General features: G+C 41.3%; 1 protein-coding gene across 5 annotated transcripts; it reads right to left on the bottom strand.

Moving 5' to 3' along the window:
• Positions 1-34,195: 34,195 nt before the first annotated feature.
• DOCK11 (dedicator of cytokinesis 11) lies at positions 34,196-224,060 on the bottom strand. 5 transcript variants are annotated; one of them, XM_033850001.2, is made up of 54 exons: positions 223,850-224,059; positions 183,261-183,377; positions 183,088-183,177; positions 182,194-182,276; positions 181,111-181,180; positions 180,142-180,237; positions 168,857-168,991; positions 166,393-166,570; positions 165,899-165,978; positions 164,313-164,396; positions 159,650-159,790; positions 158,244-158,456; positions 152,810-152,932; positions 151,225-151,307; positions 147,685-147,807; positions 147,404-147,480; positions 144,610-144,794; positions 144,456-144,521; positions 142,042-142,134; positions 139,900-140,023; positions 128,870-128,991; positions 128,084-128,167; positions 126,631-126,720; positions 120,505-120,623; positions 118,642-118,711; positions 118,435-118,560; positions 117,422-117,493; positions 116,378-116,524; positions 112,722-112,805; positions 109,028-109,139; positions 108,486-108,524; positions 106,649-106,827; positions 102,302-102,418; positions 100,512-100,587; positions 99,829-99,938; positions 97,904-98,015; positions 92,712-92,778; positions 91,315-91,362; positions 89,844-89,986; positions 88,471-88,586; positions 86,152-86,289; positions 74,943-75,125; positions 72,608-72,721; positions 70,104-70,319; positions 69,959-70,016; positions 61,495-61,601; positions 53,692-53,814; positions 50,224-50,337; positions 49,550-49,696; positions 41,887-42,097; positions 41,326-41,516; positions 40,780-40,880; positions 39,156-39,294; positions 34,196-34,667 (listed from the first exon to the last, which is right to left on the bottom strand). In XM_033850001.2, the coding sequence occupies exons 1-54, from the start codon at positions 223,949-223,951 to the stop codon at positions 34,545-34,547; spliced, it is 6,261 nt and encodes a 2,086-aa protein (XP_033705892.1). In that variant the 5' UTR covers positions 223,952-224,059; the 3' UTR covers positions 34,196-34,544. The 5 variants fall into 5 exon arrangements, with proteins under 5 accessions (XP_033705892.1, XP_033705891.1, XP_033705895.1 ...); XM_033850000.2 differs by having other exon boundaries at positions 128,084-128,170; XM_033850004.2 differs by lacking the exon at positions 86,152-86,289 and having other exon boundaries at positions 128,084-128,170; positions 223,850-224,060.
• Positions 224,061-259,686: the final 35,626 nt, after the last annotated feature.

The raw sequence follows: 259,686 nt of genomic DNA on the forward strand, positions 1-259,686 counted from the left end.
AAAGTGTCATGTCTGGATGGATGATGAGACCCACTAACTAGGGTGTATTTGAGTTGAATTAAGCCAATGGACACACCTGAAATCTTTTGCAAAAAATATAACAATAAAATTGCAGATAATACACCTAGTCTAGACCCTACTCAAAGAGCCTGGGGATGTTTAACCTATCCGAAACAAAGGCCTCACTCTTGGAATTAAGGCCCTCAAGTTCAATAAATGTTATTGTCCTTCTAGAAACTGCAGTAGACACTCATTAAAAGCAGGCCCTGCCAACAAAGAGCTGCAGCCAGTGTGAGGGGCGATCATAAGGTCAAGAACAGGGAACTGTGGGCCACAAAGAAGGGACAACCTGTGGGAGGGCAGAGGCAGGAGAGGCTTCCAGAGGGCAGGCCTGCCCGAGCTGAATTTTGAGATATTGAGTCTTGCACTCCAAAGTTCAGAATGAATCCTTGCCTGTGTATATTACCGAACAAAATAATGTTTATGAAAACACTGTGTAAACTATTGAATCCAGCAGAACTGAGAGATTACTATTATTTCTAAGTCGCCCCACAAATAGACTAGCCACTCTCTAACCTAAGACCTCCCCTTCCCCATCACCACACACATACACTTGTTGACATTTGCTATAAACATTATATAATAAGTTTATAATGATGTTTCCAAAATGATTATGTCATCTGCCTTTTAAGAAGTCTCCAGTTGGAACAGGAGCCCCTGGGGACTGGCTGAGTGCCATCGTGGGCACCGCCTGGCATAGACTGAGCAAGTCCTTAATGAAATGAACAGTAATGGCTGCAAACGATTAGAAAAATAAGGGTCATGACTTGTCATTAGCCTTCAGAAAAGGCCCTGAAAGTGTGCACATTGTGAGGGAAAAAAACCAAGCGTGGTGGCATGGCCTCGACAGTCCTGGCCTGCTGTCATGGGTAAGACTCTTTTTTTTTGTTTGTTTTGTTTTGTTTTGTTTTTTTGGGTAAGACTCTTATAGTCAGTTCCATTTCCTGTAGACCCTAAATGTCATGCAACATTTGAAAAAAAGAATTTTTTTTGTAGGGCTAGGCGAGGGTTAGGAATGCTGTTTCTTCAACATCAAGCTTTTATTTGTAATCTCTGTGTACTTTTACTCAAAGAACATCTTGATTGAGTTAGGCCACTGCCCCCGCATACAAGAAGATGAAGACAGATGCAAGGCTTTCCAGGAACTGCAATAAACAAAGAACTCTCATTTTGGCTTTGTGTAATCAAAGTCCTGATGAGTCAACATCAAGTTTAGGTTTAACCTTTAATCCATTGAGCCCTGATGACTTGGGTGTGAGATTCCCAGTTGCAGTTCTTTTCACTTTGGCTGGTCGTGGCTTGAGTTCTGGGCTGACTGGTGCATCCAGTTGGCTTTCTTGATCTTTACCCTTCTCACTAAGGCTTTCTTCTTTTCTGTAAATGGAGTTAGAAAGGGGCACAAACAAGAAAGTATCTGGGGGGAGAGAATGATGTCCCCCTTTCCAAAGTCAGATCTCCTTCCAGCCAGCGAGAGGCCCCCTGCTGAGTTCATAAAGGACACAGACCCGGGCTTCCCTCATGGTGCAGTGGTTAAGAATCCGCCTGCCAATGCAGGGGACACGGGTTCAAGCCCTGGTCTGGGAAGATCCCACATGCCGCGGAGCAACTAAGCCCGTGCGCCACAACTACTGAGCCTGCGCTCTAGAGCCCGCGAGCCACAACTACTGAGCCCACGTGCTACAACTACCGAAGCCCGCATGCCTAGAGCAACAAGAGAAGCCACCACAGTGAGAAGCCCGCGCACTGCAATGAAGAGTAGCCCCCGCTCGCCGCAACTAGAGAAAGCCTGTGCGCAGCAATGAAGTCCCAATGCAGCCAAAAATAAATTAAATTAAAAAAAAAAAGGACACAGACCCCAACACAGACCAAGGGCTTAGTCAAGAATTCTGGCTCCTTAGGAAAAAATCTCACAAAAGGTCTTCTACCTTTTACTAAGCGAAACCAGAACAGACCCTCAGCGCCACTGCAATGCAAAGAAAAAAGGGAAGTAGCAAACAGGGAATTTCCCTCCTGACACTAGCGATGGTTCCCAAACAGGGGCGATTTTGCCTCTGCGGGGGAAGCAAAGTCTGGAGATATTTTTGGCGGTCACAACTTGAGGGATCTAGTGGGTAGAGGCCAAGGATGCTGCAAAACATCCAACAATGCACAGGATGATCCCCCAGAACAGACTTCCCCGGCACAAAATGACAATAATTGAGAAATTCTGAGCTAGCGTACTTTGTTCTCTTTTGTACTTTATCCCTACCCAGCCACTGTCCTCATGCCCACCAAAAATCAGTGAGAGGTTAATGCTAAAACTTATCCTTGACACCTCCCTTCCCTGTATCTAGTGTACATAGTCTGCCCACCCCACCAATTAGCCATGAGGTCACTTAGCCGGGAAAACATCTCTCAGATCTACCCTTTCCCCCTCCTCACCTCCACTTTTCTGTTCAGGTCCTTATCGTCTTGCCCTTATAGATCACAATGGTCTTCAAATCCACCCTCCAGGAGACAGACCTTCCCAGTGTGAAAATCTGACCATTTCACTCCCAGCTTAAGCTTCTTCAGTGACACCCCCTCCCCTCAAATGCCACAAAAGGCAGTCCCAACTCCTTTGCCTGCAGGCTTGTTCTTCGTGACTGATTCCCCAAACTCTTCCCAGCTTTATGTCCAGCCAGACTCCCCAGGTCACTGGGAGCTCTAGCCCTCCTAGCTGCTGGCCACCTTCAGGCTGAATGTCCCTTGCAGGCAATTTTGTTTGGTTCACAACATGTTTGTATTTATTTAGATGTAGATGCCAGAAATGAAGAAAAAAAATAAACAGGCGATTTTGCATAACACCGCAGATCTTTAGCTTCTCTTAAGAAACCAGAAGTTCTGCTAACACTGGGCCGGCGTTTCACTGTGCCAGCTGTCAGAGGGCGCTAAACAGGGCTGCCACCTCACCAAGAGGGCATGTGCCTCCTTGTCTGCACAGGCCCTAAGCTCCCTGGCCTGGCCTACTCCCCTTACTTACTACTTGTTTGTCACCTCTGGTATTTTCTCACTACAGACCTTTCCTCTTGCTGTTCTGTTGTCCAGAAAGCTTTTCCATTCTTCAAATGTCACTTATTTTTTTAGCTTCTTTAACCCCCAAATGCAAAATACTTTACTCCCTCCTATACGTGTGCCCGTAGCACTCGACAAATTTCTCTACCATAGCAAATAATACAGAGGTTTGCGTGCAAGTCAATTTCTGTCACTGGATTTACGTTCCTGGAGGCCGGAGACTCTCTCCAGGGTGACTCCAGGATTTCCACCTAGGAGGAGCTTAGGGCCAGCAATCTGACTGGAGGCCATGCGTACAGCATGCAAGCACACTGCTCTGACTTAGGTTATAAGTTTATTTGGGGTGGCTGTAGGGAAGACAGCGCCTGGTACCACAGAGAAGATGAAGATGAATGTAACATGATCAGTCCGGATTTAATTGACTTAAAGGTTCTTGCTCTTCAGCAAGTGGTTTTCTTCTAGAAAAGGGTGCACTCAAGGAAGTGCTGTTTGCACGAGAGGCCTGTGACAGGACTGTGGCCGTTCCTCACACAGGCCAAGCGCACTCCTGCCTCAGGGCCTTTGCCCTGCCTATTTCCACTGCTACTTGCCCCACTCCCTCACCTCATTCAGATAGCGCATGGAGGCCTGCTCTGGCCGCCTCATCAAAAATTGCAAACCCCATCAACACTCCCTATCTCCCTTCCTGGGTCACTCTGTCTCTCTAACACTCGAATGTAAGCTTCAGGAGGGCAGGGAATTTTTTCTGATTTTTCCCCCCAGCTGTATCCCCAGCACTCATAACTGTACCTGACACATAGTACACACTCAATAAACATGTTTGAATGAATGAATAAGCTACACTTTGATAGGTGCTAGGAGGGATACCAACCAACCAACCAACAAAAGACAACAGTTCTTGCTGTTGCCCTTGGGAAACTTCCAGCCTAAGTATGGAAAGGTCTATAAAACAATTAGAGGAAATGGAACAAACAAACATAAATGGCAAAAATGCTCTTTTGTGGTACAGGTTTCAGAGAAAGGCGAGACAGATCAGTATGGTTGGAATTGCTTTTGAAGGCTTCTTGGAGTAGTTGGGAGTTGAACTAGACCTTGAAGGATGACCAGAATTTAGGGAAAGGGGTGGGGGGAAAGGGAGGGAGGGGGAGGGGGGGAGGGAGGGACAGAGAGAGCATAAGCCAACAGCAGTCAGCTCAAGGCTAGATCTCAGAAGTAATAAGGAGACTTTTACCAGCAAGGCAGCGACATACATAATAAAAGTGGTGTTTAGGAGATCTGGTTGTCTAAGAGGAATTATCAAGACTTCCTTAGTTCTTGCCCAGAGGGAAGAAGGCTAGGGAAAGACTATTTGAGGCTTGGCAGTCAGGGACAGGGTCAGCCTCTAGGCAAACTGCGGGCTCCACCATCAGACCCCCGGGGCTGTGAGGCCAATTCTTCCCTGGGCCAAACAACTTGGGGCGCTGTGTTGCAAAGGACATACGCCTGGGGCCTGGCACCCCTACTCTCTCTCTCCCTCTCTCCCCTTGAGAGCATTCAAGATCCCTTTCAGGGACTCCGTGGCCTCACTCCCTTCAGACCGCAGACCCTCCCTCTACGGAGCTGGCCCCGTTCTGCTTTCCGACACTTTCTGTGCCTTGTCGGGAATCCAGGGCTCCTCCTTTGGCCTCAGGTTGGGGTGCTGTCGTTGGGCCCACTACCCCAGCATCTCAGCCAGGATTCCTGCAACCTTCTCACTGTACCCTCTCCACCCTGGATGTAAGACCCTATTTAGGTCCTGGCCCCTTCCCTGGCCCAGGCAGGACCAATCTTTGCACACTGCCAAGCACAGCCTTCAACAGTCCCATCTCTGCTAGCGCCTCACCACTCAGGACTCATTCAGTTTAAAGATTCAAATGCATCACTTGCATGTTAGTTGCCTGCATCTTTTTGTCCTGAAAAGTCTCCATTGTTTGTCTTGAATGTGTAGGGTAGTTACTATTTACATTTGAACGTAGAACCCTCCAGTCTCTCTTGCCTCAATCTACTGTGCCTCCCAGAGGCTAAGGAATCAGTGCTCGAATTTGCACATCCCCAGAGGTCACTTCGCCTATCTGGCTGTTGCACAGTTCCCTCTGAGGGACTGAGGCCTCACTTTTCACTTGGAAAACACCAGGCTTGGGGGAGGGCGGGGGAGCAGCAAAATCCGTTTCAAAGTCTTTTTGACTTGTGGTTTTCTCAGGGTATATGCCCAGTAGTGGGATTGCTGGGTCAGATGGTAGTTCTATTTTTAGTTTTTTAAGGAACCTCCATACTGTTCTCCATAGTGGCTGTATTAATTTACATTCCCACCAACAGGACAAGAGGGTTCCCTTTTCTCCACACCCTCTCCAGCATTTATTGTTTCTAGATTTTTTGATGATGGCCATTCTGACCAGCGTGAGGTGATACTTCATTGTAGTTTTGATTTGAATTTTTCTAATAATTAGTGATGTCGAGCATCTTTTCATGTGCCTCTTGGCCATCTCTATGTCTTCCTTGGTGAAATGTCTATTTCGGTCTTCCACCCATTTTTTAACTGGATTGTTTGTTTTTTTGATATTGAGCTCCATGATCTGTTTGTATATTTTGGAGATTAATCCTTTGTCTATTGTTTCATTTGCAAATATTTTCTCCCATTCTGAGGGTTGTCTTTTTGTCTTGTTTATGGTTTCCTTTGCTGTGCAAAAGCTTTTAAGTTTAAGTCCCATTTTTTTATTTTTGTTTTTATTTCCGTTACTCTAGGAGGTGGGTCCAAAAGGATCTTGCTGTGGTTTATGTCAAAGAGTGTTTCTCCTATGTTTTCCTCTAAGAATTTTATAGTGTCTGGTCTTATATTTAAGTCTTTAATCCATTTGGAGTTTATTTTTTGTATGGTGTTACCTAGTGTTCTAATTTCATTCTTTTACATGTAGCTGCCCAGTTTTCCCAGCACTACTTATTGAAGAGGCTGTCTTTTCTCCACTGTATGTTCTTGCCTCCTTTGTCATAAATTAGGTTCCCATATGTGTGTGGTTTTATCACTGGGTTTTCTATCCTGTTCGACTGATCTATATTTCTATTTTTGTGCCAGTATCCTACTGTCTTGATTACTGTAGCCTTGTGGTAGAGTCTGAAGTCGGGGAGCCTGATTCCTCCAGCTCCATTTTTCTTTCTCAAGATTGCTTTGGCTATTCGGGGTCTTTTGTGTTGCCATACGAACTGTAAAATTTTTTGTTCTAATTCTGTAAAGAATGTCATTGGTAGTTTGATAGGGATTGCATTGAATCTGTAGATTGCTTTGGGTAGTAGAGTCATTTTCACAATGTTGATTCTTCCAATCCAAGAACTTGGTATATCTCTCCATCTATTTGTATCATCTTTAATTTCTTTCATCAGTCTCTGATAGTTTTCTGCATACAGGTCTTTTGTCTCCTTAGGTAGGTTTATTCTTAAGTATTTTATTCTTTTTGTTGCAGTGGTAAATGGGAGTGCTTCCTTAATTTCTCTTTCTGATTTTTCGTTGTTGGTGTATACGAATGCCAGAGATTTCTCTGCATTAATTTTGTATCCTGTAACCTTACCAAATTCTTTGATTAGTTCTAGTAGTTTTCTGGTGGCATCTTCAGGATTTTCTATGTATAGTATCATGTCATCTGCAAAGAGTGACAGTTTTACTTCTTCCTTTCCAATTTGTATTCCTTTTATTTCTTTTTCTTCTCTGATTGCCGTGGCTAGGACTTCCAAAACTATGTTGAATAAGAGTGGTGATGGGCTTCCCTGGTGGCGCAGTGGTTAAGAATCCGCCTGCCCATGCAGGGGACATGGGTTCAGGCCCTGCTCCAGGAAGATCCCACATGCTGCGGAGCAACTAAGCCCATGCGTCACAACTACTGAGCCTGCATGCTAGAGTCCACGAGCCACAACTACTGAGCCCGAGTGCCACAACTACTGAAGCCTGCACGCCTAGAGCCCATGCTCTGCAACAAGAGAAGCCACCCAATGAGAAGCCTGTGCACCGCAATGAAGAGTAGCCCCCGCCTGCCGCAACTAAAGAAAATCCCACACACAGCAGCAAAGACCGAAAGCAGCCAAAAATAAAAAATAAAAATAAAAAAAAATAAAAGAGTGGCGAGAGTGGACATCCTTGTCTTGTTCCTGATCTTAGTAGAAATGATTTCAGATTTTCACCATTGAGTATGATGCTTGCTGTGTGTTTGTCATATATGGCCTTTATTATGTTGAGGTAGGTTCCCTCTATGCCCATTTTCCGGAGAGTTTTTATCATAAATGGTTGTTGAATTTTGTCAAAAGTTTTTCTGCATCTATTGAGATGATCATATAGTTTTTATTCCTTAATTTGTTAATGTGGTGTATCACATTGATTGATTTGCATATATTGAAGAATCCTTGCATCCCTGGGATAAATCCCACTTGATCATGTTGTATTGTATGATCCTTTTAATGTGCTATTGGATTCTGTTTGCTAGTATTTTGTTCAGGATTTTTGCATCTATGTTCATCAGTGGTATTGGTCTATAATTTTCTTTTTTTGTGATATCTTTTTCTGGTTTTGGTATCAGGGTGATGGTGGCTTTGTAGAATGAATTTGGGAGTGTTTCTCCCTCTGCAATTTTTTGGAAGAGTTTGAGAAGGACCAGTGTTAGCTCTTCTCTAAATACTTGATAGAATTCGCCTGTGAGGCCATGTGGTCCTGGACTTTTGTTTGTTGGAAGATTTTTAATTTCATTGCTTGTGATAGGTCTGTTTATATTTTCTAATTCTTCCTGGTTCTGCCTTGGAAAATTGTACCTTTCCAAGAATTTGTCCATTTCTTTGTGGTTGTCCATTTTATTGGCATATAATTTTTTGCATGAGTCTCTTGTAATTCTTTGTATTTCTGCAGTGTCAGTTGTGATTTCTCCTTTTTCATTTCTAATTTTATTGATTTGCGTCCTCTCCCTTTCTTTCTTGATGAGTCTGGCTAAGGGTTTATCAGTTTTGTTTATCTTCTCAAAGAGCCAGCTTTTAGTTTTATTGATCTTTGCTATTGTTTTCTTCATTTCTATTTCATTTATTTCTGCTCTGATCTTTATGTTTTCTTTCCTTCTACCGACTTTGGATTTTCTTTGTTCTTCTTTCTCTAGGTGTTTTAAGTGTAGGGTTTGATTATTTGATATTTTTCTTGTTTCTTGAGGTGAGATTGAATTGCTATAAACTTCCCTCTTAGAACTGCTTTTGCTGTATCCCATAGGTTTGGGGTCATCATGTTTTCACTGTCATTTGTTTCTTTGTATTTTTTTATTTCTTCTTTGATTTCTTCAGCCATCTCTTGGTTATTTAGTAGTGCACTGTTTAGCCTCCATGTATTTGAGGTTTTTACAGTTTTTTTTTTCCTGTAATTGATTTCCAATCTCGTAGCGTTGTTGTCAGAACATCTTGGGTCACAAATCAAGCCTCAGAAAATTTAAGAAAATTGGAATCATATCAGTCTTGTCTTTTAACTGTACAGTTTAGTTCTAGTATGTTTATACTTATTTCTACCATCTGATTTTGTGCTTTCTGTGTGTCCCTTTTTTTTCTGTTCCTTTTTATCCTCTCCTCTTTTGACTTCTTTTAAATGTTGTGTGTGTATGTGGGGGGTTGTTTTTTCATTGCAAGAGCATGTTTTATTTTTCATAAAATATTCATAATAATACTGCCTGCCACAGGTTTTGTTGTAAGGATTAAATGAGATGAAGAAACTCACATAAAATATTTATCCAGTGCCTAACACATAATAAGCACTACTAAATGGGAACCGTTATTAGAAGTTGTAGTACTCTTTCATATTTAGGGTTCCCTTGTCTCTCACGGTTCCGCTTCTGTTGTTCTCCTTTCTGCTGACAATATTCCATTTGTTCTCAGTCCCTTTTCTTTCATTTCTCCTTTCCTGCCATTTGATTTCCTGTTTCTGCTCACCCTTTCATCCCCAAGCCAGCTCCATGTGCAAGCTGCAGTGGTGAAGCCCCTTGGGGAAGAGAGTCAGCGTGGAGGGGCTCTGTGGCGCAGCAGGGGCAGGAGGAGAGACAGTGGTGCCTTGTCCACTGATTCCCGTTTCACAAGGTGAAAAAGGTACTGCCCAACACGCGGCCGAATTTGTGTGTCACTCTTGGCTGACCACGGTGAAACTGGATCAGCTGCGATCATCAGTTTCTGTGAAATGGGTATAAGGCCAGAGAACTCACCAGCTAGGATACAGTTTAATTCCTTTGCACCTGTGCCTAGGGAGGATGGTCGGATCCTCACTGTCTGCTGTCAAGAAGGAGTCCCGCTGTGGGACAGTGGGTGTCACCTCACTAGGAATTTGCATATGTACTAACCACAGCCTGGAAAGAGGAAGCATTTTTACTCAAACACATTGTGGTCAGAGGAAAATTTTGTCACCATTGTTGTGACAGAACTGCAACTAAATTTAGCAAGCTACGTGCTTTGTGTGTGTGTGTGTGTGATGCTTGGAGAAAGCAACACATTATGTTTCCAAATAGCAAAAACTCCCCAGACCAAAAAGAAAGCCCTCTTCTCATCTCGTATTTGATTGTCATGATGATTCCTTACTCCACCTACTTCAGATCTTTACTTTTTCTGTGTCCATGACATTCTTCCAAGAGAGATTATGTCACCAGAGGCACATTGGAACTTGGTTGAGTTTTGGGTAGTTTTTGGTTCTCTGGTGGTTTCTGTACTTGGATTGAAATAAGCAGCGGTGTTGTTCATCCATATTTTGAATGGGCCTCACGGAAATATGAGAGTCGAATCTTTTGACGGCGATTCAGCATATACTTTTATTCTTCACAATAAACTTTAAATAGACGCTGTTGGTATTTTTGGAAATTTCTTTATTACAAAAGTGTAATTTCAACTTACAATGTAAATGAAATGCAGTACACCCCTGTCAGCATACACAATAAGAAAATGCCTCTCTGTGATTCAGAAGGTCTAAAAAAACAAACTATATATAATGTATTGTATTTATCTTCATCAAAGAGAATGCTACTGCCAGCATGGAAACAGGAGCAGTTTAATTTCTTGCAATCCATAGAAAAGGTCTGGAGGAGAAGGTGAGATAAACATATGCTGGAGACAGGGATGCAGAGTGAAACACATCAAGGGGGGTGAGAGAGTTTTAGGATAAAGTGGGAAAAGGAATGAAGGTCAGAGAGAGAGACAGATTGGAAATGGGAGAGAGAGTCTTCCAATTTTAGTAGTCAGGTAAATATTTGATTGATTCATTCATTGATTTTTTGAATTTAATTTATTTTTTTTAATAAGCAGGTTCTTATTAGTTATCAATTTCATACATATTAGTGTATATGTGTCAATCCCAATCTCCCAATTCAACCCACCCCCTGCTTTCCTCTCCTTGGTGTCCACACGTTTGTTCTCTACATCTGTGTCTCTGTTTCTGCCCTGCAAACCGGTTCATCTGTACCATTTTTCCAGATTCCACATATATGCGTTAATATACGATATTTGTTTTTCTCTTTCTGACTTGCTTCACTCTGTACGACAGTCTCTAGGTCCATCCACGTCTCTACAAATGACCCAATTCTGTTCCTTTTTTATGGTTGATATTTGATTTAAAGTGACTCTGAGGGGGTTTTACCTCACCTAGTATGCTCTAGACTGTGGATCTCAAATTTTTTGATCTCAGGACCCCTTTAAACTCTTAAAAATTATCGAGGACCCCTCTCCACAGCTGTTCATCCCAAGGGCACTCCTTACTTAACAGCCTGCACTCTGAACTGTCTCAGAGTTCACTTCCTGGGGGAACTTAACCTGTGAAAAGTGTCCAGCACAGGACCTACCATATTTATGCTTAAAGTATTGCAGCAATTAGTTTCCTCAGCTACATGTGGGGATTATTCATTTTGTAAAGAGGTTTTTAAAATCTCTTAAGGTATTTCTTGGATAATAGGATTTACGAAAAATACGGTATAATCATTAGGGAAATGCAAATTAAAACCACAGTGAGGTACCACATGACACCCATTAGGATGGCTATTATTAGAAAAAGAAAGAAAAGAAACAAGCTTTGGCAAGGATGTGGAGAAGTTGGAATGCTTGTGCATTGCTGGTAGGAATATAAAATTGTGCAGCTGCTGTGGAAGACTGTGTAGCAGTTCCTCAAAAAGTTAAACATAGAGTTATCATATGATCCAACAATTTTACTTCTAGGTATATATCCAAAAGAACTGAGAGGAGTGACGTGAACAGATTTTTGTACATCCATGTTTATAGCAGCATTATTCACAATAGCTGAAACATGGAAGCAACCCAGATATCCACAGACAGATGAACGGAAGCAAAATATGGTGTGTTCATACGGTAGAATATTATTCAGTCTTAAAAAGGAAGGAAATTCTGAGACATGCTACAACAGTGATGAACATTGAAGACGTCATGCTAAGTGAAATAAGCCAGTAACAAATGAACAAATACTGTATTATTCCTCTTATATGAGGTATCTAGAAGAGTCAGATTGATAGAAAGTACAGTGGTAGTTGCCAGAGGCTGGGGGGAGGGGAGAATGGGGTGCTATTGCTTAATGCATACAGCATTTCAGTTTGGGATGATGAAAAAGTTCTGGAGGTGGATAGTAGTGATGGTGGTACGATAATGTGAATATACTTAATGTCTCTGATTTGTACACTTAAAAATGGTTAAAATGGAAATGTTTATGTTATGAATATTTCACCACAAAAAGTTTTTTAAAAATTAAGTATAAGGGGCTTCCCTGGTGGCGCAGTGGTTGAGAGTCCGCCTGCTGATGCAGGGGACACGGGTTCGTGCCCCGGTCCGGGAAGATCCTGCATGCCGCGGAGTGGCTGTGCCCGTGAGCCATGGCCGCTGAGCCTGTGCGTCCGGAGCCTGTGCTCCGCAACGGGAGAGGCCGCAACAGTGAGAGGCCCGCGTACCGCAAAAAATAAAAATAAAAAAATTAAGTATAAGTATGTTTGAAATCTTGCAATACATTGGTTGCATAAAATAGTTAATGAGTCATTCCTTTTTATTGCCAAATAATAGTTCATTGTAGGGATATACCACCTTGAAAACATTATGCTAAGTGAGAGAAGCCAGTCACAGAAGACCACGTATTGTAGGATTCATTTCTGTGAGAGGTCTGGAAGAGGCAAGTCCATAGGGACAGAAACTGGTTTAGTGGCTGCCTCGGGCTAGGAGGAGACATGGGATGAAAAGAGGAAAGGCTGCTAATGGTGTTAATGGACACAGGGTGTTTTGAGGCGGAAAGATGATTATGTTTTAAATTGACTGTGGTGATGGTCATACAACTCAGTGGCTATACTGAAAATCACTAAATTCACTTTAAATGAGTGAGTTATATCTCAATAAAGCTTTCGTTAACAAAAAGGTTAATGAAAACCAAAATCGTAGAAAAGACTCCTGAGGAATATCTTTCCTGATTGACCTAGGAAATTAAACTCTTATGCCTCCGTGTGGAAATGTTCATGGGTTTTCTTGTATTTCCCTTCAGTCATTCAGTAAGTATTTATTGAAATTTTTCTGTGGGAAAATAACACTATTGAAGGTACATAGTGATCAACAACAAAAAATATTGTCTTAGACCACGGTGTCTGCCTTTCAGAAGCTTGCTCTCTGATTAAGGAGACAAGCCATACACACATGAAATGAGATTAATTAAGACAATGCCATGTTGGAGTTCAATTATCAACTCATGTCCACTTGCCACACACAACTAACCGAAAGCATTATTATTGTAAAATTAGTGATACTGAAAATAAGATTTCACCATGGTTAAGAGCAAGGGCTCTGGAGTCAGACTGGTCTGAATCCTGGCTCCATCGTTTACTAGCTGTGTGACCTTGTGCAAGTTACTTAACTTCTCTGTGCCTCAGCGTCCTCCTGTTGAAAATGGGGATGATTATGATAATAATGGCACCTACTTCAGAGAGTTGTTGTGAGGATTAGATGTGTTAATACACGTAAAGTGCTCAGAACAGATCCTGGCACATAGTAAACACTCAATGAAAGTATCAGTTACCGTTATTTCCAGAAAACTGTGGGTAATCCCTTTGATGAATATTGAATATTTGTCCATTGAAAAAACTTAAACATACATTTTAAAGACACTTCTTAACAGAGCTGTAACCCTTTTGCTGGAGATTTCGGCAGCACATATAGCAGGAATGTCACAGTCTTATTGGCCCCAGGTATCTAGAATGTCCAGTATCCTGATTGGGCACAAAGTAGGGGCTCAGTAAGTATTAGAATTCGGTGAAAAAGTTTAGATTAAAATGTTAACATTTTTGGATGATACAATTATGTAAGTTTTAAGCCAGTTTCTAATTTTTTTCTCAAAATGACTGGATTACTTTTATTTGTTTATATAATTTTATTGTTAATATTTCAAGCCTACAGAAATGTATAGAGACCCACATGGTGAACACACGTATACCCATTACTTAGCTTTATTAAACTGTAACCCCATGCCCTATTTACCTGAGTTTCCTTTAAGAATTAAAACATTACAGAGTTGACACCCTGTCTCTCCAACACCACCTCTCCCTAGAAGTGTCATTGTCTTGAATATTTTTATACTACTACAATGAGGGTATTCATAAATAATATAGGGGTTTTTGCATATTTTAAAACTCTATACAAATGGTAACCTGTACATGTATCATTCTGAAACAATCTTTTTCATTCAGTACTTTGTGAGACTCATTCATGTCGATACATGTAGCTCTAGTTCATTCATTTTCCTTGTAGAGAGCTCCAGAGTGTGTGTGTTCACTTATCCATTCTCCTGAAAGAGGACATTTATATCGTTTCCATGTTTTCGCTGTTACAAATGGGGTTGCTCTGAAAATTCTTGGGCATATATACAGATTTCTCTAAACGTCCATCTAGAAGTGATATTTGTATCTTCCACTTGACTAGATATTGCCAAATTGCCTTGTAAAGTACTTGTACTCTCACCAGCCATGCCTGGAAGTTTCCATTGCTTCACATCCTCGCCAGAAGTTGTTATTTGTTGTGCTTTTAAAAGTTTTGCCAGTTTGATGGATATGAAATGGTTTCTTATGTAAAGCCTTTAGAATGTTGCCTGGCACATAGTAGGGTCTCAGTAAGGATGAGTTATTATTTTAATTACCATTTCCATAATCAATATGGGTTGGGCACCTTTTCATTTGTTTGCTGGTCATTAAAAGTTTCCTGTTCTGAAAAACAAAGACTGTATGCTAACACATATATATGGAATCTAAAAAAAAAAAAGGTTCTAAAGAACCTAGGGGCAGGACAGGAATAAAGACGCAGACATAGAGAATGAACTTGAGGACATGGGGAGGGGGAAGGGTAAGCTGGGACGAAGCGAGAGAGTGGCATGGACATATATACACTACCAAACATAAAATAGATAGCTAGTGGGAAGCAGCCGCATAGCACAGGGAGATCAGCTTGCTGCTTTGTGACCACCTAGAGGGGTGGGAAAGGGAGGGTGGGAGGGAGATGCAAGAGGGAGGAGATATAGGGATATATGTATACATATAGCTGATTCACTTTTTTATACAGCAGAAACTAACACAACATTGTAAAGCAATTATACTCCCATAAAGATGTTAAAAAAAAAGTTTCCTCTTCTGTGAATTACCTCTTCATGTCCCTTCCCCATTGTTCTTCTACTAGGTTGTCTTTTTCTTATTGATTTATAGAAGTCTTTATATTTTCTTGCACTAATCCTTTGTTGCTTATGTATTCTGTGGCCTGTCTTTAACTTCATTTATGGTGTATTTTGTCATTCAGAATTATATATTTTTATTTTAATATACTCAGGGCTTCCCTGGTGGCACAGTGGTTGAGAGTCCGCCTGCTGATGCAGGGGACACGGGTTCGTGCCCCGGTCCGGGAAGATCCCACATGCCGCGGAGCGGCTGGGCCCGTGAGCCATGGCCGCTGAGCCTGCGCGTCCGGAGCCTGTGCTCCACAACGGGAGAGGCCACAACAGTGAGAGGCCCGCGTACTGCAAAAATAAATAAATAAATAAAATAATAATAATAATATACTCAGATTTATCATTTCCCCCTTTGGGTTGTGCTTTTTATTGTTTAAAAAATCTTACCCTATTAGTGGTTATGAATTCTCAAAGGAACTCTATTTTTCTGCCCACAACCCAGGCCTAGGTAGGCAATCTTTCATTTAGTCTCCTCTGCCAGTGGACAGGTTTTTTCCTAATTTGCCATTTCACTGAGGGGATAACTAATTGATGGTCCAACACTAATATAAGGTTCTTGGTTCCAAAGCCTTGGCTCCTCTCTCTGCATGTGCATTGTACTGATTAGTACTAGGTTCAGCTGAGAGCAACAGAGCTCCAAAATAATAGAGGTATAAGTGAGATAAAAATTGTCTCATATAACAGTCCAGAGTAAGGCAGGCCACGCCGGCATGGAGTGTTTGTCCCTACCATGTTCTCAGGTACCCAGGCTCTTTCTATATTGTTCTTCCAGTCCATGTGGTCTCTGTATCTCAGGTCACCTCATGGTCCAAGATGGCTGCTCCAGCTCTAGCCTTCGCTTGTACATTCCAGCCAGCAGAAAAGAGTAAGAGGTCAAGAAGAAGGGACATGGCAGCTGTCTTTTAAGGAAGATCCTCAGTAGCTTCCAAATAACATTTTCTTTCATATTCCATTGGTCAGAACTTAGTCATGGTAGTCTTTATTCTGTGTGACTGTGTCCAACTAAAAATTAGGAGTTCTGTTATAGATACAGAGGAGAATGGATATTAGGGGATGACAGTCTTGGCCACAGTGGTCAAATCTCAAGTCATTAGATGACAAGTTACCCATATACCACTATAGTTTTTAGTTCTCTCATCCTTTCTGCCACCTTATTTTCTTGTACTCTCAACTGTGCCTTTCAGACAGTCATTCAATAAATATTTATTGAGCATCTACTATGGAACCAGGAACTGTTTTCAGGAGTTACACCAGTGAACAAGGCAAAAGCCCCGCCCTCATGAAGCTTACATTCTAATTGAAGGAGGCAGACCACAAACAAACCAGAAAATACAATACTATAATGTCAGAGGGTATGAATTGGGATGGAGAAAAGTAAAGCATGTTTACTAAGGGGATGGGGAGTGCTGGGAGTGGAGGGAGCAGTTATTATCTCAGGGAAAACCGACATTTGGGTAGAAACCTAAATGAAATGAGGAAGAAAGCTACGACGTTATTTTGGGTGAGAGCATTTCAGGCAGAGGTAAGAGCCAGTGCAAATGCCCTGAGGTGGAAGTGGACATGGTATGTTCAAGGAAGAGCAAGGAGGCCTGTGTGACTGGAGCATGGCTGGAAAGTGGAGAGAGAGAGAGCAGCAGTACACCAGAGGTCCCAAAGTGCCAGATCAGCCAGAGCTTCGAAGGATTTTGCTTTTATTGGAGTGAGAAGAGAGGCCATTGGAAGGTTGTTTTTCTTTTTTTAATATAATTTAATTTTTAAAAAAATTTTATTCATTCATTTATTTATTTACTGGCTGTGTTGGGTCTTCTTTGCTGTGTGCAGGCTTTCTCTAGATGCGGCGAGCGGGGGCTGCTCTTCGTTGCGGTGCGTGGGCTTCTCATTGCGGTGGCTTCTCTTGTTGTGCAGCATGGGCTCTAGGTGCACAGGCTTCAGTAGTTGTGGCACGCGGGCTCAGTAGTTGTGGCACACGGGCTCAGTAGTTGTGGCACGCGGGCTCTAGAGCGCAGGCTCAGTAGTTGTGGCGCACGGGCTTAGTTGCTCTGCAGCATGTGGGATCTTCCCGGACCAGGCCTCGAACCCGTGTTCCCTGCATTGGCAGGCGGATTCTTAACCACTGCACCACCAGGGAAGCCCAGAACATTCTCTTCTTATTCCTTTTTTTTTCAGTGAAATCAGTAGAAAAATCATTTGCTAACAGTGACACGGTAGAGAGAAAACTGGAGGTTTGAGGAGAGGGGAGACGGTGTGAAAAATCTTTTTTTTAAATACAGTATATTATGCAACATTATGCAAAGTAGGATTATAAGGTAGAATCAAGGAACAGACAGTGAAGATGCTGCTTTATTTTTTTTAAATAAATTTTTATTTGTTTATTTTTGGCTGCGTTGGCTCTTTGCACGCTGGCTTTCTCTAGTTGTGGTGAGCAGGGGCTGCTCTTCATTGTGGTATGTGGGCTTCTCATTGCAGTGGCTTCTCTTTGTTGCGGAGCGCGGGCTCTAGGCGTGCAGGCTCAGTAGTTGTGGTGCACGGGCTTAGTTGCTCCGTGGCATGTGGGATCTTCCCGGACCAGGGCTCAAACCCATGTCCCCTGCACTGGCAGGCAGATTCTTAACCACTGCACCACCAGGGAAGTCCTGAAATATCTACTTGTGATGTTATATTTTGTACAACATTTCTAGGTGTTCGTTGTGGGAGGGATTTTTGCGTCATCCAATGAGCAGTTTGCTGTTGTAGCTCACTTTTATGATGAGGGAAAAAGGTCATTTTAAATTAAAAGACTTGTAGGTACTTACAATCATCCTATCCAAAATAAGCCAAAAGATGCTTTACTTAAGAAACTGACATATTAGACAACATAGAAAAAAGAAACAATCAAAAATCTAAAATGTTTCTTACAGACTCACAGACATAGAGAACAGACTTGTGGTTGCCAAGGGGAAGGGGGGTGGGGGAGGGAAGGACTGGGAGTTTGGGATTAGCAGATGCAAACTATTATATAGAGAATGGATAAACAAGAAGGTCCTACTCTATAGCACAAGGAACTATTTTCAGTATCCTGCAATAAACCATAGTGGAAAAGAATATGAAAAAAAAATGTATGTTAAGTATAACTGAATCACTTTGCTGTACAGCAGAAATTAACCCAACATTGTAAATCAACTCTACTTCAATGAAATTTTTTAAAAAATCTAAAATGTTTCTTAAATTCCAGAAAGTGAATAAAATAGAAACTAAATTGGCTTTCCCCTTTATTTACGTGGGAGGTGTGACATCAGAGAGTGATTCGTCCAATGTCTCTTGCTCCCACCAAGACTTGGTGAGTGTCATCATATAGGCAGGGTGAACTCCCGTGATGTTTGGCCACTGGTCTCGTTTCCAGAGAAGAACACTGCTGCTGTCCAATGCCACACTGAAAACATAGGGCAAAGGACTAGAAATTGAGGACCAATGCCACAGATGTCTTGGGTAGATTAGCTGAGTCCTAGCCACCAGCAGACGGCTTGGCCCCAAGCTAAAGCACGTCTGAATGTCCAGTCTGGAGACCAGTGGAGACAAGGGCCAGACCTAGTCCAGCCGGCCCCTGAGGTTAGACAGAGCCAGCATGCGCATGCGTTCAAGCGCTCGCTCCCATTCTCTGCTTTTCACCGGGACTAGATTACAGGGCATCAGTTACCCTCTCCTCCCAGGCCACCTCATGAAACAGTGGCATACATTAATAGATCGTTTCTCCAGTGCCAGATGAAGGAAGAGGCAAACTAATCTGTAGCTTATGCTTCGTGCTATGAGGAACTTAAAAAACCTGGGAAGGGACATGTGCTTCCACCTACCATAGTTATAGAGGATTTTTCTTTGCAGCCTTCAACTTTAACTGTCCATGTCAGAAAGCAATATGGACAAGTACCCGAATTAAAACGGTGTCGATATGGAGGAAGAGGTGGGGCAGATTCGAGAAGTATTTAGGAAGTGAGTTCTGTAGGACTTGCCCGATTAGATGTGGGAAGGAAGGTGAGGATTCTAGAGCAACAAAATCCAGCCCACTTCCTTCTGTACGACCCATGGCCTAAGAATGGATTTTACATTTTTAAATAGCTGGCAAAAATCAAAAGAAGACTATTTTGTAACATATGAAAAGTATGTGAAAATATTTCAGTGCACCTAACTGCAGATTTATTGGAACTCAGCCCCACCCATTTGCTACACGCTGTCTATGGCTGCTTTCATTCTGCAATGGCGGGGTTGAGTAGTTGTGACAGAGACCATGTGGCCTGCAACGCCTCAAATATTTCCTATTTGGCCCTTCATGGAAAAAGTACGCCGACCTAGATGACTTGCGGGTTTGTGGCCTGGGTGACTGGATGGGAGATGTCATCGCTGAGATGGGGAACACAGGAAGAGAAGCAGGTTTCTAGGGAAGAGGAGGAGGTCGGGTGGGGGCATGGTGATCCTGAGGTGCCCATGGGCCCCCAAGGTGAGAAGCCCAGCAAGCAGCTGGGTTTAAGGCTCTAGAACTTGGGAGAGAGGCCACTGCAGGACACCGAGCTGGTGAATACTGGCACCCTTCCCCTTCTTCAGAAGTAAATGCCCCAAATCCCACAGTCTCTTCCAACTATTTTGGTAGTGGCCTTAGAATTCCCAGTTTTTCCTCAATTTCAGTGTTTGCTTTAGCCATAAAGCTGTAATTTCGTTTAGAACCCTAAAGATGTGGCATGGTGCAGGTGAAGACTAGAGGGCATTTAAGAATTTATCTGAGAATTGGAATTATCTTCAGTTTAGTCTCCAGTCTTCCTAGGATGTAAGGCCTTTTCTTGTTTAAATTACAGCTAAATGGTGAGGTGGGAGGGGGCATAGGTAGATCTTTTTTTTTTTTTAAACATCTTTATTGGGGTATAATTGCTTTACAATGGTGTGTTAGTTTCTGCTTTATAACAAAGTGAATCACTTATACATATACATATGTTCCCATATCTCTTCCCTCTTGTGTCTCCCTCCCTCCCACCCTCCCTATCCCACCCCTCCAGGCAGTCACAAAGCATCGAGCCGATATCCCTGTGCTATGCGGCTGCTTCCCACTAGCTATCTACCTTACGTTTGGTAGTGTATATATGTCCATGCCTCTCTCTCGCCCTGATTTTGCTGCTCTAGGTTGTGCTACGGCAGAGGGGAGAAAAACAAACCCAAAAGGCAGCATTTTGGTATTCCTGAATTCACATGGATTCCTTCTGAAAACAATTGTCTCTCACAATATAAAAATAACATTAGAATATGACTCAGCCATAAAAAAGAATGGAATAATGCCATTTGCAGCAACATGGATGCAACTAGAGATTAGCATAGTAAATGAAGTCAGTCAGACAGAGAAAGACAAATATGGTATCGCTTATATGTGGAATCTAAAAAAATGGTACAAATGAACTTATTTACAAGACAGAAATAGAGTCACAGATGTAGAAACAAACTTATGGTCGCCAGGGGGGAAAAGGGAGGAGGGGGATAAATTGGGAGATTGGGATTGACATATACACACTACTATATATAAAATAGATCACTAAAAAGGACCTACTGTACAGCACAGGGAACTCTACTCAGTACTCTGTAATGACCTACATGGGAAAAGAATCTAAAAAAGAGTGGATATATGTATACATCTAGCAACTGCCTTCCGACGTCAGGAAACTGAGGCTTTCCTCCTCTTTCCTTCCTTCCTCATCTTTTTATGCTCCAGCATCTCTCTTCTTTTTCCCTTGATTCATCTCAGCGTGGTGGCTCAGAGTGTGAATTTTTACACCAGATTCCCTGGGTTCAAACTCCAGCTCTGCCACTTATTGTGTGATCTCAAACAACTTATCTAGCGTCACTGTGCCTCAGTTTCCCCAGTCATAAGATGGTGGGTAATATTAGTAATTGCCTCACAAATTTGTAGTGAGAATGAAATGAATTCTTGTATGCAAAGCACTTATAACAGTGCCAGGCACATATTTAAGTACTGTCTGAGTTACTATTTATGTCATCATTCCCTTCCACATCCTTTTTTCTCCTTTCCTCATTGTTTACTGTCCTGCAATGATCCCACTTGGATTACTGCCTAGGCTTGAGTTTCCTTTCATGAGTGCTGCGGTTGTTGTGTATTTATTCAATGTGGAACCTCACAGAGGTGAATCCTCACGTGAATCAGTCAATTCCAGGTGTCGGTCACCTTGGTAAGATGCCTGCCTCTCAAACCAAAAACAAACAACCGACTTGTCCCGGGCAGGAGAACTTTCATTGGCATATCTATTGGGACACTGACTCTCCATCTTCCCCAGGAAGATGTCACAGTGTCTAGGAGGGACCTCCCGGGCTGAGAAGTAGGCTGTGGGTGGTGAGAAGCAGGGAGAAAAAGCGAGGACCCCAGGTTAAGATGTCACTGAAGTTGTGCCAGTCTTTTTTAAGGCTAGATGTCTCAGATGTTTACTTCCTTTTTCTTCCTCCTTAGAGTTTAATAAAGATGTCCTTCCTTCCTCCTTTGACTGTCATTGTTTTAATTTACATTTCTTTAATAAGAAAGTTGAACATTTGTTCATATATTTATAAACCATTTGTGTTTTCCCTCCTGAAAATTGCCTATTCATGTTCTTTACCCATTTTCCTATTAGAAAATTCATCTTATTGATTTGTAAGAATGCTTTTTATATTAAGGATATTTATAATCTATCATAGAGCTGCAAATATTTTACTCAGTTATTTTTCTTTTGACTTTACTTATAATGTTTTTAGTTTAAAATTTTGGGGGGACTTCCCTGGCAGTCCAGCGGTTAAGACTCCACGCTCCACTGCAGGGAGCACGGGTTCGATCCCTGGTTGGGGAAGTGAGATCCCACACACTGCGGCGCGGCCAAAAAAAAATAAAATTAAAGATAAAATAAAAAATAAATACAATTTGGGGGATCGAATTTATCAGTTGCTTATTCTTTTTGACTTCTGAATCCTGAGTCTTCATTGGAAAGACCTTCCCAACCTCAAGACTGTACACATAGCAATACATGTTCAATTCTAGCTCTTTAAGGGCCTTGTTTTTTTAACTTTTAAATCTATGATCAATTTGAAATTGATTTTTTTGTAAATAGTAAGGTAGGGATCCCTTAACTTTTGTGCAGATACTTAGCTGATTATTACAATACTATTTATTGAATAATCCCAACATGATTTATTGATTTATTTTTTGAAATTAAAGCTTTGTCCTATAGATTTTTACATACATTATTCTGTTACATCCTTCTGCCTGCCTATTTCCATATTAGTAAGTTCCCAGTTTGAAAAAAATTATTGACTTTTTCTTTTGGAGCAGTTTTAGGTTCACAGCAAAATTGAGAGGAAGGTGCAGAGATTTCCCACGTACCCCTTTCCCACAGGTGCGCGGCCTCCTCCATTACCCACAGCCCCCACCAGAGGGGTGCATTTGTTACCAAGCGTGAAGCTACACTGACACATCAGAATCACCCGAAGTCTGTAGTTTACCTTAGGGCTCACTCTTGGTGGTGTACATTCTATGGGTTTGGACAAATCTATAATGATATGTATCCATCATTATAGTATCATACAGAGTATTTTCCCTGCCCTAAAAATCCTCTGTGCTCTGCCTATTCATCTCCCTCCACCCACTTTCCAAACAGCAATCACTGATGTTTTTATTGTCTCCATAGTTTTGCCTTTTTTTTTTTTAACAAGGATGTCCACCTTTTTTCCAGAATTTATTTATTTATTTTTGGGCTGCACTTTGCGTCATGCGGGATCCTAGTTCCTCGACCAGGGATTGAACCTGCGCCCCCTGCGTTGGAAGCGCGGGGTCTTAACTACTGGACCGCCAGGGAAGTCTTTCCATAGTTTTGCCTTTTCTAGAATGTCATATAGTTGGAGTCATACAGTATGTAGCGTTTTCAGACTGGCTTCTCTCACTTAGTAATATGCATTTAGGGTTCCTCCATGTCTTTTTAGGGCTTGATAGCTCATTTCTTTTTAGGGCTGAATAATATTCCATTGTCTGGACGTACCTCAGTTTATTTATCCACTCAGCTACCAAGAAGGACATCTTGGTTGCTTCCAAGTTTTGGCAATGGTGAATAAAACTGCTATAAATATTCCTGTGCAGGTTTTTGTGTGGACATGTTATCATTTCCTTTGGGTAAATAGCTGGATCATATGATAAGAGTATTTCTAGTTTGTAGAAATCTGTCTTCCAAAGTGACTGTACCATTTTGCATCCCCATTAGCAACGAATGGAGTTCCTGCTGCTCCATATCCTTGCCAGCGTTTGGTGTTGTCAGTGTTCTAGATTTTAGCCCAGTCTCATAGATGTGTAGTGGTATCTCATTGTTTTTTTGTTGTTTGTTTTTTTTGTTTTTTTTAAATTAATTAATTAATTTATTTTTGGCTGTGTTGGGTCTTCGTTTCTGTGCGAGGGCTTTCTCTAGTTGTGGCAAGTGGGGGCCAGTCTTCATCGCGGTGCGCGGGCCTCTGACTATCGCGGCCTCTCTTGTTGAGGAGCACAGGCTCCAGACGCGCAGGCCCAGTAGTTGTGGCTCACGGGCCTAGTTGCTCCATGGCATGTGGGATCTTCCCAGACCACGGCTCGAACCTGTGTCCCCAGCATTAGCAGGCAGACTCTCAACCACTGCGCCACCAGGGAAGCCCTCATTGTTGTTTTAATTTGCATTTTCTTGATGAGATATAATGTGGAACATTTTTGTAAATACTTCTTTTTCACAACTATGTTCTCCCAGTTTGTGGCTTGTCTTCTCATTCTCTTGACATTGTCTTTCACAGAGAACGAGTTTTTAATTTTAATGAAGTCCAGCTTATTAATTAGTTCTTTCATGGACCTGTCTTTGGTGTTGTATCTAAAAAGGCATCACTATGCCCAAGGTCATCTAGGTTTTCTGCTATGTTATCTTCTGGGAGCGTTATAGTTTTGCATTTTACATTTAGATCTGTGATCCATTTTCAGTTAATTTTTGTGAAGGGTGTAAGGTCTCTGTCTAGATTTGTTCTTTTGCCTGTGGATGTCCATTTCTTCCAGTACCATGTGTTGAAAAGACTATATTTGCTCCATTGCATTGCCTTTGCTCCTCTGTCAAAGATCAATTGACTATATTTATGGGGGTCTATTTCTGGAGTCTCTATTCTGTCCCATTGATCCCTTTGTCTATTCTCTTGCTAATAACACACTGCCTTGATTATTGTAGCTTCACAGTAAGTCTGGAAGTCAGGTAACTAGTCCTCCCAATTTTGTTCTTCTGTAAATGCCCCGTTTTAATTAGGTATATTCTTCATTTTAAGGTCTGCTAGGGCAAGCCTTTGTTTCTTATTCGTCTATTTGGGGTATTCTCTTCGCTATTTTTTCATCTTTATTCTCTCTGATAAACTTGAGAATCATTTTTTCAAGTTAAAAATATCCTTTAGGGATTTTGATTAGGATGGCATTGAATTTAGATATTTAGCGGAGAAGTCACATCTTTGTAATTGTGACAAGGTATGCAACGCCATTGATTCAGGACTTTATTTTTACGTCGTTCAGCAGATAGTCTTCTCGACCTAATGCTTCTTTCTTTCACGGCTAATATCGTAGAAGTCTTGGGTTTTGTTTTATTAGAGGAATTAAACTGCTTTATGGGTGGCAGCAGCAATAGAATTGGAATTGTTTGGCCAAGTTAGCGAGTTGGGAGTGTCACTAGTAGTGAGAAAGACTTCACCAGAAAGTGGAAGGGACAGCTACGGAGGTGGTGAAGCAGACCTTGAGCATCCTCGGGTTCTTGAGCAGAGCCCATCTGCAGACCAAGTGCCGAGTTAGAGATGAAGGTCAGGCGGACCCCTCCTGCTCGTGTATGCAGGCGCGCAAGCAGGCAGATAGTTGCAGCTGAGGGTAAAAAAACGTCATTAGTCGGGAGGAGAGATCTCCCAGTGGACTATTGGTAGGATGGCCAGCAGAAGGGTCCTTGAGGACAAACCAGCTGGTGGAGTAGCCTTCAAGGAGTCCAGTGAGGTAGGCAGCAGTGCAACTTGTGCCCTCCTGACATTAGGGGCCAGGTAGTTTTGTTGTAGGGGGGGCTGCCTGTGCACGGCAGCATTCCTGGTCTCTACGCGCTAGATTCCAGTATCTACCCCACCTTCCAAAACGTATGTCTTTGGCGGGGGCGGCAGGGGGCATCACTCCCAATTAAGAACCACCATTCTGAGATCTAAGGGACCAGAGAGCGAAGGAATAACCAAAGAAGTGAGCACGTGAGGCCAGCCAGCAGGGTGCTGGTGGTGACGTTTAGGGTCTAGGCAATTCAGTCTTGGCCGGTTGGCCTCCTAGAAACGGGAAGTGCAAGATAACCACCCACACTCTGCCACATCCTGGTAGATGGGGTGGGATGGTGCGGGTAGCTGACTTCCTACGGATGCCCCAACATCAGAGCAGGGGGAGGAAGCAGAGTAGGGGCAGGGACTGATTTGCTCACGGCCATCTGAAGGAAGAAATCCTTGCTGGGGAATACCTGGCAGGGAGGGAGAATGATAGTAGAGAGGTATCCATCCATGAGGAAAATTTCAGATTTGGGGTGGAGAGAGGGAAAATATAGCCAGTTCCACCTCAAGACATTTCCTTAATGCAGGCTTGTCCGATCTTGACTAAATGTCAGTTTCTCCAAGCTGCAGTGGCTGCAGAAACTTGCTGAAATGCCCTTAGGTGAGATGAGCTGCAGTTATGGGTCACAGTTGTGGAAGCTGATTCATTCAGACAGTGATCGCTGAGAAGCTAGTGTGAGGAGAGCGCACAGCATAGGAGTGTGGCAAGCTCTTGGATGAAGGAGGAAGAGGACAGGGTCTAGGAGGGGCTTGGGAGGGAGGGGCCGGCGCTTCACTGCAATGCACGGGGAAAGCAGGCCTCAACTCCAAGCCCCATCACCTAAAGTGAGGATGAAATGTCTTTAAACAAGATTGGTTGGGCGAATTTGCCCCTAAAGGATTTCTATAGCTACAAAGAAATGGGTAGGAAATGGGAAAGGGAAACTGAAAACTTTTCTGATCTTTTTCATGAGAGCTGGTTATCTGTGAACATTGACAGCAGAAATCCAAATGAGAAACAAATTAAACTCAGTTGAAGGAGGCTGTGTATTTAGAGACTCTCTACAGAGGGAATACTGAGGGAGTAAATCCCACCAGTTCAATCGCAAATCCAAAACCACTTCTGTGTAATTCTGAGAGCGGAAGGAAGCCAGAGGAGGTAAGCCGAGAGGTCCTAGAGTTCAGGGGCCTAAGGGACAGCTTGTCAATGCTCAGATGTGTGTGGAAGCTATAAAGATAAATAACCGGCTTCTGTTCAGGAAGATAGACACAGGGGCAGGGCTGATATTCATCCAGGATACACCAGTATGGCAGTGTTTGCTGCTAACGGCCAGCATCTGTGCATGTTTGTCGGCGCCCATACCACACAGGAAATAACGTCCTTGCACGGGGCACAGCTCTCCAGCACACGGTGAGATCTAGTGAGGCCAGGGGTGATCTGTGGAATATCAAGTGGTAAAAATGGCCTGACCTTGACTCACCCATTGTCCCTACCCCACTTCCACCTGGAATGGAGAGATGGGTCCAGAGACATACAGGGTGTGGTGACTGGCAAAATTCTGCTACGCTCTGGGGGAAAGATTACATTTCTTAGCTAACACACATATAGATGTAACAATCAAACAGATGTGCCAGGTATCACTGTCTGGGCTTTACATACCTTACTTCATTGAATTTTCACAATAATCTTAGGAGGTAGGTAAAATAAATACGTCCATTTTACAGATGAGAAAATGAAGGCATAGAGGGATCAAGTAACATGCCCAAGGTCCCACAGCTTGGTAAATGACAGTTGGTTTTCAGAGTCTGTGCACTTAACCACCATATGCTATATAGAAGGAATGCCGAAACTCTCAAAATGAGAGTAATCATTGGAGGGCAGACAAAGCCCCCGGGTAGGCTAGGAGGACCCCTAACTAGTCCATCCCCTGCCAAAGGCTCATCTAGAAGCACAGGGTTATCATGAAACACCCCTGGGGGCCATCACACTGGTGGCAGTTCCAAGAGAAAGAATAATCACAAGATGGTTAAACCAACGGGGACAGAGTTGGAACTTTCCCTCCTGAAGATTCTCCTTCCACGGCTAGAACTTTAAGTTCTGTTTCCGTAACACAGGAGGAGGAAGTGGTGGTAGTGGTGGTGGGGTTACCTTATTTTCTGCGTAAATACCCCCAAATTACTTCCCGGAACATAAATTCTCTTACATGGGACCTGAATCGTCTTCAGCTGACCTTGTACCTACTTGGAGTTGCAGTGGAACAAAGTGCAGCCAAGTTTCCTTCCAGAAGTCTTTCATTTTCACCGTAGTTGTTCTGATAGGGATAACTTTGTCAACTCGGCCCTTTTCCCTCACTCGACCTCTTTCATTTTGTCTGTTTGTGTGTCTAGATTTAGTTTGGGATGTGGAGGGAGGGCATAGTACTATCATCACGATTTACAGTGGTTCTGGAAGCATCTCAAATCCTGACAAAGAAGAATTCTGAAATAATTCACTGCGTGAGCACTACAGGACCTGATCGTCTTTGCATCGAACAGAACTCCACATCAATTTTAGGTCTGCTTTTGCTTCTTAATATTAAATGTTCAAGTACATCAGTTCCAGGCACTATTATTTATATCCCTCAAAGAGACATAAGATGTTCCTATTCAGGGATACAGAATTCAGAAGACCCAGTCCAGTTACTGACAGAAAAAGACTACCCTTGGAATAACTACTAGATTATAATTATAATCTCTCATCTGTATACCTGCCCACCGAATACTGCCTTGATCATTCATATACCTGGTTCACAATGGGAGATCAAAAAATTGTGGCGAGGGCTTCCCTGGTGGCGCAGTGGTTGGGAGTCCGCCTGCCGATGTAGGGGACGCGGGTTCGTGCCCCGGTCTGGGAGGATCCCACACGCCGCGGGGCGGCTGGGCCCGTGAGCCATGGCCGCTGGGCCTGCGTGTCCGCAGCCTGTGCTCTGCAGCGGGAGAGGCCGCAACAGTGAGAGGCCCGTGTACCGCAAAAAAAAAAAAAAAAAAAAAAAAAAAAAAAAAAAAAAAAAAAAAAATTGTGGCGAATGGTCTACAATTCACGGATTGCAGCCCTGAACTGCTCACGTGATAGCTTCCATTGGTTTCCTATCAGAGGCACACACTCGGCATGCAGAATGAGGGGTCCAGAGCTTTTTAAGACTCTCAACTAGGAGATCTACTGAAGCAGTGATTATTACAAAATGCTACAATGCACAAAGAACAGACTTGTTGGTCAGAACTTGACTGAGGTAGGCTGAAAAAGTTTTCTAACATGGGAATGAAGCAACTAGAGCATACATTTTCTAGACAAAAAGAAAAGACTGATTTACTCAGTTTGAATCTAAGACAAAAGGATAAGGGAGTCAGAAAAACAAGATAGAGAATGTTACTTGATTTTACATGCACTCTATTATTTTTCCTTTGTATGTCCCTTGTGATACTGATTGGTTTTAATGGTCAGAGTTCACATAATAATTAAAATGAAGTTAATTTTTCAACTTCTTGTTAAAAACCCTGCCTAAGGTGCTTCCTTAATGCACACACGCTAGTTCCTACCCATCCTTCAAGGCTGTGCTCCTCCACGAAGCCTTTTTTGTTCTACATCTAGAAAAGCTCTGCCTATTCAAGCACTTGCCATTACCACTGATTTGCTATTATCAGACCTCTTCATACCTTATGTGACTATGTCTTACCTTCTCAACCGCACTGTCTCTGAGGGCTGGGATATTGCCTTGATCATAATAAAAGCCCTGGAAGTATCTGCTTATCTAAACTGGTTTTATTTCCTAGAGACTGCTCAAGTACTTATTCTGTGGCAGGTACTGTTAGATTTCAGGGAAACAGAGGTGAAAAATTAGACACAGACTCTACCTTTACGGAGCTTACCTTCTTAGTAAAAAGGAAGAGAAGAAACTTTTTTGGTCTCTGTAGAAAGCTGCAGGAAGTTGCAGCAGGAGACTATAGGAAATAGTATATAATAGTTGAAAACACTGTGGACTGTGAGTTAGGATGCCTTGGTTTCATCTCTAATTTGATGTGTATCTTGAGTACATTTCTTAACCATTTCTCATCTATTTCCCTATATGTCATACACGGATCATATGATTACCAGGGGAAACTGAATTGGAAAACAGATGCAAGTCATGTTGGAGGGAACTTCCTCAACCTGATAAAAAGCATCTATGAAAAACCCACAGCTAATACCATACTTAAAGGTGAAAGACTGAAAGCTTTCTCCCAAAGATCAGTAATAAGACAAGGACGTCTTGCTCTCACCACTGCTATTTAACATTCTACTGGAAGTTCTAGCCAAGTGCCAAGAAAGAACATGAAATAAAAAGAATCAAGATTGGAAAGGAAGAAGTAAAACTATCTGTATTTTCAGATGACATGATCTTATATAGAAAACACTAAAGAACCCATAAAAAAACTATTAATGCTAATAAATGCATTCAGCAAGGTTTCGGGATACAAGGTCAATATACGAAAGTCAGTTGTATTTCTATAAACTAGCAATGAACAATCGGAAAATGAAATTAAAAAAAAACTCCCTTTACAATTGCATTAAAAAGAATAAAATACTAAGGAATAACTTTAACAAAAGAGGTGTAAGACTTCTAAACTGAAAACCACAAAATACTTTTGAAAGAAATTAAAGACAACCAAAGCAAACAGAAAAACATCCTACGTTCATGCATTGGGACACTTAATATTGTTAAGGTGGCAATATTCCCCAAATTAAGTTACAGATTCACAGCAAATTCTACCAAAATCCCAGCTACTTTTTTTTTTTTTTTTGCAAAAATTGACAATCTGAGTCTACAATTCATATGGAAATGCAAGGGACCCAGAATACCCAAAACAGTCTTGAAAAAGAATGAAGTTGGAGGACCTGCACTTCCCAATTTAAAAACTTACTACAAAGCTACAGTAATCAAGACAATGCAGTACTGGCATAGGGACAGACATATAGATCAGTGGAAAAGAACTGAGAGCCCAGAATGAACCTGTACATTTATGGTCAATAGATTTTTGAAAAGGGTGCCAAGACAATTCAATGGGGGGAGAATAGTCTTTTCAACAAATGGTACGAAGACAATTGGATAGCCACATGCAAAAGAATGAATTTGAACCCCTATCTCACACCATATACAAAACCCAGCTTGAAATGGATCAAAGACCTAAAAGTAAGAGTTAAAACTCCCAAACTTGAAGAAAATGTAGGTATAAATCTCCACGACCTTGGATTAGGCAATGTCTTCTTAGGTACAATATCAAAGCACGAGCGACAAAAGAAAACAGATAAATTGGACTTCATCAAAATTAAAAACTTTTGTTTCAAAGGACACCATTACAAAAGTGAAAAGGCAACCCACAGAAATATATGGAAATCATATATCTGATAAGGAACTTGCATCTAGAACATATAAAGAACTCTTGCAACTCAACAATAAAGAGACAAACCAATGTTTAAAAATGGGTAAAGAATCTGAATAGATTTATCTCCAAAGAACATAAAAACAGTCAACAAACACATGAAAGAATGATCAACTTCATTAGCCATTTGGGAAATGCAAACAAAAACCCCAATGAGATACCACTTCACACCCACCAGGAAGGTGATAATCAAAGAGGCAGATAATAACAAGTGTTGCTGAGAATACTGAGAAATTGGAATCCTTATTTACTGCTGCCGGCACTGTAAAGTGGTGCAGCTGCTGCGGGAAACAGTCTGGCAGTCCTTCAAAAGGCTAAACGTAGAGTTACCATATGACCCAGTAATTCAACTCCTAGGTATATGCCCAAGACAAATGAAAACATATCCACACAAAAACTTGTACGTGAGTGTTCATAGCAACATTATCAATAATAGCCCCAAAGCGAAAATAACCCAAATGTCCATCAACTGATGAACAGATTAAATGTGGTGTATCCATACAAAAGGAATATTATTCAGCCATTAAAAAGGAGCGAAATTCTGATACATGCTACAACATGGATGAGCCTTGAGAATATTATGCTAAATGAAAGAAGCCAGTTCCACAGAAGGCCACATATTGTGTGATTCTATTTATATGAAATGTCCAGAATACAGATCTATAGATACAGAAAGTTGATTACTGATTGTCAGGGGCTGGGGGCTGGTTGGTGGGCAATGGTGAGTGACTGCTAATGTGTATGCGGTTTCTTTGTGGAGTGATGAAAATTTCTAAAATTAATTGTGGTGATGGTTGCACAACTCTGAATATATTAAAAACCCTTGAATTGTGCATTTCAAATGGGTGAATTGTACGGTGTGTGAACCACAGCTCAATAAAGAGGAAAACAGAAGAGAAAAAAGCATGTTGGAAAAAGTTTTAAGATGCCATACACAGAGGCAAAATCTTTGAAGGATTTAGTCACAAGTTCAATCAGGAGTTGGATAAACATACATATACACTTTTCTTCAAGTAACCATTACGTGGTTTGGGACTAGGATAAAAAAGCATTATTGTAACCGGAACCAGATGAACAAAGCACTCTTACAGGCCAAATCCCAGGACAGGGGAATAGCCTTGCTACACAAACCCACACTCCCCACCCCTTTTACTCTACTCCTTTCCCCTGTGGTTTTTTTTTTCCCCCCTGTGTTTTGATAGCTGAAGTAGTATATACTGTTAGAACAAGACTGAAGGTAGCCCACCATTTTGTGGATCACAAGCCTGAGATATGTGTCTGATTATTAATATTTTCAAGAGTTTGGAAATTTCCTATTATTCCAATACATTGCTCAGGTTCTGCATTTCAGATAAACCAGTATTTATAATCAAAGGCTTGGGTTTTTATTATGTTGACCTATTTAGTTTGTTAATTAACCAGTGAGTCATCTCTAGTTCTATGATACGTTGGTCAAGGTTCCAAGGCTGTTGCTACCACTGCTGCTCTTTGTTTCATTTCTAAAAAGACGTTGACAGTATTTATTATAAGCAGTCAAATCACATGGTAACAATAACAATCCCATCTAGAGACAGGATGCCATTGGTGCACTGGTTACTTGGAAAACCTACATGGAATTGCTTACTTTCTCTACGGGTTATCACTGTAGTGATAAACTAACACTACTAATGGTGACTTTATTCACATTTTACAATATGGTCAAAGACTATCAAAACAAGAGCTTCCAGGGGAAATCGGACTCAAGCTTAACTGCAAAAATAATCAGTAGAGCAGAAACGTACTCTTTGATGTGAATTAATCTGTAGAGGCCAAATCACTTCATGAAATCATTAAACTATATAAACAGTAACACCTAATATATGCAGTGTTTCAAAACACATTTTGCTGGCTTTCTCTAGTCTAGCCCACCTTGTTCTCTGTATATAGCTTTCTGACCTCAGTCTGAAAGTTGGTGAAAAAAAATCTAGTGAAATTGTGCTATGACCCGGAGAACTCACCGGCCACAGAACACAAAATTCTCTTTAACTTTTCCTCTTTTCTCCTTAGCCATCAATAAGTCATGTCCAGTCTTTCCACAGAGTACCTCTTGTACTTGTCCTTTCTTCTCCATTCTTGTTCACATCTATGGGTTTATGGACTCATAACTAAAAATAACATTTAATCAAGTAGTCTCTCTGTTCAAAAACCTGGACTGGCTCCCTCATATTTACTGACTAAAGTCCAAATACTATTAGCCCGGTATTCAAGGCCTTCCAAAATCTAGGTCTGAACTTTCTTTCCACTACTCCCCTGAACAAAACTGGTCTCATCATCCCCTGAACTTCTGCAAATTCTTTTTGCACCTTTGCTTATGATGTTCCTCCTGCCTAGAACACCCTCTCACCTTTGAAAGCCTGTTCAAGGCTTACTTTGCCCATGAAACCATCCCTGAACATTACAACTCACAGTGGCCTCTCATTCCTTGAATGTGACATGAGCTATGGGCAATGTCCTTCATTTGTCAATGTTCATATACAACTTTTCTTGTCTTATATTGTTAATTCTTGTTTTATTTAATTTTGTGTCTATCTTGCCTCCTCAACTAGATTGCAAGTTCCTTGAGGGCAGGGGTCATTTGTTATACTTTAAAAAATTATCCACAGGGCACAATACTTTGCTGGGGGACATGATAGGGACTAGTTATTGACAAAAGAGCACTGAAGTTTCCCCAAGATGCCTCATTCTTAGAAGGCAGCACTCTCTCTAGGTGACGGTTCTTTACATATACATGCCAAATATAATCACTTTAAAGGTGAAACTAACTCTCCAGTTACCCCAAGATATTAAGGAATTACAAACTGCCTCTGAAATTTCTGAATCCCCTATTAAATACAAAATTAACATTTCATAAATAATTTCATGCTCCCCTGAAAGCTTAAAAATGACATGTAAAGAAAAATGGCCAAGCCAGGTGCATAATCTCTAAGGTTTACTCGATCACAAAGCATTTAAAAAGCCAAGGCTCCATGCGACCCATTTATATATTTCAGTGTCTGTTTTCCCTTTTCTTTTTGGTCTGTAAAATAAGCTAAACTACATAAGAAAAATAAGTCTAGGACTTAAAGTTTACATGAAAGGCAGCCAAAATTATATGGATAATTCAAGCTAAAAAAGTTCTTCGCATCTTGGTTTCTCCTGAATTATTTAGGTAGTCTGAGGCTTCTTCATAGTTAGAGATGTAATCCCTAGCTAGCAGTTGCTAAATCTGTGGTGCTTACGTATACCCACCCAAGAAACGCTGCAACCATCAAGTTCTATCGAAATGCTTGTTAAACTTGTAAACTGATGATCATTGTAAATGATCATTACAAAATCCCTACCCTCAGAATCTGCTGCTAAAGCTTTGGAGTTGCACTGACTGCAAATCTCAGAGATGTTTTGTTTAGCTCTATAGATAGCCTCAGCTGATGAAGCTCTGGCAACGAACGTTGCTTGCTAGGCAAACCTATGCCACAAAGGAATCCCTTGTCTTGTATGTCAGAGACACCAACTGGAGTACCTAGCATCACTGGATCAAAACTTGAAGGATCGGTAACCCTGGTATTTCTATATATATCCTTTCTGTGTGAAATTTTCCTTTTTAAATAATGCTTTTGCTTCCCTTAGCCCAGTCTTGACCACTGGTAGGCAAGATTTCAAATCATCTCCCCAATTGGAAGTATCCATGTTTTATGGAAATTTTATCAATTTTTTTCCTCCAAGGATTAGTATGATAATAAATTTAGCTTCCTGCCAAGAAAAATGCTAAGTTCAAAGTATTATTTCCTTCACTTCTAATTACAAATAAGTTTTACCTTTTATTGTGTTCCATTATACAATTTTACACAGTACCATTATTATTTTAAGCAACAGTTGAGCAAATCGAATTAACGTTTTTGAGCTCTACTTCTCAGTATATAGATTTACCTAAAAAAGTACAAACCAAGCACAGTGGTGCAATTTTCCAGGCACTTTCAAGTTGCTTAAATATTTACAAATATGTAAGCACCCTGTTTGAAAGCATGAAAATTTTGGTGTCAGGAAGAAAACACTCCATGTATATCAAATCTTTAAATTTTAACATTTGCACAGCTCAAAATATTCCTGAGAAGGTTCGTTCTTGTTATCACTTTACATCTGCATGTCCTCATATCTCAGCAGCGTATCTTGGGGAACCATAACCTCTGTCACTCGACGTGCCACTAATCGCACAAAATACATGTAATGTGTTGCTCATCCAGGGAGAATGCATTGTGTCTTCTTGTAAGATCTGAAACGAAAGAAATCTGCATGTTTATCATGAGGTAAAGTAGCCGCTGCCCAAGAAGTATGTGTATATGAAATTGCAGGCATGTTTCAATTTATCACTGACACTTAGCTATTTAAAATGACATAAAGCAGAAAGAGCAAAGAAAAACATTACCGACTCAAGTCTTCAAAGCTGTATTACAAAGGCAGCATATCAAAAAAGCAGAAAAGATCTGGTTACTCATTAAGAAACACAGAAGGCTGTAAAATGCAAAATTCAACAGAAAGCGAGAGGTAATACAATCTTTAAAACAATTTTTTTAACCGATGGTCATAACAAGAGCCCTAAACAGTGGACTCTTGGATACAAGTTTATAGATCATCTTCTAAGAGTGGTTCTCAGGATCACTGTGGGACTTTTCAAACATGCAGATACCCATGCTCCTTCCCTGGAGACTTGGGAAATAATATTAAGTGAAGAGAAAATAAGTGAACATTTCTAAATACATACTATAATTATATAAGCTAATTAATACAGAAGACTTTTCTTGGAAATAAACTTCATAAGTATAAATTTTATATCCCATAAACATATAAACATACATATTAGTACAGATGTTTTAAAAATTATCCACTTTTTTAAAAGATTTTTTTTTGATATGGACCATTTTTAAAGTCTTCATTGAATTTGTTACAGTGTTGCTTCTGTTTTATGTTTTGTTTTCTTGGCCGCGAGGCATGTGGGATCTTAGCTCCCCGACCAGGGATCAAACCCGCACCCCCTGCGTTGGAAGGTGAAGTCTTAACCCCTGGACCGCCACAGAAGTCCCCCAAATTAACTATTTTGTGTGCTCAAAAGCAACAGAGATCTCATGCGTGGATTAGATAGAAGAAAAGAATAGCGTACACATCACATCCAACCTCTTTACTATACTGTCCCAATTTAGGTCTCAAGCTTTCAATACTGGGTTCTCAAGTTAGCTCTGAAACTTCAGTATTAAGCCTGCAAATTAGTTTACAGTGGCAGCAACGCGTCGTATCATTTGTGTTGCTACAAATCATGTCTTATATAAAGTCCGTAATAGAGAAATTTCCACTTATAAAAATCGTAACTCATGACACTAATCTGAAAGCACAGGAGAGGTTTAAGAGATGATTGATTATCCACAACTGTCAGATGTGACGAGAAAATAGAGCATTCATCATGAACAAACAGACCAAACAGAACTACAATGGCCACCACCAACTCTATCTAATTAAGACCTGCAATTAATAGTTTTAAGGTGATATACATCCCTTTTAAAAAGTCAAAAGCTTGAAGAAGTTTTTAAAAGGACTTTATATTTTAGTATAGTGTAACAGATTACATTGAAGAGGGCCAAGGATATCCAGGCCGTATCTTTTTGTCAAGTAATCATTTATGGAGCTCATAGATAATTTGCAATGCACAGCTATATTTTATCTTATTTTGTATTATTATGTTCTCCTTTGGGAAATAATATGTCTCAAAGTGTATGACTAAAAAAAGGCTCTCTTTTATATGAGAATCTAATAGGAAATATTGACTTACAAAAATTCACTATAAAGTCAACATTTGCCCAAAGTAAGGCACACCTGAATATGAGGCGTTATGACAGTACAGCGTGCATAAATATAAACCAATAGAAACTAAGATTTTTCTTGGTTAGCTATTAATATATAATATCAAAGGTCTAAAATACTGGTCCCTAGAACTAAACAAAATAGCCATGGTTCATGGAAATTAAATGAGAGAGACAGGTGGGAAATAAGACAGCAGGTTTGTAAAATCCACACTTGACGGTGTTAAAAAAGAGATGAGAGGCCCAAAATGGAGTCACTTGCGCTAAGCCCACGTCACCTGAGACTTAATACCTAACCTAATTGCAGTTTCAGCCTTTTCTAGGCAGGTAATCTTAAGCAGTCAAGAAAGTATGTGCATTACTTTCAGTCTGGAATTACCTGGTTGGCACTGGTGAGGTACTCCACCTGACAGACCCTTGCTGTGCCCCGTAGGAAGATGACCTTGCCTGAAAGAATCAGCTCTTTTCTAGAGTAACTTGTCCTGCCTCGTTCTACCTGTAAAAGTCTTCCATTTTGTAAAACTCTTCGGAGCTCCTTTCTGTCTGCTAGATGGGATGCTGCCCGACTCATGAATCACCGAATAAAGCCAAGATCTTTAAAATTTACTCAGTTGAACTTTTTCTTTTTAAACACAGGAAAAAATAACTTTATAAAACTACTACTCTAAATATCTTGATCACAGTAATAGCAGTGAATTGAACGATTTGCTTTCAAGTTGAATAAATTAGAGCTCAATGCTAGGTCATACGGTTGCATGCAAATTACATAACTGTAATATAATACACATTGGCTTAAAATGATGTAATTGTTTTATATCTTTTGTGAAGGAGGAGTTTTTGCTGTTTTTTTCCTATGGACTATGGAGAACAAAACCCCATAAACTGGACAGATTCTAGGAATAAATTATGTGGTCTTATTTGATTCAAGTATACCCCAGAACAGTGATGGTGAAGTACCCACTGTACTCAGGGGCTGAGCTTGAGATACAGACAGTAAAGGAAGTGGAATGATTCCCTACCTTCCTAGCCCTGATCACCTGGCTGCTTTGGGAAGGAGGCCAAAATGGGCCTCTGAAAACTGAGCAGCAAAGGTATGCCTTGGAACAGTTTGCACTCACTCCTAAGTGGGCTAACGGAAGTAAAGATGGCGAAAAGAAGAAACAGATCACTGATTCCAGACTCCTCAGGCCAACAAAATTCCCAGCCATGAGAACGGGAGAGTAGGAGACTGGGGTGACTCGTCTCATTGAACAGATGGGACGATGAACGTCTGGCTGACTGGCTTCTCCATACTGAGAAGATGACCATGGTTAGAAAATTAGACTCCTGGTCACTCAGTGCAACCTTGGGCTAATGGTAACTAAATTTCCCCTAGTCCTTTCTAAGAGAAAGCATACATGCTAAATTCAGAGAGGTAGAGCCTGGAGTCAACTAGCTTTTGTTTTCCTCGAAACATCTCTTCTTTCACCCATCATTACACTGCAGTTCTTTGGGAACTAACCACTATTTGTAAGTCCATTTGTAAGTACACCCTTTGAGTGATGGTCTCACACAGGGGAGTGCCAAGCAATCAATGAAATGCAGATACCAGGACAGATGAGGTTCTCCTTTCTGGGACCAGTGTTAAGAACGGGTTCTCTAAAGGGTTGTAGTTATCCTTGTTTCTTTTAAGGAGCCTTAGTTTCTTAAAAAAATTGAGAGTTTGAAGAGTTTCTGAAGCAAACATTTATCTTATTGGCTGTTTTCCTTAGTAAGGAAATTAAGGAGACTTTATGATAAGCTTAACAGGCTCACGCACTGAGGGACCAGACCATCATGCTGTGACTTTTACAACTGTGTTGAAGATATTAAAATACTTGAGTGACAGTCCACGTCTAGAGTGGTTGTAAACACAGATTTCAGGACCCCAATGTAGGAATGACATTTACCAGGACAATTCAGGAGTACTCTGGTTTTAGGTAAGTAGGGATATGAAAGTCATAACTACTTAATCATGACATAATTTGGCTGTAAGTGGTGAGCAGATCTTTGCCTCTGTATTTTTCAGATTGTGTTCTACTAAGTTAGCTGCAATTGTCATTAACACTCAGTCATAAATTAAAATGCTAGGTTTTATGAAAAGAGAACTGGCTGTATGAGTATTAAGACGATTCCTGAATTTTGGAACTCACTCAGGATCTCACCTAAATGATGGTATAGTTGTCCCTTGGTAACCTTGGAGGATTAGTGCCAGGACCACTGCCCCCTGCACAGATATTAAAATCTGAGGATGCTCAAGCCCCTTACATAAAACGGCACAGTATTTGCATATAACCTAGGCACACCCTCCCCGATACCTTAAATCATCTTTAGATTGTTTATAATACCTAATACAAGGTAAATGCTACGTAAATAGTTGCCTATGTGCAGCAAATTCAAGTTCTGCTTTTTGCAACTTTCTGGAATTTTGTTTTTCAAATATTTTCGATCTGCAGTTGGTTGAATCCGTGAATGTGTAACCTGCAGACAGGGAGGGCCACCTGTATCTAGTTTCTTACAGCTAAGACAGGAGTATTCATTTAGGGATTTGGCTACTGAGCCGATCATTTCACTTCTCTAGGACCCTTCTTGAGAGATTCTTATCCATGTTCATAGTAGATCAACTCAGACTCGCTCAGCTACTCGCTTCTAATGGCTCTGTGGCACAAAGAACCAAATGATTTATTATCTGAAGCACCTGCTAAAGCAACTGTCAGTAATTGCTTCCAATTTCATTTGTATTACATCATTTAAATGATTAAAGAAGATATGAGCAAATTCTAAAATAACATACTAATTTCAAGGTAACACATTTCAAACTAATAGATTTGTTAAGTAACTCTTGACGGACCCCGGATCACGTTTTCGTTTTCAACCACCCTAATACTTGCCTGCTCGTGAATAATGTCAGACAATTCTTTTACCATGTCTCTGAAATTTGACTTTAGCCCTTCATGGTACTCGATCTGATCCTCTTTAATTAGCCGCTCGTTTAGTTCCAGTGCAATGCTGCATGCTTGGATGAACTTCCTGTGGATGAAGATCAAAGATAAAGTTGTTTTTTTTTTTTTTTTTTTTGCGGTACGCGGGCCTCTCACTGCTGCGGCCTCTCCCGCTGCGGAGCACAGGCTCCGGACGCCCAGGCTCGGCGGCCATGGCTCACGGGCCCAGCCGCTCCGCGGCATGTGGGATCCTCCCGGACCGGGGCACGAACCCGTGTCCCCTGCATCGGCAGGCGGACTCTCAACCACTGCGCCACCAGGGAAGGCCCCAAAGATAAAGTTTTTGTTGTTTATTCCTGGAAAGTCTCACCGACAATTTAATATTTCCTTTAACCACGGCTTGCCTACAAGGAAGATTAGAATCCTGTATTTTCACTGTGCTTTTGCTAATGCCATCTCCTAAGTCTGAAATATCTTTTTCTTTCTTTTCCATCTTTCTCTTCTGCTTTCTTACCTCCTTCAAAATCCAGCTCAAAACATTACCCTCTAGGAAGCCTACTTGCTCAGTCATTTACTTGATATGCTATTAGCTCAAGTTGTGCTAACATTAGTTTACATCTGTTGATAATGTCATTCATTCAAAAAATATTTTTTTGGTACTAACTATGCACGCAGTACAGTGCTGGGTGCTATAGGCATGAAGTATCTGCCCTGGGCTGGTAAGAGTTGGGACAGAGAGCTGATGAGTTATCATAAAAGCATTTTTCCATGATTTCATGTGTTTATGTTTAATGTCCATAATTAAAAGGTAAGTCTCAGGGGACAAAGTACCTCACTGCCCACTTGTTTTGTATCCCTGTCATAGCAACTAGTAGAATCTTTTCATACATGCCAGGCATTAATAATTATTGAATGAATGACTACTGGTTACTCTGTAACCTGAAACAGCTGATAACAGAGACAGGAAAAGTAAATGTTATAAGTCTGAAGCAAATGAGCCGATAAGCTATCATCTTTCTCCTTAGCCTATTTACTCAGCTGTCTCTCTTATTCTGAATGTAAACTCTTTTTCTATATGAAACAGATTTTTTTTCCAACGCAAGAGCATTCAGACATGCCCTAGCTTAGAGGGATGCTCAGTCCAGACAAGACATCACATGCCCTAGACTGGAAGAATCCAAGTGGAACTAAGGACATGGATAGAAGCAAGCTTCTCCAGCCCTTCCTACCCTAAATGGCCTGAAAAGCTGTAACATAAGGTCAGTCGGGCAAAGGAGGACATCACGTAATGAATGTAGGCTTGTGTTTGCGTCACAATCTCCAAAGCAATACAGTAACTTGTCATATTTAATGTCTTGGGTCACTAGGACATTGTTAAAGTTCTGCAGCAAGAAAGAAATCACACATTTCCTTACTACTTAAAGTACCATTAGAAGGTCACTTAAATGTTGTGAAAGAGAACAGAGAATGTCCTTTTTTGGAGGGACATTATTTGGTGAATATTTTGGTTTCTTTTAAGAAGAAAATGGAGTAAAAGAATAGAAGAATAATCTGAAAACTACAAAGCACTTACCTAAACATGTCTTTCAACTCATTTACTTTCTTAGGTGGATACTTGCTAGCTTGACTGTCATTTAAGAAAGCCCTTGCATATGCTAACGGACCTGCATTTACCTAAATTACAAAAGGAGAAAAATGAGAGAGCTGTTAGAATACAACCAAAACGTAATTTTTACAATTCTCTTTTTAAAGAAAACCAGTATGTTAAAAATCCACATCTGAGAAACATATTTACTATTCTTACTATAAATTTATTTGAAAAAGATTAACTAAAGCAAATCATCTGCAAAGGTAATATTCTAATAAGTTAGTTAATGATTTCTGATATGTAAATATAGGGCTTGGCTATAGTCAGAGGGATTTATGTTAAAGTTCCCTGACATAACACAAAATTTATGGAAATTGAACATAATTTCTTTATTAACTTAATCAAAAATGTACAGGTTTTTGCACTCAGTAAGAGTATAACAGACAATTACAATTAATGCTTGCTCTTTGCCCTTATGAAAGCAAGAGGAACGTCAAGATACATTCAATACATGTTTAGCAACCAACATACCTGCACTGAAACACAGCCCTGCAATTTAAGTTGGAGCTGAATCATGTCCACGTCAGCAGAAGAGCAAAGCTTCTGCAGCTCTGCAGTTTTATCTTTTATTTCATCAGTAGCAACATCAATTGGCTTTAAATTAATCTGCTGTTCATAGTTTATAGGGATCCTCTTCTTCACATATGGAAACGAGTTTGAAGCTATTAAATGTTAAGGTTGAACAAATGAGTTTTTAAGATAGTAAATCAAACAGGCAAATTAAAGAAAAAAATCTATTGTGCTTAATTCTCCCCATGCTTTGTCTGGAAAATACCTTAGGGACCAGATAGGCGCCTTATCACTTCAGGATTGAGGGAGAAATTCTCTTTATGAGATGACTCAGAGCAATCATGAATTACATACGGGAAACCAATGGTTTATAACGTAGCCATGTTTGTGCAAGCTAGTGACTGAACAGCAGAACAATGAATGATTAAAATTTCAGTTACATTTTCCTGCTGACCAGCTGCTGCTTGTGTGCATCAAAAAATGACCATGTCAAACAAAGAAGTTATGCCAAGTCCCACTTACTAGTCAAGATCGTACGGCGTTTGCACTGTTCTTCTATACAGCCTTGCTTTTTGCCTGATAATGTATAAGGAGCCTCAAAAACAAATCTGTTGATATTATGGTTTCTTTCAAACTCAGTTTTTCTTTCTGTGAGTTCTTTGTCATCAAAGTAGGGCTTCACATAAGTGACTTGGATATGAGCATATTTGGGATCAAGCTCTTTGACATTTACCTGTAAGGTAAGAAAGTTTTGTTTTTTATTCAATATATAGGAAAAGGGGGTACAGGTAAGCTACGAACTCCTCTGAAATCAACTGAGGACCACTGTCGCTGAATACACTGTGAGTTGAATACACACCTGGAAGAGGTCTTCGCTCTTTTTTCAAGGATTGTTTCCTTCTGATTATTAAGAAGTTACAGAAACCTATTTGGAGATTACAGAAACGTAGGCAGAAGATAGAAACTGTAATGCTACCACTCAGCAATGACCATTATTCACATTTTCATATATTTCCTTCCAATCTCTTTTCTATGCACATGTATTTACGAACCTGAGATCCTGCTGAACATTGTTTTATAATCTGATTTCCTAAAAATATATTGAAGTGGCTTAACTGCACATCTGAATTCCACCTCTATAAAATATATATTATAGAGAGGATTCGGAGAAGATGGCAGAGCACCAGAAATCTATCTTCCTACAGGGACAACAGTTACACTGGCAGAATCTATCCGACGTAAATATTTTGGAACTCTGGAGTCTATTGAAGACTTGCAACTTCCAGGGGAGGACCTGGACAGGAAATTACCTTAATTTTGATTTTGGTCTATTTTAGCTCTTGGCACAATGGCCGCTATCTGCACCTCACCCCTCAAGTACCATGGCAGGCAGCGGTGCACATGTTCTTGGACAGCTTGCGGGAGTCAGGATGAACAAGATGGACCCTGTCTTCCAAATACTGGGGATCTGATTGCTGCTTCTGATCACAGGGGGGCAGTCAAAGAGGCGGCAGGCCATTACTGTAGCACCTCTTCCCATTGTTGCAAGGCCCTCCCCCTCTGGCTGAAGTGACTTCCAGGGTATTTAAAGGACCGGTAACTTTTCTCCCCCTCCTCCCTTCATTTTCCTCTCTTTCCCCTCTTGGGAGCCAGACACTGGAGACTAGGGCGTTCCAAAGCAACTGCATATATGAAGGAAACTAGAAAGTCACTGCACATGCTCAGGGGAAGGCACAGGCTAAGGAAAGACCTGATAAGTCCCCAGGTTTACACCTCAGGCTTATCCCTGGCACAGAGACAGCTTACAACAATTAAAAACAAAACCAAAACCCAGCAAACTCTGGGACAGAGAGAGAATCTGATTTCCAGAGTGATCATGTTATCAAATTCAAATGTCCAGTTTTCAACAAAAAAAGAATCACAAGGCATACAAAGAAACAGGAGAGTATGGCCCATTCAAACGAGAAAAATAAACCAATAGAAACTGTCCCTGAAAAAGACCTGGCAGCAGATCTCCTAGAAAAAGACTTTAAAACAACAGTCTTCATGCTAAAAGAACTAAAGGAAGTTACGGAAAAAGTCAAGAAAATGATGTATGAACAAAATGTCAATATCAATAAAGAGGTAGAAAATCTAAAAAGAAATCAAAAATTTTTTTCAGAGCTGAAAAACATAATAACTGAAATGAAAATTCACCAGAGGGATTCAAAGGCAAATTTCAGCAGGCAGAAGTAATAGTCAGTAAACTTGAAGATAGGACAATGGAAATTATCAATCAGAGTAACACAAAGGAAAAAAAAACTGAAGAAGAGCGACAGAGCCTTAAGGAACCCGTGGAACATCACCCAGCAGACGGAGATACCCATTGTGGGAGTCCTTGAAGGAGAAAAGACAGAGAAAAGGACAGAGAGAATATCTGAAGAAATAATGGGTGAAAACTTCCCAAATCTGATGAAAGACAGGAAGCTCAACAAACTCCAAGAAGGGTAACTCAAAGAGACCCACACTGAGACATATTAAAATCAGAATGTCAAAAGCCAAAGAGAATTTTGAAAGAAGCAAGAGATGAATGACTTGTCACACACAAGGGATCCTCAATAAGATTATCAGATTTCTCATCAGAAACTTTGGAGGCCAGAAGGCAGTGGACTGATATTCAAAGTGCCAAAGGAAAAAAAAATCTATCAACCAAGAATCCCGTATCTGGCAAAACTGTCCTTAAAAGTGAGGGAGAGGGACGACTTCCCTGGTTGCGCGGTGGTTAAGAATCCACCTGCCAATGCAGGGAACACGGGTTCGAGCCCTGGTCCAAGAAGATCCCACATGCTGTGGAGCAACTAAGCATGTGCACCACAACTACTGAGCCTGCACTCTATGGCCCGCGTGCCACAACTACTGAAGCCTGTGTGCCCTACAGCCCACATGCCACAAATACTAAGCCCGTGTGCTGCAACTACTGAAGCCCGTGTGCCTAGAGCCCATGCTCCGCAACAAGAGAAGCCACTGCAAGGAAAGCCCGCACACCGCAACTAGAGAAAAGCCCGTGTACAGCAATGAAGACCCAACGCAGCCAAAAATAAATAAAATTTAGAAAGAGAGAGAGGATGTGATTTAAAAACTAAAACAAAAACCACTGCCAAAAAAATCAACTGAACACAAAAGAAGATAGTAATGCAGGAAATGAGAGACAAAAAAGCTATGAGACACATAGAAAACAGAGCAGAATGACAGCAGTAAAGTCCCTCCTTAATAATTAGTAATTAATTTAAATATAAATGGGTTAACTTCTGTAAACAAAAGACAGAGATTGGGAGAATGGAATAAAAAAAACCAAACATGATCCAACTATATGCTGTCTATAAGAGACTCACTTTAGCTCCAAAGACACACAAAGGCTGAATGTGAAAGAATGGAAAAAGATATCCCATCCAAATAGTAATCAAAAGAGAGCAGGGGTAAAGATACTAATATTGGAAAAAATAGACTTTAAATTTAAAAAGGTTACAAGAGACAAAGGAGGACGTTATATATTGATAAAAGGTTCAATACAGCAAGAAGATAAAACAATTATAAACATCTACACACCTAATAACAGATCATCAAAATATATGACGCAAAAATCGATAGACCTGAAGGGAGAAATAATAAATAGTTCTACAATAATAGTTGGAGACTTTAATAGCTCACTCTTATTACTGGATAGAACACCCAAGCAGAAGGTAAGTAAGGAAATAGATGACTTGAATAACACAATGATCTAACTAGACCTAACAGACATATATAGAAAACTCTACCCTACAACAGAATACACATTCTTCTCAAGTGCACATGGGACATTTTCCAGGATAGACTATATGTTAAGCCACAAATAAGTCTCGATAGGTTTATAAAGACAGATATCATACAAAGTATCTTCTCTGAACACAATGGGATGAAGTTAGAACTCAGTAACAGAAGTAAAATTGGAAACTTCACAAATTGGTGGAAATTAAACAACATAGTCTTTGAAGAAATCAATGGATCGAAGAAGAAATCACAAGGGAAATTAGAAAATACTTAGGTATTAATGAAAATGAAATCACAACATACCCAAACTTATGGGACACAGCAAAAGCAGTGCTACGGGGTGGGAGGGGGAATTTATAGCTCTAACATTTCACATTAAAAAACAGGAAAGGTCTCAAATCAACAACCTAATTTTACAACTTAAGGAACTAGAAAGAGAAGAACAACTAAACTCAAAGCTAGCAGAAGGAAGGAAATAATAAAGACTAGAGCACAGATAAATGAAATAGAGAGTAGAAAAATAACACAGAAAATCGATGAAACCAAAAGTTGGCTCTTTGAAAAGATCAACAAGATTGACAACCCTTTAACGAAATAGAACAGAAAAAAAGAGAGAACACTCAAATTACTAAAATCAGAAATGAAAATGAGGACATTACTACCAATCCTACAGAAATAAGGAGGATTATAAGAGAGTACTATGAGCGAGTATATGCCAACAAATTAGAAAACCTAGATGAAATGTGAAATGAACAAATTCCTAGAAACACAAAGCCTACCAAGACTAAACCATGAAGAAATAGGGAAATCCGAACAGATCTTTAGTAAGGAAACTCAATCAGTAATAAAAAATCTCCTGACAGAGAGAAGCTCTGGACTTGGTATCTTCACTGGTGAAGTCTCTCAAATATTTAAAGGAGAACTAACACCAAGTGTTCTCAAAATTTTCCAAAACAGTGAAGAGAAAGAAACACTCCCTAACTTATTCTATGAGGTCAGCAATACTCTGATTACCAAAGCCAGACAAAGACAGCACAAGAAGACTACAGACCAATATCCCTTATGAACACTGATGCAAAAGCTCTCAAAAGAATACTAGCAAACTGAATTTAGCAGCATATTAAAAGGACTGTACATGATGACCAAGTGGGATTTATTCCTGGAATGCAAGGATGGTTCAACATATGAAAATTGATCAATGTGATATTGATACACTGCATTAACAGAATGAAGGGGGAAAAAAAACCACATGATCATCTCAATCGACGCAGAAAAAGCATTTGACAAAATTCAACACGCTTTCATAATAAAAACACTCAATAAAGTAGGAATAGAAGGAAATGTCTACAATCTGATCAAGGGCCACTGTGAAAAACCTATAGCAAACATCACATTCAATGGTGAAAGTCTGAAAGCTTTTCCTCTAAGATGAGGAACAAGGCAAGGATGCCCATTTCACCACTTCTACCCAACATGGTGTTGGAAGCACCACTGAATCGTACACTTAAAAATGGTTAACATATAAATGTTATGTGTATTTTACCACAATAAAAAAGATAGTTATCACAGTTCTATATTATAGTCATTGACATGACTTTTAATGGATGGATATGGATAAACATTATTTATTAGATCAGTCCCTCATTAATAGACTCAGGTTGTTTTCCAACATTTTGCTATTATAAATAATGCTCCAATCAACATCCTTGTATTTAAAACTGTGTATATTTTCTTCTGATTTATTCCTTAGGAAAAATTTTTAGATGAGAAGTTGCTTAGTTAAAAGATTTACATGGTTTTGGGAATTTTGATACATACTACCCAACTACCCTACAGAAAAGATGACAATTCGTACATCCACAAGCAGTATTTGACATTGTAAGAGTGGGTACTCTTGATCGCACTAAGCCTATTCTATGGAGGAAGGGGACCACAGGAAAGGAGAATGGTTCTATCTCAGAGATATAAAATTATAATAGTTACAGACCATTTCATAAAGAGTCTAAATTCCATGTTAAGAAGCTATGCTGCAGTGTCTCCATTAACTCCAGCTGATTCCCAGGGCCCTCTTCTTTCAGTGTTCTCCCAACTAAATTTGACTTGTGCCTTGGGTGTTGGTGGCGCTGTCAATATCCTTGCAATTTATCATAGTCAGGCCTTTTTGTGTTTAGCTTAGGAAAAATTGAAACAAACCAAAAAAACAACAAAAACCTCCCAAGAAACAGTCCCTACATCCTTTTCTTTTTCCCTCCACATATACAGGACCATAGACAAGGGAAAGTTTCTTAGCAACTTTTAAAACTTCTCCAAACCCATTCTACTTGTTATTACATAAAAATCTAAAAGCCTAAATCTAGAAATCCTTTCTTTTCTTTCCCATTAAAAAGCTAGATTTCTCCAGAGAAACTCAGGTGAGGTTAATTATCTGGCTAAGACAAGACATAGAAGGAAAATAAAAGAGAGGTCAAGACTGATTTTGACCTTATAAAATAAACTATGTATATGGTAAACATTCAAACAGTACATGAGGGTATATATGAAAAGTAAAAAAAAGTCTTTCTTCCCACATAAGACTCTAGTCTCTCTCCTCAGGGATAACCATGGTTAACAATTTTGTATGCATCATTCCAGAAATTTCCTAAGCATAAACAAGTGAGTATATGTGAATATCAATTTTCACAAATGTAATCATCCTATCCATAATGTTCTGTGCCTCACCTTTTTTCTCTCAATAATATATCTTGATAGGTATATCAATACTCATCAGTTTTTTAATGCTTAGGATACTATATCCATTATATGGGGGTAGTACCACTTCCTTAACCATGTGGATATTAGATTGTTTCCAGGTTTTTGTTATATAAACTTTGCAGCAATAAACACCTTTAAACATACATCTTTATGTGTGTATATCTATCTACAAGATAAAATGTTAAATGTGAAATTATTGGGTCCAAGGAAAGATACATTTAAAATACTCGAAAATACTGCCCAACCGTTTTTCACATTGTTTGTGCCCTTAAGCAGATTTTGTTCTTTGGCAAGTAAAAGAGTGTTTTTAATTTTCAATTTCACACATTAAGAAAGAAATAAGGATTTTAAAAGTAGCAACTGCTTATTATATCTGTTGCCTATGAAGAATGACTAAAATATTGTGCATAAAAATCATGTCAGGAATCCAGCTGCCTGATGGTGTTTTGTCATTAGTGCTTGTTGGCCAGGTTTTCGGAGGCAGAAGAAAGTAGGAAACCGCATGTTATTCTGCAAGCCTGGCTTTCTATTAACTTTCCATTTATAGTATCAGTAGTATGGCAGCAAGCCTAAAACTTTCTGGCTATAAGGAGATAAAATTTTCTGTTGCCTTAATTCAATAAAACAACACAAAATAGTGAAACGGATCAGAAGTAGAGAGGTTCTGCCAAATATTCATGAATTTTGAACCTATCAGCACGTCTGTTTTTAAATGTCGAAGGCATATGTGTAAGATAAAATCATCTCCATGAGATATAGGTAAGTTTACAAAGTGAAGAGATCATTTTCATAGTAGAAAATGAAGTGTCTTTACTATTGCCACGGGCTTTTCGCTCCGGCAATGCTGCCTGTTAGCTATCGAGTGCTTTGCGTAGCACCATGCACATCATAGTCACGCAGTAAATGTTTCTGGGGTCTACAGATCCTGCACTGTATAGATCCTTCCTACCTGAAAAGTCAGCTCTCATCCTGTACATACCCATGGTAACTAAGGACAGTCAGGCATTCCTATTGTGCCTTCCCGCGATTCTGTCTATAGGGAACTATGCACTACTAGGAAAGAGCCTCTCTTGCTGGAACCTTTCTCATCCTTGCCTTGGCAGGGCTAGTGGGATGGATAACCTTTAGATCAAGGCCCAAGGCATCTCTCCTAAACCTACATCACTGCGAATGTAACTAGTGAACTAAGGATATCTTAGAGTAAAATGTGTGTCCTAAGATGATTTTAATCATAAAGCATGAAATTGACAATCATGATGCCCAACAGCATTCACAATAATAGCTAACCTTTACTGAGCGTGCCAGCTTCTATTATTATTAGTGAATGCTTTTTTACATACCAGGAACGCTAATCACTTTCCATATATTAACTCATTTAATCCGTACAACAACTCCATGAGGAAGGCACTATTATTAACTTCATTTTACTAACGAGAACAACGAGGCACAGAGAGGTTAAGTAACTTCCCCATGGTCACACAGCTAGCAAGTGGCAGAGAATGGAGATTTGAATCCTTTCTGATTCCAAAGCCCCTGTCCTTTCTTTCACGATCTGGAAAGGCTCTATTTCCCATGCCTCTCCTCCACTAGCTAAAAAAGGAAAAAGTCAGAAGCAACGTACCACACCTGGAACCAATAAATATGTTACCTTGTCTGAATCCTGAATTATTTTGACATTCTCTGTACCAAATTTTTCACCATAAAGTTTAACAAGTCTCAGGGAAATCTCCGAGAGGCCGGTGAGCTTTGGCTCTTTATAGATGTACTCCTTCCCATCCTCTTCTTCAAAAAAAGACTATTATAAAGTTAAACATATGACAATTTATAAATAATATGAGCAAACAAAGCACTTAGAGAAAATCTACTAAATAATTAGCAATAATGTATTTGAAATAGATTTTAAATAATAGTACTAAAAGTCACATGCATATATTTTAACTGAAATAAATGAGAATTTTCAAACTCACAGTCATGTGAGCATATTATTGGCCTGAAGATTTCCACACTCGATTTTTTCATCGCCTGCATACTTACCTGATTTTTATTGCAAATCTTTCAGTGCTAGATATTAGATATACATTTAAGAAGCTTAACAAAAAATGAAACTGAAGGAAACATTCAAATCTTATATGTTGTTCTCTGACCTAGTGGATTTAGATATGGGAACCAAAGTGAACTTTACACTTACAAACGAGGCTTCCTGCTGTTGTGACAGGTGCTCTATCTAGACAGAATCCTAGAACCAATAACTGCTGCTACAGTAATCATTCAAAGGTGAATGTTTAAAAAGGAAAACAACTTTATGAACTAAAGTATACTTACTTGGCCATAAAAGGCGACTCTGAAGAAAGTGCCTAAAAGTCTTTTCTTTGTGTGCATAACCTCCAAAATTTTTGTGTAAGCTCCATGAAGAGTTCTATAAACTTGAGTAAGTTTCTGAAAAATGAGAATAAACGAAACAGCTTTGTCTTCTGGTTAGTTAGTAAATGTCTAAGATAAATGCACAGGAAAAAAAAAGCAACACTATTTCCTTTGCAAAACGGTTTTGGTGGGGTCATTCACACTCCCCTCCCCCATGGTCATTATTAGACAAAACTCCTTAACAACTTTAGGTCATAGGGTAGAGCTTAAAATGGTCAAATAACACTGTATTTCTAAATATCATGTTTCATTTCATTCATATCTCAATGGTAGTGTATAATTTAAAAATACTGTGTTATTGACTACTTTTTTCTTATGTCTGAATTATTTTAACTGAAAGATAAGCAAAATGCTTTGCTTGAGCTCTTAGGTGGAGATGAGAATAAACAATCCATGCGAACAATTTTGGAGAAGAAAATGAAATGCAGACAGAAAAATAATAGTATAAGCCTGAGGGTGGATTCCTTTTATACAAGTTCACAGACATTTTCAAAGAATATATTCTTCTACACATCCAGAAAAAGGGAGCACGCTGTGCTAAGAACATTATCAAGAATGTGAAAAGACAACCTACAGAACAGGAGAAAATATTTGTAAACCACAGATAAGTTTTCATATCCAGAAAATATAAAGAACTCCCACAATTCAACAACAAAAAGACAAAAACCTAATTTAAAAGTGAGCAAAGGACTTGAATAGACATTTCTCCAAAGAATATATATAAACGGCCAACAAGGACATGAAAAGATGTTCAAAATCACTGGTCATTAGGAAATACAAATCAAAACCACAATGTGACCCCACTTCACAGCCACTAGGATGGCTGTAATAAGAAACCAAAAATAAGTGTTGATCAGGATGTGGAATGTGTACCCTGCTGGTGGGAGTGTAAAAGGGAAAACAATCTGGTGGTTACTCAAAAGTTATAAATGGAGTTACCCTATGACCCTGCAATTCCCCTCTCAGGTATATATCCAAGATAAATGAAAACACACCCAGGGCTTCCCTGGTGGCGTAGTGGTTAAGAATCCACCTGCCAATGCGGAGGACACGGGTTCGTGCCCTGGTCTGGGAAGATCCCACATGCCGCGGAGCAACTAAGCCCCCGTGCCACAACTACTGAGCCTGTGCTCTAGAGCCCGCGAGCCACAACTACTGAGCCCACGTGCCACAACTACTGAAGCCCGCAGGCATGGAGCCCATGTTCCACAACAAGAGAAGCCACCGCAGTGAGTAGCCCGCGCACCGCAACAAAGAGTAGCCCCCGCTCGCCGCAACTAGAGAAAGCCCGCATGCAGCAACAAAGACCCAATGCAGCCAAAAAATAAATAAATAAAATAAATTTAGATATAAAAAAAGAAAACATACCCATACAGAAACTTATACTAACTGCTTACAACAGCACTATTCATGATAGCCAAAATGTGGAAACAACCCAAATGGATAAACAAATTGTGGTATATCCATACCATGAAATATCATTCAGCCATAAAAAGGAATGAAGTTCTGATACATGCTACAACCTGGATGAATCTCTAAATATTATGCTAAGTGAAAGAAGCCAGAAACAAAAGGTCACATGTTGTATTAATTTGTTTTTATGACACATCCAGAACAGGCAAATCCATAGACGGAAGGCAGGTTAGTGGTTTCCAGAGGGTGGGGCATAGGGTGGAGAGTGATTACTAAAGGATATGGAGTCTTTTTCTGCGGTGATAAAAATGTTTTGAAACTAGAGAGAGGTGGTGAGAGCGTAACATTAAAAACGCACTAAATGCCACTGAATTGCACACTAGAATATGGTCAATTGTATGTTAGTGAATTTCACTTCAGTAAAAAAAGGGGAGCACAGAAGCAGACATTCTTTGTCTAAAATTCTTCCTATATTATTTTCTGCAGTTGAGCTCAATTTGAGGGAAGTTTTCCTTACCTTTATGGCTGCCACCTCTGACACTTTTCAGCCCATCCCATAAAGATACACTGAAAAATTACTTCATCTCATGCAGAACACTAAGGGATCTATACAGACCCTTGCACCCCTACAAGGGAATAGGAGTAGTTCCCCTATAGAACATGTTGCTTCCTTTAATGTGTAGGGAAGATCTATTTTTCTTTTTTCCCTATTAGTCAATTGAGTAGCAAAATGTTCCCTGGTCTTCAACCTAAGAGTAAGAGAGTGGGTATTTTGAAACGTTTACAAAGGTTCTTAGGATGTAATGCTTTGAAAGAAAGCTCAATGCCAATTCTTGTCGTGTCTCATAGGCTATTCTTTGTCATCTGTATGACTTAGATTTAATTATTTAACTCTTGCTTTTTAATATAATCACTTGAACTCCGCTATGATTTTTCAGGCATGCCCCATACACACCAAAAGCACGGCAAAGAGAGAAAGACCCAGAACCTAGGAAGAAAAGGTGAGTTTGATCGGAGCCAGTTTGGAACAGAGATTAGAACACTACACAGATGATATTAAATGTATGTTTTCACTCTTGGAAACTTCTTCAACAATGAAAGACTACTTGCTATATTTAAGGATAAACTGCTTTGCTTTAAAAAAAAATGGCTTGAATCCTAAATCATCCCTTCCCAGCATAGTAAGGGTATAAAATTATGATATGGACTTAGAGACTTGAATATAAAAAATTCCTGGGCTTCCCTGATGGCGCAGTGGTTGAGAGTCCGCCTGCCGATGCAGGGGACGCGGGTTCGTGCCCCGGTCCGGGAAGATCCCGCATGCCGCGGAGCAGCTGGGCCCGTGAGCCATGGCCGCTGAGCCTGCGCGTGTGGAGCCTGTGCTCCGCAACGGGAGAGGCCACAACAGTGAGAGGCCCGCGTACCGCAAAAAAAAAAAAAAAAAGAAAATCCTGTTCAGTGCTGGTGGCAACAGCTGCTCATTATACTACTATTCTTTATTAACTACCCTTTATCCACAGCTTTATCTGGCAGACTAAATTGGAAAAACTCCTCACAATAGGGTTATTACTATTACTATTATCTCCCCTACTGTCATCTGCCAGCACCTTTAGTCTCACCGTCAAATTGCAAAGAATAGAATCATGCCTATCACTCTTCCTGGGCTACATGGAAATCCAACAGCTTTTTTTAGTGAAGGTTTAGTGAAGACAACATTGACTGTTTTCTGCCATGAGTGGAGGAGGAGAGATTGCTAGATAAAAATGTTTTGCGAACCACTGGTATAATGTAAATTTCAATTTATATCAAATGTTTGGTCCTTAATTTCATTTGGAAAATTTATGTGAATATGAGGTAGGATTGTAATTTTAGGGCCTCCTAGCATTTTTTAAGGATAGTAACTTAAGACCAAAATAAAACATATAGGCCAATGATGCAAATGTTTAAATTACCTACCTCGAATTCTCGACGTTTCTCATAAATTGGAATGATCAACTTGGAAATTTCAGAAATTACTTCATAACGTTCTGCTTTCCATAAGCCATCCACACATTGTTCTAGCAACTCCAGCAAAACTTCCTGCATTGAGAGAAAAATGCAATCAGGAATTTGAGATAGTTTTAGAGCTCTGGGCAAATATATTTTGAACCATTTCAAGTTAATAGAGAATAGAATGTACTAAAGTTAATGAAATGCACAGAAGGAGTATAGTTGTGTGACTATATTTTTCTAAATCACATACTTGAAGTATTTGAAATTGAAACCATTCTTAAAAGTATGAAATTAATATTGACAATAGTAAACTACTATTTACTTTGTTTATCACATAATAAAGATGTTAACTGTACTTACAAATGGTAACACACTGAGAAGAAGTATTTTTAAAAGGGGATACATTGTTCCAAACTGAGGATGTTTAAATGTCTAACAGTCTATAAATGTCCATTATTTTTCCTTTATATTGAAATTATATTTAAACACAATTAATAGAGTCTTAAGATAATTTGGCAGTTTTCAAGCTGTTGCATCAGTGACAAAGGTGTTTATTAAAATGATGTGATTTTGGTCAACAGTGCTTCCTTCCTCACTGTTGGTTCTAAAATGAGTGGGAATGACAGTATCATACCACCTCAAGATAGAGATCTCTGACCTTGCTATAATAACAGCCGCTATAAAACAACCATCGTGTCATGTTCTCAACAATAAAAAGATGAAGCCAATTACTCATGCTATCCGTAAATCTTAACAGTTTGTTTCTATCTTAAAGAGATGAACTTCAGACCTATAAAACTGACTGCTAAAACGGCTCTTCCTGTATGTCCTCTAGACAATTTTGAATTCCTCTTCTTCCTAAACTAGCTCTTTCACTTGCGTTTCCTACCTAGCCAGGGGTCACACCCTATAAACTCTTAGCTAGAAAACTAAGGGCAGTTTTGACTTTACCCTTTGTTATGGGTTGAACTGTGCCCCTCAAAAAGATAAGTTGAAGCCCTAACTCCCAGTACCTCAGAATGTGACCTTATTTGGAAATAGGGTCATTGCAGATATGATTAGTGGAGGTGAAGTCATACTGGAGTAGGGTGAGCCCTTACTCCAATATGACAGAGATATGCAGGGAGAACACCATGTGACTACAGAGGCAGAGACTGGAGTAACGGAGCCACGAGCCAGGGAACGCCAAAGATCGACAGCTACCGCCAGAAGCTAGGAAGAGGCAAGGAAGGCTTCTACCCAGAGTCTCAGAGGGAACATGGCCCTGCTGACACCTTGATTTCAGACTTCTGGACTCTAGAACTGTGAGACAATAAAATTCTGTTGTTTTAAACCATCCAGTTTCTGTACCTTGTTATGGCAACCCTAGGAAACTAATACACTCTCTTTCTTTACTTATCCTCTAATCAGTCCATCACCAAGTTCTGCCAGTTTTACTTCCTAAATATTTCTCAAGTCTGACCCTTCTTCTCCATTTCTGCTCTCATTGCTAAGGTTCAAGACCTCATTATTGTTTTCTAACTGATCTTCCAGCCTTGGCACTTTCAAATCTATCCTCCACAAATATGCCATAGGGTTCTGATTAAAATGCAAACCAGACCACATCCTTCTTCCCTTCTTAAAATCTCATGATGGCTCCCATCATTCGCAGAACTAAGGACAAGCTCTTTCATTTGGCACACAAGCCTTGCAGTGATCTGGCTGATACTTTTATAATATCATCATGCATCATGCTCAGCCTGGTACTTGATGCTTAAACAACGATGAGCTACTGGTAGTTCCTCTGAAGCACCATGGTGTTGCCTTAACTTTGTGCCTTTGTCCATTCTGTACCCTCTTGTCCTTTAATCCCTTTCACTTAGTTAACCCTTTAAGAAAGCTTAGGTATCACCTCTGCCAGGATTCTTCTCCTGATTAACAAAGAGTAGCAAGACACAAGACACCTTTTTTTCTTACTCTGATAATTCATTGGGTGGACATTTATCACTATACTTGTCTGTTATCTATGTATCTGACTTTCCAAATAGGCTGTGACTCTTCAAGAGTAGGGACAATGTATTATATTGGTTTCTTCAGTCACTAGTATGGCGGCAGTACATAGTAGATGTTCATTAAACGCTGCTACTTGAAAAAATAATCTATATATTAACATTTAATAGCCAAATTAAAATTTCTATCAACAGTGGGAAGGAGGAACTTTGGGGGAGTTAAAAATCTATTACAAACTAGTAATGTTTGTCCCAGGGATGTAAAGTTGGTTTACAATTAGGAATAAATCCAGTGTAAACAGAATGAACCATGTAAACGGAACAAAAGAGAAAAATGTGATCTCAAGCAATAGATGCAGAAAAAGCATTTGAAAAAACTCAACACCGCTTCATGATGTTAGAAAAGAATCCCCAGGAAACAGGGAATAGAAGAGACCTTTCTCAATCTGATAAAGAGCATCTACTAAAACCCCAAAACCTATAGGCTGAACACTCTTCTCCTAAATTTGGGAACAAGTCAAGAATGTCTGCTCTTACCACTTCTATTCAACATTATGCTGAAGGTCCTAGCCAGTGTAATAAGGCGAGACAGAGACAGAGACAGAGACAGAGACAGAGACAGAGAGAGAGCGAGAGCACAGAGATTTGCAAATGTAAAACTGTCTTTCTGTGCAGATGACATGATTGTGTATGTAGAAAACCCTAAGGAATATACAAACTACTAAAACTAATAAGCAGATTTAGCAAGGTTACAGATTATAAGATCAACACACAAAATCACTGTATTTCTATATACTAGCAACAACAAATTGAAAACTAAGATTAAAAAATCAAGCAATACTATTTCCAGTAGCATCAGAACATCCATTATCTAACAATATATACCCAGGAAAAGACTTCTACCCTGAAAAATCACAAAATATTGCTGGGAGAAATTAAAGACAAACTAAATAAGACCTGACTGAAAGACTCAGTATTGTTAAGCTCTCCATTCTCCATATAGTGATATATAAATGTCACAAAATCTCTACAAAGCTTCCAGCAGGCTATTTTGAGGAAACAGAAAAAATGATTCGAAATTCTGCATGGAAATTCAAAGGATACAGAAGAGCCAAAATGACTTTGAAAAAGAATACAGTTGGAGGGCTAACACTACCCGATTCCAAGACTTATAAAGTTATAGTAATCAAGACAGTGTGATATTGGTATCAAGATGGACAAATAGATCAGTGGAACAAAACAGAGTCTAGAAATAGACCACAGACATATAAAGAACTGAAATTTGACTAAGGCGCCAAAGCAATTCAGTGGGGGTAAAAGTTTTATTTTTCCCCAAATGGTGTGGACCATGTAAAATAACTGTTTAGAAAAAAATGAACCTTGGGACTTCCCTGGTGGCTCAGTGGTTAAGAATCCGCCAGCCAATGCAGGGGACAACACGGGTTCGATCCCTGGTCCGGGAAGATCCCACATGCCGCGGAGCAACTAAGCCCGTGTGCCACAACTACTGAGCCTGTGCTCTAGAGCCCACAAGCCACAACTACTGAGCCCGTGTGCCACAACTACTGAAGCCCACGTGCCTAGAGCCCATGCTCCGCAACAAGAGAAGCCACCGCAGTGAGAAGCCTGCACACTCCAACGAAGAGTAGTCCCCGCTCGCTGCAACCTAGAGAAAGCCAGCGCGCAGCAACAAAGACCCAACACAGCCAAAAATAAATTAATTAATTTAAGAAAAAAAGAAAAAAATGAACCTTGACCTCTATCTCATTCCATGCTCAAAAATGAATTCTAGATAGATTATCAGCCTAAACATAGAACTCAGAAACAAAGTTTATAGAAGAAAATATAAGGCAGTATCTTCAGTCTTGAGGTAAGCAAAGATTTCTCAGACCAAACACACAACGCAAAAACAAACGATCAAAAAAACGGTAAATTGAACTTCATCAAAACCAAAACTTTCTGCTCAATAAAAGACTCAATTAAGAAAATAAATAAAGACTGGTAAATAAATCTGCAGCAAATATATTTGACAATGGACTTATATCCAGAATATAGAAAGAACTCCCCTAAGTCAACAACAACAAAAATAATGCAATTTCTAAAAATGGGCAAAAGACTTGAACAAACATTCCACAAAAGAAGATATATGAAAGACAAAGGAGCACATAAAAAGTGCTCAACACCATTAGTCATTAGGGAAATACAAGTGAAAAACACAGTGAGGTACCAATTCATGTCTAACAGAATGGTAAAAATATAAAAAAAGATTAGCAACATCAAATGCTGGTGAGGAAGTGAAGCAGCTGAAACTCTTATTCATTGCTGGCAGGAATATAAAATGGTCCAACCACTTTGAAAAACTCTGGGTGTTTTTTATGAAGTTAAATATGTAACTTCCCCAGGATCCAGCAGTTTCACTCCTAGGTATTTACCTAAGAAAAATGAAAGCATATGTCCACAAAAGGTCATAGATAAGAATGCTTAAAGCAGCCGTATATTCATAACAATCCCAAACTGGAAACAATCTAAAATCCATCAGCAGGAGAATGGATTTAAAAATCTTACATTGACATAATGGAATATTTAGCAATGAAAAAGAACTTCTGATATACTCGGCAATATGGGTGTATCTCAAAAACATTATGTTAAGCGAAAGTAGGCAGATACAGAAGGGTACATACTGAATGATTCCATTTTATGACACCAAAATATGGCAAAACTAATCTATAATGATAGAAATCAGAGAGTGGGGGTGGGGAGACTAACTGGAAATGGGCACAATGGAACTTTCTGGGGGAATGGACACGTTCTCTTTCTTGTTTCTGGTGGTAATTTATATGGGTGTGTACAACTGTGGAAATTCATCAAGCTGTCCACTTAAGATGTGTGAATTTTACTGTATGCTAATTATATCTTTAAAAACAATTGCAAATCAGAAGTCAGAAATGCAGTTTTCAAAACCAATTAAAGTATTATTGGTTTAACTAACCTATTTAAATAAGGCACTAAATGAACAACAATTTGTATTTTTCGTTTCAATAAAACTTGTAAATCGGTGGCGGTTATTTTCCATTGGCTAGAGCACGAGGAAGAAGCCCTATTACATAAACTGAAACATAAAATGGCACTACGGAGAACGTGATTCTATCTGTATACATCAAATGAAAAGCATGTATAAATTATTACTGTAGAACACAAGAGTTCCAACAAATGTGTTTACATAAAAAACTGATTACAGTTCTTGACTAATAAGAAATATGACCACTCTCCTTGAGAGTATAAAAAAGGGTCAGGTGCAAGGCCATTTTTATGACTAAGTTGAAGCTGCTGTTTGGAAAAAAGGATGTAACTTCAGTTGTGTTAAAACATTTATCTCCCACAAACTCCCGTGAATCTTTCTGCTGCTAGCCCGCACAAACTGGGGGTCTTAGATGAAAATCACTGAAGTCTAACTAAAAACCCAAAAAGTGAATTAACTTACCCAAGGCTTCACAGTCAAGCAATGAACTGGGATTAAAATTCAAGTATCTCGATTCTCTGTTATGATTAATTAATTCCACAAGGATGTTTTAAGTATCTACTCTTCTAGGTTCTGGAGGTAAAAGGAAACCTTACTATCAAGTTGGTCAGTGATAAAGTCTGACATTTATGTAGCACCTAATGACTTATAAAGAGCCTTCACATTTGTTGTGAAGTGACCAGGATAGTATTATCACCTTTATTTTATTGATGAGGAGAGAGACCCATATAGAAGTAGCAGGTAAAGCTTCTAGGCATATATCATTTTAGCTAAACGAACTAGAGCTACCTTGAGATTGCTTATATTTTCTAAAAAACAGGACTTCCCTGGTGGCGCAGTGGTTAAGAATCCACCTGCCAATGCAGGGGACACGGGTTCGAGCCCTGGTCCGGGAAGATCCCACATAACGCAGAGCAACTAAGCCCGTGCGCCACAACTACTGAACCTGCGCTCTAGAGCCCGCGAGCCACAACTACTGAGCCTGCGTGCCACGACTACTGAAGCTTGCACGCCTAGAGCCCGTGCTCTGCAACAAGAGAAGCCGCTGCAATGAGAAGCCTGCACACTCCAAGGAAGAGTAGCCCCCACTTGCTGCAACTAGAGAAACCCCACACGCAGCAAAGAAGACCCAAAGCAGCCAAAAATAAATAAATTTTAAAAATTAAAATATTTTAAAAAACAAATCATAAAGTATAAAACATGTCTCTGCCACTTTAACCTGGCTGCTTCTTATGTTTCTTAATATAATGTTAAAAAAATTTATTTCTGTGGGGTTGCAACCCCTTAAATCTCTCCACTTTTGTTGTTTCTTTCTTTCTTTGGTCTTCACATTCCTTAATTGTAAACATCAATGTGCTTCAGTCCTTGGTTCTCTGGTCTTCGCTTGCTGTATTATCTCCCATCGTCAGTGTGCTTTGGTTCTCACACAGCTACGACTTCCAGATGTGGCTCTCCAACCCTGATCTCTCTCTTTAGATTCAGTTCTGAATTTCTAATGGCCTGATGTTATTTCCATTTCAATAACCTTCTACTCCAAATTCAACACCCATCAAAAACTGATTTCACCATCTTCCCTGTAAAATCATCCATCCATCATTTTTCTATAATATCCAAACCTGAAATCTTAGCACTACCTTTGACTCTTCTCCCCCAGCCAGCAAGTCTTCCTCTTTTCTTCACAGTGTTTCCTGAACCTGTCACTACCTGGGTTTAGACCTGGCTGCTTCACATCTGGACTCTTAGGGCAGCCCGCCCTCCAGATTCTGCCTCCAGCCCCTATCCATCTACCTCTAATACATTTCCCACATAACCGCCAAATTAACCTTTCCTCTTCCTTGCTTTCATCTTGTCATTATCCTGCTCAAAAACCTTTGACAGCAACTCAACATTCTAATCAATGAAGTCCAGACATTCAAAGTTTCCCAAAACCTGACCTCAACTACTACTCTTCTCTATGTGAACCCAATGGCTTAGCCAAAATGATCCATTCACTGTGCCCCCAAACATACCTTATACTTTCCCACCTCTTAACTTTTGTCCCCGTTATCCTCCCTCTGCTAAAATGCCTTCAGGGTGTCTTCACGCTTCAAACCTCTCTCTAAGCCTAACTGTCCTCTGTTCTACCTCAGCTCAAAGGCATCTCTCACCTTCAACTCTGCATGGAACATACTGTCTGTATTATTCAAATGGCACTGTCTTGCTTTTCTCCATTTCGAGCAGGTGTATTATCTCTTTAGGTAGACGTAAGGTCAGGGATCAGCCATATCTAATTATTTTATAGCTTCTGTATCACCAAGTCCAAAGCCTTGCTCATAAGTCAGTGCTCAACAAATATTTGTTGAGTGATTGACAACCGAAGCTGTTTGCTACCCATATGAAGCTTGGAGCAGAAATTTTCCATCTTTAAAATGCTTGTAAGCATCCTCTCCTTAGCTGTTACATCGTTAGCTATATTTTTTACAGAGATTTCTCCAAAGTATGTTGACGGTGATCTGGTTACTGGGAAGGTGATCTGAGGAAGATACATGGTACATTTCTAAAACCAGACAATAAGAACAGTTCCAGAGATAGGGCTCCACATTCCACACAGGGACATCTTTTCCCTGGGCAGTTTTAATGCTTACAGTTCATCAACCCTTCGTTACCTTCCAAATTAAGTTAGCTGTCATAATTTTTTTTTAGCTGCAATAATTTTTTAATGTAAATAAATTTTAAGAAGTTAAATTTATATAACTGGCAAGGCAGGCCTTGGAGTCTTACTTCACTATAATGGACGTCCATCATTCCAGCATCTTCTTTCATTGCTCCTTCTTCATCTATATTGGGAGTAATTTTCTTGAAGGCTGAACATCCACTAGGGAATAACTCTGTGTGAATAAAAACCAGTGAAGTAAATTTATTTTTAAAAAGTGTTTTGTAAATAACAGATAGCCTTACAGGGATTAGTTACCCTTAAAAACAAACACATATTTTTGTGAGGATCAAAGTCATACGTGCAATTTTCAGTTACAAAAAAAGAATTTTACAAATTATTTCTACCTACTATACATCCTACCAGTCTTTTTACCAAATGGTGAGCTCAAGTTACTTACAAATAAGTTTCATTCTCTGACTATGCATCATCTTCAATGGCTACTATAGTAAATGTTTTCCTAATGTGATCTAAAAATTGTTATTAACACTTTGATCCTGTGTACGTTTATGGTCTGTCACCTAAACAAAGAGAGCATGTACTTTTCAGGTAAACATCGAATGAGCTTTTGTAGTCATCTCTAGCTCCTCACTTCACTGGAGAATTGGAAAAGTGGGTTGTTAGCCTAGCCTAGGACTTGTAAAGAGAGGCAAGAAATAAAACAGATGCCAGGGATGAAGCATCCTTAGAGAAACAGGATAGGGCGCTGGGAGAACCAGAGCTTTTGGAGTTAGATAGACCCAGCTCGATCATTAATTGTGTGATTTCAGACATGTTTATCTCTCTAGGACTGTAAAAAGTTCCATCATCTGTAAAATAGAAACAGCAGCTACCTTATAAGAATTCAATGAAATGTAAAGTGTTTAGAACAGAACCTAACATATAACAAGTGTGCAATGAATTATTATTACCAAACAAAGCTACCAATAAATAAACTAGCTTTCTCAAGATACAATAATTGCTAGCAGCTCGTATAGTAAGTGACTGCAGCTGGACCCCTGGGAAGTAGGAAGTGAGCTCAAGCTGAGAACAGCTGCTGTAGGATTGTGGACCAAATTGTTACTGTCAAGCAAGAGTATGGGTATAGAAGGCCACGTGGTTGCCCTGCAGACTCTGGACATAGGAACATGTCCAAACACTACTGCTCTGGCTGCGTTTACCCCTAAGGGCGCTGTCATTTTATAGTTAAGGAAATTTTGGCTTCCTTATAACTGAATCTGCTAGGCAGTGGAAAATGGCTGGTCACAAAGGGGACAGCTTTTGCAATCTATTGTTCTACAACATCTCTAATAGTGATGCTCAGAAATGATGACCTACTCACGACTAAATATTTGGTAAGCTTCCTGCTGTTAGAGGTTGGGGAAGGAAGAAGGAAGGTTTAGGAAAGCCAAACCTCACATTGAGGAGATGTCTCAGCATTCTGATGGAAAAAAGGGTCATGTATCACGGCTTGGATTTTGACAACTCTTCTCGTCTAAGTGAATGCTAACTAGACATACATCTTCTGGTAAGACACTTGATAGAAAATGAGGTATCAAGTCAGCATCACACTTCTATGAGAGAGAGAGATGGGATTCTGGTAAGGGAAGATGGGGTTATTCTGAAGCACTTTTTCAAAAATGGAGAAACCCATAGGGAGTAGTCAGTGGATTTCTGTTAGAGAAAAAGGAGAGGCAGAAATGAAAATAAGATTTACTTTGACCCAATGGACTTTAGGACCATTTTTGTTCCAAGAAATTAGGTAATAAAAGGCACTGAAGATAGAGCATGGCATGTTTCATTTCTGAGGATAAGCATGTCTAAAATGGTCTGTTATATAGACTGCTAGGGGAATTCTATTCAAAGGTCTGGATCACAACACGATAAGGAGAATGTAAATCAATTCATCAGTTCCTTCTTCAACAGTCTTTCTATAAAAAAACAAATTCAGCTGAACTAACCATCATGCTCAGTGCCGTAAGTTGATTTATATTTGGGTTAATATTCCTTATCTTGTCGTGGACCAGTAAGAAACCATTCTCAGACTGGCAGTTGCGTCCATGGGGCACTCTGAGTAGCAGTGCATTAGGAGAACTTTTTGAAATTTAGGAGAAAATGTCCCACTTGATTACCTCTATGAAGTCAAGAGCTAGGCAGTTAAGGAAGAGGGCCCCAAAACTTGACTGAAGAGATAGTGTGGTCCTTAACAAAGAAAAGGGTCAATCCCTGAAGGCCTCAGGCAGCTAGGTCCACGACTGGGGGAAAAATCCTGTCTACGCTGAGGATATTATTACTTTAAGTGATTCCCAAATCTAGGGTTTCTCTAGTAGGCCGTGATTTAGGGGAGGACAAAAGGGGCACACTCCTATGCCTGAGATCAGATGAGACTAAAGCATCTTGGGAAAGAGTCTTCCAGGGTATACCTTAAGTAGAAGGAGGGTAAATTATGGGTCTTCTTTTGGACTTCGCTGTGTGTATCATCTGGTGTAAAGACTACTATTATGGATTTTCAGCGTCAGAGTCCACTATTCTTGCTAAGTGTATTACCTTGAGTCCTATGCCTGATGACGTTATCTCTAGCTAGAAAAGCCTATATATCCCCTTGTTTGCTTAAGTTATCAACACCCACCAAACTATCCAATGATAAGAGGACTCTCTTGTTTGTTAGGGTCTTTAAAATGCTTAGGGAAAATTCTGATTCCCTTTAGTCTTGTTTAGTTTAGTCTTGTTTCGGATGAAACAAGTTGCTGAATCTAGGCCAGTGTATATGTCCCAACAGAGGGAGGCACGTGTGTGAGGGCTCTCCCGTAGCCCTCTGTAGCATTCTATAACATGGCCTTGGAGGCTCTGCTTTGAATCTTTCTGGTATGTGACCTGGATTCCTGATTTTGCCCTTCATAGCTGTAGCTTCTGTATTCCTGATTGCTGTCCAAGGGAAAGCAAGATGCAAACTGTCCAAGTAGAGACCACTACACCTTGAGAACAAATTGTCCCATGAAAAAAGCAGGGAGGAGTTTCGACGATGGGAAAGCAGTTCAACCCTTGATAAAATAAGACTGCTGGTCAGAAGAGGGATAGGAGGTAAAAGCGGAGGGCAAAAAGGGAAAAAGCTGTGATTGGGAAGGAAGTGGGTAAAGAAAAAGCTTTGCAGAACGTAAGCTTTCAGAACCTGGGTATAAAGACTTGGCGAAGGGAACATTATCCTATAAGGCATGAAAAGAACAGACTCTATGGGAAATGAAATTCCTTTTCCCGGGGTGCTGGAGGAGCTCTACAGGCCTGAAGCTTTGCTGAACCTCGGATGCTATGTGGTGGTGTAAGAATGCAGACTTGATTCTTGTCTTCCCTGGGGGAAAACAGTTGTGCACTCTCTCAGGAAGAGAAGAGGAAGAGGTACCTAAGTCTAGGCTCCAGAGAATGAGATCTAGAACATTTTGAGGTTTTCAGACAAAATAAAAATAAGGAAATTTAGATCTGTTTCTTATTACATATTTTTGGGAGTGGGAGTAACTCACACCTAGTATCACCACTTAGAGATAACTTAGGGAAAGGGAAGAGAATGATGACCCTTAAGATCTCTGGTACAAAGAGCAGGAACTCTGGCTGCCTGAAAGATGTCTGAGGGTGGCGGTGGGACAGGGAGAACTGCACACCTCCTCCCCCTTTCCCTTTCAGTTCAGGGCCTGAAAAATGAAAAAAAGGATCTAGAAATGGGCCCTCACTGGTGTTCTGTGGTCACCTCTGGAGGCCAGGGGCCCATTTCCTTGCTCGCTTAGGCAACCACCCAATGAGACAAACTATTTTTTTTTCTTAAAAACTCTAAACAGGAAATCATGTGTCTCCAATGCATCAGCTATAGCATTTCATTCCATCCTGATGAAAAAAAAGCTTTATAATGACTTCAAGAGAAATGGCACAGGACTTTGAGAAAACAGAAAAATTCTGGCAATCGATACGTCAAAGATTTTGTCTTCATTAGCAAGGACACTTGATAGAAAACACAGGGCTCTACAACTGCTCAATTATTTTTGTTAAATAAGTGTGTCTTAAGTATAAATAAAACCTTTTTCTTCAGTCCTGCACTCAAACGTACTTCTATTTACTCTGTGAATATCCAGGTCTTATCTAGATCATGGATTTCTCAGACTGAATGACAGGTTAACAGATTGAGTTTTTAACTTCTGTTTTAACATCAGTGGTCCACCTGGGTATAACTGTCATAGCTGAATCAGCTAATTAGCAAAATCAGGTGTTTTCGATCATTGGCACGATTGAAGCTAAGGGGGGAAGTCCTGAGGATTTTACTACTGCCACCATTTTAGAATACGATTTTCTAGTTTGAGTAGAATTTTCCAGGCTTAAAAATAGATGGCACCTATAAATAAATATGTAAACCTCTCCTATATTTAACATTATTATTATTATTATTTTTTGCGGTACGCGGGCCTCTCACTGTTGTGGCCTCTCCCGTCGCAGAGCACAGGTTCCAGACGCGCAGGCTCAGCGGCCATGGCTCACGGGCCCAGCCGCTCCGCGGCACGTGGGATCTTCCCGGACCGCGGCACGAACCCGCGTCCCCTGCATCGGCAGGCGGACTCCCAACTACTGCGCCACCAGGGAAGCCCTTTAACATTATTTTTTGTTTAAAATGCAAAACATCATTTTTTTCCTACTCAGAGAAGGGCTCTTTGATTTCTGTGAAGGATAAATTCTAAAAAAAACCTTGAAGGTATTATGAAATAAATACTTAAATGACTAGTTAAAAGCACTGTTTCCACTTGTTGAAACATGTCACATTGTTTGATGTTCAGGCTAGCTGCCTCAAGCTAATGTCCAAAAAAAACCCACAGCAATATTTAAGTTGCTATTTTCTCCAGTACTATAGTTATAATTCTAAAGCTTAAGAACTGATAATGGAGATTAATAATTCTTGATTTTTGCTTAGTTTTAAGGTCTTTGCACTTGTGAAAAAAATTCTAAGGAAGTACTTTAATACATTTAACTATTTTCAATATATAAAGGGTTTATACTCAGTAGACAAAAAACTCTTATTTCAGATTTCTACTACTGAAAAAGATGAGATTATATTAACCTGATATACCTGAAAGACACACCTAAAACTTTATTTAGTACCATGTTTAGGGCTCTCATATTTGTTAGTTTTTTGCAACTGCAGGTGTGCAATTTCAATATGTGTTTTTACTGCAATTTCTCAGGCATACCGGTGATGTAGGAAAAAAACCCTCAAACAAGGCCTTCTTCTGATAATTAATCCCATTCTCCATGTTGAAGCCACTATGTACTAAAAAGAGAATACTAGAGTATACCAATTTCAAAATATGGATTGTTCAAAAGAAATTCAGTATCAAACAGAAAGTGTTAAATTTAAAATGAATCTACATTTTAGTCATGCTATCTGGGAAGAAAGATACATAGTTAACTGTAGGAATTCTGGAATTAAAAAACAAAACAAAACATGGTAGTGTTCTCAGAGCCAAAACCGCAGCGATGTGACTCCCACAAGATGGTTTCATTCTGCCCAAATGTCATTCATTTGACTGCATTCAAGGAAATAGCTTGGCAATTGTGATAGATAGCGGGAGATTTCTTTGCAATGTCCATTGCCAATCAATTTTTAAACCTAACTCAACTGTTTTACTATTTAAGTACAACAGTCAACAATACTAATTTTGGAAAGGGAAGCTTTCAGGAAGATTCCTGAATTAGACTTGCTGGATCCTGAGCCCTTCAAGACCATGACTCCTTTTTGTGGCCCCCTTCCACCCCTGCAACCAGCCCCAGCTCTACTGAGACATAATTGATATCCCACACAGCGTAAGTTTAAGGTGTATGTGTTGATTCGATACATGTATATATTGTGAAATGATTACCACAGTAGTGTTTATCACCACACATAATTACCATTTTGGGGGGAGTGAGAACATTTCAGATCTATACTCTTAGCAACTTTCAAGTATATACCACAGTACTGTTAACTATAATCACTATGTACATTAGATATCCAGAACTTACTCATCTTTTAAGTGGAAGTTTGTACCCTTTGACCAAAATTACCCCATTTCCGCTACCCCTGGCTACCACCATTCTACTTTCTTTTTCTACAAATTTGGCTTTCTAAGATTCCACGTGTAAGTGAGATCATACACTGTTTGTCTTTCTCTGACTTATTTCACTTAACATAATGCCCTCAAGCTCCATCCATTTTGTCACAAGTGGCAGGATTTCCTTCTTTCCATTGATTATATGTGCCATGTCTTCTTTATCCATTCATATAGATACATTTCATATGTTTTCATGTTATTAATAAGCATCCTTTCATTTCAGCTTGAAGAACTTTTTTCAGCATTTCTTGGAAGACAGGTCTAGTGGTGATGGACTCCCTCAGCTTTTGCCTGGGAAAGCCTTCATCTGTCCATTTCTGAAGGACAACTTTGCTGGATGGAGTATTCTTGGTTGGCAGTTGTTGTTGTTTTTCTTTCAGCACTTTGAAAATCTCATCCCACTCTCTCCTGGCCTGTAAGGTTTCTGCTGATAGTATCCCATAGATCACATAGGCTTTCTTCACTCTTTTTCATTTTTCTTTTTTCTCCTCTGACTGGATAATTTCAAAAGTCCGGTCTTCTAATTCAGATTATTTCTTCTGCTTGATCCATTCTGTTGTTAATACTCTCTACTGCGGTTTTTTCACTTCATTCATTGTATTCTTCAGCTCCAGAATATGTTTGGTCCTTTTTTGTGAGATTTCTATCTCTGTTTAACTTCTCATTTTGTTCGTGTATTTTCCTGATTTTGTTGAATTTTCTGTTTTATTGTGGCTCACTGAGCTTCCTTAGAAGAGCTATTTTGAATTCTTTATTAGATAAATTGCAGATCTCCACGTCTTTGAGTTTGGTTACTACGAGATTATTGTGATCCTTTGGTGGTGTCATGTTTCCTTCATTTCTCATGTTCCTTGAAGTCTTCCATTGCTATCTTCACATTTGAAGTAGCAGTTACCTCCAACCAACTTTCCTGACTGATTTTAGGAGAGAACAACCTTCCATCTGTCCTGCTGGGGATTCTGAGGCTTTCACAGCCCTGCTATGGATACACCTGCTCCACGGTTCTCGCTCCCTCTTATGACAGAATTCTTAAGTGTGTACGTCTTTTCTCCATCATGCAATACACCAGGCCAGGTGCTAACAGCCTCCCATTTGATCTCCCAAGGGTGATTCTAAAGTTCAAGCTTGTGGTCTCTCCCTGGCCCACCGATTCTGGCTGGTTTTCTGCACATGCTCACTAGCCATCTGCCTTCAGGAGCACGCACAGAGATCCAGCTACAGTATGTGGTTGAGGCGCGTGGAGCACCAGGGGTGCCTGTGGGCCAGCTGGGTGGGATCCACAGGCTAAATGTCTCCAGCAATTTGTTGGTGGGCTTTTTGATGGAGTCTGTGATGCGGTTAGTAGGATCTGTGTCCCTGTGATGCCCTCTAAGTCCGATGGGCTGCGCTCCCAGCCTCTTCCTGCCCCCCACTCATTCAGTTCATGACTCAGTACTCTCGATGGGGCAGGAGAGAAATGGGCCTCTTTGGCAACATCTGCACTGCTGGGAAAGGCAGTACCCACTCACATGCTCTCACTTTTCCCTGCAGAAGAAATCACGGTGAGAAAGTCTCTCTTGGCACTGAGCTGTGCCACCTTGGGGAAAGGGTGACACGAGTGAAATCAAACTGTTCCTCTTATCCTCTCCAGTGTATTCAAACTTGTATAATTTTTGCTCCGACAGCACGCTGGAACTTCTCCACTGGACTTCTGGACTTCCCCCAAGGCTCCCTCATCTGTGGGTGGTTATCTAAAGACAGTGTTCTCCAGGGGATCCCGGACTGCAGCTGAGAGGGGCTGGAGGCAGCTCATAGGCCACTGCAGGGTCCACAGACAGGACACAGATCTGTCTGCCTATTACGTGATGCATGGGTGGGTAAAATTCCTCCCAGGTCCCTTGGCATGTGGTGCTGGATCCCACAACTCCCACAAAGGCACTTACGTCCATGTAGGGATGCCAAATTGTTGTTGAGATGGGTATACAAACGAGGGACATCTTATAAGGCCATCTTGCTGATGTGCCAACTCCCTTTTCATACCAAGATATTGTTGCACTAAAGTGGCTGTAGAGATCTAATTTGTGGGCAGTTGTTGGTAAAGTTGAGGCAGATAGGGGAAAATAAGTGGTGTGTATTATCCAGGGCCTCTCATAAGCCCTGAGAATTTCATTTGTGGCAGTCTTCCAGGGAGACAGTCTTGGAGAATAAACATTGGGCATCAGGCCCGGCCCTGTACTATTTAGCTTATTCTTGTACTCTTAATGAAAGCAGAAGGCAAATGAACAATCCCGTTTTCTTTTATAACAACTTCTGTTTAACAGTGAATAAGGCTAAAGGTATAAACACATTTTTCAGAGCTCAATCATATCACATTCACAGGTGCAAGCTACAAAGATAAAAATTCTTGTGCTAACTGAAGTCCTCCCCATCTCTAAGAACAGAAATGCCTTACTTTTTCGATGAAGAAACTCTGCAACCAAACCTGCTACATGGACATAACACATTGCTGCCTGAAAAAGGATGACAAAGAAAGAACTGTCAGATTGCGCTCCAGGGTTTTGCAGGGTTGTGTTTAGAACAAAGCCATAAGTAGTCACCTCTGAAAAATCTCCATTTTTTATATGAATCTTTGCCATGCTATCAAGCCAGGTTTTCCTGAGCTCTGGGGTACTTGCATAGGACTTGGCTAAGCTATACTGGAGATCAATTAGCATTTCAGGGTCTTTCTCATGCTCCTTCATTTGAGCAGTGGCCATAAGAACAGTACGGATTCTCTTGGTCAAGTCTTTAACTTCTGTGGGAAAAGCAGTTGCCTAATATCAAAACAAACAAAAAAGACATGTTTATCAATATTACCAGTGCGCTCTAAGCCTAGGCATCCAATCCTGGGAATAACACACAACTTTTACCCCTTGTTAGAGATCTTGGTATTTGGTTCTTGGTTCTTGGCATGTAGCTTGCCTAGAGAGTTTTAAATTAATTCTTTAAAATACATCTCACTAGCTCAGGCTTCAAAAGCAATGAGTTTGAGGGCAGTATATTCATAATACATAAAAGCACGGACTTCGGAGCCAGTCTACCTGGCTTTGAACCCCAGCTCCTCCACCGTGAATTCTACAGCTATGAGTGTAATCTATATTCACTTTTATTGTGTAATTTTAGTTACAACAGTAACTAAAAATTGACAGCTTACTATGCACCAGGCAGTGGCCTAGGTGCTTTACATGTTTTAAATTTTATAACAACCTTATGAATTAAGTACTATTATAATTCATTTTACCAATGGAAAACCGAGGTACACAGCAGTTAAGTAGTTTGGCCAAAGTCTTGCAGTTGGTAAGTGGTAGAGACAGGATTTACACCCAGGCAGTTTGGCTCCAAAGCTAGTGATCTTAGTCACTCTTCCATACCGACAAGCATACTTATCCCATCTACCAACTACCATATACACTAAGGTGAAAACCATACTGCAAAAATTTCCAATTATGCAAATAAGAGTTTATGAATCACAGAACACTCTGAAGAGTTTAAAGAGATCATTAACTTCTCTCAACGTGTCTGTACCCAAAAACACGAAGTTCGAGTTTCCTCTTTATCTTGGGCACTATTAAGGAAGTCCTATTGCTTCCTATTAACCCCACTGGAGTAATCACAATTATTTGTAGGATTCAGAGAAGATGAGTAAGGGACAGGTACAGGGCTTTGGGAGCCTTTCAATGTGAATATAACCAAATGTGGAGAAAATTATTTTTAAAAGTGCCTTCTTTAAAGATGACTTTTAAAAATAATTATATATGTAAAGTCTCTTCTTATACATTAATAGAGATTCCATTTACTGGGAGAAAGCTATACTTTGTTGTACTAGAGTTTATTGGTAATGACTTCCCTACCAGGATAAAACTAAGTCATTTCAGAAATGAGTCATGAAAAAGATTTCCTATCAAGGAGGGCTAAAACAGACCCCATTTACTTTGAAAAAGTTGCTAACCCAACTTTTACGTAACATGGAATTAAGGATGGTAAGAACTGGTAAAAATAAACTCTTAGGGTATAAGTAAAAAAATCCTAAATGACATAAGCTTTTTCTGTGCTCATGGGATTAGTTGAAGCATATACTGATCTCCCGAGGAACCAGCACTGGCTGAAAAGCAAACTTTCCCAGCCTGACAATGGCTGGCACTACTCAGTGTTTTTTTCAGTTTCAGCAACATTCCTATGGGAATATTTTTTGGTACAAAGATTCGACACATCCCAAACATTAAGTATGCTGTGACTGTGGGCTTTTTTTTTTCCCAGATTTTACACAAATTGTCAAATTATGCTGAAAGATGACTTTTCCCAAGAATGGGGATGATTCCTCGGGGAGGAAAAGTTCTCTACTGGCAAAGGATTCTTCTTCCCTTGTACGCATGCATCACTGAAGATCAGAACCTGCTCTCCATGCAACAAAACAAAAAATGAATTTTCACAATGTTATAGGTTTTAAGCATATAGCTTGGAAAGAGGAATGGTGGTCAGGGTCTTGGGTTTGGCCTCAGCCAGCTGGTGCCTAAGAATGACAGCCTTGGACTTGGATTTGCCAATAAGTATCTCTGGTAAGCCCCAGTTAACAGATGATTCTTTAAACTCAGAAAAGCATCAAATAAGGAATCCCTTCTGTGCCACTCCTTATCTGCTGGCAAAGGATCAGGCAGCTGTTAGCTACTCTAATAAGTGAGGTTTTGTGAAATTTCAAACTCAATGCTTAATTAACCAATCTTATAAATGGTAACAACTGTTAAGAAAGGACCCATTTCTTTTCTGAGCAAGTTTAAAAATCAAGCCCAGAAAAAAATTGGAATCCTATCATAACTATGTATACACAGTATAGCCATTGATCCATCCATTCAAATAATATTGAATATCCACTGTGTACCAGGCAGTGTTCTAGGTGCTAGAGGTGCAGTGGTGTACAAGACAAAGCTTTGACTTGTGAAGCTCACATTCTATAAACTCTACACTATATAAAAATTGTAAATCCAACACACAGTTTAACGTGAGGAGTGTAAGCTTCCCTGACAGTGAACGTAGTTCTAACTTTTTACTTGAAGTGAGAACATACCTTCATAGGTCTGTCACTATTTGCAAAATTACTGATAATGGATAAAGACTCCTGAAATCTCGATCCTCCGCTTAGTGCTACATCAGCTATCAGCTGGCTTACAGCAATGATAATCTGTGGGAAGAAGCAAACACCATTTTTTCAAATGTCTTTTGCACAAATGCTGCTTATTTTCATCATTGTACAAACCTATAAGCACTCATATGAAATTCTTCTTTTGAAGATCCTACATAGTTCCATCAAAATCTATTTTCTTCATACATGAGGGGTTTAAACTCTTCTGTTGAAACAGCAACTTCAGAGGTTCCTAATTACAAATTTTATTGGGACTTTTCTTGGTTAGATGTGAAAAACCTTCCAAACTCATGGCACAGCTAGATCTAAAACTGTTTTCATAATTAGTGAACTAATACAATGGTGGTCAGGTCTCTACTTTCAATATGCCTGCTACGTAGTAGCTATGGCAAAGTTGGGAATCAATGACCTTTTTCTTGATGGTTTCTCATTTCTTTTCACTAGTCTATTTCAGTGTGCTGGACTTCCAACGCCAGCGTCTCAGCTCCCTTCTTTGTTTCTGACTGGGGCCCATCTAGTTTAGATAGCTGTATATGTTATGGCATATACATTACATGATGATAGCAGTATAATATAACAGAATGGTGCTTTTTAATTTCTCAGGCTCCTTTGGTTGAATGCTTAAATGATTCAGGCTAAGGGGTTAGTGGCTGGACGCTTTACCCCTGATCTGGAGAAGCAAGATACTGTAGGAGCTGAGTGCAGGCTCTTGAGTGAAACTGCCCTAGATTCAAATCTTGACTTTATCCATTATTCACTGAGTGGGTTTGAGAAAGTTAACTACCCCTCCTGTGCCTCACTTTCCTCATTTGCAATATGGGGATGATAACAATACCTACTTTATAGAGCTGTTATGAGGATTAAAGAGATCATAATCACAATACTACTACTTAACCACTTTATCGACCACTTAGAACCTGGTTCTACGTCTGCACATTTATTAATTCATTTATATTTGAATAAAGGACTTGAGAAAAATTGATGTTTTAACCCAGAAGAATGGACCCTACTGGGGAATTTTCAGATACACCAGAACACTAATTGCAGAAATGTTTTGGGGGAAGATGGTACTCAAGTGACACCTCTATGAAAGCAAATATTAGACACCCTAACATATAATGCTGGCCCTAGTACCCAAAAGTAACTATATAGAAGATTTTTACAGGAAGCATATACTTCTATCAGATTTTCACATCACTGACAACGTTTCTAAAAAGCTGCTTATGGCTGTTTCCTCATTTATAACCCAGTCTCCAATAAACAACTGCAACGGGCCAGACCAAGGCAGTGAAGACAGAAATATGACCAAGCATTTCCCGTATTATGAAGAGGGCTACTGCCAAGAAGTCCCAATTGTTGTTTAATTCAGAGAGTTGTTTCACCAGATAAGCTAAAAAACATGGAGACGCTGAAAAACTGCCACGTACTCAGTGTCTATTATGTGCCAGGCACCATACACACTTTATTTTTAACCCTCATGATAACCCTGCAAGGTGAAACATACTTGGCCTCATTTTACAGATGAGGCAAAGAGTTAAGACAAATTGAGTATCTTGCCTAGGGTCACATAAGTAAGTAAGTAGCCGAGCTATGATTTAAGCCCAGGTAGGTCCAATTCCAAAGTCCATGCTTTCTACTAAACCTTGAGACTTCTCTCATTTTTTTTACTAACTGGGCATGCTGGAACATGAAAAGTACAAGTGCTTTGTTTGTTACTTAATCATCTCGTTTAATCCTCACCACAACCTTACGAGGTAGGTAGGGATATTTACCACTATTTTACATATGAGGCAACTGAGGCACCGAGAGGCTAAGGAAGCCCTTGCTAAGGTCACAGTGTGTGATAGTCCTGGAATCTGGAATCTATGCTCTTAACACCTATGCTGTAGAGTAGTGCTGCCCAACAGAGATATGATCTGAGTCACATGTGTAATCTGAAATTGTCCAGTAGCCACATTAAAAAGTAAAAAGACACAAGTGAATTTTAATTTATTTTACTTACCCCAATATATCCAGAATATCATTTCAACATACAGTCAATATAAAACAATTGAGATATTTTACTTCTTTGTACTTAGTCTTCAAAAGCCAATGTGTATTCTATATTTACAGGAGATCTGAATTCAGACTAGCTACATTTCAAGTGCTAAATGGCCACCTGTGGCTAATAGCTATTGTACTGGATTGGGTAGCTCTAGATCTTGACATAGAGGCTAAAGGTTGAATAGAAGAAAGAAGAGGAGCTTTGGTTTTCACTGACCTGCAGATGTGTCCTCAAAAAGGTTTTCCTTTTGGTATACTCAAAGTTGTTTCTCATCAGAAGATACAAAAGTGCAGAGGCTTCATTCCTGGTTGAGCTAATCTTTGATGTGCAGCACTTTAAAACCTCATAGCAAAATGCAGCACACATGTTTACCCTTCCTTTGAAAAAGGCTGAGGGAAACTAAAGAACAGGAAAAACATAAGTAAGTATCTGAAAACCCAATCATAAAAGCCAATCAACTACCAAGTGCCTACTATATTCTCACCTACAACTATGCTGGGTGCTTTGAGGATACAAAATCAACATAAGGCTAGGGCTCCGCTCTGGAGAACCCAAACTAGTTAAAAACATAAAGACCAGCATGTACTAATGACAGAACGATACAAGTCAGTATACAAGTCTCTACAAAAATGTGAGGTACTGACTATAAGTGCTACGGATCTAAGAAAAGCTCATAATGGTCTGGAAAAGAAGATGAGTAGGTTCTCAGTAATATGTATTAAATTAATGAATGACTGAAATGATGAATGATTGATGGGTCTCAATTTGGGCCTTAAAAATGGTTAGGACAATCTGCATTACTTACTCTTTTGCTTTATATTTAAACAGTTCCTTATATTATGAACTTCCAAATGCTGAGAAAATTATACCAGGCATCTATTCAGCAAATAAAGTTGATCTTTAAACAAAATGAGGTATAGATGAAGTGTACACACACAAACATAAACATGTGCATCCTCTATTCATAAACTGTTGATCAAAATACATGTTGGCATAGAAAAAGAGTAAAAAAAGTAACTAATTCTCAAAACAGGCAAGTGGCTGCTACCTTGAGAACATATTCACTCTGTTTTGTGGAAAATAAACTATACGTATAACATAGGCTTATTACAATCTTCCATGCTTACATGTCTAGGGAAGCAAGTAGTAAGCTACTCCAGGGCACACAATGGATGTTTCTCAGGGAGTGTGAAGCTAGAGGGCCACCCTTGCAAAATTATTTCTTGGGAATATTGAATTTAAACCCATATTATAGGAACCTATCTTCGTTTTATCACCGTAACACCAAGTGCAATGCTATGCAGATAATGAAAGTTCAATAAATGTTTTCTAGTTGGCAATTGAAAGATCTCATCAATAGTCTCACCGGATTAAACCAAATCTTGTTGGGCAAGATACTCTAGTATGAAAATAAAGGAAGGGAAAGCATAGCTTTAGTGTAGTTAATCCGCTGTAAGAAGTCTTCTACCGGAACTTCCCTGGTGGTCCAGTGGTAAAGAATCCGCCTTCCAATGCAGGGGACGTGGGTTTGATCCCTGGTCGGGGAACTAGGATTCCATATGCTGCAGGGCAACTAAGCCCACGCACCACAACTACTGAGCTCGCGCGCCTCAACTAGAGAGTCCGCGTGCTGCAACTAAGACCCGACACAACCAAAAATTAACTAACTAAATAAATAATTTTTTTAAAAAAGGAGACTTTAATGTGCCATCTCCTGACTTTAAAAAAAAAAAAAGAAGACTTCTACCTACATCACTTCTCTGAGTGGGCAATGACCAAAATCATCAATGACCTTGTAACTGCCAATTCCCAAGGACTCCCTTTCCACCTTATCTTATTAGACCACTCTGTACTGCATAATAATGCTGAGACTCTTTTCTCCTGTGGCTTCCATGATATCCTTCTCTCCTGCCTTTTTTCCTGCTTCTGTGACCGCTCCCTCTCATCTCCTCTATAGATTCCTCTTCCATCCCCTTCTATGTTGTTTTTCTCCCTACATTCCAGCTAAACCGGGCCTTGCAGTTCCCAGAATTTCAAGCTCTATCCCAACTCCAGGCCCTTGCACATGCTTGTGCTTCTCCCTAGAATGTTCTTCCTTACGCTTTTCAAACAGCTGGCGCCTTTTCATATTTCAGGTCTCATTTTAAAAGTGACAAACCTATCTAAAGTAAGGTAACTCCCACAAATCATTATTCTCTATCTCAACACCTTGGTTCCTTCCTAGAATTTGTGACAATTACTGTTTTATTTACTTGTTTATTTTCTGCCCCACCCTCCTTACCCACTGAAAGCTTCATGAAGGCAGAGACTAGGCTTCCAGGCTACTTTTTAAAGAGATTTTCCCCCACCCGCAACAGTTTTCTTAATAAAAATCTAATTATGGTGCTTTCATGCTCCCTGATACCTAAAAGATGAAGTCTAACTCCTAAGATGAGGACATAATCATCTGGTCCCCATCGACCTCTTCAGTCTCATCTCTTGCTGAGTCCATACTAAATCCTAACTCCAGTGCTGCAGAGAAACTTTTGCTAAATTAGTGTTTCCCGTCCTTCTCCTATTCACCCTCAGTTCTCTGTATAGACTTCTTTTAGACTAATGGTATTTGTGGATGTGCATCAATGTGTGTGTGTGTTCCCCTCTCCTGGACAGTAAACCCTCGGACTGTATCCCTGAAACAATATCTGACATCAGTAAGTACCTACCCAGTAACTGTTCGTTAAATGAATTATTTCTGAATCTCTTTCCCTTAGTTTCTCGTAACATGCTTGCACTGAACTCAGTTTTCCATTTATTTCTTTATCCAAAAAACTGTATTACAGAGAGGACTGGAGTTGGCAGTGTGAACACAGCCTGCAGGGAGTTAGTGCACCACGGCTAGCCAGGAGGGAGTCCGGGTAAAAGTCTGAACCTGCCGAAGAGGCAAGAGACTTCTTCTTCCCTCTTTGTTTCCTGGTACGCAAGGAGAGCGGATTAAGAGCGCTGCTTAAAGGAGCTCCAGAGACGGGCGCGAGCCGCGGCTAAAAGCACGGACCCCAGAGACCGGCATGAGACGCCAAGGCTGCTGCCGCCGCCACCAAGAAGCCTGTGTGCGAGCACAGGTCACTATTCACACCTCCCTTCTGGGGAGCCTGTGCAGCCCGCCACTGCCAGGGTCACGGGATCCAGGGACAACTCTCCCGGGAGAACGCATGGCGCGCCTCAGGCTGGTGCAATGTCATGTTGGCCTCTGCTGCCGCAGGCTCGCCCCGCACACCGTGCTCCTCCCTCCCCTCGGCCTGAGTGAGCCAGAGCCCCCGAATCAGCGGCTCCTTTAACCCCGTCCTGTCTGAGCGAAGAATAGACGCACTCCGGTGACCTACACGCAGAGGCGGGGCCAAATCCAAAGCTGAGCCCCTGGGAGCTGTGAGAACAAAGAAGAGAAAGGGAAATCTCTCCCAGCAGCCTCAGGAGCAGCGGATTAAAGCTCCACAACCAACTTGATGTACCTGCATCTGTGGAATACCTGAATAGACAACGAATCATCCCAAATTGAGAAGGTGGACTCTGAGAGGAAGATTTATGATTTTTTCCCCTTTTCCTCTTTTTGTGAGTGTGTATGTGTATGCTTCTGTGTGAGATTTTGTCCGTATAGCTTTGCTTCCACCATTTGTCCTAGGGTTCTATCCGTCCGTTTTTTTTGTTGTTTTCTTCTTAAAAATTTTTTTCTTAATAATTATTTTTTATTTTAATAACTTTATTTTATTTTACTTACTTTATCTTCTGTCCTTCTTTCCTTCCTCCCCTCCTCCCTCCCTCCCTCTCATAACTTTATTTTATTTTACTTACTTTATCTTCTTTCTTTCTTTCCTTCCTTCCCTCCTCCCTCCCTCCCTCTCTCTCTCTCTTTCTTTCTACTTTTTCTCCCTTTTATTCTGAGTAGTGTGGATGAAAGGCTCTTGGTGCTGCAGCCAGGAGTCAGAGCTGTGCCTCTGAGGTGCGAGAGCCAACTTCAGGACACTGGTCCACAAGAGAGCTCCCAGCTCCACATAGTATCAAATGGCGAAAATCTCCCAGAGATCTCCATCTCAACACCAGCACCCAGCTTCACTCAACGACCAGCAAGCTACAGTGCTGAACACCCTATGCCAAACAACTAGCAAGACAGGAGCACAACCCCATCCATTAGCACAGAGGCTGCCTAAAATCATAATAAGGCCACAAACACCCCCAAAACACACCACCAGATGTGGACCTGCCCACCAGAAAGACAAGATCCAGCCTCATCCACCTGAACACAGGCACTAGTCCCCTCCACCAGGAAGCCTACACAACCCACTGAACCGACTTTAGCCACTGGGGACAGACACCAAGAGCAACGGGAACTACGAACCTGCAGCCTGCAAAAAGGAGACCCCAAACACAGTAAGTTAAGCAAAATGAGAAGACAGAAAAACACACAGCAGATGAAGGAGCAAGATAAAAACCCACCAGACCTAACAAATGAAGAGGAAATAGGCAGTCTACCTGAAAAAGAACTCAGAATAACGATAGTAAAGATGATCCAAAATCTTGGAAATAGAATAGACAAAATGCAAGAAACATTTAACAAGGACCGAGAAGAACTAAAGATGAAACAAACAACGATGAACAACACAATAAATGAAATTAAAAATACTCTAGATGGGATCAATAGCAGAATAACTGAGGCAGAAGAACAGATAAGTGACCTGAAGATAAAATAGTGGAAATAACTACTGCAGAGCAGAAGAAAGAAAAAAGAATGAAAAGAACTGAGGACAGTCTCAGAGACCTCTGGGACAACATTAGACACACCAACATTTGAATTATAGGGGTTCCAGAAGAAGAAGAGAAAAAGAAAGGGACTGAGAAAATATTTGAAGAGATTATAGTTGAAAACTTCCCTAATATGGGAAAGGAAATAGTTAATCAAGTCCAGGAAGCACAGAGAGTCCCATACAGGATAAATCCAAGGAGAAATACGCCAAGACACATATTAATCAAACTGTCAAAAATTAAATACAAAGAAAGGATATTAAAAGCAGCAAGGGAAAAACAACAAATAACACATAAGGGAATCCCCATAAGGTTAACAGCTGATCTTTCAGCAGAAACCCTACAAGCCAGAAGGGAGTGGCAGGACATATTTAAAATGATGAAGGAGAAAAACCTGCAACCAAGATTACTCTACCCAGCAAGGATCTCATTCACATTTGATGGAGAAATTAAAACCTTTACAGACAAGCAAAAGTTGAGAGAGTTCAGCACCACCAAACCAGCTTTACAACAAATGCTAAAGGATCTTCTCTAGGCAGGAAACACAAGAGAAGGAAAAGACCTACAATAATGAACAGAAAACAATTAAGAAAATGGGAATAGGAACATACATATCGATAATTACCTTAAATGTAAATGGACTAAATGCTCCCACCAAAAGACAAAGATTGGCTGAATGGATACAAAAACAAGACCCATATATATGCTGTCTACAAGAGACCCACTTCAGACCTAGAGAAACATACAGACTGAAAGTAAGGGGATGGAAAAAGATATTCCATGCAAATGGAAACCAAAAGAAAGCTGGAGTAGCAATTCTCATATCAGACAAAATAGACTTTAAAATAAAGACTATTAGAAGAGACAAAGAAGGACACTACATAATGATCAAGTGATTGATCCAAGAAGAAGATATAACAACTGTAAATATTTATGCACCCAACACAGGAGCACCTCAATACATAAGGCAAATACTAACAGCCATAAAAGGGGAAATCGACAGTAACACATTCATAGTAGGGGACTTTAACACCCCACTCTCACCAATGGACAGATCATCCAAAATGAAAATAAATAAGGAAAAACAAGCTTTAAATGATACATTAAACAAGATGGACTTAATCGACATTTATAGGACATTCCATCCAAAAACAACAGAATACACATTTTTCTCAAGTGCTCATGGAACATTCTCCAAGATAGATCATATCTTGGGTCACAAATCAAGCCTTGATAAATTTAAGAAAATTGAAATTGTATCAAGTATCTTTTCCGGCCACAACGCTATGAGACTAGACATCAATTACAGGAAAAGATCTGTAAAAAATACAAACACATGGAGGCTAAATAATACACTACTTAATAACGAAGTGATCACTGAAGAAATCAAAGAGGAAATCAAAAAATACCTAGAAACAAATGACAATAGAGACATGATGACCCAAAGCCTATGGGATGCAGAAAAAGCAGTTCTAAGAGGGAAGTTTATAGCAATACAAGCCCACCTTAAGAAACAGGAAACATCTCGAATAAACAACCTAACCTTGCACCTAAAGCAATTAGAGAAAGAAGAACAAAAAAACCCCAAAGTTAGCAGAAGGAAAGAAATCATAAAAATCAGATCAGAAATAAATGAAAAAGAAATGAAGGAAACGATAGCAAAGATCAATAAAACTAAAAGCTGGTTCTTTGAGAAGATAAACAAAATTGATAAACCATTAAAAAACGGAGAAGACTCAAATCAATAGAATTAGAAATGAAAAAGGAGAAGTAACAACGGACACTGCAGAAATACAAAAGATCATGAGAGATTACTACAAACAACTCTATGCCAATAAAATGGACAACCTGGAAGAAATGGACAAATTCTTAGACATGCACAACCTGCCAACACTGAATCAGGAAGAAATAGAAAATATGAACAGACCAATCACAAGCACTGAAATTGAAACTGTGATTAAAAATCTTCCAACAAACAAAAGCCCAGGACCAGATGGCTTCACAGGCGAATTCTATCAAACATTTAGAGAAGAGCTAACACCTATCCTTCTCGAACTCTTCCAAAAATAGCAGAGGGAGGAACACTCCCAAACTCTCCCAAACTCTTTCTACGAGGCCACCATCACCTTGATACCAAAACCAGACAAGGATGTCACAAAGAAAGAAAACTACAGGCCAATATCACTGATGAACAAAGATGCAAAAATCCTCAACAAAATACTAACAAACAGAATCCAACAGCACATTAAAAGGATCATACACCGTGATCAAGTGGGGTTTATCCCAGGAATGCAAGGATTCTTCAATATACGCATATCAATCAACGTGATACACCATATTAACAAATTGAAGGAGAAAAACCATATGATCATCTCAACAGATGCAGAGAAAGCTTTCGACAAAATTCAACACTCATTTATGATAAAAACCCTGCAGAAGGCAGGCATAGAGGGAACTTTCCTCAACATAATAAAGGCCATATATGACAAACCCACAGCCAACATCGGCCTCAAAGGTGAAAAACTGAAAGCATTTCCACTAAGATCAGGAACAAGACAAGGCTGCCCACTCTCACCATTCTTATTCAACACAGTTTTGGACGTTTTAGTCACAGCAATCAGAGAAGAACAGGAAATAAAAGGAATCCAAACCAGATAAGAAGGAAAGCTGTCACTGTTTGCGGATGACATGATACTATACGTAGAGAATCCTAAAGATGCTACCAGAAAACTACTAGAGCTAATCAATGAATTTGGTAAAGTACCAGGATACAAAACTAATGCACAGAAATCTCTGGCATTCCTATACACTAATGATGAAAATCTGAAAGTGAAATCAAGAAAACACTCCCATTTACCATTGCAACAAAAAGAATAAAATATCTAGGAATAAACCTACCTATGGAGACAAAAGACCTGTATGCAGAAAACTATAAGACACTGATGAAAGAAATTAAAGATGATACAAACAGATGGAGAGATATATCATGTTCTTGGATTGGAAGAATCAACATTGTGAAAATGACTCTACTACCCAAAGCAATCTATAGATTCAATGCAATCCCTATCAAACTACCGCTGGCATTTTTCACAGAACTAGAACAAAAAATGTCACAATTTGTATGGAAACACAAAAGACCCCGAATAGCCAAAGCAATCCTGAGAACAAAAAATGAAGCTGGAGGAATCAGGCTCCCTGACTTCAGCCTATACTACAAAGTTACAGTACTGAAGACAGTACGGTACTGGCACAAAAACAGAAAGATAGATCAATGGAACAGGAGAGAAAGCCTAGAGATAAACCCACGCACATATGGTCACCTTATCTTTGATAAAGGAGGCAGGAATGCACAGTGGAGAAAGGACAGCCTCTTCAATAAGTGGTGCTGGGAAAACTGGACAGGTACATGTAAAAGTATGAGATTAGATCACTCCCTAATCCATACACAAAAATAAGCTCAAAATGGATTAAAGACCTAAATGTAAGGCCAGAAACTATCAAACTCTTAGAGAAAAACATAGGGAGAACACTCTATGACCTAAATCACAGCAAGATCCTTTTTGACCCACCTCCTAGAGAAATGGAAATTAAAACAAAAATAAACAAATGGGACCTAATGAAACTTAAAAGCTTTTGCACAGCAAAGGAAACCATACATAAGACCGAAAGACAACCCTCAGAATGGGAGAAAATATTTGCAAATGAAGCAACCGACAAAGGATTAATCTCCAAAATTTATAAGCAGCTCATGCAGCTCAATAACAAAAAAACAAACAACCCAATCCAAAAATGGGCTGAAGACCTAAACAGACATTTCTCCAAAGAAGATATACGGACTGCCAACAAACACATGAAAGAATGCTCAACATCATTAATCATTAGAGAAATGCAAATCAAAAGTACAATGAGATATCATCTCACACCAGTCAGAATGACCATCATCAAAAAATCTAGAAACAGTAAATGCTGGAGAGGGTGTGGAGAAAAGGGAACACTCTTGCACTGTTGGTGGGAATGTGAATTGGTACAGCCACTGTGGAGAACGGTATGGAGGTTCCTTAAAAAACTACAAATAGAACTACCATATGACCCAGCAATCCCACTACTGGGCATATACCCTGAGAAAACCATAATTCAAAAAGAGTCATGTACCAAAATGCTCATTGCAGCTCTATTTACAATAGCCCGGAGATGGAAACAACCTAAGTGCCCATCATCGGATGAATGGATAAAGAAGATGTGGCAGATATATACAATGGAATATTACTCAGCCATAAAAAGAAACGAAATTGAGCTATTTGTAATGAGGTGGATAGATCTAGAGTCTGTCATACAGAGTGAAGTAAGTCAGAAAGAGAAAGACAAATACCGTATGCTAACACATATATATGGAATTTAAGAAAAAAAATGTCATGAAGAACCTAGGGCTAAGGCAGGAATAAAGACACAGACCTACTAGAGAATGGACTTGAGGATATGGGGAGGGGGAAGGGTAAGCTGGGACAAAGCGAGAGAGTGGTATGGACATATATATACTACCAAACGTAAAACAGAGAGCTAGGGGGCAGCAGCCGCTTAGTACAGGGAGATCAGCTCGGTGCTTTGTGACCACCTAGAGGGGTGGGATAGGGAGGGTGGGAGGGAGGGAGACGCAAGAGGGAAGAGATATGGGAACATATGTATATGTATAACTGATTCACTTTGTTATAAAGCAACAACTAACACACCATTGTAAAGCAATTATATCCCAATAAAGATGTTAAAAAAAAAAAAAGACAAATGTATAAACTCAGTCCTTAAAAGCCCCTGCAAATAAAGACTTCAGAAAACTCTTCTGAAAAAAAAAAAAAAAAGAGTCATGTACCAAAATGCTCATTGCAGCTCTATTTACAATAGCCCGGAGATGGAAACAACCTAAGTGTCCATCATCGGATGAATGGATAAAGAAGATGTGGCACATATATACAATGGAATATTACTCAGCCATAAAAAGAAACGAAATTGAGCTATTTGTAATGAGGTGGATGGACCTAGAGTCTGTCACACAGAGTGAAGTAAGTCAGAAAGAGAAAGACAAATACCGTATGCTAACACATATATATGGAATTTAAGAAAAAAAATGTCATGAAGAACCTAGGGCTAAGGCAGGAATAAAGACACAGACCTACTAGAGAATGGACTTGAGGATATGGGGAGGGGGAAGGGTAAGCTGTGACAAAGCGAGAGAGTGGTATGGACATATATACACTACCAAACGTAAAACAGATAGCTAGGGGGCAGCAGCCGCTTAGCACAGGGAGATCAGCTCGGTGCTTTGTGACCACCTAGAGGGGTGGGATAGGGAGGGTGGGAGGGAGGGAGATGCAAGAGGGAAGAGATATGGGAACATATGTATATGTATAACTGATTCACTTTGTTATAAAGCAGAAACTAACACACCATTGTAAAGCAATTATGCTCCAATAAAGATGTTAAAAAAATTGTATTAAACAATGGCAATTTAGAGCTTCCCTGGTGGCGTAGCGGTTAATAATCTGCCTCTCAATGCAGGGGACACGGGTTCAAGCCCTGGTCCGGGAAGATCCCACATGCCGCGGAGCAACTAAGCCCCTGCGCCACAACTACTGAGCCTGCGCTCTAGAGCCTGCGAGTCACAACTACTGAGCCCACGTGCCACAACTACTGAAGCCCGCACACATGGAGCCCATGTTCCGCAACAAGAGAAGCCACCACAATGAGTAGCCCGCGCACCGCAACAAAGAATAGCCCCCGCTCGCCGCAACTAGAGAAAGCCCGCGTGCAGCAACAAAGACCCAACGCAGCCAAAAATTTAAAAATTTTTAAAAAAAAGAACGTCAATTTAAAAATAAACCTTCAAGATCACCTAATTTTTATATCAATTAAACCCTGTAAGTTGCCATAGAAATAGTGACAAAAAAGTTTTCCATGCTCAGCTATCCTATTACAAAAATCGGTTAACTGAATTTGTCTTGTTGGAGTTACACATACTAGAGTGGAGGCCTAGACTGTGCCTTTCCCTAATTTTAACTCCATCTTGGTTCCTGATGCTTTTAATTATGTTTAAAAGCTATCAAAACCAGATCAGAAATAAATCTTGCTATCTGTTTCAGTCATATTTATTCCTAAAAGCCTAGTCTGAAGTTTTAGTTTAGATGAGGTAAATGGCCTGAACATTTAGAGCCCACCGATACAATTCACACTGAAAGGAAGGATTCATTCATCTGAACATGTATTGAGTGCCTACAATTTGCAAGGTATCATACAAGGCCCTGGGGTTATAAGACTTGGTCTGTGCTTTCAAAGTGCTTATACACGAGTACCCTCACAGCTTATGTATCTTCAGCATGACAATACTTTAAAAAGAAGCAAAAGAGAAGAAACACTAGCAGTTGGTAATTTTAAAATGATACTCTTCAGAAAGGAATGACAGGACAAAATAAAAAGCACGTGCTGATTTTAGGGAATGCCTGGTCAGGCTCTCTTTACGCATTTTGCTGTTCTAATATTTACAAAGGTAGGATTTAACGGCTTCCTTATCTGAGGTTTGGAGAGGTCTTCGCAATGATCCCTGTTCCCCTTCCCTTCTTGCTATGAAGCAAGGCCACTCGCAGCCACAAAGCTCTGCTCTTACCTTACTAATGAAAGCTCGCAGTGAGGCAAAGACATGTTTCAGCGACACTTCAGATTGCCCATTTTTAAGAAAAGCAAGATGAATATCAAATACTTTTTTCATTAACGGGTTGTGGCCATCATTATTTAAAAGTTGGCTCTACAAAACATGAAAAAAAAATTTGCAGAAATAGTTTATGCCGCTCCCCCTAGAATGAGAGAACAGGCTTTACCAACAACCTGTTTATCAAACCACTGCTTGAAAAGTAACAATAAAAAGTTTAACATAATCTAAAATCATCTGTGCCATCTTTCAACTTGGAAATCTCAAAATACTATATAAACTACATCTATACTTAATTCCATAATTTTAAATAGATGAAAAAAAATCTTTTTCCAGTATAACACAGCAAATACAGAACTAGTATGGGAAGAGTATTTTCTATTAACCTAACCATATTGCTCCTCAATTCAGAAATCAGTAAATTAAAAATGGATACAAGGTAACCAGGCTTTGTATTTCTCTGACAAAGTAATGTAAGAATTAAGGAAAACATCAATTCCATTTTAAAAGTCTATTATCTAATTTGCTTTTAAATGTATGTTTAGTATAAGATATCTTTAGCCACTGGTGACAAATTAAACCCTCTATGAGTAGAGATAATAACAGGGATCACAATTGAACAGACTACGTAAATTGTTTAAATGTTCCTTGCAAATAGAGATATAAGAGAAACAACAAATTGTAGAGAAATATCTATTGGTTTGTGAAACTTTAAAAAGAAAAATGCATTGGTTAACACCTCCAGTCCTGCTCTCCTATCCCTCAAGAAACTAACTACCAGGTTACAACTTGGCCAAAAATAACAACAACGAACCAAAACAATATGCAAACCTGTAACAGATTTAATGGTAACCTTGATAGCCAGAATCCCTGAATGGTGTTTGATATTTCTGTTAGTCTACTTCTAATAAGCATGGGGTAGTGGTTAGAAGCATGGACTCTTGTGACAACTGGCCTAGATCAGAATCCTGATTCTGCTAACTAACCACCTATGTGACATTAACTTCCCTGTGAGCCTCAGTTTCCTCATTTTAAAATGGGAAAAATAACAGTATTTATATCACGAAGCTAGTGTGAGGATTAAAGGTGAGTTCACATTTGTACTTTTAAGTTTATTAAGGTATAATTTACATACCACAAAATTTACCTATTTTAAGTACATGATTCAATTATTTTTGGTAAATTTCCAGGGTTCTGCAACCATTACAACCCAATCATTCCCATCATCTCAAAAAGATCCTTGGTGCCCATTTGCAGTCCTCTTTTCCACCTCCAGACCCACGACAAAAAAGTGGGTTAATATTTCTAAAGCACTTAGGATAGTGCCTGACATCTACCAAGAGATGTATGTTAAACAAATAAGTATTTGGATAGGAGGAAAGAATACAATGCAAACCTTGAGACCAAATGTCTTCCTTACTGGCACAATAAAAAATGAATTTGGGTTGCATATGAATCAGAACTTAATACTTCATAAAGGGATTTTGCAGCCTATTTCTTATTAGTATCTAATTCAGTTTTCCCTGATAAGCCTCTTTGAAAAGCACAGGCCAGGTTTCCATAGTAAATCCAGAGGGCTGAAGCAATTAACTGAATTACTTAGAGAAGGGGGGAAGAAAAGAAAAAAAATCTGTATAACTCAGATGAAAAGCCAGCAAGAGTTTTCACTTTTGAGTTCTCCCACTACTGTTACCCTTCATTATAGTTATACGGTCTTTACTTTTCAAAGCACTCTCACATCCATTATCTCATTTTACACCTTCAACAACCCTGCAAGATAATTGCTTTTAATTTCTTCCTCTTCTTCTTATTTTTTAATCCTAGCAATGATGATTTGTATCGAGAGGCAAGCATCTGAGAGAAACCACCAGGCACCTGACGAGGGAAGCCAGCCAGCCGGTCTGCCTGGACATCATCTGGCTTGACAAGATACCTCATCACAACGGGTGTTTGGATAAACTGACTCAATCATAATTTGGGCTAAAAATGACTGGATATTTTCATAGAAGTGTGAAAGAAAACTGTTTTTTAAACAGGAAAATAAAAGAGAAGGGAAATTCAGGGCAAATTAGTCCAATCCTCTCATTTTATGGATGTGGCACACGAGTCTCAGCGATTTCCCAAGGTCACACAGGAGCCAAACCAGGTCTGCCATCCAAGTTTCCTGACTGCTCACTGGGGGCTTTTATACTATACTAAGCTTCGTCTGACTAATTAGTTTTTGCATAATATTTTCTTTGCAATGATACCGACTGAGTTCTAACTCTTCATGTTTACCTTGAAGCACTGGGTGAAAAATGATATGGTATCTAGTACTGTTAGGGAAACTTCAGTAGCAGTATTGCCTTCAAGAAGTGCCTGATGGAAAATGTCTGCTTCAGTTGTTGCAGAACCTGGGATTTAAAAACAAAGAAAATTAAAACTGCCCAACACAGAGATTCACATAACGGTTTTGAATGACTTTCTCCTCCGAAGACTCAGAGAGAGAGACAAACACAAAGAAAGCAGGCTTTCAATACCTGCAGACTTAATGAGTTTCACTGTATTTACTCCTTAATCAAATATGCTCTGGGTTAATCAATTCCACTAATTTTTACTTCAGCTCTGTTATCAACAGCTCTGCAACAAATAATTAGGTGCCCCCTTCTTTGGAGACAAGATTTCAGTGATGAACTATGGTGATGTAACCAGGAAATAACGCAGGAGGCATTTTAGGCTGTGCTGTTAATTATGTGTGCAAAAATGAGAAACTCAGAGAAATGCAGCTACATTACATATGGTGGCGCCCTATGGCCAGATGTTTTCAATGATGCCAATGGTATGAGACGTTTCTAAATCAGGAGGAAAACAAAGCATCTGGGCCAACTGAAATACATAGGTTCATTATACTGATATTTTTACAAGTGACAAAGAGCAAAGCTGAAGGCTGTAAGACTTGCATTTTTTTAAAGGTCTTGACTCTGTTAGCTCAGGTCCATCTGCTCAAGACATTTGCTTTTATTATTAGCCCTATCGCAAAGCCAGTTCTGCTGGCTTCCTTTTATGCAATCCCCAAAGGACTGTGTGGAAATGAACGTTTATCTCACTCTTTGACTTTTTTATTAATATTTGTTTCTCAGAGGATAGCTTCCATTTATATAACCCTGTAGCTTCCTCCTTGTCCTATTCGACTTGTCAGTACTTCAACCTGTGTGAAATACATCTTTGTCAAAATACTATTTACACTTCTTTGATTTCTGCGGTCAGCTCAGCATGGATAATCCCTTAAGATCACTGAATGAACAATAGTAACTCTAAACAAATATTATACATACTATTATATCAAGATGCCGTTATTTGCATTAAAGTAGGAATAAAGGATATCGAATGTAAAATAATATAAGAACAATAATTCAAAGGGAAAATTAACTTCCTTGATATTGAACTAAGAAAAAAACCCATCATTACCTAAAATTGCTGAAAAATCCATGCATATCTTATCATATATTCACATATGATGAAATGACTGTTCATAAACAGAGATATGCAATTGTATCTATGTATGGGAAATGATTACCAATTGTATTGGAAATTTAAGCCAGTACTTCTTTAAGATTAAATAGTATTAATATCTGTTTCAAATGGGTACCCTACACACATTTTTCACTTACTGTGATTAAGTGTAAATGAACTTTCCAGGCTACTAAGATGCTGAAGCCGGGCCTGCATTATTCCCGATCTGTTTCGAAGAGCTGGCATGGTTTGCGATTTTCGGTCTATTCCGAAGTGTTTTGACATCCAGGCATCATGCACCCTAAAATAAATGTTAAAGTTAGGAAATGGAGCACTCTGAGAATACATCTCAACGTTAGATTTTTTAAACTAATAAATGACGAGGTTTCCACATAAACACTGTGTTATGCTCAGTATTTACTTGGCTTCGATGAGGTCATCACTGGAAATTGTATGAAGCTTAATGTATATTATAATAGTTTATACTATACGAATACAAGTAAGGAATTTAGAGGGAGTTTCTTACTTCCCTTCTTCTCAAAAATATCAGAGTGAAGTGGACAACACTCCAGTAAGATCCAGTCTTCTCTCAGGAGGTAAGGAAAGGCAAGAGTCAGAGAAAACAGTGAGAGGGATACTAGGAGTTGACGTAAGGTGGAAGAACTCCTGGCGTTAGATGTTTAAGAATGAGTGCCTATCTAATCTGTTTCTGGACCCAAGTTAAACTTGGAGCAGAAATTTTTACTCTATAAACATGTCTATTTGCACATTTTTCTTTGTTTTCCTTTAATTTTAAGGTTCCATTAAAAAAAAATTACAACCGGGTAATACAGGAACTAAGGAAGAAAAGGAGTTTGTCTATCCTCTAATAAACATAGAGGGCGGGTCAGCAGAATCTTAGAGGTTAAGGTTCATGGTGGTAGTTACCATACTAGGTCTAAACCAGTTCCCAGTGCTGGGAAGACAGTGGAAATCATCCCTTGAATTATTAGGATGTTCCAGAGACTCAGCAATAAACCCCATCCAAACAGCCTCTTTAGTTTTTGGAAGTGCCATGGAATTTACTTAGAAAAAGAATTCTATCTGAATTCCTTTAATGACTAACTCTACCCCTGAAATATACCTTATTGAAATAAGTAATCTTTTCCTTACAGTTCCTCAAACATTTCCTTAAGTATTTATTTCACTAAGACTTACACAGCAAAAAGAAGAAATAAATAATATATAGTGCATGTCCCAATTGCTGTCGGGGATTTCTATTCACGTTAGTAACTGAGGTGAGTACTGACAGGTTGTAGATAAAAGTACAGATCTTACAGTTGTCCTCACTTTACGATTTCCTGCCTTCCCCTTGATCTAGCCCTTTCTCACATCCTTCAGAAGAGACAAGCATCTGTTCTAGGATTAGAGCAGAAACTCTGCATATCAGTCTAACGATTACCCTCTGGAAAACTTTAAAAATGTTCACATCAGATTAATTTCAACTTTGAGTTGACACGCATTAACTAAATCATGGGTATCTTAATGTCAACTCAAAATGAATCATCTAGGTTATACATGGCATAATTAAGGCTGCCCTCTGTTGGAAGAGAAGAAAAAAAGTGGAAATTGCAGTGCTATGGGAATTACCTTGCTATGTTTCTTTTCCCCATATATCTAAAGTGAAACAAACATACTCTAGAAAGAAAAACAATAGCATGTTAGTAAGATATTACCATACTTTGCATTTTAACAAGTAATATTTGAAAATTCATGTGTCACAAAGAACGACCCATTTAAAATCATATTACAATAATGTTTCGGTATACAAAAATAAATATGCAAATAACCACTTGCCATATTATATCTTTCTACATTTATCTGCTACAATTACATCAACACCAAAAAGCTCCATGTCGTCATATACAATTCTAATGACGTATTTTTTTTTAAAAACCGTCAATGCAAATCATCCCTTGTACTTTATAGTGTGTACCACACCAAAGGTCTCCAGCACAGTCAGTAACACCTAAAAAGGTTCTTAAGCAATTGGGGCAATTGCTATATTTTTTATAATGGCATTAAAATACTTTCTAGTATGGAAAATCTCAAACACATACAAAAGTAAAGAGGACAGCAAACTAAATCCCACATACCCAGCACCCACCAGCTTCAACAATTATCAGCTCATGGCCATTCTTAACTTATACCCCAAACAGGTCCCATGCTCTCCCTCCACACTCCCTACCGCCTTTATTTTTTTAAAGTAAATCCCCAACATCATATATTTTCATTAGTAAACATTTCAATATAATTAGAGTAGTTTCTTTAATCATAACTTTTATTTGCTGACATTTTCTGCAAAATTTTGAAAGACTTTACTAAGTTTTTATGCATAGATTACCCTCTTTGTGTTTTGGTAGACACACACGGTATCATATATGTGTACTATTTATTTAGAAATTTCTTACATTTCATTCTAATTTTTCTTTTAGCTTTCAATAATGACGTAAAAATAGCTCAGCATACAATATAGGACAATTTCCAACCTCCACCTAGGAAAAAGGCTAGATTTTTTTTCCCTAAGGACCTTGCAATGGAGATATATATATATATGGAAATATATATATATATGCATTTCTGAAGTGAGTAGAATTACTCAGCTCTACATAAGAGTACAAATTCTAAATTCCAACATTTAAGCTGCTCCATTAAGCCAGCATCTGCTCTAAATGAATGATTTAGGACAGCTGATGCCACTTCCAGTTTTCCAGATCACAGAAAGACTCCTGATGGTCTGCAAGGATGCACTATTATTAGCTAGAGTTTTCTATAATATCACAAGTATTTCATTTCCATGTTTTTCTTCTATCTATGTGTTAAGAACCTGTACATCAGCTTCTAAACTATCAAAATAGTTTAACATTTCCTACATTATTAACAAATATGCTGTTGAAAACAGAAAGGGGGTAATATTTTATTATGTATAAAAATTAAGCTCCCAAAAATAAGAGGAAATTTTATGAAAATAAGTTAATATAACTTACTCTAGAAGTATAAGGATGTTTATGAGCTCCTGAGGAGATACTTTATTCCAGTAAGTTAAGAGTGTATCTGAAAATGGAATGAATAAAGTGTTACGTCTTGAGATAGCATAGATCTTACAGCAAATAGCGCAGTGAACTCCAAAGTACCAATAACTTAGTTTCAGCAACCATTAACTCACAGCCAATTCTGTCTCATCTATATCCTCTCCTCCTATCTCATCTCACTGCCCAATACCCACACTGTATTCTTTTAAATTAATCCCAAATATACCTTTTAATCTGTAATTATTTCAACTTCAACAATTATTTTTATGTATTTTATAAACGTTCTTTTGGATGGCTTATCATCCCTGAAGACAGAGGAAGGGAAGTAGACCTGGGATTTTTAATAAGCTTCCTAAAATTTTATGCAAGATGGTGCGTTTAAGTACACTTTTCGGAAGGTAGGGTCAAGCACCTTCGCCTGCTACTCAAAGGGCTCTGCGAACCAAACAGTCTGAGAACCTTAAACTTTAGAGGAAGAGACTGATAACTTTCTTTTTCCTCTTTGCCTTCGGATTATCAACCTTGAAGTCCTGGCAATATACAAACATACAGACACATTAATGGAACAACTATTTCAGATATAAATGTCCCTTAAACCTATCACATATACTTCTCTTTGGAGCTGTTCCTTTTTTTTTTTTTTTTTACTTCAAAAACACTCATGGAGACGTTTTTAAAAAGAAAAATATTGCCCTCACTTAACTTTCCATTCCTTTCTTATCCTGTTCAGATATAGCTAATGGTGTCAGCAGGTCCACTTCCAAATTTAAAAACCTGGTAGGGATTGCAAAAGTAGGCAATGACGGGGCTTCCCTGCTGGCGCAGTGGTTGAGGGTCCGCCTGCGGATGCAAGGGACGCGGGCTCGTGTCCCGGTCCGGGAAGATCCCACATGCCACGGAGTGGCTGGGCACGTGAGCCATGGCCGCTAAGCCTGCGCGTCCGGAGCCTGTGCTCCGCAATGGGAGAGACCACAACAGTGAGAGGCCCGCATACCGCAAAAAAAAAAAAAAAAAAAAAAAAAAAAAAAAAGTAGGCAATGACGTAATGGCCTGCCCCGCGAGAGCCTCTGAAGGTAGGGATGGACCACTAGGTAATGTTGGCTAAACGGAGGGGTGACAGGGAGGGAAGAGTGTGTGGGTTTTGACTTTATTTCCCCAATTTACTCAAGACCATGAGTATTGATAGTTTTCAACGTTTATAAAATACTGATCATCAGGAATAAGATGCTAACATAAGGTCAAATTAGATTTGTTTCAAAAATAAAGTGAGCGCTGACTTCCGGTCCACCCCTCCGCCTTCGGGCGCCCTTCCGGCTCAGCGTAGCATGGCTCTCCCAGAAGTCACCGCGTTTCCGGTCTCTCCGGCCTCTCGTTACAGGCCGGCTCGCAGGCCTCGTCTTCTGCGCACTGGCTCTTCCCGCCAAAAGGAGGCTCGGAACTCCTTTCCGCCGCCAAACCGGGCCCTTCTGTCTACCCCCGAGCCATCCTCACACCGGCCTTGTGCTCTGAAGCCTCTTCGCAGGTCTGTAGAAGGGGTGAAACTCTCGTCCCGTCCGCGGCCCAGCTCTAGTCAGCAGCCCTTCCGCCATTTGGCCGGCGGCTGTTTGTCTCCACTGTTTCCCAGTCCCAGTCAGGGAGACGAGATGCAGGCGGGCAACGTGGGTGGAGGAGACAAGGAAAGTGGCCAGAGCTCTCCCGCAAGAGGTGAAATGCAGGTTAGCGTCAGTGATTTGTCTTCTGACGCTTTTAAAAAAGCCTGGCTAACACTAAAAGAGCTCCATGACAAGGAGCTACGCCGTCTCCACGGGAAACTAACCAGTCTGAGGAAAGAGCGATTGGCAGACAGAAGGCAGGCGGGCTCCAGAGCCAAAATTAAAGAGTTGCTGGAGCAACAGAATATCCTGAATGTCACCATCAATGACCTGCAACATAAGTTAAGCTCCAAAGTATGTGACCGCTGTTCAGTGAACGAAATATACAGGAAGACGCTACAGAAAGAATATGACCGTATCCAACAACAAAATATGAAGGTTATTGCTGAGCTCACAAAAGAAAGGAATAAATTAAAAGAAGAAAATAAACGGCTTTATGCGAGACTAAAGCTGAAGGAGCAACAGCTTTATCCTTCTAGTTCTGATAGTGATGACGGCTTCATTTTCCGCACTCAAAAGAAGGGGCTCGCTTTTACAGTCAGGGACCCTCCACCCACATTTCAGTTGCGTCCGCCCTACAGACGGGTAATGCCATCAAATACTGAACAGATGAAATCTGGAGACAAAAAGGAACAGCAACAGAGTTCCGAGCCTCCAATTCCATTTTATAGTAAGGACCCCACTGTGGTGCCAGAGACCCCTCTGGAGAGTTCCTCTAACAGCAGCAGGCCTCCCACAGGAAGGAGTGCCAACCAGAAGTCACCTGCAAGTCTTCCTTTAACATCTGCACCTGGCGCTCAAGGGGGGCATGGATTTCAAGGTGACTTAAGCCGTTCTGAAGACAGGCTTGGCAGTGCACAAAAGAAACCGATCTTCACACAGAAGAGCTCCACACACAAGCGTAGAGCTCAGAGTCACTTCTCTTGGAGCCCTTCCAGTGTTTCTGCGGGAGAAAACCCACCTACTCCATTAGTACCTGCAACTACAGATGAATATACGCTTGATGATACTAACTCATTTCCTCATTTTACACAGAGAAAGGGAAAGCCCCCTTCATATGTATTTCCTCTTGACTATACATCTCGTGGGAAAAGATCAGCGGCTCGTCTTTCTCAATACAAAACTGGATTTTCGGTGAGACATAGCTGTAACCAGCCACCTTCCAATGAAGAGGTGACTGCGAGGAAGCATACTGCTGAATCTACAGGTGCAGCTGGTGCTGATGAGCCACAAGGTGAGACCCAGATTTCCACTTTGGGGTCTACAATAAAGAGAAAAGCCGGGGTACAGCCAGGAAGAAGGAAGTAGCTTTCCCTCTTCCTTTCTCTTAAGGAGACTGCTTTTCTTTTCCAAGAGAACAGTCTTGCTGTCAATTCAGACTGTGTAATTGATAACCCCTGACTCTGATACACTTCTCAGAATATAATATACAAAGCAATGAGACCTACACAAAAGTTGGGCAAATGACTAAGACTTTGAAACAGTGAATTATTGGCAGTTAATAAATTTCAGCTACAGAGAAGGAAACTCATTCTTCAGAATCCCTGTACTTTGATATGAAAGTGTAGAGTCTACCATCTTTTTGCTGAAATTAAGTTGCTACTGTTTATGACTGTAAGAGTTCAACATTTAAATGCATATAGAGTAACGAAAGTGAAATATTTACTGGACTTGACAAGGTATAACGAAAGTGAAATATTTACTGGACTTGACAAGGTATAACGAAAGTGAAATATTTACTGGACTTGACAAGGTAACTAGAATACATTCATTGAGAAGGACCAAGAAGCAGATATTTTTTGGAATAAAACGAGTATGACTTAACAGATACCATGCAGCATGACTTTACACTTACAAAAGATGAAGAGGAGATGTGACTGTAAGACGAGGGGGAACTATGACGTTCTCAAGAAACAAAGCATTTATGGTTTTACCCATGACATGAAGAAAGCAGCCAGTGGCTTGTCACTGGTTAACACTGTATGTGGCATGTGGGCATGTGGGGGTGTGTGCACACGTGTACTGGGTGGAGGAGAGGAGAACTAGTCAACGATGCATCTCCCTCTCCTCCTTCCTTCTCTCTCTCCCCCTACCACCCTCCTTCTTACTTTCCCTGGGCTGTGGTGGTATTCAACTACTTTTTTCTTTTTCTCTCCAGTTTTTTGTTTTCCATGTTGCCTCTTGGGCCTTAAAAAAAAAAAAGACAAATTTATTGAGTGAATTCATGTGCCATAAAACTCACCCATTTAAATAGTGCCCAATACAGTAGTTTATGGTACATTTAAAAACTTATAAAACCACCAGTTTTAGAATATTTTCATCACCCTAAAGAAAAAAAACCCATACATATTAGCAGTCACTTTCTATACTCCCCCATTTTTCACCTTGTGGGGAGACAAAAACAGTGAGCTGTGGCTGTAGTTATTAACTGATCCGTTATCTCCTGGAATGAAATACCACCAGAGTTGAAAATGATTTCCCTTTACTGTTTTCTTTCCCCAAACATGGAGGCTTATCACATAGCCTCAATAATCTTTGATGTTTACTCTAAATCGTACATTCTTAGAACTTGAAGATTCTAGTTATTTAAACCTGTTTTATTAATATACTTTAGAATTAACCATTCATATCTAGCTTTTGATTTGTTTCAATGTTTGTAAGTGAGTTAACTATCAACTTATTTTATGTTCTTATGTGCTGCCTTATTACAAAAAAAGATTTAATATTTACTAAAAATGAAATAAAAAAATAGAAAATAAGTAAAATTTAACTACTGTATTATGATGATCAGAACCCAGGTGCTTTTTTTTTTTTTTTTTTTGAGCAAAAACAGAAAAGGAAGAAAGGGGAGGGAATTGTGTAAACAAATGTGGTATTGGGAATAAGATTTTACTTCCAGAGGACATGCAGTTCATGAAAATCCTTTGGTTATATTTTATAAGGTAAAGAGGAAATGGTAATACTAGTTAATAATACAATTGTACACCAAGGAAAAAAGAACAGAGCCTGGAAAAGAATGTGACACCATGCAAAACTGTATAATGGTACTGCAAGAGATAACAACGACATTCCTTACCCTCAAAGAACCCTTCCTGTCTTTTTGTTTGCTTCTGATTTTCCAAATCCTGGGTCAAATAAAAGCTAAAGTGTTAACTATGGCACTGGTTATTGTTATTTTTTTCTGTTTACGTTGGTCATTTAATGCATTATATGCTCTGCATGAAAAAAATGTTTAGCACTTCTAAAACTATTGCCTCACTTTAGAAACTAATTTTTAAATCAAAAAAAAAAGTTATTGCAAAGAATCAAACTTGTATGACCGAAATGAACCTATTTTAAGTTAAAATATAAGAACATACTAAGGTCAGAGTCTTCAAAGTTCTGTTTCTAATGTGCATGTGTTCTACATGCAGATGATGGTCAAATATTTGTTGCATGAACTTGTAAACCTGTGAGGGTGGAGTACAGTCCACGATTAATATGCTGGTAACTCACCTTCAGAAATCATTTTTACTATATACAAATAGCACATCAAGAGGCTTCTGATTTCATACTGATCCAATCGGTTATACTGAGATACACTACTCCTTGCAGAACTCTGCCGAGTCTGTAATACAAAGATAGGACTTTTCTGAAACAATATTGGTACTGTAGCTTCCCATAGCCTTTAACTCAATAACTGTTTTAACCATTAGTCCTGTTTGGGAAAATTCTAAGCATAAATCCACATTTTATATCACATTTGGAAGGTAAATGGGCTGACTCTTCTTTGCTACTGTACCTAATAATATCACTGGAAATTACCTTGCAGTCTTCATCAAGATATAGCCATGAATATACTGTGTATGTTTCATTCCCATAGGTCCTGTGTTTTAGTAAGAAAACATTTTGAATAATCATATGTGGCTATTCCAGGAAAAAATAGCTTTTACGTCAAGGAGAAACTTAACTAAGGTACATCGAAGCGTAAGAAGCATTTTAAACTCTTTAACTTCAATCTCTCCTTAGAGTTTATTAAAATCCAACGTCTAAATAATAGGTCAGAAAATCTATCTTAAAAAGGCTTAATGACATTACAAGATAATTTTACTAAGGAGGACCCAGTAATACTTCAAAATTAGAGCCTCTACAAAGTAGTGATGTTCCTATTATTTAGTGACTTTTGTTAAAATATCAGTTAAAAATGGCAAGATCTGACTTATTTGGGGATTTGTATGAATACAGCAATGACAATCTCCTAACGAATGTACCCCTGTTAGAAACCAATACTTTCAGCTGAGCTAACCTGGGCTGGGGATAGATATTTACTAATCTAGGACTCACCAAGAACGTCTACTTGGAGCAAAACATCTAGGTCCTGAACGCTTGCTAGCTGTGTGGCTACTGGCAAGTCATTTAACCTCTTTGTCCTTTATGTGTCTTACCTATGACAGTGTCTGTTGTCTTAATTCTAAATGGTGTGAAATAAGAACCTTTATGATTAAATTACTAACTATGCAAAGACTCAATGGAGTATATAGTCCAGTGGTTCTCAAGGGGTGGTTCCCAACCAGCAGCATCAGCATCACCTGGGAACTTAGAAATACAAATGAGCAAGCCCCCAGACTGACAGAAACAGAAATTCTGGGGATGAGGCTCAGCTATCCATTTTTATAAAGTTCCCCAGATGCACCCTAAGAATGCCACGATCTAGGAGAAGAAGTGCCGGAATTAGAAAACCTGGGTTCAGGCCTGGCCCTGCCATAGTTGTGTGGTTGTCCTAAGTCACAATCCCAGTTTTAATTTGTAAATTGAGAGTTGGAATTTATTATTTTTATGGCCCCTTCTAACTCTAATTTTATATGATTCTCTGATTTTACGTAGCAGCGTGACAAGGCTTTACTGGTCTAAAGTGAGGTTTCTCTGTCTCAAGGCAGACATATCCCAAACTTCAATGTCAGGCTTGAAATAATTTGATAGAAGAGTTAGAGAATATATTGTGATTAAGTGATTCTGGGATGCTGAGATCATCCATTTGGGGACCTAATTTTTCTTCTCCCATGTTAATGTCATTACTCTATTACAAAAGAATAAAAAGCTGAATCCTGCCAGGGAGTGATTTAAGTGACAAGGTACATTAGGCATTTTAAACTTGAACCTTCCCTCTCTAGAACAGGTTTACAGAGTGCTAGGGTTAAAGGAGGTATTCAAAGTTGGAACTCTTAAAGATGAATGCCTTATCCTCTATAAACAGTTTTAAAATATCCAAGCAGCAGGTGCCAGGATAGGAAGGAACTGCTACAACATCCAAGCATTATGGGATGCTTTTTAAAGATCCAGTACAGACTACAGGAGAGTAGAGAGACCCCTATTTGCATAAAAAGAAAGACTGCTGTAGCTTAACACATCACTAGGGTTATCCTATATACTTAGGTTCTTACATTTTCACCAGTGCTGCCCTGATCTGGAAATCCTGTTGCTCCTTCTGGGATGAGGGAACCTCTTGAATCTTCCCTCTTAATTCCATGTCCATTTTGAAAAGACCCATAAGCTGGAAAAAAGCCAAGTCCTTGTTAGCAACAGGAGGAACTGTCAAAAATAATTTTAAAACTAAGCACTGGGTTAATTTAAGTAAAGACATATTTTAGGAAATAGATCTTGGTCATCTAAAATGTGAAGTTTATATATTACATCAAAACACCATAAGAAGCCAAATAAAGGGTAAGCAATTTTTTTTCCTTGAAACACTTTAACGTGTATGAAACTACAAGAAATTCCTTGCAAGTCATAAAATAAAGGCAAACAATTAGATAATTTTATAGATAAGGAAGTTTGGCCCAGAAAAAGGAAGTGTCTTGTCCAGGACTGGAGACAGATGATTGGAAACCAGTGTTTTTCTCATTATCCTTTATTTTCTTAGTATACTAAGCTAAATTTTATACAAGCTGAGACAAGGAAACCTAAGCAAAGAAATGTGGCTGCAAGTGTAAGATTTTAATTAAACTTTAGTAGAGATTGTGCTATGTACAGTTTTTATTATGAAATATTTCAAAAATACAGAGACGTATAGGGTACATCTCTAAACAGCCATGCCACGTATAATCTTTAAAGGACTTTTAATTACCGGTGTCTTTGTCAGTGCTCAGACTCCCTCTACTTGTAGGTGAAGCGAAGCCACATGCAAACTCGTCTCTGGATGCCTGTAACACAGTGTGATACCTCTGTCATTTAAATACATTTGTACACTAGGATAAGAAATCGGAATTAACAATGAGATGGTACCCTAATTTTAAACAAAGCTCACTGTGAAAGTCTAAATCACATATCAGTATTGGTATTTAGGGGACATCTCTTTTAAAAATGGATCCTGGGGGCTTCCCTGGCGGCGCTGGTACCGTGAGCCATGGCCGCTGGGCCTGCGCGTCCAGAGCCTGTGCTCCGCAACGGGAGAGGCCACAGCAGTGAGAGGCCTGCGTACCACACACACAAAAAAGAAAATGGATCCTGGTACACTGTTACAACCATGACCTCTGGCACAGTGACACACAACTCTAGGTGGCTGGTAAAAGCTGCAAACTGGTGTGATCTAAACATGATTCCATTCTCCTCCTTGAAGCAAGGGCAATACTAGAAGGAGAGGTGTGACCAGAGGCCCTACATGATCTTGAGTTGCAAAAGAACGAACAGGTAAGTAAAATATTTCCAAATATCACTGTCAAATGTTGTGGAGTAAGCATAAGCATGAGTAACTGTGTTTGTGAAGAAAGGCTTGCTTGCCACCCAGGTAAGCGATATAGCGTCCACATTTAGCTGATTGACGTAATCGGGAGGTACAGGCAATCAAGTGAGGCTTAAAAGCAGCTTTCTCAGGAACCCAGGGTAGGCTTGACAAATCTACGGACATTTATTATGGGGAATTTCCAAAGGAAGCTGTAAAGGACACAGTTTCACCTGCCACCCAACAATGTGACTTGGCTACTGAACATGTGAAGGTGATCTTGGGCCAGACAGAACGTGGAGTGGGCGGGGGGCAGGAGTTATTAGTCGCACTGGACAGACTGTAAAGTATACGCCACATTTTAAAATGGCAATTGGTAAAATGGAGCATGTCCAGAAGACTCCAACCAAGAAATGTAAAGGGTTTGAAACAACAAATGATGAAGTGGAGATATCTGGCCTGAAGAAAAATTGAGAAGGGACATGTGTGAAGGGGTATCATGTGGAGGTAGAAATGGATGTATCACTAGAAGGCAAAACTAGGACCAGTGGGTAGAAAATCTTGTAGATCTAATGTGAGGAGGAAAGTTTTCATTACTACTATGGCAAAACGTTGTTTTGCCAAGTGGAAGACTGATCACCTCCAAAGTTCCTTTCAACTCTAAGATTCTAAGGGGAGAAAAAAGCACAGACCAACTGTGATGAGTTAAAAGCCACTCATCAGGAAGTGCTGAAAGGAGGCTGTCAAAGAGGAGGAGAAGCAAAGGAATACAGTTTAATCCCTGGTGCCTAATATTTTGCAAAGTGAATGTTTTGTTCAGTTTTCCGGTTGAATCAATATATGAAGGCATGTAACAGCAGCAAATCTTAAAAAGAAAACACTGAGCACAGAGGATTCCCGGTGTTCTCTTGGACCTCGTTACTCAAAGTATGGTCCTTAGACGAGAAAAAGCCAAGAGCCTGTTTGAAACGCATAATCTCAAGCTCCACCCCAGGGCTACCACGTTAGAATCTCTGTCTTCATTCCCCAGGTGATCCATATGCACATTAAGATTTGAGAAGCACTGCTCCAGGAAGAAGTATAAATTTAAAATGCTGTAAAAGGTGCACTATTGAGACCATACAGCGTATGACCCTAATTCTGAATACAGTCAATAAAACAGGATAAAATGCCAATGGAAACACATTACTACTTACAGAATTAGGCATGGCTGCACAAGAATACAAGGTATCTCGACCTGCTAGTCGCTGTATATTTTCCAAAAGCAGTCCAACAAATGGGAGGTACAATTGTGCTATTTTGGCTTGTTGGTTCTGAAAAATAATTATCAAAAGCTTAAGAGATATATAATATGCCTGTATTACAAATAAAGTTGGCTCCATCTGTCCGTTTAAACACTAAAAGCAAGCTAATATCCATAACAAATTCGTGAAGCATGAGTCTATTTATATTCATAGTCTCTAACTGCTACACCACTTTGTTGGTATTTGAATTTATATACAATAGAGAGTCGAAGCACATCCCTCGAACATCACTACATAACAGGCAAAAGTTTAGTTTTTTTTAATAGCAGATCATATTAGTCCTGCTCTTTAACTTCAGCAAGGGTTGAGTTTGAGGAGAGCAGGGATCCTGTCTGTCTTGTTCACTGCTTCATCCCCAGTGCCTGGGCACATAGTATATGGTCAATATACATTAGCTGAATGAATGAATAGATGGAAGAAGTAAAAAAATGGTGAATTACTGTATTCATTCAAGAAATATGTCTTTGCTTTGAGTAAAGCTGCAATTAAAATAACGTGATCTTGGCCCCCTAAATCAATTATACAACTTGGGAGATTGATATATTTGTAAACATGCAAGTGAAGCTGGCCACTGGTCATCTTAATGAATGTGGTACCTCTTATACGAATTTATTTATTGCTTTTCTCAGCTACAGACATTCCTCACCAGATATGGACATACATTCAAATCAGCCAAACCAGTGGTTGTGATGGCACAAGAGTTGCCCTCCATACTTTAGGACTTTGGGAGGCTTGTCTGTAGACTTAGATAAGGCCTCTAGGGTACAATGGTTAACCTATAGAATACAGATCAATAGTGTCTCATAGTTCCATTTATTCTTGAAATTGAACAATTTTTCATATGTTAATTGCCCATTTGTACTTCCTCTTTTATGAGTTTCAGGCACTCTTAACAGACCTACTTCTAATACACAACCCTAATCAGTAATAGTCTCTATCGCTAGGAGATTCTGGTTCAGTAGGTCTGGGCTGGGTCCCAGGAATCTGCCCCAGATGGTGCTGATGTGCACTGAGGTTTGAGAACCACTGATCTAGTTCAATATCCTGCTCAAGGCAGGAACAGCCCTTACCTGCATCCTTGACAGACGGTTAGTTTTTAAACTTCTTAAACACTCCAGCCCTTTCAGAGGTTCTGTTAGAAAAATCCTTTAGCAGTTAAGTTCTACCTGCTAGTTACAGCCCACTTGCACTTTACATGGCAACCCTTTAAATATTTGGAGACAATTACCACAAATTGTCTTAATTCACTCTTCACAAGGCTAAATAGCTGTTACTACTTTCCTTTATTCTTCACATGGCTTTGATTTCAAGAGTTTCCACCATCATCATCACCCTTTCTCGGCAGTTCTCTAATTTTCCAGGGTCCCACTTAAGATTTGAGAGGCAGTACAGTCTAGTGGTTAAGAGCACAGATTTTGAATTTTAGACACATGAATTCCAGCTCTCCTGTTACTAGTTACTTGATTGTGATCAAGTCACAACCACAGTTTTCTCTTTAGTAAGATGGGGATAATAACAGTGACATTAATTCATGTAAGCTAATGTTTAATACAGTGCCTGGCATATAGTGAGTCCTCAATAAATTTTAGCTACTATTATTAACATTATAGCTTCTAGATGGGAATTCATTTTAGTTCTGATAGTGAATGATCACTAGGGAAGGAGATACTACACCTTTCTCAGGTGAACAGGAACACAGGAAAGCATGCAGTCAGGGCAAATACATTAAAAGTTTTGTCTGCACAAAAGACAGAAAACCATCTAAGAATCTATTAACAGAAGACAGTTTAGATAAATAGAATAAGGTATATCCATATGATGGAATACTATGCAGATTTAAAATAAATACAGATCAAATCTTCAGGCTATATTGTTAAATGACAAAAGGAAAATGCATAATGGTTTCTATTATATATTTATATATATACATATATATAGCATATTGGCTTGTGCATGCATAAAATAGAAGTTTATATAAGAAACTGATAACAGTAGTTGCTTCTGGAGAGATGAATTGAGGCATGGAGGTAAGGAATGGGAGGGAGGCATTTTGATTCTCTTTTTTAACATGTGTGTAACATTACCATTAAAAAAAAAAAAAAAAAGAAAAGAAATCTGCCCACAGTCCAAGCAGAAATTGCAATTCTCAGGAGTCAACATCACTTGCAGTGGTACAGGAACTAACACAGACCCCAGGATAAATGTTAGATGTTGGATATTCTTGTTCTGGGTAGGAAAGATGTCTCATGGTATTAGGAGGGCTCCCAAAGCAGTTTTTGAGTAGCACATAATAGGGACCAGTGACATCTCCATCATTTCATTAGAGGAGAGGCTGAGGAAGGCAACATGGTTGGAATGGGGGGTGGCGGTGACTAGGAGATCTAGTCTCAAAGCAGCCTTTCCACAGGAAGAATTTTTTTCTTGACTGTATTTTTATTTGGGGTCACTTTGGGGGACCCAATGGAAATTATAGGGGCTCAAAGCTCCCCTCTCTGCCCTCACCTTGGCATCATCATTAATGGTGAACATGTTTTAAGTGAATGTATCAATATTTGACAAATGACCTCTTACTCAGGCCACCTGTGAAGTCTTTGGACCATACAGAGAAAGGGAATGAAGCAGGTCCATGAAGCAAAGTTTTACTGGGGAGAATCCTATACACACTTAAAACCTGTCAGAAGATTTTGAACAAAGAAAGGGCTTTAGAAATTACTGAAAAGGGTAATGAGGCTGGCATCTCAATCTTTCCCATAGTCTAAAACCTCAAACACTCAAAGAGGCAGAGTGTTATTTACAGATAACAACAGTGATGTGTGTGTGTGCATGTGAGTACATATACTGCTCTCAGAATTTTAAAAAGTAAATAATGTGCAAATATGTGATATAAAATATTTAAAATCCTACCTCTAGGTAAGACGCTAGTGAAATCCGATATTCCTTCACTTTCATCTAAGGAGGCAGGGGAAAAAATACAACTTCCTGCTTTAAGAACAGGAACTTCATTTTGTACTTTTCCCACAAATTCTTTGAAATCATGGCTAAAGACATTTTCCTCCGCTACTACTAGGTACAAACAGAGCCCAGTGGTAACTGGCATTTTTAAAGCTTTGACAAAGCTTGGTTTGAATGGATGACTTTAAGATATCTTTTCATTTAGATATATTATGCCAGTTAACTTACGTTAAGTCAATATCAACATTCACACACACACAAAAAGTGGCACATAAGAGAGCAAACCACACAAAATGGGAGTATGTTGTTATAACTATAATGTGGGAAAAAACGATGCAAATTGCAGTAAGTAATAACATCTGAAAGCTAAAGGGTTTAAGTCTACTTTAGGATAGAATTATATGAAGAAAACTAGCAAAATTTGTAAGTGAAACAAATCTTCATAATTAAAGAAATCTAATTGGATGTAGCTGGCAGGCATTTTCTGTTTTTTAAGGACAAATGGGAATACTGTAGAAAAAGAATAAGATCTATCTCCAAGTCAGCTTTCCAAAGTAAATAAATGACATGATAATTTTATTTAAATTTGAATGTAAAACAAAGGGACAAATTCTTAATTATGAAATAATATGTTACCTTGAGCCAGGTAAGTAAGTTAGGTTATTCTAAATCCATACAGTTTGCCATCTACTATTTGAAGCCCATAGGGTATAATGTTAATAAGATTTGAATATACCCTCCATCCCCGTATATTAAGTTAAAGGTGCGGCAAAAAGCAACTGCAGCTGTGGCCTTCACACATCGACAGTGTGTAATGTATGGAAGGTTTACAGCCACACCTACATTTTTTCAGTAAGAAGAAAAACTTCATATTTACATCTTTTATATATTGGACATACTTAATGTGTCACTATTAATCAGTTACTAATCAATAATAGCATTTATTTAGGGAGATATATTTAAGGATATATATTAAGGCGTGTATTTGAAAGAGTGCACATGGCTATAATCGTGTAAGATTTTTTTAAAAAAATTCTAGTTTATGTAACAAATCATGAAGCGGCTGTGCTGTTCTTTAGACATGATTTGAAAAACCAGTGTTCTTCTTCAACAGTTATCTGAACAGTATTTTTAAAACCTAATCATTTGAAACGGAAACAAAACGTATTTGTAAAAATAACTTCATCAATCCTCCTGTAATGTTCCTTACTGAAAACTTCACCTTGAACATAAAATCTTCTTAGAAACTAACTAATGTGATACTGATGATGATACGAACATCCTTACCTTATGCTGGTATCTAGTGTCAAATGCATGTTTTATCAAAAGATTCTTTATGACAGAGATAGCTGTATATCTGATATCATAATTGTCTTGAAGAGCAATGGAGGTTTCCCTCAGAAGTAGACCAACCAAGAAGTGATGCTTGCAATACTCATCTGATAAACTGTATTCAAGATTTGAATCTGCAGTATAATGAAATTTAAAACCCATTTATAAAAATATTCAAAAATTACTTTAACATTAAAGCACTATATTTATTACTTAGTCATATGTGACCATGTTAGCAGGAACTATATTGTTATTATTAACAAATATGAACAGTTCTTTTATCATACAGAATAAGCATGCAAAATTTTACAAGATACGAGCACTCATCGTTGGGGCTAGATGATAGCCTTAATGATAATTTCAGTCGGTAAGACAGTCCCTAGAATTCTTTGTTTTTCGAGATGCTTTTCAAATCTTAGAAATCTTAGGATAAAATCTAGAATGAAAGAATACTGTATTTGGCAATGTTTTAACACATTTCTTCATATCTGAAGAGATTTAGTTACAACTACAAATTGGAGTAATTCTCTACAGCAATACTTGATTCACTTATCTGTTTGTATTTGTAAAGTAGGAAAAGGAAGAGAAACTAGACAACTGAATCACTGTAACAGTATTAACTATTGACTGTTCTAGTAAATGTTCTATATTGGCCCCAATACAATGGGGTACAAGAACAATAAGAAAAACAGCCTCATCTCACTCAAATTCATCACGCGAATACAAATCTTTTATTTCATAAAATTACCGCTTCAAACTATTTCTTTCACTTCCTTTTAGATCCTCAGTCCATTTTAAATCCCAGCTGCTAATATCCTGGTTGGGACTTGCCTTATAAACTGATTGGGTCACAATCAGAAGGGACTGTGACCAAGTTTAGTCATTTCTACGGTAAATTTCTACTATCTTTATTTCCTCTCCCGTACCCTTTAATTTTAGTTAGGCCATATAGCTGAAGGATATGTTTTCCATTTCTTTTCTGGCCTCTTCAGCACTTAATATAATGCTATATATTCAGTTAGGACTTAATAAATGCTAAATCAGATTTAATCCTAAATCCTCATCCCTTCTTTTCCCTGAATTCCTCAAGCCATCAATAAATACTGGGGGAAGTATCGGAGCCATACATGCTCAGAAGCTAATAAGGGAGCAGTTGAATACGGGTGCTTGGGTTTTTAAATATTTCTTCTCCATTTTCACTGGCTGGCATTCAAGCACTGAAACTGGTGCTCAGCAGCTACCCTCCTAGAGACCGAGGTAGCTGATATCCTTTCTGCCATTGGTCATGCTCTTTTGTGAATCCCAACCACTTTCTATGCACAAGAACCAGTACGGACTAACCCAGGTGGCCTTATCTGGGTCGACTTTACAATGGTAGTAAGGTTTTTTACTTCAGGGGTCTGAATAAATCGAATCAGGTAGTTTCAGCCAACCTCCAAAACTGTGGCCAAGCAGTCATTAAGCAGGGTCAGAGAGAAGGGAGGCAAGCCTGGCAGAGATGAGACACACTTAAAGAACAGCTACCCTCTAGCCCCCGTGCTGGCTTGAGCCAAAACTTGTTTTCTGAGGACGGTGTTTTAAAGTTGATTCTTCTAGCAATCAACACTCAAGCTGATTTTAAGAGTTAACAAATACACCACCTCCTAGGTTTTCTGGGTACATTAACTAAAGCCTCTTCTTGGCTAGGGAGGATTTAAAAAGCAAAGAAAGCCCCCATCCATCTTAGCCATTCATGAAATCAATTGTTTTTAAAGACAGCAAACTACTTTAGAGTGAACCGAGTTAAACCTACCTACTGAAGTCAAACGGTCCACCGCAAATGAAAAAAAATCTAATTAATATATGAAAAGAAAAGGGACAAATAAAAAACATAGTAACATAAGAATAGTGCTACACAACAAAGCATTCAATAAAACTAGCAATGGAGATAACTGAAGGCATTTCATCAATTTAATACGTACATATCACTATTTTACTCTGTCTTTATACTTCTCTTTTGATGTTCCAGTCAGCAGAAATGTATTTATATGGTTTTTTCTTAATTCAGTCTCACATAAGAGTCCAAACAGTACTACAGAGAGCAATTTAACTGGTATCTGACATCTGTGTTTAAGCAGCAATCTATGTAACACACCTAATTTCTTCATTCTATGACTACTACCACTGACACTATGAAGGAAATGCCGAGTACCACTAACGAACCTATCTTCACATAGTAACAATTCTGACATTACCTTTAGATTGACTGGTTTAACTAGAAAACGTTACACTATACTAGCGCTAGCCAAAAACAGGAAAACACAATCCCTAATGATGGAAAACACAAATACATACCTTGAACTCGCTGAAGTTTAGGTTTTGCAAATGCCATTGGCAAATTCAGAGGAATGTAATGTTCGTGATTGCAAACTGTTTGCAGAAATTCAAACTTGTATTCAGCCAGGACCTAAACACAAAGAAATTATACCAGAACTCCTATTTAGTAGTCATTTACTATTTTAGTGATTAAATACAGTGCATTAATTTTCAAAACAGAAGTGTTTAGTATTTTAGGCATACCTTAAAATGTGACCTGTGCAGTAAAGAGTTAACATAGCAGGTCTAAGACTGCTCACCTTAAAAAGGCCTGCTTGCACGGTTGGTCATTGGCTGGCATTTGGGAAATTGGATTTTTTTTAATTATGTAAGTTTCAGGTATACAACATTATAATTGGACATCTGTATACACTACAAAGTGATCATCACCACAAGTCTAGTTGCCATCCATCGGCATACAGTTTACACCCCCTTCACCATTCTGCCCACCCCCCAACCTCTTCCCCTCTGGTAATCACTAATCTGTTCTCTGTATCTATGAGTTTGTTTGGGGTTTTTTTGGTTCATTTCTCTTTTTACATTCCACATGTGAGCGAAATCATATGGTATTTGTCTTTCCATCTGACTTACTTCACTTAGCATAATACTTTTAAGGTCCATCCACGTTGTAAAATGGCAGGATTTCTTTCTTTTTTATGTTTGGGTAGTATTCCATTTTATATATATATACACATACAAAGACACACACACACTTACACACATATATACCACATCTTCTTTATCCATTCATCCATTGATGGACATTTAGGTTATTTCCTTATCTTGGCGACTGTAAATGATGCCACAGTGAACATAGGGGTGCATATCATTTTGAATTAGTGCTTTAATGTTCTTTGGATAGATACCCAGAAGTGGAAAAGTTGGGTCATATTATGGTAGTTCTATTCCTAAGTTTTTGAGGAATCTCCATACTGTTTTCCACAGTGGCTACACCAATTCACAGTCCCACAAACAGTGTACGAGGGTTCCCATTTCTCCACATCCTCTCTAACATTTGTTATTTCTTGTCTTTTCAATAATAGCCATTCTAACAGATTATGAGGTGATGTCTCATTGTGGTTTTGATCTGTGTTTCCCAATTAGTGATGCTGAACATCTTTCCATGTGCTGTTGGCCATCTGTATGTCTTCTTTAGAAAAGTATCTATTCAGATCCTCTGCCCATTTGTAAATCAGATTGTTTTTGTTGTTGTTGAATTGTATTAGTTCATTATATATTTTGGATATTAACCCCTTGATGGATATATGATTTGCAAATATCTTCTCCCATTCAGTAGGCTGCCTTTTCATTTTGATGATGGTTTCCATCGCTGTGTAAAAGCTTTCTAGTTTGATGCAGTCCCATTTGCTTATTTTTGCTTTTGTTTCCTTTGCCTTTGGAGTCAGATCCACAAAAACATCACTAAGATGGATGTCAATAAGGTTACTGCCTACGTCTTCTTCTAGGAATTTTATGATTTCAGGTCTTACATTCAAGTCTTTACTCCATTTTGAGTTAATTTTTGTGTTATGATGTAAGAGAGCAGTCTAGTTTCATTCTTTTACATGTGGCTGTCTAGTTTTCCCAACACCTTTCATTGAAGAGACTGTCTTTTCTCCACTGTATGTGCTTTGCTCCTTTGTTGTAACTTATTGTTCATATATGTATGGGTTTATTTCTGGGCTCTCAGTTTTGTTCTGCTCATCTGTGTATCTGTTTTTATGCCAGTCCCATACTGTTTTGATTATGATAGCTTTGTAGTATAGTTTGAAATCAGGGCGCATGATACCTCCAGTCTGTTCTTTCTCAGATCGTTTTGGCTATTCAGGATCTTTTGTGGTTTCACACAAAATTTTAGAATTATTCGTTCTAGTTCTGTGAAATATACCACTGGAATTTTGATAGGGAATACACTGAATCTGTAGATTGTTTTGGGTTGTATGAACATTTTAACAATATTAATTCTTCCAACCCATGATTATGGAATATTTCCATTTATTTGTGGCTTCTTCAGTTTCTTTCATCAGTGTCTTATAGTTTTCAGTGTACAGGTCTTTCACCTCCTTGGTTAAATTTATTCCTAGGTATTTTATTCTTTTTGATGCAATTGTAAGTGGGATTGTTTTCTTAATTTCACTGATAGTTTGTTATTAGTGTATAGAAATACCACAGATTCCTATATGTTGATTTTGTATCATACAACATTACTGAATTCATTTATTAGTTCTAACAGAGTTTTGGTGTAGTCTTTAGGGTTTTCTGTATGTATTATCATGTCATCTGCAAATAGCGACAGTTTTACTTCTTCCTTTCCAATTTGGATGCCTTTTATTTCTTTTTCTTGCCTAATTTCTGTGGGCATCCTTGTCTTGTTCCTGATCTTTTTTTTTTTTTTTGGCTGTGTTGGATCTTTGTTGCTGCGCGTGGGCTTTCTCTAGTTGCAGCGAGCGGGGGCTACTCTTTGTTGTGGTGCGCGGGCTTCTCATTGCGGTTGCTTCTCTTGTTGTGGAGCACGGGCTCTAGGCACACGGGCTTCAGTAGTCGTGGCATGTGGGCTTAGTCGCTCCACGGCATATGGAATCTTCCTGGGCCAGGGATCGAACCCATGTCCCCTGCATTGGCAGGCAGATTCTTAACTACTGTGCCACCAGGGAAGCCCCTTGTTCCTGCTCTTAGAGGAAAAGCTTTCAGTTTTTCACTGTTGAGTATGATGTTAGCTATGGGTTTGTCATACATGGACTTTATTATGTTAAGGTATGTTCCCTCTATACCCACTGTTGAGAGGTTTTATCATAAATGGATGTCGAATTTTAGCAAATGCTTCTTCTGCATCTATTGAGATGACCATATGATTTTTATCCTTCATTTTATTAATGTGATGAATCGGGTTGACTGATTTGTGGATGTTGACCCATCCTTGTATCCCTGGAATAAATCCCACTTGATCATGTTGTAGGACACTTTTAATGTATTGTTGAATTCAGTCTGCTAATGTTTTGTTGAGGATTTTTGCGTCTATGTTCATCAAAGATATTGGCCTGTGATTTTGTTTTGTGGTGTGGGAAATTAGACCTTGAAACAAACATTTCCTACATGATAAGACTGTGCCTTCTGTGCCAACCTGTTCAGCAGTGTGCAAACCATGTGATTTATGGTGAACATCTGCTTTCCTGTCCTTTCCAAGACTCTGGAAATTTTGACCAGCCTCAAATACACAACTAGCCCCCAACAAAACCCCTAAGCCCTGAGTCTCAAATGGGCTTCCCTAAAGAGAAATGTTGCACACATGTGGCTCAATTTTCACTGCTGGAGAGAGGATGTGCTCTATGTGACCCTTCACAGGAGGGAGGGCACTCAGGAAGCCTACACGTAGATTGCCAAGGACTCCACTTGATGTCTTTTCCCCTTATTGATCCAACTGAGCATCCTCTTTGTGTCACTGTAATGAATCTTAGCCATGAGTACGTCCTGTGAGTCATTCTAGTGAACCATCAAACACGGGGTAGTATTGGGGACCCCCAAAACACTATCCATTATTCCCTGCTTTGAGGTATAACTCTAGTCAAAGCACCTAAATGAAAACAGCAGTTCCAAATCCTCCAGAGGAGAATGTCACCATTGTTCTCACACTCTAATGTCTGACACCCACTGCAGTTATGTCCTTATAGCTTACCTTAGGATCTTTGGGGCTGAATCCAGATATATAGTCATTTATCAAATTGAAAACAAATCCTCTATCCATTAGTGTCAGACAGCGCTATAGGAACCAAATCAAAATGAACAGTTAGTTACATAATTCTAAAGGTCTGTCAAGTTTTTAAAATTCAAAAAATTTTAAATTTTTTCCACAATAAGGGGATGACATTCTCACTTTTACAGATAATAGAAAAACTTTCAGAGATTTAGGTGACCTTAAAGAGATAAAGGGGGACTTCCCTGGTGGCACAATGGTTAAGAATCTGCCTGCCAATGCAGGGGACACGGGTTTGATCCCTGGTCCGGGAAGATCCCCCATGCTGCGGAGCAATTAAGCCCGTGTGCCACAACTACTGAGCCTGCACTCTGAGAGCCCGCAAGTCACAATTACTGAGCCAGCGTGCCACAACTACTGAAGCCTGCGTGCCTGGAGCCTGTGCTCCGCAACGAGAAGCCACCGCAATGAGAAGCATGCACACCGCAACTAGAGAGAGCCTGAGCCCAGCAATGAAGACCCAATGCAGCCAAAAATAAATAAATAAAATAAATAAATTTATTTTTTAAAAAAAGTGAGAGATAAAGGGCAAATGACTTATCATTGGAATTGGGACTCAACTGTATAATTTTCAAACTAAGATACAGATACACACACATATATATACACACACAAATACATGTATACATATATATACACATATATGCATATAAACATATATACGCATATATATTGATATGTAATCTATTAGCTATACTGCCTCATTTTGGTTAACTCTCAAAGCTCAAAGTGAACTGGAGGGTGGTTAGCGGGGCTTGCCTACGTGAACATTTCAGGCCAAAAGTGAAGTTTTTCTTTGGGCCCTGTAAAGTCTTGGCCTACAAAACATTCTTCCTCTGTGACAACCCTACTAGTTGTTCATATTTTCCTACTATCACTCTCCTGGTTAAGGCTTTCATTACCTTGCAACAGCACAACTGCAGTTATCCTCCAAACCTGTTTTCCTGCCACTAATCTTTCCATCCAACTGCTTCCAGATTAATCTCTAAGTCCTAGCCCTAATCATGTCACCTTTCTTCCCCAAAGCTTTCAACAGTTCCCTATTGCCTCTAATATAATTTCAAACTCCTTAGCTTGGCATTCAAGGGCACTCACAATCTTGTCCCAACCTACTTTTCCAGTTTTATCTCCCAATACAGCTCATCTACTTATCACCCACTCAAGATGCACTGTGCATTCCCACCTCTGGGTCTCTGCTCATGCCAAGTCTAGCTAGCAATTCTATCACTGCTTCTACATAATCCTGCCCATTCTTCAATGATGAAGCCCATTTTCATTAACCACCTTGGTCTACAGGGCCCTTTAAACACTTTATACTAGCTTGTGTTTTCCTTATTATTTTCCTGTTTTCACCTGGAGAGGACAATAGGAACGATCCCTTTTTCTTATGTTCTCCATGGTACCTACAGTAACCCTGTGAAATAGAAGGAACTCAATATTTGATTAATCAGCCATTTGTATCTCACTTCTCATCTCTCCTTTCAACTTCCACTGCCTCATGACCTCTCACCTGGATTAATGAGGTAGGCTTATATTTATCTGTTCATCCAAAAACATTTTGAGGATCTGTGTTTGAAACAATGCATTACATTCTAGAGAAATACAAAGGTGAATAAGATATGGTCTTTAGTCTTGTCTAATGGTAAAGACAAATAAACAAACAAACAATTAAAATACAGCACAATAAAAAGTTATACAAGTATGTAAAGGACGGGTAAACAACAGAAGGGGTGATCAGCCCTGTGTGGGAAGGTTAGGAAAGAGTTGAGCCTAAAAGATGAATGGACTCTGCCAGGCAGACAGGGAGAAAGACTGGTCTTCTAACTGGTTGCCTTGACTCTGGCTTTTTCCTCACCTCTTCCAAAATCTCTGGTATATAGACAGCTCCATGGCATATAGCTCCGAATCTAAATCCCTTAGCCTGACATTCAAGGCCTTTCATCATCTGGCATCAGATGGTCTTTCCAGCTCTACCTCCACACATCCTAAACTCTGCACAATGACTTTCTTGCTCTTCCCCGAACAATTCTTGAATGCATATATCTCATCTTTGCTCATGAATCCTCTACCTGAAACACCCTCAACCCTGTCTTGGGGAACTATTCTTCTAGTCTCTGTTCATACTACCTGGTCCTAATCCCTCCCTTTCTTGTTTTCCGATTGTATTTTGTTTGTATTTTCAGTACAGCAGTCATCACGCTTGATCTTGTACATGTATTGGAATATAATTACAGAGAGAGCCTCTCACATCTTTGGATTCTCACATAGAAGACAAATGTTTGTTGACTTGAATGAGGTAAATACTGCTATTAAATCGACTATGTTCTATTCTGTTTACACAGCAAACTTTAAGTTTAAACTCCATGGAAGAAACGGAGGTTTTATATTTCAAACAGTCTCATCTTTACTTTAAAAAGATATGTGGATGTTTGGTTTTTAATACACAAAAGGGCTCATGTAATAGTGTTAAAACTTTGTTTTAGTTCTGGTAAACAGAGGTCTTACATCAGAAAATCATGCTCTGGAGATCTGAAACCTAGTTGTGAATTTTTAATAAGAAAACAAGGGTATGTGAGATACTAAAACTGCTTGGGTGGATTATTGACTATGAGGTTCTTAAGATAAGGTTGAGACATGATGAAAGGCTGTGAGAAGATGGGGAGTGGAGAGAAGTAAAAACTAAGTGCCTTACAAACCCATGCCCCTTCTCTGCAGCAAATCAAATACTATTTACCCACTTTCTAGAACAATCGCATTCCAGCACTGCCCCTTACATACGGAGAATAACAAAATACAACGAGAAACGTGCTATCTTTCATAAATATAGGAGTTTCTGACATCTCTCAAAATAGTCTCACTGACCAAAATCAACAATTTTCATTTACATGTATTAGCAACAAGTAGATGGTGATTATATTAGCAATGTGTAGACTGGGCCTTTAGTTCAAGAGTTACAAACTCAGAGGCCAACAGGGTCAGAGAAGCTATTTAAATGTATAAAGAGTGTTGGGGTGGGCTTCCCTGGTGGCGCAGTGGTTGAGAGTCCGTCTGCCGATGCAGGGGACACGGGTTCGTGCCCCGGTCTGGGAAGATCCCACATGCCGCGGAGCAGCTGGGCCCGTGAGCCATGGCCGCTGAGCCTGCGTGTCCGGAGCCTGTGCTCCGCAACGGGAAAGACCACAACAGTGAGAGGCACGCGTACCGCAAAAAAAAAAAAAAAAAAAAAAAAAAAAGAGTGTCGGGGTATATTAAGGAGTGGTGGGGTTTGTGGCAACCTAGAAAGTACATGCCCCACCTAAAGGCATTCAAATTAATATCTCTGAGAAACACCATGTAAAACCAGCAAGACGTGCCTTCTGGTTAAGCCACCTATGTGGGACCTCTGATTTAATTAATTAACCATTGCGGGTGGGGGATCAAACATGGCTGTTTAACTGAATTGATGGATTAATTCAGTCAAAAGTTTCTCCAGCAGCCTAGCTGAGTCTCTAGAAAGTAGGTAATTTTGTTTCTTTGGCTTTAAAGACCATATTGGTGAAGAATAATTCCTTACCATGTGCTGGCTGCCTTTAACTCACCTTCAGGAAGCTAGCCAAACTATAATTGACGTTTCTGGACTCGTCGGGAATCTCTGCATAGCGAATAGTCACGTGAGGAATTATCGCAAGAAGCAATGAATGTAAGACATGATGATACGCCTCAGAAAATCTCTGGCCTCTGGGAAGCTTAAATTAAATAGGCATAGAAAAAAGAGTTGCAAAAGATCTAAATCAATTGCTGTTTTTATTTTCAGACACATTCTGTATAAAAATGTGTTTTTAACTGGAGTTTTTCTCCCAACTTAAAAATGACATGGCTAGTTCAGTGTATACTTTAGATCATTATAGGAACTATCTGGACATCTAATACCATAACTGACTGAAATCATGAACAAGAGTAGGTCATTCTGACCCAGCTTTGGAATCATGTTCCTGAGATACAGACACATCCGTTTGTTCATTCCATGTTTTTCCTGACACACAAAGTATACATGTATCCATGCATCTCAATTTTAGTAAACCTGCTCTGTGAAGTTTCTGATAAAAATGCTAAGTATGAGGTGAATATTTTTTACTTCACAAATCTTAGCTTTCAAGTCCTATAGCTAAGAAAATTTCTTTGTACTTTCGAAAGAGTTCAAAAATATGACTAAATGTATACAGCACATGCCAAGAGCACATGTATTATTACATAAAGTGTTTTTAACTTTGTACATGCCTTCGACCTTTCTAAGAGAATGGTTCTTTCTTATTTGGTACTTGTTCTTCTTCCAAATGAATGTTCTGACATAGATATTTTAAAACCACAAGACAAAGGGAAAGCTTCAAAGATAATGCATTTAACATGGCAAATATCTCGCAGGAAACTATGTGGAAGAGTCTCTGACGATCAGACTTTGAAAACATATGAACTGTCAGATTTTTGCAATACATCCATTGTTTTTTTGCTTGTTTTAAGCAAAATTGAAAAAGCTAAGGGCTAAGAGTCCTTAAAATATAAAAGAGGATTTGCATGTCACAGCTACCTGTGAATAAGATTAGCCTTCTTTGTCTATGTTAAATATTATTCTTGAGCCTACTTACCTTAATTTTATTCTCTTCCAACAAGTATGTGGCCATAGACTTTGCAATAATTTCAAAGAAAAACCATGAGTACTAAAATAAACAAATAAATACAAATCAATCTTTAATAGTTACCCAAATCCTTGAAGCTTAGCAGAGGTTGACGAATCACTATGGATTTTGTCTCTGAACTTTAGTAACATTTTAAAGTGATCGCAATTGTCCAAGTCCCACAGGATACCTTCAAATCGTGTTGGCAAAAAGGTAGTAGTGTACCTTAGGGCTGGCTGGTGATGTACAAAGGCTGTTTGGTGGGAATGTTTAACTCAGTGGGGAGGGGTGTTTTATCACTGACACTGCTTTGAGTTGCCTACATGTGGCGATAAGAGCAAACCAACTTTTAGTTTACTTTAGTATTGCTTTTAGATTCTCTATAGACAGTGAATTGTATTATGGCCTGCACCCAGTGGGGGACCCAACCCTGCCCTTGGTACAACACTGGGGCCAGCCCAAGTAGCAGAGGTGTTTGTGTAAGTGTAATTTGAAGGGTACAGAGAAGCCTCAAGCAGATACATCCTAAAATACCCAAAACTGAAATTCTACCATTATTAACAGGAATAGTAAAAACATGACAATAATAAGAGCCACCATTTGAGTGCCTACTACGTGCCAGAAACAACACGTTAAATGCTTTGCTTATATTTTAGAAGTGAGGAAGTGGAGGCTCCGGACTGCTAAGTAACAGGCTCCGGGTCACAGAACTATTATGCAGTGAATAGAGGATTCTAGCCCAGGTCTATCTCCTCCAAAATTCTTCCTATTACACATTCGACTGTGGGCAGGATGGGGTGGGAAGGGTGAAGGGAATGAAGGAGGTTCTGTGGAGAACTTGGGGGAAAAGGATGTGTAGGTAAAGTGGTGAGGAAAAGGAAAGTCACACGAGGAAACGATGAAAGACCAGAAGTGAAATGGGAGGGTATCAAACAAGGATATCTCTGGCTGCTTTTCTTGCCTGCCGTGTCCTGTGCCCTTACCTTTAGCAGTTTGTTTATTGCTAAAAAGTCTGCAGACTGTTTCAATACCGCTATCATCGTAGTAGCCAGAGTTTCATGTATCAGCTGGGCCTGAGGAGTACTGGGTTTTTCAGGTCGGAAGCTATACTACAATCAAAGAAAACGAGCTGTGAGACAAAATTCTCTCAGAAGACAAGCTGCTCAGAAAGAAAGCTTTACTCCACAAACCTTTATGAAGGATCTTAAATAATTATCCAAGCCTTCTTCATGGCACTTTGATACGATATGTAAGAGAACCCTGAAACAACATTCACAAAAGTCAGCATGTCAGGCTACAATTAACCACTACAGTTTGATTGTTCGATAAAACCATCATACTTAACCCTAAAAATACCTAATACTGCCTGAATAATTAAAGGTGAGGTGACCGCATTAAATGTCATCTTAGTTTGGGTCTAACAGAGATTTCAGCATCTAACACGCTCAGGGTCTTGTAAAATATGTTTCCTGGTTCAAAAGACGGATATTCTATTTTGGCAACCCAGATATTTCATCTCCTTTCTAAACCACATTTGAAGTGTGGTCATAACTACCATATAGTGTAAAAAAAAAACCACCTTCAGTAAGGTAAATATTGAAATCCCCTCTAGTGAGAATAAAGGAAAAGAATAGAAAAAAATGTTAAGCATGACAACAGATGGGGGAAAAGGGAAGGGAGAGACAGAGCAGGTATAATGATATGAACTAAAATTGGAAGTAAACCTAAGATTCATAGAAAGTTTTAAAATTATGAGACCAGCAGTGGTTCTCCAACTTTAGCGTGCCTCAGAAACACCTGGAGGGTACAGTGCTCACCCCTCTCCCAGAGTTTCTGATTTTTTAGGTCTGGGGTGAAGTTCAATGATTAGCATTTTTAATAAGCTCCTAGGTGATACTGATGCTGCTGGTCTGGGAACCACATTTTCAGAACAACTGGGCTAGAATAATGCTTTTTAAATTTGCAACCAGACTCTGCCCAGCAGCAGAGAAGAGCAAACAGTATGGAGGTGTGTGGCGCTTCGGCCCTGAGGCTCCAGAGAGGCTCAACAGAAGTGGCAACAGCAGAAGCAGCAAAGCCAGAAAGAGCCAGCACTGAGCTCACAATTTTTTGGAAAACTCCTGTTTTAATTTCAAAATTCAGGTGCATTTTGCATCCTACTCTACAATATATCCTTGTTTGTTTTCATATAAAAAGAACACTCCATTATTCTTTCGAGTACAATTTGATGGCCTAGGGCCACTCTGTCCAATGTGAGAGCCACTAGTCACAAGTGGCGATTAAATGAATTAAAATTAACTACGATTAACACTTGAGTTCCTGGGCTTCCCTGGTGGCGCAGTGGTTGAGAGTCCGCCTGCCGATGCAGGGGACACCGGTTTGTGCCCCGGTCCGGGAAGATCCCACGTGCCACGGAGCGGCTGGGCCCGTGAGCCATGGCCGCTGAGCCTGCGCGTCCAGAGCCTGTGCCCCGCACGGGAGAGGCCACAGCGGTGAGAGGCCCGCTTATCGCAAAAAAAAAAAAAAAAAAAAAAAAAAAAAACTTCAGTTCCTCAGTTACACTAGCCACATTTCAAGTGCTCAACAGCTAAATGTGGCTAATGGCCACCATATTGGAAAGCACAGGTATAGAACATTTCCACGACTGGAGAAAGTTCTATTGGACAAGACTGGTCAAGGGCAACGGTTCTCAAACTCCCTTGCATTAGGGAATCATCAGGGAAACTTAAAAAAAAAAAATACTGATGCTGAGTTCCACCTTCAGAGATTCTGGTTTAATTGGTATGAAGTATCGTCCGGGAACAGACATTTTTAAAAGCTTCTAACATGCAGCAGCTTTAGAACCTCTGGTTGAGGAAGTTTATCCTATGGTTTCTGGTATCATCTGTCCCTGGGGATATAAGTCCCCTGGTCTGAGAAGTATGAAACTAGAGAAAACTGATATTAGATTTCTGACTTTGGGGTTCTCATTTGGAAGATAAATTTATATTTCACATGAAGAAATGCAAAAGGAAACAAAAGTTGCTTCTTGGTATTACGACACTGAAACTCACATGGTGCAGTTGATAGGCACGTCATCTTCATGGGTCATATTTGTGAGGACTCGGAAGAGTTGCATAAGAATTACAGGCAGAAACTGTATCATGACTTGGATCTCCATGGCATGCAAACACTAAAATAAGTCATTATTAGTTATGAAAATAAACCAAAATATGATATAACTTGCAAAGGTGAAACAACAAAAAATTAAGTAATGAAAACTACATTCACTAGAATATAAGCTCACTTTAAACACGAGCTTCAGGGGATAGGGGACTTTGTCAGTTACTTTAGCCACATCTCTAGTTTGGCACTCAGATTCTGTTAGTTCATTTAATATTAAATGCTCTATTGAAGATAAGTATAACTGGGATCAACAGGTTTTGGAATAAAGACAACAGACTCTTGGTAAACCAACACTCAATCAGGGCGAGGAGCAGGCATGTTTGGAGGTAATGGAGACGGGCCTACCAGCCCCCAAGTTCGTGTGTTTTACAGGGGCAAGTGGGCCATTACTTTGTGGCGAGAAGTTACGTGGGATTCAATAAAGTGTGTTTCTATATATAATTGGCTTTACACTAGCACCATCCACAAGCTGAGGCAGTTCTGCCTTCTAACATCTCACAATACATTTCTTCAAAGTGCTAACACTCATCTCTACTGATTAGTATCTTGACATCAAAAAGAAGAAATATGTCCGTGTATACATAGAAATGATACAAGCAGCTAAATATGTAAAATGTCTTCCTTCTTACTTCCCTTCTCTCTGCATTCATTTATTCACTCATTCATTCACTCAATCATTTAGTCAACTGGCCAACCAAAAAAACCTCACTGAGCACCTTCTACACCAATTCAATATTTAGTGCCCTGGGAAATATAGACACAGGTAAAACAAGTCTCTGTACTAAGGAACTCAGCATTTACCTTTCATAGCTTCCCTTACTCTTGCTCTATGTTGCCATCCTTACTCTCAGCATCCCTTTTCAGGCTTTTCTCATCTATATTTGAATCATCTCAACAGTGACCTCTGAGATTTCCGGGCAGCCTCTCTTCAATCGGATGCATAAGGCAAGAAACTGAGCTCAGGGAACCCATGGTCTATCCTTCAGGTTTTCCCTTCCTTTTGCCCTCTCTCTTCTATCCTTACAGCCATCGCCCTTTTTCAGAACTCTAACCTATAACCAAAATAGTCTAATAATTTTCTAGTAGGTCTATGTACACTTCCTCCTCACTCCCAATATGTCTCTCATTTCCAAAACTTAATCCTCCTCAAATAGGGGTTACATCAGGCCACCTTGTGCCACCAACAAGAATCTTTTGATGCTTCTCCATGACCTAGGGCAGTGGTTCTCAACCAGAGACCATGTGCCACAACCCAACCCCAATGTCCGGAGACGTTTTTGAGCTGTCACAATTGGTGGGGGTGCTACTGACATCTAGTGGATAGGCCAGAGATGCTTCTAAACACCCTCCAGTGAACAGGACAGCCCTTTACAACAAAGACTTATCCTGCCCCAAATGTCAATAGTGCCAAGTTTGAGAAACTCTGACCCAGGTATTAAGTCTAAGTTACTTAAGACCCAGCTTACACTCTTAACCTTAACACTCATCATTCTTCACGAGGCCACACTGGTGTCTCGACTGCTCCTTGAATATATCAATGCACTGCTACCTTTGTTCACACTTTGTAGCCAAATCCTCACCACCCTTCCCAGTCAAGTTCAAACCCCCAGTTCAGTGAAGCCATTCATTCACTCATTCAACAAAGGCATACTGAATGAACTTTCAATTGCCAAGCACATCAAAAAAACATGGTTCCTACCATCAAGAAGTTCACAGACTGTGTGGGGAAAACACATGGAACTAAATCACTGCGATACAAACACTAAACAGTAAAACAGTGGTATATACAAGGCGTACAGAGGAAGAAGCAGCCGAGTCGGCCAGTGAGGAGGGAATGTCATATGAGGCTTCAGAAAGGAGGAAGGTTCAAGGATCGTTAAGTAGGATCACATCAAGTAGAAAAGAGAGACGGACCTTCCATGCAGAAGTCATCTCCCTGCACCAGTACTGTTCCTCTGGAATTTATTCTCCACACAGCAGCCAGAGGGTTCTTTTGGAAAGGCAAATTCCACAATGTCATTTCCCTCTGTTACAAACAAAACCAACCACCACGAACAAAAGGTTGTGAAGGGCTCCCCGTCCTACATGTACCCTGCCTATCACTCCCCACTCATCTGAGGCCATTCTCCTGCTTTGCTGCTCAATGTGCTCTAGCTACGTTGTCTTTGCTTTTCTTCTTTCCACACATCCCACTGCAAAGTGTTTACACCTGCTGCAATATTCTGTCATCCTTTTACACAGCTTTATCACCTATGGCTGTCTTCCTCCCATCAGCTTCTTTTCAGCTTGAAATGGTGTCATCTCCTAGACAGGCCTTCCCTGACAAGTCCATCGTGACTGCACTCCTGGTCATGCTAGAGCCCATTAACCTGTTCTATTTTCTTCACAGCACTCATCCCTATGTAATGTGACTGACTTATTTATAATCTCTCTACCCCAACTAGAGTAGGTATGTTGTCTAACTCTTTCCCATTATAGTCCCAGCATCCAGTACAATATGTGACCCATAGTAGGTGCTCAATAAATATTTGAGGGATGACTGAATAAATGAATAAAATAAGGAACCAAAGGGATAAAGATGGGAACCCTCTAGTCTCAGTGGTTCCTCGGTTTTGTGAACTCTTAGCATTTATACCCTGTATCACGCATTTGACATTTAACTACATATTGCTTTGGACTATCACTTGTACTACTGACTTATATTGTCATTTGACTTAAGTGGATCCTGTCTCTCTGACTGGTTGTAAGATCCCTATAGACAATGAGCCTAAGTTATTCTTCTCTGCAAGCCCCACAGCATCTAGGAAAATACTGAACACATAATAAGGGCTCGACATGTAGATGGTTAAATGAAGTGATGAAACACTGTCATTTACAAGGACAACAGGTAGCAAGGTTTGATAGAAAGAAAACAGGACTAGGAGTCAAGAGACACATCAAGAGACAGGCTTGGCTCAGCTCTGCTAGTAACCAGAATGACCACAGGCAAATCACTCTCCTCGGGCCTCAGTTTCCTCATCTGTAAAACAAAATCGCTAAAGATCCCTTTCAGCGCTAACATTCCATACAGGAGCTCTTTCTATAATCACATGGCATTTCATTCACTGCCACTAGAGGGCAAGCATAGGTCACGTAAATATTAGAAATTCCACACCCTTAAAAACGCAAATATGAGTACTTTCTTTTTCCTCCATTCTAAGAATACCAGTATAGGAAAACAGTGTTCTGTTCAATTCTGTTAAAACTTTTACAAAGCTTCCCCACTGGAAGAAAAAGCCAATGATCTCAACAGACAATGCACTCATACGTAGAGTGGGAGTTCGAGACATTCCCCAAGAAAAGGATTTGAAGTTAGATGACTACTATACTTCTTAATGATAATTAAGAATCGTAGCCACCATGTATCGGCTACCTCCCTGACTCTACCCTTCCAACAATATATTTTCGGTATGGTAGGCAGAATGATACTTTAAAACCAAAGTCACATCATATTAGGAGGCCTGACCTGACCAGCAACCCAGCCACCTTTCCAACGTGAGGGCCTATCATTCTGTGTGCCAGACACACTGGACCTCCGGCTGTTCCTTGAGCACACCAAGCAAGCTCCTCAGGGCCTCTGCCCTTGCTATTCCCAGCTCTCCCCCAGAATTCCACATAGCTGGCACCCTCCTTTCCTTTAGGTCTCTGTCAAACATCACTTTACTGGAGAGCTCTTCTCTGACACTTTATCTAAAAGAGGGACTCCTTATCACTCCTACTCTCCTGCACTATGTTTTGGTTTTCTTTATAGCACTTATTACCACCTGACATGACATACACAGTCGGCCCTCCGTATCCACACGTTCCGCATCTGTGGATACGGAGAGCTGACTGCAAGGGACTTGAGCATCTTTGGACTTTGGTATCTATGGAGGGTCCTGGAACCAATCCCCCGAGGATACAGAGGGACCACTGTGTGTGTGTGTGTGTGTGTGTGTGTGCGTGTGTGCGCGCGTGTGCGCGCGCGCGTATGCATTTATGTGTTTATTGTCCATCTGTCTCCACAACAAAGTAAGCTCCTTGAAAACAGGGATATTGTTTGTTTTTTTCATTTATCCTCCCAATGTTTAGAATGAAGCCTGGCCCGTAGGATGCACTCAAGAAAAAAGTGTGGAATGAATGAATACTATAGAGCAGATGCCTTATCTCACTGCGGCCTGTAACCACCCTACAAGTGGGTAGTTCTGTTTTGTTTTTTAACATCTTTATTGGAGCATAATTGCTTTACAATGGTGTGTTAAGTTTCTGCTGTATAACAAAGGGAATCAGCTATACATATACATCTATCCCCATATCTCCTCCCTCTTGCGTCTCCCTCCCACCCTCCCTATCCCACCCCTCTAGGTGGTCACAAAGCACCGAGCTGATCTACCTTTGCTATGCGGCTGCTTCCCACTAGCTAGCTATTTTACATTTGGTAGTGTATATATGTCCATGCCACTCTCTCACTTCGTCCCAGCTTACCCTTCCCCCTCCCCGTGTCCTCAGGTCCATTCTCTAGTAGGTCTGCGTCTTTATTCCCGTCTTGCCCCTAGGTTCTTCATGACCATTTTTTCTTTTTCTTTTTTTTAGATTCCATAAATATGTCTTAGCATACGGTATTTGTTTTTCTCTTTCTGACTTATTTCACTCTGTATGACAGTCTCTAGGTCCATCCACCTCACTACAAATAACACAATTTCGTTTCTTTTATGCCTGAGTAATATTCCACTGTATATATGTGCCACATCTTCTTTATCCATTCATCTGTCGATGGACACTTAGGTTGCTTCCATGTCCTGGCTATTGTAAATAGAGCTGCAATGAACATTGTGGTCCATGACTCTTTTTGAATTATGGTTTTCTCAGGGCATATGCCCAGTAGTGGGACTGCTGGGTTGTATGGTAGTTCTATTTTTAGTTGTTTGAGGAACCTCCATACTGTTCTCCATAGTGGCTGTATCAATTCACATTCCCACCAACAGTGCGAGAGGGTTCCCTTTTCTCCACATCCTCTCCAGCATTTATTGTTTGTAGAGTTTTTGATGATGGCCATTCTGACTGGTGTGAGGTGATACCTCATTGTAGTTTTGATTTGCATTTCTCTCATGACTACAAGTAGGTTTTTATCTTTATGTGAGAGAAGTAGAAACAAAGGCTTGGAGAAGTTAAGTAAGTTGGTCAAGGTCAATCGCAGAGCTAATAAGTGACAGACCTGGGACACAAATTCAGTTTGTGATTCCAGAACCCATATGTGTATTACCTCATGTCATAGTACCTCTCTGAAAGAAATGAACCTTTTCATTTCCTGAGAATATCATTCACTATTAACATATGCCTAAAGGGAAATCCTGTAGAGGCTTCATTTAAAATAAAAATGCCTCAGACTGGCCATGGCTGATCTACTGAAAAGAAAAGTCACTGTTAGCTGGGTTCCATGACGTGTGCCCTGTCCCACCCCATTAGGGAATAAATGGAGTCTTGGATTCTCAATACATTTGATAAAATATGGCGTTACTTATGACTCCCTCCTATGCAACATGCAGAAACTAGGTTCTCTTTTTTTAGCTGACCCTTCTGATAATCTTTCACCGATGAACACAGGAATCATTTCACATTTCATTCCAAGCAAAAGTGACTCCATTTCTCCTGGCCCTTTCCCCCAAGCTTTCTCCACCTTTACCTGGCCATCGGCAAGATGAGAAAAGGCCCGGAAAAATCAATTTATGGAACTGAAATAAACATTTTCATGAGATTTTCAAAAATACGTCAACGAATTCTGGCTAAAACATTTTCTTCCTAATGTAGCAATTCTGCGGTCTGCTTCTAAACAGCCCCTTGATGGAAAAGCACATAATAGAAAGTGTTCTCTTGAGGATACACGGCCAAAGGTATTTTTAAAGGGTTCGTTTGATTTTTTTTCCCCCACGTCAAAAAATGTGGCAACCGAACGACATGAAAAACAAACCTTTCACAGAAAGCTACTGTTCGTTTACCTTTAAATATTTAATGAGCTCCCCTGGAACTTCTTTTGAGCCTGACTGAATCAGCTGGCAATGATGGAAGAATTTGTGCACATGTAGATCCTGAAAAAGAGATGGACACAGCCATGTGAAATTTGATTCATTTCTTTTTATTTTTTAACATCTTTATTGGAGTATAATTGCTCTACAATGGTGTGTTAGTTTCTGCTGTACAACAAAGTGAATCAGCTGTACGTATACATACATCCCCATATCTCCTCCCTCTTGCGTCTCCCTCCCTCCCACCTGCAAAGCACAGGCCCCGCCCCCGCACCACACCCCACCACCCCGGAACCTTGGAAACCTGTTTCCCTGGGTCTTCTAATGGCCAGACTCAGCACCTGCAGCTACCAACATGCATGTTCCTAAATGAGTCCCACAGTCCTCTCGGCCATCACACAAAGCCGCAAAACCAGGCACATTCAGCATGTACCTAAGCACACCGGGTAGGTCACCATTTATGCCCAAGTAGTCACACATTTGTTTAATCTCTTTTTTGGCTAGTGTGGCCTCCGAAGTTGGGCTGCTTCTATATTTTAATGAAACGAGCAGGAAGAGAGGTCTGAATTGACAGGTGAAGAAAACGTAGCAGCAGAGAGTCACCAGAACAAGTCCCAGGCATTCAGTGCCCAATGTACCCTGGCCCTGCACCGGTCAGCGTCCAGCTGTCCTGTATGGAATCTACAGATATTGAATTTGTGGACGGCATGGACTGTATCAGGAACCAGAATCATGAAATTCGGATTTTGACCTGCTTCCTCTAATTATTACCTGTGTGACCTCGGGTAAATCATCTAACCCGAGCGAGCCTCGGTTTCTTTTCCTCTAAAACGATGAAGTGGGCAGGGGGAATTGAGAGGGACCTTGTAGGCCACACCAAAGAGCGTGGACTTCACCTTCTCCATCCGTGATTTTTCAAACTGTGCTTGAGGCATCTCACAGATACTTGATCCTAATTTCATGGATGCCGAGGCTAAGAGCAAACTGTAGTAGCCAGCCATGATCCACTGACTGCAAATTTCTGTGTTCAACTCTAGTCTAACCATGAGAGAAATGTCAGACAAATCCCAACACAGGGGCATCCTACAAAATACCAGTAGTCCTGAAAACTGACAAGGTGACCAAAAACAATGAAAGTCTCGGAACTTGTCACCGCCAAGAAGAGCCTAAGGAGATATGACAACTAAATGTAACACGCTATGCTGGATAGAATCCTGAAACAGAAAAGGGGCATTAATAGGTAAAAGGATTTGGTAATTTGAGAAGAATTTTTAACTTTGAGCTATTATTAAGAATGATGTTACTACTAATGAGAAAGTCTTTCAGGCCACAACTTCTCTAAGGCTGTAGAATCGAATATAGTCTATTTTAATCCAGAAATATAGTCAAGTATTAAAACTGACAAAATTCAGGTGATGCAACTTACTTGAGTATAAATGGTAGACTCCAAGTGACTTTTAATCTTCAACAAAGGCTTTGCACCATCTACCCACTTAATATCCACATTAGACTGCTGTGAAGAGAAAATACACACATGAGTTTCTGTACCATAGCAATGGATAGATGAGCAACATATAACGCCTTTATGCATTTCAACATTTTCTTTCAGAAACAAATGTGATCGTTTTGCACATAGGGAATTATTGGAGAAAATAACATGCCTTTAGAATAAATGTATCCTAAACCATTTTGAATTTCCGATCCTTTGCAGGCTGATACTTTTCCAAATGACAATAAAAATTACTAAATAAATGAATTCTTTTCATGACGCACAAAATCGAAGTCCCATTTTAAAAATCGTTATCAGAATCAACAGACGTGAGGTTACTTTGTCAACCTATTATACAAGCTTCTCAACACTCATTTTCTATACTTATCTTCGTCGTGGACCAGCACCGGCCCTCAAACCACACTCTGAGTAGCCATCAACCAGACCAAACTATCGACTATGCCAACGATATTCTACTTTTTAAACATTTCATCATTTCATCATCATTTCATCATATTCTACTTTTTAAACCAAACTATCGACTATGCCAACGATATTCTACTTTTTAAACATTTCATCATATACATATAACTGAATCACTTTGCTGGACAGCAGAAATTAACACGATGCTGTAAATCAACTGTACTTCAATACAGTTTTTTAAAAAGAGGGGGGAAAAACACTTCATCATGATTACTTCAACAAATACAGATATTTTCCTACCCTTCTTGATTCGGCATCATTCAGATTCAGGTAACCTGGGGGAAGATTAGCGGAAACTGGCAGCTGCTGCTCAAACGTGATGATTCTACCATCCTTCAGCAAAGGTACCCAGGCAAAGCCAACTGCCAAGACAATAAACAACCATGAGAAACGAAATCGCAAATGCACTTAGCTACACCAATGTCTGCTCACTGGGGAGCAGGGCAGGTCTGTATGTGGGAGTCCAGGTGTTGGGCATCCAAGTACTGGGGAAGGAACAATGAGTTTGCATCGCTTCCTAATCCTAGCCTGACCACTAACAGGTTATTCATGCTACCTCCTTGAAACAACAACACACAGCTCTTCTATCAGAGTGATTGAGAGACCAAAGTGAGCTAATATACCAAAACACTTGAAAACTTTTAAAGTGCATCAATTTCATCATCTTGGCACAGTGGGGGAGAATTTTTGGTAGACTTATGTTTTAAACGATTCAGATGTCTCTCGTCCATCCTTACAGAGTCTCATATCTGAGACAACAATCACCATTGTTGCTTCCAGCAACCCTAGGGCAGCAAGGGACTGCAGAAAATTAAGGTCACAAGTCAACGTTACGTTCCATACTTATACAAGGCAGTATCTATCTGGGCAGTTTTCCTGATTACAGAAGGAAGAGCGGTAGTAGGAGAATGCAGCCAGGGCACAGTGCTTACAACTGCAATCCACTGAGAGATTTTCCTCCCAGTCTCTACATTTCTTAACAGTTCTACCCCAAAGAGCCTCTTGGCTTCCTATTAGAAAACTCATCATGTTCTAGCTAAAAAAGCCAGAGCCATCTGTGTTGCTCAAGTCAAGCGATGTCAGTATTTCCATTATAGAGATTACTCTGGGCTTCAAGTGTTTATATAACTCAGCTATAAAAAAGCTTGCTCTGGACTGAGCTCTGGCATATGAGAGAGGGTGTTGGCTGGAGAGTACTTTTGAAAGCCATTGCTTTCTGATGTTTTGAAATACTTTGCGTGAGTGCGTGTGTGTGTGTGTGTGTGTGCACGCGTGCGTGTGTTTACACTGTGAGCACAGAAGTCAACACAAATCTGGTTAGAATGTTTTCATTTGCGTGTTTAATTTGGCAAATGCTTTAATTCTTAAAGAGATTAATATGTTGCTTTCTCTAAGCAGACTGAAAGGCTCTCTCAGATGCTGAAACATGCCTGAAGGGCATCTGACTAGTACAACTTCAGAAATGCTCTACCCAGAGATCTTCTTTTAGAAAAAGCAGAGGAAAGTAACATGAGCAGAAAAACCATGCAAAAGGACTCTGTCAAAGTAGTTAAACTGAAAATTAGACACATGACAAAAGGTTTCCAGTCCAGAAAGTAGGAAAAGGAAAATATAGTTCTTCTTCTTAGGCAACATTTTTTTTTCCTTATAGAAATTCTTACTGAGATATAATAAAGATGCCATACAATTCATCTACTGAATATTTAAAGTATATAATTCAATGGTTCTTAGTATATTCACAGAGCTGTGCATCTATTGCCACTATCTAATTCCAGAACTTTTTCATCACCCCAAAAAGGAACTCCATATCCCCTTAGAAGTCACACCCTACTTTCCCTTCTTCCAGTCCCGGCCAACCACTGATCTCCTTTCTGTCTCTGTGGAATTGCTTAGGCAACATTTTGCACTGTGAATCAATCAGGGCGTGGCCAAGGGTGTCTTGCAGTCAAAACTCATCTAGCACACTTGGAAGCTATCAAGGTACAATGTCAAGCGCAAGCCATCTGGCTCAAAGATGTGAAGCCACTTAAAGGATGGACAGTTAAAAGTGATGAGTGGTGGGGAGGGAGGGATAAATTAGGAGTTTGGGATTAACAGATACACACTACTCTACATAAAATAAACAACTAGGACCTACTGTATAGCACAGGGAACTAACTATATTCAATATCTTGTAATAACCTATAATGGAAAAGAATCTGAAAAAGAATATATATATATATATAGGTGTATATACTGAATCACTTTGCTGTACACCTGAAACATTGTAAATCAACTATACTTCAAATAATTTTTTAATATACTTTTTAAAGAAGTGATGAGTGGCACATAGAACCACCATCTCACACTCCACTAAGCATCCTGCCCAATCTGTCTAGGATTTGGATAAGGAAATAGTCATTTGTTGCTCAGGAGGTGCACTGTTATAGGTTCTTATCATTCTGCCAGATTTCTTCTCAAACTGCAAGGTCCCTACCCTGAATGAACTGCAATTTCTATGGGGATCTAGAAGAGGACCACCCTATCCACAAAGGGAACTTCCTAATATTCAGTCCTGCTGTGGGCCGGGCATCACTCAGATGTCTCACTAGCACCTCAAACTCAACATCAGTCAAAACCTACCATCCCTACCCACAATTCTGCTACCTGGCAATACCTTCTTTCCAGTTTCGAAACTTTAGTGCTAACTTTGAATTACCTCTCTAGTAGCCAATCACTTGCCAGGTTCAGTATATTCCTCTGCAATTCTCTTTTCCTCCACCCCACCCCCCCACGTTACAGCCATAGTGCGGCTCCCTTTCTCTCCTGGACTTCAGAAATAGCCCCCTAACTGGTGTTTCCTCCTTCCTTCCTTCTTCCTGCTCCAACTCACCTCACCCATTATATTGCTGCCTGATTAGATTTCCTGCAAAACAGCTCTTACTGGTGTTTACAACCCTCCAGTATTTCCTTATTGGTAACAGAATAAAATCAAACCCACAACTTGGCATTCAGGGCTTTCCACCATCTGATGCTTCCTTTCCAACCTGGCGTCCTATGATTCCCTCCCCAGTACCCTGTGCTTTGATCCTGTTGAATTACTTGTGGTTCCCTGTCCAGACCCCTCAATACTCTGCCTCTGTACCAGCTGTTCCTTCATCCTGGAATCCTCTACCTTCCTACCATCACCGCATTATCAAACTCTACCCTGCCCTTTAAGGCCTCACCCAAACACCATGTCCTCCTGGAACCCTTACCTAATTCCCAGCCACTTGGCTCTCCACCAGCTGAAGTAATAACTCGCTCTTCTCTGACATCACATACCGCCATTTTCTAGGTAACTACTACTTTCTGTCTTGTGTTATAAATGTCTACATAGGTCTCATTTCCCCTACTAGATCATGTGCTCACTGAAGATGAGATCTATGCTTGGTTCTCCACTGTATTCTCCATAGTACCTCCTATAATATCTTGTACATAATACATACGCAGACATATTTGCTGAGTGAATGAACAAACGAACAAATATAAGATCGGTCCAGGGACTTCCCTGGTGGTGCAATGGTTAAGAATCCGCCTGCCAGTGCAGGGGACATGGGTTCGCTCCCTGGTCCGGGAAGATCCCACATGCCGCGGAGCAACTAAGCCCGTGTGCCACAGCTACTGAGCCTGGGCTCTAGAGCCCGTGCTACGCAACAAGAGAAGCCACCGCAGTGAGAAGCCCGTGCACCGCAACAGAGTAGCCCCCACTCGCCACAACTAGACGAAGCCTGCAGGCAACGAAGACCCAATGCAGCCAAAAATAAATGATAGGAGCTTCAAGATGGCGGAAGAGTAAGACATGGAGATCACCTTCCTCCCCACAAATACATAATACATCTACATGTGCAACAACGCCTACAGAAAACCTACTGAACGCTGGCAGAAGACCTCAAACCTCCCAAAAGGCAAGAAACTCGCCATGTACCTGGGTAGGGCAAAAGAAAAAACAAAGACAAAAGAATAGGGACGGGACCTGCAACAGGGGGAGGGAGCTGTGAAGGAGGAAAGGTTTCCACACACTAGGAAGCTCCTTCGCTGGCAGAGACTGCAGGTGGTGGAGGTGGGGAGCTTGGGAGCCGCGGAGGAGAGCGCAGCAACAGGGGTGCGGAGGGAAAAGCGGAGAGATTCCCGCACAGAGGTCGGTGGAGACCTGCACTCACCAGCCCGAGAGGCTTGTCTGCTCACGTGCCCGCGTGGGCGGGGGCTGGGAGCTGAGGCTCGGGCTTCCGGCGGAGCGCCGGGAGAGGACTGGGGTTGGCGGAGTGAACACAGCCTGAGGGGCAGTAGTGCGCCACGGGTGGCCGGGAGGGAGTCCGGGAAAAGGTCTGGAGCTGCCGAAGAGGCAAGAGACTTTTTCTTGCCTCTTTGTTTCCTGCTGCGTGAGGAGAGGAGATTCAGAGCGCCGCTTAAAGTAGCTCCAGAGACAGGGGCGAGCCGCAGCTCTCAGCGCGGACCCCAGAGCCGGGCATGAGATGCTAAGGCTGCGACTGCAGCCACCACGAAGCCCGTGTGCGAGCACAGGTCACTCTCCCCACCTCCCCTCCCGGGAGCTTCTGCAGCCCGCCACTGCCAGGGTCCCGGGATCCAGGGACAACTTCCCCGGCAGAACGCACGGCGCGCCTGAGGCTGGTGCAACGTCACACCGGCCTCTGCCGCCGCAGGCTCCCCCCTCCACTCCCACCCCTCGCACTCTGTGCCCCTCCCTCCCCCCAGCCTCAGTGAACCAGAGCCCCCGAATCAGCGGCTCCTTTAACCCCGTCCTGTCTGGGCGGGAACAGACGCCTCAGGCGACCTACTCGCAGAGGCGGGGCCAAATCCAAAGCTGAACCCCCGGCAGCTGTGCGAACAAAGAAGACAAAGGGAAATCTCTCCCAGGAGTCTCAGGAGCAGCGGATTAAAGCTCCACAATCACTTGATGCACCCTGCATCTGTGGAATACCTGAATAGACAACGAGTCATCCCAAATTGAGGAGGCGGGCTTTGGGAGCAATGATATATATATTTTTTCTCTTTTCGTGACTGTGTATGTGTATGATTCCGTGTGTGATTTTGTCTGTATAGCTTTGCTCTTACCATTTGTCCTAGGGTTCTGTCTCGTTTTTTTTGTTTTTTTTAGTATAGTTTTTATCGCTTGCTATCATTGGTGGATTTGTTTTTTGGCTTGGTAACTCTCTTCTTTCTTTTTTTTATTACTTTTTAAAATTTTTTTAATAATTATTTTTTATTTAAAAACTTTTATTTTATCTTCTGCTTGCTTTCTTTCTTTTTTTTCTGCCTTTTACTCTGAGCTGTGTGGATGACAGGCTCTTGGTGCTCCAGCCAGGTGTCAGGTCTGTGCCTCTGAGGTGGGAGAGCCAAGTTCAGGACATTGGTCCACAAGAGACCTCCCAGCTCCACATAATATCAAACGGCGAAAACTAACACACCATTGTAAAGCAATTATACCCCAATAAAGATGTTAAAAAAAAATCAAACAGCGAAAATCTCCCAGAGATCTCCATCTCAACACCAGCACCCAGCTCCACTCAATGACCAGCAAGCTACAGTGCTGGACACCCTATGCCAAACAACTAGAAAGACAGGAACACAACCCCATCCATTAGCACAGAGGCTGCCTAAAATTATAATAAGGCCACAGACACCCCAAAACACACCACCAGACGTGGACCTGCCCACGAAAAGACAAGATCCAGCCTCATCCACCAGAACACAGGCACTAGTCCCCTCCACCAGGAAGCCCACACAACCCACTGAACCAACCTTAGCCACTGGGGACAGACACCAAAAACAACGGGAACTATGAACCTGCAGCCTGCAAAAAGGAGACCCCAAACACAGTAAGTTAAGCAAAATGAGAAGACAGAGAAGCACACAGCAGATGAAGGAGCAAGGTAAAAACCCACCAGACCTAACAAATGAAGAGGAAATAGGCAGTCTACCTGAAAAAGAATTCAGAATAATGATAGTAAAGATGACCCAAAATCTTGGAGACAGAAGGGACAAAATACAAGAAACTTTAAACAAGGACCTAGAAGAAGTAAAGAGCAAACAAACAGTGATGAACAACACAATAAATGAAATTAAAAATTCTCTGGAAGGGATCAATAACAGAATAACTGAGGCAGAAGAATGGAGAAGTGACCTGGAAGATAAAATAGTGGAAATAATTACTGCAGAGCAGAATAAAGAAAAAAAATGAAAAGAATTGAGGATAGTCTCAGAAACCATTGGGACAACATTAAACGCACCAACATTCGAATTATAGGGGTCCCAGAAGAAGAACAGAAAATGAAAGGGACGGAGAAAATATTTGAAGAGATTACAGTTGAAAACTTCCCTAATATGGGAAAGCAAATAGTTACTCAAGTCCAGGAAGCACAGAGAGTCCCATACAGGATAAATCCAAGGAGAAACACACCAAGACACATATTAATCAAACTATCAAAAATTAAATACAGAGAAAAATATTAAAAGCAGCAAGGGAAAAACAACAAATAACACACAAGGGAATCCCCATACGGTTAACAGCTGATCTTTCAACAGAAACTCTACAAGCCAGAAGGGAGTGGCAGGACATATTTAAAGTGATGAAGGAGAAAAACCTACAACCAAGATTACTCTACCCAGCAAGGATCTCATTCAGATTTGATGGAGAAATTAAAACCTTTACAGACAAACAAAAGCTAAGAGAATTCAGCACCACCAACCAGCTCTACAACAAATGAGAAGGAACTTCTCTAGGCAGGAAACACAAGAGAAGGAAAAGACCTACAATAACAAACCCAAAACAATTAAGAAAATGGTGATAGGAACATACATATCGATAATTACCTTAAATGTAAATGGACTAAATGCTCCCACCAAAAGACACAGACTGGCTGAATGGATACAAAAACAAGACCCATATATATGCTGTCTACAAGAGACCCACTTCAGACCTAGGGACACATACAGACTGAAAGTGAGGGGATGGAAAAAGTTATTCCATGCAAATGGAAATCAAAAGAAAGCTGGAGATTCTCATATCACACAAAATAGACTTTAAAACAAAGAATATTAAAAAGGCAAAGAAGGACACTACATAATGATCAAGGGATCGATCCAAAAAGAAGATATAACAATTGTAGATATTTATGCACTCAACATAGGAGCACCTCGATACACGAGGCAAATACTAACAGCCATAAAAGGGGAAATCGACAGTAACACAACCATAGTAGGGGACTTTAACACCCCACTTTCACCAATGGACAGATCATCCAAAATGAAAATAAATAAGGAAACACAAGCTTTAAATGATACATTAAACAAGATGGACTTAACTGGTATTTATAGGACATTCCATCCAAAAACAACAGAATACACATTCTTCTCAAGTGCTCACGGAACATTCTCCAGGATAGATCATATCTTGGGTCACAAATCAAGCCTTGGTAAATTTAAGAAAACTGAAATCGTATCAAGCATCTTTTCCGACCACAACGCTACGAGACTAGATATCAGGAAAAAATCTGTAAAAAATACAAACACATGGAGGCTAAACCATACACTACTTAATTACCAAGAGATCACTGAAGAAATCAAAGAGGAAATCAAAAAATACCTAGAAACAAATGACAATGAAAACACGACAACCCAAAACCTATGGGATGCAGCAAAAGCAGTTCTAAGAGGGAAGTTTAGAGCAATAGAATCCTACATCAAGAAACAAGAAACATCTCATATAAACAACCTAACCTTACACCTAAAGCAATTAGAGAAAGAAGAACAAAAGAATCCCAAAGTTAGCAGAGGGAAAGAAATCATAAAGATCAGATCAGAAATAAATGAAAAAGAAATGAAGGAAACGATAGCAAAGATCAATAAAAATAAAAGCTGGTTCTTTGAGAAGATAAACAAAATTGATAAACCACCAGCCAGACTCATCAGGAAAAAAAGGGAGAAGACTCAAATCAATAGAATTAGAAATGAAAATGGAGAAGTAACAACTGACACTGCAGAAATACACAGGATCATGAGAGATTACTGAAGCAACTATATGCCAATAAAATGGACAACCTGGAAGAAATGGACGAATTCTTAGAAATGCACAACCTTCCAAGACTGAACCAGGAAGAAACAGAAAATATGAACAGACCAATCACAAGCACTAAAACTGAAACTGTGATTAAAAATCTTCCAGCAAACGAAAGCCCAGGATCAGATGGCTTCACAGGCGACATCTATCAAACATTTAGAGAAGAGCTAACACCCATCCTTCTCAAACTCTTCCAAAATAGAGCAGAGGGAGGAACACTCCGAAACTCATTCTACGAGGCCACCATCACCCTGATACCAAAACCAGACAAAGATGTCACAAACAAAGAAAACCACAGGCCAATATCACTGATGAACAAAGATGCAAAAATCCTCAACAAAATACTAGCAACCAGAATCCAATAGCACATTAAAAGGATCATACACCGTGATCAAGTGGGGTTTATCCCAGGGATGGAAGGATTCTTCAATATACGCAAATCAATCAATGTGATACACCATATTAACAAACTGAAGAAGAAAAACCATATGATCATCTCAGTAGATGCAGAAAAAGCTTTCGACAAAATTCAACACCCATTTATGATAAAAACCCTCCAGAAAGCAGGCAGAGAGGGAACCTACCTCGACATAATAAAGGCCATATATCACAAACCCACAGCCAACATTGTTCTCAATGGTGAAAAACTGAAATCATTGCCTATAAGATCAGGAACAAGACAAGGTTGTCCACTCTCACCACTATTATTCAACATAGTTCTGGAAGTTTTAGCCACAGCAATCAGAGAAGAAAAAGAAATAAAAGGAATCCAAATCGGAAAAGAAGAAGTAAAGCTGTCACTGTTTGCAGATGACATGGTACTATACACAGAGAATCCTAAACATGCCACCTGAAAACTACTAGAGCTAATCAATGAATTTGGTAAAGTAGCAGGATACAAAATTAATGCACAGAACTCTCTGGCATTCCTATACACTAATGATGAAAAATCTGAAAGAGAAATTAAGAAAACACTCCCATTTACCACTGCAACAAAAAGAATAAAGTATCTAGGAATAAACCTACCTATGGAGACAAAAGACCTGTATGCAGAAAACTGTAAGACACTGATGAAAGAAATTAAAAATGATACAAACAGATGGAGAGATATACCATGTTCCTGGATTGGAAGAATCAACACTGTGAAAATGACTCTACTACCCAAAGCAATCTATAGATTCAATGCAATCCCTATCAAACTACCACTGGCATTTTTCACAGAACTAGAACCAAAAATTTCACAATTTGTATGGAAACACAAAAGACCCCGAACAGCCAAAGCAATCTTGAGAACGAAAAACGGAGCTGGAGGAATCAGGCTCCCTGACTTGAGACTATACTACAAAGCTACAGTAGTCAAGACAGTATGGTACTGCCACAAAAACAGAAATATAGATCAATGGAACAGGATAGAAAGCCCAGAGATAAACCCATGCACATATGGTCACCTTATCTTTGATAAAGGAGGCAGGAATGTACTGTGGAGAAAAGACAGCCTCTTCAATAAGTGGTGCTGGGAAAACTGGACAGGTACATGTAAAAGAATGAAATTAGAACACTCCCTAACACCATACACAAAAATAAACTCAAAATGGATTAAAGACCTAAATGTAAGGCCAGAAACTATCAAACTCTTAAGAGGAAACCATAGGCAGAACACTCTATGACCTAAATCACAGCAAGATCCTTTTTGACCCACCTCCTAGAGAAATGGAAGTAAAAACAAAAATAAACAAATGGGACCTAATGAAACTTAAAAGCTTTTGCACAGCAAAGGAAACCATAAACACGGCCAAGAGACAACCCTCAGAATGGGAGAAATTATTTGCAAATGAAGCAACTGACAAAGGATTAATCTCCAAAATTTACAAGCAGCTCATGCAGCTCAATATCAAAAAAGCAAACAACCCAATCCAAAAATGGGCAGAAGACCTAAATAGACATTTCTCCAAAGAAGATATACAGATTGCCAACAAACACATGAAAGAATGCTCAACATCATTAATCATTAGAGAAATGCAAATCAAAACTACAATGAGATATCATCTCACCCCGGCCAGAATGGCTATCATCAAAACACCTGCAAACCATAAATGCTGGAGAGGGTGTGGAGAAAAAGGAACCCTCTTGCACTGTTGGTGGGAATGTAAATTGATACAGCCACTAGGGAGAACAGTATGGAGGTTCCTCAAAAAACTAAAAATAGAACTACCATATGACCCAGCAGTCCCACTACTGGGATTACATATACCCTGAGAAAACCATAATTCAAAAAGAGTCATGTACCACAATGTTCATTGCAGCTCTATTTACAATAGCCAGAAAATGGAAGCAACCTAAGTGTCCATCAACAGATGAATGGGTAAAGAAGATGCGGCACATATATACAATGGAATATTACTCAGCCATAAAAAGAGGGAAGAGATATGGGGATGTATGTATATGTATAACTGAGTCACTTTGTTATAAAGCAGAAACTAACACACCATTGTAAAGCAATTATACTGCAATAAAGATGTTAAAAAAATAAAAAATAAAAATAATTAATTAAATAAATAAAATAAAGATTGGTCCAGGCTACCTTGGATCTGAATCCCAGGGCGTGCTGATACTGATATAGTGGGAGTGGCACAGGCCATGTTCTTAGGGCCTTCTATGTTCTCCTAAGGATGCTTCCCATTGGCTTATCTAAAGCCTTGCTGAATGAGACCATGACTGGAGCTTTACTACCAAAGCTTATTCAAGTTCGTTAAACCTGTCCTCCTCTCACTAGAACCCCAATCTCCCTCAGGTTCAAAAACGCCCGTGGCTCTGGGCTCATGTCCCTCTTCTCAGTGAGCAGAACTGGAAAATTCTGGTTGCTGGGCTATTCTACGTGAAAGAAATGACAAAAACACTGCATCATAATATGGGTTTCTCTCTGAGAGGGGCAATATTACTTTACGTTGCCTATGGTAGCCTAAGTACACTGGCAAGCATTTGGACATGACGTTGGGTAGAAATAATGATAAAACGAACATATAATTCATCTTTCACCAATGAACTTTTAACTCAGAAATGTACTTTTTGGTGAGGGGAAGTGGTCTGTACCTCGATGAAAAGAGGTTATATATAGCCAAGACAACTCCATTTCAAATAGCTCTAGAGAGAGACATTTAAAGAGCACACGTACCTGGAGTTTCAACTGTATCCTGCTTTTTGGTTGTTCCCTTTGTGTTAATTTCACAGCTTACATGATAAAAAGTGAAAAGCAAATGATGTTTTTGATGCAGGTGAATGGGAAGCTCAATTTTAATCTGAAATGAAAGCAAAATTACACATAGCGTTTTGTTTTCATTGTCAAGCTGGACTGTCAGACCTTTAGCTCTGTTTCATCATACTTTTCCAGTGACATACTTTTCTAAATCACAAGCCAAGTGGTCAAATAATAGATATGATTTAAATATATTCCAAATGCTTTTCTGGTCAGTTTCACAGTTTGACAACAATATTCTCTTGGGTTGTGAGGGCTGATTTATTACTTTTGCTGGAGAGTCCAGTGGATTCTCCTGGATTCAACTTTGCAGCAGGTTTTCTGAAACACTGGATCAAAACCACATCCTTACAGCCCAGGGATACTCTGTAACTCAATGTAAGTCAGTGAATGCAATCCATCTACAATGTGCGTTGAATTTGAAAGGCTGCTTTTTTCGAAATCACTGCCCTCCTCTGCATGAAGAAAAAATTAAGCCTTTACAAATAAACATGCAAAAAGTCACTGTGGTATTATGGGATCCACAAATTACAGTTTATATAAATTTCTTTAGAAGAAGAACACAACCTTACTCTTGAATAAATAAAAAGTATCGTCCTGACACATGAATTTAATACTAAAAATTAATACTTTAAAAGAAGCATTGCAAGTACTTTTCCAGTCAGAACCCAACTGCCTGTTTGTAATGCCTCCTGGGAAGTGTATGGGAGAGAGATTACAGATTTAATTGATTTAACACACATACGTGGACTTGCACAGGAACACACGCAAACGCACACACACGCTCACACTCACTTTCCTGGTTAATATATAGTGAATGCTTGAAGAGTCCATTTCCTAAAGATAATGTGGACTACTTACTACATGAACAAGTTTTCTCTAGTGACTGACATTGGTTATAGAGAGGGATGTATTAAACAGCTTGGTGATGGGACATCTGGCCTAATTATCATTCACACAAGGCATGGTTTTGGTGTTATAACTAATTTCTGTTGTAGGTATATTTCACCACAGAATACGCCTATTCACAGCATCCAGACCATCTGGGTATCTAATGCTCTGCTGCACATCAATATGGACATACTCCCTCCCTGGGTGGCGAAAATGCAAAGTCCCACTACCCTCCTCTCCATCCCCGGAGAAAGTAGGGGCACTGGACTGAGAAGGAATGAGTGAGCCTCGGGCTGGGGTTTAAGGCCTCCATACAACAGCAGCTGGGCCTGGGGAAATCAGGACAGCAGGGGGGATGGTTTCAGACCAAGCCAGGGATGGAGACGTGGAACCTGAGAAGCAGAAACAGCAGAGCTTCTGGCCTGGGATACGCATCCGGGTTCCATGGAGACACGTAGCCCTCAAAAGCAGTCTGCGGATTTGGATAAGCCGACTACACATAGACGAGAAGAGGCTGCGACAGAGACACTAAGAGAGACACTGGAAAGGACACAGAGACATAGAGCTAGAGAAGCGGGAAGAAGGAAAGAGGTAGGGACAGGGTCAGAAAGGCAGACTGAGGAAGGGCGCTCGGAGGCCGGGAGACCGCGCCAGCCCCCTCTGTCTACATTGCACTGAGGCATTCAGTGCAGCCAATGGGACTCTGGGGACCCAGCCATGCCGCTGTGTCTCTCGGAGCATTTCACTTACAGAGAGGCTGCACCCTCCCACGCAGGACCACAGGAAGAAAGAGCTATAAGGGCCTTCAGAAAATCCCTTCTAAATTTCTTATTTTAAAGCTTTGGAAATGGAGACTCAGAAAGAGGAAGTGACTTGCTCAAGGTCACGGAGCCAGCTGTTGTCAAAGTAAGGGCTAGAGTCCCCGTTCCAGTGTGGTGTCTGTTTCCTACATTATCTCACGCCAAAGCCCCTTCAATTTGTGGGCCAATCTTCCACTGTCACCAAAGGGCACCAAGCAGGCAGTGGCCCCTCGTTCTGATGTGACATTTTCTATTTTCATGGGACAAAACATTCAGCGAGTGAAAGTGCAGACACAATATTGGAAATGATTCAAAGAGAAAAAGAAGAGCCACCACTGGGTTTTGTAAACGTCCAAATAACGCGCTTTACCTCATCATAGAACTCTGGATTTTGGTTGTGATGCGAGACAACAGCGTAAGCGTTTGTGGTAAAAACAGGCCCCGCAGGTTTTCCATAAATACACTGCAAAAGAAGGAAACAGAGTCACCACCCTCAATGTCACTCTTTAAACACGATGCTAGGAAACCACAAAGAGTTAGAGGCATCTGTGAGCCCAGGGTCACGGCCAAGCCCACCCAGCTCTCACCATGAACCTGTAAATTCCAAATCATTTACAGTCACTCCAGACACCACCCCAGACATCGCCTTACTTGGCTGCATGAATGCTTCTGAATTTCCGGCCATCTGAGAAATATAATTCCAACCTAGCTGACAGTAAGAGGCTGAACACTTCTAATCATTTGGAAGGAAACACTCTCCAGCCAGGCTGGAAAGCTTACTTCTCTCGTGCTATTTGCACTTCGTAGTATGAGAAGCTCCCCCTCAGTCGGTCAGCAACATTTGCTGAATGCTCGCTGTGCAGTGGGGTAAGGCGAGGAGTTAACAAAATAGAACCAACAGCAGATCCCTTCCTAGCCTCGAGGAATTAGAAACTGAATGTCCATTAAGCTACAGACTAGCTTACTGTTCTCTCACTTTATGAGCCACAGTTTAAGAGTCACCAGCTTGCTGTTACACCAATAAAATTAATGGAAGGCTTTCTGTGGTTCCATGGAAAGATCCGATTTCATTTCTAGTGTGAGCTTTTCAGTTCCATAGGCATAATAAGTTCAAGGATGAAAATATGGAGTCACTGTGCCAAGGTCCTAACTGCCTCACTCGGGCACTTCGGAGCTAGCCTCCGGGCCAGCTAAGAAATGAAAGTGACACTCCACATGAGTGCAACGCCAGCTCTCCTTAAATATGGTCATGGAGGCAATTTGCAGGCACTGCGGAGAGGTAACCTAAGAATCTTTAAGTATACAAAAAGGATATCGGATGAATGGCTAAAGAAGATGTGGCACATATATACAATGGAATATTACTCAGCCATAAAAAGAAACGAAATTGAGTTATTTGTAGTGAGGTAGATGGACCTAGAGTCTGTCATACAGAGTGAAGTAAGTCAGAAAGAGAAAGACAAATACCGTATGCTAACACATATATATGGAATCTAAGAAAAAAAAATGTCATGAAGAACCTAGGGGTAAGACGGGAATAAAGACACAGACCTACTGGAGAATGGACTTGAGGACACGGGGAGGGGCAAGGGTCAGCTGGGACAAAGTGAGAGAGTGGCATGGACATATATACACTACCAAACGTAAAATAGATAGCTACTGGGAAGTAGCCGCATAGCACAGGGAGATCAGCTCGGTGCTTTGTGACCACCTAGAGGGGTGGGATAGGGAGGGTGGGAGGGAGGGAGACGCAAGAGGGAAGAGATATGGGGATATATGTATAAGTATAGCTGATTCACTCTGTTATAAAGCAGAAACTAACACACCATTGTAAAGCAATTATACTCCAATAAAGATGTTTAAAAAAAAAAAGGATACCGCATGGGGGGAAGAAAATGTTATTCTCATCTCCACTGAAGGAAGAATCAGAGAACATACACCTCATTTGAGCCAGCTAATTCTTAATTTAACCTAGCTTTCTCTGTGAAAAAACTCTCTTTTCAAGGGTCAGAGCTATTAACCATTCAATGACTTAACTGGGGCTATTCCAGCCTCTTTCCCAAGGTGGTTTAAGTGGAAGATTTACCATCCATCTGTCTGATTTAGGCTCAAGCTAGAGAAGTTGGGAAGCCAGATAAACACTCTGTGATGGCTAGACAGTCTGACTTCTCTCTCAGGCCTCTGATTAATGGGCTATGGGCTAAAGGGCCAAAAGTAAAAAGCGGCTATAAAGAGTGAAAATGTGAGGGCACTGTGAAGTGACAGGTATTTAAGGCTTGCGGTAGCAGAGAATGCTGAGATGCTTTTCGTGGATCACTAATTCAAGTTTGGAGGTACCATTTGGCCAGCCACAGACTAGAAGTCATATCTCAGATCAAAGCAGTTATGCTGTGCTTCTGTCAGCTCGAAGCCCGTTCAGGTTTCAAGGAGAAAGGAGTTTAAACTCCCCTGATGGTACCGTTATAAGCTGTCAGGTCACGAGAAAACGACCTTGTGACTGGGCATTGGAGCAATGCAAAATCAAAGTGGGGCAAAGGCAAAAATCTGGCATATGAAGCTTACCCATTTTTAAAGTTATATATGCTCCTAACTCAGTTTGTTATTTCTTAGTATTTAACGCATTCTTATAGTTAACGTGTAAGAGTAGAGAAGACGATATAACATTTGTCGCATTAGTACGTTTTCTTCGACATTTAAACACATTAAACTTAGCATACAGAACTACCGAGAACCAAAATCTCTATCTCTACTAAAAATGCATGCTTAACAATATCACAAACAAACCTTTACAGCGCTAGCATCACTTTCATCCGAATCCCGGAATTCCACACAGACCGCGATGTTCCTTGCCTAAAACGATTCATCATTCAAAATGAGTGACAAAACAAAATTATAAATAACATTTTACACCCCAAAATGTACAGTTTACACCGTGTACCTTGGCAAATGTTTTCTGGCTATCGTATTTTAACTGCAAGGGATATACATATAGATGGTTTTTGTAAACGGTAAATGGATAACAATATTTTGTCATTTCTGGAACAAACTCTTCAACTTCCACAGTAATATTTTGACAATTCTTTTCAAAAGGCTTCAGGGGCACATATGAAGACGTAATACAGTCTGTAGCAGAAAAAAGAACAGGCAAAGATGTAACAATCATTAACACATTCCTGCATTTATAAAAATATACATGATTTGTGTTCTCAAAGAGCAGTTTAACAAATAGAATTCTTAGTGATTGACAAAAAGTTATACAAGCACTTTAAGGACCCGGAAGAACAAGTAGGAGTAAGTAGCCTGATGCTGGTTTTAGTGAAACCCTTCAAACCAGACGTGGATTGCTATTTCATTCTCAACGTAGAGCGATTTGCCAAATCTAACACATCATAATTTTGACAAATTTAAACTCTGCAAAGAAATCCATTACATTTTTCCTCCTGTGACTGCAATTTAGCTTTCACTGCAAATTTCTATTGGTATCAGGGAAGTAACAGTAAATTTATGCCAATTAGCTCATGGCTAGTCACTCTTAAAAAGTTAACTTGGTGCAGGTGCAAATTTTCACTTAAGAAATAATGGCAGCCTTTTGAAACTACAAATCTTATGATGTGTTACCAATAATAAATTCAATCCTCCCGAAAGTGGAAAACACAAAGCCTCAGAGAGGTGTAGCAGCAGCACATGTTATTGAGGTAGCCCCTTGTAGTAAAGGTTATTCATACACTTAAGGGGCTCTAAGACTGCTGGTCCTTGCTGCAGAGCAATACTGATGGAGGAGGAAGACCCCGGAGAGTCAGACCTGCGGACACAATATTTTTTGTTGGGTATGGCTTTCTATTATAGCGATACTTACAACAGAATACCTGGAGGTATAGAGTAAAGGTACAAAGAAACAAGTGATCATTTCACTACCCAGAGATAACTACTACTAATATTTTGGCATTATTTTCTTCTAGTCTTCTTCCTATGCATGTTTTATATAACAACACAAAAATCCCACTGTATATAGAACTTTATCCTGTTTTTTTTTTTTTGGCGTTTTATCTGATGTCTTATTTCATGAATTCTTTGTAAAGATCATTTTTCATAGCTGCATGAAGTTTCATGGTATCTGGATACCAGAACTGCCTTAACCACACTGACAGCGTTGGGCTCTGGTTGTTTCCAAATCCCCCCACCCCACATAAACAACACTGCAAAGAACACCTTTATGCATAAACTCCTGTCTACACTTCAAATTATTTCTTTAGGAAAAAAATAAGCCATTGTACTCTTCGATGTCTTAAAATGTCAATTGCCACTCTCCTACTTCAATCTTTTCGTGACTTCTCATGGTACTTGGAATGAAATTCAGTCTTTTAAGGAGTTACCATGGTCTTTACAATTCTCTACATGACGTGATTTTTCCTACTTCTCCTACTCTCCCTCGTGCCCGTCACACACTACACTAGAGCCACATTGGCTCCGTTTCTGTCCATACAAACCAAGCTAGCTCCCACCTCAAGGTCTTTACATATGGGACACCCTCAGAGCAGAATGTACAGTCACAGTCACCACACGCTGCCGGGGTCACATGGTGAGCCTTCACTGGCCACCCTTTTTAAAGCAGCCTGCCCAACCACAGACTGAAATTATTCATTTATTCGTTTTCTTGTTTAATGTCTGTCATTCATTCTAGACTGTAATCTCCATACTTTCAAAGCATCTGGTAAGTATTCAATAAAGTTTACTCAATAAATGCTTATTCGGTGAATAAATGGCTAGACAGAATCTCAGAAATGGAATGCCTTAGTTACGGACATTCATGGATATCTACTGCCAAATTGTATTCCTACTCGTGATGGGGGACGGTGCCTGGCCAAAACCTGGCCAGCATTCGACAGTTCCACTTCATTTTTGTAAATCTCATAGATGAACAAAAACATCCCAATGCTTAAATGTTTACCTTTGTGTTAGTGGCATAATTACTGAGACTGGACATTTTAAAAAGATTCACAAGTCATTTTATTTCCTGCAAATTGTCTTTTGTGTCTCCTGAGATCATAGATTCTTTAGACAAGAAAAGAGATTCTCCTCCTTTTGGATCCCTTCCTTGATGAAACTTATCCAAGGCAAAAGGAGCAGAAACTCACTGGAGCACACTCACAACATCATATATAATACATGAAACAGCACCTGATAAAATCAACTCAATTCACTTCCTAATCTGTAACTATTTACACCATGTGTCCTGGGTTGAACAGTGTCCCACCAAAATTCATGTCCACTAGGAGCTCAGAATGTGACCTTATTTGGAAATAGGGTCTTGGCAGATGTAATTAGCTAGGAGGATGAGATCATAATGGATTAAGGTGGGCCCTAAATCCAATGACTGGTGTTCTTAATAGAAGGCCATGTGAGGACAGAGGCAGAGATTGGAGTGATGCAACTACAAGCAAAGGATGCCAAGGAGAGTCAGCAGCCACTAGAAGCTAGAAGAGGCGAGGAATGCTTCTTCCTTAGAGCATTGAGAGGGAGCACGGCCCTGCTGACATCTTGATTTTGACCTCTAGCCTCTAGAACCACAGAATAAATTTGCGTTTTAAGCCACCCAGTTTGTAATACTTTCTTCCAGCAGCCCTAGGAAACTAATACACCATGTAAACCTCAAGAAAAACACTGAGAAGATAAAAACCTGAGATCCAAGCATAATAGCTCTGTAGGCTTATTTGCAATATGTAAGTTCTTACTTGATAAATCCACAGGAACACATTCTACTGTGATGTTTAGCTGCCCAGGAATGATCTGCAATTTGGTCTTCTCTGGCCTAGATGTAAAATAAGAATATCTGACACTTAAAAATATGATTAAGAAGTGCATTGGTTACACTTTATCCAAACTCCCAAACGCTTCCAAAATCCAAATGCTCCGGAGCATTTGATTTTTCCCATATATGACTCGCGTTCAGAATTTGAAGGAATTATAATTCATCTATTATACTGATCTACTGCAGTAACTCCCAAACACTTACTTCTTGTATTCTGAGAGCAACTTGAGAATGTCTTCGTTTGAAAGCTTGCTACTGTCTTGTTTATACAAAGGAGAAAATCTCCCATCCAGGTCCAGAGAACCTTGAATATCTTTGAAAATGGGTCTAAAACAGGAACAGAAGGGGTTTTTTAACTCCAAAGTATTGATAAATTAAGATAAAATAGTGGTGGTGGGAGTAGAAAATGGTGAAACTATCTTGGAACATAATTCGGCAGCTTCTCCCGAAGTTAAGCATACACCTACCCTCTGATCCTGCAATTCCACTCCTAGGCATATTTCCACATGGTACTTGACCGTTCACAGCAGATTTATTTGTTATAGCCCCAAACTGGCAACCACCCAGATATTCATCAACAGGTGAATAAACAAATCGTGGTATATTCTTACAATGGAATACTACTCAAAATGAACAACTGATACAACATTATGGATGAAACTCAAAAACAGATTGAGCACAAGAAACCAAATGCCGGGGCTTCCCTGGTGGCACAGTGGTTGAGAGTCTGCCTGCCGATGCAGGGGACACGGGTTCGTGCCCCAGTCCGGGAGTATCCCACATGCCGCGGAGCGGCTGGGTCCGTGGGCCATGGCCGCTGAGCCTGTGTCGTCCGGAGCCTGTGCTCCGCAACGGGAGAGGCCCCAACAGTGAGAGGCCCGTGTAGCGCAAAAAAAAAAAAAAGAAAGAAAGAAACCAAATGCAAGGGACTTCCCTGGTGGTCCAGTGGTTAACACTTCTCCTTCCAATACAGGGAGTGTGGGTTCCATCCCTGGTTGGGGAGCTAAGATCCCACATGCCTCGTGGCCAAAAAACCAAAACATGAAACAGAAGCAATACTGTAACAAATTCAATAAAGACTTTAAAAATGGTCCACATCAAAAAAAAAAAAAAAGTCTTAAAACAAAAAAACCAAATGCAAGAGTACATACTGCATGATTCCACTTATATGATAGTCTAGAATAGGTAAAAGTCATCTAAGGTCAGTGGTTGCCTGGGTGTGGGTGGGATGGCTGACTGGACAGGAATATGAGGAAACTCTCTGGAGTGACAGACATGTTCTATATCTTGGTTGGGGTGGTAGTTTTATGACTGTAAATATCTGTGAAAATTCATCAAGTTGGACATATAAAATGTGAATTTTAATCAAAGGTAAATTATCTCTCAATAAAGTTGATAAAAATTGAATTAGATATTTAAGATCAATTTATAGAGTCTACAATATATATGTAAAGTTTCCAATATGAATGGGAATTATTCCCTCCCCCTCCCCTTCTTCCATTTTTCAAGCAGCTCTTTTACTGCTAAATCGGGAAGTAATGTACAAGCACCCAACACACTGGAAGCAGCTACGGCCAGAAGCACAATTCCCCCGGCAGAACCACTGAAAATGTGGTTATAGGCATTAACTATTGTTCCTACTTCTAAGCATACCTCCTTTATTTTCAGTAAACAGGGGTTTATCACACATCTTTTAAATACCCCAGCCAAGCCTTTAGAGTGAGTTCCTGCTACTGCTGACAACCAAAATAATTCAGGCAGAAAGAAACAGCATAATTCCACATCAGAACTGAGGATCACAGCGTCTAACTTTGAAGATTTTAAAATTTATTTTTCTACTGGCAAATCAACATCAAGCAGCTACTGCTATGGCCTGAAGGGGGGCGGGGGGGCAGTGTGCCACAGGTGTCCAGCGTGGGCTCTGAACTCAGATGCCATGAGCGCTGAGCCCTACTCACACACATGCCATGGGAACTTGGGCAAGGAGTTTTTTTTTTTATTTCAGTGACTCAATTTCCTCATCTCTAAGATGGGGGAGAATACTACCCACCTCTTTTTTTGAGGGGGGTATGTATGTATGTGTGTATGTATGTATTTATTTGTTTGTTTGTTTGGCTGTGCCGGGTCTTAGTTGTGGCATGCAGGATCTTCGCTGCCGCGTGCAGGATCTTTAGTTGCGGCATGCGGGATCTAGTTCCCTGACCAGGGATCGAACCCGGGACCCCTGCATTGGGAGCGCAGAGTCTTACCCACTGGAGCACCAGGGAAGTCCCAATACCCACCTCTTAAGGAAGTATACATTAAACACTCAGATCTCTGCCTTATACACTGAGCACTTAATCCCTATAAATAATAACAGCAGCAGCAGCTGGAGCATCACTAAGTACGCTTATATTTACAGGCCGTATTTCACCTTCTATAATGCCTAAATATACCACCCTCCACTACTCTTTGCCCTTGACCTATCCTTGGCTATCATTCTTACCAGTCTGCAAAACAAGGACAAGGTGCCTTTTCATCTACCAACATACAATGCATTTTGAGACCTTCCCCCAAATGAAATGATTATAAATAGTGACAGAAGACTTAATTAACTTAGAATCTCCTGTCCTTATGCTACTCCTCAGCACCCACTGAACATAACTGATTGAATTATTCAGAACATGGTGCCCTTTCCCCAGAAGTTCCAGTGAGCTGTACAGGCTGTACCACAAACAAGCCAGTGAACTTGTACTTCAAAGGGGGAATAAGCAAGAAGCACGTTTTAAGTCATCACTGTAGGTAGACTTGCAAGATCTGGAGAAAAAACATGTAACCCACCATCAGATATGTGGTATGGATAATACACTTCCTAATAGACTACCCCTGAAGGGGTTGCCAAATTTGTCATCAGAAAGCAAGAAAATCTATTAAGTAATTACACACTTGCACTTAACAGCATTCTTTGCCTTCTCATTTTTAGTATGTTTTTCAGAATTACTCTATGATGGCTTTTCAAAGCATAAACCCAGCCAACTCTGAAACAGTGGGCACACTGTACATAATTCACTACAATTTCTGGTTTTCTGGGGAAAAATTCCATCACTTTAGCAAATAAGCTCTGCTTTAAAATGCAATAAAATTAAGTGGTGTCAGTCAGATCAGTAACCCAAGCCAAAGAAAATTTCCCTGAAGCAAGACATTTGAAAAAGTGAAAGGTCTTTGAGGCACAGCAAATTCTAAGAGAAAGAATTCTTATATCCTGTTACAGACTGAATGTTTGTATCGTTCCCCCCACCCGGCCCCATGCCGCCAAAGTTCATTTGTTGAAATCTAATCCCCAAGGTGATACTTGGAGGTAGGGCCTTTGGGAGGTGATTCGGTCATGAGGATGGAGACCTCATAAATGGGATTAGTGCCCTTATAAGAGGCCAGAGAGCTAGCCCGCCCTCGTTCCACCATGTGAGGATACAAGGAGAAGTTGGTTATCTAAAACCTGGAAGACAGTCCTCACCAGAACCCAACCGTGCTGGCACCCTGATCTCGGAATTCTAACCTCTGGGTATGAAATAAATGTCTGTTGTTTAAGCCATCCAGACTATAATAATTCATTATAGCAGTCCGAATGAACGAGACACATCCCAAGTGTCCCAAGATGTAACTGGCTTGTCAGAAACAGACTTCCAAATGCTACTGGGGAAGACGACAGCCCTCAACTTTACATGTGAGCGTGAATAGATGGGTCAGGATTATATTTGTACAAACCTGGCAGCCCAAGCAAAGGGCATTCTGTATTGTCCAAGGCGGCTACACACTTGCTTAGCTGTCCTGTGCACCTTCTGGGCTGTCTAAGGGCAGAAATAAGAAGACAAGATCATATTTGTTCAAACTACCAGGGACTCACCCAGAAAAATAATTGCCCCAACTCACTGATATAAAACATCAAAATCTAGGAAAACAATATATAGAAATAGCTACAGGTAAAACACAACACACATCAGTCACCCACTTTCCAAGATGAAAGTATTTCCTAAAGGTTCTGTGTTTTCTCATCAACAAAGCCCTCATCGAGATATCAGAAGACAGACAAAATAGATGTAGGGCATGTTTTGCACCAAAGACCACTACTGGGAAAATTTAAGCAGTTGTAATGTGTATTTCCTTTCACAATGTGAGCAGGCAGACACTCATCATTCTCGGGAGAAGTTTGTTCTAGGTACTGCTGACCTTTTTACTCCCAAGATAAAAGCCAAATGACCAAGAATCAATGCAATTAGTTTAGCGTGGGCAGGAATTGCTGTTTGCACAGGCACTGGGAGATGGCAAAGGAGATGAACTGCCTATAGAGTCTAAACAGGCTGTGAAAATGCTGGCTGTATGCTCACCCCTAGGGATACAGAATGCTAGAGGCTTTTATCTATACTGTTCAGAGTTTCTTTTCCCACACATTAGTCACAGGTCTCCTCAGCATCTCCCACTTAATAAACACTATTTGGACACACAGCTAAATGCTACAAATAACAGATCGACTCTTACAAATACTCAGCAGCTGGAGTGCCGCTAGTGAACTGTGCCACAAATGCTTTCCCTCTCTGGGCCTCACTTTTCTCATTTATAAAATGAGACGAGAGAATTAGATCAATAATTTCCAAAGGTTTGGAATTCATGATCCAGAAATTGGGATGAGTCTATGGCTTGCCGACTTTGAAGGCTGCCATTTAAAGCCCTTGGATGGTAAAAAAAACAATCCCCGCCATTTCATACGCCAGCGTTTCAGGAAAGACAGACAGGTGTAATGTCTAAAAGGTAGGAAGGGCAAAAGTCTCAGAATAAAGGACAGCCCTTCGAATAAAATACATTGAAGTTTCATGAATGGCTCACTATCTTGTCTTTCTTTTCTCATTTCATCACAGATAGGAGTAAATTTGAGTACAGACTGGCATTTGGAAACTGCAGGACTGGGTCATTTTCATCCTCCCAGCTCTGACATTCTAAGCCCGTATTGCAGGGCTGGGAGTAAAGAAAGGGTAGCTATTGCCAAGGATACGGTATCAATGAACAGGTGTTGCCTAAAAGCCTTTAGCTCTTACTTCGATAAACAAGCAAAAATCAGATCGTCGTGTAAAAAGGACATAAAGGAAAAGGGGGAAAAGTCACGTTCAAGCCTTAGCATGCATACTCACATAGTAAACAACGTTTTCAGAAAATACTGCATGCTGCGAGAACGTTGCGGGATTTTTTTGTTTTTTGTTTTCTTTTGGGAGGAATCATTGATGATACCATTTAAAATACCAATAAAAGGCAAATTCTACATCAGGCTGAAATGCTCACCAACGATCTTTATAAATACCTTTGCCGGGTCGGAATTTTTGACGTAGGGCTCCGCACAGTGCGTGATGTTTCCCTGGAGCACCTTTTCAATTCTCGCGACCAGGAAAATTTCAGGATGTGGATTCGTCACCGAGAAAATTCCCTGGAAAAAATTCCTCCCGTTAGACTTTTCTTGAATGTAACCTCATATATACAGTTGTTTGGTTAGTGATTCCTAGCGGTGTGTTTAGCACAGAATGTTGATATTCAACATAGGATCATGTCCAGGGCCCTGGCAATAGATAGCATTTCCTTTCATACAGCTTCGTACAGTTTCCCAGGCTCCCAATGCTCCTTTCAAAATGGATTTTCTATTTTGTCACCAATTTCACGTGTATTATTGGTCCACAAGCACAGGTGTCACCCCGGCTGCTTAGCCTCTTGTGTTCGGCGGTGTTTGCGAGGTGCGTCCTTAGGCCTTATCAGTACGGCGTGTATTGTTTGGCTTAAGCGGCATGTGCAAAAATAGCGTGCATTTCTGAAGTGGAACCGGATATGCATTTTTAAACGTAACTGCCTGCAACTCCGGGGCAATTCACTCACACTTAACTACTACTGATGGTAGCTAAGAAGGAAGAAAATACTTTATTGCTCTGTATAACATAAAAACTGAATCATCCTATAGAAACCATTCCTTTGTTGCAGTTAAAGAGCGCTGGTGCTCTCAACGTAAAGGTAGAGGACAGAGGATCCGAAACTCCTTTTGCTCCCAAACACTTTATCTCAGGTACTAATGTAGATGCAACCCAAGTTCCATGAGTTTTCTTTGAGGGCATGTGGAACAAGCATATCATCTCCTGTTCCAGTTCAGCTCCTTCCAAATATAATGTCTTCCAAATGGCCTGTTAGTTGGTTATGTCCGTTGCTTAAAGAAGCACCACACAAATGAATTCAAGTGTAAAAATCCATCACTGGGACTCTACCAAGTTTTATTTTTCTGCTTGGTATATTACCAACTGTGTTAAGATAGTGTGTTCCAGTTTTCAAAGCATTTCAGACACGGTAGCTCATCTGTTCCAGAAAGAACCCTCTGAGGTAGACAGGAAAGGAGAGAAAACCAAGTGTAGGACGCTAAGTAATTCCCCCAAATCCAGCAGCTTCTAAGGGTCCCGGATTATGGCTGATTTAGCTTTGAATTCCCAAGCAGCAAGCATGGAAGAAAGTAGTTAAAAACTGTTCGGGGAGTCAAATCTCCTGGGTTCAAATGCTGACCCCACCATTTATGGGTTTAGGCAAGTCGTATCCTCTCTACATCTCAGATTGCCCATCTATGAAATGGGGGATGATGAGAGTAAGAGCGCTTTCGTAATCTTCTTGAGTGGATTAAATGAAGTAATGCACATTAGGTACCTGGTTATTGCCAGAGTAACCCAAAGCATCCCAAGATCCCAGAACTTGATTTTTGGTTCTGCCAGGAGCGTGCTGCCCGGGCCGTGACATGCAGCTGGCAGACTGTTAGAGCGGCTCCCGCAGAAGGTATGCTGAGCAGTGCACCCTGAGTGCAATCTCATGCTTTCTGATTGTCACATGACTGTGCTAGAGAGTTTTCGTGCACCATCTCCCTCAGTCTTCATAAAAACCCTTGAACGCAAGCACTACGATATACACATTTTACAGATTAAGAAACTGAGGCTTAGAGACGTTCACGCAGTAAGTGGGTGAAGATTGCAGCCAGGGCTTCCAGACGATACACAGCCTCTCAGCCTCTTGACCTAGGCTTCCAACATCTCACGCGATACAGCTTGACGAGAACAGTAACACCAATTACTGCCATGGCTAACATTCACTGAGCGCCTATTGTTCCCCATGCCCAGTACTCCAGCTGTTCCCCCACACAGCCATTTCCCCACACTGATGCGAGCAACGAATATTATCATTTAAAAGGATTTGACAACTGATAAGAGGAAGCTGCTTTCACTCGTTTATCTGTTATCACTGTTACTACTGCTCTTAATAGCAGCCACGTCTTACTGAGCCAACTCGGCGGGCCTGGTACAGGGCCGAGTGCTTTCTAGGGACAGCACACGTTGTCTGAGCCTCACAGTCACCCTGGATGCAGGTACTATGGTTACCTCCAGTTTACAGATGAGGATGCCGAGGCACAGAGATGCTCACTGTTCAAGCGACCAGGATTCCGGTCCAGGGGGAGACTCTCTGCAGCTGCGTCGCCTTTTGTCCCACCAGCTTCGAGCTCGCCCCCGTCCCCGGAACACAGAAGGGTAACCAGAGAGCACCCAGGAATCCTGTGTGGGCTGGGAGTCCGGCTCTTTAGGACAAGGCCTCTGGCCCTTCCCTCCTGTCCCACCAAGGAGGCATGGATGGGCCTGCCCCCGCCGGAGGGTGACTCTCACCCACTTCACTGCCCCCTCCCTCTAAAGAACGGGCCAGGTCCCCCCAGCCCAGTCCGCAGCACTTAGCCCCCAGAGCACGGCAGGGCATGTGACGGCAGAGTGCCCCCTTTTCACTAGCGCCCAACACCTGCTGCCCCCCAGCGGGGAGCCCACAAGCCACAGGTCAGTCTGGGGGACACGGGGGACTGAGCTGGGTCAGGGCATCTGGGAAGGAACTGCCAGGCAGCTGAGAGTGAAGTAACTGGTCACAGTGGCAGGAAGGCAAAACTACTCAACGGACCCAGCTTCCTCCTTTTCCTGTGGTCACCTTGTTGCTCCAAGGAGCAGATGGGGAGGGCCTAGAACGGCCCGCAAGCCCCCACTGTCCACCAAGCCCTGGAGTGGCCTCTTTCTACAGATCATGCCACCCCTCGAACAGCCTTGGTGGAGGTGACGGGGTTGCCAGACAGCCCTTTCCAGGAATGCTGGGGAACCAGGCTGTTTCCCCGTCTCTAGGGTGACAGGGAAGCAGTGCAGTAGAGGGGGGAATGCTCCTCATCTCAGTAGCTCTGTGACCTTGAGTAAGCCACCTGACTGCTCTGTGCCTCAGTTTCCTCATCTATAAAATGGGAATAGGAATAGGACCTACCTACTTTACTGGGGGTGTGGTAAGAATTAAATGACTTTATACAGATAAAGTACCTAGAGAAATACGGGAAAAAAAAATTGCTGAAAAAAATCTGATGAGCTGAGATTAGCGTTCAGATCTACTAACATCCAGTCTCTCCCTACACAGTACTGCATCCTAGTCCTAAATGGGAGGAAGATGAAGAAAAAGCCTTCTTCAAAAGAGAATGTCCAAATATTGGAGCAAATGACCGCTTCCTGGTATCTTTAGTTGATCTGGAACAAGGGTGCAAAATGATAAAGCCATTTGAGGCCGCTGCCGATTCCTCTGAAGCCTCTCTCACGTCCCACATCTTCTATGCAGTCTTCTAAGGCAACTCCTGACCCTTGACCCCTCCTCACATTCCAAACTCCTCCACTCCCATTGTGTGATACAAGTCAGCACTTAATTACATACTGCCTAATGTTGTTGACTGAGGTCTTTCGAACAGACCTAGGCTCAAATCCCACCTTCACCACTACCAGCCATGTCATGACGGGGAGCCTACTTAGCCTCCCTGATCAGCAGTTTCCTCATCTGCAAAACAGCAATAATTATCCTATTTCACAAGACAATGGTGTTTACGTGAGACACCAATGGAAAATTCTGGCACACAAGAGACATGCAAAAAATGCTGATTTTCTTCCTGACCTAGGTTATAGGTGGGATGACCCCTGAAACCACAATTTAAACTTCTTGTATTGAACAGACAGCTGAGCACACTGAACTAATGCAGCAAATACATCATTGGCTTAGAAGGACTTATTTGACACTGTGTGGAAAATTTTAAACATATAATTCAATAGCAGGTTCTCAAATACTCGTAATACTGTCTTGCTCAATCTCTCTTTTAGAAGCATAGGCCGTCACAGTGGAACGTTCAAGTATGTGACAACCACAGTCTGAGTAACAAACTAAGAGGATGTAAGGGAATGAGGAGCAACATGGGGAAAAACGACCACAGGTCCACAGCCCAGAGGCGAGTGACAGCACATGTCAAGTCCCCTACCATTGGGCAATCTGTATCAATGAGCATAATCTTTGACCCTGAAAACCCCAATGCTTGAAATTTATTCTAAGGAGATAATTCAACAAGTGAGCGAACACGTAAGCACAAGGATGTAATAATGCAGTGTTCTTTATGATATCCCCAAATTAGAAATATCCTAATGAGCTCAATCAGTGGAATAACAGATTAGCCTTTAATAAGAATGTGACTGAGCCAGATAGTGATACAGGGTGATAAACACGATGCTGAATAAACACAGTAGGTATAAACCAGCACGACTATGATACAGTCTGTAGAAGAGTACACATAATGTGTATGTGTTTACATATACACAACAGAGACATCCAGAAAGATGTTTGCCAAAATGTTAATAGTTATCGTCTACAGGTGCTGATTTTTACTTTCTTCTTTATTACTTTTTGTATTGTTCGAATTTTCTACATGATAATGTATTTATTTTTACAATCAGAAGAAAAAGGAACATTTTTATTTAGGGTAAAAGAAATCTCATTACAATGCGAGCTGCTTCGTTCTGCTTCTTCCCACTTTAATTCTCTGCCACACTCTAGTTTCCTTTCAGTTGCAAAAGTCTAGAAGGCAGACCATCAATTCTGCTCTGCCTAACCTCTTACGGCGTCCAGTCTGGTCAGAGGTCAAAATGCCAGGGAACTGTTAGGCTCCTTCCAAAGGGCATTCTTTGCCTCAGATAGGATAGGGGAGCGTAGCATTACAGCTGTGACACAAGAACTCCTTGAATAAAGAGAGTTTATGCTCCATTAAAACTACCTACTCAGGGGCTTCCTTGGTGGCGCAGTGGTTGAGAGTCCGCCTGCCGATGCAGGGGACACAGGTTCGAGCCCCGGTCCGGGAAGATCCCACATGCCGCAGAGCGGCTGGGCCCGTGAGCCATGGCCGCTGAGCCTGCGCGTCCGGAGCCTGTGCTCCGCAACGGGAGAGGCCACAACAGTGAGAGGCCCGCGTACCGCAAAAAAAAAAAAAAAAAAAAAAAAAAAAAACTACCTACTCAGAATGGGAATGGGAGTTAGGAGGGGAAGGTTATTGTAGGGTCAACTTTTTCTTCAAAGAAACGAGTCTTACAGGTACTTATTGCCTTGCTCAAAAGTATGCGCAGGGGTACAGGGGTGTGTCTGTGTCATCTGCATTCCATCTCACAAAATACTTCCTTTGAGATTCACATCACGGTCTCACTTCACCAGTGTATTATTAGCATATTTGCTGGTTTCCTTTTTTTCCCCTCCAACTTCAGTCACCAGAAAAACATCTATACACAGACCCTACAAGAGATGGAATGCCCATGAAAACACTGGCCTGAAACTATGAAGGAACCCAAGGGTGTTTCTGTTTCTTATTCTGAATGCGCTACCAAGGCTAAAAGATCATTCCTTACCTGCCTTATGTAGCGTAACTGAGATTCAGCAATTCCATGAATGAAAGACTCCGGTGAAGAACCTCTTGAGTTTCCATCACTAGCCAGTTGGGTTGAAGGGCTCCACAGCATTTCACGGACAGATGCGGGATTCAGGTCTACGTGGAAGTCAGCTGAAATCTTACAATTGTTCTTCACATCAAATAAGGCAAGATTTATAAAAAAGGGTTCAACCTGGGAATGAAAACCATTACGTTTTTAAACTATGACTTTTATTTTAGGTGGGGTGAGGGGAGGGACACAAATTACAAAATAATTTTTTTTAATTCCTCTGAGTTCAACATTTAGCTAAAATTGCATTGTGGCTCATTTGCATATAAGAAAGAGCATTCTAAATAACAGACTATCAAGTTTTAACTTCTGTCAGGTATAATTTCACAAGCTATAAATTTTTTAAAATGATGCGTAGAAATCAGAAGCCACATTTAAAGAACTTCAACTGTTCTATGAATAAATTTTAATTCTCCATAGGCTTATTGAAATTACCCCAAAATAATGCCGGTATTACAGAGCAGAAATAAATCTTCCCTTTTGCTATGTTACAGCTTATTGGATTATACATTTAATAAGAGCTAATATCAGTGAACATCCAATTACTTGACAAAAGCTTTGCTCCATCAGCAATTTTGGAAGACATGATTCCTCTCCACAGATGGCATTTGAAAGCTGGTCACAAAGAGAAATTTCATGCCAGATGGCATAAAGATTAACCCTTTACACACCGAAAGTCTGCTAGTGCATCTCAGCTACTTTGTTAGAGAATAAATCGTCACTGTGGATATTTCTCAAAGACAAAGTAGAACCCTCAAAAAGATGAACATAAAATGCAGTCTCTTTGGCGATTTTACATTCATAGTTTCAAGTATTCCTAAGCAGCTCAAATGATGCGTGACAGCTAATAATTAGAATTTGCTGTGAAGAACAGAATGAATTTACCCTATGAGAATAGTGAGTGAGGTGGAGCTGACTGCACAGCATCTGTGTTCCTCCATGGCTTTGGTGCTCCTTACTCATGGCTATGAGTCAATTTCACAGAAGTCATATTCTCTAGTAGAATTTACAAATGTGAGGGCTTTCCACGCTCTGCAGACAAGTCCCTCTTGAATGTAAAGAGCCCGCCTACTCTACCTGCTATTTTGAATAGGTAAGACTTTCATGAATCCTCTCAAGATGAAAACACATTCCTATTCTGGCAAAATAAAGACATGTATGGAATTCTTCCATGTCAAATGTATCGTAACATGTAGCAATGGAATTTGCATGCAGTAAATTAGTTCTCAGAACAAAATTGAAAATCTTAAAAAAATAAGGAAGAAGTTTCCTTAATGCACTGGTTTAATGGAGGCAGAAGGAAAATTCATACATACGTTTGTGGGTGGTCCTTTTGCATTGTCTCCAACTTGACCCAAGATATTGAACGTTAAATCATGGCAATTTACCAGGAAACGTTTATTGCACTTTTCCTCAAATGGCTTTATATCAGGTTCAATTCCGGAAAAGTCCAACCTCTACAAAATATATAATATGAATCAATTCTCCCCCAAAATAGATATTATATGAATATAGATCTATGCGTAAAAATTGCAAAATCCAACAGTTCTCTGTCCATTCTTCATTTGAACTCTTATTTTTTTATTCAACAAGGCTTTGTAGAGCTCTTATAGTAAGGTTCAAACACAGATAGAGAGAAATCCCGACCTCACCCTCCACCCCACTCCTCTGACTTCATCTCCTATCCTCCCCCCGACCTCTGTTCAGCCCCATTGGCCTCCTTGGTTATCTCTCCAGCACACCAAGTATACTCCCACCTCAGGACCTTTGCACTTGGTGTTCTGTAAGGAACCCTCTTCCCCCAAGATAAATGCAAGGCTTATTCACCAGGGTGAGGCTTCATTTCATTCAAGTGTCTAATCAATTGGCATTTCCACAGAAAGACCTTCCTTAATTCCCTATATAAAACTACATACTGGGCTTCCCTGGTGGCGCAGTGGTTGAGAGTCCGTCTGCCGATGCAGGGGACACGGGTTCGTGCCCTGGTCCGGGAAGATCCCACATGCCGCGGAGCGGCTGGGCCCGTGAGCCATGGCCGCTGAGCCTGGGCGTCCGGAGCCTGTGCTCCGCAACGGGAGAGGCCACAACAGTGAGAGGCCCACGTACCGCAAAAGAACAAAAAACAAAACAAAACAAAAACTATATACTCTCTGAAAGTCTCTACTCCCTTTCTTTAATTTCGTTTTCTAACATTATTTTTGATATTTATTTGGTTGTTTATTGTTTGTCTTCCCCACAAAATATTATGTTCCAGGATGGTAGGAATTTTGTTTCTTTCATGAGCTGTGCAGGAGACAAATTTGACATGAATGGATATGGAAAGCAAGAATAACACAATGGCCTCTAACTTGGAAGATTCAGTAGACTGTGATGTTACAAACTTAGATGGGAAATAAAAATGAATAGCAGGTATGGGGGGGTGAACAGAGGTGATGAGTTCAGCTTGGGATGTGTTGAGTTTGAGGTGATGCAAGTAAGTGGTTGGAAAAATAGGAGAGGTGTGGGTTGGAGATCTGGATTTGGGCATCAGTGGTAACCAGGGTGAGGAGGACAAGGCCGGACCTCTGGGGACCACCTACATTGAAATGATGAGCAGAGGGAAAGGCATGTGCTCCTGAGCTCAGCTTCTAACAGAGCTGGGAGATGAACTCTGGCTGCCACAGAGATATATTTTTGAAAATTATTGTTATCTCAAAATAAAGTTTAAAAAAAGATACTGGGGGCTTCCCTGGTGGCGCAGTGGTTGAGAGTCCGCCTGCCGATGCAGGGGACACAGGTTCGTGCCCCGGTACGGGAAGATCCCACATGCCGCGGAGCGGCTGGGCCCGTGAGCCATGGCCGCTGAGCCTGCGCGTCCGGAGTCTGTGCTCCGCAACGGCAGAGGCCACAACAGTGAGAGGCCCGCGTACCGCAAAAAATAAATAAATAAATAAAATTTTTTAAAAAATAAAAAAGGATATTGGGAGTCAAAGAATTCCTCTCACAGAATCCTCCTCCTTAGCTCACACGGCTCAGGAGATCCTGAGTTCATCTGTTCATTCTAATGGTCTGAACAGACTCACATTCTGTGCACAAATGGGAGGAAAAGTATATACTGTGGGACAACTTACTATACTTTCGATAAGACCAGAGACAGGGTAGATGGGAAATGACTGGATGAATCCGAGCAGAATATACTGCCAGTATGGAAAACTCAAGCCAAGAAACATAAGAATTTTTCTCAATTGCCTGAGTATTTCAAGCCAAAACAGGTATTGTGACTGAAGAGTCTTGGATAATTATAGCTGTCCTGACCTTGCCTACATCACTGACAAAATTCTCCTTAAAAGGGCCTAAAATATAATATTCGTACCTGAAAGCACGATTTTCCCCCCAGAGTCTATTTATCTACAAATGTGTGGGACTAGACAGCTCCCTCTTGAACACTTATCTATCTGTGGAGCCAGCGGAGGCAAGTCATTGCCATGGAGATCAATTCTAATTTCCGCCCATTTATCTGCTCTCCTTTCTAGCTTACTCAGACGGTGGAATATGAAGAGAAGCTGGACTAAACGCCCCCAGCCCCCAAATCCTTTCCCTTCTGAGGCCTAAGAGTGCAAATGTTGGGACATATGGCCATCCTCAGTAGTTCAAAGTTGGAGCCACCCCCTTCAGTCAGTGTTTCTTTTCTTTTGTTTTTTGTGTTTTTTAAAATTTTTTGTCTGCCTCTTCTTTGGGGGATGCTTATTAGGCGTGTACATTTTTAATGTTTTTGGCCGTGCCACTTGGAATGTAGGATCTTAGTTCCCCAATGAGGGATCGAACCCGTGCCCCCTGCATTGGAAACACAGAGTCTTAACCACTGGACCGCCAGGGAATTCCCCAGTGCTTCTTTATTCTCTACGGTCAGTGGAAGAAAACACATCTCTAAACACTGAACTCTGGCCAAAAGTGACAGCCGATATTATAGGATGACACTGCCTACCTAGAAAAGTACTCGACACACACAACCTAGATTTCTCTGTAGTGAAACTGCCTTCCATAACCAACACTGAAGTCAATTTTCTGTCAAACTTTCACTGCAACAGTGAATTTTTCTCTCACTGTGTAGCTCACTGATAAACAACTCAAACATAAAATCAGTTCAGTTCCATGACCACAAAAACACTACACCACAGATTTTTTAAAGACACTAGATTGAGTTTCAACCACAGTCAATTGGCTTCTTTGTATACAATCAAAGAGTCTGACATGTTCAATTAGAGCCCAATCATGATGATGAGGGGTGGGATCAAAGGCTCAGACATGCTTGGAATGAGTAAATTTCTGAATGAATATCTTAGAACTAACATTCCCAAGGCCTGCTATACCCCTTTTTGTTTTAATTCATACAACTTACACAAATAATATAGTAGTGCTATGGAGAAAAAGGGAGAGAACATTTAAAACAAATTTTCCCCAGATAATTTTATTTTCTCATGTGGTATTTTATTAAGGAAAAACTTTTGCATTATTTATAGACTATATACTTTTTCCATTACAGACTAAAAACTTTTAGTTAGAAAACTGTATGAAGTGGGGGCTTCCCTGGCGGCGGAGTGGTTAAGAATCCGCCTGCCAGTGCAGGGGACACGGGTTCGAGCCCTGGTCCAGGAAGATCCCACATGCCGCGGAGCAACTAAGCCTGTGGCACACAACTACCGAGCCTGCGCTCTAGAGCCCGCAAGCCACAACTACTGAGACCACGTGCCACAACTACTGAAGCCCACGCGCCTAGAGCCCGTGCTCCGCAACAAGAGAAGCCACCGCAATGAGAAGCCCGTGCACCACAACAAAGAGTAGCCCCAGCTCACTGCAACCAGAGAAAGCCCTCGCGCAGCAACGAAGACCCAATGCAGCCAAAAATAAATAAATAAATTTATTAAAATAAATCAGAGGAGGCTCCTCTTTAAAAAAAAAAAAAGAAAGAAAACTGTATGAAGCAAAAAGAAATGAAAACAAAATCAGTCTTCCCCAAATTATTTTATATTGTATTGACATATTTTCACTGAGGAAAAAACTGTAATGCTTATATAATGCGTACTTTTCTATTGAAAAAATCCCACAGATTTTAATTAGAAATCTCATGTAGAAAAATTGAAAAGAAAACCAAAATATTCATCTTCCCTCAAATAATTTCATTTTCTTGTGAAATAGTTTCCATTAGGAAAAATATTTGTAACATTTATACACAGCAGAATTTTTCCATTTTAAAAAATCAGCAATTTAATTAGAAAACATGATGGAATTACCTAAATGGGAAAAGAATATGAAAAAGGATACATGTATATGTATAACTGAATCACTGTGCTATACACCTGAAACTAACACATTATTAATCAATTATATGCCAATATAAAATAAAAAATTTTTAAAGAGGTAAAATAAGAAAATATCATGGAATTAAATATTAACTACCTATATATCTTAGTACAAAAAGTGCCTCACTCTCATGAAAGAGATTAAAATACACATGTGCACATAAACCTGTACTTCCCTGCACCGCTTTCCAGTTTAAGTGAGATACATGAAAATTATCCCAGTTCTACAGGCCTACATCAAAAGTGGAAAATAAACACGTCTCATATGACTTGGTGTTCCTTACACTGCAGATATTCACTGCTACTGGATCACAATTGTATTTAATGGGTTAAAAGCACTGAAACCATTGTTAAGGACTCTTTAATTTATCCATTTTGAGGAGTGAGATGAAGTGAAAAGAATATAAAGAACTGAGAGAAAAAAAAAATATATATATATATGTTGTCCCAAACTATTTGTATATATGCTAGCCCTCTTAGTGAAGTTAGCTGTTAAGCTACTTGTTCAAAGTAAGCAAGACAAGTATAAAGCAATAGATATGCCCAGTAGTGCAAAAATCAGTGATTTCAACATTTCAGACATTGTTTATCTGAATAAGCAACTATTCTAGGATTATTTAAAGAAATGTATCATTAATACCTGAACTTCCGAGTCAAAAGAAAAGAGGTTCTGTCTTCCATCTCCTCTACTGAGTTTGTTCAGCTGTTCAGTTTCTCTTCCATACTAAAATTTAAACAAACATATATATATACACACACACACACAAACACGAAACATTACTTCATTTCCGTCAAAACAGTATTAAATGCCATTTAATTATCTAGTTTATGTGAAACTAGCAATCTGCCACAGCTTCAAAAAATATACTATTCTTGGGCTTCCCTGGTGGCGCAGTGGTTGAGAGTCCGCCTGCCGAGGCAGGGGACGTGGGTTCGTGCCCCGGCCCGGGAAGATCCCACATGCCGCGGAGCGACTGGGCCCGTGAGCCATGGCCGCTGAGCCTGCGCGTCCGGAGCCTGTGCTCCGCAACGGGAGAGGCCACAACAGTGAGAGGCCTGCGTACCGCAAAAAAAAAATATATATATATATATATATATATATATATTCTCCATTTCCAATCACTTAAGGTGGATAAAGAATTCTTGCTGGGCAGAGAATCACAGTCACCATGACCCATAAATAAGCTATAGATCAGCTTCTTATACTTTCTATATGCCTTTCATAATACCAAGAATACTGTTCAACCCATAGTACAAAAAAGAAATACAAGAGACTTTGGATGTAAAAGAGAATAAACGAGAGAAAACACTATCTTTTATATATCCATGGTGCTAGCCATGGAATCTTATACACAATTCTGATTCCATCACTTTAGGAAAAACATAATGGGCTCTACGGTCTGGAATGACAAAGACTCAGAGGGGATACATTAAAAGCTACAGGGGATCATGAGTGTGTTCCTAAATTTTGGAAGACAGCTTTGAAGCTTAAGAGAACGCTAAATTTCAAATAGAAAAAAGTAACATCTAAACCTGTGTAACTTAATAGTTCAGGAAGAGGAATAAAGTAAAAATATAAATAGGTTTGGTAAGGATTTAAATGAAGAAATGGGTCATAACCTCCTAATCTATTATAGTAGAGAGTCCACAGAGTAATATATGTAACCAACTAAGATAGGTATGATAATCACCTCTACACTTTCAAAACTGGCTCACTTCAAACACCAAAGAGCAGAGTAACTAACACAAACGCTGTCTGTTAACCAAAATCTTTATCTGATGAAATTATTCATATACATATACATAGGCAGCCACATATAGAAAGACTATGATTTTCATACAAAATTAACATATACAAATCATTAGATTGAATATCATGTTCAATCTTCATCAAGAGCCCCTTGAATGAAGCATAGTTAGTGTATGAATGGCATACAGTAACTGAACTGAATAAGAAGTAGCAGATAAAATCAATAAAGTCACTAAAGTCTAGAAGTACTTCTTGGCATCTAGGGAAAACAAATAACATTTTCCAAACTGTTAGTTGGCACTTACAGGTCCAGCTTTAGGAGTGTAACTTTTCTTTTACCATCTCTACCTGTTTCACTCATTTGTTGTGGTTTTTAACTTAGAAATGACATTGCCACATGGAATCCAGCATTCAAACTTTAATAGCTAATCCTGCATTGTCTCAGTTGAAGGCAAGTTGCCATCAGAAAGATGTACCTTCATCAGTTCCGGATGCATGCTCCGTTCCAAGCTGGCCATGATGTTCTCGGCTTTTCCTTGGCTGCTAGTTTCATCATCTGCGAATTCATTAAAAGCAGATGTTCTAAACCATGCAGACCATTACTAATCACCTAAGCGGAATATCCTAACTATCTCCCTCTCCCACCCCAACCTCTCCTACTAGATTTATTGCAAAGAATTTTGATTATGAAAGCACAGGGAAAACTCTAATGGGCTTTTGAAAATCTGCCATGAATTCCCTATCTGTTTCAGTCTGGTTATATTTCATATGTCAGAGCCCATGTAGCATATCAACTCTTAAAAAAAAGAAAGAAAGAAAAGAAAACCCTATCAACCTCCATAGTCACTTTTAATGAAGAAGTAGGTCACCTTCAAGATTAAGAGTTCTATATTCACTCTACACAAAGGACATTCCCATGGATTAAAGACAAGGGCTTTACCTCAATAATGAATCATTTAAAAATTCTGACCTTGTGCTGCCTCTACCGTCTCCTTTTTCTCTTGCACTAAACTGTCGGTATTGATCTGAATAATCTTTTTCAAAGTTATCAACCATTCCTCCATTTCCTGCTCAGTTTCAGCAGCCAGATAATGGCTATACTTATCTAACATCTTGAGTTCGAAAGCATGACGGCGCATTTTGGGGCACTGGAGGGGGGAAAAAAAAAGACGTGTTCAGTTAGTTTAGTTGCCCTTTTAATATTAGATTTCATTAGTTTATTTACTTTTACCTCAGCTCAGCACATATGTACGTCAATACTTCCATGAAAGAACTGCTTCTTTCAACAAGGAATAGAAATTCCAAGACGACGAATGACCATGTCAAGCATCTTATTTATCCCCCTCAGTACTGAGCACAGCAGTATATGCACAAAGTTGGCATAAAATACTACACGTTGAGTGAGTATTATCATTTAAGGCCTTCTGACATCCTCCACGTTTGGATAATCAAACTACCACCATAAAAATAAGCAAATGTTTTACTATTTCCACCCTGCTTTAAGTTTTCCTGGCATATTCACAGATTTTCAAAATCAGCCCTTAAAAACAAGCTTAAATGTGACCTGAAATAAACCTGGTACTTGCTTTATATCACACCATAAAATGCAATATCACTATCTGATTCACTCTGCCATGCAGAATATGAAATGCATCACAGTAGCATAAAAGAAGACTGTAGTTGGTTCATATTAGATTGTGGCTCTCCATAAAAATGATGGAAATGGCCCAGGCTGAACGCTAGCATACAAGGAAAATAGAAGCCTCTTCCTTTCCTCAAACATGATGACACCTCTTTTATATTACCACCTTCTCTGTCATGACAAAAGAAATGACACACTCTCCCCCGCTCCCAAATACCTCAGCATTCATTTCAAGAAAGGCTCATGAATCAGTAATTTTCCAGTGCCTGGTCATCATTCAAGAAGGAACCAAGGAAAGTTCCTCCTCATCTTCAAAGCATAGTAAAGAATGAAATGAAACTGCTGTAGCAAGTCATAAAGATTTATATATTTGAAAATATTCGGGAGAAGGGAATCGTAAATAGAGGAGCACCAGAAAAGGAGGTCAGTCCGGACTAGAGCTAATTGAGAAAATCTGGGAATTGTATGTGCCTTCTTTCAGTAGATAAGAAAGCTGTCACATTTATATATATATAAAAGAAGGCAACTTCTATTCACATAGATCTTTATATCTCTTATATTTTATGTTTTAAAGTGTGTCTTCACTTGCTCCTCATGACAATCTCATTTGATAAAGCGAGTAGATATTATTAATCCCACTTTACAGTTCTGAAAACTAAGATTCAGGTAGGCTGAGGGTGTTGAAGCAACATCTCCTGCCTTCCACTCAATGCAGTGCTCCTTCTTGTCGACCAGGCCACCCCGGCTCTGTAGTAATGGCTCCTATCACACGGTCAATCAACTTCCTATTTAATCATCTCTCTGCCCTCTGCTTCCCACCCCATCCACGCTAACCCTAATGTCCCTGCCTCCTCAAGTAACTCAAATCAGCAAACATTTGGTAAGCCCCTACTGTATGTGCAACTCTGCTAATCACTATAAGGGACCCAGACATGAATATGACATGGTCGCTGTAATCCAAAAAGGAACGCACAGAGCTAAGTACAGTGGTAGCTCAGGGGAGGTGGAGCTCAATTCCATGAGGGTGAAGAAGAACACAAAAAATGTTTCATGCCACAAGTCCCATTTGAGCCAAGTCTTAACAGATAAGATTCAAACAGGAACAGAAGGGGAAGTATATGCCAAGCAGAGAAGCAAATGTAAGAAAGGCACACAGGCGTGAAACTCAGTGGAGTGCTTAGCCTGGCGTGACTAGAGCACAGAATGTGTATGGGGATGCAGGGGGATGGGGTTAGTAAGGTCAAATCGCTGCGGGCCTGCAATGCCCTGGTAAGAGATTTCGAGCTCACTCTGCAAGACAATAAATCAACAGCCAAAAGGGTTTTTGTTTTTGTTTTTTTAACATCTTTACTGGAGTATAATTGCTTTACAATGGTGTGTTAGTTTCTGCTTTATAACAAAGTGAATCAGTTATACATATACATATGTTTCCATATCTCTTCCCTCTTTTGTCTCCCTCCCACCCACCCTACCTATCCCAGTGAAGGACCGCATCTACGTCTTAGGAAGCCGGATGACACATCAGAAGGCAGGAAGGTGAGACTCTAGGCAAGACAAGATAAAAGGGGGAACCAGAAGAAGACAGTGAGAACGGAAAGAAGGTAAGAGATTCAAGAGGCACCCTGGAGCAGACTCCAAAGGACTGGGTAAACACCTGAATAGTGGCACAGAGGGAGAGTGGGAACTCTGAAGAGGATTCTGAATTGCTAGTATGAATGTTTTGGTGGATGCAGATGTCATTAACCAAGGCAGAAAAAGACTGAGGTTCTTAAAAGTTGATCAATAACCCTACCTGGACAACATCAATGCAGGCGTCCAAGTAGATGCAACCTTTAGATTCTTTTGAATTTTTCTCATCTTTATAGGAATTGAGAATATACGAACCATCGGGAAGCTGAGTTAAGTAAAAATACCGTCTCTTGAACACCTATGGGGGAAAAAACAGCAGTGACACATTTGTTATGTAAACATTGCATTTGAACAAGAAACCTTGAAGGGCTTGCCACACGCATTATATCTGGACAATCTTCAGACAACTTGGGGAAGTCATCAGGAATTACCATTATCTTGATTTCGTTTTAAGATGGAGAGCCTGAAGTCAAGTGGTTTACTCTCAGTCAAGTATCTGGAGAAGTTTTAACACTTTAAAGTTCACAAAGCAGTTTTGTATCTGAATCACTACATTTCGCTACAGCATCCTTCTCCTGTTTAATTGCAAACCATGACTGGATTCTTATAATCTCGTTCACCTCCCCACAAATCTAAGGGTGTGTACACACACACACACACACACACACACACACACACACACACCCCCTCTATCATATAGTTACTTATCACCTGCACATCTTATTGCACTCACCTATGCTGCTCCAGTGTCCCCACTGCCGAGAGTCCAGCTTATAACACACTCACAGGGAAATACCGAGAGCAGTGAGATGCCACCAGTTGCTGTTCAGCGCCCTGTATGCTGAGATTTGAGTCAAAAGGCCCAATGTGATTGGGCCACACGTTTGAAATTAGGAATTCACAACAGTTAAGGAGTAGCCTGTTGCTACAACTCACAGCGAAGCCCACAGCAATGGGGAAAAGGAGGAAAAGACAGCCTGATTCATTTATTCTGCCCCTCTACTCTCCCTTAAAAGACTCTTGGACCTGATGAAGGAAGTGGAAAAAGGGTTAGGGTTAGGATTCAGAGCTCTCTGATGAATCTATGCTTCTTTCAGTAAGCCACAGACTGCACGCTGTGTTCAGCATTTGTTATAGTAAAATTCCCCTGGTTAAGAGATCTAAAATCATTTCAGGACGGGAATGGGAAGACAGACTAGGAAATAGCCTCTTGGTGATCATATTGAAGAAACGCATTCCTATGCATCTTGTCTTACTCACAGAAGTCAGCTTTAAGACCTAAGCTGGCCATTTTCAATCACCCATCTGATAATCCAGTACGATCTCTGACTATTTTAAGAACTTTAATTATGGAAAGAGTATTATTTGGCAAGATTATTCTTGAAAACTACTTAACTCCTGGCAAAGTATCTAAGATAGCAACAATTCATTTCTCCATGGCATGAGAGTAAGCAAAATATAGAAATAGGTTAAGGGGCATTTCTTTTAAGGAAAACCAGTAAAAAGAAATCATACGCTTGTAGTTATTTTTGACTTGTTCAAATATCACTGATCTTAGAATGAATGACAAAAATATACCAGTGTGAGGAACACCCTAACAGGTTAGACTGGTAAATGCTTACTGCTTCTGTTTCAGGGAGGGGCCCTGTGGGCTACATGGCATCAACAGAAAGAAGTCCAAGTAGAAAATACCACTTTGTTTTTCAATGCCAATCAGGTAATCATTACTGCATCAGTATACAAAGGCACAGAAAGTGTGTGTGTGTGTGTGTGTGTGTGTGTGTGTGTGTGATCTCATTTTACCCACATTTAAGTTTACTGCAACTATAATGAAGAAACCTAGATTCATATATAAGGAAAATGTTAATCATAACGGTGATCATATATATATGTGTATATATATATATATATATATATATTTATGTTTGCTTATTTTCATGACAGTGGTTCATAGCTGTTATTAAATTGATGGAACCAGAAGACCTAAAATGACATAATGAGCTGATTTCAAATGAACAAAACACCACTTTTTAGAAGTTATCACAATACTTATGTATGACAAAAATTAAAATACATTTTCCAGGCAAAAGTTAACATAAAAAAAATTACAACCAGATTAGAATCTGAACCATGATCAAATCTAAAACTCAAAGTACATAGATTCAGTGGTACAGTCCGTAGACTCCATTGGCACAGTCCTTAGCCAGCAACAGAGGAAGGGAGAAAACAGAGCAAAACATCTGTGGCACACAGTCAAATTATAGCCTGCAACATTTTTTTATGTACAGCTCCCTCACCAAGCAAAGATGTTTTGTGGCAGCCGCCATTGCCAATATTAGCAAAGCACGATCATCACAATAGAGATGGAAAGGGATCTGAAATTACAGTAAATCACTTCCTGTAACACTGCAATTATGTCTAAATGTGACACTGAGGTAAGGCAGCTCGTGAATCTGGGGAGAGAGCAGATGCCTGAAAGTCATACGATCTTGATTATCACCCAGCATTCCTGCTCCCCAGCAGCGAAACCGTCCTCAAGACTCGGCTTCTCTCCTTCCTCACTTGTAAAATGATGGGATCAGATCAAATGATCTGTAAGACCCTCTTTTTTTTTCATGATCTACAAATAATTTTATTGAAAATGAACAAATAACACAGCAGCCTTCCCAGCTGGGGGCCACACTCCCCAGGCGATTTCCTACAGGCTTAAAGCACTCAGTTTTCACAGTAAGGACATTTTTTAAAAAATCATTTCTAGAGACAGCAGGCTCTGCCCCAACGACAGATCTGTAAGATCTCGAAGACGTCTTCTCATTCTAATATTCCATGATATATGTTGGGTTTCTACTTCCGGGAAGCTTTTAAGGTACTTTTCAAAGAAGAAAGGGGTATCCTAAATCTCATATGGAACCAAAAAGGGAAGTCAGAAACAGGGCTTTTTTTAACGTTGCTATTTAGGGTACCGGTCTACGTTGTTTTTTTCCATTTCGAAAAGAAGACAACTGTTAAAATGATGACTGTATAGAACAGTGGTAATTACCCTATATCATACCTTTCATCTGAAGGCCTCAAGTCCTTTGTAACCAAGAGCTAATTCTTTTAATGTCACTTGACGATAAGCATTATTATCCACATTTTACCTAACAGCAAACTGAGGGACCAAGACCTCACTCAAGTTCACACAGACAAGTCGATGGCAGAACTGGAATCAGAATCACAGGACAATGACAAAGAGAATCTTGCCCAAACCTCCCAATGGCTTCCCATCAAGGTTAGAATAAGACCCCAAATCCTTCCCCCATAGCCTGGGATGATGTGCTGGCTCTGGCCTTGGATTACCTCTTGGATTTTATTTCTAATTATGCTGCTCCAGCTGTACTGGCTCACCTGCTGTTCCTCACACAAAAAACCTTCTTCAGGCCTTTGCACGTCATGTCCCCTTGGCCTGGAAGCCTCTTGCCCCACATATCCACAGCTTCTTTCAGGCCTTCACTTGAATTTTACCTCCTCCGAGAGGCCTTCTATGACTACCTGCCCTCATGGCGGCACCTTATTTTAGCTTTTTCATAGAATGATCGCTATTCAAATATATCTTATTCATCTATCTATTTATTTATTTGCTGTCTGCCTCTTTTAAACCGTTAAGGTCCAAGTCTCATCCACTGCTGTATCCCCAGTACCTGTAACAGCGCCTGGAAAGCAATAAAATTTTGCAAATGAACGAGGAATGAATGAATAATTCATTCTCCAGTACAGATTCTCCAGCGGTTTCATCGAATAGAAGGGTGTTTCTCTGTAACGCCCATATTCTTTTTCCTCCTCCGCACCTTTATTATTTTTCCTAGATGGTGAACACAGCTGAAAATTCCCCACCGTACTCAGTGAGAGGCATGGTTCCTAATGAGTGGCCCACTCAGACCACCCAGAAGAATAAAATAGAGAGTTAGCCAAAGGAGATAAAAATTCTCTGGGAACAGGTCCTGCCAAGTCTCCTGAAGGCCCTGAGCTGTCTGGACGACAACCTTTTGAACACTTACCATATGACCCTTTCTGGAGCAGGAACAAAGGCTTTTTGTCACTCGGTTGAATCAAAGATGGAAGGCCAGAAAGTTCGAGCACCTAGCATCCTCAAAATGAGGACAGCCTTTTATCATTTTATATAACAAATCTCAAAGGTGTTTACCTACGTGTGTTCCCTAGAGGGTAATTATTTACTGCTAAATTCTATGAACCAAGAGCCCTGAGAAAGGATGGTCTGAAGGCTTTGGCCAAGTAGGTGGGCCAGGAGCAATGTAGAAATGGGGCAGGGGAAACTTACTTGACTCATGTCTCTGATGGAACAGGAAAAAAGAGGCAGCGAGGAAAAGGAGAAAGCCGGAGACACACTGGGTCTCAGAGCTGTTCGAAGCGAAGATGAAAGAAACAGTGGGGAAGAAAACCCCACGACTTATCAGAAAATTGAACTGCAGTTAATTATACCAGAATGTCAGCAACGTCATCCTGCCGAATACCCCTACCAGTAGGTTGGCAACCTGATATATCACTCATCACTCTCCACTGTATCATATTACAGTCCTACCAAGTTTTAATATATTATATAGGTCTACTGTCTGGGAGACTGGTTAAAACTCAAATAGCTTTTCTTTGATAATTCTACCATATCTAGGCACTGGAGATGTTTTAACTATTTAGTTTGAAGCAAAGTCTAAAAGGAGGGGTCTACAATCCACCCTTCTCATTAGAGACAAATTATCTTTCTTAGAGCATGGCATGGCCCTGCTCAAATTTTCAATGACCCTCAGTTACCCACGTGGTAAGGCTCCCGTGCCTGATCTGGTATTCAAGGTGCTCTCACAGTCCTACTAATAATACAAAATAATAACAATCTGTGACATGTGTGGCGTGCCTACTACGTTACAGTTTCTGGCTAAGTGCTTTTCTCATATTACATCAGTGAATCCTTATAATGGCCTCGTGTGGTAATTACTGTTATCATCTCCATGTTACAGAGGAGAAACTGAGGCACGGGGCAATACCAAAGGACCAAATCGACTCCATCTCCCAAGACTACCCAACTTCACCTAACACACTTGTCCTGTACACACTGCCTGCCACACTCACCTCCTTTCTGATTCCCTTCCTTGGAGGCCCCACCTCCTTCAAGAAGCCTTCTCTGACCCCAGATCACAGATCTGGACTCATATAGCACTGGGTCTCTGTACCACCTTGAAACAATACATTATTATTGTGTGTCTCATCTCCCCAAACAGGTTTAAACTCTACGTGTTACACCTCTCTCTCTCTCTGCCCTCCACAGTGCCAACACCTTGTACTAATAAGGTATTCAAGATATACTTGGTGATGATGAACTCATTGATTCCTAATACTGTCTGACACGTAAGAAGCCCCTAATAAATGGTTTTTAACAGTCACCAACGAATGAGGGAAAAGTAAACAAAAAAAACAAATTAGGGCTTCCCTGGTGGCGCAGTGGTTGAGAGTCCGCCTGCCGATGCAGGGGACATGGGTTCGTGCCCCGGTCCGGGAAGATCCCACATGCCACGGAGCGGCTGGGCCTGTGAGCCATGGCCGCTGAGCCTGCGCGTCCGGAGCCTGTGCTCCGCAACGGGAGAGGCCACGACAGTGAGAGGCCCGCGTACCGCAAAAACAAAAAGCAAAAGAAAACAAATTAGTGAGAAATCCCTTACCCGGTAAAATGAGTGTAATCCGTTTGTTAGCTGTGAGAGACAGACTAGCAGACTTGAGCGTACAGTGTATTAATATATCAAAAATAAAAGATTTCCTCTTCTCTTTGTTCCAGTAAACATAGTGACCTTGGCCTCCCAGCAATTATTTTAACATCAGCTGTGTTTTCTTAGGTAAAATCCTCTTTTGATTTGTTGTTCCCCCACTGCAGAAGGTCAAAAACCCTCCCGTAACAGTCAAAGAATAAGTGAGAACTTTTAGACTCTGGATATATAACAAATGGCTCTGTTTTGTGCAAAGAAGAAAAAAGAAAGAAAGAGAGAGAAAGAAAGAGAAAAGAAGGAAAGAAAGAAAGGAAGGAGGGAAGGGAGGGAGGGAGGGAAGGAGGGCACCAGAAGTGAGTCATACATCAAGCAGTTGAACTTGCAACCCTGATAACATACCCAGACACTTCAATGTTTAATTGCTACGAACGGGGAGGAGGGAGCTTGAGAAATGTGACCAAATTGAGCCAAGAAGATGCATAAAGGTGGGTGTCCCAATGAGTTGGCCAAGAATCTACAGCAGATTTTTTTAAAATGAAAAACCACCGTCAAGATCAGATTCTTCCTTATTCCATACATCATTATACCCCTTAGGAAAAACAGTTCTAAATACCATGCATGGGAAGGTCACGTCCAATATCAGAGCTATCTAGTCCACACTAAATTCCTTCACGGATATGGAGAGAAGCTGAGAAAAGCAGATGTCTCTAGCAGCTACTTGGGAAAGAGAGCATGGAGGTTTCTCTTAGGACTGCAGTTTCTGCCTGAGAGATCGTTTATTCTCTATGCTATCTAAAACTTCTCTCCAAAACTTTCCCAGGAGCTGAAGAGAGGCAGTGGGGCGTGTTCTCATTATCTAGAAGGTACAAATTGGGGAAATTAATCACCTATGACAAGGCCTGTCTTGTTTTAACATGAACACCGGGAACAAAGCAATTATGAGCTGAGCAAGGTGGTCACCGTGCCCAGACAACCAACAGAGCTTCTGCGAGAGCTGCGTGTGGCCAACAGCCGCCTCCGTGAAAGGACATGCTCGGGCACTGAGAACTGTGACTTGGAGAGTGACACACATCATTAGCAGCTCTCCTGTAGCCTGGGTTCCTCACGGCTAGTTCTCAGCCAATAATGGGGAAGCTCAGCAAGCACTTCTGGGAAAATAATGACAACTGCAGAAAATAGTGCAGACTATATCTAAACTGACCTAGCTGGTGGAAAGGTGTATACTGGGGAAAATACAAAGGTTTATTCCATAAATACAGGGTCTTCCAATCTTCCAATATGAAGAACTCAGCTTAGTTTCTTCACCAGCCCCTTTTCCCTAGAGCCCGTCACCATCGACTTGAATGTTCTTGCAAAACTGTCTGGCAGCTAGTTAGGGAGGGGCTGAACTTTCTAAAACGGCCCATATACAAATTACTTTGGCTACATTATTCACGTCGCATCGCAGGTCATGTGGTTGCCTTCTCAAAAGAACTTATAAAGTAGGAGTCTTCTGATTTCCTTTTATCTCCTGGACGTTGTGGAGTCTTTTCTAACCCTCTTTCCTCCGTTTTTTTTCTTTCTAACCTCTCATGATTCTCTCTCTCTTCCTTCCGGGCTATTAGATTGCCTTATTTCTGAGAGTCAAAAGGGCCAGGAAAAGGACTCGGACTTGTTGATAAAAAAAACAGTGTAAAGTGGTCATGCGTGATTTCAAACTTTCCAAAGGACTGATTCTACATAGTTTTTAATATCCAGAAATTTTTAAGTGAATAAAGATCTGTAAGCTACACCTCACTCTAAAAGACACCAAGCTGCCCTGCTTTAATCCTGTCATCCCCAGAAGGATCTGCAGGCCGGTGTCTAACCACAGCGCATCCAAGAAGTGCAGATAAAATAGGAGGGAAGACGCACGGCTCCCGTAGGCTGTTACTTGCCAATGAGTCATGATTAATACCCAGATCCTTCTGCTGTAGCTTCCCGGTTAGTCTGCTGTGTATTTGCAGGGGCTGTCAACACTTGAATTTCCTAATAGAAACGGTTCTTTGCTCTCAACTCTGCGAGCTCTAGCGCTGTGGTGCTCATCGCTGAAGCCAGCAAAGCTTGTCATCAGTGTGGGCTGGAGTTCCTTGCAGGCAGGGGACTCTGGATACACCAAAGGTAAAACTGCCACCACGATCAGGAAAGTGACTCAGCCAACAGCATACGTGAATCATCTTCCCATTTGCTTAGGAGAGGCACTAATATGCTTCACTTCAAAGATGTACATGGCAGAAACAGATAGGCAGAATTTTTCCTTTCAGAATGTCTCCTGAACTTTGCAGCCCTTTACTGCAGTTCTTCTGTCTATGCCTGAGCCAATCCAGGCCTGAAGCAGGAAGAATGTGTACGATCCCCCATCCTGCACAGGGCACCCAGGGATACAAGCCTGAGGCCTCCAGTGCACCCTAGTTCATGCGCCTGGATTTCTGCTTTGGCCCTCGCTCCAACCTCCAGCCTGACGACGACGAAACTGCCACCCATGCCCAATCCTCTCCCTGCCCTGCTCCATACTCACACGCCCTCTGTTTACATAGGGAGAGAGGGCACAGTAAACACTGTAAGTGTCCGCGAATTTCAACGATGCTAAACTAAATAAGAGTTCAAACACAGTTCTTATAGGAAAAAAAATATCTTGGCAAAATCCCTGACGCCTTTAACTGAATCTGGCTGGACCTTCTGGAGGTGAAACCAGAAGAACACGGGGTGTATTTCCAGCTCCCAGAAATCCAAAATGGAGAGCCACAATCCAGAATAAAGAATAGCTGGGATAAATGAGCTCCATAACCAGAGACAATTCCCAAAGCTCATTAACGGCCTTTATATTTCAAATTATTCCTCACACATTTTTTTTTAAAGAACTGTGTAGCACAGACGACCAAACTGGCTTACCCTTCTTCTCCTTCCTCTGCCTACTGTTTGGTAGAGGTTTTAAAAGAAATAAGTGTTTTTATGTTATGTGAATTATATGTCACTTAAAAAGAAGAAGAAGAAGAAAGAAGCGGCCAAAATATGAACAGCTGGGGATAGAAAAGAGGAAAAGCAAAGAGCCTAGCTCAGCAGCAGCAGAGCAACAATTAGCTGGAAACAAGCAGCAGCTGTCCCCTTCAGCCGGGCCACGTGGTCACCAGGTTGCCTCGGACACCCCCCACCCCCCCACCCCCCCACCCCCCCACCCCAGCCCTGCTTCATGAATTTATGGTTCCTGCCTGGCCTTTGTAAGCAGTGGAGTTTGCAATCTCAGGGGTAGACAGTACAAAAGCTAAACAATCAATCTTTGACTAACTGATTGAATTGCTTTTCTATTTCTGTTGTAACAAATTACCACAAACTTAGAGGCTGAAAACAACATAAATGTATTAGCTTACAGTTCCGGAGGTTAGAAGTCTGACATGGATCTCACTGGGCTAAAATCAAGGTTAGAGCAGAGCTGTGCTCCTTCCCGGAGGCTCTAGGGGAGAATCCGCTTCCTTGCCTTTTCCAGCTTCCATTTCTTGGCCCTTTCTCCAGCTTCAAAGCCAGTAACCAGCATCTCTCTCTGACCCTGCTTCTGCCCTCACATCTCCTTCCCCAACTCTCCTCTTCTGCTTCCGTCTTCCAGTTTAAAAGGACCATGATGGGCTTCCCTGGTGGCGCAGTGGTTGAGAGTCCGCCTGCCGATGCAGGGGACACGGGTTCGTGCCCCGGTCTGGGAGGATCCCACATGCCGCGGAGCGGCTGGGCCCGTGAGCCATGGCCGCTGAGCCTGCGCGTCCGGAGCCTGTGCTCCGCAGCGGGAGAGGCCGCAACAGTGAGAGACCCGCGTACCGCAAAAAAAAAAAAAAAAAAAAAAGGACCATGATAATTACATTGGATAATCCAGGCTAACCTCCCTACCAGCTGATTAGTGATTTTAACTCCCCTTTGCCATGTAAGGGAACATTTACAGATTCCAGGGATTAGGAATGGCCACCTTTGCATGGGGGTCTCTGCCTACTATATTAACCAATCTGTAGTTCACAAATTATGAAAGAAAATTTAAAGCATGCACTTTTTACAGACAACTGTATTTTGATTTACAATATATGAACTCCTAAAAAAGTTATATGTAAAGCAAATTATAATTTAAAGTCATTAGAATAACTCGCTATTGAAAGGAATCCTGTGAATTGTTTTGTAAAGATATTAACTTCCTAATGTCTTGTTTTAGAAATCCAGATTTCCATACATTATATTTACTTAATGTTGAACTAAAACTTAAGTACGGGTAAAGCATTTTAATATTTTGAGAAGGTTAGGGGAAGGGAGTGCAGTCAAAAACCACAGAAGCATTTTCTAACAAACTGCCCAGAATTTTCACCTTCACACATGCACTTCGGAACCCGGTAACTCTGATAGGTAATACAATAAATGCCTGAGTCTCGCTCACTCAGCTAGGAAGCATCAACAGTGTGCTGCTGATTAAGATCAGAGGCTCAGGCATCAGCCTTCCTCGGTTCAAATCCCACCTCTGAAAACTCGAAGCTATACGACCTTGGGTTAATCACTGAATTTCTTTGTGCCTCACTTTCCACATTTGTCAACCAAGAATAATAATAATACCTGTGTCTTAGGGCTGCCATGAGGATTAAAAGAGATACAGAATATGAAACATTCAGCATGGTGCCTGGCACATATTAAGTCATCAGTAAGTGGATTTTCTTATCCTCACCACGTGCCAAGGCCCAGGCTTAGGTGCAAGAGACACACAGGAAGCATCCTACCGCTTGGATTCATTATTTTCAGGGCTTGAAAATGAAAGTGAGAAGAGGACATGACCACTAAATGGAAAGCAGCAGGCAAAATATTAAATTAAGATAAAATTTGAGTCTCCCTTTGGTAGACAACCATGGTTTCTGCTTGCAGGCTGTGTGAAAGATAGAATGACCTTTAATACTTAATGGAAGTGTGAATCATCCTCGGCAAACCACATGATGTTCTATTGAATATCTGGAAGGACAGTTATATTTGGTATCAGAGAATAATTCGGTTTTCCGCTCAGAATCTTCAAGTAGCTTGTTAGCTTTACCTTCGGATTTTAATGGTTCTCCACAGCCTCCCGAACAAAAGCCAACCTCATGTCCGAGGCACTCAAGGCCACGCACAAACCCCGTACACAAACTCACTATTCTGGCCAGACTACAGAAGTCCCTAGTTCTGACAGCACTAAGGTCCCGCTTGGTATAGTAGTTAATTTGGTATGTTTCTTATCTAGTCTGGAGGCTTTTGGAGGCCAGGGATCCCATCTTAGCGAGCCATATGTTCCCCACAGTGAACAGCGTTTAATAAGCACCTAATTAATATCTGCTAAAGAAACAGAGTACCCTATTTGCCTGCTCATTTACATTCATGTTCACACAGGAACCTTTGATGCCTTTTTTGTTTCAAAGCTATTTTCTTCATTCAACTGACAGCCTCCTTTTTAAACATCCTGATTCAGAAGGTAATAATTACATTTCTTTAAAAAGGTGTACTTCTAAACTCATCCTGAGGGTCAGAGTTCTTAAATTCCATACATTTGTGAGAATCCTCTCACTAAAGATTTTTTTTTTTTGGGCTAGGGCTCCTTGTAAGAAAGTTTGAAAAAGAAATATTGTTTCCAGACAGGCTAGTCACGGCAATATCCTTAAAATGATGAAATAATATAATAACTACTTCTTACCTTCATGGTAACCGTGATGGTGCTATTTACATTGGCTTTATGCAACCAGCCTTGTTTTATCACACCGCCCTTCTGAGAACATAAAGATGAGGAATCCTGAAATAGAGCGAAAACCATCAGTAAAAACAGCAGCTGGCTTGGCATCTAATCAAACAGTCGGGGGGCACGAACTAGGCCCTGCCTCACTTTCCAAAGCATAAAGTTCCCCCTACCCCCACCCCCCCACCGTGAAGATGCCTGATGAAACTTGAAATTGTTACTACAGGATGAAAGGCTCTGTGCCATGCACACAGTAGGCACTCGGTATTTACTGGATCGTATGGACTGTCTTCTGGGAACGTTTTCTGCATTACATAAACAGTCAAACTGCACCTCAAAATGTCACAGACATCCGGGCCATCTGTCCCAAGAGGGATCTATCAGGCAGGACAGGCCAGATGAATCACCATGCCACATGCCCAGTGCGGGAAAAGCAACTCTACAGGCGCGTCCCACAGGTGGGAAAACATGTTTTATACACACATCACAGCCCATTTCACTTGATTTTTCCTAAGCTCCATTTGGAAATGCAACAATTAAAAAAAAATTTTTTTTTTTTTTGCGGTACGCGGGCCTGTCACTGCTGTGGCCTCTCCCGTTGCGGAGCACAGGCTCCGGACGCGCAGGCTCAGTGGCCATGGCTCATGGGCCCAGCCGCTCCGCGGCATGTGGGATCTTCCCGGACGGGGGCATGAAACCGCGTCCCCTGCGGACCGGGGCATGAACCCGCGTCCCCTGCATCGGCAGGCGGACTCTCAACCACTGCGCCACCAGGAAAGCCCCCTAAAAAAAAAAATTTTTAAAGACACTCGTCAGCTTGAAAGCTGGCCCCAGATCATTCAAAAACAATTCTTTCCCTCATCTTTTCTGAGGGAAATCTCTCAGCAGAAGTGATCTTGAAGAAACCAGTGCAGTTGCCTCCATCTTTACCTCATCCTTCTCACAGTCCTCATCAATCTCAAATACATGATTGGGAATCTTTTCTGGTCGCAGAGATTTGCTGAAAATACAAGAGAGTTGTCTTAGACACTAAGCAGAACAGACAAAAAAAAAAAAAAGGCAAGATGAGTAGACTTCTCTCTTTCACAACCAAGGAAACGCCAAGACATAAGAAGGAGAAATTGTTTTCTCCTTTCTGAAGTCAGATTCTCCCCTCTGACTAAACTTGCATTACCTTTTGTAAAAGGACTCCCACATGTGCAGCCAGCAGCGAAGACGTAACTAAGCCCAAATGGCAGAAATTGCAAGGAATGTGTGCCAGAGCTGTCACTGGTGGTGGGACCTTATCCTTCCCAGGCCTAAAAGCAACATCAGGTCACTCTGGCTCTTCCGTCTGTTTGCTGTATGACCCTGGACTGATCATCTTAGGACTCAGCTTTACAGGACATCTTTAAGGCTCAGTTTTCTCGTCTGGGAAAGTGCCTTGAAAACTACAGAAGGCTACACCAAGTCTTATTTCTCCAAAACATCTCCCGTATGATACCCTGTGAGGTTAATAGTATTATGGATGAGAAAGGGGAGAAAAGCGAGGGCTCAAGTGACTGAGTGACTAGCCCAAGGTCATCCAGCTACGAAGTGGTAGAAATAAGATTTGAACCCTGACAGTCTGGATCTTGGGCCGGGGCGCTCACGGCTGCCCTTCAACGCAACTCAAAGAGATGTACTTTTGTCGAGAGATGTCTGGGGCCATCAAACTGAGCCAAATGTCTTCTAGCTTCTTCACTGACAGCACTAGAAAATGCTCACTACATTATCCAGAATCAAAGAAAGATGATTTTATGGTCAATATAGATGTACCAAAGCCAAAAAGCGAACTCGTCCATCTTGGAAAACATTTCAATGAGCAAAGTTAAAATATATCCAATTACCCAAAATACATTTACCAAACATGCTGGGTGTTTGAGGTTTTGCTTTATTATATGTTATAATTGAGAAGCTTCACAAATGGTTTGAAAAAAGGTAAAATGTCTAATAACTGTCCTCTTGAAAGTTTCCCTTAAATTCTAAACTTACCATGGCAACATTCGAAAGTCCCCAGAGAAGTCTTCATACTTGTAGTTTACCACATGCCAATCTGTGCTATAAGTTTTAATACACTGAAAGAAAATAAGAATCTTTAATTTGAAATGTAGGAAAAGTACATGTATATCTGCTTTTTTTATGTCTGGTAATAGGCTGACAGACTTTTAAAAATCATTTGGGGAATGTTGGTACTGGGCTCTTCCTTTGGGGATTAACCGTGTCTTCCTAAACCAGTTGGTGGCAATAAATACCAATTCACATGTTCTCTTGGACACTCTGACTCCAAGTCCAAAGATTATTCAAATAAAAAAAAAAAAGACTAAGAGGACTTCCCTGGTGGTCCGGTGGTTAAGACTTCGTGCTCCCAATGCAGGGGGCCTGGGTTCGATCCCTGGTCAGGGAACTAGATCCCACATGCCGCAACTAAGAGCGCGCATGCTGCAACCACAGATCCCTCATGCCGCAAGAAAGATCCTGCATGCCAGCAACTAAGACCCGGCGCAGCCACATAAATAAATCAATAAATAAAAGTAAACAACGTCCTTTGCCTTCTAAAAAAAAAAAAAAGACTACGAATACAAGCTACTTGTGAAAGTATTTAAATTGTATCCTCTATATCACATCATATAGACTTGTTATGTAGGTCAGTTAAGTTCTAGTAATTTTATTTTCCATTTACACTAAAGAAAGAGTACTTTATTTTTTTAATTTTTAAATTAATTTTATTGGAGTATGGTTGCTTTACAATGTTGTGTTAGCCTCCACTGCACAACAAAATGAATCAGCCATACACATACAGATCTCCCCAGGAAAGAGTATTTTAAATACAGTATATTTAAAATGAATGAATGATGAATTTTCTTCCGTGGCCTTTGAGCCTCTTACCTCTTTGACAAACAAGCTCTGGGCCCTCTTCTCACCATCTTCTGGTACAGTGGACTGCACCGTTCTGCGTTGACGACTTATCACCGAGATCTAGAAGACAAAGAACATCCTCGCTCTACGAACGGCCTTGAAAAATGCAGTTTTGTTCTTTAAAGAAGTGCTTGTGAACTCACAGATATATCTTCCATTGGAAACATAAGCAGATCTCGGAGGGGGTCGCTGTAAATCTGGGTTTTTCTTTGGGTGATAACATTCTCATAGTCCAAGGGCTCAACAACTTTGGTCTTTTCCTTAATGAGAGACGAAAAGAAAGTTAATACTGTCAAACTCACGAGAGAGTAGTTCCTCCTCATCATGTGTCAAAGATACATTATTTCACCAAAGAAGGGATTATTGATACTCAGCAATTAAAGGAGATACTTTTATGAGGGAAATATTCTCCATAATTAGACCCACACACCAAATGCATACGTACAAACACAGATCTCTCTGCTAAACACAAGAGTTCAGGAGAGACAGCCCTGTACTCTGCTTATCCGTGTGCCACCCAACAATTTATCGAATTTAAGGCAAAACAAACAGTGGCATATACGGAAGCCTGTCAGTTGATATTTACTGAGTATGCACTATTCACTGGGTAACTAAAGGGGAGAAAAGTAGCAACATTCCTGTGCCTACTTGGTACCAGGCACGCTGTCCAAAGGACATCTCAAGTTTCCAAAGAGCTGGGGCAGGCATGGGTACTGGAGGTGCTTGATCCAATGGGCAGGGCATGAAAGGATGAGGTTCCAGGCGGCAAAGTCAGGGGATCCCTGTGGGACTTCCAGGTGACCCGGCCATTGATAGTAGGGCCACAGCCCGAGGCCAAGGTTACAAGGAGCAGGGTTAGTGACCCTGAGAAATCCAGGATGTGACTGATTTAATAAGAGTGATAACAGCATCTACTGAGCCTTTTCTAGATACCAGGCACCGTGCCAAGTGCTTTCTCCACATTTTTTCACATAAGACTCATAATAACCCTATGAAATAGATTAAATCTTTGTTCCCATTTTACGGATGAAGAAATCCTGGACTCAGAACAGGTTACGTAACTTGCCCACCTTCAGAGCTGGAATTCAAACCTGATTCTGTGACTCCAAAGCTCTGTTCTTTCCACCTCATATAGCCTTTCCTCCCCTGAGAAATACAGCAAGATACTAAAGTTCAAGGTACTGAACTTGGAATAGGATCCCATCACCTACCTTCCTATCATCTATTCCTTCACTGAATTTACCCTGATCTGATACACTGTCTATTTTACGGCTCTGCCTGTTTAAGGGCAGGGATTTCCCTTCATCTGTTCACCACTATAACCCTAGCACCTAGAACAGTACCTGGCACTCAGTAGACAACCAGTCATTAGTGTTGAATGAACTTGGAGATATTCAGATTCTACCAGAGCCATGTCTCAACACACTACTGTAAACCCAGGCGGGTCTATATTATTGATTTCTAGTAATAACGTTTTACTTAAATTATTTTTCTTAATAATTTTATAATGAAAACTGTATAAAGAAAACTTGAATTTAAGATATATTAAAACTTAACAGCAAAATGGAATAGGGGTTATATTTGTATTTGTGTACATAGTATTTGAGGCAGTCTCCAGTATACTGTATCCAAACCATCCTTTGAGAACCGTTTTTATACATGGTCACAGCTATATCGCAGTTCCATATCTGAAGGGCGTCACAGAGTTTCCTCTGTAGGATTAGTTAGTGAGAGTAAACCACTCTAACGAATGAGAATCAGTGTTCAACAAGTCTAAAAGATCCTAACAGAAACAGTATAGAGGTGCCTCAAGAAGTTAAAAATAGAACTACCATATGATCCAGCAATCCCACTTCTGGGTACATACCTGAAGGAAAAGAAATCATTATCTCCAAGAGATATCTGCACTCCCATGTTCACTGCAGCATTATTTACCATAGCCAAAACATGGAAACAGCCTAGGTATCCATCAAGAGAGGAATGGATTTTTAAAACGTGACGTGTACATATATACAATGAAATATTGTTCAGTCACAGAGAAGAAGGAATTCCACTGCTTGCGACAACACGAATAAATCTTGAAGGCATTCTGCTAAGTGAAATGAGCCAAAGAAATACAGTTATGGTATCACTTATACGTAGAATCTAAAAAAAAGGAGAATGGTGGTTGCCAAGGGCAGCGGGGTGAGGGAAAACGGGGAGACGTTGGTCAGAGGGTACGAACTTTCAGTTATAAGTTGAGGGAGTTCTGAGGATCTAATGTACAGCACGGTGACTATGGCTAACAATACTGTATTACATACTTGAAATTTGCTAAGGTAACCATGTGAGGTGACAGATGTGTTAATTAATTCCGATTGTGGTAATCATTTCCCAAGGTATACGTATATTAAATCGCTGTACATTCTAAATATATACTTTTATTTTTCAATTATATCTCAATAAATCTGGGGGAAAAAGATCCTAACAAAGATATATTTCATTTCAAGTCTTAAATTTGGATTTATTGACCCATGAGATCAAATGAAGCAGATCATCCCTATCATGGCTACGGATACCCGTGCAAAACAAGCTGAAATAAAAGGAAAAAGACTCCTATTTTGTGAACTCAGAGATTTTTCTGATAGGAACATTTGACCCCCTTGTCCCATATCTACCATGTTTCGTGGACCCAAGTGAAAGGACACTGTGAGTGAAGCTTGAGCCCTAACACTTAGAGTCTGTGATCAATTTCTCGGAGAAGTTAAGTGAATAAAAGTCCCATCTAAAAAGGCAAGCCTGGGAGATTGGGACTGACATATACACACTACTATGCATAAAACAGATAACTAATGAGAACCTGCTGTATAGCACAGGGAACTCCACTTCACTTTGCTGTACAGTAGAAACTAACAACACTGTAAAACAACTACCCCGATTTAAAAAAAAAAAAAAAGGCAAGCCTTAGAAACTGAATTTCAAAGTTTTGCTTTCGGTGCCAACTATCTTCCCAATACAGATTGCAAAAACAGTCCTCCAATTTCATTGTTTAACCTGTTGAATTAGCATCTGCTAATCTTCTCTGCACAATAATTTCACAGGCACCTGCTCCAAGTAACTTTGAAAAAGAAAATCCTCCTTCAGCTTTCTAACCTAGTTGTCAAATTACTATGCTAAAGGATACGTCAAAATGAATCACTTGTTGAAACGTACAGTATATGCCTTCTAAAAATGAAACTTCCAGCTCTCCCTGTGTTTCAAAGGCCACATATTCATGTTACAGAAAACGAGCTTTCACTTTTCATAGAAAACTGATTCAACTAAGCATTCTCGGTCTTCACTCCTACTCCTTTGTCAGGGGTAGCTCAACTGCAGAAGAAGCTGGGGTGGCTATTCTGGGTCCCACAAATCTTCCCCTAGAAGAAGATCTAGGCCCGTGAATCAGGCTTCATTTTTACAAAAAGAAAAAGAGAAGGATTAAGGGCCCCCTCCCATCCCCCAGCTACCTCCAATCCCCATTTGTTTCTCCAGCCCTCTCCCCGGAATTAAAAGCACAATTCGAGCTGTCAGTAGGATTCAGCTGTAACTCTGTTGGCATCAGAGACAAGGAAAACCTTTGACTTTTAGAATTACCTACCATGACTTAATGGCAGCTCTGCCCGGCGGTCTAGAACATAACCCTTATCTAACTTTCCTATTCGGCTTTATGATTTGATTATCAGACTTACAGGGTTACTCGAAATAAACCTTCCATCACACACAAAAAGGGTCTTTCTCTCAGGTTTGGGTACTGCCTTCCTGCCAGTTCATGCACTGATTGGCCTGAAAAGGTGCTTTTTCCTAACGCAAGAAAACTGTGTTATAATAATCAGTAGTTTAGGGCTTCCCTGGTGGCACAGTGGTTAAGAATCCGCCTGGCAATACAGGAGACACGGGTTCGAGCCCTGGTGCGGGAAGATCCCACATGCCACGGAACAACTAAGCCCATGAGCCACAGCTACTGAGCCTGCGCTCTAGAGCCCGCGAGCCACAACTACTGAGCCCACGTGCCTAGAGCCCATGCTCCGCAACAAGAGAAGCCACCGCGATGAGAAGCACGCGCACCGCAACGAAGAGTAGGCCCCGCTCGCCGCAACTAGAGAAAGCCCATGCACAGCAACAAAGACCCAATGCAGCCAAAAATAAATAAATTTATTTTAAATAATAATCAGTAGTTCATAAACACCCAAATAATAGCAAGGTCCCACCGCGTCCTTCTATAAGTTCTGTAGCAGTGTTAAGTAAAAGGCAAAAGCATTTATATAATCTGAAGAGAAGCGAGCATATGTTTCAGTCTTCTCTTCCTAAGTAGTGACAGGAAAACCGTCAGCCTAAATTTGGAACCTACTCAGTTTTCACCATGCAGGGGAAAAAAAAAAAGGTTTGCATTTGAAAGTTCTCATTCACTGATTCCTGAGCTCTCTTGAAATAACTTGCTGCTCATATTATTAGGGTTTTGGTGGTTGTTTCACTCCAAGATGACTCTGCAGTCTTTAAGAAAACACTTTCAATATATATTCTACCTGTTTCTTAACCAAAACGCATCAAATAGACAAGGAAAATACTATCATTTCAACTTCGTACATGAAGAAACTGGCTCGGAGCTTAGGATCAGCTATCCACATCTAGCGGTAGAATCGGGATTCAAATCCAAGTCTTCCAACTACTGAGCCTTTTTCTGTTCTTAAGTGTCTCCCAAACTCGACTTACTCATGGTACAATCTTCAAGATTTCTGCCACAACTTCTGCACTATCATATACTTCATATTTTTCTTCAAATCAAATCTCTCTTTCATTGAAATACATTTATTGAAACAGTAAGCTTTATATTAGTCCCCCAAAGGAAAATAAGTCAATATTTTCCTAATCCCCAAAAAATAAAGTTTTAAATGTCAACCTTTGTGCCATGGTTCAGGACACAGTACACTCTTCCAGACTCAGGCCACTCGGACCAAATCTAAATAGACTTCCACGTGTAAACCCTCAAATTGTGAAGAAATGCACAATTGCGCAAATGGAGATAACTTTCTGATGTCTAACATAGAGTGAAAGGACAGAGACTGAAAAAGGGAACTCATCAGTACAGATTCGGTTACAGTCTGCTTCTTGGTACAAAGAGAGGATGCAATGGATTCTTACTGGGAGTCCCTAACAGCATCAAACACTTTAAGACTTTATGATTTTGTGGTGGTCCCTGTACACCCACTGTACAGGATGACTGATCTTTCATCATCTTAACTACGTATGTATAAATGTAAAACCAAGCTTGCGACCCTAAAATGATATGTAAATATGTATATGCAGGTATACAGTCAACCCTCCAACCACTCATGTATTTACAAGCGCACATTACTAGTAAGCCGGTTTATGCTCTCATTAGAAACTTAACCGTATCATTTCAATTGCATTTTTAAAAAGCAATCATAATCGCGTAATATCTCCGTGTCAACAGTGCAAAATCAGCCTGGGTTACTTTTTTTTTTTTTAAGGAATTTTGCCTTTTTTAAAATTTAATTAATTTATTTATTTATTTATGGCTGTGTTGGCTCTTTGTTTCTGTGCGAGGGCTTTCTCTAGTTGCGGCAAGTGGGGGCCACTCCTCAGCGAGGTGTGCGGGCCTCTCACTATCGCCGCGGCTTCTCTTCTTGCGGAGCACAGGCTCCAGACGCGCAGGCTCAGTAATTGTGGCTCACGGGGCTAGTTGCTCCGCGGCACGTGGGATCTTCCCAGACCAGGGCTCGAACCCGTGTCCCCTGCATTGGCAGGCAGACTCTCAACCACTGCGCCACCAGGGAGGCCCCAGCCTGGGTTACTTTTGCTTAGATATTACACCAAAGGTCACTCGTTTGCTGGTAAATTTTCGACTTTTAGAAACTAGTTCTTAAGAATTCTAAGAATGTCTCTTCTGCAAGTCTGAAGTGAACACTGGCTTCACAGAATCCCTTCTGTATCACACTGGGAGGGAGAGCAGAGCAGGCAGAAGGCTTAGCAGTGGGGCACGGAGCCAGTTCAAAAATCTCCCACTGCCACCCGCTTCTCCACATTAAGTTTTGGTGCCAGACGGAGCACGGCAACGACTGGTTTATGAAGGAGAATGATTTAGCCCAAAAGTTAGAAGCTGATTTTTGCAGTATTGTGATCAGACTGTTTCAGTGGCATCTGAACATAATCTTATTGAAAATGACAACCATCTTAGAAAAGAAGGAACAGACTCAGAAAGAGGGGGTTACTCCGCAAGTCTCTCCTTCCCATCCTTCCCCCACCTCCCTCCCTTGGGAATGTCTCCAGACCCCCTAAGGGATTTAGCTCCCCTTTTGTTTCAGACATTTGGAGCAGGGTTTGGAGCGCTTTCTCCAGAGATCTCAAAATAACACTTTGCGCTCAAAATGGCCACTGGGGACATGCTGCTTCCGGCAACGCAGAAAAGAAAGTGGGTTTGGTGGTAGAGCACACTTATCAAGTCCCTGCTAAGGTCCAGGCTGTGTGCTAGCCCTTGAGAAGCTCACGGTCTAGAGCGGGAGGCGGATGAACCCAAGACGTTTAAGTTGATCACAGAGGCTGTTATAACCTGAAGCACCACTTGGCTTCCATGCATCTGTCAGACCCTCTGATACCACATCTTCTTCCAACAAAGCGACTGCACAAGTGTTCTTGCACATTAAAGTGTGCAAGCCCATCTAGTCACATTTATATCAGAAGAATTTCCCCGTATGGGTATATGTGGTCTCGGATCATTTCATCTTGTCTTCTACTTTAGTTGATAAATTCTGTAAGAAATGAGAAACGTCACCACTGCAGACTAGAGATTTCTAGAGGGGGACCCTACACAGCATGGCAACAAAGGAACCATAACTGTAAGGAACTTTTTCATAAGTTTCATGTCAAGAGTATTTGACTTTGTTATGACCTTGTCTTTCCTCAATCGTATGATTACCTTTCACCAGCTCATTTCTTTCCCTCTTTCCCAAAAGGAACTCAAGTACCGAAGAAGCTTTGAATTAATATAATCTGATGATGATGCTAGGGGAGGGAAGGCCATCTTTTCAGTTAGTATAACCGACTTGGCAAAATAGACACGAACATATTTTATTTTATAAATTTATTTATTTTTATTTTTGGCTGTGTTGGGCCTTCGTTGCTGCTTGCAGGCTTTCTTTAGTTGCGGCGAGCGGGGGCTACTCTTCGTTGCGGTGCGCAGGCTTCTCATCACGGTGGCTTCTCTTGTTGCGGAGCATGGGCTCTAGGTGCACGGGCTCAGTAGCTGTGCCTCGCAGGCTCTAGAGCACAGGCTCAGTAGTTGTGGCACACGGGCTTAGTTGCTCCGCGGCATGTGGGATCTTCCCAGACCAGGGCTCGAACCTGTGTCCCCTGCGTTGGCAGGAGGTTCTTAACCACTGCGCCACCAGGGAAGCCCGACACAAACACATTTTAATAAAGGTTGTTTTTCAGGACAAATGTTGGCACAAAAACCCACATACAAATCACATTCAAGACACTGACCTTTCTTAAAGCTAAGAGCTAAAGGGAAAATCATACTTTTCATGAGACCACGGGGTCATGCTTCTTCCTAATTTACACCTTGGCTCTCACATCATTCCTGTGACAGCCCAACCTCCAACCTCTCTCACCCACAGCTCATAATGTCCTTCCCAACCACTGCGGCATTTTCTCACATATAGCTGTAATTGCATTGTGGGTACTTCGCATATTCGTCTCCTTAGCGGGATTGTAAACACCTGGAGGGGGAAACAGTGCCTTGTACATTCGCTGACCTTTACACTGAGTATTAATATACACCAAGCTAAGCATTTTCTATTATCTCACTTAATTCCTTCAAAAACCCTGCAAGGGAGGTTCTTTTACTGTGCCCATTTTCAGGCGAGGAAACTGAGGCTCAGGCAGGTCCAATGTCACACATTAGTGGAGCTGGGATTCAAATCTATATCTGATGGAACTCCAGAGCCAGTACCCCTAACCATAATACACATAAACAAAAACAAAACACTTCCCCACCCTCACTCCTACCATGTTTAATTTCCTTGGATGGACTTGACATTTTAGGATTTGCTAGCGCTTACTTGAACTACACCATCATTTTTACCAAAGTCAGATCTTGCCTTCTCATCGCCCTGATGATGCTGAGCGTGAGTGGCTCACAGAGCTTGTAATGTAATTGGATAAGGAGTTTTACATTTCTTAGCTGCTGCTTCCAATTTAGCATTTGCCGTCAATGAGTAGGGATTAGCACCTTAGGTCTTTTACTTTGGGGAAAGGAGTTGGCAGATTTGACTTCAAGTGGGTAAGAATCAGATTACCAAAAAACAACAGTAAGATACTGTCAAGGGACCGTGTCTAATTCACCTCGGTATCCTCCACAGAGAGAACCTAGAAGACAGCCGTGAGAACTACAAAGCCAGAAGCTTTTGTGGTGCATGAGGGATAACCGGCTGAATAATACAGAGAGACTGATCCTACATGTATGTATGCCTTCCAAGCTAAAACGGCAGCACAGGAGGAGAGAGGGACAAGTCATTGATTAGCTAAGGCTTTCAGAATTCATTTTCAGATCCCAGCTTGAATTTAATTTCTGATTCCAAGAAATCAGCAAAATGAGGTTCTAAAGGTATTTAAATCTAACTGAGGAAAAAGAAAACTCATTTTTTTCCCTGTTTAGAGTTTTCACATAGGGAGGAATTCTTTTTAAATGCCAAATTACTTCCCTTTTCTAAGTCTATTCGGCTATTTATATAAACTCAAGAACTATTTTTAAAAACCTACAAAGAATTTATATTATTTTTTTAAATCACAAAATAAACAAGTCTCATATGTACTATATGATTAAATCAAACTCGGTTAACAAGTGTTTTTCATTACAGCCAACTCAAATATTACGCAAATAATCTAGATTATCTACAAATGAATAAATAGAATTTCCATGAACTCCATACCCCCAAACTTCACTTTAACTGATAATCATGTTTACTCAATATGCTGGCTGACAGGTAGGAAAATTGATTTGAATTCAATCACTCCTTACGTTTTGTGTCCACTTTCTGCTAGTATTTAAATGACTCAAAGATAAGACAAGGGTTTCCCCGGTGGCGCAGTGGTTGAGAGTCCGCCTGCCGATGCAGGGGACACGGGTTCGTGCCCCGGTCTGGGAGGATCCCACATGCCGCGGAGCGGCTGGGCCCGTGAGCCATGGCCGCTGAGCCTGCGCGTCCGGAGCCTGTGCTCCGCAACGGGAGAGGCCACAACAGTGAGAGGCCCGTGTACCGCAAAAAAAAAAAAAAAAGATAAGACAAAAAGAGGTAAAAATGAAAAGAAAGGATTGAATAAATTGAGAGAATGGCAAAGTAGCTTTTTGAAACTAGAAGAACACTGTTTCTATTCTTTAGCAAGCCATTATTGACAGAAAGAAAGAAGATGCACCTTGGTTACACATAATGGCTTTCTTTCTAACAAATTAAAGAATTTAACAAGTTCACATAGACATACAAAATTATTACAGACAATTCATTCAAGCAAGGAGAAATTAGACTGTGTGCCCATCAACTAATTTATAACCTGCCTTGGATCTTCGTTCCCACTCCAGTAATGACAGAAAAGAAATCTTGTTGACTTTTTCCTGAGTGTGACAAACAGAACCATAACATACCTTGCATTCTTAAGCAGAACAAAATGTAAAGTGCACTGATGTTCTATAGGTATGTGGATTTAGCCAGCCAGATCACTTACATTCCATGAAAACATAAAAACCCAAAGGTCCTGTTTGTGTCATCTGAAAAGAGCAGGACAAGCCTATTTCATTACAAAAGCTCCGTAATCTATAAATCAGCCAGCCACACATCATTTTCCACACTGGATCCAACCACTGGTCTAGCCATCCCATTAATCTGCTCCTGACAATGGAGTAAAGAAAATCGATGGGCCCCATTTTGAAAACCAACCTTGACAGGGGCAAAAACGCACTTTTCTACAAATATTTTCATTTTCCATAACTGGTCATATTGGATCTATCCATTAATTGAAATTCTCTCTGCCTTTTTTGAACCTTACCAGTATTTTCAGTGTATACCACTTCATGAGATAATACATTCTAAAAGCTATTTGAAATAAATAGAGAGGTCCTTTGATTTTTCTTAAGTTTACCTCTTTAAAATATCAGGAGATGCCCTATGTCTTGGTATAATATTCCAGTATATGGTGACCTGAGCCATGTTTATCCTATCTACCCACTTGTGATTAAACAGGCAGACCTTCCAGTAGGCTCTGCCTTTTGGTGACTTGAGGCAGGAATCTACAGATGATCTTCCTGGTCACGCTGCATGTTTTACTGTCCTTCCAGCCCTAACGCATCCTGGGCAGACGGTTCTCAGTGTTCAGTCTACAATCACTCCCATGTTGCTCTAGCATAGCATAATCAAGCTCAAAACCTACTCTCCTAGTAATAAGTTTCAATTATCTCCCCAGCTCTTGTCCATCCAGAAACTCATCTCTCACTTTCCTGTCCACGTTATCCAGCCTCATGGGGTCTCACTGGGGTACAGCTCCTACAGCTTGGCCTCTCTCAACTCTTAGGAAAGGGTGTTAAATCAGACCAGCATCCCTTGCTTAACCATCCCTCGGCTATTCAGCTTTTCTACACAACTTCTCCTTTAAAAAATGCCTGTATATCACCTTTGTTTCCTTCTTTAAGCCAATTCCCTCCCTATGACAAACCTGTATCATCAGAGATACCACTTGATAGGAGAGTCTTAGGGGTTGACCCCTGTGAAAGGTTCTTTGAAGTTCTTAAGTTAATATCCTTGAGGTGATTAAAATGTTATAAAATCGATGTGATGGTTGCACATATCTGTGACTATATTAAAAACCACTGACACAGACACTTTAAATGGGTGCGTTGTATGGTATGCAAATTACATCTCAACAAAGCTACTAAGAAAGCTAGGGAAAAAAAATAACCTATCCAGTTTCACTTCCTTATACCTAAAAAACCCCTCCCCTATTTAGGAAGAAGAGTTCCCCGTACAGCAACCACCAGGCCCCTCAGTAGAGTGGTTAGGTGCCAATGTGTGGGGATCCTACACTGTAGCTAGGCTGTAGCCAGCGATTCCACTGGCAGGCCTGGAACAAAAGTGAGGCTTGCTGCCCTGTAGCTCCCTGAGGGCTCTTCTGGAGCTCTTACACACAGAAACACAAAACACACAGCTTAGTTCTGACTGCCACTGAGCATCAACCATGTGCCAGAGGCAGTGGGCTACAAAGCTGAGAAGACAAACGTGGGCAAGATGTGCGTGCTGCCCTTCAGGAACTCATGAGCTTGAAGGGAAGACAGACGCCCTCAACAGAGAGTTAAAATACGATGGGATAGGGACTTCCCTGGTGGGCCAGTGATTAAAGCTCCGAGCTTCCACTGCAGGGGGCGCGGTTCCATCTCTGGTCGGGGAACTAAGATGCCATGCGGCGCAGCCAAAAAAAAATACACGATGGGATAAAAATACACGATGGAATACGAGCTGGGACAGGGGACACAGAGAGTGCTGTGGGGATGCAGATTAATTCCACGGGCGAAGGAAGCTCAGAGAGGAGGTAGCATGTGCGCTGAGCCTTGAAGGACTGAATAAAAACGCCCATGGCAGGCAAGGTGAAGAAAGGCATTGCAGGCAAAGATGAGAGCGGAAGTAATAGACGAGGATGAAACGCATGTGTTCAAGGAGTCTGGGGATGCACAGAATAAGGAGAAATGGCCGGGAAGAGCTGGAAAGGCACGTTTACGGAGGACCACAGATGCCAAGGCCATGAGATTGGACTGTTTCCTAGTGTAGGCGATGGGCAGCCAGCAGAGAGGTTTTTAAGCAGGGGAATGACATGAACAGATGTTTTACTCATATTTATGCACTGCAAGCCAGAAGGTCAGCGCTAATGGAAATTAATCCATAAAATGACAGCATAGGCTGAAAATTTGCCCCATTGTCTACATTTTCCAGGAGCAATACACTGAATTATGGAAAACTACTCATTAGAGTTGCATATGAAACTATTGAGGAAAATAAAGCGAGGGCTCTGTTTCTGTGAAGAGCTTTTCTTTAACAGAGAAATAAAGAGAGAAATACTTGCTTGCATCTTCCTTGTGACAGAGATTAAATTTGCCTGAACATTTCATTTTGAAAAGATCAACTGCCAATCTGCACTTAATCTGTTTCCAACACCTTTTCAATGGCTAATTTGATTCAGAATGGTTAAATTTTCGATGAAACATAAGTTGGATCACAGTATTCCTTTGTTTAAACCCCTTTAATGGTTCAACATAGCCTGCAGAGTTGGTGATTTGTGAGGCAGAGAAAAATGTTGGGGTAAAAATGGGAAAGTCACTACGTTCTCCTGGAGAATGCATAATATACTAATATAATAATAAATGTTCTTAATTAAAATTAAAAACATAGCCTGCAGAAAAAAGCTTGAACCGTTTAGCAAGGCTTATAAGATCCGGCCTCCACCCCCAGCCTCCAGCCCAGGCGCTCCAACCCCCGTGGGCAGATCTCCTAATGGGCCCTGTTACCCCACCTTTCCTGCTCCTCTGCCAGTTCTTCCCCCAGCCTCACTGCAAGACTCCGTGAAGCTGCCCATCTTTCTAGGTGCAAATGGCCACTCCCTCCTACCCACTGCTACCCACCTCCTCAAACCCACAGCTAGTGCCTGAACTTCCTTCCCCATCCTAGTCCCATGATGAAGAGCTGAGGTGCCCATTTCCTTTTCTGCCTCTCCCCTCACTAGAATGAAAGCTCTGTGATTCAAGAGCCTTTGTCTGATTCACGGCTCTATCCCCAGCACCCTCAAATTTTATGTTGAATGACTGAATGAGCAAACTATGAATCCACTGTCATTATCTTTCTTTCTTTCTTTTCTTTCTTTCTTCCTTCCTTCCTTTCTTTCTTTCTTTCACATCTTTATTGGAGTATAATTGCTTTACAATGTTGTGTTGGTTGCTGCTGTATAACAAAGTGAATCAGCTATACATATACATACATCCTCATATCCCCTCCCTCTTGCGTCTCCCTCCCACCCTCCCTATCCCACCCCTCTAGGTGGTCACAAAGCACCGAGCTGATCTCCCTGTGCTATCATTATCTTTCTAACCCTCAACATTAAGATTTCCTGCCTCTTCCAATTTTTCAAGATGATCACCAACTACAAAATGCTCACTGAAATACGTCCAAAGGAGCCAGGCTACTGAACACTTTAATAATGTGAATCATCACTCATTCATTTCTCTTTTGGTAAATTCACAACATCATATATGAAGTTTTCATAGAACCAGGCACACCTACATGAAGAAATGTAAAGTGTCAGGAGGTAGAAAATCGTGTTGGTTGGGCATTTGAATTAAACTTGAGAGAAAGCTGATGACTCCAGCAAAACTCATTTTGTGCTGGTAACAGTTCTCCCATTGCCAAACTTCCTCCTGAACAACCTCTCTCTCCCCATCCCTCCCTTCCCTTGAGCTCACATTTACTGTGTGCTGAATGTGCCCAGGGTATGTTTTCTGGCTTCCTTCCCTAAAAGTTATCCAAAATGCATCCCGCCACACATGCGCAGAAACTCTAGCGAGAAGCGCTCCCCACACCCTTATCTAAGCATCCCCGTTTTGCAACGTTCCTCATCCGGTGCAATGCCACTGCAAGACCTCAGACTTAGAACAACGCTGCCTCTACAAGCCTCTACCTATATTATGTGGCTGAACCACTGTCATAATGGCAAAACTATGTCTTTCCCAGAAAAGAATCTCCACACCTTCTCCCCAAGACAATCTCCAACTAGGCTAACATCACCCTTGCCCATTCTCTCCATGTTACAGCGCATTCCTGTCTTGTGTACATTTTCATTTCAACCTGGACCCCGTAGCCGATAGCCCTGTCACTAGTCCCTTGTCATTCGGAACCACATCCATGGCCACTCCCCAGCCCTAGATCAAGCCCCCTGCTTGCCCGTCTTTGCTGCTGCAGGAGAAGAGCCTGACTGAGTGCTCAAGGCCTTCATTTATGGGGATACAAATCCTAGGCTCAGTTGGGCTCTCAGTCCCACCCTCAAGGCTTTTACTTACTCCTTGTCAGCTCCCCACGACCTGAAAGAGAACAGGACACTTGAGGTTTCACGAATGGAAAATCCCCTCTCTTACAATGGCGTCCTGGTTGACCTGCATAGCTTGCTGCAAGGGCTGTTCTACTGAATCCGATGTCCCCACGCTGACGTTAACAAATTTCATAAAACCCTGTATCCTGCCACATTTATTTGGCAGTCAACTCCTTTCTGGGTGCCACTTTCTCCATTCCTAATTTGGTTCCTCATCTGGGGTCCTAAGTGATCCTTGGATGGGCTACGTGGGATCTGTGAAAGTCTGAAATTATATGGAAAATGTTCTATGTACACCTTTACGGGAAAAGGATCCAGAGCTTTCCAGAACCTCAAAGGAGTGTGTGACCCAAGAAAGGCTAAGATCTACTGCCTTACTAACTTCATACAAACAGACTGCGTTATGTTTATATAAGACTTACTGGTTTTGTGTCGTTATAAAGCAATACATGTTCACTGAAGACTCTTTAATCTAAAAATGTAAAAAAGAAAATGAAAGTTCCTTAGAATCTCATCATCCAGAGAGGGTCACTGTTAGTGACCATTTTGATGTTTCTCGATCTCTTTTCAATTTTTGTCTCCTTCTAAATTGGATTCATACTGTTGATTTTTGATAGTTACAGGGTTCGAGAAACTTCAGAGTACAAAGAATTTGGGACCAGTGTTCACAACTGCCTTTGATTTCCAAGCCCATCTACCAACAAATATTTCTTGAGCACCTGCTGTGTGTATGACACACCACTCCAAAAATCAACAGTAAATCCTTATCCAAGTTCTCACACAAGGTGTTTAAAAATTCTAGGGATTTCAATAGGCTGTGCGAAGTTCCAGCCTAAGAAAGAGCACATTTTAGCTTAAAATGACTGGACCTATATCAACCAGAAAAAAAAAACGGGGTCAGGTGGCAACAATGACGTAATTATAGACTTGGAGGAACACTAGAAGTCAGATTTTTTTTTAAATGACGGTTCTCCTTTATTACCAAAATGCGGACTCTCACCTAATGATATATAAAAAAAAAGGTGATAAAACAAAATACACGAGATGCGACTATATAGTAAAGGCCTGGATCATCTCACACGACTCATAAACTCATTCTGAGGGAAATTCCCTGTGTTTTGAGCAATGACATTAGGGAATAATTGTGTAGTCTCCTATGGTGGTGACTGTTCAAAGGACAGCGCTTGTTTGCTTGTGGAATTCCGCCGTGTTTAAGGAGTGTACTTATTTCACCGCCACTGCTTACATATTTCACAATCAAGATAATTCTGGACAAACAGAATCATTGCTTCTTTGCTTTAAATATATATAGGCAGAGGATGAGCCAACTGCAAGATTTCTCACCATTTCAAGTCCACTCCCTCCACTGCACTTTTCATCCCGTATTTAAACACTATCCCATTTTCAAGCAGGAAAGCAAATAAGTCTCTTGCAAGAATTCAAGGCCAAGTCCAGTGAAATGCTTCAGAGCTTTCTCTATCAGCCATCCCGTCCCTCGCTAAACCACTGAGGCTTTTCCTCCTTCCTCTGACCGTTGGAGGCCCCTCTGAGGGAGCAATCCAGGCCTGACCCTGCAAGAGTTTCCTGGAACATACTGGCATCGACTGGAGAAGCCACAGCCTCTGGCCAGGTCAAAGGCTCGGCCCTGCTTTCTTGTCAACACCTCAACCCGACAGCAGCCACCTGCAGGCTGTAAGTGAAGTGGCCATCGGGCAAGCAGGCCGAGGTGGGCCCGTAGCTGTGCCTCGGCATCTTTCTCTCCTTCCGGGCTGTGACCAGAGCTCCTTTCGGAAGGCCTTGAGGCAGCCAGTGGACTGCAAGAGTTAAGAGCCCTCACCTTCTCTTAAAGCAAGAGCCACACTCCGTCTAAGAGGGACTTGAATTCGTGGCCAGGGCTCAGTGTGTAGCATGAGAAAGACCAGAGACCTTAAAGCCCTCTCATACACTTTTCATAGAACTGCAGCTGGAAGCCAGACCTGCTGACCCTATTCAGTCCCCATGATGTGCTCAACAGCTTTGAGAAACGACGCCTGCCACGGCGGCTCCTTCTTTCACTACTATTTCTTTTCTGTTTGGGGATTGTTTAAGGCACCAAAATTTCACGGGGGAATAAGTAGGCGCTACTGTACTACCTACACAGGAAGTGGTAGAAAGTGAGCGTCATTTTACTAACAAGAGGAGAGTAGTTAAAAGTAAATATGGTCAAATGAAAACAATAAAGATTTCTGTATTCTGAGTGATGGGATTATAGGTGATTTTTTTCTTCTTTTTCTGCTTTTCCCCCCATTTTTCTAGCACAAACCTGTATTGCTATTATAATCCAAAAACATTAAAATCAATTTTATTAGCTTTTTTTAATTACAGTAAAATATACATAACATGAAATTCACCATTTTATCCTTTTTTTGTTTGTTTTTTTTTTGCGGTACGCGGGCCTCTCACTGTTGCGGCCTCTCCCGTTGCGGAGCACAGGCTCCGGATGCGTAGGCTCAGCGGCCATGGCTCACGGGCCCAGCCGCTCCGCGGCATGTGGGATCTTCCCGGACCAGGGCACGAACCCGTGTCCCCTGCATCGGCAGGCGGACTCTCAACCACTGCGCCACCAGGGAAGCCCCATTTTATCCATTTTTAAGTGTACACTTTAGTGGCATTAAGTACATTTATATTGTTCTGCAACACCACTATTACCCATGTCCAAATTTTTTCAGCATCCCAAACAGAAACTCTGTACTCATTAAACCCTAACTCCCCCTTCTCCCCAACCTCCAGGAACCTCTAATCTACTTTCTGACTCTATGAATTTGCCTACTGCAGGTACCTCATATAAGCAGAATCATACAATAATTGTCCTTTTGTGTCTGGCTGATTTCACTTAGCATGGTATTTTCAAGGTTCATCCATGTGGCAGCTCATGTCAGAATTTCATTCCTTTGAAAGGCTGAATATGATTCCACTGTACATATGTACTATGTTTTGTTTATCTGTTGATGGACATTTGGGTTGTTTCCACCTTCTGACTATTGTGAATAATATGATACAAACACTGATAGGATGTGTTGATAGGAACACTGTGTACAAGTATTTGTATGAGCCCCTGCTTTCAGTTCTTTTGGGTTTATAACCTAGAAGTGGGATTGCTGGATCGTATGGTGATTCTGTATTTAGCCTTCTGAGGAACTGCCAAGCGGTTTTCCACAGAGGCTGCACCATTTTGCATTCCCACCAGTGATGCACAAGGGTTCCAATTTCTCCTCATCTTCTACAACATTTGTTATTTTCCACTTTTTTGATAACAGCCAATCCTGACAGGTGTGAAGAGGTATCTCATTGTGGTTTTGATTTGCATTTCCCTGAAGATTAGTGATGTTGAGCATCTTTTCATGTGCTTATTGGCCATTTGTTTATCTCCTTTGGAGAAATGTCTACTCAAGTCCTTGGCCCATTTTTAAATCGAGTTGTTTGTTTTTTCCTTGTTGAGTCATAGGAGTTCTCCATATATTCTGGATATTAATCCTTTATCAGGTATACGCTATGCAAATATCTTCTCCCATTCTGTGGGTTGCCTTTTCATTCTCTTGATAGTGCCCTCTGATGCACAAAAGTTCTTAATCAACTTTATTTTTTAAAGAAAGTACAGGTAAAATTTTTAGGGCATAGGCAGACAGCCTAAAGTATAAATGGGGGGCTTCCCTGGTGGGTCAGTGGTTAAGAATCCGCCTGCCAATGCAGGGGACATGGGTTCGAGCCCTGGTCCGGGAAGATCCCACATGCCGCAGAGCAACTAAGCCCGGGCGCCACAACTACTGAAGCCTGTGCGCCTAGAGCCCGTGCTCCACAACAAGAGAAGCCACCGCAATGATAAGCCGGTCAACACAACTAGAGAAAGCCCGCGCGCAACAACGAAGACCCAACGCAGCCAAAAATAAATAAAATTTTAAAAAAATTTTAATTAAAAATCTTTAAAAATAAAGTATAGACAGGGACGGGAATCCTCATACCTCTCTGTAGACTTCCTTTTCAAGGGAAAAGGAACAAGAATTGAGGTCTCTATGAGGTAACAACTCATAACTCCTCCCCCCAACTTGGCTCCTTCCTAGGCAACTAGTGCTGTAGGACACTTGTATGCTAGCGAGAGTCCCAGAAAGGGAACTCAAGCTGGGTGTGGTAGGTGAGCCCAGTGGGGATGGTCAGGATGGTGGGGACATCGGATCCTGTAAGACTTTTAAGGTTCCCCAGTTCCACCAGGCAGACGTTTCACCCTAACCCGTTCTCTGGCTGGTTCTTGACTATACACACTCAAACTTCCAAACTTCTCCCATGCAAAATCAACATGCAGATGTGTTAGTGCTGAATGGAATGGACTGTTTAAGTCGTTACTTTGAAAAGTGACACCCAAGTTCAGTTCCCTCTTGAAGACTCAAACTCCCAGGAAGTGACTCCCTCTGTTTGTAAACTTCAGACATTGCCTTTTGTATGCCTCTGCCCTTCATTTCTTTTCTCCTCCCTCCTCCCTCTCTGCCTCCCTACTCCTATCGGCAAAATGGGGCTTTCTAAACAACTTTGTCACGTCGGAATTTATTTTCCAAGTATTTTTGAAGTCTAATCGGTTTCTACAGGCAATCAGAAGAAGCACCACGTACGCATTTTCTTCTAGGGATGACTGTGGAACCACACTCAAATCCCCTGGAATGTGAATAAATTAAGTCTAAATTTCAGGACCATCGTGAGGCTAAACTGTTGAATATCTCTAAGACTAAAGGTTAGAAACCCACTGCAGGTCCTGTATATTGATATTTCCTGCTCTACGAAGTAAGCATTTGTTATCAAAGGTATTCTCAATTATAGATCACTGATCCACCAAACCATTGTTTCATAAGGAGACTATCTGAAACTTTTCCCTTAACTAGATATCTCATACCCCAGGGTGTGAATTGAGTACTGTACATGCATTCATTTAGCAAAGAATCAAATTAGAAGGATATCTGTAGGAAGGCCTCCACCTAGACATTCCAAAACAACTGTCTTAGAAATTTCATCTTTACTCTTAGGAAATCCTTTTTTGTACTTAAATCGTTAGAAAAAAAAAAACAACCCCTCAACTCCTTTAGCCTATGCTCACATGCTCTACCTTCAAAGCCATCACATTATGGGATGGCTGGGGTGAGAGAAAAGGTACGAGGGGAGGAAGAGAAGTAGCTCTTCTCTACCATTCTAACCTTTATGGAAAGCTTGCTAAGCACCAGGTGCTGTGCTAAATGCATTACACGTGTTATTTCATTCGCGCAATTATCCTGTGAGGTAGAAAATACTATCATTGCTCACACTTTATCAATGGGAAAACTGAGACTAAGGGAGGTTGGGCAGGGATGGTAGGCAGAATTCTATGATGCCCCCTAAGAGGTCTGCCCCCAGTCTACTCACCCTGTATAATTCCCTCCCCTTGATTGTAAGCCAGACCTGTGAATATTATGAGAGATCACTCCCCTGATCAGGTTAGTAATAAATTGACTCCAAGGTCATCAAAGGGGAGATTATCCTGGGTGGGCCTGGCCTAATCGGGTGAACCCTGGGAGAGGAACTGGGCCCCTCCTGGAGAGGGAGATTCACCCACCGGTCTTAAAGGAGACAGAAGTGTTATGAGAGGTCCACGGGGCTAGACCTGAGGCTGTCCTCTAGGAACTGACAGCCACCCCCAGCTGCCAGCCAGCAAGAAAACGGGTCCAATCAGTCCTACAACCACAAGGAACTGAACTGTGCCAATCTGAAGGAGCTTGGAATAGGCCCCAGGGCTTCCAGATGAGATCACAGTCCTGCCAACACCTGTGAAACCCTGAGTAGAGACTCCAGCTGCGCCCTGCCCATACTTCTGACCCAGAGAAACTGAAATAAGAAGTGTGTGTTATTTTAAGCGGCCGAGTTTGTGGTCATTTGCTATGCAGCAATAGAAAACTCATTCATTCAGGATTCAAAGCCAGGGCTCTTTAACTCTGGCATGAACGCTCTTAACCACTACAGTAGTTTCAGTAGCAGTTTCACAAATTCCTAACCATGTTTAATTCTTCAAAATGAGTAGAGACACCAATTTCTACTTAACAGTTATGGGTATGACCTTTTCCTCTTCTGATGCAGTTTGCAAGTTTTAAAAATGTTTTGACCACATTCTAGTATAGAAACACATACATTGATTTGAGATCTGGGAGAAGAATACACATTCAATAGAAAACTGCTCGAATGCAACATGATAACAGGTAAGCTGTGAAAAAATAAGTAGACCGGAAATCGTAAGATTTTATTTACCAACGGCACCTTGTTGAAGCAGGCTGGGCTTTTTACAAGGGCTCCAGGCTGTGCTACTTGTGAATACTTTCCTTCTGATCGTTGCGTAATCTGCAAGATCTGTCATCCTGTGCCTCTGAAGAGATGACAACCCATTATCTCTTTTCAGACAGCCCAACTCCAAATTCACTGACTAGGAGAGGCCGGCGAATTCTCTGCTGGAGTGAGATCAAGTAAAGAGAAACTCACAGAAGCATACACTGGAGTTGCTTCTTGGAGGGCATCAGTCAACAACACATGTTTCATGTTCTTTCACACACGAACACACCCAAACTACACATGGGGACAAAGCAGATGAATAATAATAGCTAACACTTATGTAGCCGATGCCAAGCGTTTACCATGAATTGTGTCATTTAGGCCTCCGGCTCACCTCATGAAGTAGGTATTATTATCACTGTCACTCCCATTTTATAGACCAAGAAACTGAGACTTATTTAGAAAGTTAAGTAACTTTCTCAACACTCTCCAACCAGAGTGGCGTTTCAACTCAGACGCTGACACCAGAGCTCACATTCTCAGTCAGACTGCTGTATCACCCGTACTTCTACTGCTCTTCAACTAGTTATTTCTTCCACCCTTCACAGGACCTAGCAACGAGCCTTCACATAGGAATGCTCCATAGATGTCTGCTGATAACGATAAAGAATGAGGCCAGCGCCGGAGGGACTAGGTAAGGCTTCCAGACCATTCATCACTGAGAGAAGATGGGTGCCAGTCTCACAGTAAGTGAACAGGATCATACTACTTAGAACTCCAAATATATGTTGACTCACCCTCTACAGGAAGATTTGATTCTGGCGCTAAGAGCATAAAAAGAAAAAAGAAAACCAACGCAGTTTTCCAGAGTTTAGTTCTCCCTTTTGGAAAAGTTTCTGTGACACATCTGGAAGCGATTTTCTAACACACTAGTTCCAATGAGTCATCTACAATATTAAGCAATGATTCCATAGGGGGAACCCTGATCATATCTTTCCATTAAGCAGCATCCACTGAGGTCAGTGCAAGGCAATGGCTGGCCCAGACTTGGACAACCTCACCCTCCACGGCCCCAATTTACATTGTCAAGAACATGGGTTTTAAGAGGTACGGGAATGCAATCTATCTCCCAGCACTAACACAAGACTTGTTCTAATACACTTAGTTTCCTTTCACTGGTCATGTGCAGAAGAAGGATCCAAAGGCTGCTAGAGGGGGAAGTAACCCTAAGTAAAGCTGGCAGAAGGAACGTTACGGAGCCATGTATAAACATGGGGCGGTCAGAAACGCAGGGGGTCAAGGTGGGCTCCCTGGGCAAAAGAATAAGACAACCCATGGTATATCGAATTCAGCTAGCGCGCAAGACTCTTAATGCCGCCAGCAAGAATTCCCCAAGGAATATTCTAGAAAGGACTCTCCATCCACCCCTTGCCCTTTCAGCCACATCCTAATATAGTGGCTCCAGCCATCAACTTTTAACCCACATCATATTGGTTTCCTAACATTTAAAACCTCTAGTATCGATGTTTAGAAGTATAACTTAAGTCCATTTCTCAGTGTCTTCTGACACTTGGATTTCTTTCAGGTTACAATGAAGGAATGAGTCATGTTCTTTCAGAGACTAAGGAGCCACTTACAAAGGCTATTTTAAATCTTTCAGGTGACACGGGTATTATTTAGTTCCCAGAAACAATAATTTACTAAATGGTTTCCTCAGGGCTGAAGGAGTTAATGCAAGTTCCCAGAGCAATTCTTCTCTCGGGGGCACCAAAACAATCTGATTTTAAATGGCACAGGAATTGTATAAGCTTAAAGCATTAAATCCTACCTTACAAAAGACATAAATTAGCGGGTGTCCATTTGCATTACAAAAGGATTCTTTGCTTTGCCAAAGGGTTCCAATCAAATTTATTCAAAAATCAGATTCCCCCAATGTATGCTGAATGATTGGATTTGCACATGGCTTCATTGAGCGAACACAGCTGTACCAAAGGCTGAATTTAATTACAGGTACCTCTTCACCATGACTTCAGTGGTTCTTACACCCATTTCATTGCCTCCAACGTCGTACAGTGAGGAGCTGACCTTACAATTTCTGACTCACAATTCCCCCACTCTAACAATAAAATCGCTTTGCTTTTTACCTAGTACTCTTGACCCAAAGCCTTCAATCCACATTTGTTAGTCCTCATAATTATGCCAAACAAGCTGGCAAGAAAGCTGGGAATGCCACCTTCCAAACTACCAGGGATGGGAAAAAAAAAATAGCACCATTAACAGGCAAAACAAGTAAAGGTCCACATAAGCACAAAAGAACTACGTTTAAGTTTATTTTTTTCCAAACATGAAATATTTCATGCATAGTATTTTTTTAAAATAGACTGTAATTTTTCAATCAGTTTTAGGTTCACAGCCAAATTGAAAGTACAGAGAGGGCTTCTCTGGTGGCGCAGTGGTTAAGAACCCACCTGCCAATGCAGGGGACATGGGTTCAAGCCCTGGTCCGGGCAGATCCCACATGCTGCAGAGCAACTAAGCCTGTGCACCACAACTACTGAGGCTGCACTCTAGAGCCCATCAGCCACAACTACTGAAGTCCGTGCTCTCCAACAAGAGAAGCCACCGCAATGAGAAGCCCTCGCACCGCAACGAAGAGTAGCCCCCGCTCACCGCAACTAGAGAAAGCCCACCTGCAGCAACGAAGACCCAATACAGCCAAAAATTAATTAATTTTAAAAAATAAAAAAGAAAGTACAGAGAGTTGTTCCCATGTACCCCCGCCCACGTGCACAGCACAGCCTCCCCCGTATCAACATCCCCCATCACAGAGATACATTTGTTACAAGCGATGAACCATCACTGACCCTCTTAATCACCCGAAGTCCAGAGCTTACACTAGGGTTCACTCTTGGTGTTGTACCTTCTATGGATTTTGACAAATATATAATAACACGTATCTCCCATCAGAGTATCATACAGAATAGTTTCACTGCTTTAAAATTCCTCTGCGTTCGCCCTATTCATGCCTCCCTCTCTGCTGCTTTTTAAGTTACGAAGAGAAAATATTCAAAACTCAGTTTAGGGCTTCCCTGGTGGCGCAGTGGTTGAGAGTCCGCCTGCTGATGCAGGGGACACGGGTTCGTGCCCCGGTCCAGGAGGATCCCACGTGCCGCGGAGCGGCTGGGCCCGTGAGCCATGGTCGCTGAGCCTGCACGTCCGGAGCCTGTGCTCCGCAACGGGAGAAGCCACAACAGTGAGAGGCCTGCGTACCGCAAAAACAAACAAACAAACAAACAAAAAAACCCCTCAGTTTAAATACAACAGATCAATTTTCATATATCAGTTTTATATTATGATGAGAGTGGGTGCTGGAGAGAAAACGGAGGAAGAAATGTGGTGGGGAAAAGACAAGCCAGAAGGACAAAGGCAACGAAAAAGAAATGAACTCAAGGATGTACATGCTGATGGGGAAAAAAAAGGGCACACAGTACAGAGGGGAAAAGAGACCCTGCTTACCAAGATCTGCAGCATAATCTAATTATCTGAAATGTCAGAGGCAAGACCTTCCATTTCATCCATAATTCCTAATTCATCCATAATTCTCCCATCCATTTGTTTTAAATCCACAAAAAATCTAAGATTATTTTTAAATAAAAGAACAAAGATAAGCAATTTCGAACTCAGGAAAATGGCAACCAGAAATCCTTGCAATATCGATGCATATCACCTATTAATTAGCTATACTTGAAATTTAAGTCCCTCTTGTGATTGATCATATTAATGGCAGCAAAGGATGACTACAGTATCGACAACTAAGACACGTGCAAGAAAGATGAGACCAATTTTAATTTACATTTCAGAAACTTCAGGGTAGGCATTTCCACCTCTCAAAAACTGTGAAGATAATATGAAACATTACATAGATGTAGACATACAGGTACATATACTGTGTGTGAGTGTATATATATATATATATATATATATATACATAAACCCTTTGAAACTTCACTTTATAGAGAACCCATTATGATCAAAATTGGAGGAATACTTCAGCAGATAGGAATGAAAAGCAAATGGGAATTGAAGTCTCTAATTTCTAGGCCATCCTCATTTTATTGATTCAAGACACAGAGAATGTGAGACATGCAAAGCAACGGGCAAGGAGCTGCAGGATTATAGGAGAAATTATTTTAACAGCACCAGGCTAATTACTGTACAGATACTATATGTCACATACATATGCATTCATATATATCAGAGAAATACAGCAAGCCTGAAAAGTAAGTGTGGCGCTTTTTCTGATTACAGAAATAATACATTTTAAAAACGGAAAATGTAAAGCAAGAATAAAATGTACTCATAATCCCACCACCCAGAGACACGCACTGTTAATATTCTATACACTCACATATATTATAAACACAGGCATTCCCTTTGAGAATGTTTTCTTTGAATATAACAATAATACTAACAGCTAACATTTATTCAGCACTTCCTATGTTCCAGGCATTATTCTAAGTGTATTACTGTATTACTTTACTCAGTCCTTACATCAACCTTGTGAAGTCGGTACTATCTATCGTCATCTCCATTTTACAGATGGGAAAACTGAGGCAGAGAGTAGTTAAGTAACTAAAGTCACATATATCACATAAGCATTATTTTACAAAAACACGATCATACTTTGCACGGTGTTTCATAACCTAAACTTTTTCCCATGTCAATAATTAATACAGATGTCATTTTAATGACTGCATGGTTTTCTGGTGTATGGATGTACATTTCTCCCAATCCCTTATTTTTGAACATTCGGGTTGTTTGAGCTTGGGGAGGGGGGCGGTTGTTGTTTCGCTATTATAAACCACTTGGCAAGGCCCACTGAGGTTGATATTAGCTCCATTTTACAGATGAGCACAAGGAGGTTCCACAAAGTTAAATAGCCTGTCCAAGGTGACAGAGAGGGTCAGTGGAATCACTGGGCCTTTCTGGCACTCTGATGCCTACGCATTAGCTCCTTCTACTCTCCTGCCCACTCCTTAAGGCATTTACATGCTAATGGATGAGAGAAGTTGTCAACCATAGTTCTGAGGCAGAATGAAATCAATCCTCTGTAAAACTGGAGAACTGGAATGGTAGGCTGAAAAATGCCCCCCGCCAAGGTATGTCCCCATCCTAATGCCTGGAACCTGCAAATGATACCTTATGGCAAAAGGGTCTTTAACATGGGATCGAGTTCATAAGGGTCTCAAGATGAAGAGATCATACTGGATTATCGAGGTGGGCCCTAAATGCCATCACATATGTCCTTATAAGAAAAAGGCAGAGGGAGATTTGACACGACCAAATAGCGGACCATGCGACTCACAGAGGCAGAGACTAGAGTGATGCAGCCACAAGCCAGGGAATGCTGGCAGCGACCAGAGCTGAGAGAGGCAAGGAACGGAACTTGCCCTAAATTCTCCAGAGGGAATGTGGCCCACTGATACTGATTTTGGACTTCCGGCCTCCAGAACTATAAGAGAATCAATTCGTGGCTTTTAAGCCACCGAGTTGGTAGTCATTTTTTATGATAGTCACAGGAAAGCAATACAAGTAGCAGGAGGCTATGGGCCTATAGAAGGAGCAACTTGCTCCAAATGTGGGGGGCGGGGAGGGATGGCCATTTGACCTAAGCCCTGCAGGACAGATAGGGTTCCCTTTAGCAGGGAAGGGGCTGGAAGGGCTTTCTAGGAAGAGGAGTCAGCACGTGCGAAGGCATGGAGATGAGAAAGTTTAGAGTGTGTTTGGGGAGCAGTAATGGTCCAGCACAGCTAGAGTACAGGTGACAGGAAGGAATGTGGTGGGAGAAGAGAATTCAAAAATGGGATGGGCCTTCCTGGTGGACAGGAAGGAACAGGAAGGCCTGCTAGGAAATCTGGGTGCTCATTTCCAGTAATGTGGAGCCAGTGCAGATAGAATTGGTATTTTTATGGGTTTGGGGATTTTGTGATTTTCCCTCATCCTTTCCTGAGAGGCAGCAGAATGGTGGGTCAGTTTCCTAGCTATTTCAAGACAATAACTGCTTTGCTTACTGTCAAGATGGTCCACTCTGATATGTCATACCCCTAGGGACATGTGGACAAGACTGTGCCTAAATGATTTCTCCAGGGTGGGGCAAGAACCGTGACAGTGAGGTAGATCTATTCCATTCCACCTGGTGTCAACTGGGAGGCCGCTCGTGCCCCCCAGGAGACCCTCTGAAATGTCCCTGGTTGCTCTGAAATGTGCACGGCCTCTGCCAACTCATCACCCCAAGAAAGCAAAATCCTCCATTAAATTGAGCCGCAGGAACTTTGCTTGTCTCTCATGAGGAAGGTTTCACTTTTGAAAGGTCTACTAAGCCAAAGGCCACTCTTTCCCAATAAAACCCAGCAAAGACACACACACACACACACACACACACACACACACACACACACACACACACACACACACACACACACACACAGATGTATACTGGGCTCTGGAGTGGTAATTATATCATTTCTTAAACTCTTCATTCTTATTCCATACTTCCGCAGACAGAATCTCCGCTTCTCTTAGTTGGAACTAAATACAAAGCCAGGACATTTTAGGGGACAACCTTGCCAGATGTGTAGCTCCACAACATTCCCTTAGCATCCAGGCCATTGGATTTCCAGAAAAGGCACCCAGCCATCACTAGCTCAGGCCTCTGGAATTTTCCATCCTTGTCTAAAGAAAAGGTTAAAAACAATAAACACAGTGACGGCCCTGTCCCCCAGAGAACACTTTATGACCAAACACAGAGGAGAGAGGGAAGGAAGAGGTGAGAAAAAGATGAGAAGGGGTGAGTGAGAGAGTGCCCACCGTGGAAGGAAGTTTCCAGAGCACAAATATGTAGAAGCTTTTCCTGGAAGGTCACAGTGCAGAGAGGTGAGGGCCGCCAGGGGCAGCAGTTGAAAGATCAGAATGAGGGGAGAACAGTCAGGGGTCAGTGGAAGGTGGAAAGAGAAAGAAAGAAATTTGGTCGGGAGAGCGCAAAGTCAGCTAAAGGAACCCTGCCCCAGTGGGCGCCTCGCTCAGAGCAGGTCTCAAGGCCTCGGAGGGGCAGCCTCCACGGCCCCCATTCCTGTCTAGCAGGGTTTGCTGCCTTGAGAAATACGGATCTGGAATAGGTGTGAACTGTTGCCCTTCTTCTACCGGAAGATGGAGGAAGTGAGGGCCAGCCAACCCTTGACTCCCAAAAGGAATCTGGCCTCTACAGGTTTCCGGTGGTCCCAAGTCTTAAACCCCCAAGTTGGAGAATTAGGTTCCAACTGACACATACGGTGGAGAACTACATAGAAGTGTCCTCCACATTCCTTAACTAATTAATTTGGGGTCTTGAATTACGCGAGTTGACAGGGTGCACCACCCCACACAAAACTGTTCCACTTACCTGGCACAATTTCTACAGGGGTGGATTTCTTCCTGTCTGAATCTAAAACTATACTGCTCCCCTCATTAAATATTGTTAATATTTTCATCTCTGGTCTCTTGGTCTATTATAATGAGGGGGAAAAAATCCCTTCCTTCCATCTTAACTTATTTTTATCCTTTAGTTTCCTCAGATTAAGTCCTTGTCTTCCCTTCCCCCACCCCACCCCCATCCTTGCCCTAAGTAGAGCCCATGTATTAAAATCAGTAGAAATAGATTCTCTGCTTCAATTCAAGCAACAGTTCTAAAAGCATTTCCCTTGGGATTTTAGCATGACCAGAAGGAACGTATTTCTCTTTTCCTTCAGCTAAGACAGCTTGCTATCTCCCTCCCATATCTCTCTCTCTCTCTCTCTCTCTCTCTCTCCCCCCTCCCTCCCTCCCTCCCTCCCTCCCTCCCTCCCTCCCTCTCTCTCTCTCTCTCTCTCTCTCTCTCTCTTCTAGCTCACTCTCAAACACATTTGCTTTCCAGTTTCTTCTGGTACACACCACACTCCCAGATGTTCCAGAGTCCTGAGGCATCAACTGTGTCACGAAGGTCACTGATCCAATGCCTACTATCCCTACGCCATGAAGTTCAGATGAGGGCCAGTGAAAAAGGAAAAACCTCAAACCAGAAAGCAGTAACTCAGTAAAATAATATGAAATAAACTATAACAAAATAAGCCAGGTTGAAGGGCAAGAGCCTATAACATAAAGAAAATGAACATCACTTTCTAAAGAAGATTTAAATAGGATTACAGTTAATACCTTTCCACATCCTAGAGATTAGTAGTATCTAAATACATTAGAAAAAATTTGAAGATAATTCCACTGCAAACATCTGAATTTTTTAACTGAGTTGGCTTATAAGGAGAATTGGAACTATTTTCCTATTGAGGAGAAAAGAAAGGAAGACTGGAACAGGAGACAGTGAAGATGGTTAATGTATATTTTGTCGGTACAGATTTTTAAACAAAATCTGGGGGCTTCCCAACCTTTTACAAAATGTTTTTCAGTACATTTCAGCCAATTATCCAAAGGTCTGGAAAAAGATACGCCTGGCCTCGGAGAAATATAGCCATGGCCAATTAGAAGTGATGTAAAAATAGAAAATGCAACCCACATCAATGATAGAGTGCTTCTTCAGGGCAGTAGGCTCTGTGCCATCAGCTTATCATGGATATTGTCATGGCCAGCGTGAGGAGGGCTGGTGCAAATGTGATCAGCCAGCAAGCTTTTGTGGTGTGTGTCTCTAAGATGGCAGTGACTGGACTTGGTGAATGAGACAGGAAGTTTCAATTTCTCTCTCAATTGAAAACATCGTGAAGACTGAAGGAATCAGAGAGCTTTTCCAGTCCTTCTCTCTGCTTCTTGAATCATGTGTTTTAGAAACCCATTTCTGGGAAAGGGTCTGCCAATTACCTTGAAAATGCAGGAGGGCCATGCCCAGTCTAACCTGACCTTCAGGATGGGTGAAGTGTCTCTCACACAGGACACATGAGAGGTGTCTTGGGGCTTGTCAGCCAAGGAGTTATCCTCCCTGATGTGAAACCATCCTTTTCTCTTTTCAATACACACACCCACCCCCTTACCTCTTTACTCTTTAGCTGAGGGTGGAAAATTCCATAGGCCTGAACTGGCTAAGTGCCTGCCAAGTGTCTGGCCAGCTTGTATCTTGAAACACCTCAAGTCTGAAAGCAGTGCCCACTTACAAGAACTCCAGACTGAGGGACTTTTGTGTGGGAAAAATTTTTTTTAATCATGAAGAATTTAAGAAAACATCCAAATTGAAATTGCAGACTGCAAACCTATATTGCTTTCTTTCAGCCAAAATTCTCAAAAGGGTTTGTGCTTTCTCATTCTTATTCTGCGAAGGCTTTTGCACCTGGCTCACAGTTTGCCCGTCTATCAGCCCCGGGTTCCTCCTCCACCACAAGGTCAGTATCCATGCTGGAAACCCATGTGACCCTAGAATTCCACCATTCCTCAACCTCCAGCAATGGTTTCCCAAAGCTGTCCGCTTCTTAATCCCTGGAATTTGTGACTACGTTATATTACATAGCAAAGGGATTTTGCAGATGTAATCAAGTTAAGGATTTTGAGATGGAGAGATTATCCTAACTAATTATCCTGGTGGGACCAAGGTAATCAATCATAAGAGTCCTTCTAAGTGAGGGAGGGAGGAAGGAAAGAAGGCAGGCAGAAGAGTCAGAATCAGAGAAGGAGATGTGATGACATAAGCAGTATCAGTATGATACGATGTGAGAAAGACTTGACCAGACATTGCTGGCTTGAAGATGGAGGAAGGGGCCACAAGCCAAGGAATGCAGGCAGCCTCTAGAAGCTGTAAAATGCACGGTAACAGATTCTCCCCTAGAGCTTCTGGGAGGGAGTGAGGACTTACAGACACCTTGGCGTTAGCCCACTTAAAACCGTTTCAGACTTCCAACCTCCAGAACTGTGAGTTTAGTAAATCTGTATTGTTTTGAGACACTAAGTTTGCGGCAATGTGTTGTAGCGGCCATAGGAAACTAACAGGCCATGCATCTAGTGCAACTCTCAGCAGGGTCACTGCTGGGACTCCTCATCTCAAGTACTCTGCCTTTTCTGAGTTCTCTAAGCAGACACCCAGCGTGCTAAGCTCAAGCTATTGTGCAGTCATGGTGAGTGTAGGACAGTCCTCCTCGGGACCGGCAGCAAGACGAGAACTCTCCTAGAGGGGCTGCGCAATTGGCCGGCAAACCAAGGCAGAGGGTTAGATATGGGGTAGGGGGTGGGGACGAGAAAGAAGATAAAACCCAGTGACCGGAAATGGATTTTACAGACCAGGCAGAACCAGTAGCCTAGGGGACTTAAGGCCCAGATCCGCAGCTCTGAATACGAGTCTTCTGATGCCCCCTTGCTTAGGCCCTGACTAGTCTCTGGGCCTGGGGCGGTGCCGGGCTGGCAGGGGACATCCGAGTCCACTCCACGCAGAGGAAGCAGGGGGAGGGAGCTGGGCCTCCATCGCAGAACTGAGGCGACAACAAAGCCCTATGGAATTCTCCTCCGGCTCTCCCGGTGAGAATTCTGCCAGACCCCGTTTCACTTCGTTTGGAAGGCGAAGACAGAGGCAGAGCTCCTCTGTAAGCAGTCACACAGGTCACTAGCAGTGGAGGAGCGATCCTCCCTTGGGGTCAGGTTAGCAGGGAGAACCTTCTTTGCTCCACAAGCAATAGAGCATGATCTAAACACTCTTCTGGCCAGAAGGAGAGCTGCGGGCGCCTATGAGCTTTCAAATAACCATTTTGTTCAATTTTCGCCAACAGTTCATTGAGAGCCCTCCCGGATTTAAGTGCTTTCTTGGTGGTAAGTTAGGCAACTCAGAATGTGGTATTCCCTCCTCCTGGTCTTTAGGAAACCATTTAATGGGCCGAAGCCTTCGGAACTTGTTAACCTATGAAAATAAACTGGTTTTGCCAACCACACTGTTCCACTCACGCCATGAACATTGACAACAGGTTCTGTAAGACATAAAGTTGGCAGTTTCTCAAGTGGGAAAGCTACACGGCTAATATAAAAGGCATGGAGAGAAATATATATGTTGTTATTTTTGGACGGCACTAACCTGCTTGAAAAAAAATCATAAAAACAGTTCCCTGAAAATGATCCCAGGTACCTTGGCACAGCCAGTGTCCTGGAGAATTTTTTCCCCCATATAGCTAGTCAAATAGCAAAGAAAGGAAGGACGGCCAATTGCAAACAGTTCTCAAAGTCCTTAGGCTGACTTTGGCAAGGAAAAATCTATACGGATCTTGCCCACATTTCTCAATAACAACCCCACCCCTCTTCATTTTTTTTTTTCTGTCCTCACCTCCTACTTTCCCACTACAGAGACCTAAGCTTGTTCAGAAATAAACACTGTTTCCCAACAGGAGGAGATCATCACTAAAACCACACAAAGAGAGCTTCCTCCACCCTTTCTATTGTGGAATCTGGCCCAGGAGCTAGTGCTTCTTTACCTGATTATGCCAAAGAAATTGAGACACCCGGAGTTCATTACCTGTTCTGTCATTTAGCAAACCTGGGTGGCCTACAGCCTTGCCTCACTTGAAACCATGCCTCTGTTTCCCCACTGAAGGGAGACAGGTGATGACAATGCAGGATGTGTTTCACAGTGACCTGGAAGAACATGCGAGGTCAGAGGCATAACAGCATTTTTGACTCATCATAAGATCGGGGCTATAAAAATACAAGGTCTAATACATCAACTATTTCGTACAAAGGCATTCCCCAGCCTCCTGACACACTTCGCTGAAGCACTTCAAATAAAGATGTTCTGTCTCAGAGGCTTAGAAGAACATTTGACTTCTTAGTTAAATCTCACCCAGTCAAATCTTTTAGTCACTACGGAAAGCAACGGGAGGGGAGAGCTGAAGTATCAGAATACCTTCAAACATTTCTCTGCAGCTTGAAACATATACAGTCCAACGTTAAGCTGTCGAGAAAGGCCAAAATACAACTTCCTGTCAACGACAAACTCGATGAGCAATAAAAATAAGGTGGTAAAGAATGGCAGGAAATCATTAATAGCAAATTTTGGCGTGATTGTGCGACGCTGTGCGTAGATAGTAGGTCAACCTCATGTCCCTGGAACAGTTGGTGTATTTTCCACGGTATTGACTACGCTGGAAACCTGCACGTACTATTCCTAATTGGACTCATCCTGCTACCACAAAACCAGGATAGCTGGGCAGAAGAGTATATTGATTTCTTAGAAGACCTGTAAGCTTAAAATGTTCCCACTAAAATACATGTTTCCAAAATACATCTTTAAAAGGGCACTTGAATGTCAACGGTCATTTGATTCTTTTTAAAGTAAGGATTAATGAGTAAAAGGCATGTCAATAAAGTTTTGAGAGGGAAAGGAAAGAGCGTTCAAGTTCTAGTCTTCCATACAGAGCCCAATGGTCCTCTATCCATGCTTTTGGAGAAACCGCGCTGAACAGACTGTCGTAAGTTCCCCAGACCAGAGGACCTCCTCCCGGGCACAGGATGGGGTGTTCCTCCCCACTAGACGACCAGTCTTCCCACCCACTCATCTGACTAGTCTGAAGGCAAGAACTGCCAAAGACCCAGAGCCCTAGCTCACATCCACTGGGCTCTTCGATATGATCCGGTCCGCCTGGGAATGGCTGCTCCCAGGACCTCATGGGTAGCCAGCTTAGTCTGCCAAGAAGGGTATGATTCTCGGCTCAGCCATGTATGGGGCTCACCCTTTGGGGCATGATCTGCAGCAGGGAAATAAAAAAGCAAGGGTACCTGCTTCCCTTCTACCCGTCTACTTTTGTTGGTTGATGTGTCACACATACACAAAAGACTTCTGCACACCATCAAGCCCGGGAATAAGCGTGCGAGCCAACAGTTGTCCAGTGCCTTCCACGTGCCAAGCCCCGGTCCCCAGTGCTTTGCATGCAACTCATGGAAGCCTTTCCGCAAACCCAAACCCACCAGAGGGTTATCGAGGCACAGAAGGTGAAATAACTGGCCCAAGGTCACCCAAGTTAGTAAGCAGCTGAGCTGGACTTTGAACCCGGGCAGTGAGTTTCCAGAGCCTAGTGTGCTCTACTAAGCACGAGTCACAGACAACGGAGCTGAATGAGACTGTCCCTTTGCCCCAGTTCCTGCTCTGGGAGCCTCCAGGGTGTGGCCCTGCAAGAATCGGAAAGGCATCTGGCTCTGGGTTGATATAAGCGACAGGTCAATGTTACCCATGAACCCCTCTGCACTCCTGACAAAAGCGAAAAGAAACTAAGATATCTAAATCCCAAACAGAGATGTATCATAAAACTACCATTAGGATTTACAGAAAAGGGGAAACAGCTCTCGTGCTTTCTCCCGCCTGTGGTTTCTGGCCTTCCCTCTGTGTTTTAAAAAAAAAAAAAAAAAAAAAAAGGAAGAAAAGAAAACAAACAAAAAAAAAAATAATTTTTCAACATGCCTACTGATCATTTTATGTCTCAGAAGAAAGCAAAAGCAGGAAGGTGAATGATTCCTCTGAACGGAATTCCCGCAAACAAGCCTGGGGGGCGGGGCGGCTCCCGAGGTGGGGTCTGGGAAGGCAGCAAGCGCTCTGCTCCGGCAGCCCACAGACGTCAGGTCAAGGAATGTCAAGGGGAGTTACACATGTACACTGGATGTGAATTTCTCAGTGTCAGGCGCTGCCATTTACTTTCCCCATTCCCATAAAAAAAAAAAAAAAAAAAAAAAGGTCTCTGTAGCCCAGTAAATGAGGGAAATGCCAAAGGCCTCACTTAACATTGTTGAACCCAGAAAGGACCAACGTCTTGAAAAAACGTTAAGGACCACAAAAAAGACCATGAGGGGGCGGCGGCCGGGCAGAAATGATGTAACTAACTGAAGATAGAAGCAGCACCAATCACTAGACTCCTGCCGCTTCCATCGTCTCTATTTCACTCATCTGCATACATCCCATCTCCCTTCCAGGCTTGTGAGTCCCTCAAGGGCAGGAAACACGCTAGCCAGCCTCTTCAGGCACCTGGGGAAGGAGGCTGGTCAGGCTGAACCCTGGGACGGGAAGCTGCCCAGGGGGTGACCTAACTTCCCATGAAGCCTGCCTGGGGAGGCCGTTCCTCAGCCCCCCCGCCCTGCCTCCCACTTCCCTAACAACCCCCAAAGGTGCAAAGCTCTTCAATCAGCTAATCTCGCCTCCCCTGCCCGGCTGCTCAGCCCTGGCTCTTCCGCCCCTTCCTGATCCCATCTGGAACACTTTCTTCTCTGCCCTCGAGAACCCTAGTCTTTTGCCAAAACACAACACTAGAGGCTCAGCCTTTCCCCAGGATGTTCTCTCCACCGCCTTAACTGTAAAATGGCTTTGCCCTGACGACCCTCTCTAGAAGAGGCCGCTCATTTGCTTCTCCCTTCCCCTCTCGTGGAACACACTGACCCTCCTGGTCACCTGGGCTGACAACCTCAATCATCTTGACTCCACCTCCCCCCCCCTTCCTCCCACTTCTTCCTTCCCCCCTCTACTCCCCCTTCAAGGATCACTAAATCCTGCTGCTTTTATCACTTCTCCTACTTCTTCCACCTTATCTCCATTGTCACTGCCTCAGCTAAGCCACTGCTGTCCCTCTCCAGAGCCATGCAGCTATATTTCACCCAGTTACCTGGTCTCCAGGCACCCAACACCTGGTCCATCCTATATATTGTTTCCATGTGTTTCCCGCTGTGAGAGGCACTGGGAATAGACAGGAACACACAGCCCCTGCCTTCTTGGTTCATATTCAGAATGGGTATGAAATATTGCCCCCTTCTTCACTGTAATCTGTGATAGACCCTTCTAGAATGCTTTTTTTTTTACTAGATCTCTCCTAAACTTTTATGAATCACTTACACATCAGACGCTTTCCAAATATTACCTTCTTCGACCCCCACGAGAACTCCACAAGGTCAGTACAACTATTTATTATCCCCATTTCACAGATGAGGAAAACAAGATCTCGCTACTCGCTTCGGTTCACAATGCAAGCCGGGGACAGAGGGCAGAGTCAAGCCCAGGCCTGACTCTTGAGCCTGGGCTCTGGCTCCCACATTTTAAGGAGGACACTGAAACCTTGGAAAGGAGCCCAAACAAGATGATCGTGATGGTGAAGCATCTCGAAACCAAGTCACATGAGGAAGGAAGGAAAGAAATGAAGGCTCTTTGGCTTTGGGAAGAGTGCATTTTAAAATGCCATGGTGGCTGTCTCCAAATATTTGAAGGGTTGCCATGTGAAAGAGGAAGCAAACATCTTCTGTGCGGCTCCAAATGGCAGAGCGAGGCCTAGCCTAGTGGTGGAACTCACAGAGAGCAAATTTCAGCGCAAGAGCCGTTTCTAACCCAGCCCTCTAACGGGCGGAGAGCGTTTAAGGAGAAGCTAGGCAACGTTTGTCAGGGCCGGTACGGGGGACATTCCTGCCTTGAGTAGGCAAGTGGTCTAGATCTGCGTTTCTGTGCACATCAAAGTCACCTTGGGTTGTTTTTAAAAATACACATGCCTGGCCCCAGCCCAGACTTATCGAAACAGAATCTTAGGGGTAGAGACCGTTAGTGTGAGAATTACAAACCAGGAAATAAGTCTGTACGAAGGTTCACTCAAATCCTCAAAAGAAGAAATACAGATGGCTAATCAACATATGCCAACCTGGTCAACTTCAAGACTAATGAGAGGAATGCAAATTAGAACGGTGATATGCCGTTTACTGCCTACCAGATTGCAAAGGTTAAAAAATACTAATTACCGGTGTTGCCATGGGAGGGGGCAAAAGGAACACTCACACTTTCTGGTGACGGAAGGGCCAATGTCAATAACTTTCTGCAGAGCAATTTAACAGCAGGTTTAAAGGAAATGTTAATGCTAAAAATGTGTCTAATGTTTGAGCAAAGCAATTCCAATGCTAGAAATTTATCCTAGAGGGACAATCTAGCATATTTGAAAATGCCTGCTCAAAGATGTTCATTCAAATTCATGTTTATACCAGAGCTGTTCCGAGGAACTTCCTGCAGTGGTGGAAATGCTGTCTCTGGGCTGTCCTATGCGGGCCAGCCACTAGGCACACGTGGTTCTTGAGCATTTGTGGCAAGGGCAATTTAGGAGCTGATTTTTAAAGTTTTTAAACTAATTTTAGTTTTTTAATGAATTCAAACGTAAATAGCCACAGGTGGCTAGTAGCTACTGTACTGGAGAGCTCATGTTTCTAACTCCTCAGAATTAGAACTTCTCAAGACATCAAACAGTAAAGGATGATTAACCTACGGTCCACCCACAGCGGAACTTCTGGCAGTCGTTAAACACGATTATGTAGATTCGTATCACTGACGTGAAGAAATGTTCGTAAGATACGGGTAAGTGACATAATTATTTACAGGTTTGTATGATAAATCTGTTTAACGTGCTCGGCTTGGAAAACAAATTCTATCCAGTACTATTTGGTGCTTCAAAGAGGGTTGGGCAAGGAGGCCTCTCCGGCTTCACAGCAACCTCTGCACTGGGCTGGCTGACAGATCCTTCCTTCTCCAAACCTGGAGGAGCCAACGGGAGCAGTAAGACCATTTCATGCTTACTCGCCCACACTCTGGGTCAGTGCATGCAGAGCCCAGCTAAGTCTCTGAACTGCAGACTCGCGGGCAAAGCCCGTGGCAACTGGCTTTATTCTACCGTGTAAGTTGTTTTGTCCTCGATTAAGTACTTTCCACAAATTCCCCTGGGAAGAGGGAGCAGGAGAGCTGATTCATTTTCAGGCCTTCCCTAAACGCAAACCTAAGGAACACTCCTTGCAGAGGTGGTAGTGTTGGGGGGGGAGGGGGTGTCAACAGCTGCAGACCCTTTTCAGCCATTCTCAGCTCTTGGAGAGCTTTTCTCCACTGGCTTTGTTATATGTCATCTGGCCAGGCGCCAGCCAGGGCACCGTGCATGCATCGCCCTGCCTCAAGGGGCTACAACCCGTAATATCTAGCAACTCTTTCCTGATCCTTTGGCGCACGAGGAATTGAAAGTAAATTCAGCGGCAGCAAGTCAACAGTATTTAAACACCTACTAGGCGACCCTCCCAGGCAGACACAGGGACTCCTCCCGAGGGTAGCCAGAATACAACAGGTTTCTCAAATGCCTTTGTTCCCCCAGAGGCACAAAGAGCTACATCCTGAATTATAACAAAAACAGCGTTGAAACGCTGCATTTTAAAATGTGTATATATGTAAACACTTCTCAGTTAATCACAGACGCTCTCAGGTTATAATATTCCTCCCCAAGTCTCTCTTGAGAAATCTCTGCCAGTGGTTAATTCTGTAATTATCCCTTTGCCTGGGTTAAAACTGTCTTTCATTTAAAAAAAAAAATGCAGCAACAAAACAGTCTCTCTTTCTCTATCTGCTTCATTATATAGTTAATAGATTTGAGGAAGTACTGATAACTGAATGAAGGTTTGAATACACAACTACATGCTATATATAGCCCAGGCCTTCTGAATTTTTCAAACAGTGAACAAAACTGAATGATGTTAGCAACATGCCAAAAAGGGTATAACTGTTAAAAAAGAAACCACCTAAACAGGAAATTCTGTATATTTGTTCAGCTTGGTGGGTTTTCCAAGTTCTAGTGAAAGATACACCACAGGAAAGCTTGCTCTGCGGCAGGAATGACTCCATATTGAAATCTAATGAAAATGCGACTCCATGTTGAAGCCCTAACTTGAATGTCGTGGGTTGACAGCAGCAAGTGTAAATCCTACCTCAGCTGTCCCTCATAAACATTTTGGGTCTTAAATCAGAAAAGAATCAGACGTTGTGATGGCAGCTGCAATGTGGTCCACTCGCTCTCCAGCCACCCATGGCTTTGCTAACTTTGGTTAACGAGCTCTTGGTGTCAGAAAAGCAGGGGCCAAGAAAGAGAGCCATTTAGGAGAGTACACTCCATTTAAGACTCTTTCCTTATCTCTTAATTGACTGAACTGCTTCAAAACAGCATTCACTAAGGTGCTATGAATAAGCTAAAACTGATTTACGTACATAATCTGGGTGTCCTCTTGACAAACATACACACAGACCCAACCCCGGCTGGAACTAACAGGAACAAATGAAGATAAAGTCATCACACTCATTCATAATTTTAGGGCATCTAGGATTGTGCCTTGCACGTTGCAGGGGCTCAACAGATGTAGATCTAGATTCCTAGAATCAGTTCTCCCCACCTCCCAAAATCTCAGTGTGGCCCACATACCAGAGTAGTAAATAAATATCATTCCTGTGCCTTGCCCGGTAAAAAAATCTGTGGCCTTGGTCCCAAGTAAGCTAGGTTGGCGGTATCTCTCAGAAGAGTCTCCTCCCACTAACAGGTTTTTGTGCCAGAGTCAATGGTTAGGAAGGCACCTGTGTTACCCCCAATTCTTTTTCAAACCCAAAACCCTGGACAAGAATGCTACTGTCAACTTTACGTTGCTGGGGGTGGCAGGTCAAACGCCGGTCAAATCCCAGCGGAGGTTTGCTGAGTCCCATTTATTCTCTTGAGACCATCTGTCCAATTCACAGGCTCCCTTCACACGATGTGGTAGAGGGCCAGCCAGCCCTGCTTAAGCGAGGTTTTCTTTCTTCCTGAATTTAGGAAAGCGTTTCCTATGCTAGAGAGACTGAATCACTTGTTAACAATCACCCGAGATGAGAGCCCTGGTATAAATTCCCTACCCACAGCTTGCCTTCCTCTCTTAACTGGCTGTGATGACAATCGAGGTTCCAATCTAACCCCAACAGGACCTCATTCTAAAATCAGTGAGACACACAATAGGCCAAGTCCATTAAAACAACATTAAAGGTCTGGCTTTTTAGCTCTGCTAAACAGCAGGATTAAACTTCCAAGGGTCCAGCTACGATAGAGAGATTTCTTTAAAGTCATTTGGCTTTGCACAGTGGTAGCTATTAGGGATCAGATCTTTATCTCAAAGGTACATATTTTTACCTTTGATCCTCCTCCAGAACTCCCACTAATGTCAACTTTCTCCACTGTTGGGATCAGGCCCCTGGCCTCCCTTTAATGTTGGTTTTATCGCAGATTCTACAAGATCAACAGAAAAATTACAAGGAAAAGCTGTGAAGTTCCCTTCCGATGATAAGTTGTTTTAACAAAAAGAGCTCACTCTTAATGGTGAAATTTAAACACAGCAAACGACTCGCTGTAAGGTAGAGAGCATGGAGAGAGACAAAAACGAACAAACAAAAAACCAAAGCAACAAAACAAATGCTAATTAACCAGTCTGATTGCTTATTTAGGTTTTGACTACTGGTCCAGGAAATTGGCAACGAGTGTCTTGAAAACAGGAGAAGGGGAAAGTGCTCGTTAGTACCCTCCGCTGCGCTCCAGAGTCAGACTATCCGAATGAGGCTGAGGGTGCGATGGAAAGGCTCCCAGGAGGTCAGCGCGCTTTCCAATGCCCATCCCCCAGCCGTGAGCGGTGGGGCTCTAAGCCCAGGTCCTCCATCCCTGGACTGGCGCACACCGTCTTCCCCCAAACCCCCATGGCCCCATCTCCTGCCTCCGGAGCGCTCTCGGGTCGCAGGGGACACCCTCGCCCTGCGGCTGCAGACCCCGCGCCCACACGCCCCGGAAACCCGTTGTCTCCAACCCCCTCCCTCCGCAGCAGCAGCGGCGGCAGCAGCGGCGGCGGCGGCAGCAGCACCCCTTCTTACACCCATCACCACCCTCTCCCCAGTAGCAGGAGGAAGTCGCTGTGCTTCCTCTGTTCTCACCGCCCGCCGGAGCTTGGGCGCCCGGGGCTTTTTGGGTGGGGTTCTTTTTTTGTGTACATGGTGTGTGTGTCTGTGTGTGTGTGTGTGTGCGCGCGCGAGTGCGTGTATGTGCAAAACGGACATCGCATCCTTCCGCCTAGGCTGCCTCAGGTGCGGGCAGCACGGACTCTGGATCACGTCGCGCCCGGGTCGCCGGCTCTTTGTGCCGGGTCTAGGGCAGCGCGGGGTCCGTTCTCGAACTCACACCCCCGGCCGGGGCCCCAGTTCCGAGCCCCCGACGGCCCGTCGGCGTCCAGCCCGTGCGGGGCAGCCGGGCAGCCGCGGCGCTGTCAGCGGGCGCCTGGGACTCGGACCCCGGCGAGCGGCGGCCGGGGCGAAAACTTACTGAAACGGAGAAAGAGCGCGGAGCGCACCGGCCGGCCGCCGCCGACGCCGTCCCCGTCCCGGCCCCACGCGCGCGCGGGAAGCCACCCAGTTGCTCTCGCCCGGAGCGCGTTCCCCAGGACGCCCCGTCCCCCGGCCACTCACCAGCACTACGGAGCCCCGCACGGCCTCCGACACGCTCTGTCGGAGCTCGGCCGCCGTGCCGGGCTTGCTGAGCCGCTTGGTGAATTTGCGCACTTCGGCCATGGCAGCGGCGGGAAGGTCTCGGCTGGCTTGCTCACTGCCCCGGGCCGGGGCGGCCGCGGCCGCTGCTGCTCCAAGTGTTTACACGCCGGCCGGCCACATCGCAGCTTGGCGGCGGCGCGTCTCCCGCTGCTCCTCCCTCCCGCCCTCCGCTGCCCCTCCCTCTTTCCCTCCTTCCCTTCCTTGCTCGCTCGCCGTCCGGCCCCACGGCGGCGGCCGCTCCCTCCCCCAGAGAGCCCGTGCTCCGTGCGCGAGCAGCCCGAGGAGGAGGGTGTGTCTGGCGAGGAAGGGCGTGTGGAGGGGGAGGGAGCATTGGAGGGGGAACGAGGGTCACGAGGGAAGAGGGGGGAAGTGGCAACCGCTCGGGCTCCGCCCGCAGCTGATATTGCTGGTGCAGCCGCCTCCGGGAGGGGAGGTCTGGTTGCTTCATTTTCGTTTGTGTGTATTTTGGGGCGGGGAGGGGGGAACGACACGAAATGTCTCCAAGTGTGCGGCGCGCTCTACCCCAGCGCTCCTTTCCCGCCCCGGAGGCTGCAGTGCCCGCAGGAGGGCTGGGGAACTCTCGCGCCCCGCCACCCCGCAAGCCCCCAGGACCGGGGCGGCGAGGGGCTGCGCGACAACGTGGAGCAGCCGCCTATTGTGTGCTCCGCCCGGGAGGGGTCGAGCCGATGTCGCTGTCGAAGGAGGGAGAGCGGGTTTTCCGGCCGGAGCGACTCGCTTGGGTCCTCTGCTGCCCACACCGTTTTCTTACCCATCGATCCTCCTCACGTGGGAGGGATCGGGGGGGGCAACCCCAGGAGGGAGCGGGCTTCTGGGACTGGTAACTTGCTGTGGGCGAGCCCACCCCTCCACCCCCAGCAGGGTAGGGGAGAGCTGGATGGTGGGCCCTGAGCCTGTGGCAGGTTGTCTAGTTCGGCAGAGACGGGGCGGGGGGGCGGGGGGAGGGTGGAGCGGGGCGGGGGCGGGTTTGGAAGGCCATTACCTGGAGTCTGGAGGATTTACCGGTCTTCTAGAAGCTTTTACACATCCTGCTATCGCCTCTCCATTTCCTACTCCTTTCCTTATCCTCTTCACCTTCCAAGAAATTGTTTCCCAAGAATCAAAGAACATCTTCTAACTAGATGTAAAATAAACGTGCTTAAGACAGAAATAAGGATGTGAATCTTGAAGTACTAGTGACCCTGTAAAACCTCCCCAAGTGCAAAGTGAGAGGCTCTGCTAACCGCGGGAATTTTCTGTCTGGTTACTTAATGTGTTAAGAGTTTGAAAATGGCCAAATATTTCTGGGGAGCCATGCAGCCCTTCTAAGCGGGTTCCTACCACTGCCATGAGGGCACTTTGCCCACTTTTTTTTTTTTTTTCCCCCCCCGCTACGCGGGCCTCTCACTGTTGTGGCCTCTCGCGTTGCGGAGCACAGGCTCCGGACGCGCAGGCTCAGCGGCCATGGCTCACGGGCCCAGCCGCTCCGCGGCATGTGGGCTCTTCCCGGACCGGGGCACGAACCCGCGTCACCTGCATCGGCAGGCGGGCTCTCAACCACTGTGCCAGCAGGGAAGGACCACTTTGCCCACTTTTTACCATCTTCAAAGACCAAGCAGTCACACCTATATACAGGACTTTGTTTTGAAAACAAGGGCATGGTTGATGGTTTCTGTGAATCCAGAAAAGACCAAATCTCTTAGCAGCATGTCTATTTCAGCAGTCATCACATTAGTCCCATTAAAGCACAGACGAAGGTTCCAGAGGGCCTGGGACCCGGAGGTCCTCAGAAGGCAGAAGCCATGTATCACCAATCTTGGCTTTGCACAGAGCGTATGTATATAAAATGTGTTAATTGTTGAATGTAGGTGGATCAGCCCGAATTCACGCCTCGGTTCCATGAGTGCCTGTGTGGCCCGCCCTGTTGGTTACCGCCAGAAAAGCCATACCACTTTTTCCTTGCTAAGAGAGCCCAGATTTGCTTCTGGTATGGAGCAGAGCCAGGGGAATTAGGGAAGACAGACCCAGCTCCAGGTGATGAATTATGACTGGTTAAAAAGAAAATCATGATAATCTCACTCTACTAGAGGATGGTCTTAACTCCATTCAGTTTGGGCCCATGCAATAGAAAAGAGAAGTGTGGGAGGAGAGCTCCTGAGTTTTTCCACCTTTTAAAAAAGAGCTGTGCAGAGAGACCTCTGCTCCCCCTTCTCCCTGAGAGGGGTCTTTTCTGGTGACGCATCTGCCCTTGGCAGCCATATTGCAACCACAAGGGAAATCCAAGACCATCGCAGAGGGGCCAATCCAGAATTCAGACAGCATTGAACCGTTGAACCAACCCTACCTAGTACTGCCTACCTCTGAGCAAAGTAAACCCTTATAGTTTATGCAACTTTTAGTTGAATATTCTTTCTTTCAGCCAAAAGCATCTTTACTACTACATACTCTATTGTAGCCATTAAAAGTACACAGGGTTGAACAAGACAGGCCAAGGTCCCTCTTCTGGTGGAGCTTACGTTCTAGTGCAAGCAAATGAACATGTTAATTTCAGAAAGCGAGAAATACTATGTGGAGGATTAAGTTAAGGTGATAGGATAGAGAGTACTTGGAGTTGGAGACCTAATTTAGAATAGAAGGTCAAGGAAGTCTTCTTGGAGGAGGTGAAAGTTGAGTGAGTCTTGAAGGAAAAGAAGCAGCCAGCAAAGATCAGGAGGTAGAGCACTCCAGGTAGAAGGAATGACAGGTACGAAGGTGTGGAGATGGGGGCAGACTTAGTGTGTTCAAAGCCAGAAAAACGAAAAAAGGCCAGCATGGTTGGAGCATAGAAGGAAGAGAAGTAGTAGGAGATGGAATCAGAGAAGAAGGCAGTTTCTACAGAGCCTTGTGAGCCATCGGAAGCACATGTCACATGGATGGTATGCAAACACCATCTGGTCATTAGTAGGCGCCATGCTTATTCTTGAGACTGTAGGTTTCACTTTTTTTGCTTTAAGGCTTCTGTTTCATTACATAAACATTGAGCGCTGTGCTATGCACTGAGGGACGATGCAGGATGAATTAAATACACTGTCCATTCCCTTCAGGAAAAAAAAAAAGTCCTGTAGAGAATGTATTTATGATACAAGGAAGTATGTGATAAAGACCATACTTGAGGTAAAGCGGGAGATCGCAAAATCACATCTGATTAGGGCCTACTGAAGGCTTCCTGTAGGAGGGGGCGTTTGAGTTTGACCTTGAAGCTGAGTAGGATTTGGACATGACTACACTCACATAGTAAAGGGAAATTGTAGAGGCAATCCTACAGCTTCCAACAGAGCATTTTATTGGGTGATTTCTTTTCCACATTTGTTAAATATCTTTGATTTTATCACAAATTTACCTATCCTAATGTTTATTTTAATTTAATTTAATGTTATCCCTATCCTAATTGAACTTGAGATTCAAGTATTAGAAATGCCATAGAGCTCTTTGACCTAGAAGTTCCACTTCTATGAATCAATGCCAAATAAAAACTCTCACGTGTGAACTGAGATGCCTGCATAAAGATACTCATTGTATCCATGTTAATAATAGCAAACTATTAGAAACAACCTAAATACCATCCATAAGGGACAACTTTATCCTCAATTTCTAGATCAGTGCCTGGCACATAGTAGGTGCTCAAAAAATATTTGTGAATGAATGAATGAATGCATGGATATAACATGATTCATTCATACTAAGGAATTCTCTACAGCTATTAAGAAAGAATGAGATATATATGGATGTACTTACATCGAAAAACTCCAAAAAATATTGATAAAAAGCAAGTTGCAGAACAATTCTACTTGTGGAAAAATAATATTTGTGTATGTGTATCTATATCCCTACACATGAGCTAACCGGGGGAAGGGGGATTATGGGTGGGACATGGGAGTGGACAGCAAGCGGGCTTTCACATTTTATCATCTAAATGCTGCAGACTCTCAAATGTATATTTCCAGCTTCAACCCCCAGACTTGTATATCCAATTCATCATCCCTACATTGATGTCTAATAGATACCTCAAATTAAGCATGCCCAAAACCTAACTCCTATTCTTTCTCCGTAAATCTACTCCTTCTATAATTTCCTCTATCTCGGTATATGATAGTTCTTTTCTAGTTGCTCAGGCCAAAAACCTTAGAGTCATCTCTTATTTCTTACAACCCCGCATGTAATCTAACAGCGAATCCTGTTGACTCTGCCTTCCAAATACATTCAAGAGGGAATTCCCCGGCGGTCCAGTGGTTAGGGCTCTGTGCTTCCACTGCAGGGGGCACGGGTTTGATCCCTGGTCGGGGAACTAAAATCCTGCATGCCCCGCAGTGTGGCCAAAAAAAAAAAAAAAAAAACTTTCAAGGTCCAAAGACTTCTCCCATCTCTACCAATACCACCCTAGTCCCAGCCACCAGCATCTCTTGCCTAGATTATTTCAGTGGCCTCTCAATTGACACCCCCCCCGCCCCCCCCCCCGTTCCCCCTTGCCCTGCTACAGTCTATTTGTAACATACCAGTGATTCTAATCAGTCCCCCGCCCAGTTTGTGCTTAGAGTGACCTACAAGATCCAATGTATTACTTATCTCTTGCCGTGTAACAAATTACCCCCAAATGTGGCCCCTTAAGAGAACACACACTTGTTATCTCACATTTTCTGTGGCTCAGAAATCTGAGCATGGCTTAGCTGGGTCCCCCAGATCAGGGTCTCTCACTAGGCTGTGATCAGGGCATCGGTTGAGGCCTCGCTCATCTCAAGGTTCAAGTGGGTCAGGACCTCTTGCTAAGCTCGATCAGTGGTTATTGGCAGGATCTGGATCCTCACAAGTTGCTTGACTGAAGGCCTCTGTTCCTCGCTGGCAGTTGGCCACAGGCTGCCTTCAGCTCCTTGCCACATGGGCTTGTCCATAGGGCGTTTATAACGTGGCAGCTGGCTTCATCAAAGTGAGCCAATGAGAGAACAAGAGACTACCAGCAAGTAGAAGCCACAGCCTTTAAGAACCTAATCTTGCAAGTGACACCCCTTCAGTTTTGCTGGCTTCTATTCATTAGATCCAGCCCACAATCAAGGGAAAGGGTCACACAAGGGCGTTAGCACCAGGAGGTGGGGACCATTGGGGGCCACGTCAGAAGCTGCCTGTCACAGTCTAGACCACCTGTCCTACTACATCTCCTTTCCCATAACTCTCTGATCTCATCTCCTGCTAATCCTCCCCCTTGTACTCTATGCTGGAGCCAGGCCTCCTTGTGATTTCTTGAAATGGCAGGCATTGCCCATCATCAGAGCTTCATCACTTACTATTCCCTCTACCTGGAAGGCTCCTCCCCACATAGCTTCATTGCTTTACTCCCTCACTCCTTTGGATCGTGCCCAACGTCACCTTCTCAGTTAGGAATCCCTTGACCTCCCTGTTTAAAACGGTAACCCTCCCTCCTATCTAACTTACCCTTCTTTATTTTTCTCCAAAGCACTATCACCATTTGATGTGCTATATATGTATTTACCTAGTTATTTTGTTTGTCGTCTGTCTTCTACACTAAAATTTAAGTTCCATGAGGGCAGGACATTTTCTCCGCTTTGTTCACTGTTCTAGCTTCAATGCTTAGGGCAGCGCTGTCCAATAGAAATACAATACAAGCCACATATGTAATTTTAAATTTACTAGCAGCCACGTTAAAATTCAGTAAAAAGAAGGTGGTGAAATTAATTTTAATAGTGTATTTTCTTTGACCCAATATATCCAAAATGCTATCATTTCAACATGAAATCAATATACAGGCAGACCTGATTTGATTGTGCTTTGCATATACTGCATGTTTTATCGATTGAAGTTTTGTTTGCTTCAAACGAATCTACTGGCACCATTTTTCCAACAACATTTGCTCACTTTGTGTCTCTGTGTCACATTTTGGTAATTCTCGCAATATTTCAAACTTTTTCTATTTGTTAATATGATCTATGATCAGTGATCTTTGATGTTACTATTGCAAGAAGATTACAACTCGCTGAAGGCTCAGGTGAAGGTTGGCATCTTTTGACAATAAAGTACTTTTTAATTAAGGTATGTACATTTTAAAAAAATATTTATTTATTTAGCTGTGCCGGGTCTTAGTTGCAGCACACAGGATCTTCGTTGCCGCATTCAGGATCTTCGTTGCAGCATTAGATGTAATGTTATTGCACACTTAATAGACTGCAGTATAGTATAAACATGACTTTTATATGCATTGGAAAACCGAAAAATTCGTGCGAGTCGCTTTATTGCAATATTTGCTTTATTGCAGTGGTCTGGAACCAAACCCACAATATCTCTGAGGTATGCCTGTAAAAATTATTGATGAGATTCTTTTTTACTTTTTTTTTCATAGTAAGTCTTCAAGATCCAGGCTTCACCCTTAGATTGTTCAGATGCTAAATTTTCATCAGAAATCCATGATCTGTATTTAGATTCATAGTATTAGTTGCAAGAGTAGATTCACACATCCAGCTTGTTTAAAAGTTTCCCAATAACCGTATCGCATATCAGTTTTTATATTTCAGTACGCATTAATTAAAATTAAATAAAATTACAAATTCAGTTCTTCAGTCACACAATCCCCGTTTCACATGCTCAATAGGCACGTGTGGCTAGTGGCTACTAAGTTGGACAAGGCAGGCCTAGAACCGTGCCCAGCACATCAGGGTCACTCAATAATTAATTAAAATATCCAAATTTATTGTGTAAGGCTTTTCCAAAGAGAAGATATTTATGGTTAGTTGGAGAAGGCAAATAAAGCAAAGCGAAAGCAATCATGATGCCACGCCCACTTCTCTGGGTCACTGAGGCCTTTGTAACAAGCAAACTGTAATTGCAGAGAGCTGTAGAGGCTCTAAAGCACGTTTATATCCATTAGCTCTTGCAATCCTCAACACAATCGTGAGAGGTAGGTAGAGCCAAGACTATTTTTCCCATTTTGCAGATGAAGAAACTGAGGAAGCCAAGTCACGTGTTATCTGGCAGAGCCAGAAACAGAACCCAGGTCTTCTAGTTCTCTTTCCAATACACCATAGAGTGTCAAGTAACCTGAATGGCCCTGAGAGGAACTCCGTCTTACTTTATCTCATTATGGATCCATCATCCATGAATTTATAGTGATGGTGTCCGATTAGATACAATAATATATGCACTATATGAGTATCTGAAAAAGTTAAGAGCCCTATTAGAGTATGAGGTATTTGAAATGATATAAACCTTACTGTGTGTACATTAACAGCCTATTGCACCACTTGGAATAACGGGAGGTTTCTTATCCCCCAGACAAAGGCACAAACCTCACCCTCTTTTGTTACTTTTACCGAATGCACCTCTTTCACAGAGTGTAATAAAAATCCTCTACCCATAAATTGGTTGTGGATTTAAGGATAACCCTTTCCCCTACCAGAGGCTAATGATATGTCTCTGAAAATGCAAATGTCGGGGTCTTGAGTATTTCGAACGTTGTTGAAAGTACTAGGTGTTACTTTGTACTGTAAATGCATGTTCCTAAATGGGAAACTCATAAAGAGACCGAATGGTCCAGGCTGGGGAAGGAAGATGAGAACTTCCTTGGGCGAGTTGGGCAAGTTGGGCGCTGGGCAAGTTGAGTGGAAGCCATCTGTGGAGCAGAGTTGAAAAGAGCAAAGGACGACTTTCAGCAGCCTTTAGGGGCAGATAGGTTGTATCCAGAAAATTGCAGAGACTAGGATCAGAGCAGGAACAAGGACAGGGTGGGCAGACACTTAGAGCTGCAGAAATCAACGCGTGACTAGATTCTCGTTCACACTGCTTCACTGTATAGGAGGCAAGATGGGGTTTAACTCAGACACAGGAAAAGAAAACACTTAGGAGAAGGGGCCGTGTCACAGACCAGAGAAGACACCTGGCCTGACACCTAGTAGGTGTGCAATCAACATTTACTGAACAAAAAGGACCTTACTTCTACTGATGCCAAAAAGAGGGCGTCGTGGATATAAATGCAACCAAGCCTGGAGGGCGCACTAAGGGGAAAGGAGAGGAGTGAACATTTACTGAGCTCCTATGATGTGCCCGGTGCCATGATGACCTCTGTGATCTGACCGCCCTGGAGAATTAACAGGAGCACAGCAACCCATATGGTCAGGGTCTGTGAGAAGGTTTATAATCAACACGAGCAGAATAGCATGGTGGGTGTGCACTAGGGCAGCAGGTCCCCAACCTTTTTTGGCACCAGGGACCGGTTCGTGGAAGACAATTTTTCCATGGATGGGGTGGAGTGAGGGGGTGGGGGATGCTTCAGGTGGTAATGCGAGCGATGGGGGGGATGCAGAGCGGCAGATGAAGCTTCGCTCACTCACCCACCGCTCACCTCCTGCTGTGCGGCCTGGTTCCTAACAGGCCGTGGACCGGTACTGGTCTGCGGCCCGGGGGTTGGGGACCCTTGCACTAGGGCACAAGAGTGTAATTGAACTGGGTTCAAATCCTGGTTTCCGACTCTCTAGCAAAGTAAGCATGAGCAGGTCATTTTTCCCCACCGGCAAAATGGGAATAACAACTAGTACTTGGCTTCCGTGTTTATGGAAATTTAATGAAATAAATTGTCTGGCACACAGTAAGCTATTAAATGAGCATTAGTTGTCTGTGGCAGATGTTGTGTTTCCCAAAGATGCTACAGCGGGATCTCCCATCCCACATGCTCTTTTTACAACATGACTTTGACGCTTCTGCCTTCAAGACATGACCTGCTACATAATTTTCTGGGCTCGGCGTGAAGTGCAAATGCAGGGCCCCTTGCTTGAAATGTATTCAGAATTTTATATTTACGTTTCCAACAACAGGAGAACATTAAACCAAGCGTGGAACTCTTCTGAGGGTGAGGCCCTGTGTGACTACAAGTTGCACACCCATGAGGCCAGGGGTCTGTGTTGCCTCTCCCGGAATCCAGGTGGGCTTGTGACCATGGCAGGATGACACAGTGTGATTTCTGAGGTAAGATCATAAAAAGTGATACATTGTCTATGCGGTTCTTTTTTGATACCTGTTTGGAGCCCTGAGCTGCCATTATAAGCAGTCCATCTGTCTCCAGGCCACCATGCATGGAGGAAACCCAGACTGGCCCCTGTGGAGAGGCCACGTGGAGAGGCTCTCAGGCTACATGAAGTGAAAAGAATGCCTGAGCAGTCTCCTGCTGCTATGGTGCCCCTGCAATTCCAGCTTCAGTCACCATCTGACTACAATCACCTGTGAGGCTCTGAGCCAGAACCGTCCAGCTGAGCCCTTCCTGAAATTCCCGACCCACAGAAACCATGAACAATAATAAAATAAGTGTTGTTCTCCTAAGCCACTAAGGTTTGGGGTGATCTGTTATATAGCATTTGATAACTGGAACACTGTCATTAAAACAAAGAATTAAAACAGCCAGTACCAGGAGTGGAAGTGATATATCAGAATGAAAGGAACTGCATCTGAATGTGTGAAACTCATTTGGATCCTGTTTCAATCAAACTAGCTTTAAGAGAATTTTGAGACAATTGGAAATATTTGAATATGGATTGGGTATTAAATGATATTAAGGAATAATTGTTAATTTTGTTAGATAGGACCATAGCATGATGATTATGTTAAAAACCAGTCTTTATAGATTTGAGATGCATACTGAAGTATTTACAAATGAAATGACACGACGTGGGATCTGCTTAAAAATGCTTCCGAAAGCACCAAGACCATTCAATGGGGAAAACATAGTTTCTTAAGCAAATGGTTCTGGGACAATCAGATTTCCACATGCAAAAGAATGAAGTTGGACCCCTACCTCACTCCATATATGAACATTAACTCAAAATGGCTCAATAGTTTAGTTATAAGCACTGACACTGTAAAACTCTTAGAAGAAAACATAGGGGTTTATCTTTATGACCTCGGATTTCGCAATGGGGTCTTAGATTTGACACCAAAACCACGAGCACCAAAAGAAAAAGATAGATAAACAGGACTTGCAACAAAATCAAAAACTTCTGTGCATCAAAGTACATTATCAAGAGGGTGAAGAGTGGGGAAAATATTTGAAAATCATATATCCGATAGAAGTTGAGGATTCAGTATATATAAAGAATTTTTATAACTCATCAAGAAAAAGGCAAACAACCCCCTTAAGAAAATGGGCAAAGGACTCGAATAGACATTCCTCCAAAGACATATAAATGGCCAAGTAACACATGAAAAGACGCTCAACATCATTGGTCATTAAAGATATGCAAATTAAAACCACAATGAGATACCACTTCCCACCCGCTAGGATGAATGTAATAAAAAAAAATAATAATAATAAAGAGATTGAGCTGCTGAATTGACCAGCCCTGCACCTTGGACCTCTGGTTGTTCAAGACCATAAATGTTCTCATTGTTTAAGCCACTTTTAAGCAGGCACTCTTTACTTGCAGCTGAAAGCATCCTGACTGGTAAGAGTTGTTAAACGGGTCTCTCCCGTCAGATAGGCAGGAATAAATAAATAGATAAACAAACAAACAAATAAATAAATAAATGGAAGGGAGAGAGAGAGAAAAAAGAAGAAAATAGCAAGCATTGGCCAGTATGTGCAGGAATTGGAATCCTCATACATTGCTGGTGGGAATGTGAAATGGTGCAGCTGCTGTAGAAGAACATTTTGGCGAGTCTTCAAAAAGTTAAACATGGAATTACCATATGATCAAGCAATTCCAATCCTAGGTATATATCCAAGAGAAATGAAAGCATATGTCCATACAGAAAGTTTACATGAATGTTTATAGCAGCATTATTCATAATAGCCAAAAGATGGAAACAGCCCAAATGTCCATCAGTAGATGGATGGGTAAAGAAATTGTGATCTAGCATATAGTAAAATAACTTCAGCCATAAAAAGGAATGAGACTGATACATGTTACAACTTGGATGAACCTTGAAACCATTATGCTAAGTGAAAGAAGCCAGACACAGAAAGTCACACATTGTATGATTCTATTTACATGAAATACCCAGAAAAGGCAAATCCATAGAGACAGAAAACAGATTAGTGGTTGCCAGGGGTTGGCAGAGGGGGAATGGGGAGTATTACTTAATGGATACAGAGTGTTCTTCTTGGATGATGAAAAAGTTTTAAAACTACAGAGAGGTGGTAGTGGCACAGCATTTTGAATGCACTGAATGGTTACATCTTTAAATGATTAACTATAGAATATTATTCAACTTTTAAAAAGAAAGGATTCCTGTCACGTGCTACAACATGGCTGAACCTTGAGGATGTTATGCTAAGTGAAATAAGCCCGTTACAAAAGAACAAATAGTGTATGATTCCACTTGCGTGAGATATCTAGAGTGGTCAAAACTATGGGAACAGAAATAGTGTGATGGTTGCCAGGGCCTGGGGAGAAGAGAAAATAGGGAGCTGTTCAATGGGTACAGAGCTTCAGTTTTAGTAGATGAAAAAGTTCTAGAAATCTGTTACACGACAATGTGAATATAGTTTACGCTACTGATCAGTACACTTAAAAATGGTTAAGAGAGTAAATTTTATATTATGAGGTTTTTATCACAAGTAATTTTTAAATAAAAAATGGTTAACTGTATGTTGTATGAATTTAAGCTCAATAAAAAAATACTACAGCAAAAAAAAAATGGGAGAGTGGTGGTAGATGAGACAAGATTAACAAAAAGCCAATAACTGTTGAAGTGGGTTAGGGGTACATGAGGATTCATTATACTGGTCTTCCTGCTGTTGTGTATGATGTACATAAAATATTCCATAATGAAAAGTCAAGAGAGAAGTTGTGCTCGTCAAACTGTATCTGTATAATACATATTGTCTGTTTTCAGGAATTGCCTTACTCTAAAAGTCTAAAGTTAATCATATCCTGATAAACTGCTTGTGTCTGCTGGTTTGGCATGGATAAGGTGGCAAAAAAAAAAAAAAAAAAAAAAAAAAAAAAGACTGCCAAGGAAGACAGAAAGTGTTGGGAACGATGATGCCTAAGGGAACACATTCATATAATTGTTCTTATTATGTGATAATCTGCTTTATTAAATGGTGTGCCATGCCCAACAGCTACTAAAAGTCCATAAATGATCACTAGAAGGAAAACACGATAGTCAGGGAATTAATGCATAGGCAGCATTTACCAACTAAACATCATACTAAAATATATTGTCCTCCCCTATGACTGCAGTTTCGGTGACACTCAGAATTACGTATTAAACAAATGCACCACCAGGGCTGCCACAATGAGCAATTCTAGAGAACACCAACCACATCGTAGACGATGTGAGTGGCACCCCCTGGGGACGTGGAGGGACAATCTGTTCAGTCGCATGCAAGTGGACCCAACTCATTCTCTGCACTCCCCAGGGATATTTTAGTTGGGAAAAAAGTTATAAACAAGTAAACAAAAGAAACAGAACCGAGTCTTGTAATCTTGAGTCTTAATCTAACAAAGTCAGAATTTCTAATTACAAGTGAATATAAACAAATAGAGCCTTTGATTTCTAAAAACTCAGGAGTGGAGTTCTCTAGAATGAAGGAATGATTTCTGAAATAGCTGAATTAAAGCATGCCTAAATATGGTAAAATGGCACTTGTGTTCCTCCCTTTGCTCCAGTGAATCTATTCCAAATGATTTCTTCATACTAAGATGCAATTACGCAGACGTAGGGAATGGACTTGAGGACACGGGGAGGGGGAAGGGTAAGCTGGGACAAAGTGACAGAGTGGCATGGACATATATACACTACCAAACGTAAAATAGATAGCTAGTGGGAAGCAGCTGCATAGCACAGGGAGATCAGCTTGGTGCTTTGTATCCAGCTAGAGGGGTGGGATAGGGAGGGTGGGAGGGAGATGCAAGAGGGAGGAGATATGGGGATATATGTATATGTATAGCTGATTCACTTTGTTATACAGCAGAAACTAACACACCATTGTAAAGCAATTATACTCCAATAAAGATGTAAAAAAAAAAAATTGGCTGGGGAATTCCCTGGCGGTCCAGTGGTTAGGACTCTATGCTTCCATTGCAGGGGGCACGGGTTCCATCCCTGGTCAGGGAACTAAGATCCCACGTGCCGCAAGGCGTGAACAAAAAAAAAAAATGGCTGAATGGTTATGCCATTTATTGATATGGGAAAGACTAGTGGGGATTGCAGAAGACTTTGGAGAAGGGATCAAAGTTAAATTTTGGATATGCTGAGTTTGAGATGTTTGTGAGAAAGCCAAGTGAAATTCTCTAACCCTGCCTGTGGACTCCATGTATCGGCCTCTCTACACAGAATTACCGTAGTATACCCAATGATGGGGAAAGGCAGCTTCTCTTTCCTTCTATTAGATATAGAAATCTCAGCATTTTCTATGCCTACTGTTCTCATCTATTCCTATAATCCCCTGCTGAAACAAGTGGTCTCAGGCTGTCCCTTAATGGTAGCCAGTGACTGGACCGGAGATGGGCACTTAACCAATTACGTCAATCCATAGACTGGCTGGCAACACCTGAGTTGGCTTGTTGCAATAGTCTCTGCCCACTAGGGATGTTAGTAGTTAGCTTGGTCAGAGTCTCTCCTTCAGAAGTCAAATACTTGGTATTAAAAGAAAGGAGAAAACATATAAAGAGGAAACAGCATCAGAGTCTGGTTGACAGTGTCAAACTGAAGATCTACAATTCTTTTAGCTGAAAGAGTGGCAACAATCCCTACATCTTCCATCAGGGAAGAAAAGGACAGGGCAGAAACTCCCTTACAATGAAAAAATATTTTTAAGCCTCTATAAAAATGTAAGCTGCGTGCAGCAACGAAGACCCAACGCAGCCAAAAATAAATAAATAAATTTATATTTTAAAAAAAGTAAGCAGTAGCTATAAATTTGACCTTTAGAAAAACTACTGTAGGGCTTCCCTGGTGGTGCAGTGGTTAAGAATCCGCCTGCCAATGCAGGGGACACGGGTTCAATCCCTGGTCCGGGAAGATCCCACCTGCCACAGAGCAACTAAGCCCATGTGCCACAACTACTGAGCCTGCACTCTAGAGCCTGCAAGCCACAACTACTGAGCCCACGTGCCGCAACTACTGAAGTCCCGCGCCTAGAGCCTGTGCTCCGCAATAAGAGAAGCCACCACAATGAGAAGCCCCTGCTCGCCGCAACTAGAGAAAGCCCGCGCACAGCAACAAAGACCCAACACAGCTAAAGATAAAAAATAAATAAATAAATTTATTTAAAAAACTACTATATATGTATTTGGAAAAAACTTTTCTATTTGATTTTTAAAAATCAAGATCATGTATATTAATTTTTCAAAAAACCTTTCTTTAAAAATTTAAACATTGTTGCTTCATAAGAACTGATATACAAATATTTCAATCACAACACTATTTATAAAATTTTTGTAGAATAACATTATCTAGAAAGCTTGGAAATAAACCTCTATATTGAATATAAGTATTCAATCTATTATATAATAGCCATTTAAAAATCATATTTTCTTTAATGATTTGAAAAAATGCCAATATTAATTTTTTAAGTGAGATTTTAACAACTGTAGATATAGTATTATCTACAGTTAGTAGATAATAAAATTTAGTATAGTATCCTAATAGTGTATATGAGTATACATTCCTTTTGGCCACAGCCCCTAGAAGATGCTAGTGGTAGCATGCCAGGCATTGTTGCCCTATCCCCCAGGGCATGTCTTCCCTCTCTTCTAAGCAAAAAGTCTCCTTTTAACTAGAACCTCTGAAAAGGCAACACTTATTTCTACCTCAGGGCCTTTGTATTGCTTCTTCTTGCTTCCTGGAATGCTCTCTCACTTTATTTTATTTTTCTAAATTTACCTCTTTTTAAAAATTGATTTATTTTTACTGAGATATAATTGACATATAACATTGTGTAACTTTAAGAAGTACAACGTGTTGATTTGACACATTGATATATTACAATATGATTACCACTGTAGTGTAAGTTAACACCTCTACTATGTCACGTAATTATCTTTTTTTTTGTGGTGAGAACAGTAAGGATAATACAATACTGTATGATAAACTTCAAAGTTCCTAAGAGGCTTTGAAGTTTGTAAAACAGTATTGTTGTTGCCTATAGTCACTATGCCATGTATTAGCTCTCCAGGACTTACTTATCTACTGGTTTCAACTTTGCACCCATAAACAACATCTCCTCAGTTCCTTCCCCACCCACCCCGAGCCCCTGGTAACTACCATTGTACTCTCTGTTTTTATGAGTTTGGCTTCTTTAGATTCCACATATAAGTGAGATCCTACCCTTTGCAACAACATGGATGGATCTTGGCGTTATGCTAAGTGAGATACGTCAGACAGAAGACAAATACTGCATGATCTCACTTATATGTGGAACCTAAAAAAAAAACAACCCAGGGAATTCTCTGGCTGTCCAGTGGTTAGGACCCTGTGCTTCCACTGCAGGGGGTATGGATTCAATCCCTGGTCAGGGAACTAAGATCCCACATGGCGCACAGTGTGGCCTAAATAAATAAGTTTTAAAAAAATAAAAAATAAATTAAAAAAAATAAAATAACCAAATTTATAGAAACAGAGGTAGGGGATAGGGGATGAGGCAACTGGGTGAAAGGTGGTCAAAAGGTATAAGCTTCCCAGTTGTTAGATAAATAAATCCTGGGGATGTAATGTACAGCATGATGACTATAGTTAACAATATGTATTATATATTTGAAAGTTGCTAAGAGAGTAGATTTTAAAAGTTCTCATCACAAGGATATAAAAGATCTTAACTATGTGAGGTGATGGATGTTATTTAAGCTTCTTGTGGTAATCATTTCACGTATATACATATATCATTATATAAACTTACGCAATGTTATGTGTCAATTATATCTCAATAAAACTGGAAAAATAGTAACAGAATTTTAGTTTTTCTTAAACTTTTATTTATCTATGGATAATCTATTGCTAATAAATCTGAACTTTTTATAGTAAATTCAAAAATTTGTTACAAAAGTATACTTTTCACTGATTGGTTGCCAATATTTTACATGCTGTAGACATGCCTCTTATCAGTACCAAGTAATGATACCTGCTAAGTTTCATATGGTATTAAGCCATATTCAGAAGACAATGTTCCCACCTGAACTGGACACGTGTACACATATGTACCAGTGAAGAATACTGAGAGATGACTAAAATGTGTATTTTCCTAGGTTACTTATTTGGGCATCCAATACGGACATTCTAGAAGTTAGCCTCTCAGTAGAGATTAATACAATACGTTAAATTATGAGTAGGAGTTGATCTGAGTTCTGTATCACATAATACTTATAATAAACTAGGATAAAAGGAACGGGATGGTTTCGTCTACCAGTTTCGTCCAAACGTTATGGATCATTGCTCTTCCATTGTTACATTTGGTTGTGAATTCTAATCACTTATGTGATTGAGTAACTAACACATATCAAGTTGAGTACGTGCCACCCACTCTTCTAAGTGGTTTACAAGTATTAACAAATTTAATTGAATTTTTTTTTTCTTTTTTTGGCCACGCTACTTGTGGGATCTTAGTTCCCCGACCAGGGATCGAACCCGTGCCCCCTTGCAGTGGAAGTGCAGAATCCTAACCACTGGACCGCCAGGCAATTTCCAACAAACTTCATTTTCATAACAACTCTATGGCATAGATATCATTTTATGGCAATTTTACAGATAAGTAAGCTGAGACACGGAGCTTAGGAGATAAGGGCGGCAGAATTGAAAGTCAGGCAGACTTAGCTCCAGAGTTTGTAGTCACAATCATCATGTTGCCTGAATTGAACAAAAATCAGATGGAGATATAGTCTGATCTCTTCAAAACTAAGAAATAGACTTAAAGGGAATTTGGGAAGACTCCAAAAGATAGATAGCCTTGAGTGTATGAGGCAAATTGGGATTTTACATCAATCTGAGTTTCAAATGGAAGGATAAGGGGATTCAGTGAACAAAATTTTTCCCTGATTGGAAAAATCCGGGCACAGAAAAGCAGAGCCTGTACACAGTGGTAATACAACAGTGATCTTTCTTTCTTCTTTCTGTTTTGGGTCATAGAAGGGAAAAGCTACAGACAGCTGATGGGGTACAGAAAAAAATTAATGTTTTCTGAGATTGGTAAAAACTATTACAGATAAGATTCTTGGTGAACAGCACCCTAAAGCATCGTGAGTGAAAAGAAGAGGGAATGGAAGGGTAATGATATTGATGATATTTGAGGATTAATGAAAATGACATTGAATTGTATTTAGGTGTTGTGTTTCTTTAAATCTTGCTATAAATTGTGTATTGCCTCTTTCTAAATAGAGATTAAATCATTATTAACAACATTTTATTGTAATGGATAGTTTATTTTAGAGACAGACCAAAATTATGGGAGAAACTATTCATATACTCCGACCCAGCTGTCCACATCTACATAGAGGGAGGCCACTTGGATCCCAAAGACGTAACCTCATCATCATTGGAATTACCTGAATGTCACATGTAGTTCTTAGGAGTAAAGAGAGAGCTTTTGAATGTCTTTACTTATGAATCCAAATATATAGAATGAGCAAAGAGAAGAGTCCAAATGAGATCCCTGTCATTATTGGTAGGTGCTGGTTTTAAGTCACAGGGATAAGCTGAAAGGAAGGCGTTGAAAGGACTCAGTGCTGTCAGGTAATGGAAGAGAGAAACTGACTACACTGACAAGTGTTTTGAAAAAGAAACCCCTTGTATTTTTCAACAAATCCTAGTAGGATCATTGGTTAACTATTTAGAAAAAAGTCTATAATCACCCCACTCCATGCACATTGAAAAGTTAAAAAAAAAATCAAGCCATAAAAAACTAGAAGAAAATATAAGTGAATATCTGATATCTAGATAGAGGAAGTTGTTCTATGTATGAGGGTGAAAGCAAGAGACTTGATCATGTAAAACCTCTGTAAATAAAAGGATCATGGCTTAAAAGATCAATAGTAGGGCTTCTCTGGTGGCGCAGTGGTTGAGAGTCCGCCTGCCGATGCAGGGGACACGGGTTCGTGCCCTGGTCTGGGAGGATCCCACATGCCGCGGAGTAGCTGGGCCCGTGAGCCGTGGCCACTGAGCCTGCGTGTCCGGAGACTGTGCTCCGCAACGGGAGAGGCCACAACAGTGAGAGGCCCGTGTACTGCAAAAAAAAAAAAAAAAAAAAAAATCAATAGTAAACTAGGCACACGGATAATGTATTTATTGTATGAAGAGCCGATGCTCTCTTTGATAAGGAACACGGAAAGAGCAGCACAAGATTGATCAGTTCACAAAGTGGGAGATAAAAATCATGGAGGATTGAAAACGTGTTCAGCCTCACTAAAAGTCGAAGAAAGGCAAATTAAAACAATCGTTAAATATCATTTCTTGCCTATCAAATTGGCAAACCTTTCTTTGAAGTGAGACTATTGGTGGGTGAGAACTTCCTGCTCCTTGTTGGTGCTTCTGTTTGCTAAAGCAATGTGTGGTGGGTGTTGGAAATATTCACTCGTGGCTGCCCGTCAGCTTTGAACAGCATTTCTATTAGGGTTGCCAAATTTAGCAAATCAAAACATAGGACGCCTGGTTAAGTCTGAATTTCAGATAAGCAACAATTAATTTTTAAGTACAAGTATATCCCATAAATGGGATATATTTATATTAAAAATTAATTGCTGTTTATCTGAAATTTGAACTTAACCAGGTGTCCTGTGTTTTATCTGGCAACCTTTCTATGCTTGTGGAAATTCCAAGTTCATAAGGCCCGTCTCAGATTCTCAGTGTCCCTTGCAGTTAGCCTGCAAGCATGTGACCTCAGCTTTGCTTTCAGGAGACTTCGAATCCACAGTAAGGATGATAATTAAATCAGGCGCTACATGGAGCTTCCATTTTTGCTGACATTGGTAATGAAAAGCGGGGTTCTGCTTTTTTTTTGGTGCTGACGACAGTGTAGGGCAGTGAGGTTTTTTATAGTGAGGTTCAAGGCCACCACATGTGTACAACTCTAAGATGTGCTATTTACTTAGACTTTGGTGTCTTTTTCATCAAGCTTGTACTGTGACCTGGTTTGGGGCATCATTTCTGGCAGTTTAGCCTTGATTATCCAGTCCTCCCAACAATTCTGTGAAAAACTCAATATCTTTTAATAAACTCATTTTCTGCTTAATCTTCCAGAGTCAGCTTCTGTTGTTTGCAGCTAAGAAACCTGACTGATAGACAGTATGTATCAAGGACCTTAAAAATGTGCATATCCCTGAGTGAAATCAGCCAGTCATAAAAGGACAAATACTGTTTAAGTCCACTTATACGAGGTTCCCAGAGGAAGCAGACTCATAGAGACAGAAGGTAGAAGAGTGTTTGCCAGGGGCTGGAGGGAGGAGGGAGTAGAGATTTAGTGTTCAATAGGCACAGAGTTTCAGTTTGGGAAGATGAAAAAGTCCTGGAGATGGTTGGTGGTGATGGTTGCACAACAATGTGTATTACTTAATGCCACTGAACCGTACACTTAAAAATGGGTAAAATGGGGACTTCCCTGGTAGCGCAGTGGTTAAGAATCCGCCTGCCAACGCAGGGGACACAGGTTTGAGCCCTGGTCCAGGAAGATCCCACATGCTGCGGAGCAACTAAGCCCACGAGCCACAACTACTGAAGCCCGCGCTCCTAGAGCCCATGCTCCGCAACAAGAGAAGCCACCGCAATAAGAAGCCCACGCACCACAACGAAGAGTAGCCTCCGCTTGCAGCAACTAGAGCAAGCCCGCGTGCAGCGACGAAGACCCAATGCAACCAAAATTAAATAAATAAAAAATAAATAAATTTATATAAAAAATAAATAGTACTTTTCTATGACAACAAACTTGGGTATATTATGGAGTAAAAAGCAAAAATGCATGGATTTTTAAAGTTAAACCCAAGATTTCAATGAAATCGTATGCTTACAGCATGTATACGCCTCTGCTCAGAACACCTCTGTCTGTGCACGGAGCCCTCAGGAAGGGTTTAACTGAGAATAAGGCCCATTTTATTTAACGACTCCAGATCTCTTCAGCATGACTAAATAAATGGGCGGTAATGATTTGTTTTTTCCCCCCGTCAACGCTTGTGTAAGGAGCTTTTCTCCTTTGCCTACTTGGTTTATGCCCTGGAGTTTTTGTGCAAGACTGGCTAACGTGTTATCTCTGTTCAATTTTATTCAATATGTGTCAGAAATCAAGTGTCCTCAGAGGGGCATTCCTTGTCAAGGCTTTCCAGATACATTCTGTGATTGCAGAGTCAGCCCTAAAGTCCAGCTTGTAGGTTCCTCTTCTAGAATCTCTTAAACAAACTTTTGTCCTTTTGTCATATTTTCTTCCAAGTCTTAACAGTGACCTCTGTTCTCTGAAGTGATTGCAGGGCATCTTGGACTGAACTGTGAAACACTCTGATATTCTAGAAAGAGAAATGGGTCAGGTAAAAACCCTAATGGAACACACAGAGATCCACTTATTCATCCATTATTTCAATGACATTTATGAAGCACCTACTACGTACTAGGCACTGTTCTAGATGCTGGGGTTTCAATGGTGAGCCTAACTTGACACCATCCCGGCCCTCAAGGAACTCTTGTTCAGTGCAAGAGATAGGTCTTAATTAAATAAGCACAAATACATGGATAATTATCATAAGAATAAATAAACAGGACTTTGCAGCCACCTCAACTCTGCTCTGGTGTGTGGACAAGAATGTCTAGAATACTGGCTAATTATTCTCATCTCTTCCTCCTGCCTATAATAGAATTATACATCTGCACCCTTTGCAATGCAACTTTGTAGTACATCCCACCCAGTGGAGTAAGTGGAGTATATTTCTTCCTTCTATCTACTTTGGGTTTGAGCATGTGACCTACTTTGACCAAGCGTTTCATTTGGCCCATATTCGTGGGCCAAAGTGATAGTGTATCAGTTCTGAGCAGAGGCTTTAAGACGCATTTTGTATTTTTGCTTCTGTCTTGTCCTCCTGCCGTCCATTAAAAGAAGACCATATACAGGTAGCTGCTCCTCTTTGGCATGGGTCCTGAATGAATGAGCAGACCTGGACCCAAACATAAGAGGCCAGGCTAGCCAATCCCAGTAGACCCACAGCCAGCCCACAGAACCGTGAGCAAGAGATAAAGGTTTGTTGTTGTATCTGGAATTTGAGGGGTCATTACTGCAGCAAAAGCTGACAGTTCATCAGCTTATAGGTATTTACCTGAGTACCTACTATATGCTAGGCCCTGGGCTAGGGGTTGGGATTAAGTGGTTAACAAACCCAGACACTGTTCGCATGAAAATCACAGACTACCCTTTTTGTTTGGCTGACATATTTTTTTTCTCATCATTTTTTAAAAATAAATTTATTTATTTGTTTTTTGGCTGCGTTGGGTCTTCGTTGCTGCACGCGGGCTTTCTCTAGTTGTAGCAAGCAGGAGCTACTCTTCATTGCAGTGCGTGGGCTTCTCATTGCGGTGGCTTCTCTTGTTGCGGAGCACGGGCTCTAGAGCGCAGGCTCAGTAGCTGTGGCCCACGGGCTTAGTTGCTCCACGGCATGTGGGATACTCCCGGACCAGGGCTTGAACCCGTGTCCCCTGCATTGGCAGGTGGATTCTTAACCACTGTGCCACCAGGGAAGCCCCTCTCATTATTTTTTATTTCCTCCTTAAAGTGGAGCCAGCAAAATATACTAAAAATATGCCTGAAACCTCAATGTTATTTGTTCCGGTCTTGAGTTTCTGCCTTCCACCAATTCCCCAATATTTTTTAGCTTTTCTTGGGCTCCTAGAATGGAGCTTTGGTAGAACTGATAGGGCCCCTGCTCAAAAGTGACAAACTCATTTAAAACTTACAGCAAAGGGGGGATTCCCTGGCGCCCAGTGGTTAGGACTCACGCTTCCACTGCAGGGGGCATGGGTTCTATCCCTGGTTGGGGCACTAAGATCCCGCAAGCAAAGGATACCAAAAGTGCTATTTACATCATCCTATTTAACCCTCCTAACACTCGTAAGGCTTAAGTCTTCATTGAAAGCGTTACTGAGCATCTGCTATGTGCCAGACATTATTCCAGATGCTTGTGGACATAATTAAACAAAATAGACAACGACCCTTGCCCTTGTAGGCAGTGGAGGAAGACAGAAAAGAAACTATTACAATGTTAAATAAATTAATTAAATAGGGCTTCCCTGGTGGCGCAGTGGTTGCGTCCGCCTGCCGATGCAGGGGACACGGGTTCGTGCCCCGGTCCGGGAAGATCCCACGTGCCGCGGAGCGGCTGGGCCCGTGAGCCATGGCCGCTGAGCCTGCGCGTCCGGAGCCTGTGCTCCGCAACGGGAGAGGCCACCACAGTGAGAGGCCCGCGTACTGCAAAAAAAAAAAAAAAAAAAAAAAGTAATTAAATAATGTTTTAGAGTACCATAATTACTATGTAAAAAGAAAAAATAAATATGACTAGGTACTATTATCTTCTTTGGAAATGAGGTATCAGTATCAGACCTGTGTTCAAATCTCAACCCTACCAGTTAATAACTAGGTGATTTGGGGCAAGTTACTTAACTTCTCTGAGCCTCAGTTTCCCCATCTATACAAACAGGGTAAAACCTCCCCTGAAGTATTGTTCTGAGGACTGAGATGATGCAGGCGCAGTGCCTCCCACATTGACCCATGGTAAGCGTCAATGATTGGCAGCTGTCTCTGCTGGGAAGTCATGCGTATCGCCTGTGGTTGTAGAGATCTAAGGGGCATGATCAGGATTTGCAACCGCATTTTTTAAGCTTGTAAATTTAGAAATAACTTCAAAATTACAGAAAAGTTGAAAGAATAAGAATGGTACAGGAAAATGGCGGAAGAGTAAGACGCGGAGATCACCTTCCTCCCCACAGATACACCAGAAATACATCTACGCGTGGAACAACTCCTACGGAGCACCTACTGAACGCTGGCAGAAGACCTCAGACCTCCCAAAAGGCAAGGAACCCCCCACGTACCTGGTTAGGGCAAAAGAAAAAACTAAACAGAGACAAAAGGATAGGGACGGGTCCTGCACCAGCGGGAGAGAGCTGTGAAGGAGGAAAAGTGTCCACACACTAGGAAGCCCCTTCGCGGGTAGAGACTTCGGGAGGCGGAGTGGGGGAGCTTGGGAGCCGCGGAGGAGAGCACAGCAACAGGGGTGCGGAGGGCAAAGCGGACAGAGTCCAGCGCAGAGGATCGGGCCGACCGGAACTCACCAGCCGAGAGGCTTGTCTGCTCGCCCGCCGGGGCGGGCGGGACTGGGAGCTGAGGCTCCGGCTTTTGTCGGAGCGCCGGGAGAGGACTGAGGTTGGCGGCGTGAACACAGCCTGCAGGGCATTAGTGCACCGCGGCTGGCCGGGAGAGAGTCCGGGGAAGAGTCTGGACCTGCCGAAGAGGCAAGAGACTTTTACGTCCCTCTTTGTTTCCTGGTGCACGAGGAGGGGGGATTAAGAACGCTGCTTGAGAGAGCTCCAGGGACGGGCGCGAGCCGCGGCTAAAAGTGCGGAGCCCAGAGACAGACATGAGACGCTAAGGCCGCTGCTGCCGCCACCAGGAGGCCTGTGTGCGAACACAGGTCACTAGCCACACACCCTTCCGGGGAGCCTGTGCAGCCCGCCACTGCCGGGGTCCCGGGATCCAGGGACAACTCCCCCGGGAGAACGCACGGCGCGCCTCAGGCTGCAACGTCACGCCGGCCTCTGCCGCTGCAGGCCCGCCCCACACTCCGTGACCCTCCCTACCCCCCGGGCCTGAGTGAGCCAGAGCCTCCGAATCAGCGGCTCCTTTAACCCCGTCCTGTCTGAGCAAAGAACAGACGCCCTCCGGCGACCTACACGCACAGGCGGGGCCAAATCCAAAGCTGAGCCCCTGGGAGCTGTGAGAACAAAGAAGAGAAAGGGAAATCTCTCCCAGCAGCCTCAGAAGCAGCGGATTAAAGCTCCACAATCAACTTGATATACCCTGCATCTGTGGAATACCTGAATAGTCAACGAATCATCCCAAATTAAGGAGCCCTGTGGATGAAAGGCTCTTGGTGCTGCAGCCAGGAGTCAGTGCTGTGCCTCTGAGGTGGGAGAGCCAACTTCAGGACACTGGTCCACAAGAGGCCTCCCAGCTGCACATAATATCAAACAGCAAAAATCTCCGAGAGATCTCCATCTCAACGCCAGCACCCAGTTTCACTCAACGACCAGCAAGCTACAGTGCTGGACATCCTATGCCAAACAACTAGCAAGACAGGAACACAACCCCACCCATTAGCAGAGAGGCTGCCCAAAATCATAAGTCTACAGACACCCCAAAACACACCACCAGACGTGGACCTGCCCACCAGAAAGACAAGATCCAGCCTCATCCACCAGAACACAGGCACTAGTACCCTCCACCAGGAAGCCGACACAACCCACTGAACCAACCTTAGCCACTGGGGACAGACACAAAAAACAACAGGAACTACGAACCTTCAGCCTGCAAAAAAGGAGACCACAAACACAGTAAGATAAGCAAAATGAAAAGACAGAAAAACACACAGCAGATGAAGGAGCAAGATAAAAACCCACCAGACCTAACAAATGAAGAGGAAATAGGCAGTCTACCTGAAAAAGAATTCAGAATAATGATAGTAAGGTTGATCCGAAACCTTGGAGATAGAATGGACAATAGAATGGACAAAATGCAAGAATCAGTTAACAAGGACCTAGAAGAACTAAAGATGAAACAAGCAACGATGAACAACACAATAAATGAAATTAAAAGTACTCTAGATGGGATCAATAGCAGAATAACTGAGGCAGAAGAACGGATAAGTGACCTGGAAGATAAAATAGTGGAAATAACTACTGCAGAGCAGAATAAAGAAAAAAGAATGAAAAGAACTGAGGACAGTCTCAGAGATCTCTGGGACAACATTAAACGCACCAACATTCGAATTATAGGGGTTCCAGAAGAAGAAGAGAAAAAGAAAGGGACTGAGAAAATATTTGAAGAGATTATAGTTGAAAACTTCCCTAATATGGGAAAGGAAATAGTTAATCAAGTCCAGGAAGCACAGAGAGTCCCATACAGGATAAATCCAAGGAGAAATACGCCAAGACACATATTAATCAAACTGTCAAAAATTAAATACAAAGAAAACATATTAAAAGCAGCAAGGGAAAAACAACAAATAACACACAAGGGAATCCCCATAAGGTTAACAGCTGATCTTTCAGCAGAAACTCTGCAAGCCAGAAGGGAGTGGCAGGACATATTGAAAGTGTTGAAGGAGAAAAACCTGCAACCAAGATTACTCTACCCAGCAAGGATCTCATTCAGATTTGATGGAGAAATTAAAACCTTTACAGACAAGCAAAAGCTGAGAGAGTTCAGCACCACCAAACCAGCTCTACAACAACTGCTAAAGGAACTTCTCTAGGCAAGAAACACAAAAGAAGGAAAAGACCTACAATAACAAACCCAAAACAATTAAGAAAATGGGAATGGGAACACACATATCGATAATTACCTTAAATGTAAATGGACTAAATGCTCCCACCAAAAGACACAGATTGGCTGAATGGATACAAAAACAAGACCCATATATTTGCTGTCTACAAGAGACCCACTTCAGACCTAGAGACACATACAGACTGAAAGTAAGGGGATGGAAAAAGGTATTTCATGCAAATGGAAACCAAAAGAAAGCTGGAGTAGCAATTCTCATATAAGTTATATATATATATATGTATATATATATATATGTAGTTTGCTTGAGTGCAGTGTTTTTTGTTTTCTGTACTGAATTCATTAGCATGGGTCGGTATAAAATTTAGCATAGGTCAATATGTAATTTGTAAACTAATAAGGTCTTAAAAGTGAGGAATTAAGTCTTTTAAATTTAATTATTTATTGTAAAGAGCAGAATAGCATACATAAACAGGTGCCTAAGGAAAACTTGTATTCTAATATGGAACTCTCATGAACACCTTTTTTTTTTTTCTTCTAACGGTATGATAGTAGGCCATTTGATTATTTTTATGGCTTTAACTTTACAACAATGAAATATTTGTAAATTTAAAAAAAAAAAAAAAAAGATGAAAGTAAAAAGACCACTGAGGAGACTTGCAAGAGTCTAGGTAAGGGAAAATGATGATTTGTTCCTGGTGGGTAGTTGTAGCAGTGGAGATGGTGAGAAGTGGTAAAATTTTGAATAAATTTTGAAGGGTGAGTTGATAGGATATACTGATAGATGAAATGTGGGATAGGAGAGACAGAGGAAGTTAAGGATGAGTCTGAGTCTGAGATTTTTTGCCTAAAAACTGGAAGGAAGAAGTAGTCTTTCACCGAAATAGAAAAGGAGGTTGGGGCTTGAGGGGTAGAACTGGGGATCAAAGAGTTCAGATTTGAGATTATCAGATTTAAGATGCTTATTAAGTATCCAAGAAGAAATGTTGAGTAGACAGTGAGATACAGAGCAGGAATTAAATAGCAATAATGTAGATGACATTGTCAGATGTTTGCTATTTGGGAAGTCAAAAGAAAAAGTACACAGTAAATAACTCAGAAATATTACAATTAAAATATATAATAAAATTAAATATATATGTATTAAAAAAAAAAAAAAAAAAAAAAAAAAAAAAAAAAAGAATGGTACAGAGAATACCTCTGACTGCTGTACGTGCTCTCTCTCTCTCTCTCTCTCTCTGTATACATATTTTTTCTGAACCATTTGAGAATAAGTTACATAATTTATGACCCATTACCCCTAAATATTTCAGCATGTATTTCATAAGAATAGGGATATTCTTTTACATGACCACAGTACAGTTATCGACTTCAGTAAATTTAATATTGACACAATTTTATGTGATCTACCATCATATTCCAATTTTGTCAACTGATCCAATAATGTCCTTTATAGCATGATCCTCCCTCCCATACAGGATCCAGTCTAGGATCAGGTATATATTTAATTGTCGTGTCTCTTTAAACTCGAAACATTTCCATAGACGTTGTCTTTTATGACATTGACATTTTCAAGCAATACAGTCCTCACCCTCCTCCTTATTTTTTCAGTAGGACATTCTTTATTTGAGGTTTGTCTGACATTCAGGTGATGCTTTCTCAACTGAAGTACTACAGAGGCAATGCTGGGTCCGTCTCAGGGTCTCACATCTGGAGGCACACACTGTCCATTTGTGCCTCTCTGGTGATGTTAATTTGATCACTTGGTCAAGATGTTAACCAATTTCTTCACTGTATAGTTATTTTTTTACTATGCAGTTGACAAGCAATTTGTGGGGTAATACTTTAAGACCATGCAAATATCCCACTCCTAATCAAAAGCCATTGATGATTCTTGTCTGATCAATATTTAACATGATGTCGACTTTCCAACTCAAGTACTTCTTTTGCCTTCACCAGTTGTACTCTACAGTTAACAAGATCCCTCCCTTTTCCTCCACTTATGTAGGCATGTACGTGTTTACGTCTATCTATTATCTATCTATTATTGTTATAGGCTCATGGCTTTCTGTTTTTTCAATGTTTCATATTTCATGACTGTACTTAATTATTTGGGTTCTCAATTTGTCACATATTTGGCCTATGTCCCTTTCAAGCTGGTTCTTGTTCTTGTGACATACACCCATCATTTATTTTGAGCACTTCCTTAATTTCTGGCATAACAATATGTTCCAGAGTCATCTTGTTCCTACCTTGTCTAGCCCTGAAATCAGCCGTTTCTCCAAGGAGTTCTGTGCAATAAAATCTTTTGACTCGAGCTTGGGGCTCTTTCTGTCACACCACAGTGAGTTCAGCCCTGCAAAGACCAAGGCTATACTTGGGGGATTTTTATGGAGAGGTGCACCTCTGGGGTACAGGATGATTTCTGGGGAGTGATGGGAAACAAAGCTTATCAGAAAGTTGTCCAGAGTATAGAATTTTTTGTGGTAAGCAAATGGAAATCAATGAAGTTCCTAATCAAAATTCTTGATTGGAAATCCCAGTAAAAAGAATGGGAGGGCTTCCCTGGTGGCACAGTGGTTAAGAGTCTGCCTGCCAATGCAGGGGACATGGGTTCGAGCCCTGGTCCGGGAAGATCCCACATGCCGTGGAGCAGCTAGGCCCGTGCACCAAACTGCTGAGCCTGAGCTCTAGAGCCCATGAGCCACAACTGCTGAGCCCACGCGCCACAACTACTGAAGCCCGCGCACCTAGAGCCCATGCTCCGCAACAAGAGAAGCCACCGCAATGAGAAGCCCGCTCACCACAACGAAGAGTAGCCCCCGCTCGCCACAACTAGAGAAAGCCCATGCGCAGCAACGAAGACCCAACGCAGCCAAAAATAAATAAATAAAATTAATTTATAAAAAAAAAGAAAGATTGAATTTCTTAGCTGGGGGTAGACAGTATGGACAAGGCAAGTATATACTTGATTTCCTTATATTGAATAAAAAGAAAATTGTATAAAACACGTCTCTCATAATTTCTTCGTGTAATATAGGAGCACAATTGCTAAGAGAAATGAAATCAGCAGAAATAGCAATTTCATTTTTGTCCACGTAACATCAATTTCTTCCGCTGACTTTTGTTTTGGGGGGGTGGGGTCCAGACTGACTGCAAAGAATACAAGCGTTTTGAGCTTCATCTCCTTTCTCTGGCTGCCCTCTAGTGGAGATGAACTGAAATTACACAATGGCTTAAAAACAGATTGCTAAAGGAAAAATAAAAAACAACTAGGTGAAATAGGCGAGATCACCAGTTAGAGCAGGAAGGACTTGAAATATCTTTGTATTCAATCCCTTATTTTGCAGATAGGGATAATGAAGCCCAGGGAAGGGGGGAAGCTATTTGCCCAAAGTCATAAAGCTAATGACAGAGCTAGGACACACGCTGCTCCTGGAACGCACCATCATTTCAAAGAAATCCTTGACAACTTTCTATTAAAAACAGCCCATTTGAAAAAAAAAACAGCCCATTTGAATGCAGAAGAGTTTACTTAAATTTTGTAAGACTTTGCCATCAAATATATATTTTTCAGAACTTCATTTTTAGGAATGTGAGGGAAATCAGTGGTTATTCCATACATGCACCCCACCCCATTCCCAATTTTCTTTTTTCTTTTTTTTTTTTGCGGTATGCGGGCCTCTCACTGTTGTGGCCTCTCCCGTTGCGGAGCACAGGCTCCGGACGCGCAGGCTCAGCGGCCATGGCTCACGGGTCCAGCCGCTCCGCAGGATATGGGATCTTCGCAGACCGGGGCACGAACCCGTGTCCCCTGCATCGGCAGGCGGACTCTCAACCACTGCACCACCAGGGAAGCCCTTAATAACAGCTTTTTAAAGATATATTTTATATGCCATAACATTCAACCATAACAATTCGACAGCTACCATCATTCCTTTAAAAAACATATAGACAAGCTCCTCTTTAACAGTTGAAAACTATTATTCCCTTTTCTCCTTGAACATATAGTTCCATTCCTCTTCTCCCAGATTTTTATCCTAATGTAACATGTTTTCATTCTTGAAAATGTTTATATTTATCACCCTTTCATGCTTCTTTGCAGCAAATATACAGATACACATGTTAAACTTATATTTTTCATTTCCTGTGACCACAGTGCTCTAAATGTTAACACTTTTCTTCTGATTTGAGTTAGCCTTACAGTTATATGGCTATAAGGCTTGATCAAAATAAATGTAGCAATTTTAATCAATTATTAAACATGAGGAGTACATTTTTATTGGAAATACAGCTCTAAATGTGGTGTATGGGGCCCTTTTCAATTAGTTCATATTTCTGTGGCTGACTAGTTCTTACTGCTAAAAGGACACAGCATTCAGCTTCAATTCTGTTCCTATTTTCTTTTCCATTTATAGACATAAGCATTGAGGAACCTTATTCACAAATTTAAGTATATGAGAATTTTGTTATAGCAATGTCACTCAATTCTTTGAACCTTTCCAAGTATATAAAAAAATAGAAGTGATCTATTACCAAAGTTATTTTTTAATGGTTATCTGACAATTAGGTTCTCATTCAATTTTGTTGAAAGCAAAGAATCGGAAACCACTTCATTGGCAAGAAGATACGCTACCCCATTGTTGTAGTGACAGATGTTCTCAGCACCGACACCAGTATTTTGAATTGTCCCTCTGTTTGCCTCTATGGTGGTTTTTACACCCTGGGGCCATTCCCTACATAAGTTTTAGGATAGATAAGTATGATTTTTTTTTTTTTTTTGGTCTGTCAAGGGAGATACAGGTGATCATGAAAGGCGAGGCAGGAAAGGAGATTCTGCAGGTTGCCTCTTTCTCAGGCAGATGGATTTTAGGAACTCTGAGGACATATGAAAATGGAGGATCTGGAAATTGATTCCTTTAAGACTATCTGTGCCTATATATGCCTTGGAAAATCTTCATGTATCCTCAGGGGTATGTGTACATATCTTTTTGTTGTTGTTGTTGGCCTTGCTGTGCATTTGTGGGATCTTAGTTCCCTGACCAGGGATCGAACCCTGGCCCCCTGCAGTGGAAGCGCGGACTTCTAACCACTGGACCGCCAGGGAAGTCCCTATGTGTACTTATCTTTAACAACAGCTGCTCCAACCCAGGGCTTCTAAAATGTTAGTGCTTATCAGAATTGCTTGGTGAGTTTGTAAATATGCAAATTCCAGGGCCTGGCTCCCTTTAATTCTGATTCAGGTTTGGGGCACCCTGGACTCTGCATTCTAAGCACACCTCCTCTCCCCTCATCTGATGCAGGTTGTATGTGCCTGACGCTCAAGAAATCCTGGGCTAGAATATAAGATGCAGAGGAGAGTTTTTGCCTGTGGGCTGTAGCATATACGCATACCCTTATTTTCTTAGCTCAGGCTCTAGACTGAAGGGAGAGGGCCTTGAAGAAGGAGAAACAAAATGTTCTGTTCTCGACATTAACGCATGAGAGTGAAATGCTTTCATGTATTTATTTATAAGCTTAAAATAAATCCTCTCCCTAATGGAGATGCACAAAAGCTTGGCTGACGGAATCCAGCCTCTAATGGTTTATTCCTTTGATTTAGCAAATGCCCATGTCAAGGCAAAAATAGAGCCAATGAAGTCACACATAATTCCCAATCTCTCTTCTGTTACTCTAGCCTTTTTCACATTGTACTTTGCACTGCAGCAGACTCAATTGCGATTGAACATCTGTTGAGTATCTCATACTTGCAAGACCCTGTGATCAACTTTCACGTACATTCTATGGGTCAATTCATAATAATCAACCATGAAGTGGAATCATTCTCTTCTGTCTTCTGTATCTGTTTCAACTCGATTCTCAGGAAGTTTTAAGGCTTTCCATCACCTTCCACTCCCATTGCCACCAGTGTCTATTCCAGCCTTTGCTGCTTCTGCAGTCTGTCTGTACCTTCCCCCTGCCCCCCATACTTAGGGGTATACTCTTGCCACACACAGAGTTTCACGAAGATCTGTCTTTTTTGCCTCATGCCAAACTCACCTTTTAGAAGATGCTCCTGATTATGGACTCTGATTTACCAAAGCAAGATTCAATTTAAGTTCTCTTTGGCCATTTTTGTAATAGTTAAGTTTTATGCATACTCAAATTTTTTAGAAAGTAGGTTCACTTCTGGCTTGCCCTGCTTTACCAAACACTTTGTTTTGTAAATAACTTAGGTTAGTTTCATGGTTCACTAAACTGTATGTGAAATTTGTTTGGGGGTTCAGCAGATTGATACAGTTCATTTTTGCTTTTTGGTTCCCTCCATTTGGTCTGGTCCCAGGAGAGGCAAAATACTGCCATCTGCCATCTGCTCCAGTACTCCTCCCCACTCTCCCCAGCTAGCGACAGTGAAAAATCTAAGGCCTTTTGTTCTAGCAGTTTTAAGTTATGCTTTTGGTCTCCTTATCCAGATAATGAATAATATGCACTGCAATATTTTAAATGTTGAGTACCAGCTAGAGGAGACAATATTTACTGATCCAGCTGATGAATGTGTTTGGGGAAAAAACATTAGGGAAAATGCTTCTCAATATACTGATTTGGGGCATGGTTAGTTGTAATTAGAAATTCTAGGTGTAGAACTCAGACTGGGCCATTCTGGTGCTACAGGTCAGAAGTTATAATGTCAGCATGAACATAAACACATTAACAACACAAAGCCTGACGTGTCCTGGCAGTTGGGTGAGACAGGTGATGGGCTTGGCTTCATTGGGGTTCCTAGTTGCCATGCACCCAATACAGCGAGCTCCAGGAGCAGTTGAATTTACTGCAGTGGAGATCTCAGGGATGCTCTGACTTGGGACCACTAGTGCCCCCTCTGGTAGTTTTGGTTATTGTTGGGATTGGGCTGTGAGCCATCAATTTATTGTCATCGACCTGCTGTAACATTCCATATGCCAGAGGTAAGTAACCTTGGTATGGCCTCTAACAGTGACGTAGTTTGGAATATCTTAGACAAAAATGTGAGGCCCATAGCGTTTGTGTTGCAGTCTTCTTATCTCCCATATGTTTCCCTTTCTTCCTTCCTGGTATCTTGCAACATTTTTCCAGTGCACTATTTTTCTTTACACTCAACTATTAGTTTATGCCAACTGATAAGGAAAATTAACTGATACCAGTGTAACTAGTTATTCCTTCCCGGGGTGAAAAACCTTCAAGACCCAAACAAATGAAGCTATGGAGGTATAATAAAGGCAGAGGAGCTGATACACCCAGATGCGGTGGCTAGCCAACTCTGTTAGCCACCCTCCCTTCTCCTGCCAGCCAATTCTATCACCAGGAATTCCATCTCTGGAAGTGAGCTCCCCAAGTTGACTTCAACAGACTTCACAAGGCTATGACTTTGCAGGTGACATAAACTGCGAGTGACTTGCATATCGCATGTCCTCTAGATATCTGCTAAGAAACAGGAAAGTGAGTAAATTCTTAGCTATACTGCCTCCGAAAGAATGCTGACCAGGCACATGGACCACTTGAGTTAGAAGGGCTCTTAATCTAAATACCTTATTTTGTTAGGCTCTCAGAGAATTCCTTAACTTTCCTCAAGTCACAAGGCCACCAGAACCAGGACTACAAACTGGAGCTCCCAATTCCTGTGCAGAAGATTTTTACAATCTATGATACTGCTTATCCTTAGGAGTTCATGCCTTATACTTTCATTTTAAGGATTTATCATCTTAAGTCAGTAATTAGAAATTCTGACAAAGATATTTGCCTCTATATCTCCCATTGTTATTCATGGTAATAAAATACGGGTACACCCTGAGTGTTCCATACATTGCTTAAATTGTGTCCATATGATGGAACATTTATGCACCATGAAAAAACATGGAAACTGCCCATGATGTGTAGTATGAATATTATTCAAATTATCTTGTTTAATTATATAAGCTCTTAAAAATATATATGCATAAAAAGAGTTAAATATCCTAAAATATCAATATCAGTTATCTTTGAATTACAGTATTATGGGTGATTATTATAATTTTTGGTATAAGTCAAGTTTCCTACACTGTGTAAATATTAAAGTAGAATAATATTTTAAATTAGAAAGGATTTCTTATGAATTTGTGTCAGTTTAGAGATCAGGTATGCAGCAACCGAATTCTCTCTTCTACCTAAGCCTTGCTACTAGTCCCAGCCAGGAATCCGCATATATAACCCAACTCTGCTCCCACAAATGCTTCTCCAAGGGTAGTATTTTACATGTAAATAATCCTTAAGTCATGGTTTCTCCACTGCTTTTTGCCAAATCCTCCTAAGATTTAGGTTTCCCACAAAACTGGAAATTGAATAGATGTGTAACAGATCCTCCTGTTATTTATGCCCTTGTACTAATCCGAAGAGGCTGTATTAACAAGTTCTAACAGTGGAAAAAGGTTTCTACTAATGAAGGGTGTTCTGATTGTGACCTTTGAAGGAAAGGGCTATACCTTATAATTTTTTATTCTTTACAGTACCTCATAGAGTAGGAACTCAGAAAATATGCAATAAAATGATTGAAATCATAATTGTAACTCCTTCATGAATTTCCGAGATCCAAAGCATATTACAAATGGTTCAAGGCAACGTAGGTGATTATCTGAAAAGCATTTGCTTTGAAATTTTTCCTATGTTGTTTAGCTTCAGCCAGCTGCTTCAGACTTGGTTCTTACAGACTTCAAATTCTGGTGAGCTCTTCAGCCATACATCAAAAGTATCTTTTTTACTGGAGAAATTAGGGTTAATTTTCCTATTAAATTCCAACAGTTTTTGCAGAAATTGACAAGCTGATCCTAAAATTTATATGGAAATGCAAGCAACCGAGAATAGCTAAAACAATTTTGAAAAGAAAGAACAAAGATGGAGGACTCACAGTTCCCAATTTCAAAAGTTATTACACAGGGGCAGTAATCAAGACAATTTGGTATTGGTATATGGATAGGCATATAGATCAATGGAATAGAAATGAGAATCCAGAAATAAACCCTTACATTATGATCAAGTAATTTTTGACAAGAATGCCAAGATAATTCAATGGGGAAAGAATAATCTTTTCAAGAAACAATGCTGGAAAAACTGGATAGCCACGTGCGAAAGAATAAAGTTGGACCCCTCCCTTATACCATACATAAAAATTAACTCAAAATGGATCATAGACCTAAATGTAAGAGCAAAAACTATTAAGACTCTTAGAAGAAAACTTAGGAGTAAATCTCTATGACCTTGGATTAAGCAATGGTTTATTAGATATAACACCAAAAGCAAAAATGACAAAAGAAAAAACAGATACATCAAAATTAAAAAAACTTGTGCTTCAAAGGACACATCAAGAATATGAAACGACAACATACAGAATTGGAGAAAATATTTGAAAATCATATATCTGATAAATCATATATCAGGTATATCATATATGTGATTTGTATCCAGAAAAAGTACTAACACACTCAATGACAAGAAGAAAAATAACTCAATTAAAAAATGGGCAAAAGACTTGCATAGGCATTGCTCCAAGAAAACATATAAATGGCAAGCAAGCACATGAAAAGATGCTCAACATCATTTGTCATTAGGGAAGTGCAAATCAAAATCACAAGGATAATGGACTTTACATAACTAGGATGGACAACAAGTGTTGATGAGGATGTGAAGAAATTAGAGCCCTGATACATTGCTTGTGGAAATGCAGAATGGTACAGCCACCGCAGAAAAGCTTGGCCGTTCCTCAAAAAATTAAAGAGTTACCATATGACCCAGCACTTCTATTCCTAGGCATATACTTAAGAGAAACGAAAACAAATGTCCCCACAAAAAGTTGTACATAAATTTTAAGAATATCATCATTCATAATAGCCAAAGACAGGAAACAACACAAATGTCCATCAACTGATGAATGGATAAACGAAATGTACAACGGAATATTATTTAGAAATAAAATGAAGTACTGATATATGATACAACATGTATGAATCTTGAAAATATTAAGCTAAATGAAAGAAGCCAGAGACAAAAGGGCACATACTGTACGATTCTACTTATATGAAATGTCCAGAAAGAAATTATATTAGTGGGGCTGGTACTGGATGAAGGGAAGCGGGAAGTGATTGCTAATGGGCACAGGGTTTCTTCTTGAGGTGATGAAAATATTCTAAACTTGGTGGTGATGGTTGCTTAAGACCATTGAATTGTACACTTTATTATTATTTTTTTGTTTGTTTGTTTTTTGCGGTACGCGGGCCTCTCACTG

The sequence above is a fragment of the Tursiops truncatus genome, chromosome X (genome assembly GCF_011762595.2).
Source record: "Tursiops truncatus isolate mTurTru1 chromosome X, mTurTru1.mat.Y, whole genome shotgun sequence".
In the NCBI taxonomy this organism is placed as follows: Eukaryota; Metazoa; Chordata; class Mammalia; order Artiodactyla; family Delphinidae; genus Tursiops; species Tursiops truncatus.

What these genes read in the sequence shown, in the direction of transcription:
- DOCK11 (XM_033850000.2), bottom strand. Translation starts at nt 223,951, where the DNA reads ATGGCCGAAGTGCGCAAATTCACCAAGCGGCTCAGCAAGCCCGGCACG. An exon ending in TGCGGGGCTCCGTAGTGCTG is followed by an intron (nt 183,378 to 223,849) that starts GTGAGTGGCCGG and finishes TCTCTCATTAAG; the next exon opens with GAAAAGACCAAAGTTGTTGA. An exon ending in ATAGTGACAGACCTATGAAG is followed by an intron (nt 70,320 to 72,607) that starts GTATGTTCTCAC and finishes TTTTGATATTAG; the next exon opens with GCAACTGCTTTTCCCACAGA.